This window comes from Pituophis catenifer, unplaced genomic scaffold (genome assembly GCF_029215685.1).
Source record: "Pituophis catenifer annectens isolate HBS135680 unplaced genomic scaffold, rPitCat1.0.hap2 SCAF_3, whole genome shotgun sequence".
NCBI classification, from domain to species: domain Eukaryota; kingdom Metazoa; phylum Chordata; class Lepidosauria; order Squamata; family Colubridae; genus Pituophis; species Pituophis catenifer.
This window is the reverse complement of record NW_027256883.1, coordinates 193,321,009-193,609,366: the sequence shown is the minus strand read 5'-3', so window position 1 is coordinate 193,609,366 and position 288,358 is coordinate 193,321,009. Positions and strand designations below refer to the sequence as shown.

Here is a 288,358-nt window from a genome sequence, read left to right as displayed (position 1 = left end):
GATCATCACAAATGGTCATGCTGCACTGCACCAGCATCTAGGAGAAAACTTAAAGTTTGTCATGATATTTGGAAAACTTGAAAAGTAGATGTAATTATAATAAGAATTAATGCTCTTCAACCTTGCCACGTATACTTTACTTGTTTCTACTTGTTACAACTATCTTGAGAACTTCCTTCCAACATCTATACCAGTGTTTTTCAACCGTGGCAACATTAAGTTATGTGGACTTCAATTTCCAGAATTCTCCAGCTAGCTACTCCAATTTTGGGAACTGAAATCCACATATATTAAAGTTGCCAAGGTTGAGAAACACCTATACAGTAAAACATAAAACTTAAAAAAGATGGTCCCACTTACCTGATAACTTCCATTTCTCTGTTTCTTGGAGGAGAACAGGAGCAACGATGATAAATGCAGAATAATAAGACAAGAAGAGTAGAACTGGGTGCATTAACAAGCTCAACAGACCTGTTACTTCTTCAATGTTGGAATTTAAAACATGCTACTTAGGAATGGTGAGAAGTTGTATAGCCATCATTGTGGGAAGAAGGCCGTATTAGACTTGAATGGCAAAAAAAATCAAGAGATATACCCTTTTAATAAAACGGTTAGTTGGAAAAGTTGCTATCAGCTATCAGCATTAGCTATCAGCAGTTGAAAGTCTGATTCTCCATTAACATGTCTATTCCCTTTTAAAACCATCTGAATTGGCTGCCACTGCTACAACATAATTTTAAAATTGCTTTCTGTTCCACATCTCCCTGCATTCATTTTCATGGATGTCCCCCACAGACACTTCTCTTTCCATATTATCTACGCAATGCTTTCATACTTAGGTAGTCCTTGATTTACAACCACAATTTGGGCCAGAATTTCCATTGTTAAACAAGGCAGTTATTGACTTGCAGCCAATTTATTTTACGATATTTTTTGCAATGGTTATTAAGCAACTCACAGCAGTTGTTAAGTGCATCATGTTGTCATTAAGCAAATCCAATTCCCCGCATTAACTTTGCTGTTGGAAGCCAGCTGGGAAGGTTACAAAAGATGATCAGATGAACCCTGGATTCTGCAACTGTCATAAATACATGCCACAGTTGCCAAACATCAAAATTTTAAGCATGTGATCTTGGGGACGCTTCAGCAGTTGTAAGTGTGATGACTGGTCATCTTACATTTTGTGCTGGTACTCAGTGCACAAGCTAGAATTTGTCAGTGTCATCTCCTTGTGACTGACTACATTATTTCTTATGGAAAAAATGTGTTTGATACTCATCATTTTTGGTACTCATTGCATCTCTCAAAACCTATTAATGATGAGTACCAAGGTACCACTGTTTCTTTCTGTGTGTATGTACACACTTGCTAAGACATTGTTATTATTAAATTTTAAACTATTAACAGTCAGAGTGGGATATAATCATGACTGTGTCACAATGGGCAAATTATTAAAAGAACATCAGAATCACCTACTAATTAGCAGAGACCTATGACTAATTATCACACATGTTGCCAATCATATAGCTAGTTCTACAAGGCAGGATTTTTTAAACATGAATATGTGGTTCAGAGCTGCCTGGGTTGAGGTTATAAATAGATTTTAACCCTTCTTCCATCCACAATTTGGACAGAACTGCAGTTTCTATCATGAATACCCATTTTCTACACATGGAATTTTTTCTCCCAAAGCCAATTGTTATGAGCTGCCCAGAATTACTTAAGATGGATGGCTACATCAATCTTTTACATACATATATAAATGCATATATAAGGAGGTAATGGGGACTGCAACATTCTTGTTTGGTACAGGAACATCTTTCTATGTTCATAGGAATGCTCAGCTCTCCTACTACAATGAATTTGATCTAATGTATCTAAATCTCTGTCCCATTCAGAATGCTTCAGTGCCAGAGGCAAATACAGTAATATGCATTGCGTTGAAAACACAAACTTTTTGTTATCTGACCTGGGTGAAGTTACATGGATATTTTTGACCTGGGATCCTTGTGCAGATATGTACAAGTCCCTGATAACAAAAGAGTGTGATTGGCAGAGCAACAGGAATCTATAGTGACATCCTTGAAACTTCTGCACCTTTGCACAGTTTTACTGTAGCTCAGTCACAAGTTGGCTCAAGCATAAGACAATTTCACGGACAGGCAGGTTGTATCATTTGCACAAGTACAAAGAAACTAGATTAGTATTATTACAGGTAGTTCCTGGATGGCATAGTGTTCTTACTTTCAGGATTACAGGATTTTCTGCTAAACCTCCTCAACCTTGCTCTCTTAGTGTAGCAGAACCAGAAAAGCTAGTGATTGAATGGCTTATACCAGAGTTCCCCAAACTTTCTGGGTTGGCGGCCCAGAGTGAGGGAGGAGGGGGGAAAGAGGGGATGGTTTTGTGGGAGGGGCAGGTGTGTGTGTGAGCACTGTTCCTTGCATGAGTGGGGCCAAGAATGGTTGCGACACTCTTGCGAGTGTGGTCTTGAGCACCATGGACACTCATGTGAGTGGGTCCCCAAGTGCCCACGATACTCATGTGAGTGGGGCCATGAGCCCCCACAACATTTGCACAATGTTCTCATAGCCCCAGCTACCCATTCACATGACCGAGTTGCAAATAGGCCACGGTTCAGTAGTGGGCCGCGGCTCACAGGTTGGGGACCTCTGGCTTATACTGTTTTTGCAGCTTTCATCTTCTTTCATAGAAAGCCAATGTGATTATTTCAGCCTTCAGTAAGTTAATAGTATATTTAAAAACAATTGCCCAATGAGCAATTATTAAACATGTGCCCCAAGGGTAGTTCCAAATTGTAAGGGGAAAGCAGAAACAGAAGTACATACTGGGACATTTCAGCAAATTGCAGAAAGGAAGGAAAGAAATTCTAGGGCTGGACTTGTACAAACCAGCCTGCTAAATTGTATACAGATTCTTTATAGTTGTAGCCCATCCTCTCAAATGGCAATGCATCAAAAGAGTTTAAAATCTTTGAGCATTAACAACTCCCATGTGTCTGGGAGGAAATAGGATATCATTAGCCATATACTAGTGCACTTAGAGTATTACTTTTTAAATATTTATTTTTGGTAACTTTAATTTAAACTTTACTTGATGAAGTTTATTGACCTCTCCTGTTGTTTCTGTAAAAAAAAAAAGAAACTTTTAAAAATTGTCTTTATATGCATGTAGTGCTATGAAACTGTGATCCTTGTGTGACATTCAAAAATTGTATTGTCTTGTAAAATAATGTCTAAAATGTCTACAGATTTTAAAGCAATGGACCCTCCCTTCAGATGACAGAAATAAAAAATATGATTATTAAAATGAACACGGGGTTCATGTCATATTTATTTTCCTATGCACATTTATTTCTATGGTAAGGGTAAAGGTTCCCCTCATACATATGTGCTAGTTGTTCTCAACTCTAGGGGCTGGTGCTTATCTCCATTTCAAAGCCAAAGAGCCAGCGCTGTCCAAAGACGTCTCCATGGTCATGTGGCCGGCATGACTAAACACCAAAGGCGCACTGAACGCTGTTACCTTCCCACCAAAGGTGGTCCCTATTTTTCTACTTGCATTTTTTATTGCATTGCATATTTTTCGAACTGCTAGGTTGTCAGAAGCTGGGACAAGTAACGGGAGCTTACCCCATTACATGGCACTAGGGATTTGAACTGCTGAACTGCCGACCTTTCGATCAACAAGCACAGCATCTTAGCCACTGAGCCACCACGTCCCTATTTATTTCTACATACATTTAATTACTGTATCCCAAAGATACCTTGCCCTGGTCCAGTGGCTCAAAACAACAGCTACAAAAAGAATGCTTTTGAATGCCAAACATTAAAAACCATAAACAAATATATAAATATGAATGTAGGCTATCATTTAAACAAATTAATATCCCCTAGTTTTTTCTACTCTTTCCCAAAGGAATTCAGAATTTTATTTCCATCACATCATTAGATAAGCACAGTGATAGTTTGAATAGAATGCAAGAAATGTAATCTTCTTAAACAGTTCACTGAGCAGTTTTTCCAATGTAGGAAAAATATAACTCACCCTTATGTTCAAAGTATGCATAAGTGTGAAGGGCAACAAGAATAGAGGGCTGCCTGTCCCTGTAGCCCTTGGGATTCTTCAGAGACACACAATTGGCAAGTGTGAGGAATAAGGGACTACATAACCTAAGAAGATACACAGTTCAATGTGAATTTGATATGCAGGCATTGTCCACACAATAGCTATGGGTCAGTGGTGGGTTGCCCCTGGTTCGGACTGGTTCACAAGAACCGGTAGTAAAACCGGTGGAAGGCCCCGCCCACTGCCCCAGATGTCATCATTGGCGATCTGCGCATGTGCAGAAGCTTCTTCTGCGATCCCGTTGCAAACCGGTAGTAAAGGTAAGTAGAACCCACCCTTGCTATGGGTTTATATGAGGAGATGCTTGTGGTCTATCCAATAGTGCTAGAACATTCTTCTGGTTATATTAAACCCAATACCAACAAAGCAGTGGTGGAAATCCAATTTTTTTACTACCAGTTCTATGGGCTTGGCTTGGTTGGCATGGTGTGGCTTGGTGGGCCTGGCAGGGGAAGGATACTGCAAAATCTCCATTCCTACCCCACTCTGGAGCCAGCCAAAGGTGGTATTTGCCGGTTCTCCAAACTACAAAAAATTTCCGCTACTGGTTCTCCAGAACCTGTCAAAACCTGCTGAGTAGCACCCCTGCAACAAAGCATTTAAGAGATTTTAATACTACTATATAATGACATTTACCATTTGCCATTATTAAGATATAATTTCAATTTAGCAACTAAACAATTTTGGTCACCATACTACAAAAAAGATGTTGAGAGTTTGGGAAAAGTTTAGAGAAGAGCATCTAAGATGATCAACGGCCTGGAGACTAAAACATATGAAGAATGGCTGCAGGATTTGGGTTTGGCTAGAGAAAAGAAGAATTAGGGGTGACATGATTGCAGTATTCCAATATTTAAGGGCTGTCACAAAGAAGAAGGTCAAATTATTCTCCAAAGTACCAAAGGGCTGGGCAAGAAACAATTGTTGAAACTAATCAAAGAGAGAAGCAACCTGGAATTAAGGAGAAATTTCCTAACAGTGAGGACAATTAACCAGTGGAACAGCTTGCCTTCAGAAATTGTGGGTGCTCCGTCACTGGAGGCTTTTAAGAAGAGACTAGACAGTCACTTATCTGAAATAGTACAGGTTCTCCTGCTTGAGCAAGGGGCTGGACTAGAAGATCTCAAAGATCCTTTTCAGCTCATTGTATTCTATTCTACTTTCTCGGGCTGTTGGATTAAATAATGAAACAACAAGAAAAACCATGTTCATCAATTTCTCAATGAGTGTTGATAGAGTGAGGTAAACAATACAGGTAGTAGTCCTCAACTTGCCACCACAATTGTGCCCAAAATTTCTGTTGTTAAGTGAGACATTTGCTAAGTGAGTTTCGCCCTTTCTTGCCACAGTTGTTAAGTGAATCACTGGAGTTGACAAATTAGTAACACGATTGTTAAGTGAATCTGGCTTCCTCATTGACTTTGCTTATGAGAAGGTCGCAAAAGGGGATCAAGTGACCCTGGGACACAGTAATGGACATAAATACGAACCAGTTGCCAAGCATCTGGATTTTGATCACATGACCCTGGGGATGATGCAAAGGTCATAACTTTATGAAAAATGGTCACTTTTTTCAGTGCTGTTGTAACTTTGAATGGTCACTAAATGTGTAAGTTGTAAGTTGAGAACTACTTCTATGTGAGATTACAATAGGTAAAACTCCTTAGTCCAGTTGATGGAGCAGAATTGAGCAGTTCATGGCATTCCAGAAGGATACAAGATCAGTGCTGAGGATGTTAGGACTTGGAATTCTTCAACGGAAAAGACGCCTAGAGAGCGGTTGGAGGGCCAGTCTCGCTGAATCTGACCGAACACTGGTAAGGTCGCATATTAAGACCTACCTAGTGGCGATAAAGACGGCAAAGTTTAACTACTTTTCCGCCTCTATTGCGTCATCAGGGAATCGTCCGGCCGCCCTGTTCAGGGTAACCCGCTCCCTGCTCCATCCGGGAGCGCGGGAGGATCCCTTGGAAGGCAGGGCGGAGGATTTCGGACAATACCTGTATGACAAAATCGCTCAGATCCGGGGGGATTTGGACTCTGACTGGGTAGATCAGGGCAGGGTGACGAGGAATAGTCTTGAGAATGTTACCTGGGAGGAGTTTGATGCTGTGACTCCGGATGATGTGGACAGGATTTTGGGGAGACTTAGTGCGGCCACATGTTTACTGGACCCGTGTCCCTCCTGGTTGGTACTGGCCTCCCAGGAGGTTACACGAGGCTGGCTCCAGGGTGTTATCAACGCTTCGTTGAGTGAGGGTCACTTTCCCGCCGCCTTGAAAGAAGCGGTGGTGAGGCCTCTCCTCAAGAAGTCATCCCTGGATCCGGCAATATTGGCCAACTATCGTCCTGTCTCCAACCTTCGCTTCCTGGCGAAGGTTGTTGAGAGTGTGGTCGCGCGACAGTTTCCACAATTCTTGGAGGAAACATCCTATCTAGATCCGTTCTAGTCGGGTTTCAGGCCTGGACACAGCATGGAAACGGCATTGGTCGCGTTGGTTGATGATCTCTGGAGGGCTCGGGACAGGGGTTGTTCCTCTGTTCTGGTCCTGTTAGACCTCTCAGCGGCTTTTGATACCATCGACCATGGTATCATGCTGCACCGGTTGGAAGAGTTGGGGATGGGGGGCACCATATTACGGTGGTTCTCCTCCTTTCTCTCCGACCGGTCGCAGTTCGTGTTGGCAGGGGGGCAGAGGTCGACCTCAAGGCCTCTTATATGTGGAGTGCCTCAGGGGTCGGTCCTCTCACCCCTCCTGTTCAACATTTATGTGAAGCCGCTGGGCGAGATCATCCGTGGCTTTGGGGTGAGATACCACCAGTACGCTGATGACACCCAGCTGTACATCTCCACCCCAGGCCACCCCAACGATGCCCTTGAAGTGATGTCCCAGTGCCTGGAGGCTGTGCGGATCTGGATGGGGAGGAACAGGCTCAGGCTCAACCCTTCCAAGACTGAGTGGCTGTGGCTCCCGGCATCCCGATATAGTCAGTTGACTCCATCACTGACTATTGGGGGCGAGTCGTTGGCCCCCACAGAGAGGGCTCGCAATCTGGGAGTCCTCCTGGATAGGCAGCTGTCCTTGGAGGAACATCTGACGGCTGTAACCAGGGGGACCTTTTGTCAGGTTCGCCTGATCTGCCAGTTGCGGCCCTTTCTTGATCGGGATTCCCTGTGCACAGTCACTCATGCCCTCGTCACCTCTCGCCTTGACTACTGCAACGCTCTCTACATGGGGCTCCCCTTGAGGAGCACCCGGAGGCTCCAACTGGTCCAGAATGCAGCAGCGCGGGTAGTGACGGGAGCAGCCTGGCGCTCCCATGTAACACCGCTCCTGCGCGAGCTGCACTGGCTCCCAGTGGTCTTCTGGGTGCACTTCAAGGTGTTGGTTATCACCTTTAAAGCGCTCCATGGCATAGGGCCTAGCTATCTTCGAGACCGCCTGCTGCCACCGACGATCTCCCATCGACCCGTGCGCTCCCACAGAGAGGGCCTCCTCGGAGTGCCATCAGCCAAACAGTGCAGGCTGGTGACCCCCAGGGGGAGGGCCTTCTCTGTGGGGGCACCTACCCTCTGGAATCAATTGCCTCCAGAGATAAGGAGAATCCAAGACCTCAGTGCCTTCCGCCGTGCCCTTAAAACCTTCCTTTTCCAGCAAGCCGGGCTGGCCTAATTTTTTAAGTGTTTTTAAGTGTTTTGTTTATTGTTTTTAATTAATGGGGCCAAATTTATATATGTATATTTTAACTGTATTTTAATATTTGTACTTGATGTTTTTACTTGGCTGTTCACCGCCCTGAGTCCTCAGGGAGAAGGGCGGTATACAAATTCAAAATAAAATAAATAAAATAAAATAAAATAAAAAACATCTGGATTGGCATAAGTAAAACTATATCCGTAACAGTCCTTTCTTCATTTCGTTTCTCTGGAAGTGTTCGGACGTCCTTGTCAAATAGCTTTCTTTTCTCTGCAGACGAAAGAATGGCATATCCACACAAAAGAACAATTCTCATAATATTTACAAAGCAGCCATTACACTTCTAAATTAAAATTGTATGCTTGTATAACTTTTACGAGCTTTCATCCACTTCATCAAAAATGAACGAAAGGAGCTTTATTCACCTTGTATTATTTGTAATCTGAATAATGTAAGATCCTATACTGTATCTCTGAAACTGCTTAAGAAAATATTTCAGTATATGAAGTGAGCACAAAATATTAACATGTTCTCACCAAGTGGCAAACCAGTTCTGATCATATTTTAAGATGCACAAAGCAATTGAATTTGCAAAACATTTTACAGCATTTGGAATAAACATACAGACGTTAAAAGGGAACCCAGAGGAAAAGTTCTATTAACCTGATAAATATCTGTGTGCCATATTTGTCTCATATGTTCACCAACCTGCTTCCTAAGGCAATGTGACTAATCATGGTTCTCATCCTGAGAACATTTCATTCATAAAAGGTGACTTGCTTTGTAATGACTAGCATGAAACAGAAATAGGATTTGGCTTGCAAACTATTAATGTGGTAACCTTAAACCCCTTTTAATGTTTATTTGTTGGATTTATATCCTTTTTTTTTTTCAAAATCTCATGGAGGCATATGTAGCTATTCTTCCTCCAGTTTTCCACACGAGATTCCTGTTGACTTGAGAAGAAGTGATTGGCCTAAAGGCATAGCATTGTAGCTCTATATCCCTTTTAGACTATCATGATGTTTTAAAGAAAAAAGTGTTATTGCATTATAAGAATTGAAACTCTATAATAGATTTTTAAGGGGCAAGATCTGGTCATTGGCATTAATCATTCTGTTAAAATGGTACAAGTATAAAAATGTACTTTTATTTAAATGATTACTCTGTATAATCATATAGTACAATATGCAATTCTGTTTTTTTCCAGATTTTTGAATAGATAGATGATAGATGAGATAGATAGACAGACAGACAGATAGATAGATAAGAGAGACAGAGACAGAAACAGAGAGAGAGACAGAGATTTAAAAATTTCAAAAAGATAAATTTGAATGTGATGTCATTGTCCCCATGTGAATTTAAGTTTGTTGCTGAAATTAATCCTAGAGATTCTCAATCACTGATACTGCCCAATAAATATCTGCATATGAGACATTTATATGTGTGCATATATGCTAGCCAGAATCCATGAAAGCAACGAGAAAACTTTAATCTGCTAACACAGAGATAGAAAACCTGTTGCTGGAATTGGATTATAATTGCAATGGATTATAATTCACTCACTTTATATTAGCCATGCTGGTTGAAATTGCTGGGATTTCGTTTGCAGCTTTTTTATGTGCTAAATTACCAAGCCATTCAATAGCAGTTAATAAAAAGTGTGTTTCAGTTGCATTTTCCTGCCTCTGCTATCATCTCTTAGTAATTAGTGAGCTTCTGTTGCTGCCTTTTGAGAAATGAATAGTCAGCTTCCTAGCCTTTTCCTGAAGTTGTTTTCTCACTTTAATGATGTTTCTCTGACTTCATCCAGTAATCAGGATGCAAATTTCAGCTTTCTAATGAATGAAAAGTCAATTTACTCCATAACAATCATTTAGTTGTGGAGAAGTAATTTTAGTCTTTCTTAGACAGGCATCTCCCTGGAAAACAAGGCTACTTTTACAGGAAAGATTCCTGATAATAAGGATGCCCATTGATCCACATAGTTCAATCCTGTCTGCAGTGATAAAAATATTTTTAGTTCCCAAATTCCCAAACTAAGCCTTAAGGCTAATAAGCTTAGAGTAGGGCAGATGGCTCTAAATCCTAAAATTAGACACTGATATTTAAGCAACTGTCCATTTTTATGCAGTGGGTTGGCTGTATTTCTTAAAACCCTGTGCATATATACCGTATTTTTTGGAGTATAAGATGCTCCAGAGTATAAGACACACATTAGGTTTTGGGAAGGGAAACGAGAAAGAAAAATTCTGCACGTTATCGCAGCCTGATTTAGCATGAACAGCTGATTGGCGGTTGGATTGGCCTCCCGAATACCACCAATCAGCTGTTCCAGGCTGTGGGGATTGCCACAGCACATCGCCACTTATTGCCACATCCGCACAACACATTTTTGGCCTTTGTGCGTCATATTTTCGGCCTCCACATGCTCTGTTTTTGGCCTCCATGCATTGCATTTTGGGCCAGTTCCTGACGCATGGAGGCCAAAAACAAGCCATGTGGAGGCCAAAAACTCAACGTGTGGAGGCGACGATCGGCGGCAATGTGCTGTGACAATCCCCACAGCCTGGAATGGGTCTAAAATGGGCATGCGGAGGCCAAAAATGTGACGCACAGAGTCTGAAAATGGCCGAAGGGTGGGGACCAGTGGGTGGGCGGGGCTTCAGCAACATTCGGTGTATAAGACACACCGCAATTTTCACCCACTTTTAGGGAGGGAAGTGCATCTTATACTTCAAATGTATGGTATTTGTATTCACTGAGCTGTGGTGGCTCAGTGATTAGAATACAGTATTACAGGCTAACTCTGCCCGCAGTCTGGAATTTGATCCTGACTGACTCAAGGTTGACTCAGCCTTCCATCCTTCCGAGGTCGATAACATGAGGACCCAGATTGTTGGGGAAATAAACTGACAATGAAAACCACTCAGAGAGTGCTGTAAAGTACTATGGAGTAATATATAAGACTAAGTGCTATTTTCTGTATAGAAACAATTGAAGATTCTAGCATGTGGCCTCCTTTAACTTCTCAAGTGCTATTATTACATAATCGAGCTCTAGACGCTGTGTTAATATATCTTCCCACCACCATCACCACTGGCATTCACCCTGCCTCTTAAATCCTAACGAGATTGTTCCAAGAGAACAGAATAATAATATTCGGAGCTGAAATGGTCTTTCTCACTGTGGGAACAGTGTTGTCATGGACAGCTGCATATATGTGCAGCTCAAGTCATAATAATAATAATAATAATAATAATAATAATAATAATAATAATAATAATTATTATTATTATTATTATTATTATTATTATTATTATTATTATTATTATTATTATTATTATTATTATTTTATTTCTATACCGCCCTTCTCCCGAAGGACTCAGGGCGGTGTACAGCCAATTTAAAAGCACAAGACACAACAATGATTAAAAATTAAAATAATTAAATAGATTTGGCTGGTTTAAAACCCCAAAAAATTTAAAATATCCCAATTTAAAATTATTATATTGATAGCCCGGCCTGGCAGAACAACAGGGTCTTCAGTGCGCAGCGAAACACCCAGAGGTTGGAGATCTTACGTATGAACCGGGGGCAGTTCATTCCACAGGGCTGGGGCTCCCACAGAGAAGGCCCTCCCCCTGGGTGTCGCCAGCCGACATAACTTGGCTGATGGCACCCTGAGGAGACCCTCTCTAACTTAAGAAAGACATCAGAATGTACATGGACAGGTCAGCAATGCATGGCTTCATATTTCTCATAATTTAGTGGTGGCGCAGTGGTTAGAATGCAGTATTGCAGGGTAACTCTGCTCACGCTGCCAGGAGTTTGATTGCTTTGATCCTACAAGGTTGACTCAGCCTTCCATCCTCTCAAGGTTGGTAAAATGAGGACCCAGATTGTGGGGGCAATATGCTGATTCTGTAAACTGCTTAGAGAGTGCTGTAAAACACTGTGAAGTGGTATATAAGTCTAAGTGCTATTGGTATTAATACAAATTATACAGTAAAAACTCTTCTCAGCAGCTTTCTGCTCTTGATTAATTCTAATTATGGTAGTCTTCCAGGAGAAAAGAGAAGATTTTCTTGATAATGTCTCTCAGAAAAAAATAAGGAAATTGAATTTCTTGGGAATCAATTGGATTCATTTTTCCCTATGTGCACATACTATTTCTGAGAAAAGAGTACATCATATTTTCTTAAAAAGAGCATTGGGAAATTTGTATGTTTTATTCAAAAGAAAAGCTTGGGACAAGGGGTACCTAGTAGATAAGGCACCCAGCTAGAAATCAAGAGAGTGTGAATTCTAATCCCACTTAGACATGAAATCCAGCTTGGTGACTGGGCCAGTCACTCTCTCTCAGTCCCACCCACCTCACAGGATTGTTCTTGTGCAGAAGGGCAAGGAATATTAGATACTGTATGTTTGCCACCCTGAGTTATTTATTAAAATAATAAAATCAGAATTAAAAATCTAAAAAAATTAGGAATAGTTCCCAAAGTACAGAGTAAAGATACAGGTAAAGGTTCCCCTCGCACATATGTGCTAGTTGTTCCTGACTCTAGGGGGTGGTGCTCATCTCCAGTTTCAAAGCCAAAGAGCCAGCACTGTCCGAAGACGTCTCCGTGGTCATGTGGCCAGCATGACTAAATGCCTAAGGCGCAAGGAACGTTGTTACCTTCCCACCACAGGTGGTCCCTTTTTTTCTACTTGCATTTTTTACGTGCTTTCGAACTGCTAGGTTGGCAGAAGCTGGGACAAGTAACAGGAGCTCACCCCATTACGCAGCACTAGGGATTCAAACCGCTGAACTGCTGACCTTTTGATCGACAAGCTCAGCATCTTAGCCACTGAGCCACTGCGTCCCTTCAAGTACAGAGTACCTCTCTTCTATTTTAAATATGTGCAGATAGCAAAAATAGGCAATTTGCCCTAAATTACATTGTAGAAGTCTTTAAATTCTTCCAAGGTTTGTTGGGTCTTGTCAGTGGTTTGGGAGGGGGCGTTGGTGGGGGCGATGGCTTTTGTACATGGGATATGTTGTCCAGATGTTTCATATACTCTGTCATTTTTCTGTTTTCCAACGATAAGCTACCCAGGTTTGTTGTGGAATCAAGTAGCCTCCAAATCCAATAAACAACAAATAAATCTTTGAGCTAGGATAACTTAAGAAAGACATCAGAAATTCAAACTGCACTCTTTAATCAGTAAGGTACCTAGATTAAGCAATTTAAAAGTGCAATTAAATAGGATGCTCCTATTATTCATATACTTATTTTAGACATATGCTAATGCAGACTTAGCAAAGTAATAAATTGCTCCCATTTATTCACTTAATCAACTCAGATATTTTAATGAGATAACAGTGCTACCATGTTTAAAAAGAATCCATATCAAAGCTTTAAATGGTCACACCATCCATGAGAGCACTTTACCAATTGCCAAACATTTGGTCACAAAAGTTCCTCTTGATTTTTAAAGCCATGCTCTCAAGCCATTTCTTGATGGGCTTTACAATAAATTGCACCTATGTACAAGTAATCCTTGACTTACGACCACAATTGAGCCCAAAATTTCTGTTGCTAAGTGAAACATTTGTTATGTGAATTTTGCTCCATTTTATATCCTTTCTTGCCACAGTTGAATCACTGCAGTTGTTAAGTTAGTAACCTGTTGTTAAGTGAATCTGGCTTCCCCATTGACTTTGCTTGTCAGTAGGTTGCAAAAGTTTATCACATGAGTCTGGATCATGTGATAAACTATGAATCAGTTGCCAGGTCTCAGAATTTTGATCACAAGATCTTGGGGATGCTGCCACAGTCATAACTCTTTGAATGGTCACTAAATGATCTGTTGTAAGTCAAGGACTACCTGTACCTAGATCTCATCTAAATTAGCTGTCGATTCGGGTTAATGTCAGGGTTCCAAGTAACACCTCCAACGAAAGAAAACTCCAAGGCTTTAGTTTCCTCAAAATTCCATTTTATTAGAGAGGTCATATTGGCACATCTGGGAAAACCCGAATCTGAAAGCTTCCAGGTTTTCCGCACCCAAAGGAAAGTTTAAGTCCCTGCCCAACACCCACATGCCCATCACATGGTCCAATCAAAGCACCATCCCAACTGGAGATACCTTCCAGTTTCATGCAGGGCAAGATGTCCTTGACTTTCTGAGAAAGGAATGTTATTATGACTATATATCACCCTGGCTCCATACAATCCCCTCTCCCAGTTTCCCACAGTAGGAAATGTGACAGGTCTGAAGTTCCAACGAAAAAGATGGCTTCCAGGCCTGACATTAGCAATATGACAGGACACTACTTTTTGGATCTACCTGTTTTAGAAATCCCTTAATAGGTAGGCTATTGGATGTGAAACGTAGCTTACTATGGTGGAATCTACAGGGGGAGGAGTTAAGAGACTGGCTAGACTGGACTTCCTGAAGAGTAGAAAATGATGGAGAGCAGTCCCCTCCCCAGACCTCAGAATGTTTTCCTAAATAAATATTCTTTTCTGAGCAACTCTCAATGTCTTTCTGGCTCCTGGCACCTGATATTTACCAACATAGCTTTTCCTGGGAAGGAGATTAGAGTCATACCCAGGAATTACAGAGCTCTTTACATAAAGATATACTGCTTCTCAAGAGACCCCAGTGAGATGAACTCAAGAGACTCCCACTGTTAAAGTCAGTGGGACAAAATGTGAAGAGAAATGGAAACACGAGTGGAAGTTGGCTGATCAGCAAGATGAATACGAATGGGGGTTTCCGCTTCGACTGGTGATCCATGAGAGTCTGATGATAGTGGCAAAACCATGCTCAGCTACTTCATATTGATACCTGGCAAAATAGCCATGGCAAGGCAGCAAATAGTGCCAACATAACTTCCCCAAAAAAAGCCTTGCAAGAACCACTATCCTTTTTGCTGCTGATTATATTGGACCACCAGGTATTGCCACCACTATGGCTCCTCCAAAACTCTGAGACATTTGACAACGATTCTTTTCTCTTTTTTTTTTCCTAGTTGGATGAACCATTTCTGGTTCCTGTGGAAGAGTCACTTGGAGTGAATTAAAGACTTTACTTTCTGCATAGAATTGCATAGAATTTATACATTACTAGCCTTACTCTTGGGAAAGGTGAGGAGCAGCTTTTCTGAGTGCATTCTAATAGGACAACCCCAAGACACCAACGGAATGCTAAACACCAGTGAATATTTGTATCTAACATCTTTTATCTTGCCTCAATGGCCCTTGAAGACCACTGAAGGAATTACAGTACAGTCACATAGTTCCAAAGTGATGTTGTTTTGACAGCTAGAGCTAACTGCCCATTATGGTTTTGCAAACTGGGCTGGGGGAAGAAAAAGTAAATGACTGGCATAACTGACAGGACCTTACTTAGGATGTAGAATCAGCTGAAGGTCCAGACCATAGTATTTATATTTATTAGTTTGTCAAACATGTACAAGATAGCAGATATAAATATAAACATGGATATGAACGAAAGAAATGAATACAAATAAATGGGGACAGTAGTACAGGGACGGTAGACATGCACACCTTTACGGACCTCTTAGGAATGGGGTGAGGTCAACAGTAGACAGTTTAAGGTTGAAGTTGTGGGGGTTAGAGGATGTAACAACGGACTCAGGTAGAGCATTCCAGATATTGACCACTCTGTTGCTGGAGTCCTATTTTCTGCAATCGAGTTTGGAGCGGTTTATTTGAGTTTGTACCGATTGTTTGCCCATGTATTATTGAGGTTGAAGCTGAAGAAGTCGTTGACAAGTAAGACATTGTAGCAGATAATTTTGTGTACTGTGTTTAGATCATACTGCTACCATACTGCTATTATACTGCTAGGCATTTGCTTTTAGAAGCAAATGTCTAGCAGAACTGAAATATTGTCCATTTTTTCAGCTGTTGATGGTATGAGCAAAGCAATTAACAAATGGGAGGACTCTCCGGCAACTATAATGGAAAGACAGTTTCAGATGTTCCTGGAATGTTCCCAGGGATTGTAAAAAAAGGCTGTGGCCAAGGGCCAGATGTAGATGTTAGCTGACAGAACACGGCAGTTGTTAGGATAGATTTCTATTTCAAACCTTCTAAATATGACAGTTAAGAATAACTGTTAAGACAAAGACTAATCTAATTAAAAGTAAAAATGGACAGTATTTTAGAAAAACTAATTTCCATTATTGAGGCTTCCATTAGAGGCCTCTTTGCTGGCATTATCCGCACTGCCAAATACTGCTATAAATTAGAAGCATTAAGATATTAGTTGTTATGCTCTGGAAAGTGGAGTCTTAAAATGGTGTTTTCTCTTTTGAAGCCTGAAAGTGACTTGCTTAAGAAGATGTGGCTTGCTGGAACTCTTTGGCAATGCATCAAGATAGGCATCTTCTCTAGATGGAGTGCCATTATCCAATCCCTCAAAATGGGTGATGGAAGAATAAACTAAAGTCTAATGGAATCTAAACACAGCAAAAACTCCAGTTTGAACAATGACAAGAATCCTAACCAAGCATGAATTCTAGAATGCATATTCTAATAGAATATGTCTAGTTTCTGGTTTTGATTATATACTCATACACAGTTGCTATGGAAATTAGCAGTTTACTCAAGGTCAAGGATGTAAACAGCAGGCAAGGAATGCAAACCAAAACAGAATCTCTGAAAGAAGCTCACCTGAATGGTTTTGCTTTCAACAGGAGCACAAAAACAGTCCAAATTTAGTCCAGAGTTCTAAGATCCAAGTCAGGGTTGTCAGCTAGTCCAGAAGTCAGTATTTCACAAGCAGAATCTACAGAAACATCATGCAAGAGCCAAAGATCAGACAACTGATTCCAATGATGGATCAAAGAGCAGGGTGGCGTCTTAAATTAGGCTGCAGCCAGCTGATGTTAATCAAGGGATTTACTCCCTTGTTGGCAAGAAGTCTCAAAGTTTTGCTCTGTTCTTTGCCCAGTGTAGGGGTTGGAAGGCCTTACATCATTGTCATCTGACTATGCCAGCTGTTCAGATGGGTCTGTTTGATTAGCCTCAGATGATTCTTGGCTTTGTGTCTCCTAAGGCTCACATTCAACAGAATCTACTGGAGCAGTTTATTCAAATTCAAACCTAGACTCAGTGTCTGAGTTCTGGGCCATGACAGAATACTCAAGAACGCACAAGAGTTTAAAATGAGAATGAGAAAAAAGACTGACCATGGATATCAGACTACTCTGCAAATTTATGAAGTCAAAAAGGTCAAACTCAATTCTTTATTAGCCCAGAAAACAGTAATAGAAATTTACATTATAGGAAATCAGAGTTTGGTTGAACACTAGAAAACACTTCTTAAACTTATTATTGAAAAGGTAATTTAGCTCTTTTGTGCTCAAACATTTAAGGACTGGACAATGATTGTGTTGGCTGTTTTAATTAAACATAGCAAGATATTATCACTTTGCTGACCTTTCCTCAGTCATAAACAATCTCAATAATGTTAAGGAGGGGAAAATAATCAAGACAGAATCTCGTTCCGTTAACAGTTAACTCATTTTTTTTTAATCTCTTCCTCTTATTAAAAGAAAATTTCAAAATTAGCCTTAATGATGCCACCATGCTTGACAGAGGGTGTAATATTATTAGTTCCCACCTCAAGAATTAAGGTCAAATCTTCTCATTTCCTGAACGTAACCTTGGGTATAATGTACTTCTTCACACCATAAGCCAGTGTCATTGGTGTCCTCTAATTAGGTTCTCCTCCCACAGTTCCCTTCCTCTGCCATCTGTCCTCTATTACGTGACACATCTTAAGTTAGTAAGCAATAAGATGGCTACCAGCAGGCAGGGATATACCGTATTCAGAAATACAGCAGTCAAAATGACTGGACTGCCATTAAGATGCATGTTGTTGTTGTTGTTGCTGCTGCTGCTACTTTTTCCAGTTTGTCAGGCAACCAAAAAATCTGTATGGTGAAATTAATCTCCATTTTATAGGCCTTTGTATAATCTGTGTATTTATTTATTTATTATTTATTTATTAATCATATTTCTATGCCGCCCACTCTCCGAAGACTCTGGGCGGCTTACAACAATCAAAAGTATACTAAATAGCATATTGCCCCCAACAATCTGGGTCCTTTTACCCACCTCGGAAGGATGGAAGGCTGAGTCAACCTTGAGCCGGTGAGATTTGATCCGCTGATCTGCTGAACTAGCAGTCAGCTGAAGTAGCTGCAGTACAGCACTCTAACCACTGTGCCACCTCGGCTCTATGTACAATGTACACTTAGGGAAACACATTTGTGCTTTTGCCAGCTTTAGTAGGATATTGTGAATCTGGTCATTAAGCAATGCAGTCATTAATCAAATCATCATATGACTGGACTTGATTTTACACCTATTTTCACCATAGTTCTTAAACAAATTCCCCAACTGACTTTGCTTGTCAGAAGCTGGCTTAGAAGGTCTCAAATCACAATCATATGACTGCAATGTGCTACAGCTGTCATAAGTGCAAGCTGATTGCAAAGCACCCAAATTGTGATCACAGGACCATGGGGTGGTGCAATGGTTGTAATTTTGAGGATGGGTTGTAAATCACTTTTTTAAGACCAACATAACTTGAAATCTTTGTTAAACTAATGGCCATAACTCAAGGACTTAAAGGCATCAGTCTAGAAACCAAAAGACTGTGAGCTCTAATCCTGTCTTTGGCATGAAGCCAGCTTGATGACTTTGGACCAATCACTCTCCCTCAGGAAGAAGGAACTGGCAAGCCCCCTTCTGAAAATGTTAGCAAAAAACACCATTGCCCATTCAGTTGTCAGAAGTCACAAAAAGGCGCACATACTACCAGGGGTGAAATCCAGCAGGTTCTGACAGGTTCTGGACAACCGGTAGTGGAAATTTTGAGCAGTTCGGAGAACCGGTAGCAGAAATTTTGAGCAAACCAGCAAATACCACCTCTGGCTGGCCTCAGAGTGGGGTGGGAATGGAGATTTTGCGATATCCTTCCCCCAGGAGTGGGGAGGGAAAGAGGATTTTGCAGTATCCTTTCCCTGGAGTGGGGTCGGAATGGAGATTTTGCAATATCCTTCCCCTGCCATGTCCACCAAGCCATGCCATGCCCACCAAGCCACATCACGCCCACCAAGCCACACCACGCCCACCAAGCCATGCCCACAGAACTGGTAGTAAAAAAAATTGGATTTCACCACTGTTGTTACCTTTTCAGATTGAGCAGTCTCTGAGAAACCCTCACCCAAGTTAGTTCCTGACTATACTCAGCCCTTGGAAGAGATAGTGAATGCTAAAAATCAGAAGGCAAGTAGCATTACTCTTAACAAAATTTAGAACATTCATGATAGGTTAGAGAAGTTATCTCAGACTAGCAAAATGAAATTTACAGAAGCAAATGGAAAGTTTTTCCCTCAGAAGAAAGAAACCAAATGTATAAGATACAGGATGGAGAATATTTGGCTTTGTCTCAGCACTTATGAAAGGGATTTCGAGATGATAGATGATCAGAAGCTGACTATCAGCCAGGAGTGTGGCATGGCTGCCAGAAAGATAATGCAAGGGTAGGTTGCATCAATAGAAATGTAAGAGCAGGAGTGTGGCTAATATTCAACCTAGCCTTGAATTCTCCCTTCTGTTTACATTTTTTCCTATTATAGCAAAGTTCATTTTCTCAATTTTGTGTCTCATAGTTTTATAATACACAATTATGAAAGAAAGTCTAAATCAGCCTATTTTTGTAATGTTTTTTTTAAAAAACCAAGATATGTCTCTTTTCTTCTGCGGCCAATGTCTCTGCTGATCTTTACGGCTTCTTTCTTAAATATTAAGAGGAGGGGAAGCTAAGAATAATGATATATTGGATGACAGAATAAAAAACTTCCTTTTTATTGAATTCCTTGAATTCCTTAATTCAAGGTAGAGTCGGGGCAATTGGATGGAACTGAGTGTTTACTGATGCATGAGTGGGATTCAGCCTATTTGGACCGATTTGGGCGAGCCAGTTGCTCTGACGATCAGCTGAGAATGAACTGGTTTGCTCCGACAATCATGTGGGCCCGCCCATCCGCCTACTATACTGACCTTTATTTTCTGTTTCTAAAGCCCAGCTGATAGGCGCAGCAGAGCGGATTGCCACGTCTCAGCTATTTTACTCACAGGGCTGCAGTCAAAGGTAAGTTTTAGACCGGTTTGAAAACAAACCGCACATGTGTAGAGTGTGTACTCAGCGAACCGGTTATTATACCTGTTGAATCCCATCACTGACCGGATGCCCTTCTTGACGCCACATGAAATTCACAGCAGATTATATTTTTCTTTGCATCCTAGGGGAGAAATATCTGCCACTACCTAGGATTGAACTCTCAACCTTCTGAGTGGGAGGTGAACATCTTCACCACTTAGGCCACCATATCACTTTCATGGATGACAGAATAAAAACTTTTTCATCCAGGAGCAATCTACAAGGGGATTGAAAAAACGGTGGCAGCTGTACCTGTAGGAAGCATGTTTAAAAGGGGATGGGCTTTGATTACATAATCAAAGTCACCATCTTGACTTATTTTATCCCTCCCCCAATTCCCGCTCTTTCCAAATGCTTTGAAAAGGACTTAAAGTTCTGGAAATCAGTATTCAGGTTTTTGGAAGTTTGTGTGATATTTGCTTAACAAATTAACAGAAGTTGAGGAGCCAGGCTTTACCATACTGGAACTTTCTCTCATGAAAATTTTCCAAAACTACAAGCTGTGAGAAAATCCACCTGTTTCACAAGTGAAGTGTGAAAACTTGGAAAATCAGAATTGCAGTTCAGATATTATAGGCTGTGGGATACCAGAATGGAAATGGCATTTGTTTATTTCATCTACTTATTAATTTATGTATTCATTTGTTCATGCAATTGTGCTTCTCAGTTCCAAAAAAAAGTCTCTAGGTATCTTACAATAATACTGTTGGAAGAAATATCCAGGTCCATTTCCAAGCTGGGAGAAAGACACTAGAAATAAAATGGCAGCTGGAGGCTAATTGGAAAGAAAGGTTCCCTTTATTGATGAAGCAGAACCACCAACTGTTAGGTGTTTTGTGCCAGCCATGGCAGTTACTTAAAAGGCCACCAGATGGGAGCAAAGAGGGACTTTTGATCCCACTGGTGGGCCAAGGGGCTCCGGCCCCTGCAGCCCCATTGGGGGAGAGTTAATGGTCCTCCGGCCCCCTCACACATTGGTAAGGGAGGAGCCATAGGCCTCCTATAAGAGGGGCCCATGGCTCTTTTCTGGAGCTGCTCTTTTCTGCTCTTATTCTAACTTCCTATGGGACTGATCCATGGGCTCAATCCAGGCATGGATGCCTCCATGCCAGGGAACTCATTTTACTCCACTTTTAGTTCTAAATAAAGACTTAATTTGATTGCATCCTTGCGTGCTGACTTTTCTTGGAAGTGCCCTCAACGAACCATTGATCTTCATGAGATCCCTCATACCAACAACATGTGATTTAGGGACAGTTGACAAAATGGAGTTTAGAGTGTGTGGTTTTATACCTCTTTGGGTTATGTAGGGGTCATAACTGGCTCTATAGGCAAAAGAGGAAATGCAAATCCTAGGTGTTCATCTGAGCTAATTTTGTCAACTTTTTGTTTGTTGCTGATCTGAGCTTCTGTCTTGACCCAGTCTTTCTGAATGGATGACCAAATCTGCATTTCTAAAAGCTGGTCTCCACAGTTTCTTCTTGGGGTAGGGAAACTGGGGCTGGTTTCTGCCTCCCTTAATAAGATTTTTCATTTCTCCTTTAGGGGAAATATTTTATCCTGCCTTTTTAATATTTCCCAAAATATTTCATTCTTCTAGGAGGGGGGAGGAGGCTTCCTACACTACCTTAGCAATGAAAGCCAGCTGGGTGACTTTGGGCCAATCACTTTCCCTCAGTCTAACTCAGGGGTCTCCAACCTTGGCAACTTTAAGCCTGACGGGCTTCAACTCCCAGAATTCCACAGCCAGGATGGGCTGTGGAATTCTGGGAGTTGAAGTCCACCAGGCTTAAAGTTGCCAAGGTTGGAGACCAGTGGTGAAATCCAAATTTTTTTTACTACCAGTTCTGTGGCCATCGCTTGGTGAGCATGGTGTGGCTTGGTGGGCATGGCAGGGGAAGGATACTGAAAAATCCCCATTCCCTCCCCACTCCTCGGGGAAGGATATTGCAAAATCTCAATTCCCACCCTACTCTGGGGCCAGCCAGAGGTGGTATTTGCTGGTTCTTCGAACTACTCAAACTTTCCGCTGCTGTTTTCCAGAACTGCTAAAAATTTCCACTACCGGTTCTCCAGAACATGTCAGAACCTGCTGGATTTCACCCCTGTTGGAGACCCCGGTCTAACTCACATCACAGGGTTCTTGTGAAGAAAATAGGAGGAAGAAGGAGAACTAGCTATGTTTTCTGCCCTGAGCTATTTATAAAATATAATAAAGGTGGATATGATTATATAAATAATGAATATTTAAAATACAGTTTTTAAGAGAAAATGTTTGATATAAAGGTAGTAACCAGAAATCCTTTTACTGTTTTAGATAATTTGATATAAACATCATTGAAGTACAGTGGGAAAGAATCTAAAACTTAATATTGTTTTTTAAACACTTATATGAATTTTTACCTGCAATAAATTGTTTCTTCTTTATTTAAAGAAACCTATGCAATTCTGTGACATTGAACAAATACTTTTGTAGTACCTCATTTCAAAAACAGCGATATAATCAAGTTCCTGTTAATTAAAAAAAAAGAAAACCTACCTTCTGCTTAACAGAATCTTCATCATTCAACAGAGATATTGCCAAGACAGTTTAAAAGATACATTCAAATTAATATGAAATAACTTCACGGAAACATGGTCAGAAATAATCATAGCATTTATATTACTTGTCTTAACTTTAGATACCAAGAAATGAGATAGTAAAAAGCAACTTAAATGAAAACAACTTCTGTATATAAGTGGAAAGGAAAGTATAATCATGCTGGAAAGGATTAATGGAATGTCAACTATCTATTAAATTGAATTTGCACATATATATATATAATTCTACAAAATATATTTTCAATAATAAAGTGATGAATGGCTTGACTCTAGTCCTTTTCAATTGTGATATGATCCATTCACTTGTTATATACATATTGAACATCCCTATAAACAATTTGTAACCAGTAACATTAGTTTTTGTCATTCTGTAGCATACTATATCAGAGAAAGATGGGGGATGGGATGGGATGATAGGATGGTATAACGTGCAGATAGTCCTCAACATATATCCACAGTTGGAACTGGAATTTTGGTCACTAAACAATGCTATCCTTAAACAAGTCATCACATGATCGGACTCAATTTTAGGACCACTTTTATCACAATTGTTAAACACATCACACCCCAATGTTTACTTAACAACTATAGCGTTCACTTAACAACTGTCACAAAAAAAGGTCATAAAATTGAGTCAGTCATGTGCGTGATCCACTTTAAAACCATAGTGGGCAGGCTACATTAGCGTCAAAAGTCAAGGACCACCTGCAATTGCATATTTTTTTAATGGAAGGAAATCCACTTAGTTGTCACTCACATATAACACCAGAAGTGATTCCAACAGAGATTGGCTTCTCAGAGCATCTCTGAACATCACATGTGCTCTTCTAGGCTTGGAAACCATGCCCAGTCCTGTTGCAGAACAGCAAACCTTCTCGGTTTAATTTTACAACATAAAGCAACTCAATGGAGTTTCTCTAAGTACTTGATAATTTTCCTCGGCGTAACTGTAGCACCAGCAAATAGAATGCCTGCCAAGAAAAGCACCTGGAACAAAAGGTTAACAATGCCTGGCAGAATGATATGCATCCTCTGGACTAAAAGATAGACCTCTGAAATGCAATAGAGAGAGAATAAACTCATTCATAGCTAATGGAAACCACCAGCTGAATAATTCTTTCTGGGCATCAGAACCTAAGCAGCTGATACACCCCCAAGCCAAAGCAATCTTTTTTAAATGGTCTTCCAAACAACAATTATCTCTGTAGGTGACTCCTAGTATGAATCAATGCTAGCTAAAGAGTGCTAAAATGTTTAATGGGACATTCCTCTGCTGTTTATTTAATGGGACACCTTCTCCCCAATTATATCTACCCATCCCATTCAGTCTAGCTAGAAAGGCATGTTATGGGTTCCCTCTAGTAAGGAATGATGATACCTAGGAGAAAAACCCTTTCTGCTGTGATATCCTTTGGAAAATTATTTCTCCAGAAGTTAGATTATGAACTAACCTTCTGGCTTTAGAAAGACCCTAAAGATACTGCTCTGCCACCATGATTTAGGGTCCAGTTGTAGTGGTGAGCCACTCCAATGATTACACTAAATTGGATGTACTGGTTGTATTTACGTGCTGCTGACTATGTTAATGGACTGTAAAGACAAGAAGGGGGGGATATATTTTCAGCCTTGCAAGATTCTGTAATCTAACAATAAAAGCAGTACTTCAGAGTATGCTTCTTGTCATAAGGCTGACATCAATCTTGCCGGTGTGAAAGTACATCTCTTCCACCCTACAGGGAGGGAGGGAGGGAGGGAGGGAGGGAGGGAGGGAGGAAGGAAGGAAGGAAGGAAGGAAGGAAGGAAGGAAGGAAGGAAGGAAGGAAGGAAGGAAGGAAGGAAGGAAGGTAGGTGTCAGCTTTGGAAGCCATATTAGGCCGGAAGCTTCCATGCTGCCACCTTCTCATGTGTGGGAAAGTAGGAGGGGGGATTTAGTAGAGGGGTTGTCTTTAGACATAATAGCATTCTTACTGTCAGTCAAGGTCAAGGCAATCCTACATCTGGAGAAGGAGTGGTCAAAGTGATGTCTCGAGATGGGACAGCTGTTGATTGGAGCATGTGATCAACTGAGGAGTGAGGGGATGGTTTTGGGGATTTTGATTTACTGAGGGAAAACCTGGACTTCTCAGATTTGGGTTTTCCCAGAAGTGACAGTTTACCTATTCTAGTAAATAGAACTTTGAAAAATGCTTGCTTCAGAGGTTTTACTTGGAGTTGGGGTTTTTTTCTGGAACAAGGAAGGAAGGAAGGCTTCATTCTGAGCCATTTGCCATGATCCCATTGCTTTTTGATAAGCTTCCCCTTTCCTAGTAGGCTGCTCTTTCTCCTGTCTCTTAAGGTCATTCCCTCATGCCTTTTCAGTTTCCTTCAACAATAAAGTAAACATCCCATAAAATACATTACAGCAATCTGAGAGAGAATCAGCAAGTGGATCATAGAAGCCAGGAACGACGAAGATAATAGACCAGATTCCTTAATTTAATTTTACCTTCCTGTAAAGCTAACCTGTTTGATACTGCAGTGGATAACTCAATGCCTTATTACCAGAAAATACCTGATGATAGGTCTTTCTATTTTAAGATCATTACGAAGTGTTCAAATTGAGATAAAAGTATCAAATGATCGACAAAGTGCCTCTCCTTTCTTCACACCTCTCCAGGGTGGCTTAACTTCATAGGGTCTCCCTAAGCCAGCAATTGCTGATTGCATTTCACAGAGCCCGGCAGAGCTCCACTATTTTCTAGCCATTCTTGCCACAATGTCAACCGGAAGTTTCAGCAAGTGCCATGTTCTGATGTGGCTTAGCGAAGTAGGCTATTTTTATTACCACCAAAAAGTAGCCAGAAATGTATATTATATTTTTATAATTTGCATGCCTTTAAGATCCCAGAAACCTAGCTGGAAGTGATAATAACAGGAAGGACAATGAAGTGATTTCTTCATCATCCTTCTGTCAACTCTGAAGCTGGCCTGACTGAGGCCATCTTGGAGGCTTCAGTGTTGCCACAATGGTGATGAGGGATAGGGAGGGGGGAAATAGAGATAAGTGGAGTTTTGTAGCCAAAAGAACATAGTTTCCCCTGAGAACCAAGGACATTCCCACAGATGGCTGGAGAGAGGAGGAGTGAAATTTCCAAGCAACTGGACAGCACCTTGATTGGACCCTGTGACTGATTGTTTGGGAAAGGGGGAAAACTTTTACTTTTAATTAGGTGAAAACCGTGGGAACCTTTAGAGTCGGTTTTCACCAGTCTGTGCCAATATGATATATCCAATTAACTTGTTCTTTGAGGAACTTGCTTGCCTCGGAGTTCTGTTTGCTATGGTTGTATTACTTGGAACCCTGACACCTTCATCATTCTGAATACGAGTAGTCCTCAACTTACAACCACAACTAAGCCCAAAATTTCTGTTGCTAAGCCAGACATTTGTTAAATGAGTTTTGCACCATTTTACAACTTTTCTTGACATATTTGTTAAGTGAATCACTGCAGTTGTTAAATTAGTAACACAGGGGTTAAGTGAATCTGGTTACCTCACTGACTTTGTTTGTCAGAAGGTCACAAAGAGTGATCACATGATCCCAGGACACTGCAACCATCATAAATGTGAGTTAGTTGTCAAGCAGGAGCCTGGTTTAGCTCAACAGACAGAAGCACTGTAATTTAACACCAGCTGTCTGCAATTAAAGTAAGATCGAATCTCGCCAAGCTCAAGGTTGACTCAGCCTTCCATCCTTTCTAAGGTAGGTTAAATGAGGAACCAGTTTGTGGGGGCAATAAGCTGACTTTGTATAAATATACAAAAGTATGAAGGCTATTGCTTAACGCACTGTAAGCCGCCCTGAGACTCTGGAGAAGGGCGGCATATAAATCAAATTTAAAAAAAAAAAAAAGCAACCACGGGGATGCTGCAACAGTCATAAGTCATAAATCAGTTTTTTCTGTGTCATTGTAACTTCGAACAGTCACTGTTGTAAGTCAAGGACTACCTTTACTTTTTCCCAACCATTGAAGTGGATGTACTCCCATCACTGAACTACTGTCCTCCACCTTGTATTGAGTGAAGCAGCTGAGTTGCTTGTTTGTTTGCTTTTCTACAGAACAAAAGATATGAGATAGCAGGCAGGCATGGATTTTCCATCAACCTACAATTACTTAATAAGACAGTAATCCATATCCTGAGAGCTAGTTTGATGTAGTGGTTAAGCCACCTGGCTAGAAACCAGGAGGCTGTGAGTCTTCTTCTGCCTTAGATTCAGCCAGCAGGGTAAACTTGGGCCAATCCCTCTCTTTCAGCCCTAGGAAGAAGGCAATGACAAATCACTTCTGAAATCTTGCCAAGAAAACTTGTCAAGAAAAATGGACTTGTCCAGGCAGTTACCAGGAGTCAACACTGATTTGAAGCAACCAACACATACACACTATACACACACACACAAATATCCTAAGTATTCTCCAATTCTACCTTTCAAGCCATATTGACATATATAAAAGCAGTATGCATATGGTTGTGTCTTTAATATTTACCTAGTTTTATAACAAATTCTACCAACTTTTCTATATATTTATTATGATTCTCAAAATATTGAGAACCTTGCTCTAAGAAGCATTGAATTGTCACCATTGATGCGCTGTGGAATTTAAACAGAATGCCAAAATGTTCTTTCTACCACTCTATCCAATGTTTTAAATTACAATGCCGGATATTATATCAGATTACTCAGCCACTGAAAAAAATAATAATCTCAGAATCTGCCTTAATGGGTAACTCTTAGAAATGCAATACCAACCAAGTTAGATGTGAGTCATTTTTGACTGATTAAAGATGATCGTTCCAGAATTTTGCTGCCTTAATTGTGTTGTTTTGACATACTGGTTTTAAAGCTGTCACTTAATTTAAGAATGCTTGCTGATACAGGAAGCAAGGACAAGTTGCAAAAAAGAAAAATCTCAATCATTTGAAATGGCATTTTAATGAGATAAATATGACACCAAATTAATCCTGCATCTGAATGTGTTTCCACATTTTGGGATGAGATCACACATAGTAGTCATTTGGTAATTTCCATCAAGTGAGGACTTTCTAATGGATAACAGTCATTAGAGCTTCAAACTCATAAATCTATATTGTTGTTGTTGCTGTTATTATTACCAAATTTATATATTTGCAGACAACGTACATTGTTCTCTCCTTAACCATTTTGTCTTCACAATAATTATTTGAGGTAGTTTAGAGTGAGAGGCAAGTGAGTGGTTTAACTGCACGGCTGTAAGGAAATTTGATCCTAGCTCTGTCAGTCTTAATTGTATTTCTCCACCACACTGAGTTTTTTTTACCTCAAACTTAATTATTTTTATACACTTGTTATTAAAGAACTTTGAGAGAATAAAAATTCTGGAAAAAAAAGGTAAAGAGAATAAAGTAATAAATAAATGAAAAAGGTGCTAAGAAAGAAAAGAAAAATATATAGAGAAGCTGTTTTCAATCTTTTTCACAACATTACATTTATATTTCTCTCTCTCTCTCTCTCTCTCTCTCTCTCTCTCTCTCTCTCTCTCTCTCTCTCTCTCTCTCTCTCTCTCTCTCTCTCTCTCTCTCTCTAAATTTGCAAGATAATTTTCTTCTTTCCATAATCTACCTTTTCAAATCATCACAATCATAAATCACAAGTTAATTGTTTTTCTTTTTTTTTTTCAGCAAAAAGTCTGTAAGGGGTTTTCAGCTGCTAAAAATGTGATTACCTTTCTCTAATCAGGCAAGTCAATTTACCCACTTCTGCTAATTCTGTCATCTCCCCCAGCCCTTATGGGTATTTCAGAGTCATAGTTGATCATTTTTGAGTGAAGTAGTCCAACTGTATGTGATCAGATAATATATTCTGCCTGTGTAAATTGGGATGGATTCCCCTGAATACCTGTAATTTCAACCATGATTTCAACATCATTCAACAGTGGTTTCGTCTAATACAAGAAGTCATTACGAGAAGAAATGGGAAGGGATAGAGATTTATAGAAAGGGGTAAATAACTGTTGCTTCGTCTGAACCATGGTGTGTAGGTGGATGGAAATTTGATATTCCATTTGCCAGTTTGTTTTGCTTGATAGCAAAGTAATAACTCCAATGATGATTGAGATACGGTGGTACTTCAGTACTTGTCTGGGTTTCGTTCTAGGAAGCGCAATGAATACTAAAAACAACTAATACCCAGCAAACCATGTGATTTACCATGTGACCATTCATTTTGGCCGGAAGGAATAGTGAGTCAACAGGCAGCCAATGCCAGCAAGTTCTATCTTGCGTGTTGAGTACTGGAAAAAGATGACTACCGGGACAAGATTTTTTATTCGAAATGTGTCAAGGAGAGAAGCGACTTAGAACTAAGGAGAAATTTCCTGACAGTTAGAACAATTAATCAGTGGATCAACTTGCCTCCAGGAGTTGTGAATGCTCCAACACTGGAAGTTTTTAACAAGAGATTCGACAACCATTTGTCTGAAATGGTATAGGGCCTTGAGGGTGAACCTATGGCATGTGTCTTCGTGGCCACCTGAATGGCAGAAAATGGCTTGAAAAAAGCCCGAAAATGGCCAAAAACAGCCAAAAACCAGGCCGTTTTTGGGCTGTTTTTCAGGCTGTTTTTCGGCCATTTTTGGAGCATTTTCAGGCCATTTTTCAGGCCATTTTCAAGCCGGTTTTGGCTCAAAAACAGCCTGAAAACAGCCCAGAAAAGGGCCAAAACAAGCCAAAAACCAGACATGCATGTGCCAGCCAGCTGGTTTTCGGGTTTTTGGTGCTCCGGCACATGCAAAAACCAGCTGGCCAGCACACATGTGTGTGCTGGAAACTCAAAGACCAGCTGGCGGGTGCACGCATGTGCACCAACCAGCTGATTTTTGGATTTCCGGCACTCCACTGCGCGCATGCATGCGTGTTACATTTTGGGCACTCGGTGCCGAAAAGGTTCACCATCACTGGTATAGGGTTTCCTGTCTGAGCAGGGAGTTGGACTAAAAGACCTCCAAGCTCCCTTCCAACTCTGTTATTCTGTTAAATACTGAATTCAATGAATTGAATCAGTCGAATAATGAGGTATAAAACTTCTTGATTTATTGAGATAAAGTGAATGAGGCATACATGTTCATGATGCAAGCTAACATTCTAAATTCAAATACTAACTTGAACCACAAGCTTTGGTCTCAAAGGAATGAGAAGAAAATGCAGTGATGTGAAATATTTCTCTTTAGATAGGAATTAAGCTTGAAAGGGTTGGATAAAGAAGCTTTTGCTTAATTTAGAGCTTCAAGTAATTCCCTTTGCACCAAATGAGAGATTAGCATCTTTCTGTGTTTCAGCATTCTTGGTGTCAAGGAAAGGATTTTTACAGGAAGGGAGATTTTACTATTTTTTTTCCTATGTATTGTGTTTGTTGCTGTCAAAGTCAAGTTTATTGGGGCTCAGCTTCTTGCAAGACATTTTACAAACTGGAATAATGTATTAGGGCTATCCAATCTGGCCTATAAAAATATGTCTTAATAATTGGCAGAGAGAGAGAGAGAGAGAGAGAGAGAGAGAGACAGCCAAGTCTCCAGATTTTTGCAGTCCAGATTTCATTGCTCTAAAATGTATAGAGCAATATTGGCAGTTTCCAATTTTCTTCTATCCCCATCACTCCGATCTTAAGAGGTAACCATCTCACCATTTCTTTCCAAGCAGGCCAGAAAATATATAAAATGGAATATCTACATTGTACCTGAGGGCAAGACAAGAAGTAAACTTGTTCTTCTTGTAGAGTCAACCTGTCTTCTAGGGTCAACCTATTCTCCAAAGCACCTGAAGGCAAGACAAAAAGCAATGGATAGGAAATAATCAAGGAGAGAGCCAACCAGAAATAAAGAGAAATTTCCCCGTCTAACTAGAACAATTAATAAGTGGAAAGGCTTGCCTTCAGATGTTGTGGGTGCTTCATCATTGGAAGGTTTTAAGAAGAAATTGGATATCCATTTGTCTGGAATGGTATAGAGTTTCCTGCTTCAGCAAGGGATTGGACTAGAAGACCTCCAAGGTCCCTTCCAACCAGTGGTGGGTTGCCCCTGGTTCAGACCGATTCGCAAGAACTGGTAGTAAAACTGGCGGGAGGCCCCGTCCACTGCCCCGAATGGCATAATCGGTGATCTGCACATGCGCAGAAGCAAGGCGCATGCTCAGAAGCAAGGCGCACATGCTTAATTCTCTCGTGATCCCATTGCAAACCAGTAGTAAAGGTAAGTAGAACCCACCCCTGCTTCCAACTCTGTTATTTTGTATTCTACATTTGAAGATAGACCAATCACTGAGCAATTCTTCCATTCTGACATCAAATCACCTATACCTCTATGTATATTTCTGGAAAACATATGTCAGAAACACATAAAATTTGTTACAGAATGGGCCTTATGTTTTTTTATTTAAAAACAGCCTTTACTGCCTCATAAGGGAAACAGCAAATAATTTCCTTTTTTCATCATTTAAATGGTATATACACCAGTTGTTTTCTTTTTAACTCATTTTCTTTTGCAGTGCAAAATTGTAGTTCCCATGACACTTTGGATACATTATTATACTGAGCCATTTCTTTTGGAGGAAAATCTAATTAACTGTGCCTGCTTGTACCCAGCCTGCCAAATGCCTTGTTTTATCATTTCTGAACGAACAACTGATGTATGGTGTTAGCAGAACTGTGCAACAGTAATGGGTATATGCAAAGATCAAGGTAAGGAGCATGCATATCTGATGCTTCCTTATTATCACAGCAATGATATCTACATGCCTCGAATCTTGTTTAAAATTAATTGTCTTAATTAACCTTCACTCTCTCAGCATTGCTCCCTTTAAATTTAGCCAAATCTTCTGAATTCAGTCACTGGCTGTATTCACTTAACTTGGTCAGATAAAAACCAAGTAGCTGCTTTTGTAAAATCTGGAAACTTTATTAGAATTAAGATTCCCACAGTTTTAGTGGGAGGCTTGCTTTATTTCTGGTGATGTAACAAGTTGTTTGTATCCAGTCTCTTTGGTTAGTTTATCATTTAATGTATTCAATTCAGAAAATGGATTAATTCAGTTATCAAGTTAAATGCATTGGGTTCAGACATCACACTGATCATGTGGTTTCTTTGTGGATAATTTGGTGAACTGCAAACTATGTAAACATTGCTTGTAAACTAGGGTTTATGATATCAATGTGTGAAATTTTTCATCTTGGCTTTTCACTGGATTACAGTAAAAATAATCCATGGCTTAGTACACTTTCTACAAAAGATCAAGGGGAAAGTGAATAAAGACAAAACTTGTTAATGGTTAACAACTGAAGCATAAAAAAAAAAAGCTGAAGTCTTGATTTTTGTCTGGGCAAGAGCAAGCTTTTCAAATTAATGTCTTCAAAATCAGAACCGAAAAACCATCCAGTGATTCCAAATGAAGATTATGCAAAGAAGCAGAAGAAACAATAGCTCATATACTCAGCTTGTGAAAGAAGAACAATCAGCCACACAAACTGATTATAAACAACAATTTATTTTTTTATTTTTTTATTTTATTTTGAATTTGTATACCGCCCTTCTCCCTGAGGACTCAGGGCGGTGAACAGCCAAGTAAAAACATCAAGTACAAATATTAAAATACAGTTAAAATATACATATATAAATTTGGCCCCATTAATTAAAAACAATAAACAAAACACTTAAAAACACTTAAAAAAATTAGGCCAGCCCGGCTTGCTGGAAAAGGAAGGTTTTAAGGGCACGGCGGAAGGCACCGAGGTCTTGGATTCTCCTTATCTCTGGAGGCAATTGATTCCAGAGGGTAGGTGCCCCCACAGAGAAGGCCCTCCCCCTGGGGGTCACCAGCCTGCACTGTTTGGCTGATGGCACCCCGAGGAGGCCCTCTCTGTGGGAGCGCACGGGTCGATGGGAGATTGTCGGTGGCAGCAGGCGGTCTCGAAGATAGCTAGGCCCTATGCCATGGAGCGCTTTAAAGGTGATAACCAACACCTTGAAGCGCACCCGGAAGACCACTGGGAGCCAGTGCAGCTCGCGCAGGAGCGGTGTTACATGGGAGCGCCAGGCTGCTCCCGTCACTACCCGCGCTGCTGCATTCTGGACCAGTTGGAGCCTCCGGGTGCTCCTCAAGGGGAGCCCCATGTAGAGAGCGTTGCAGTAGTCAAGGCGAGAGGTGACGAGGGCATGAGTGACTGTGCACAGGGAATCCCGATCAAGAAAGGGCCGCAACTGGCGGATCAGGCGAACCTGACAAAAGGTCCCCCTGGTTACAGCTGTCAGATGTTCCTCCAAGGACAGCTGCCTATCCAGGAGGACTCCCAGATTGCGAGCCCTCTCTGTGGGGGCCAACGACTCGCCCCCAATAGTCAGTGATGGAGTCAACTGACTATATCGGGATGCCGGGAGCCACAGCCACTCAGTCTTGGAAGGGTTGAGCCTGAGCCTGTTCCTCCCCATCCAGATCCGCACAGCCTCCAGGCACTGGGACATCACTTCAAGGGCATCGTTGGGGTGGCCTGGGGTGGAGATGTACAGCTGGGTGTCATCAGCGTACTGGTGGTATCTCACCCCAAAGCCACGGATGATCTCGCCCAGCGGCTTCACATAAATGTTGAACAGGAGGGGCGAGAGGACCGACCCCTGAGGCACTCCACATATAAGAGGCCTTGAGGTCGACCTCTGCCCACCTGCCAACACGAACTGCGACCGGTCGGAGAGAAAGGAGGAGAACCACCGTAATACGGTGCCCCCCATCCCCAACTCTTCCAGCCGGTGCAGCATGATACCATGGTCGATGGTATCAAAAGCCGCTGAGAGGTCTAACAGGACCAGAACAGAGGAACAACCCCTGTCCCGAGCCCTCCAGAGATCATCAACCAACGCGACCAATGCCGTTTCCGTGCTGTGCCCAGGCCTGAAACCCGACTGGAACGGATCTAGATAGGATGTTTCCTCCAAGAATTGTGGAAACTGTCGCGCGACCACACTCTCAACAACCTTCGCCAGGAAGCGAAGGTTGGAGACAGGACGATAGTTGGCCAATATTGCCGGATCCAGGGACGGCTTCTTGAGGAGAGGCCTCACCACCGCTTCTTTCAAAGCGGCGGGGAAGTGACCCTCACTCAACGAAGCGTTGATAACACCCTGGAGCCAGCCTCGTGTAACCTCCCGGGAGGCCAGTACCAACCAGGAGGGACACGGGTCCAGTAAACATGTGGCCGCACTAAGTCTCCCCAAAATCCTGTCCACATCATCCGGAGTCACAGCATCAAACTCCTCCCAGGTAACATTCTCAAGACTATTCCTCGTCACCCTGCCCTGATCTACCCAGTCAGAGTCCAAATCCCCCCGGATCTGAGCGATTTTGTCATACAGGTATTGTCCGAAATCCTCCGCCCTGCCTTCCAAGGGATCCTCCCGCGCTCCCGGATGGAGCAGGGAGCGGGTTACCCTGAACAGGGCGGCCGGACGATTCCCTGATGACGCAATAGAGGCGGAAAAGTAGTTAAACTTTGCCGTCTTTATCGCCACTAGGTAGGTCTTAATATGCGACCTTACCAGTGTTCGGTCAGATTCAGCGAGACTGGCCCTCCAACCACTCTCTAGGCGTCTTTTCCGGCGTTTCATCTCCCTCAGCTCCTCGGTGAACCAAGGAGCCGCGAGGGATCGACACCGGGTCAGAGGCCGCAAAGGCACGACTCGATCCAAGGCCCCACCAGCCGCCCGATCCCAGGCAGCTACCAGGTCCTCGGCCGAGTCGTGTGCCAGATCTTCAGGAATTGGCCCAAGCTCCATCTGGAACCTATCAGGATCCATCAGGCGCCTGGGGCGGATCCATCTAATTGGGTCCGCCTCCCTGCGGCGGGGTGTAGCGGTTCGAAGGTCCAGACGAAGGAGTGAGTGATCTGACCATGACAAGGGTTTCATGTCTATATCCCCTATAATAAGACCACTCAACCACTGGCCAGAGACAAAAATCAGGTCCAGCGTGTGTCCCCCCCTGTGAGTGGGGCCATGAACTAACTGGGTCAGGTCCATGGCCGTCATGGAAGCCATGAACTCCCGAGCCATCTCTGACGTTTCACCAACGGACGGCAGATTGAAATCACCCATGACCATAAGCCTGGGTGTATCAACTGCCACCGTGGCTATCACGTCGAGTAGCTCGGGCAGGGCCGTTGCCACGCGGCAGGGAGCCAGGTACGTAAGCAGCAAGCCCATCTGAACCCCATGACCCCATCTCACAAAGAGGGACTCACACCCGGCAATCTGTGGCACAGTGGTCTCCCTCGGACCCAGACCTTCGTTAATAATAACCGCCACCCCCCCCGCCCCTCCCCTGGGCCCTCGGCTGATGGAATGCTCTGAAGCCTGGTGGACACATCTCAACCAGAGGGACCCCTCCCTCCGGGCCCAACCAGGTCTCCGTAATACCCGCCAGGTCCGCTCCCCCCTCTTGAATAAGATCGTAAATGAGGGGGCCCTTATTTACCACGGACCTGGCGTTGCACAGCATCAGCCGGAGGCCCAGGTCCTGAGTATCTGAGCCACCTAGTATCCGAGGGGAGCCTTGAGGACCGGGGCGTGCAATCGCTCTCAAGTAGCGAGTGCGCACCCCCGGCACAAGATAAGGTCAATATAACAATATAGCACAGTCACTAGAATGATTCATTGGAACATCTGTAAAAATTATCATGTGGCGGTAATGAAAAATTGGTGGGAGTATGTAATTGAAAAAGTAGTCAGAAATGACCAGATTCAAATATTGTGGGGTTTCAGAATACAGATTGATAAAATCTTGGCTCATAATACACAGCAGCTATTTTTGAGAAGGCAAGTCTCTCGTGGCAACTGGTGTTCTCTCATGGTGGCTTTTAGTGTACCATCATATATTCTTTAAATTCCAAATATGTCCCCCAAAAGACTGTGAGCCCCTGGATGAAAATGGGGCAAATTAATTGTAGCTACATCTTATTAGTCTTTCACACATTGGACTCTGGGTAAAAATGGCACCTATTGTTAAGAAAATCACTCTTCTCCAATAATAGTTACCTAACTTTGGTGCAACATATGCTAGTTTCTTCAATAAACTCCCTACTTTTATGCTTTTTTCTTGCCCACACATTTCTTATATTATGAAGGGGAATTCAAATCCTTTCAGGTAAATATTATCTCTTGCCAAATTACTCTGTTGTCTACTGCAATGTATTTTTCTACCAACTTCAAAGGGTTTAAAACAGAGTGGGGGAATTGAAGCAAGATATCAAGGCTTTGTACTTCTGCATTAACAACAGATACAGATTCCCTGAAGAACATTTAGAGGGTGGGGTGGGGGAGCGGTCTCCTTGAAAAAGTGCTTGGCTTTTTCTTTTGTTTCTACTATAGATAGTCCTCAAGTTACAACCATAATTGAGCTTGCCCTTCATGGTCATAATTTGTGATAGTTGTAAATTGGGTCACCCATGTGTCATCCAGATCATGGTTGTCCCAAAGGTGCTTTTTTTAGGAGACAATTGGACTTTCTTGTTTTTTCTTTGAAGACGTTTCGTTTCTCATCCAAGAAGCTTCTTCAGCTCTGACAGGATAGTGGGGAATATCTCATTCTTGGATGAGAAGCGAAACATCTTCAAATTAAAAGCAAGAAAGTCAAGTTGCCTCCTGAAAAAAGCACCTTTGATTCAAATACAGTCATAACTATGGGATCTGACAGGGAAGTCCATTATAACTTCTCTATTTTCTTTAACAAATCTTGACCTTAGCAGTTTATCAATTGTTAACTGAATGGTCATAAGTCAATGACTACCTGTACTCCATTTTCTGTTTAGCTCCATCTTTATGCTAATATACAAATGCCATGTATTTCAACTAATCAAAATCAGATATAAGGACTAACAGTATGAATTGATTAATTGTTAAGCTCAACATTTGTTAAAAGAAAATAGAGACATAGACTTCGGTGGTCTATGCACAAAATGAAAAAGCAGCTTCTAACAACTAGTAGCCCAAAACTGGATGTTTCAAAATGCGTAAAACAGTGCACCCTTTTTTTCTCCTCACCTACAATGGCAGGGGAGACAATTATGGCAACTCTGAATTCTGGGGACTTCAACTCTCAGTGACTGACTCAGGAATTCTGGGAGTTGAAGTCCACAGGTTGTAAAGTTGCCATGGTTACCCGCCCCTCACCTAAAACATGCTTTATGTTGAGACTTTGACTGAAGCATTTAAATGACAGACCAAGCAAAGCAAAGCAAAAGAGAAATCAGATGGAATGGATAGAGGGTGAAAGAGGGAAGGTTGGTAAATATATCTTTTTTATCATGGCATAATGAGGTACATAGGAAAAGTTGGTCAGTGCAAGAATAACCTGTTTATCCAGTCTTGGAGTAAAATAAGGCACCAGCCTTACTTAATTTGTGGTCTTACAAAGTACTGGACCTCCCAGCTGGCATGGCTATAATCATGCTAGCAAGATAGAATAGAAATTATATCTCATACATCTGGAGGATTTTATATTACAGAAATCTGGTCTAATCTATATTTTGTTTACAAAAGTAATTTTGTCTCTTATTCTTAATAAGAACATTAGAAACTCACTTATATAAGTGATCCTATTGTCTCTCTAGTTCAATGTTGTCTAGTCTGATTGGTGTCAGCTGTCCAAGGTCATGATCTATTGCCATCACTTCCTAAATAATCCACCCATGGAAATGAAGACACCAGAATTTAATTTTTTATCTACTAAGGTTTTGCGTTCTCTCTGTGACCCAAGGAAAATTTGCATTTTTAGGATGATATCCAAACCCTTGACTTCTATATCAGATAAAGCTACAGCTTCTGGAGAACTGGGAAATAAGTTAGGTTGGGAAGTAGCTAAACAATCTTGGAAAAGTGGTTTTAGCACAACTGCAGGACACAACCTATTGTTGACTTCTAATTCTGAGGTATAACTTCAAAAAGAATCATGATAATTAAAGTTAGTTTCTGTTCCATAAAAATTGTTTTGCCAGTTCAGAAAATAAGATAAAAAGCTGAAAGGCTTTCACTGCACATAACATTTTGAATTATAATCATCCATATTTCCTGTTCTACATTTCTCATTCTGTAGATTCAAACAGCAGCAACATCCTGATAACAGATTCTGAAATCGGAGTCAAATCACATTGCCTCCTGCTTCAAATTTTGTGCTACATGGCACTTCCTAATAAATTTCAAATTCCCAGCAGAATTTGAAATTAGTCTCATTTCTGTCTTATTTTAAACATTGCATTTTTTCCACCCAAACAAATATCCTTTTATTGGTAATATGTCTTTTTTCACATTGTCATTTCTTGCTTCCAGGAAACCTGTATTTTTCATTGTGGTTGTGAATATCAAAATGCAACCTGACAGATAATCTGAATGAATCTGTTGTCCTTGGTTCTCTTAACCATCTGTCTCTCTATTATGTGACAGAAACTCAAGCCAAGTGGCTGACATGTGCTAAGAACAAAATTAAATTGTCTTACCAACACTGAATTGACCCTGATTCTGTGCCATCTGATGTAGCTTACTTATGAGATTTTTTTTTCCAATAAGAGGATTAAAAAAAGCAGAGAACATCATCGGAAAAAAAATGAAATGTCTGAAAGAATTAATTTGGTGTGTGTTTTTAGTATCTCCATGGAAAATGGAAAAAAAGGCTATTTTCCCCAATGAAAATTAGATTGGCCATAATTAATTTAGGCAATATTAGGACATTCAGTTTCCCTTGTTTGTTTGTTTGTTTTTTCATATTTGTGGAAATCTGGCAAGATGGTTTTCTTTATCATTTTTGCATATCTATCTAAACTCAGATATGTATACTGGTACATATTTTTTCATGTATTCTTACAAATTTTACCTAATGTACAATACTACTTTCAGCAATTTTTCCATAAAATAGTGCAGTGATGGCTAACCTTTTTGCCATCGCGTGCCAAAAGCGGGGGGAGTGCAGGGGGGGTCACGCATGTGTGTGCCCATACCTATAATGCAGGACACACACACCCCGCCCTGTGCTCCCGCTGCTTTTGGCATGCGATGGAACGGTGGGCCCAGTAGGCCCGTTTTTCGCTCTCCCCAGGCTCCAGAGCCTTTCTAGGAGCCTGGGGAGGGCGAAAACGGCCTTTCCCACCCTCTCAGAGGCCTTCGGAAGCCAGAAACAGTGTGTTTCCTGACTTCTGGTGGGCCCAGAAGGCCCAAAAATCAGCAGAACTGAGCTCGCGTGCCCACCAATATGGCTCTGCATGCCACCTGTGGCATGTGTGCCATAGGTTCACCATCACGGATATAGTGCATAGTTTTATACATTATTTTCATGAGCTCCACACACTTCTCATACTTTTAAAAATTATTAGTAAGTTACATTGCAAAATTACATTGTCATTGAGGTTTTTTAAATGTGTTTAAAAATTCATTGTTGAGTATATTTGAATTCAAATTTGTAGTAAATGTTGTGATTCGCAGTTCATCAGAAAATGCAATCTTCAAAGCCAGAGACATCCCTAGTGGATGGGACCCGCAACACTCCTTGCGTCCCTGCTCTAGTGGGTTGGGTAGATGTGACTGGCAAGAGACGGTCTCTCAGATAACCTGGTCCCAAGCCATGAAGGGCTTTAAAGGTGACAACCAGCACTTTGAATTGCACCCAGAAGCAAATTGGCAACCAATGCAGCTCCCACAGGAGAGGTAATACATGTGCATACCGAGGTCTGCACAAAATCATGCAGGCCGCTGCATTTTCCACTAACTGGAGCTTCCAGATGCTCTTCAAGGGCAGAGTGTATTGCAGTAGTCAAGACGGGAAGTGATTAGGGCATGAGTGACTGTGAGTAGGGATTGTCGGTCCAGGAAAGGGTGTAACTGGCCCTTTCTGGCCCCATAACTGGCCCCATAACTGGCCGACCAAGGGACTTGCAGCCCGCCGGTCCCTTGGTTGGTGCACTCTGTGCAGTCTGCACAGCACAGGCGAGTTGATTCCCTGTACAAGCAGCAGATGGAGGCAGAGGCGGGGGAAGGCAGGTGATCCAGATGCACCATGCAAGCCATGGGAAAGCCGATTTGTTGGGCCAGAGTGGGTGGCCAGCCAAGGGCCATCTTTCATTCATTTCATTTCATTTTATTAAATTTGTATACCACCCTACTCCCGAAGGACTCAGGGCGGTGAACAGGCACAAAATAAAACACATAAATACAAAAGTTAAAAAACATAATTAAAACCAAATTAAATAATTTTGCCCGAGACAATTAAAATTCCCAATAATTTAAAACAAATTAAAATTTCAATTTAAAAATTTAAAAGAAGGGGAGAAAATTAGGCCAGGCCGGCCTGCTGGAATAGGAGTGTCTTCAAAGCATGGCGGAAGGTGCGCAGATTCGGGATCCTCCGTATCTCCAGGGGGAGCTCGTTCCAGATAGTAGGTGCCCCCACAGAGAAGGCCCTCCCCCTAGGGGCTGCCAGTCGACATTGTTTGGCTGACGGCACGTGGAGGAGCCCCTCTCTATGAGAGCGTACCGGCCAGTGGGAGGCTGTTTGTGGTAGTAGGCAGTCCCGTAAGTAGCCAGGTCCTAAGCCATGGAGCGCTCTAAAGGTGGTAACCAAAACCTTGAAGCGCACCCAGAAGACCACCGGGAGCCAGTGCAGCTCGCACAGGAGAGGTGTCACTTAGGAGCGCCATGTTGCTCCCATAACCACCCGCGCAGCCGCACTCTGCACCAGTTGGAGCCTCCGGGTTCGCATGACAGCACCGGCAGCAGATGGAGGCAGAGCTGCAGGGCAGACGGCAGGCAAACCTGATGCACCATGCAAGCTGCAGGTAAGCCGAGACGCGAAGATGAGCCACCTGTGGCCACCCGCTCCAGCCCCCCAACTCTGGTTTCCCGCAGCTTGCACTGTGCATCTGGATTGCCTGCCTTCAGTCCTGAGCCTCTGCCTCCATCTGCTGCTGGTGCCACCACGCAAAGTCAAGCCTCCCACAGCTGGCTGCTGCTCCAGCCCTCCAACTCTTGGCTTTCCCATGGCTCACACAGTGCATCCAGATTGCATGCCTTTCCCCCCCCCCCCCCATTTCTGCCTCTGCCTGCTGTTTGGACAGACAATCAACTCACCTGCATTGTGTGGGCTGTGGCTGCTGCCAGACACCATCGGCCTGCGCATGCTAGCTGCCTCCTGTGCTGACCAATCCCACACCCTTTCATTAGGATTTATTTTGGGGGTAGGACTTATATTAGGCACATGCTTAAAAAAGTCAGGCTATGGTTTATTTTTGGGAAAACATGGGTATATTTTAATTGCTCAACCACATGAACCCAATAAATTTGAGCAATTTCCAGATATAAGCAGTACAGGGGTGGGTTCTACTTACCTTTACTACCGGTTTGTAATGGGGCTGCGCGCAAGCGCAGAAGCTTCTGTGCATGCACAGAAGCATTTTGATGACGTTGGGTTCAGTGGGCAGAGCCTCCTGCCGGTTTTACTACTGGTTCTATAGAACCGGTGCGAACCAGGGGCAACCCACCACCAAAGCAGTAATACTTATCTGGTAATTGTCTCACCAATTTTTCCCTCCATCACACCTCAAACATAATCCCTCTTCAAGTATCTACCTGAACATCTAAAGAGCTTGAAAATGGGCACAGAACTGTACTGAATTCCCTGCCCAGAACCCTACTATTTCTGCTCAGCTCAGAGTTCCCATATTAGTTGGAAAGTTAACATTTGCATTCAAGCAAATATAACTAAGCTCTTCAGATTTCCCAGCTGTAGGTTTGAAAAGAGAAAGAGGTGGGATCAGCAAGTACATCCAGTTCCCTGTCTACCTTATACTCCACCAGGCATTCAGCAGAGAGCTTGAAGACTTCCATAGTTTGAATGCAATATCTTTCCTTCTGCAGTCAAACTCATGATTTGTTTCTTCAAATTCAGAACAAGTCTAGACACCCTGCCTCTTCCTAAAGTAAGATCTGAGCACATGATCACATGCCTCTTGTTTGAGTTCCTATCAGATCTTTAAAAGTTTGATCACAAAAGCTCCAGTTCATTTTTATATGCAGTGACACTGGGAAAGATGTAAGTTATTTTGTTGGAAGAGAATAAATGTATTGGATGGCTGCTTGCTAAATTAGTATTAGTATTCCTATTAGTATTCAGTGCAAAAACACAGACAGTACAGAGTTAAGTATTAACTCTTAATAGACTTAAGAGTCCTAAAAGGCATCAACTAGACTGATATTCTAGATACTCTACATTTCCCCATTCTGTTTTTAGAAGATTCAAAAGTATGTCTGCCTGAAAACTCAGCAAGTGCCATTTTGAATGGCACTTCTCATAATTCAGCATTATCCATGTATTTTGAGCTACAGCGCCTATGCAGCATAACCAGTAACTCAGATATGGGGATTATTATACAAAATTTTTGGAGTCTGCCTGATTTAGGTAAAGTAATAGCAATACTGCTATATACTGCTTCACAGTGCTTTACAGTCCTCTCTAAGCGGTTTACAAAGTCAGCATATTACCCCCAACAATCTGGGTCCTCATTTTACCCACCTGGGAAGGATGGAAGGCTGCGTCAACCTTGAACCTGGTGAGATTTGAGCTGCCAAATTGCAGTCAGCTGGCAGTCAGCAGTAGTAGCCTGTAGTACTGTACCCTAACCACTGCGCCACTGTGGTTCATACATAAAGTTACATAAAAGGCAAAGATCACATCTTTAAAAATCCAACTCAGACCCACCATAATACTAATTATTATTATTTTTAGCTTTTTAAAGGTGAATTAATACTGTCTGTTTTTGTTTTGTAATTCCTCTAATTCCATAAAAAAAGGTTAGTTATAGTTCTGGCATTTCTAGAAAAGGAGAAAAGAGACACTGTTAATTCTGGATCATGGGAAAATATTTTTCAAATAAGCACTGCTAGAAATAGATTACCTACAATCTGGATGAAGAAATAAGATTTCAATACTACATGACAGCAATTTGGAGTCCTTCCAAATATCAAATGTAGCCTGCGGCAACACTATCTTTCAATACATTTATTGCTCTACTGTATGTTGGTAGAATAAATTCAGTGGGGCTGCATTCCTAAAAATACTAACTTTGGAATCAGCACTACTGTATTGTTTCTGTGTGACTTTGTTCCCACTAAATATTCATAGTATTGCATTGTTGTGTGTCGTTTTCACACCATGCACACACTTTTTAAACTGCATATCAAATATCCAAGCCAAATATTCAAAATTATATTAGTTTTCAGGATTCTTTTGCCTTCCCCATCTATTTCATTACTTCGATGCATGTTTTTAATCATGGATTATTGAGTGAGGCTCAGTAGCTTAGTTCACACCTACTTATCCATAAATCCTAGTTACAAAGCAGAATGCTTGAGAGCTTTTGGACTCATGCTGGAGCCCATCCTCCAGCACGAGTCCGAAAGTTCAGAAAACTGACCCAGATGGGATCCTGCTACATTATCCTGGGACGTGGATATTTGCTTTCATTCATCAGAATGCTTGAGTTTATGCATCTTCCTTTGTGAATCACATTATGATGTAGCTTGATGGGTAACTCAAAATACTGTGCTTCCGAAACAGTTTGTTGTTTTTCTGTCTCATACGCAAACACACAAATGCATGCACACATGCACAGACATTCATACACACATTTATGCACTAGGAAAGTCACCTTCTCAAGCTGATCCCTTTTGTCTTCCAAGCCAGCCTGTGACAATTAATTTCCATACAAGGACACTTTTTGGGCTTTCACGAGTCATTATCAAGTAATTTGTCTGAAAAGGATAAAGGCCAACTTCTATAACAATATGACTTTAATTTCAGAGAAAGAAAGTGTAAGTTTTAACATATCTACTATGATTATAAAACATTCAGTGGCAGGATGGATAGGTTGCAATATAATAAGTAGCTTTCCTAACTGACCTGTGCAGCAGATGCAAAGCCAGCATTCAGTTGTGCAATTTGAGGCATCAATAAGACAGACAGACAGACAGACAGACAGACAGACAGACAGACAGACAGACAGAACAGAGAGACACAGACAGAGAGATAGACAGACAGAGACCGACAGAGACCGACAGACAGAGAGAGACAGACAGACAGACACAGAGAGAGAGAGAACAGAGAGAGACAGATAGAGACACAGACAGACAGAGACAGACAGACAGACAGAGACAGAGAGAGAGAACAGAGAGAGACAGATAGAGACACAGACAGAGAGAGAGAGAGAGAACACAGAGAGAGACAGAGAGAGAGACAGACACACACACACACACACAGAAAGAGAGAGAGAGAGAGAGAACAGAGAGAGAGACAGGCAGACACAGAGAGAGAACAGAGAGACAGAGAACAGAGAGAGAGAGAACAGAGAGAGAGAGAGAGAGAACAGAGAAACAGAGACAGAGAGAAAAAACGAGAGAGAGAGAGAGAGAGAGAGAGAGGGAGGGAGGGAGGGAGGGAGAGAGAGAGAGAGGGAGGGAGGGATGCTTATCCTTTAATTTATGACATTTTCACAAAGACAGCTTCCTTTTAACAGTCATTTGGGTTCCAACCCCTACTTAGTGCAAGAATTTGAAATCATGACTGAGAGATTTCTCCTGCTTCTGCTTGAACTGTCTCCTTCAGTAAATGGTTGATCTGCTCATACTATTGAGCAGCACTTTTCTTCTCCAATTTCATCCTGTTTTGGCTACTTTTAACATCTGATCAGCATTCCCACTGCATTCTACAGGATCCCCCCCGCCCCCAGTATTTTTTTAACTACCTTTCTTGCTAACACTCCATTTCTTTGGCAACGTCTCTTCTGAACTCCATTTTCATTATTCGTTTTTATTTAATTTTTATTTTTTCCCCTGGCAAAACTCACCTCCAAGTAATGGACTAAGATCAAGAATTCTAAACAAAGTCAAAACAATTAAGTGTTGCTCTGTGAGGGAGATGTACAGTTTCTAAATCTGATGTATCAATAAAGGTAAGTTAAGGTAAAGTCTTCATGTTGGTCTTGGCTCCAACTAGGATGACACCAAAATGTTAAAATTTGCATTGTCACAACAGAACACAAGTTCTACATTCTGTACTGGTATTATAGCATCGCAGACAAGAAGAGAAAAGGTGAATTCATGCTTTTCCACTTTCTTCCCATTCCTCCTTCTTTCTGTAGATGTGTATAATCATGTAGTTTTCTTGACAATGGTATGAACGGCGTTTGCAAGCACATTCTCCCAAGATACTTTTTTTCAATTTCACAGTCAAACCTACAAACCTGAGATTTCCTGACAATTTCCCATCCAAGTATACTAATGAAGTCCAACTTTGCTTGGCTTTTCAAAATCAGCCAAGGTTGTCTAAGCATGCTCGCACAATAAAAATAATTGAAAATCATTTCATATCAAGCTAACAAAAATAAAACCCAGATCACTGCTCAAACTTCCCAAACCATAGGAATTTGAGCCACGGTGGCGCAGTGGTTAGAAGAAGGCTACTTCTGCTGACTGCCAGCTGACTGCAATTTGGCAGTTCAAATCTCACCAGGCTCAAGGTTGACTCAGTCTTCTATCCTTCCAAGGTTGGTAAAATAAGGACCCAGATTGTTGGCACTAATATGCATCCCTGACCTGCTCCCGAGTTGTCATAGGCAAGGGGGATGGGAAACCAAAGAAGCAGCATGGCAGCTGAAGACAGGAGCACATTCTGGACCTATCTGTCTCAAGGCTTTCTCCCAGGGCGAATGTGATTGATGACACACCCTGGGGGGAGGGGGGGAACAAGGTCATGATTGGGGCCATAAATTACGTGGGATCAGAATTGGCTTCACTTGGGAACATGCCGACATGAAGCTCCTAATAACTAACTGGATTTCTTTTAAGGCTTGGCTTGAGACTCATGATTTAATTAGGGTATCCATTGGAACCCTGACAGCGAGTCTGTAAACTGCTTATAGAGGAGTGTAAAGCACTGTAATGCGGTATATAAGTGGTATTGCTAATTTAAATGATCTATTCCAGTATTGGGTCTCCTTTGCAGTTAGAATCCTAAAGGAAATCCCTGGCTAATATGACCCTTTCTTAAAGTCCTAATATTCAACTCTTATAGCCTCGCACAAATCAAGATCTTAAATGATGGGAGGAGTTTATACAGGCAACCACCAGGAATAGTACAAGCCAGTACAACTGATACCTCCTTCCCAAAACCCTAATCAAATAGGCAATCAAATAATGGGCATATTCTGAAATAAGGGGAGAGAAGGGCTTTGAACAATAAAATGTAAATATTTAATTTTTATCAATCTATTATATCACAGGATGCTAATCCATGAAAGGCAGAAAAGGATTTCATTACCTTCTATGGGAAAACTCAGAAGATCCAGAAACTGGAGTTAACAGGGAGATTAGATTTTGCACTAGGAAAAGTAAAGAAAGCAATATAGATGCTGCAGCTATTATAAATAAACTAAATGAATGTTGTTTAATTGACTCTCAAGAACTTTTATAAACAGCCATTGTCCAAACTTCTCCAATATTATAAAGAATAAACTGACTGATTGCAAAGAGCTAAACAGTTTGCAAGAAACATTTTGGATATAATGCTATAGGGTACAATTTGGATGAAGATAAGAAGGAGAGAGGCACAATAACCAGTAATCAGCTATGAGTCTAATTGTGTGGATGGGAATACAAACAGTGTGCGTGACTGGTGTGCATGATTGCACAGATATCCCTTATATGTTTGAGAAATTTCTGTACACGAATGATGTGAGTATTATACATATAGTTTAGTAAATAACAAGAGTGCAAATAATTGATGAAAATTGCAAGAGCATATGTACAATACAGGCATAAGAAAGGAAGAGAGTCCTTGCAAATAAAACAAACATATGCTTCTTAGCAGTGGTGGGATTCAAATAATTTTACAAACCGTTCTCTGCCCTGGGAGTGCATGCCATGGTGGGCGTGGCCAGGAGGTGTGACAGGCAGCTCTCGGCCTCTTGCACCCACGTGGGAGCAAAAACGGGCTACGGGAGGGAAGCGCCGTCCCCCACGCCCTGTTTTGGGCCTAGGAGGCCTCCCTGAAGCCTCCTGGGAGCAAAAACGGGTCATGGGGAGGGTGCCACACCCCATTTTGGGCCTAGTAGGCCTCTCTGCACTTACCTGGGAGCCAAGATGAGGCACATGGGGACTCCTGGAAGGGAGGGGAGGGGCCAGTCAGCAGTTTAACCAATTTGCTCAAACCGGTCCTAATTGGCTGAATCCCACCACTGCTCTTAGTCTGTTGTGTGCATGTTTATCTCCCTTGCACTATCTTCAGGTAGCATTTTGTCTCACCTGACTACTGCCCTTCTTTGATCCCAGGGGCTGGGCAGGATTAGGACTTGAACAGAAAAGCATAGGAAATATCAGTACATAAGGGTTAGGCTGGGAAGTGAAAACACTTGTCAGCATAGTTGTACCCCCTGGGAATCACTTTTGACTTTAGATCATCTTATTTTTACCATACATAGCATGGAAAAAATACTATGCAGGCTTTTATTTGTATAAAAAGCATTAAAAGGTTTTAGCAAGAATTGTTTCTTATGATATGTTTATCAAGTAAACTTAACCTGATACTACATAGAAAGGTAATAGAAAGCCACTGAGATAAATGGTAAAATAAACAAAACATTTTGCATCTCATTTTATCAGAGAAATAATCCTAATTCCACAATGAAAGAGTGAAATCAAATCTGAAAAGGCCACTCATGAGAGTCATTTGCAGTTTTAGATCAAGGAAACATCTTATGAAGCTTTCCAATCAGACAGCATTAGCTCCATCTCAGATTTAAATATATGACTTGCAGAGTCAAGGGGAAAAAATGAAAAATTGGCGCAAATGAAATAAGAATGGCTATAAACATGGATAAATCTTGAGTCCATTAGCTCTGGCATTCTGCCACACACTTCTTCCAGTAATTCATGATGCACAATTATTAGTATGAAAGGCTACAAGGCAAAATAATAATAATAAAGTAAACAAGCACGAAGCACATAAGAAATCAAAATTTCACACAAGAAACCAAATTTCTTGACTCTGAAAAGCAGAAATGTTGACCTTAGTACAGAGGAGTCTTCAGAGTAGCAAAGGGACTCCCCTAGTCAGAGTGTGCTTACATTGCTAATTTGTCATATATACATTATTATTTGAGGCAAGAAATAACATGGAATCCAGTTCCATATAAGAAAAGGTGATCAAAGAACTAAGCGAATCTTATTTCAGCCCCAGTGATAGGTAGCATTCCTCATCATATTGAAGAACAGAAGACCAGTTTAGGAGAGCAGAAGAGTCTATACGTACAGAATCTATATTTGTGTGCTCCTATGTACAGTATATGTGTCTATATATCTATATGTATATGTGTATCTCTCCAAAAATAGAGGAGAAATGAACATCACTGGTTCAAAAGATACAAAGAATGAATTTTCACCATTGGCACCATTCTGTACATTTCAATTTAAGGCAAATTTCTCATTCTGCCTACCGATAGGCCAATATTGTTCAAAAGAGCCATGATTCATACAATTTTTAGAGCAATAGATTGTGGAACATGTCTAAATAATGTAGAAAAAGCTATGAAAATCTTCCATTTCGTTGACCAGCTTTGCAGGCCTTCATATTCCAGACAGAGAAATCCTGGCCTCATATCTTCAGTCAGTTTGGCAGATGAGAAAAGCTGAGAGAATAAACTTGCTCTATGGCAACTTCTACGGCGAGTATGACATTTAGCGAGTAACAGAGTCTTGACTTATTAAAGTGGGGAGGAGGGAAGAACCTTGTCCATTCTCAATAACCTTTTCTCATACTAAGCCATAATCTTCTGCTTGAAATATCACAGGCATCTCCTCAGCAACACCTTGCGTTGCCATGAGGGCTGTACATAATCATAGTGACGTGGTAAACTATGCCCAATGATTACTATTTCCGACATATTTCTGAACATAAGCTAAATGGGTTGGGTAACCAAAAGTCATGCAAACAGCTGTCAGAAGGTCATTTACAAGATGAGAAGCTTTTAACAGGCGTTTTGGCAAACATTCAGTTCTGGCAGGAAAAGGGCTAAAAAAAGCGGGCCTGTGATTACCACCCAGATCCTATCAGACTTGCCTTATATATTAGCACCATGATGTACAAGCCACAGCAGTAAACAGACTGATGTTAAAAGTCAGTGGCTACATTGCTATAGAATTGACAGTGTTCAGTCAATGATCACCTGCAGAATTACATAAACTCACTGGTACCATGCAAAGGCACTGATGGGGCAGGGAAAGGCTTATCTTTAACCTTAGCAATCCCAAATCCATGCTGCAATGCTATTTTTATTTTTTTTTAATTCAGCATTTTTAAGAAAAAGAGAACGAGGAAAAGAAAAAGAAGAAAAGGCACACAAAAAGAGGGGAGTCAGAAAAGGAAGAATAAAGCACATGATAAACAGGAAGTTTGCAATTTACTCCCTAAAGGGAGGGGTAGGAGCAGTCTTCTGATACACAAAGGAATGTCATAGAGAAGAGGGAGTAGAATTATTCTCCTAGCACCTGAGGATAGGACAAGAACCAAAGGTTGGAACTCTACAGTGAGAGATCCAAAAGTTAAAGAAGGAAGAATTACCTGTCTGTGAGAGCTATTAAGCAATGGCGCAACCTACCTCCTGAAGTTGTGGGTGCTCCATCATTGAGATTTTTCAAGAAAAGTCTGGATAGCCATTGGTTCAGAATAGTATGAGAACAGTGGTGAAATCCAAATTTTTTTACTACCAGTTCTGTGGGCATGGCTTGGTGGGCATGGCAGGGAAAGGATACTGCAAAAACTCCATTCCCTCCCCACTCCAGGGGAAGGATACTGCAAAATCCCCATTCCCTCCCCAATCCTGGAGGAAGGATATTGCAAAATCTCCATTCCCACCCCACTCTGGGGCCAGCCAGAGGTGGTATTTGCCGGTTCTCCAAATGACTCAAAATTTCTGCTACCGGTCTCTGAACTGCTCAAAATTTCCGCTACTGGTTTTCCAGAACCTGTCAGAACCTGCTGGATTTCACCCTTGTATGAGACTTCTCACATTGGGCAGGGAATTGAACTCGAACACCTTCAAGGCTATCCCTCTACCAACATCATAAAACAAGGTTACAATGTTCAGTACTTCATTAATTAGTTTAAGCAACGGAATATGTTACTTTTTTAAAAAAAATTACCAGTCGTTATTAAAATGCAAGTAATGCAGTATAAATCATAACATTAGATTAAGAATTACAATAATTTTTGTTTAAGCAATAAAACTTTTTTAGAATTGACAATGAAGATATTGAAGTGGTAGATCGATTCTGCCTTTTAAGATCAATTATATCCTCATCAGTAAGGAAAATATTGAGAGCCATGAAGGTCTTGGAAAAGATATTTGACCAAGTTCAAATGATCATAATTCAGACACATAATGCAAAGACCCAACTCTCTGGGAAAGGCTATAATGCTGGGGAGGGTGGCAGAAAAGAGAGGAAGAGGATGACCAGCAGCAAATGGATGTTTATAGTAGTGATAAGTGCATCATTGGAAGGCCCGGGCAGATCATCATGGAGAAGATCTATGTGATTGCTAAGAATATACACTGACTTGATGACACATAATTAATCAATAAAATCAATACAACCTCTATGTTAAGAGAAGCCCAAATTTCAGATATAATACCAGCTTGAACATAGAGTTCTACTCCCAAAAATTGGTTTCTACATTGAATTAAATTCTTTGCCAAATTTACTTTCAAAATACAAAGTTACTTTAGCTGATAGGTAAGTAGTGATTACTTTCCAAAAAGAAATATAGAGTATTCTTGGAACACTTATTGTATGCAAAGCTTATTCAATATACTTTGAGTTTTAGCACTATCTTATAGAAAAATAGCAGGCTGTAAGCCAGTCAAATTGGTGGCCCACTGGCCGGATGCGTTACACACAGGCCACACCCACCGCAGCTCTGCAAAGGCAAAAAATGTCGTGATACATCACAATACGGCACGTGACACGATCAAGTTCGTGCGGTAAGCGAAACTAAACTTTTAAAATTGGTTTCATTCTATTATAAATAATTCTGTGCTTACTGAGCTTTACAACACTGCCACCAAGTATGGGAAAGTTATTCAATGTGATGAAATGGAGCACATTTTTAAAGCAACCGTGTCCCACCCTTTCACAGATATTGGATAAGAAGCCAAGAAAAAAAGGTGGAGGTGGGCCAGAAATCTCTTGGAATTAATAGCAACAATCTCATAGGGTGAGATTCTTGGGAGAGGCCTAATGATGCCAAATAGTGGTTGATTAGATGAGGTTTAGCGGCTTGATGGTCTCTAATTATCTCTGGGGTTGCGCACAAAAATTGGTTCTATCATTCACTCAAAAACCCAATCAGCCTCAAAAGGTATTAGAATCTAGATGATCCTAACTGATCTTGGACGTTGGGCAGGGTCCGTCTTGGATAGCATCCTTATGAGGATTCTTTTTTCTGGTTAGACCAGGGGTGGGATTCAGCCGGTTCGGACTTCGGGTCAACCAGATGTTAATTTTAATCTGGTTCGTCAAATTGGTTGTTCCAAGGACTGGCTGACCTCACCCACCCCGCCCCTCCCAGGAGTCTCCACACGGCCTGTTTTGGATGCCAGGTAAGTGCAGGGCGCGCGTGGAGGGTCTGGGAGGTCAAAAAACAGGCCTACCAGAAGTCTGGAAATGGACCCATTTCCGGCCTCTGGAGGGCCTCTGGTGCCCAGGGAGGCCATTTTTGCCCTCCTGGAGGCTCGAGGAAAGCCTCTGGAACCTGGGGAGGGCAAAACCACCACCACCCCACTCTGGTGCAGGAGGCTGAGTAGGCCACGCCCCAGTGGCCACGCCCACCCAGCAACCGGGCAGCAAACCAGTTGCTGAAATTTTTCAATCCCACCCCTGGATTAGACTAAATTAAAAAAAGAATCCAAGAAGAAGGGGCTTTCATAACTTTGCCAAGAAAACTGTACATATAAAGACTATGAATCACACTTGACTCAAGGGTGTCTCTATCTTGCATTAAACTACAGGACTAAAAAGGAAAATCATAAAAAACAGTATGAAGCAATAAAATGAGAAAGTCCAACAAAACATATACTTGTTTGTTTTTTTAAAAAAAAACAACAAACAATAAAAATTAATAGTCAATTAAAGGTAGTTAAAACAGCAGGTCCTAGATAAGGAACAAGCAGGTACTAAGCATTGTGAAAGTTCCACCAGAAGGGAGAGGAAAAAATAGCTGCTACTTACACCCTTACAAGATGGTTCCCGGGTGATTAATTGCATTTCATTACCTTTTTCCTTTGCAAAACGTTCAGTGCACCAGAAGGTATTTTGAAACTACCACCATCCTCTGACTGTTGATCTTTCTCAGAACCAGATTAGCCACATGGTCAGCATCATCTAAACTCCTTCACTATGAACAGTCATCTGATGTATGTCCTCCAGATCGGTCGTGTCTACAAGACCACACGCAAGATTAGTGCTTCCTCTTCTTGGCACATCAGTGATACAGCACAAAAAGTGAAGATCAGGTAAAATCTTTTGCTGTAAGTTATATAAAGCAATTATCTCATCAGTAATTGCAATTCATGGAACATAGGGAATCAAAAGAAATGGAACAAGCGGTATTGGTGAGCTATGCTGATCCACTTGACTCCAATGGCAGTTTGGAAGGCAAGGCTTTCTGTATTATTGTCCTGTCAAACCCAGGGCTGGCATCTTCTGCCAGCTGCTTCCAGTCAATGTTTATTTATTTATTATTTATTTGTCAAGAACGTATTAGGTAATTTATATAGGTATAAGCATGAATTGAATACATAAAATAGATACAAATAGAGGAAATATTAGGATGGGGACGGTAGGCACGCTGGTGTGCTTATGCACACCCCTTACAGACCTCTTAGGAATGGGGTGAGGTCAACAGTAGACAGTCTTAGATTAAAATTTTGGGGGTTTAGGGAAGAAATCACAGTCAGGTAGTGCATTCCAGGCACTGACCACTCTGTTGCTGAAGTCATATTTTCTGCAATTGAGTTTGGAGCTATTCACTTTAAGTTTGTATCTATTGTGTGCTCATGTAGTGTTGTGGTTGAAGCAGAAGTAGTCATTGACAGGTAGGACATTGTAGCAGATAATTTTATGAGCTACGCTTAGGGCAAACCGAAGACGGCATAGTTCTAAGTTTTCTAGGCCCAGAATTTCAAGTCTGGTGGCATAAGGTATTTTGTTGCGAGCAGAGGAGTGGAGGACTCTTCTTGTGAAATATTTCTGGACACATTCGATTGTATTAATGTCTGATATGCAGTGCGGGTTCCAGACAGATGAGCTGTATTCAAGAATTGGTCTAGCAAATGTTTTGTATGCTCTGGTTAGTAGTGTGATATTACCGGAGAAGAAGCTATGCAAGATTAGGTTTACAACTCTTCATGCCTTTTTGGTGATGTTGTTACAGTGGTCTTTGGCCAACTTACCAGTTATATCAAAACCAAACTAAGGACAGATCAGTCCAAGGAATCCAAAACCAAGCTGGGTCCAGTTCAGACCAAGGTATCCTGTAGTCACATCTTTGAAGACCCACAAGATAGGCAGCCCTCAAACCTGGCAACCTCTTAGCTGCTTTGTAGTGATTCCTTTTTTCTTCTAATTGCAGCAGCTACTGTTAAGACCATTAGATATGGACTTAGTTAGATGGCTGCAAATAGCTGCTTTTCCGTATGTTTGCTGCCAGCTAGTTGTCATCCAGGTTTTCACTTCTGCCACCACATTTAAAATTGAATGCAAAGAGAATGATGGCAGGTTCCTGCCCAAGCATGTAATGATGGCTGTCTTTGGGCTATGGCCATTCAGCTGCCACAAACTAAAACTGAGTTATGTGAAAAATACCTGACAAATATGTATGTGACTAATCTCGCAAGAAAAGTGTTCCTACAACCTACTGAACTAGGTGTCAGGTTTCGAGGTCGTCTCAAATAAATTGCATTTCAAACGAAATCTTTGAAGAAAAACTCCCATTTATTAAGCACGACATTCTAACTCCAACTCCATCGCAGCCAACACTGACTCCCAGTCCCCAAAGCCTCCCTTTCTGTTCCCCACTCCCCTGCACTCATTGGCCATCTTCCAAGTCACTCTACCCCTAATCTACTGCTCCAGCTCAAAGGAATTTCCCCCTCCCATCCCATCTCCTAGGGGATATTATCTCCAGGGAAAATAAGTAGGTGAAAAGTCAAACGTCTCTTTCCAGACGCCTCCGCTTCTCCTTCTTATGTCAGCACTAGAGTAAATGCAGCTTGAAGTGCTGACATCAGGCTTTAAATGAGTAGTTTGTTTATTTGGAATGTTGGGGAACACAGCTATTGTCTTTGTATGTTGCCTAAATCAAAACAATTTCTTAAGGCACGGTATTATCTGCGGCATAATCCCCCTAGAGATTCTTATATTTTCACCATCTTACTTGTTTTTAGGTGAGCCCTAAAAATTTGGTTCTTTCATCAAGATTAGGGGATCTGGCAGGCTCTTTTAGGCTGGGAGGAATGAGGGAAGAGTGTTTTTTTAACTGTTCCCTTAGAGCTACTACTTTTTTTCTTACATAATATTGTTCTCTTCTTGATTTTAAAGTTGTAAAGCTGGCCAGAGTTCCTGGAGTTGGGAGGCCTAAAAGTGGGATGGATGGATGGATGGGTGGGTGGGTGGTGGATGGATGGATGGATGGATGGATGGATGGATGGATGGATGGATGGATGGATAAGGGAGAAATTTGTTTTGATATTTGGGTTAAAAGTCTTCAGGATGTTCAAACAAGAGACAATCTTGCTAAACTGTAGTCTCACAAGAATTGGAGTGTCTTCTCTTTGTATTATCAGTAACAGCTGGGTAGGAGTGGTTTTTTCTCCTGGTTGTCAAAATCTGATTAATGCGTTCTGAGTTGTGCTGTGTTTATCACAGATTATTGCTTGCATCATGGACAAAGTAAGACATCATGGTGCCCCTTGATCCAGAAATATCAAGTTATAGCCCCCTACTAGAAAACAAGTCTATCACACCTGATAAAATATTTGGACAAGGCTATCAGCTTCATCTCTTCTTCCATTATAACCAATAGCAAAAGAGACACACAGTTGCTATGGGAAAGCTCACATCCTTTTTTTAAAAAAAGGCTATAAGTAAAGCCAGCAGTCTTATTCGTGCTTAATGAAATTCTGATCTGCATTTAAAAAAGAATAACTACTGCAGTTTGAAGATGGGAAGATTGGAAAAAGAGACAGGAATTATTTTTGTCCTTCTACCTCTACTGTCACAGCTCTAAGTCCTTTTTATCAGAATATATAATATTTCCAGAAATATGGAAGCTAGGGCGGGGGTGGGGGTGTTGATTGGAAACAAATTGAAAAAAGTATTTTTCTTTCTTTCAAATATATCTCTCTCTGTCTTCGTCCTTTCCCCTGCCATTGTGATTTCAGACACAGCTACAACATACAGTACTGGGAAAGCTGGTAAGGATTTATTAGTTGGGTTGGATGTTGGTTCTTAACATTTATAGATTTTTAAAAAATGTCTTTCGTGATAGTCTTTCCATCTCTTATTTTAATATTAACTTTCCATCTATGATTTCCAGACTTTAAAAAGATAAAAGAAAACAGGATTTACTTATATGGGCTTGGTATTAAAAGAAGAGAGCTGCCCTCTTGTGGAATATATTAGTAGATTTCACTGCAGTACCAGTTTTTGAGCTGCACAATTTTCCTTTTTGATATTTCCATTATTCTATAGCACAGTCTGCAATGCCTTCTGGAGCTTATGCCTATATCTGTGGAGCTTATCTGTGTATTTTGCAAAGCAACCAAATTTTTCCAAAGAACTGAGAGTCAATTTGATAGTGCTGGAGGCTGCCCCACTTTAATATGCATACATACCTCTTGCTTGAGCATTTTATTTTAAACCTTTATATCCTGCTTGCTCTCTACAGAGTTCTAGGAAGCTCACTCCCATCAATCAAATTTTAATAAATTGTTGGAAAGCCTTGATTGAAATTATTGGTAGAGCAGCCAAACCACACTCCTATAGGTGTGGGTGGGGCCACAGATAGGCAACAGCTCCAAAGGCAATGGCATAGTCCTGTTTAGTTGTACCTCTGTTGTGCATTGTGACATCTTTTTCACCCCAACAAAACCATGACTGCACTATCTGCAATATAGGCTCCATGCACATGAAAGAGAGATAAATAGATACAATTCCTATTGATATTGATATTGATTGGTTCCTAGTATGATTTGATTGCTTATTTGTACCCTATGACTATCATTAAGTGTCTAAGTGTATAGTTTATTGAATAGCCCGAAGGCCTTTTCAAACAAAACAGAAAAGAAAAAGGGAAAAAGATAAAACAGTTACAAAAATAGCAATCTAAAAATATATGACAGATGACATTAAAATTTTACAATATCAAATTTCAATAGCTAAGTTGCCAAGACTAGATAACCCAAATAGGATAGCTCCTCCCTAACTGAGCTTATCTTCCTTACAATCGATAATTTTTTTTTTGATATAACTGGCTCGTATTGCCGTCATTCTTTTAAGGTATCGAGTGATCGCTCTTACCAGGGGAGGAGAGTCAGCCCTCAACAGAAATGCTAATTTTTGGCTTATATTCCAGTGGGGAAATTTATTTATAATTGGGGACAGATATTGTTTTCTTACTTCTTGATAGAGACTACATTCGAATATTATATGCGCCGTGTCCTCCATGACGTTTACCCCACATATGCATATTCTTCTGTCATACGGGATTTTCCAATAACGGCCGAATCTAACGTTGGTATCTTATGTTCCACTCGGGGTTCTTTGTCATGCCTACTAAAATGCCTATCTATAATCCATGTGCTGGCAACTAGGTATGCCAACATAAATTGTGATGCTTGATGGCCAAATCCTACTTGGCCTCAGTAACAGGTTGATGACTAGAGCCTTGGTAGTACAAGGGTTTAAGGCACCCTGTTATTAAGCTGCTTAAGACCAGCTGCCTGCAATTACTGCAGGGTTCGAATCTCGCCAAGGCTCAAGGTTGACTCAGCCTTCCATCCTTTCTAAGGTAGGTGAAATGAGGACCCAGTTTGTGGGGGCAATAAGCTGACTTTGTATAAATATTCAAAAGGATGAAGGCTATTGCTGAGCACATTGTAAGCCGCCCTGAGTCTTCGGAGAAGGGCGGCATATAAATCAAATTAAAAAAAAAATGATTCTTGACGAATGTATCTCTTTATGTACACTGAGAGCATATGCACCAAAGACAAATTCCTTGTGTGTCCAATCACACTTGGGCAATAAATTCTATTCTATTCTATTCTATTCTATTCTATTCTATTCTATTCTATTCTATTCTATTCTATTCTATTCTATTCTATTCTATCGCACAAGAGCTCTGCCTACTCCAGAGTTAATTGCATGAGAAAAGCATTGCAATCACACCAAGCAGATCAGGAGAAAGCTAGGAACTGCCCTTAGATGGGAGGTTGTTTGCACAGAAAGGACTATAAAACATTCACCTTTCAAATAATTGAGTAACTTTGAAGCACATGATCTTTAGAAGGTTCGTGGACTGCAAAGAGACCTAGAATTATCCTTGTTCTTCAGGCTCAGCAGCACTTTTAAGACAAGCCAATTCTACACACACTTTTCTTGTCAGGAGCTCAATTTCAAGAATTGTTTATTTGGGGACAACTAGAATAGAGGTGACTCTTTTCCCCCCGCAGTGTTAATTTCATGCATTAAATTTCTTCACAGCTGTGTTCCTTGAAGTCCTAGTTGTATACATTTATTGTTTCAAGCACAAAACAATACTTTCACAGGGAGGGTAATACTGAGCAAGAATATTTGCAATTGCCTGGTTCTGGACTACACTCTGCTGGCTTCTTGCCTAATATGTCCACATAGAAGATAAATTATAAAATCAACATTGTATTTGATAGAACTTATATTGGAATCTCGTATTGCCAATCTGCTGCATTGTACATTAACCATTTTTATACACATATAAATAAACAGAAGAGTCTCACATAAAAGCACTCCAATCCATAAAAATATGCTCTCATCGCTACAAACAGCTCTTTCCATATCCTGACTATCCAATAGCTGATGATTAAAGTTCTAATAGAAGAGAATATTTATAACTCAGGGTTGAACTGTGGGGTTCTTGGAGCTCTCTGAACTTTGTTGTTTTCTTATAAATGTTTCATTACCCCAACTAGGTAACTTCTTCAGATGCTGGATATTATTCAGATGCCACAGTAAACAGTTATCAAACTACTCCAATTTAATAGCAATAGCACTTAGATTTATATACCTCATCACAATGCTTTACAGCCCTCTCTAAGTGGTTTACAGAGTCAGCATATTGCCCCCAACAATTTGGGTCCTCATTTTACCCACCTCAGAAGGATGGAAGGCTGAGTCAACCTTGAGCTTGGTGAGATTTGAACTGCCAAAATGCAGGCAGCTGGCAGGCAGCAGAAGTAGCCTTTAGTACTGCACTCTAACCACTGCGCCACCGTGGCTCATAATGCCCTTTAGATGAGTTGGGCATCTCCCTGTAGACTACCCGTATAACATACTGCATGATTCTAATTGTTTTAACAAATTACCTCCTCATACCTATATGCACATAACACAATTCCAATTTGTGAGTTCAACATTGCAGAGAAAATGATCCCAATATTCTCTGGTTCAGATCTCAATAGAACTCAATTCCTGGCCTGTAGCCTAAAGATGATAAGACGTGTACCCTTTATTCAGAGTAAATCCAACCTGATCTTAATGACACTTGGGGAGATGGTCCACTGAATAGCCAAGCACTGGCTGCTAATATGTTATACCTACTGGATAATAATGTATTCTACCTACGGGTTAATAAATATGCCAGTCTGGCTTCTTTAAAAAAAAGCAGGTATTCACTTTGCCACTCTATCAATTATTTTGTGTAGCACCAGCTTAATGTGGAGTAGAGATCGGCTTGGAATGGAATGGGAATTTCTATCCCTGATACCTAGATCTGAAGATAGACTGGAGATTTTTATTATGTACTATCTAACCCGCTATTTCACAATCACAATTATTGGCACAAATGATAGAAGTGAACCTAAGCAGGATTTAAAGGACCTCTCTTTTATATCTTGCTATTATCTATTGGATGTCAATCAATATTTTATAGTGGATATCACATGTGGACCAGGGGTGGTATTTATTTACCTTCGCTACTGGTTCGCAAATGTAAATGCACACGGGTGCGCTATGCATGCACCTCCTCCACACATGCGCAGAGGGTCAAAAACGGGGCATGATGATGTCCGGGCGGATTGGCGGAGCCTCCCACCGCCAGGGCTATCGGATCGCGCGATCCCGATAGATTTGGCTGAATTTCACCATTTCACCACTGATGTGGACTCATCTCATATAATGTCTTGAGTAGCACTTACAATAGGGCTACGTTGGATCTAGTGTTTTTATACCTACTTGGTCAAATTGGAAATTGTGGCTACTTAAAATCTCTGGAATGGAGAACAGAAAGACTGACTTCTGAGAATGGTGGATCTAATACTTCTTTGCAGTCTCTTGGGGATTTTCCCTCAAAGCCTTCACTTAGGTTCTGATTGGAATGAAGGGATGATGGTCTGGAATGTGAAGTTTATTGTGCATTTTTCCAGTAATCACATACTTATTCCAACTTAGAAGCATTATGTTTGGATAGAATCTAAAATGAAAGAAACTACACTACAAACTTGCTAATGTTGCTATGGTTACTCATAAGCTTCAACAGCCAAAGCACACAAAAGCTTTGGAGATTCATTTCATCGCTTGTCCTTGTCCACCCTGGCTTCTCAAATCTGCCAACGCTAGGTTTGAAATATAGTTCCTCTTAGAAGACACATGCAAAAATCAGTCAGTGATCATAAATTAATAAAGAAACCAAATTTATATTCAATCCCTGTTTGGATTCTAATTTTCCATTGAGGAGTAAATTACTGAAACATAATAGTGGCCTCCACTTTTAAGCAGTATTGAAGATTCTGATCATTTAGATCTATTTGTATCTGGTTTGCATTTGGCAGATGGAAGCAGCTTTGATCTCTCTGGAAAATTATTTATGTAGAATAAATCATGCCACTCTGCTACATTTCCTGCACTTCTCAGGCACTTTCAATCTAATCAACCACAATGTCCTTCTGAACAATTATCTGGTTGAATTTGGAAGGCACAGTATAGAGTACAGCAATAGCACTTACACTTATATACTACTTCATAGTGATTTACAGCACTCTCTAAGCAGTTTACAAAGTCAGCATATCGCCCCCAACAATCTGGGTCTTCATTTTACTGATCTTGGAAGGATGGAAGGCTGAGGCAATCTTGAGCCAGTTAGGATCGAACTCCTGACAGTGGGCAGAGTCAGTTTGTAGTACTGCATTCTAACCACCACCATGGTGCCACAGAATATATATAGGAAACAATTTTAACTGGAGAAAAGTGGCAAGAAGTCTCAATCCAACAAAATGCAATATAATCATCATCATCATGTAATTATAGGAGCCCTAGCCATAATTTACATTATGATCTGTGGTGGCGCAGTGGTTAGAGTACAGTACTGCAGGATACTTCTGCTGACTGCTGGCTGGCTGCAATTTGGCAGTTCAAATCTCACCAGGCTCAAGGTTGACTCAGCCTTCCATCCTTCTGAGGTGGGTAAAATGAGGACCCAGATTGTTGGGGGCAATATACTGACTCTGTAAACCACTTAGAGAAGGCTGTAAAGTACTGTAAAGTGGTATGTAAATCTAAGTGCTATTGCTATTGCTATTGCTACTTAACTGTATAATCCCACTCAAATATTACTAACAGAGCACATACAGTTGTCTATATAAAGCATTTCATTAAAAAAAAATCAAATTTCAAGTTTCTTAAACTCTTTAATCTGATACTGTCATAATTTTGAACAGAAACTTCTTTCAGGGAGGTTGCTCTGTCTTGGAGCCCTTCAAGAGATACTGCAACCATGGGTGATGACACCAAGGAACTCATTTTCATAAGAGGAACTTAAGCCCCTCTTACAAAGAAACGAAAAGATCTCAACATATTGTCCAATTTATTTGCAGCTAATTGCCTCATCCCTACCCTAGAGCATCCCCACATGTCAATGAGTGAAAAGCCAGGCTAGTCCAGAGACATCTGAATTCTACCTTGATCAGACAAATCAAAAGATGTCTTATTTTCTTATTCATCAAAATCAAAGGAAGACACAGAGAGGCGTAGAAATACAAAAAACACGGATCCATTAAGCAAGAATATGCATGATTGGGCTTCCCAGTGGAAGAAACTGTGAAGAGGAAGTGCATCTACAGATTAGTCATTCTTGTAGGCAATTTTCCCAATATAAATTGCCTCCCTAAAGCTGCCATTAACCTTCTAGGGGCCACATCAATCATTACTGTCCAAATACCAATATTCCTTTGGCCTTTTCTTTTATGCAGAAACTTAAGGAAGGAGAACGGGAATGAAAAACCAAGCAGCATATTTTCCAGTTTCACAAAAATGAAGCAGATGACTTGAAATATAGAGGATTAGCTCAGATCGTCAGTTCAGTTGAATACACGCAAACCAATTATGAAATTCTGTATAAAAGTACAAACCCTGAAATCTATTGTTGGTGCAAATGGTATAAAAATATGGATACTGCAACTACAGTATACATTTATTTATTCAACTATTGCAATTTAAATATAAAAGAGGGGACTTTCCATGAAGCCAAAAGTTACAGGCCTGGAAATCATTTCCAACAATCTACAGCTTCCATGTTTACAGCAAGTATTAAAAGTTCCAAGCATAGCTTGGCAGCAGCCATAAAATCTAAAAACTTGCTTTTTGAAATATAAGGGAAGGAGATTCTTGGGAAGCTGAGTTCTGTTATCGGCATCACATCCGTGCTTTATCTCTGTTCATACAGAAACCATCCTGTGCTAATTATGAGAAATGTTGCCAAAATTCCCTAAGCTCAGGCTTTGATACAAGATTTAGGAGATTATAAAAGTCCGAGGATGGACATAGAACAGAAAGATTAGATTGCTTTTGCTTCTCTTTGACTGTCTCCAGCTTCGCTGCAGCTGTCTTAGGCAGATAAGCTTTGTCGAAATGGAAGAAGTGATAAACTCAGAAAGAGAACTTAGTGAGCAATAGGTGAACATTAGCTCAACTTGAAATATTTTAATTTTCAGAGGAAACTGCTTTATGCACCTTGAGGGTGATCCAAATTGAGCACTGACAAGCTTATCTATCTGTATTCATCAGAGTCTGCCTTCGGGTCAAAAGCTTACAATCCTGGGTCTCTCTTACAGTGATTCTTCTTTAAACCCTGCTATTCAATGTACTTTGAAACATAAAATATTAGGAGTGAGAGGTAGAGCTTCAGACATTGGAAGAATGTTGAAAAGTCCACGCAGCAGATTCCATCTTATTCCCTGAATTTCTGTAAATGAGGACTACAGTAGTGATAAAATCAATGTTGGTGGCATTAAATGAAAGTCAGATGAACAAGAAGCTATGAACTGAAGGACAAATGCAAGTGTCCCGCTGACGAACCCTCTTCCAGGTCCCTCTACATCTCGGATTCCCCACAGCCTGCCAGTACAGTAGCTGGTTCCTGTAAAACAAAACGAAGCATGCCATGAAGTAGTATTTCCATTTCTACAAGGACAGAAGGATAAAAGGGCCATGAATACCTGAGAGCAACTGCCAACAAGAGCAGAAATTAGTAGGATTAATCTCAAAGGTGTTTTTTCAAGAGGCAATTGGACTTTCTGATGTTTCTTTGAAGATGTTTCACTTTTCATCTGAGTGTTTCTCTTCAGAGCTGAAAAAGCTTCTAGCAAAATGTCTTCAAAGAAAAAACAGAAAGTCCGGTTGCCTCTTGAAAAAGCACCTTTGGGACAACCGTGACCTGAATGACTGAGAATCTCCATAGATACTTAGTAGGTTTGATGTTTGTCAACCTTGGCAACTTTAAGTTGGGTGGACTTCAACTCCCAGAATTCCCCCACCAGCACAGCTAGCTGGAGAATTCTGGGAGTTGAAGTCCACCCATCTTAGAGTTGCCAAGGATGAGAAAACACTGGTGTACATGACTGTCTTTTCTTGAGTTAAGGATTCTGAATTAGATCCTTTATATTCCTAGTAACATGATAGAACCTTTTACGATCCAATTGCAGAAACATATGATGAAGAAATCTTGGCTGCAAAACTAATTTTTCTTTGACCCTACTTTATCAAGGTAGTATGTGCAGACTGGCTTTTAATCTGTCGCAAATCTGGACAGCGATGGTGGCAGGTTATTCCTAGACAAGCATTTCCTTCCTTCCTTCTTTCCCCAGCTTTATGCACATGATCATCTGTTGCAAACCTGCATTCCATAACTCCCATGTCTTCCTGCAACTCCTAAGGAACAGCTAATCTTTGCAAGCAAGAGACACTGGCTTTTCTAACACATGCTTTTTGCAAATGTCAGTAGTGCTTAATCAGGCCTGAACCTTCCAGTAGCATTTCATTAAAAAAAAAAACTCTAAATTTTACTCCGTCATTTTAAAGGCTGTCTGTTTAAGTACCCAAAGATGTACAGTGTACAAATTGACTGCAGCTTTTAGAATTTATTTCTTAAGCCCATATGTACTGAATAAATTGATAAGGCACAACATGAACTTAGAGTCAATTTGTCCAAGGTACTAAAAATGTGAAGTATCTGTGTGATGCTGAAGGGGTATTTATTTCTATAAACCATGGTTTTTTCCAGGCTGCTTTCTGGCTCCAGTCCTATTCCCATTCATCACCTAAATTTGCCATTAAAAAGGAAGAGGAAATCTCACAGCCATCCTACTCTTTCACAGAATTCTTTGAATAGATGAATGATCTTCAGAGTGTATTCTCCTCTCGCCCTCCATTCTCAAGACTTTTTTCAACTGTTCTATCTTCTCAAGTGATCATGGCAGACAGATCTTCATGTCACCATATCCCCTAGTAGATTTGATCAATGTCTCTAAGTCTATTTCAGGAAGAAGCAAGGAGGACAGGAATATTGACAGATGTCTCCAGTTGCACCAAATGAAACCTCACGAGACATTCCAGACATGGCTCAGCTGATTCAACAAAACATTGCAGCCATACTCGCATGCGAATTAAATTAGTTGACATCCTGAAGCCATGAAGCCATTTTCATAACTGGGAAACTATTTCCCTGGAGGCTGGGTTGAAACTGTAGTAGTTCAACAGTATTACACTTTCTTCTTTGCTTGTTTTTAGGGAGCAAAAGAAGAGGAACAGATCCAAACGGCAAAAAATTAATGAACCCTGAATGTTTGTCCCATAGAAAAAAGAAATAAAAAGTTATGGGAATAACTGAGGCATGCATAATCTGTGCCTCTACTGTATGTCAGCATCAGGGTGACTCAAAAACTTGTGTGGCCCTTAGATACGCCAAAAACTGTCCTCAAATTCACTGAATATTTATAAATGCATTCAGTCTAATTTTAATTAATCACATTTAATTTTTTTTGTCCTGACTTATCTGAAACATGGTCCCCAAAAGGGTAGCCAGAGGCCTATGACCTTCAATCTGAAAAAAATAATAATAGCATATTCCTGGTATAAAGCCTTTGAATTCAAGGAACAAAGGAAGAGTGAGGAGAAAGGGGATATTCCAATCTTCCCCAATCATGGCACAATCCAGGTATTGGTGATCTCCAATTCCTAGAATTCCCAACCTGCACAGCCATTTTCCATTTTCAGTTTCACCTTCTCATACATTTATTTCTGGGCAGAACATAATTATATCAGGCTTTAACTTTCATTTGCATTTTCACCAGTGGTGGGTTACTCCCGGTTCAGTCTGGTTCTTGAGAACCGGTAGTAATGGCGGTGGGAGGCTCCACTCATTCATCCGGACATCATCATGGACAATCTGCACATGCGCAGAAGCACGTGCGCACACAAATGAAGCAAGCCCGGACGCGCACGCTCCCCTTGCGAACTGGTAGCGGAGGTAAGGAGAACCCACTCCTGATTTTTATTATATTTTATAGCTTCAGCTGACAGTTATACTTGCTGCTATTGGGCTCTACTGAAATAATTTTGCAGCTATATACTGAAATCATGCATGCAGAAAATGCTTAATCTTCTTCTTTAATATCATAAATAAATTGTATCTGATGGGTTTTAGTTTTGTACTAAACACATCTATTGCTTCTAATAAACATATTTCATGTATAAAGCAAAATTTATTTCAAGTCCTGAAACAAAGCAACTTAAATTCAAAAAGGAATTAAGCAGTTAACTGCTGTACATTATAGACTACTATAGATGCGAGCTCAGCAACAGTGTGTGTGTGATGACCCAGGGCACGGCAGAGAGATAACACAAACAGCTGGGAGTTCAAACTGCCCCTCTATTGCTCGAAATCTCTTTTGACCTCCCCAACTAATGGTCCAGTTACTGCAGCAAAACCTGATGGCATGGCTTGTTCATCACATCTACAGAGTCCTCTCACATTAACTCAGATACATTGCTTTATTGGTGTCAAGACCAAGGAATCTATCATCAAATATAGGTTAACTAGGTTTTGCTTTTGCATGTATGAACAAGCCCATATTATATCATAACAAATTTAACATATTTTCTGTCATAGCATCTTCAGAAGCTCCAGCACAGAGCCATAAGACATGTGCAACAACAATCCGTCTAATAGTTACCCAGGACTTTTCAATCTCACTCGTATATTATTTCTTTCTTGCAGTGTAAAATCTGAGTGACATGAACTTAAAATGATCCAGTACACATTTCCCCACTAAGCGAAAGACATAATTGATTCTTACTTCTTAGCTCCACTCCCATCCCCAGAGCAGTGTAGACTCTTCTGATCGAGGGCTGGATGTTGACACTCCACACACACTGTGTGTCCTTCACTGAGATACTTCATCCAATGAGTGTAGGAACTGTTCCCATGAAGGCAGCCTTTTGTGATGTCCATGAGCTGGAACTCAACACAATACCTTTTGTGGAAGAGATCAAAGAAGTGGCAATTTGGAAGCCAGAATGCTCCTTCGTCTTACCCAGCTAACCTTGTCTGGGCTCTGAAGTTAAGCAAGATTAGGTTATTAGCCCTTGGAGGAGATAAAACCAGGGAATTGTAGGATTGAAGAGTAGACTAGGAACTGGGGAAAAAAATATCCCAAAAGAAGTTATCGGCAGAACAGATTTGTAGTGTTGTCAAGAAAACTGCATGGACATGTTCATGTGGTTACTGGGAAACCAGGACATATTTAGCTTTGTGCTATTCCAGTTACTGATGGACATGACAGGAGAAACTCCCTGTCCTAGTAGTAGCTGGTTGCCTTTATGAGAAAAAAAATGAAAGACTGAAAAATTTTGAATTTGATCCCCAAGATTCTTGTTCTTTTCTTCAGTCTCATTGTATTCAATGGAAATTCAGTACAAGAAAAGTGTGTAATGGGCTGCAATCTTAGACCTATAATAATTCACACAAACAGCAAAACTGCTTCTGCTTTAGGCTGCAGGTGTAGTCATATTTTTATTTGTAGTCATATTTGAAGAAAAACTTACATACTTTGCCCAACATTTTTTCTTCTGTGTGTACATGTCATGTAATCCTTCTGATTCACCTTTAAACTGGAAAACACAATCTAAAGACCACTTTACTTCCAGCTCTGCTTCCTGTATCAATGTCATGTATTAGATGACAAAGTGATTCTTACTGGTGGATCCTATATTTAAAGTCTTCTTTCCAGTTACCAGGGATCTAAAACCATTTTCAGTAACATACCTATATAGTAAACAGGATTAGGTTAATTTTAATTTTTTTTTTCATTACAACCCTATAATTCCTTTTTTTTCAGGGTGGAGTCAGGGCAACTGAATGGAGCTGAGCGTTTACTGGCCAGATGCCCTTCCTGATGCCTCTAGGCCATCGCACTGTTCTTTAATTTAAATTTTAAAAAAGTAATGCCATACTGGCCATTAAGCAGGTTACATGTGAACATGCACAATTTTATGACTTTTTTGTGGTGGTGGTTACATGAACCACCAGGGTTGCTAAGTGAACACAGTGGTCATTAATCAAATCCATTGTCCTCCACGGTTTCTGGTTTTCTCCAGAAACAAAAAGTAAATTCTGGTTTCTGGCAAAAAGATCATAAATCATGATCACAATTGCAGGATGCTGCAAACAGCCATAAATGAGGGCCAGTAGGCTCCCGAATTGTGATCGTGTGACCATGAGGAGGCTGTCAGAACTTCGAATTTAGGTCGTAAGTAGCCCTGGGAAGATCCGTTGTAACTCTGAATGGTCACTAAGCAACTGGTTGTAAATCGAGGACTACCTGTCAGATCTGGAAGCCATCTTTTACATTTGGGCCTTCATGCCTGCCACATTTACATTTTCTACTATGGGAAAATGGGAGGGGGGATTGCATAGAATATGGGTGATATGTTGTCAAAATAACATTCCTTTCTCAGAGAGTTAAGGACACCTTGCCCTGGCACCTGGAGTTGGATGACTGGGATGTATTTCTAGTTTGGACGGTGGATGATTGGACCATGTGATGGACATGTGGGTGCTGGACAGCGACTTGAACTTTCACTTGGGTGGGGAAAACCTGGAAACTTTCAGATTCGGGTTTTCCAGATGTGCCAATATGACATCTCTAATAAAATGGAACTTTGAGGAAACTCAAGCCTCAGAATCTTCTTTTGTTGTGGGTGTTACTTGGAACCCTGACACTATCTGTAGTAGAAGTGAGGGGACTGAGAAGGCAAGATCTGCTGGGGGAGGAATTAGGGTTAGGGACATGCACTTAAGACTATAAAGTCTCTCTCAGTATTGAGATTGTTAATTACAGTACTATTATTCACAATGTAGTTCAGTGCGACTAAAGGAGGCAAAACAATAGATTTTTTAATGCCAAAATACAGAACTTACCCAACTCTTTCTCTCCCGCTGAGCACAGCACGTTTTCTCCTTGCCTTTCCGTAGCCTCCGGTGGTTATTAATGCTGGGACTGATTATATGAAGGGGAAGGGGGGGGAAACCACAACAACCACAGTCAGTGAAAACTGCACCCTCAAACTCATTTATATCAGCAGAATAATGAAAGACTGGGAGGCTCATGGAGCTTAATGCCTTGTTGTTGTTTGCAAGTGGGAAACCAAAGACACATTTTCTCCCACAATTCCAGATCACAAATAATTATTCATCCACTGCAGAATTGGGAAATCTTCATCCCGTTTCTTTCTTGTTGGAACAGGCCTGCTTATTATCATTTTAGAAGGAAGGAAGCTATTTTAATAATCCACCATAGTTCGGTAGAAAGAAATACAACACATTTGAATTGATCACCATAAATTTTATTTGGGTCTCAACCGTGTTTTGGTTTTTAAGGAAGATATTTTACCTTTTTAACACTGACTAGGGAAAAAAAACAATTTTAATTGTTTCTCATCTAGCCATGCCTATTTGGACCAGCTGAGGAACAGCACTGCTTTCACTTGCACCAAATTCTTCAATAGGAAACCCATTTGTTCTTCTTCCTGAGTTAGAGTGTCAGGTCATGGATTCTGCTGATATAGCGGTATAACTGCCTATCCATTTTCTGACTGCTTTCCTAAGGGATCTCCGTATTCACTGATACTCTAGAAGCCAATTCAAGGTTTCATAGCTGCCTTGATACAAGTATTTCCATATGCCTGAGATGAGGAACCTGTGCTCCTCTCCAGTTGTTGCAGAACTATAATTCCCAACAGCCTTGAGCCGCAAAGACAAAGTTGTGGTGCATGTAACCATCAATATCTGAAGAGGCATTCTGTCCTGAGCATATCCCATTGGCCCAACGCATAGCATAGCATAGCATAGCATAGCATAGCATAGCATAGCATAGCATAGCATAGCATAGCATAGCATAGCATAGCATAGCATAGCATAGCATAGCATAACAGAGTTGGAAGGGACCTTGGAGGTCTTCTAGGCCAACCCCCTGCTTAGGCAGGAAACCCTACACCACTTCAGACAAATGGTTATCCAACATCTTCTTAAAAACTTCCAGTGTTGGAGCATTCACAACTTCTGCAGGCAAGTTGTTCCACTGATTAATTGTTCTAACTGTCAGGAAATTTCTCCTTAGTTCTAAGTTGCTTCTCTCCTTGATTAGTTTCCACCTATTGCTTCTTGTCCTGCCCTCAGGTGCTTTGGAGAATAGCTTGATTCCCTCTTCTTTGTGGAACCCCTGAGATATTGGAACACTGCTACCATATCTCCCCTAGTCTTTCTTTTCATCAAACTAGACATACCCAGTTCCTGCAACCCTTCTTCATATGTTTTAGCCTCCAGTCCCCTGATCATCTTTGTTGCTCTTCTCTGCATTCTTTCTAGAGTCTTCACATCTTTTTTTACATCATGGCGACCAAAACTGAATGCAGTATTCAAAGTGTGGCCTTACCAAGGCATTATAAAGTGGTATTAACACTTCACGTGATCTTTATTCCATTCCTCTGTCTATGCAGCCTAGAACTGTGTTGGCTTTTTTGCAGCTGCTGCACACTGCTGGCTCATATTTAAATGGTTGTCCACTAGGACCCCTCTCACAGTTACTACTATTGAGCGAAGTACCACATATACTGTACCTGTGCATTTTGTTTAGCTTGCATATCTTGCATAAAATACTACTGGTGTTGTAAAGCTTCAAAACCAAATATGGATCTATATCCTTATTATCATAAATCAGACAGGCAGTAACCTTTTCCCTCCGCAAGAATTGTGGATCTGTTAAACTGGTTTATCCCTTAAGAGTTTTATGAATCCCAACAGACTCCACAAAAATTGAGAACTCTAAAGTCCAGCCTGGTTCCTTGGTTCATCAAAGAACTGGAAGTGATAAGATAAATAGGATGAAGTGCAAATGCAGATGGAAATGATACTTCATCGTGATTACAACCAAATCGGCGTAAGGGTACAATACCATTCCTACTTTGGCTAATTAATTCATGTCAATATAACAGCCATAGCTTTCTCAGCATACCTTCTAAAATGCTAGAACAGATCATAAAAATATGTATGAGTTGGAATGTTTCATTAATCATCTAGTCCAACCTCCCTCTTCACACCAGAATGCAATGAATCATCTTCAGCAGGTAATCATTTAACGTCTTGAAAACTTCCAATGGGGAGAAACTAGGGCTGGTCTAGATAAATCATTCCACTGCTTAACAGCTCTTACCATTAATAAACAATTTCTGATAGTCTGCCAGTATCTCCTTTCTTTTAATTCTTTTTCTTTGTCCTTGTCCTATTCTTGGTTTCTGCAGAGGTCTGCTCACTGTTGTGTGGATGACCTTTTAAAATACTTAGTGCAGAGCAACAACTTCACTAATTCCCAGCAACTCTTGATTGGATTCTTCCTGATTTGTTCCTAAACTTGGTAGGAAAGGTCCCATCTACCTGGAGATGCTTTCTACCTGGTCACAGAGGCCTTTCCCAATAATTATGATATGTAGTCCAGATGTGGCATGCTGATTCTTGCAGGGTTAATCCAGTGGTGGGTTTCAAAAATTTTGACTACCGATTCTGTGGGTGTGGCTTGGTGGGAGTGGTGTGGCATGGTGGGCGTGGCTTGGTGGGCATGGCAGGGGAAGGATAATGTAAAATCTCCATTCCCTCCACAATCCAGGGGAAGGTTACTGCAAAATCCCCATTTCCTCCTGATCAGCTGGGACTCGGAAGGCAGAGAATAGATGGGGATCTATTCTCGGGCCAGCCAGAGGTGGTATTTACCGGTTCTCTAAACTACACAAAATTTCCGCTACCGGTTCTCCAGAACTGGTCAGAACTTGCTGAAACCCACCTCTGGGCTAATCCCAAAGGCAGTTGCCCTTTGCTGGAAACTAAAGGCTAAAGTGAGAGCAAAATTATATTTAATATTGCTTATTTTATGCACTTGGGAAAGTCTTGCAATAGCATCATGAAAGGTAAGTCCCAATTAAAGTAATTATAGAGTGAGGAATTACAGCACTGACTGAGTCCATGTCACGTAAGAACCCAAATCTGCCTATCCCCCTTTCCTTATTCCTTCACAGAAATGGCCCATGTAAGATCCAGCTGTTATTTGAAACAGTCTCTGTGCTTAGCGGAATCAGAGCCATCTCTCAAACTGACATTTAGTATTATGCAATATAAAAATAACAGCCATAATAAATATTCCAAAACAATTTGCACTGTGGTTAAAAGTACTTAAAGGAGGATTTGAACTGCCTTTCCCCACTTACGAATGGAGTCCTTGCACAATGTTCCTTGCTGAGTCCAATACTCCAAACAGCCAGCCTTCTCTTCCAGAGCAGGGCAGGCTTCTCCACCGTTTCTGGGCTCCCGGATCACAGATCTCCTTCGGAGGCGATAGGTCGCCTTGCAGTGTTCAGCACACCCACTCCATTCACTCCAGTCAGAGACCAGGCAGGAGGCCTCTGCAGAAAGTATAAGAAGTTACTTCTAAAAGCTGAGTGTTCTGACCCAGCTCCCCAAACACGACAAACCCTCTGACGTGAACTCAAAAGATTCCTTTATTAGGAATGCCGGCAGCCCCGGCAAAAAGTTTCTCTCGCAGGCTAACAAGTCCACCGGAAGATGAATAGCTGTCTGCCACACCTATTCATCTCCGCCCTCTGCCTTTTATCCCCAGAGCTATGTGGGGCATCGCTACAGTGGTGGGTTGCTACTGGTTCACATCCGGATCGGGTGAACCGGTAGTGGCGGCAGCAGGAGGCTCCGCCCACCCGCTTCTGCACATGTGCAGAAGCGCCATGCGTGCACGAGATTTGGAACCTGCCCCTACATCACTAGCAACGGTGGCTCTTCCTTCCCCAGGATCGGCCCATGGCTCTCCACTGCTCTCCTCTCCTCTGCCTTCTGCGCAGCCGCGCGTCAGGCCCTGGACCCAGCTGTTCCTCCTCTTCTTCATCAATCACCTTCAGACCTGGGGACTGTTGATTCTCCATCTGAGGGCTGACGGATGGCTCAGGCTCCGCCTCTGTCTCTCTCTCTCTGCCAGCTCCATTCCCACTTCCCCCACGGAGGTCCCAGGTTGCCCTGATGCTGACCCTGACTCCCACACTTCCTCCTCCTCCTCCTCTGATTCTGGAGTGGCCGGAGGCCAACAGGCCACAACACTGAGATCCATTCTATGCTGTATCAGGTCAACATCCCAGAAAGAGAATCTCAAATCATTCCTGCTAAGCAAGCATCTGAGCATGTTGTGGTTTATAGGTTGTCCTGAAGTTATAACCATTTAGCAATAGTTCAAAGTTGCAATGGCACTGAAAAAGATGATTTACAATCAGTCCTTGCACTTATGACCATCGCAGCATCCCCACAGTCACATGATCAAAATCTGGACGCTTGGCCAAACTGGCATATATTTACAGTGGTTGCAGTGACATCTGATTGCCATTTGCAACTTTCCCAGCCAGCTTCTGACAAGCAAAGTTAATGTGGGAAGCCAGATTTGCTTAACAAATGCCTGATTCCCTTAATAACTGCAGTTTGTTTAACCACAATGACAAAAAAGGTCATAAAACTGGGTGCAACTCATTTAACAACTGCCCTGCTTTGCCACAGTGATTCTGGTCACAACTATGGCCATAGATCAAGGACTATCTGTTATATAGATAGTATTTTAGAAGCAAGTCTTGAGGCTCATAGACTGAACAAAAATCAAAACCTCCACAAGTTAAAAAGACTTTCTAAATGTCTCTGTTCTGATTTTCTAATTAAAGGGTAGGTTGTTTCATTTATAGGGGGAATATTCATAAATGTGATTTCCCAGCTATAAGATGAAGCACCGCAGTCCATGTTCACCTACATCTTTATGACATTTATTTATTTATTATGTTATTTAGCTATTTATATCCCATCTTTTTTGAGTTCAAAGCAGTGCACCTTCCTCCAATTTATCCCCACAACATTCATGTGAATCGGTGAAGCTGAAACATAATAATGGGGCCAATGCTAACTAGCCAGCTGCAAGATTTTTTTGTTCTGCATTTTCAAATTCAAAAATCGATTCGCTTTTCAAAACCCTCCAAGACACAAAGTGGTTTTAGTTTAGCGCATGGCATAAATCCAGTCACTGAAATTCGTAAACCAGGGTTTGTTTGGTTTTTTAAAAAAATTATCCCACCTTTCATGCAGGAGCTCAAGGCTTCACACACAGCCCTTCCTCCTATCTTCCCCACAGGGGCAACTATGTGAGGCTGACAGAGTTGTTGTCCCTTAGCGGCAGGGTCAGCCTGTTTTGTGCTCACCTAATTCAGCAAAGCGTATCAGTACATGATGCCAAAAGGGTTTTGTTTTTCAGCTAGCTTGTTTCAGAGCCCGATATTGATTACAGCAGAAAGGGGGTAACTGGACCAGAGTCATCAGCTGGCTTCTGTGGTTAGGAATTAAACTAGAACTTCAATCCAGTGGTGAAATGTAAAATTTGTTACTACCAGTTCTGTGGGTGTGGCTTGGTGGTGGGGGTGGGGGTGGGGGTAATGTGACTGAGTCAGTATGGCCAACTTTTTTTTTTTTAACTTTTAAAAGCATTTTTTCTACAACTTCTTCGGCCGAAGAGGTTGTAAAATAAATGCTTTCCAGAGGCTCTGATGATCCCAGTTGAATTGCCTGATCGTCAGAGGCTTTTGTTTTCTTTTAAAAGCATTTTTTTTTTTTGCTTTTAAAAGAAAAAAAAGCCTCTGACGATCAGGTAACTCAACTGGGATCGTCAGAGCCTTTTAAAGGCATTTCTTCTACAACCTCTTCAGCCAAAGAGGTTGTAGAAAAATGCTTTTAAAAGGCTCTGACGATCCCAGCTGAGCCGCACGATCATCAGAGGCTTTTTTTTTTTTTACTTTTAAAAGCATTTTTTCGGCCGAAGAGGTTGTAGAAAAAATGCTTTTAAAAATTGAAAAAAAAGCCTCTGATGATTGCGCAGCTCAGCTGGGCATGGGAGGTGGGCAGGGATTTTTGCTACCGGTTCTCCGAACCACCCGCCGTCATCGCTACCGGATCAGGCGATCCGGTCTGAACCGGGAGCATTTCACCCCTGCTTCAATCTCCTTGTTCCTTCCCTGACATCTTATACTCCATTTCACTGGCTCTGATAACCCAGCCAACTGTGGCTGTCAATAAAACTTGCAGTCCAATAAACCATGGCTCTCCTTGCATGTACTGTATACAGTTTCACTGTTTTTTATAAAGGAATAATCTTTTGAGCTTTCCTGCTGAACCCAAAGTAAAGCACTTGGCAGTGCTAGCTGAGAAGTCTATAAACTGCAGATCTAAGTAGAGACAATTGGGAAAACTGGGCTAAATCACTTTGATCTTTAGCAAAGCAAGATGACACGGGATTTAAGTGAGTTTGCTTAGAGAATTTCAGAGAGAGAGAGAGAGAGAAATCAAATATAAAGATCATAGACTACTCTGCAAACAAGCATTCCACTGACCTTTACGAGAAACATTGAGGTGACTGATCTTATTTTACTACTCCAAAGATTGGGCTATACCAATAGAACACCAGAAGATGGCAGTATTAGAAGATACAATACAGTACTTAAATCAATCCTTGATTGGTTATCAAAAAATAAAGTTCAATGGTTGTAATAAAAACTAAACCAGTGTGGGGAGGAAGAACCATGGAAATTAATTCATTTATAAGTCTGTTGGTACATAAATCATTTTTATCATAAGTTTCATAAACTTGCAAGGAATGAAGGAGAGTACAGTTATAGTAGGAGAATTACACAGCAGGATTCTGCATTAAGCATAGCCTGAGGCTTCTTTGATTTTGTATCTTACACCAAGATTCCAGTCCTCATGGCCTTCCCAACTGTAATACTATCCACATAGATCAGGCCTGTGATTTTCAGGATTCCCAGTATATCTCCAAGGCACCAATTGGAAAGCGCTCCTAAAGAGCAGCTTCAATAATTATTTTCAGGCTAAGCATTTCCCTCTGGGCTGGGGATAATGGAACTTGCAAAACTTTTCTGGTGGTCACCAGAAAATGAAACAAATGCTTTGAAGCTAGAGACATTAATGTCAATGGAAAAAAACAAAAACAAAATACAGGTAGTCTTTGACTTATGACCACAATAGAGCACAGAATTTATGTTGCTAAGTGAGAAATGTGTTAAGTGAGTTTTGCCCCATTTTACGACTTTTTTACCACATTGGTTAAATGAATCATTGCAGTTATTAAATTAGTAACATGGTTGTTAAGTGAATCTGGTTTCCCCATTGACTTTGCTTGTCAGAAGGTCATAAAAGAGGATCACATGACCCAGGGACATTGCAACCGTCATAAATGTGAGTCACTTGTCAAGCATCTCAATGTAAATCACGTGACCATGGGGATGCTGCATCGGTCATAAGTGTGAAAAATGGTCCTGTCACTTTTTTCAGTGCTGTTGTAACTTTGAATGGTCACTAAACAAACGGTTGTAAGTCAAGGACAACCTATCCTGTATAGAGTAAAGACAGGCAAAAGAAATATACAGGTAGTCCTTGACTTATGACCACAATTGAGCCCAAAATTTCCACTCCTAAGCAGGACAATTGTTAAGTGAGACTTGTCCCATTTTATGACCTTTCTTGCCACAGTTGCTGCCAAGCCAAGATTGCTCTAAAGCTAAATGCGTTCTAATGTGGCCATCACATGTGAAGACCTGTGGGATAAAATTCCAGTAAAAGCTTGAATGTCTATATCCGTGATGGTGAACCTATGGCACGTGTGCCACAGGTGGCAGGTGGTGCCATATTGATGGGCACACGAGCGTTGCCCTAGCTCAGCTCCAGCATGCATGCGTGTGCCGGCCAGCGGATTTTTGAGCCTTCCGGGCCCACCGGAAGTCGAGAAACAGGCTGTTTCTGGCCTCAAGAAGGTCTCCGTGGGCGTGGGGAAGGCCGTTTTCACCCTCCCCAGGCTCCAAGAAAGCCTCTGGGGCCTGGGGAGAGTGAAAAACAGGCCTACCTTGCCTACCGTGCCATTGCGTGCCAAAAGCGGAGGGAACGTGGGGGGGATGCCGCGCATGCATGCACGGGGGGGACGGGGCACATTGAATTATGGGTGTGGGCACACATGCGCGTGACCCCCCACGCTCCCCACACTTTTGGCACGCGACGGCAAAAAGGTTAGCCATCACTGGTCTATATAGTGCCTTCCAGTAAATGTTAGCTCCTGGCAACTGCTTAGATTAGCTTTTTGGCGATGTACAGGTAATCCTCAACTTACAACTATTTGTTTAGTGACTGTTCATAGTTACAATGCGACTGAAAAAACTGGCACTTTTGACCATTGTAGAATCTCCATGGGCCATGGTGAGTATGAAACACTCTTGGAAGACACAATCTCTCATTTCTAGCCAAGGGACCAATGGCACAGCATGACAAAATAAGCAATATCTCCTTAAGTATAACCTGTGGCCTACTCCAGTCAGCCCCAATTTTCTCTCAGCTGCTCCATTTGTATGGAGACTGAGGATCTAACATTGCAAAAAAAACAAAACCCCAAAAAGTACACTTTCCTAGGGCATTCATCCCTGATCTTATCCTTTCAGATATTAGAAATATCTGGTTTTCCTGGATTTCCCCGCTGCTCGGGGATTCTGGGAGTTGACGGATTCAACAGGGCTGGGCAAACTTAGAATTTTTCTGACAGTGAGAGCAATCAACCAATGGAACAGAAGTTGCCTTCAGACGTTGAGCAGAGGTGGCGCAGTGGTTAGAGTGCAGTACTGCAGCTACTTCAGCTGACTGCTAGTTCAGCAGATCAGCAGGTCAAATCTCACCGGCTCAAGGTTGACTCAGGCTTCCATCTTTCCAAGGTGGGTAAAATGAGGACCCAGATTGTTGGGGGCAATATGCTATTTAGTATATTGTCTTTGGTGTAAGCCGAGGGAGCTTCATCACTGGAAGCTTTCAAGAAGAGCCTGGACTGCCATCTGTCAGAAATGATGTAATAGCAATAGCAATAGCACTTAGATTTATATACCGCTTCATAGTGCTTTTTACAGCCCTCTCTAAGCCCTTGGAAGGCTGAGTCAACTTTGCACCTGGTGAGATTTGAACTGCCGAACTGCAGCTACCAGTCAGCTGAAGTAGCCTGCAGTGCTGCACTCTAACCACGGCGCCTCCTCGGCAGGTAAAGTCTGCTGAGGGGGTGGGGCGGGTTGGACTAGATGACCTACAAGGTCCCTTCCAACTCTCTCATAATCTGTGTCTGTCTCTAACTCGCAGAGTCGCCAGGCCACTCGCCCCACAAGGCGCAGCAGCGGAGCCTCCAAGGCGCGGCAGCTGCTACCGTAGCGCGGCCGAGAGAAGCGCTCCGAAGTAAAGAGCGTGGGAGAAGCAGGCGGGAACCCGCCCTTCGCCTTCTCAGGCCCGCTTATCCACCCAAACATCCACCCCGGGCCTCGCGGAGACGCACCTGGGCAAAAGCGCCGGTAGTCGCTGCAGCAATCCAAGGTGGAAAGGCAAGCCTGGTCGCAATAGCAGAGCCCGAAGGATCCGTCGGGTCTCCAACCGGCGCTCGCGCACTCCAGGCTCCTGCCCGAGCAGCAGCGTCCCAGCTCGGCGCAGCCACCCGCCGCTCCCGCCTCGGCCAACAGGGCGGAGAAGAAGAGCAGCGCGCCCGCCAGGCTCCGAGAGCCGCGGGTCACCGGCATGGCTGTGGCCCGGCCGGTTGGAAAGGAAAGCAAAACGGGGCGCGGGTTGGCCGTGCAGCGCCTAGCACCACCCTCCTGCGGGCTTAACGCAACCCGCCTTAAGTCTGAGGTGACGTAAGTGAGGGCGCCCCGGCCCCGCCAAAAAAAGCAGCAGAGCCCCGGGGCGACGTCTTCCCAAGTTTTGCCGCTGCCCACGCGCGGAGGGAACCCGCGAAGGAACGCTAATCCTGTTTAACATGGAAGAGGATTTTTTTCCCGCGCGTTTCGGCCAATATGAAAGCAGCCCCCAAAGGAAAAGTTTGGGTGCCACCTCCGAGCCACCCCCGCCAGTTCCCTGCGCAACCTTGGCGGGGCGGCTGCGCCTCAACCTCCTAGTTGAGGATCCGCGCAAGAAAAGGCCAGAAAGTTGATCTTTGGAATTCGAGCTCCTGACTTAGCCTGCGATTACTGCCGACTCGAGCCCTGCCCGAGGTGGCGGGAGGGATCCCCGCCTATATTCTACCTAACCTTTGCCTTTTTCTGTGGATTCAGCTCAGGCGCGCTCAAAGGAACCGAGTCGGTCGCGACGCCTTCCAGTCACCTGGACTGGGCTGGAGTGGAAGGAAGCCGTTACTCTAAAAGAAAGGCGTGTTTGCCAAGGGAGGCAGCGAACTTTGCCGGGATTTTCTTTTGACTTTGGGACGCTGCCAGGGGATCCACATGAAAGGGCTTTTCTCTAATTCGGGAGGTTGGCAGAGAAGCGAGGTTGGTGTAAAATTGCAAGCGCTGGGTTGCTGAGCCTTATGCTCAGCAATGGGGCGGATGAGTAGTAGTACCCCTCTTAACAGTTTTCGTATTGGAGAAGTTAAGGAATGCGCGTTTTTGCCGGTTTTGTTTCCCTTCCAACTGGGAGAGGCTCCAACTGCTCTTCTGGGGGCACTGGGTGACTGGGGGCAGGTGTGCTGAAGGATATGGCATATGGGACTCTTACCCCGAGGAGTGCTAACCCTCTGTTTCAAATTAGCCTGCAGGGGCATCCAGGTGTGGGTGTGAAAACAAGTAAAAAAAGTCAGCCACAATTGCATGATGAAAACTCTTTTTTATGCGTGTCCATAAAAGGAAAAAAATATAGTTTTCTGAACCTTTGATTATGATTGTTAGCTTGACTGTTTACACACACACACACACACACACACACACACACACACAGGGACAACTCTCACCCTGGTCATCACTTTGTTACCCTCCTACCATCAGGAAGGAGATATAGAAGTATAGCCAGCGGCACAAACAGGCTGAAGAACAGTTTTTATCCATGGGCTGTCAGACTCCTGAATAAGAAATAACATCATAACTATGTAGTATGATGGACTGCAGGGCCAGCGCAATCAGGGGTGAAATCCAGCAGGTTCTGACAGGTTCTGGAGCACCAGTAGCGGAAATTGAGAAGTTCGGAGAACTGGTAGCAGAAAATTAGTTTGGAAAACCAGCAAATACCACCTCTGGCTGGTCCCAGAGTGGGGTGGAAATGGGGATTTTGCAGTATCCTTCCCCTGGAATAGTAAAAAAAAATTGGATTTCACCACTGGGCGCAATGTGTAACATGTTCACACTGGTGCAATATTACTGGATGTCTTGTTAATATGATTTATTGGGTTAGGAATGTTCTGTCTTCACTGTGAGTTGTATTGCGTTGGGGGGGTGCACTGAGGGAGCTCAACCAATCTCATTGTACATATGTTGTGCACTGACAATAAAGATTTGAATTGAATTGAATTGAATTGAATTGAATTGAATTGACACGCACTGCTAGCCTGATTGACTGGTTATAGGAGCGGAGGAGGGCACATGGTGAAGGAGGTATTACATGCACCACCCTAGGGTTATCCAGAACTGTCCTTATTGCTGCATTCGGTATCAATTGTAGCTTCTGAATACTCTTCAAGGGCAGCCCCATGTAGAGCGCATTGCAATAATCCAAACAAGAAGTAACCAGGGAACAAGTGATTGAGAGCTCATAAACCCATATGCAGAAGGAGCCTGCATAAGAGGTAACCAACACTTTGCATCAAGTGGGCAGAACTCTGCTTAATCCTGATGCCCAACCTGAAATGGTCACAGAGGGAAAAGACAGGCCTGATGCAACCTGAAGGGATTAATAGCAACTGGAAAGATGCCATCTCCAGACTACACCATCAACCTCATAAGCCAGTAGATCTTAAAACCATTTGACCCAATTACCCCTTTCCCCAGTCTCAAGGCACAAAAAAAGCCAGACTCTGTTGTTTTATGCAATTAGTTCAGCAGTGACAGTTCCCAACTGGATCCTTGACTCACAAACGAGCAGTTATTGTACAGATTGCTTCTTGATCACAGAATATGCCCTGCAAAGTAGCTTCAGATTAACCTTTCAGGGCCTGGTGCCAGTGGGAATTGTGAGGTTGAAATCCAAAGGATCTGGATGGCACCAGCTTAAGGAAGGCTGCCATAAAAGATACTGTGGTGCATTTTTCCTTAGCATGTGCACATTTGAAGGTCTGCTCATAGGATCTAAAAAGATAAAATTTGAAAACAAAGTCAATGGGGAAGCTGGCAGGGAAGATCGCAAATCGCTCCAGTAAGTCGTTCTTGCCATTTTCAAGCTCCCATATTCCATAGCAGCCCCCACCTGAACACCCTCTGTACTGCACACCTACACTCCATACTCTCCCACGGCTTCCACTAACACAGTGGTTCTCAACCTGTGGGTCGGGACCCCTTTGGGGGTCGAACAACCCTTTCACAGGGGTCGCCTAACACCATCGGAAAACACATATTTTCAACGGTCTTAGGAATAATTTTATGATTGGGGGTCACCACAACATGAGGAACTGTATTAAAGGATCGCGGCATTAGGAAGGTTGAGACCCACTGCACTAACACATTCAAAGCCCTCCCACCAACTCATTCCCTTAGTGGCCGCCTGCGGCAGCTCCCCCCCACCCCCAACATCCTCAAATCCCCTGCACTCCTTACTTGGGAGTCCCGCCTCTTCCCATTGAAAGACATTGCTGTCGCTCAGCCATGTAGTCACATCAGATTGTGCTTTACAACCTCTGTCCTTAGCTATAGTAATCCTGATCTCAATTGGCATCATAACTCAAGCACTACCTATAAATGATTAGGCTGCGTTCTTCTGTGATACACTTAAAAGCGAACCTCACAGAATTCACTGCATCTCAAAACGGATACTGAAAATGAGAAAAAAATTCAGAATGGAACATGGTTCACTGTTCACTTTTTCATTGCTTCATCGATGAATTCATACAACTTGTGGTGGGGGTGGGGGGAAGCCTGGCCCAGTGTTTAACTGCAGGTAGTCCTCAATTTAATGATCGTAATTGCAACCAGAATTGCTAAGCAAGGCAGTTGTTATGTAAATTTCACCTGATTTTGCAACCTTTTTGTCATACTTGTTAAGTGAATCACTGCGATTGTTAACCGAATCATGTGATTGTTAAATCTGGTCTCCCCCATTGACTTTGCTTGTCAGAAGCCAGCTGGGAAGGTTGCAAATGGTGATCACATGACCTCAGGAAGCTACAGCCATCATACATACATGTCGGTTGCCAAGCGCCTGAATTTTGATTAGGTGATCATGGGGATGCTACGACAGTCGGAATTGTGAGGACTGTCATAAGTCACCTTTTTCAGTGCTGTTGCAATTGTGAAAGGTTGCAAAAATGAATGGGGCTAAGCAGAGTGTATTTCATCAGCAAACAACAGGACCATTATTCCACGGCTCTCTGCACAATAGCCTAGTTTTTCACTGTGCCGCGGTGAACGTCTAAAAAAAATGTGCCTGGAGATTGGCAACTGATGAAGAGAAGGGCGGGCCCTTCTTGCCAGAGCAATGCAAGTCAGTTGAGTAGCAGCGTTTGCTGACATTGAAATGATGTACACAGGCAAACTAGAGAGCATTGTTTGAGCTTGCACAAGTCAAAAAGACTATTCTCAGTGCTTAGCAGAAAAAAGAAGGGACTGGATGTAACTTTACGGTTAGTGGCCCCTTCCTGCACTGGTACAAACTGGTCATGTGGATCAGCTCTAATGAAGTTGAAATTAAACTTAATATTAGAGCAACAGGGTTATTTTATGAGAAAAGTGGATGATATTCCAAAATAATGTTGCTTCTAGTCTGTAGGTGCCACCCTTCTGCTTTGATTGCATCCATTTTCACCTCATCTAACCCATGCCATGCTCAGAGGACATATCACAAATCATCATGTGATCTTCAGGCCAAGGCAGGTTTGTTCAGTCATGAACTAACTGGCAAGAAATTCACCATGTTAATGACATACTGCCCCAAGACATGTTGATCAGGTTAATAGGTGTTTTTATAGAAATTGATACGGAAAGTCTACTAATGGTAACAACAACTTTCTCATTGACTTTCCAATGTTATCAAGTTGAGCCCTGAAGGAAGTTAAGAGAAGAAAGAGACTTATCCATATTATCCATCAAATAATTTGTTCTTACATACTCTTTTAGAATCATGTAATTAGTACATAGTATAATTTTCTCAGCAAGACTGTACACCACTGTCTTAATTTCTGTATGGAACCTGCTGGCATCTCCTCATGGTTTATGTTACTCATGGTTCAAATGAAGTATATTCAAGTTTTTCTGATAAATAGTCTATACAAGACTTGAAGTTTGAACAACTGATCATTGACTGTAGCAGATATTATAACAGCCAAATATAATTTTAAAACTTATCTGATTAATTAAGTAAATCAGCTACCTCTGTGGTTGATTTGAAGCTTGTATCAGTCCATATTTGAGAAGAGGAAAAATTATTTTAATATATTGAGAATATATTGAGTTTAAAATTCTAGAAATTGTTTTTTCCCCACTGACCCGTACAAATCAAAACCTTTCTCTGAATTTTAATTTTAACCTTTTGTAGACCCTATGACAGTGCTCCAAAAGAATTTTAGTGCTCACTTAATTATTTTCTTATATACAAAGGCAGAGCTGTGCAGCTGTCATTTCATATCAGTCATAAAGACTTTGGTTAAGTTGATGAGTGAAGCAGCTGTCAGGATTCTCCATGTTGCCAATGTGAATATTTTGAACACATCTCATTCAGTGTTATTGGGCTGACTGAAATTTTGAAAGAGTGCTTCAATTATTATTATTAGTATCCACCATTTGATGTAATCCATAATTTATTTCTTGTTGGTATTAATTGTGGGATGTTGTGATTATTCTCAGCAACTATTTTATGTTACTCATGTTTTTAATTATGGGTTGTGTTTTATTTTGTTTGATAGTCGCCCAGAGACATGTATACGAGATGAATAATCATATACATGTATTAATAAAATTATTCAGTCTAAAAATTGTTTATTGTACTTTTTTATTTTCTATTTTGTTTCAAAGCTTATAGGCTATCTTCAATGGGCAGACAGATGGAATATAATAAAGCAGTAACTGAAACTTGTTGGATAACTCTTGATCCAAAACATGTTTGAGAATTCAAGAGAACAAAATAATTCTTCAGGCGATTTCACTATTTAGACCTTTTCAAATAGGTGTTCTGACCTAGGCTTCCTGAATCAGTAAAACACATGAGTAGTCCCAAAAACCTCTTTTATTGCAACAGCTGTGAATTCTGTTCATTCACAGATGAGTCCCAAATAGTTGTAAAGAGTCCTTTGGGATAAGGCTGACAATCACTCACCTTTATCTCCCTTGACATGCTGCCAAAGACCTAATTGGCAAAAACCACACGGAGTCCAGAATCAAACAGAGCTTCAGACTTTAAAGTTGAACAAAATTAACAACGTTGCTTCCTGCAAAGGCCCACGTGCCTTTGCTCCTCTTTTAAGTCTTATGGGAGGGGCCAATCATCTCCAAGCCCTACTCCTGAGTCGTCCCTTTTGTTTTAACTGTTCTTGCCTTCTGGCAGCTCTGCGCATGCGCGCACTGGGAACAGGCTCCCCCTGTTCCTCTGCCTCTCTGAGGTCCAACTGGAGGCTCCGGAGGCAGCACATACCTCCCAGATGGCCCTTTCTCTGCCTCCGATGCAGAGCCCTCGTCCAAGCCTTCCCCAGACTTCAGGACTGGCCCATGTTCCTTCCCAACCTCCTCACTGTCCGACTCTGCTGCCAGCTCCGCAGGCTGCTTGCGGACCACAACAATAGGCAGGCATTTGTACTTAAATAAGCAAGAAATAAAAATGAATAGCTTTCAGGGAACCCCAAATTTTAGCAGCTAGAGCACACAATAATATTTCCTTTTGGGTAAGTGCATGTGGTAAAGGAATTATCCATAGATCTTTTACAAACCCTTTTGCAAAAAAAAAATGAGATGATATTTCTTCATTAAGTCCAGTTGAATAGCCTCCTTCCTGTAATTGTCCTGCTCAATCATATTAGTTTGAAGGTCAGAGAGGTATGTCATGGAAAATTAGTGTTGCTTAAAGAAAAATATTTATTAGAACATAAATGTTTGTGATTACAGTGTTTTATAACTCATGCTTGGATAGGGTTCAATTTTCACATTTAATATACTTGTAGGTTACACATATTAAGTCAAACTAGTACATTTTTTTTTACATAGGTATAAAAAGTATAACAGTTGGATGATGATGGATATTCTCAATCATTCAGGTCATGGTTGTCCAGATGATGTTTTTTTTCCAAAAGGCAACTGGACTTTCTTAGGTTATTTTTTTCTTCTTTGAAAATGTGTCACTTTTCATCCAACAAGTTTGAACTGAAGAACTTTCTTGGATGAGAAGCGAAATGTTTTGGAAAAAGGCATCTTTGTAACAGTTGGAGTAACCTGACTGCTCTTTAGAAAGCCAGATCCTGAAGATGAAACTGAAATACTTTGGCCACCTAATGAAAAGGAAGGATTCACTGGAGAAGAGCCTAATGCTGGGAAAGATGGAGGGCAAAAGAAGAAGGGGACGACAAGAGAACGAGGTGGCTGGATGGAGTCACTGAAGCAGTCGGCGTGAGCTTAAATGGACTCCAGAGGATGGTAAAGGACAGGAAGGCCTGGAGGAACGTTGTCCATGGGGTCTCGATGGGTTGGACATGATTTCGCAACTAACAACAACAACAACAACAACAAACAGTTGGAGTTAAACGGTAATGATTCTTTAACAGTACAATTAACACTTAATGCAATTTAACTCATTTAATGGGAAAAAAACCCAAATTTTCCACCTTTCAGACCTAAGCAGGTAAATCGTACTTTATTTTTAATCAGTTGCAAAAGTGCATCAGAATTGGACTCTGAAATTTTGCTACCTTCATGTCCCTAAAACAAAACTAAGGCAGTCTACGGAGATTCTCAGTCATCTAGGTCGTGATTGTCCCAAAGGTGCTTTTTCAAGAGGCAACTAGATTTTCTGGCAGCCGTGATTTAATTTAATCATATCTCCCAGTTTTTGTCCAATACATTAGAGATCCTATTTTGTTACAGGAAAGGATATCATCCCAGTTTACTGAGAGGTAAAAGCAAGCTTCGATAGTGGCATTAACTTTTTTATTTTAAAAAAAGACACTTATTTGCTGAGACCTCACCAAGCACTTTATCTGATCATCTGGCATGGGAATCTTTAGTGCCAGTCCCTGCTGAGAAGCCTTTTTCTGTCTTAATTAAGAATGCTACATAGTGGTGGAATTGCTTTTGACCCAGTTCCCAATAGTTCTCACTCCAGTGTCTTTTGTTAAATGATTTGGCTGGAAGATCCTGGCAGCTGGGGATTGATAGAAAGGAACAATTATTCTCACTTTCACTGCTGCTGGAATTTGTGATTGTTAATTGTTCTTTGCTGGCTGCACCAGCAGAATTGTTGGGGTGCTCCAGGCAAAGATATTCATGCAATATCCTGAATTCATGTCAGCAGGAACAGGAGAAACCTACCCGGAAACACACCCTCAGCATGATGCTTGAATATCTGCAGATATTTGAACTTGTCCAAAAGGCATTAGGTTATACAAATAAGGAACAGTTGCCATAGCATATGGATTTTTAATTCTCATTTGTTTCAAATTACTGCAACTTCACACTGAAGATCTGGAATATAGAATGCCTGTGGTTTCACAGTATGAGGGAGTTTATGGTCTGGTGTGGAAGGAAGATGAAAATGGAAATAAAATATTTCATAAGCCCAGTGCTCTCCAGATGGCCTACAATTTCTGCCAGTCTCATTCACTCATCAACTTCAACTTCTTCTAAAACAAAAACAAGTAAAACCCTTTGACTTTGTTTTCTTCAGATGTGAAGGCGAACTTCCAACATGCTCATTGAGCAAGGCCAAATTGAATGTCCTTTACCTGATTTAAAGACAGTAGGGTCCTTTCTGTCTGAGATCCTGCAAGGCTGGGAATAAAAAGGAGGAAGGGGCCAATCAGGGGTGAAATGCTCCCGGTTCGGACCAGATCCCCTGATCCAGTAGCAATGGAGGCGGGTGGTTCGCAGAATCCACAATAGCAATAGGGATAGCAAAAATCCCTGCCCCCCACATGCCCAGCTGAGCCGTGCAATCATCAGAGGCTTTAAAAAAAAAAAAAAATTAAAGCATTTTTTCTACAACCTCTTCGGCCGAAAAAATGCTTTTAAAAGTAAAAAAAAAAAAAAAAGTATCTGATGATCGCACGGCTCAGCTGGGATCGTCAGAGGCTTTTAAAAGCATTTTTTTCTACAACCTCTTCAGAGGTTATAGAAAAAAATGCTTTTAAAAGCCTCTGACGATCCAAGCTGAGTTGCCTGATTGGCAAAGGCTTTTCTTCTTTTAAAAGCCTCTGACGATCCAAGCTGAGTTGCCTGATCAGCAGAGGCTTTTTTTTCTTTTAAAAGAAAAAAAGCCTCTGCCGATCAGGCAACTCGGCTGGGATCGTCAGAGCCTTTTGAAAGCATTTTTTTACAACCTCTTTGCCAAAGAGGTTGTAGAAAAAATGGCTTTAAAAGTTAAAAAAAAATGGCCACGCCCACCCAGTCACATTACCCCCCAAGCCACGCCCACAGAACCGGTAGTAACAAATTTTAGATTTCACCACTGGAGCCAATGCATACTGAGATCAGGGCAGCCACCTCTTTTTGTTGTTGCTAAATCATGTCTGACTCTTCACAACTCCATGGACCATAGCATGGCAGCCCTTCTCCCCCACCCCCTGGAATTTTCTCAGGGCAGCCACCTAATAACACCTAAACAAATCTGCTGAGGTCACCACCAAATGAAGGACCATTTCTTGCAGTCCACACTGGGGTCTCCAACATGATTCCCAGTACGTCGACAGAGACCTCCCTTGGCATCTACAAGACTTTCCCATGTTTAAATAAACACCTAATTCTTTTATTTATATATTTAATACAGGGAAATGGAGAGAAGGGGTGGGAAGAAACATGTGCCGGTTCAAGACAGTGGAGATCAAACGTACAAGTTTGTCTTCTGGGGAATAATAAAGCCTTCTCTTTCCTCTCCATCATTAACAAGTCTACTTGTGCATGGCCTAGGAATTGGAGAGAGAGCTTGTGATCCATATTGAGGCATACCTGTGGATCCTAGGCAGAGGTAGGTTTCAGCAGGTTCTGACCAGTTCTGGAGAATCGGTAGCGGAAATTTTGAGTAGTTTGGAGAACCGGTAAATACCACCTCTGACTGGCCCCGCCCCCATCTATTCTCTGCCTCCCAAGTCCCAGCTGATCAGGAGGAAATGGGGATTTTGCAGTAACCTTCCCCTGGAGTGGGGAGGGAATGGAGATTTTACAGTATCCTTCCCCTGCCACGCCCACCAAGCCACAAGCCACACCCACAGAACCGGTAGTAAAAATTTTTGAAACCCACCACTGATCCTAGGTCTTCATGCTACCTGCAGGCTTGCATCTCTTTTCTATATAGAACCGCAAGAAAAGTCACTATTTTTTAATCAGGCTTTGCCTAGGGCAGTGATGGCGAACCTATTGCATGCATGCCAGAAGTGGCACACAGAGCCATCTCTCGGGGCACGTGATCCATCTCACGTTGCTCTTCTGGGTTCCAGTGCGCCGGCCAGCTGGTCTTCACATGCACAGGAGTGCTGGAAACTGGAAGAGCAGCCGCATTTGCACACCGGGAAGATGATCTTCCGCTTTCCAGTGCACGCATGCGCACTGGCCACCTGGACTTCGTGCGCATGCATGCCATAAACCAGAAGAGCAGTCGCCCGGTGTGCATGTGCATGCTGGAAACTGGAATATCATCTTCCCGATGTGCACATGCGCACCGGGTGGCTGCTCTTCTGGTTTCCAGCACATGCATGCGCACCGACCAGCTGGTCTTTGCGTGTGCATGCGCACCAGAAACCAGAAGGCCAGGTGGCCGGTGCGCATGTATGTGCCGGAAACTGGAAGATTATGAGGACCCAGTTTGTGGGGGCAATAAGCTGACTTTGTATAAATATACAAAAGTATGAAGGCTATTGCTTAACGCATTGTAAGCCGCCCTGAGTCTCCGGAGAAGGGCGGCATATAAATCAAATTAAAATAAAAAATTAAAAAAAATTAAAAAAAATGTTCCCGGCATGCACATGCGCACCGGGCGGCTGCTCTTCTGGTTTTTGACACACGTGCATACTCCCATTTTGGCATTCGGTGCCAAAAAGGTTTGTCAACACTGGCCTAGGACCCCAATAGGGGCCTTCTACATTGTGGATGGCTGACTGACTAGAGAAGTTCCCACCCCCAAGTCACCCATCTTAGTGTTTTGCTTTTCTATTTAATTCTTTTAATTTTAATGGTTCTGTGCAGTGGTGGGTTGCTCCCAGTTCTGTCCGGTTCTATAGAACCGGTAGTAAAACCAGTGGGAAGCTCCACCCACCCGGCACGACGTCATCATTGGTGATCTGCGCATGTGCTGCGATCCCGCTGTGAACCGGTAGTAAAGGTAAGTGGAACCCACCCCTGGTTCTGTGGTCCTTTTTAAAAAAAACTTTTTAACATATTGTAAGCTGCCAGAGTTGGTGTTATCAGTGAGATGAGTAACATAGAAATTTAATAAATAAATAAATGGTCAAAGGATATTTTGGCTCTCATCTTTTTGAACCAGTTTTCTGTATTTCCTCTTCAGGAAACTTTTCATTGTGGATATACAGCTTTTAAGTGTTGATTAAATAGAATTTTAATTTTTCAAAAGAGTTTGCAATAGAAAGTGGCAGGTAGTACAAGTATTAAATCATACACATAAACAGAATTATCCTTTTTTGACAGCTGGAAAGAAGCCTAAATATATGGAGAGGAATACTTGTTCTGAACATGGAATAACTTAGCTCCAGAGCATTTCTCCTTCACTGGCATTTTAACAACTTCCCTTGTCATAGCGCTTCAACCATGGCATAAATATTCCTTTGCTCCCAAGAACCTTTCATGCTGCCCATGAGACCTATTACTTTAAAAGTCTCGGGGTATAATTTTTGGTTATAGTAGGGGAAATTCTAGAATCCTAGTCATTAGTAGGGCAAGGAACACTTATGTTCAATGTTATCTGAGCACAATAATTTGGTTTCATATTCTGTGCAATAATATTGCCCTTTTATTATATGCATGCTGGTAGGGGACACAGTAAGAAAAAAAGACAAAATGGCCTGGCCTTGTTCTTCATTAAGCATCCCTTTCATTCTGCTAATTAAGTGTTCACTTCACTGACCCAGCAGAAAAGCAAATGATTGAAGGAGCTGCTATCAAACTGCCATTGGACTATCTGGCCTCTTGCTTTTCCTTTCAGTCTCTTTTCTTGGAAAATAAAATCCCCTGGAAAAGCAAATTTAAAAGAGTTTCTGCTTGGCTTTAAGCATTCTGGTATATAATGGTGGGGAATGTTTACAGTACATGCCCCCAATCCAAAGAGTTTTGTGAAGATTATTCTTCCTTCATTGCTCCTCTTATCAGCTCCTCGGCCCTCCTGGGCCCTCCCATCATGGAGCCAACACTCCAGAAGATAGGTTTAAGATACAGAAGGATCTATGTGTCTCTTCTAACATACTATGCATTTTCTGAATAGAAAATGGCCATTAAAAATGAAGGTGCACGAAGAGATGAGAATGCAAAGTAAAATAGACACCCTTTTGAGATTTAGAAAATACTGATAAACTATTTTTTTTACCTTGCTGATGTTGATGAATTATAATATTCAGCATTCCTTGTCAGTGACCATTGGTAACCAATATGATCAGCCAGATTTAGAAGCATCCAGAATCACATTGATAACACTCAAAGAATAATGGAAATGGCAAGGTTTCAAAAAGGCATCTCTGTTTTACTGATTATATCAAGATTTCTGACTATGTAAAGGTTCCCCTTGCACATATGTACTAGTCATTCCCAACTCTAGGGGGCGGTGCTCATCTCCATTTCAAAGCCGAAGAGCCAGCGCTGTCCGAAGACATCTCCGTTGTCATGTGGCTGGCATGACTAAACGCCAAAGGTGCACGGAACACGGTTACCTTCCCACCAAAGGTGGTCCCTATTTTTCTACTTGCATTTTTTACGTGCTTTCGAACTGCTAGGTTGGCAAAAGCTGGGACAAGTAACAGGCGCTCACCCCCTTACGCGGCACTAGGGATTCGAACCGCTGAACTGCGGACCTTTCCATCGACAAACTCAATGTCTTAGCCACTGAGCCACCATGTCCCTTCTGACTATGTAGATTACAGCAAATTCTGAATAGCCCTTAAAAAACATGGTATTCCAGGCCACCTCTCCTGCCTCTAGAATTTGTATGATGATCAGGAAAATAGCACAACGTAATATAGGGCAACTATGGAGAGATTGTTTGGTATTGTTGTTAAGGGATCAGGTGGGAGAGCAGGAATTCCAATTCACCTGAAGCACAAAGTCAGCTGGGTGATCTTGGGTCAGTCACTTTCACTCAGCCCTAGGAAAGAGGCAAGGGAAAACCTCTGAAATTTTGCTAGGAAAACTGCAGGGAGTTGTCCAGTCAGTCACCAGCATTCAATGCTGAATCAAAGGTGAAATATGTGTGTGTGTGTGTGTGTGTGTGTGTGTGTGTGTGTGTGTGTGTGTAATATTTGTGTGCATATAAATTAAATAAGTGATGCTATACAACTTTGGCTAACTTATTTAATTCTATCACCCCCACCCTAGCGCACCCTTAGATGCACTAAGGAGAGGTTCAGAAAAATAGCAACAAGAACGGAAATGGGCAGGACGTTTTCAAAAATGCTAACAAATGCAGGAAGTCCCGCACAAATTAAAAACACTTGAGAAATGTGCTTTTTGTCACATACTCAGAAATCCCCCTCCTCCCCCCCTTTATTTAGCTCTTTATAAATATTCTACTGCCGAGAAATTTGAATGGCTTGTAATTATTTTAACTATGGAGAACATAGCAAAGAAATTCACTCGGGGAATCTGCTCACTTGATAGATTTCAGCAATAACAATTTCTAAGCAAGATGACATGAAAATTACCATGGGGTGAGGGAGGAGGCTGCAATTTGCTGAATGACCTGACTCCCTAAAACAGTGATGGCTAACCTGCCGTCGCGTCTCAAAAGTGGGAGGAGCGCAGAGGGGTTGCGCACACGCATGCCCACACCCATAATACAATGCGACCCGCCCGCCACGCATGTGCATATGAACCCCCTGTGCTCCCCCCGCTTTTGGCACACAATGGCACGGTGGGCCCAGTAGGCCCGTTTTGCACCCTCCCCAGGCTCGAGGCTTTTTTGGAGCCTGAGGAGGGTGAAAACAGCCTCCCCACCACCCGGAGGCTGGAAACAGCCTATTTCCTGACTTCCGGTGGGCCCGGAAATCAGCTGGCTGGCGTGCGCATGCATGCTTCAGCTGAGCTAGGGCAACACTCGCATGCCCACTGATCTGGCTCGGCGTGCCATCTGTGGCACACATGCCATAGGTTTGCCATCACGACCCTAGAATATAGATAGGGAACCAAGCCCCTTTATGACTTGTGTACCTCAACTTCCAGAATTCCTGTGCCAGCGGGACTTTCACGTCTGTTCTCATGACTTTTCTCATCCAATTTTTTACCTAGAAAGCATTAAAAGCCTAAAAGTGGAGACTTGGGAGAGGTGGTGAAGAGACCCAAGGAAAACAAAGTTGAAGTATAATGGGAAGTTATTCCTGGTGAAGTTGGATGTTTGGTGGGTTCTGCGGTTGCACTTTGCTTGTGCACCTTCCGCGCATGTGCCTGGCCTCAAATACGTGCCTAAATAGGATGGCATAGAGCCAAGGCAGGAGCGGCAGCGGGCCCACCTGTGATTTCCGCTACTGGTTCAAGCGAACTGGCTCGAACCAGCTGAATACCAGCTCTGCTTGGCACCCATGAAAATAAAATCAGTCACTACTTCCATTTCTTCCGCTTCTATTTGCAAGAAAGTGATTGGACCAGATGCCATAATCTTAAGGTTTTTTTAAAAAAATGTTGAGTTTCAAGCCAACTTTTGCCTTCTCCTTTCACTCTCATCAAGAGGCTCTTTAGTTCCTCTTCATTTCTGCCATTAGACCAGGGGTGAAATCCAGCAGGTTCTGAAGAACCAGTAGCGGAAATTTTGAGTAGTTCGGAAAACCGGCAAATACCCTCTGGCTGGCCCCTGAGTGGGATGGGAATGGAGATTTTGCAATATCCTTTCTTTGGAGTGAGGAGGGAATGGGGATTTTGCAGTATCCTTCCCCTACCACGCCCACCAAACCATACCACACCCACAGAACCAGTAGTAAAAAAATTTGGATTTCACCATTACATCAGACTACTAATCAACGGGGAAGGGCTAACAAAACAGCCTTGCAGATAAACTCCTGAGGTATGGGCTGAGATACCACAAGTAGCGTGCTTCCAATAATTCAAAAAGGTCTGGTTCTTGACTCAATTAGCATGAATCACATGCTGTCAAAGCCACAATAAAGAAAGCTGACTAGATTGGTGGCTTTCTAAACCAGGCATATTTTGGAGAGACAATTTACAGATCCAGACTCCACCAGTCTTGTCAAAAATGTCAACCTGGGTCACAACACATAATATGACTGCATCTTATCACTGCAACGCCAAGTTTGTCAGTGGCTTTTCCTTAAGAATGCTGTTCAATGACTGTGTAAAGAAAACTCTTCCAGAGAGGTAGAATAGCTTTGAATTATCCATTGAAACCTAAAATAGCTTTCACTCTGCAATTTAAAGGACATGCAGTAAATGGGTGTGTTCCAGTGGTGGGTTGCCCCCGTTCGGACCGGTTCTACAGAACCGGTAGTAAAACCGGCGGGAGGCTCCGCCCACTGACCCTGACGTCATCAGAAGTGATCTGCGTATGTGCAGAAGCTTGGCGCGAGCAAAGCAAGTGCGCGCATGTGATCCCGTTGCGAACCGGTAGTAAAGGTAAGTAGAACCCACCCCTGGTGTGTTCCTCCCATTAATAAAGTAAAAACATAGAAATATGTTATCAATAAACCAATTATGTTTCCCATCCAAATGAAAAGCAAAATGCATGTGAAATAGTGAACTGTTTGATGCAAGTGCTCTTTGCATGTGAGCAAAACGTGGGCAAACAGCACCCTCTGAAGTCTTAACACAAAATACAAAGCCAAAACAAAAAGCTAAAAGCAGGCAGTGTGTTTGGGATTTATCTTAATTGCATAACTCATATTGGGGCAGTATCAAGCTAAGGTGTAAATCTGCTTTTGAATTCAGCAGCTGTTTAAGATGAAGCCACAGAAAGGCAACCCCAATGAACTTTGTCTGATGCAAGAGGTACATACTTATGTAACTAAATCTGTTTAGGTATATCCTTGGGAATGCAATTATTTAAAATTTTCCCTGCAAAGTACCTATAATGAATCATTTACTTTGTTCCCACATCTAAACAAACAGCAACATCACATGCCCCGAGTAGAGGCGTTTTTATAGGTAGTCAGGAATTTCTGTTGCTAAGCAAAGCAGTTAAGTGAGTCACACCCAATTTTATCTTTTTTGCCATGGTTCTTAAGTGAATCATACAGCAATTAAGCAAATTTGGCCACAGGCAAGCTCAAAAAATATTCAGATATTTTCAAAGTCATAAATTATCTCTAAATCCTGCCCTTTTTAACTCAAATCCCAGCCAGTGTTCTGGAATTCTGAGACTTGAAGTACACACATTTTAAAAATTGCTAAGGAGAAACATCACATTAAAGGTTCCCCTCGCACATAAGTAGTTTCCGACTCTAGGGGGAAGTGCTCATCTCCGTTTCAAAGCCAAAGAGCCAGTGCTGTCCGAAGAAGTCTCCTTGGTCATGTGGCTGGCATGACTAAACGCTAAAGGCATATGGAACGCAGTTACCTTCCCACCAAAGGTGGCCCCTATTTTTCTACTTGTATTTTTTACGTGCTTTCGAACTGCTAGGTTGGCAGAAGCTGGGACAAATAATGGGAGCTCACCCCATTATGTGGCACTAGGGATTCAAACCACTGAACTGCCAACTTTCGATCGACAAGCTCAACATCTTAGCCACTGAGCCCCGCGCCCCTTAACATCACATTAGGTGAGCTTTAAACACTGATGTAAATGTTAATCATGACCTACCTTAAGAGGGGTGAAATCTTGTGAAGGAGTGCTAAATTTTCCATATTTAAATAACATCTACTTATATACAAGATGATAATTTTGAAAGCAATAGTTAACTGTGAACATTAGCATCAGACAGAGAAGGAAACTTTTCAGCTGTCTACCCTGATGTCAAAACTTTTCCAAAGATCCCTGGATTTACAAAGCATAAGGGAGCCAATAGCCAAGAGACAGAAGACAACTGGGTATTTGTGACTTGGAAGATCACAAATTTGATATGTCTATGTGATAACTAAAAATTAAGTTGTGATGCCGTGCAGGTTTTTCTATACTGTATTATTAAACCATTTTTGTCTTCCTATCAAAATTTAAATTATATAAAGGGAAAAGCTAATAATACTGTTAATGATCATTATATAATGGTTTTAGAATTGTAGAAACTGAAGTTTGCTGCTTCACTAAGGATGCATTTAACATTCAGTCCAATGCCTGGCTCATCCTATAATCCTGACCCCTGGACCAGCTCCAGGCCATGGCATGCCAGAAACTGGGCAGCGCAAACCAGCCCCATCCCTAGGATGCAGGCAGCACATGAAACCACGCCCTCTCCAGTCCACGGAAAAACGTTTCTGTGGAACTGGTCCCTGGTGCCCGAAAGGTTGGGAGCCGCTATAATCCATTCTTGATGGCATTGGCTGCATCTATGTAAAAACACACTTATTTTGCCACCTTCCTTGTGAACATGAATAGCAATTAAGCTCCAATCATCCTCATACCCAGAGGGCTGTTTACATCTACACTCTCAGCAAAAACGTTACCATTTTACCCAGTGCAGCATCTCAGATTAGTGCAAAGAACAAGCACATATGTTCAGGGGTAGGCAAATGTGGCTCTTTTACAACCTGTGGACTTCAACTCTCAGAATTCCTGAGACAGCCAAGCTGGCTCAGGAATTCTGGGAGTTGAAGTCCACAGGTTGTAAAAGAGCCACATTTGCCCACCCCCATTCTAGGAACATAAATAGCACCTACTTTGGGCATCTGCCATGCCTAATGTTGCAGTCCGGCTTATACACATCAGAAGAAAAATTTTCTCAAGGCATCTGGGCAAACTGACATCTGTCTTTAAGTCATATATTAGATGGGCAGCTATATAAATTGGAATAAATTTATCCCCAAATCTATTAAAAATAAATCCCAACCTTGACTATCAATGATCTTACATCAGGACACCATTTCAGTTTAATATGCAAATACTGTCATTTTGACATTCCCTCCTGCAAAGTTCTCAGGTTACAAGTTATCTGTGCTGTATCAGTTGTATAACCAAGAGCTCATCTTATCAGCGATTCAGATGCTGAACTGGCATTGGAGAGATCCAGATTCTAGGCCACTTTCTTCAGCAGCTCAATGGGTGACTTTGGGCCAATCATTCTCAGTCCAACCTACAACACTGGGGGGAAATGAGAGAAAGCACTATGTATGGTGTCTTGCTGGGAAAGATTGAGAGCAAAAGAAGGGGACGACAGAGAATGAGGTGGCTGGATGGAGTCACTGAAGCAGTCGGCGTGAGCTTAAATGGACTCCAGAGGATGGTAGAGGACAGGAAGGCCTAGAGGAATGTTGCCCATGGGGTTGCGATGGGTTGGGCACAACTTCACAACTAACAACAACAATGGTGTCTTGAGCTCTTGGATGAAAAAGATATCTAACAAATTTAAGAAATGTGGGATCATAGCTTAAATATCAACCTACTTTTACTCAATTGTTCCAAGGCTCTGCTACTTGATGTCATACTACAGTACAAACTGTCCTAAGATACATCCTTTGTTAATTATTCCAGCATACAACTACAGCCTCTGTTCATACGGGGCCAGTTCTGAATGTATGAACTGGGAGCCTGCCTCAGCGGAGGAAAAAAAACTGAGTTTGTTCTCTATTGAAGACTTACACCGTTTAATGTTGCTATAGTGAAAATTATTTATTTATTGAGCATCAACATTGAATTCAAATTAACTTCCAGGCAACATACTGCTCGTAAACATCATATGGCAGTCGAGAATCTGTTTTAAAGAAAGGAAAAAAATGTTCAGAATGAGTTTAAGGTAGCAGAAATGACTAAAAACCCTAACTACTTTCCACCAACAACTTACTGTATTTTTTGCATTATAAAACACACTTTTTTGTCTCCCAAAAGGGGGCGAAAATGTCTGTGTGTCTTATAGACTGAATATTGCTGAAGCCCCGCCTGCCCACCATTTTTTGGCCTCTGCATATCCTGTTTTCAGGGCTTTTGGGGCCTGTTTTCGAGAGTTTTTTCAGCCTGTTTTTTTCTGAGTGAGGGCAGGAAGCTGCCCACATTAGTAGTGCAGTTAGTTTGTTCGTATGACCAAGGTTGTAATCAAGGGCTCTGTAACATAGCAAGAAATGAACTGTGGAATTTAGGGACAGTTCGCAGACAAGTCTCAGGGAGAGCAAGCTCCTGTGTAACATTAATCTTTTTCAGATATAGGGACTTTTTATAGAAGATTGCAACACCACCCCCCTCTACGATTTTCACGGTCAGACCACAAAGCGTGATAATCACTTACTGTAATAATGGAGTCTGGAAAGGATTCATTTAACCACATCTCAGACAAAAATAAGGTCGAATAGTCGCATTTAGTAGCAGGAGGAATTCGGGTATTTTGTATGTTCTTGCATTAAGTAGCTTGCATTTGAGGTCAGCAGGGGTTGACCTGGAGGAAGTTGGGGGCATGCATTCCTAGTTCTGGTTGTTGGGGGCAATTGTTGAGACGCAGGATCTGGTCTTGTGTTTGATGCAGTTACCGCGGTAGTCTATGTACAGGTCAATCTCTCCTTGGTCCTGGCGTCTTTTGAGCTCAGAGCGGATCTCGCAGGCGCAGGCATGTTGTAGTATGAACAGGTTGGGCCGTGAACGAAGTTTCTTATGGTTTGTGCAGCTTTTGGTGAGGGAGTTTATTGTGGAGATGAATTTACGTTTGCTGGCTTCACTTTTGCAAATGACTCTGCAGAAGCGTGGGGCCACCAAGCCATCACTGTTCTTGAAGTCAGGGCCATTACGGGAAATGTCGATGATTTCATCGGGAGAGAGGGTTGATGCCTGGAAGTTGTTGATTATGGACCAGTAAGAGAAAAGGCACCATTATCTGTATCAAATGAGATATGGTAGCCCATCATACATACAGTGGATACTTTAAAGATATAATATATATTGTTCCATAGTAATTCTATAAAAAAGGTATGAATGCACACATTTGTATGCTAAGTAACACAAACCTTTCTGGACCAGCAATCCCAAAAAATGTGATGCAGCTTCTTTCATCACCAGTGCCAACCACCACTCTCCTGAAAAATAAACCACATGAATTAAGATTTCCTTCTGGCTTCAAATATAAAAACTGCAACATTAAGACTTGGACATCAGTGGAATCAGGCTATTTGGCTAGAACATATGCTTGCTCAGCATAATCGATATGATGGGGAAAAAAGAAATAGTCATCATGTACCACTGAGCTACACGTTTTGCAGTCCCTTTGTCTTAAAGAGTACCTGGACTTTCAAGCACGCTTGATAGGAGACAATTGCATAGAATAGCTATTATCTTTTGATTCTTTCAATTAGTCTGATTAAGTTCTGTGGCAGTTTTAAAAACTATACAAATCTGGCAACTGCAATCAAACTCTTAGTCAAAGTATTCATTTTATAATTGAGGTTATTTTACATGCAACACTGCACCTGTTTAGCACAATATGAGCCCCAGGCTCATTTCTTACCCTTTTTCTTATGAGTCAATGAAAGCTTTGTTTTCAACGAATGCCCAACGGTTCCTACCAGGTGCAAGCTTACACAAATTCTAAGCAGTTTAAATCAGGAGTGGAGAATTTCCCAGGTACTGCTCATACTGACTAGAGCTAATGAGTAAAAGCCCAAGCATCTGGAATACATCACATTGCCAAAACAATGGGCAGTTCAAACAAGCCATAACCAAACTGTGGCTTGTATCCTTCTCCATTCACTGATACAGTTCTCAGCGGAGAGAACTAAAGAAAAATGCTGAATAATTAATGATTTCCTAGGAACTGCCTTTTCAGTCAATTTGCAACAAATGTGTGCACCTGAGCCAGCTTTATGAACAGATTTTATCAATTTCAACTAGAATTTCTAAGTTCTTTCCACTCACATTTTCTCAAAAGTGCATTGAACCATTGAGTGTGTTAAGAATTTGAGTTCAACTTGAAGCTTTTAATGCCTCTCATTCTTTAACTGCAAAAAAAAGTAATGTAGCTTTTCCAAAACCTTTAAAACAAGGTTGACCAGATAATTCATATGCTGCACATTTTACAGTCTTTATCTGTAAAGTTGTGTTCTCCCATGAGGTCCTGGGAGAGGCAGAATTTGCTATATGATATTCTATGGTACAGTCTCCAACAAAGTCATTATATAGGGAGATGCAAAGCATGCACTTCCAAAGGACTCCAAAATGCTATTTTGGACCAGGTCAATACAACCCTTCTGGTTTGAAAGTTGTTCTAGAACTAAATTGTCTTGAAAACCACCTGTCAGAACAGCATTGCCCAGGAGGGAAATATAACATTTCAGAGTCCTTCTGAATGTTCCATTTAGGGAACAGGATACTGAGATTACTTTTAATAAGTAAATTTAATAACTTAACATAAAAACATTCTTACCTCTACATTTACTGGATGTGCTTTTAACAACCTGCTCAATTTTTCTTAGGTTTACGTGACTCCTCTTTTTCATCGATCTGGTGCAAGAATCCTGCTATTTCTTCATTGATTCATTTGAATCCTAAAATGACACAGAAGACCCATCAGTTACGTTATGGGCTGGTCTGCCTGGAGAAGAATAAGCAGGTACCCCCAGCTGATGTATCAGACAAAGACTGGCTAATACAGTAAGATCAACAGTGTCGCTCTGATGGGGAAAAAAGCTTTAGTCATCATATACATCAGCTCTAAAAGTACATTAGAGGAGGGAGTATTCCCAACCATAACTGTAATTTCCTTATTTCAAAGTTTCCCCCCTATTTGCTAATCTAGCCTTCACAAAGGAAATTATTTTCCAAAGCACCAGAGGGCAGGACAAGAAACAACGGTTGGAAGCTAATCAGAGAGAAGCAACCTGGAATTAAGGAGAAACTTCCTAACAGTGAGGACAATTAACCAGTGGAACAGCTGGCCTTCAGAAATCGTGGGCACTCCACCACTGGAGGTTTTTAAGAAGACTCCAGTCACTTATCTGAAATGATACAGGTTTTCCTGCTTGAGCAGGGGGCTGGATTAGGACCTCGAAGGTCTCTTCCAGCTCATTCTATTCTAAAATGACATGTAAGCAACAATTTACAGGTATTTTAAATTATTTAATTAAAATGGTTATCCACCAATGCATTGTTTTCCAGATTGCTTTTGAAAAGAATTCCTATGGAAATTTCAGCAACCCAAAATGTAAAAATTAGCATCTATAAAGTACTTTTTAAAAACTCTGCTTACAAAAATGAATCAGCTAATATGCAAGGTAATCAAACAAGCTTTAATCAGGATTTACAAAAGGAGATAAAAACAGGAACAATATTGTGTCCTCAATAGAAAATGCTTTGTGGTGCTGCTTAAAAGCATAAAGCTTGGCAGGGAATGCCTCAGTGCCATCCACCCACTGAATGGAATGGTTTAGAGCCACTCTTCACATCAGCGTTTCACAACCTTGGCAACTTTAATTCCCAAAAATTCCTCCGCCAGCTTTACCAAGAAAACTGCAGGGATACATATAGGCAGTGGCCAGGAGTCAAAAACCTCTATATGGATCATTCACCCTTCACTGTTGTAAGTTGGTAACATGTTTCTGCATCCAACTAAAAATAATAAGCACGTGAAACTCACATGTCCCTTTTTAAAAAAAAAAATGTTCCGCCACAGAACTGATAATGGCACTTTAGGTGATTCCACATCTTTCAACTTGGGCAGTTTTGCAAGAGCTTCCTCCATACATCTTTCGCTGAATTCTTCCCTTGCCTAAAACACAAAAAAGATCCAAGATAGAAACATTATTCCACATCCTTAACAAAAGCAAAGTGTTATCAATTCCCAGCCAGCCCCCTTCTTACTCCCCACGGTACAATTGGTGCAGTCAGACAAATTCTGGCTAACAAGCAAAGAGTTCAACACTTCCGCTCTGATGGGGAAAAAAGTCTTAAGTCATCATAAGCACCAAATTAAACCTTCAAGCGCCAAGATCGCATCCTGGGAAGAAGACTACCGTGAGAGAAGAATGCAGGGGGAAGACTCCTAAATACATTTTGCATAATCTTAAAGGAAAGTAAACCGGGATAATTTAGGGAGAAAAAAAAGAAAAGGGGAGAGGAGAAATCGGTGAGGCAAGCTAAAACCTCGCGAACAACGAAGAACGTGGCAGATGGCGACGGATTGCCAAGCTCCATCGTCCAGAGATCCCACCTACTTACCTTTGAGAAAGTCTCCAAAAAGAACGCGTGCGTCTGCGTCGCGTCCTTATATACACTAGAGCAGCTTGGTGCGCATGTCTGTCCAAGGTATTCTGGGAAATGTAGTTTTTCAAAGGCCCTGGTGTAAGTATGTTAAGACTTCCGTGCTTTTCTTTGAGAGGTAGGTAGCTGGTGTTATGGGGACAAATCACACTTGAGGATTTAAATTTTAGAGCACCGCTTTAGCTTTGCAACTTTGGTTTGTAGACGCTGAACGTAATACTACGTGGTTTAATCACGCTGAAATACCGCTTTGATCGTTAGAATGGCAACGGGCAATGGTCCTTTATTCCGATGGCAAACGCGCAAACACGTTTAGAGAAAACGTGGCAAATATGTAAGGATTTATTCTGCATAAGACTAGTAGTAAGCTCAGTCGCGTTCGCTTACTGAAGAATATTTCTCGAAGTTCAATAGAAAACATTCCTTTAGTAAGGAACACAGACTTTATGGGTTATCATATCGTTTATTGTGAGGGTTATCCTATTTTTGCACAGTCAAAAAGAAAATATAATAGAGAAAGTCGTTAAATAAATTAAAGGGCAATACGTTTAATGGGCTGTGAGACCAGTGTAAATCAGGTTTGCTTGTCAGAGCAACCACAATCCTGCTACTGCATACCGAAGTACTCATAAAAAATTAAAATCTTATAATACATAAGCACCTTTCTTTTTAAAAAACAACAACCAAACACTGCTGTGTGAAGTTCTCTGTTCTGTTCTACATTTTTAGAAAGGTAATGCAAAATAGCGCTGCCTTAAGTCCCCAGAAAAAGTTGAATGGGAAACATTCAAAGGAGTTGGGTAGGAAGCAGCATCCATTGACATGAATGATTAAGGCAGCTTTTCTGAACTCTGGGGTTGGCTAGAGAATTCTGGGAATTGGAGTTTGCATGTTAAAGTTGCTGAGATTTGAGAAATACTGGGTTAAAAGTGTTGGACCAGGATGGGAGACCCAGGTTCTAGTCTACCCTAAGCAACAGATCTTTGCTTAGAAGATCCTGCAAGGAATTGTACAGGTGTTTTAACAATTTAAAAAAATGTTCCTTAGGGTTATTGTGCTAGCAAATCTGTGATTGAATTTCATGAAGCTCTTAGGCATGAACTGAAAGCCAGAAGAATCAGTGATGCTGGGACTCTCATACTATGTCTTTATTAAATGCAAAATGCTTCATGGTTATGGAAGCAGGTAATAACGCTACACTTTCATATTTGCAGATCCCAACCAATATAGATTGTACTGTCCTCCCAATAAGGCATGAGTGTCAAATTCACCGCACGTTGCCGTCATGTGACGTTTCACATTTTTCCCCTTCACAGAGCTGGGGTGGGCATGGCCTGCGTGTGATGCATCCGGCCTGCAGGCTGCCAGTTTGACTCCCCCGCAATAGGGCATCTTCCAGATGTGTTGGATTGTAGTGTATCTTACTTAACTAGAGACATGGAAGTGCAGCTGAAGATCTCCTTTGTAGCAAAGATCCAAAACATTAATCCAATACCAATATCCAATAGTAGTAGATAAAACTGAGAGACTAAAAGGAGACCCAAATTCAAGTCTACCCTCATGAATGGAGGTACTGGATGACTTTGAGCCTTTATCAGCCCATTCTTTTCACAGGATTATTTTTGTGAATAGATGTTTGGAACATGGACAACTATAGATGGGAAGGAAAGAAGGAAGGAAAGAAAGAAGGAAGGAAGTCAGTCAGTCTTAACATGGATTCAGATCACCTAATTCAGGGGTTCCCAACCTTTTCTATACCCCTAGAACGCTTCTGATATATTCTTACAAAAGTAAATAAAATTTGAAACTTCTAAACCCAAGTTTTCACCCCTCCCCTGGAATATTGTCTTGCTCCCCCAGGGTTGGGAACCCCTGACTTAGGTAATTCAACCATTGCATCCATTTTGCTTGGAAAGGGTTTGAGAAAAGCAAAGTAATTACATATGTGGTATCTAGTCTTTCAACTATCTCTGTGAATAAAAGGTTGGCACCAAGCAAGGATATGCCAACTTATCGTACTTAACTTAGATTGCTCCCACTGATCTCTATCTGAACTATTTAATACTCCAAGGGGAATGTATGCTTTGTTAGCATGGTTTACGGTAGGGCTTCTCTTACTTTATAGTAACTCTACTTAGGTTCAACAGATTACATGGTTATTGCAGTTAGTCATAGTTTCCAGCTGGGCCAGTTGTTGCAAAATATTAGCCTAAAATTTGATTGAAGACAATGGACTTCATTTGGAAGGGGCAGGTGGTCTGAACAGGAAGGACTTGTCTAGATAAAGGCCGAAGGGGTTGTTTTCTTCAGGGAACATTGCACAATTCCAGTTTCAGTAAAGTCACCTTATTAATTATATTTAATTTTAACAAAAACATGTAACATTTAATTTTTGTCCTGGCTTCAGCCACTGTTTGGCATGCTGCTTCTTGTTCATCCCCAATCTTAGATCAGTCTAAAATGATCCCAAGTAAGCAACAATCTGGGCTTCCACTCGTTTCATATTTTGGAAGGAGGTTCCTGTTTACTTCTTTAAGAGTTAGAATGTATTTTTAGAAAAGTATGTATGTATTGTGTGTGTGTGTGTGTGTGTGTGTGTGTGTGTGTGTGTGTGTGTATAAGCCATGCCTAGTATTTACAAAGGTATATATAATTTTGAATAAATTGTTTAATAACTTCACAACCAATTATAATGTATTAGTTTTAAATTTTCACTCATTATGTTACATTATTCAAAACCTGCCACAGTTAAGAAACTTTTTATCGACATTTAATAAAAAAACAATTTCTCCTCTTGTTTAGTATTTACCATTTATTGGACAAACACTACGTTTTACTTACATTCCATGGGGAGAAAAAATTCCAGCGTAAACAATGAACTGAAGCAGTACTTAACTTGCAATGCTATCGTGCTTTACCTGGACCATATGCAAAAACTTTATTGCCCACATTGCTGTGGGCAATAAACACAACATCAAAAGCAACACAGTTTATATATAAACATAGGTAATTTTTTTCAGCCCTACATGGAGATGTAATTAAACAGTATAAAGCACTCAGGAAAATCAGTCTGCAGCTTTATATGCACTACATTGAGATCATATCCTGTACTGTACTGAGTTGGTGTGCCTTTATATACAGACACACACACACATTTTTTAAAAAACAAAGATTAGCGACCATTTAAGCTTCTGTTGCATTCAGGTTTCCCTCCCTCTTCCCTAACCCATCAAAATATTCTAGAAATCAAAGTGATCAAATGAAGTTTAAAATTCTAAAATGTATAATTATTTCTTCAACTGTCTGAGATTTAGGGCGAGGTTCACCTTACTGACTTTTTGATAATCAAATGGTAGGCACACCTTTTCCAGTGAATTTTTTTTTTTACAATTTCATTAAAAACAAAAAAAACTTAACACATACATGGATATGATCTTCCCAAGTTAGTTCATAGATAAGTGTGTCAGACAATCAAGTTTCTAAACTGTGCTATAGTTCTAGGTACAATTAAGAAACTTTTAAATGAAAAATTTATAGTGTCATTCAAAACAATGCAATGAAACTAAAAATTTTATCACTGTTTGAAAAGCAACGGTTATGATTTAGACACTACAGTGGGTTGTAACAACTGTAGCACTCTAAAACAGTTAGGTTACATTATTAGGAAGCATTTGATTTTCTCTGGTGCTTTCAGGTTTGGGTCCAGTCAAGCCTGTTTAGGCAGTGGTGTCCAGTGTTTGTCCCAAAGTGTTTGAGCTAGCCGGTTTGAGGAGAGGGTCACTTTCCATTTCTTGCTTCACGCATCTGGAGAAAAGAAAAATACCTTTTTTAGAAGAGAGCCATGTTTTGAACGATGGAAGATTCAGTTCTTCAAAAGTTGATGGTAAGACCCACCTTTTCTCTCAGACAGCAAATTACTGCTATATGTTTGTCCATTTGCTTTACGTGCACTGCCAACAATACAATTAAGTAACATCCGATAAGCAAAACCTACTCCAATAGAGCAATATAATCTACTTCATCCAAAGGGGGTACCTAATTAACATGAACAAAACCTTCAGGGAAAAATGAATGGCAGAATATTTTGCTGTAATCCAAAGAAAGATGATCACAGCAGTGACACTGTTTTAATTGGTGGGTTGTAGTTGTATTCAATGAGATGGGTGAGCATGTCAATTGCTTAAATAAATAAATAATGCTGGCGTATAATTTGGGACATAGATTTATTTATTTATTTAAAATATTTACATAGCCGCCCATCTTCCAACTAATTCAGGGCAGCTTCCAATCAAAGTTAAAACATATAAAACTATATTAAAACTATAAAATTAAACAGATACACATTTCTTATATCCAACCTCCATTATTTGTGACTTTTCACATAAATACACTAAGGCAAATATTTATACAAAAATTTCCTAAAATAGTAAATAAAAATCAACAGCCCAGATTTTGCAGGATTATGGGAAATATTTTCACTCACACAGACATTGGTCCATTTCCTGTTCTTGGCATCTCTGTACTTTGTTGGTCCAACTCAGACAGCAACTTTAAGATGTTTAATGCAGCCTGGAATAGGGAAAGTGGCCCGTTCAAATTAGTTATATAAGAAGAGCAACTATTACTATATTTGATTAGGATTTTATTAGACAATGATACTGGATTTGCTGGGAATGCAAATAAAAGTAGTTCCTCTGATGATACAGAATTAGCACATCCTTAAGTTTTCCCACTGAAAGTTGGGAAAGTACATTTTTGCGGACAAATCTATTGTAGTTTAAATTGTCCAACACTAACTTTTCTCTGCAGACATCTTTCTTAGAAGCAGGATAAATAAATACAAGTGACAACTGTTCTTTTCTATCACAGTGTGAAAAGGGGAGGTATTGTACAATAAATACTTATAGTACACTTACCATATCATGGCAAGATTCAACATCTTTTCCAATTCCATGGCTGATCAGTGGTGGCTGAGAGGAACAATTTATAAGAGATACAAATTCATTCTTGTTGTTTTTGGGGAAGTCTTTGTACTCCACCTTACAAAGGAAAAAATGATTATTTTCAATTGTGTCCCTGATCTTTTTTCTGTGGTGAGTGTCCCAACACTTTAACCAGCAGAAATTCAAGAGATTCAGGCACATTAAGTACTGTCATACTGAAAAGTAACTGCAGAGTTTTTTTTTAAACAAAAACTCATATCCAAATACAGTGCAAAAAAATGGGAGGGGAGACGTTTAATTAATAACTAGTAAGACATTGCAAGAGGAGACGTGTGTTATGGTAGCAAAATAATCAGCACTCATAGAAACAAGAAGCACTGCACACAATTTTAAAAATTAAGAAATCTGGTAACTTCTCATGCAAAAGCCCAGTCAAAATTGAGCTACCTCAACGGGTTTGATCCATGCAAAAAGTGTGTTTTAAATTTTTTTAAACCTTAATAGGACAATATGGAAGTTGTAGGAGTTTTATAGCACCCATGGTGCTAGACTGCCAGCCCGTCTTACAGCTGAGAATCTCAAATAACTGGTAGTGATGTTAATAAGGACCCAGTCCAGAAGGTGTTATGATGTGGGTAAAAATGTTTTATAATTCTATCATTCTATTAAAAGTTTGTTCCACATTAGGAGCACCCCAAGAGTGAAATCTTTCCCTGCAATGGTCTCAAGATTAGCAAGAGCTGATTGGGTAATTAGATAGAAGTCAAACTAATTCAAGATATAAATAGAAAAATTTAAGAATCTCTCAACTAAGAAGTCTTCTTGGAAAAGTTTTATGAAAGACCTTGCTACAATAATCCTAATACAGATGGAGGCTGATCAACTGCAATGCTGAAAAATGAGTTGGTAAAGAGAGAGCGCAAAATAAGCAAAATAAAATATAACAAGATAAAGTAGCACAGGAATAGCCTCCACAGTCATCTATGCTATAGACCAGTGATAGCTAACCTTTTCTGGACCGAGTGCCCAAAGTGCGTGCGCATGCATGTGCGTGCACCCCCTCATGCATGCATATGTGCCCCCCCACATGCACCCCCCTTGTGCATGTGCACGTGGACCCGCATGTGCACGCAGAGACCTGAAGATCAACTGGCCGGTGGGATTCGTGCACGCATGTGTGGCAGAGCAGGGCAGAGCTGAACTGGGGCAATGGCTCGCGTGCCATTAGAGAGGGGGTTGCATGCCACCTCTGGCACACGTGCCATAGGTTTGCCATCACTGCTATAGGCCAAGATTACTCAGAAAAACCTTCACAAAGAGAGGCTGACTTAAACCCTCTTCCAAAACGTTTTTTTGCAGAGTGAGTTGTTCAACTACCAAGCCCAACCCTACAGAGACGTATTAAAATAATCCACTTTTAGTTTACCTGGATTCCCTGAACACCAGAAAGGTAATCCAACTGTTCAGAGGGTCTCGTGAGAGGCCCATGGGGAACATGGCCCAAGGAACTGTTTTTTATAATGGTTTCAGCAGTAGGAGAAGTGCCACCATATAACAGCTCTCTTGCAATCATGGCTGTCACTGTAGCCTTGGCAGGATTGGGGGCTACTCTACTGAACTCTTTGGTGTGATGTCCTTGATTGACTCCTACAGCCTGTGCAACCTCAGGGACCATGGGAAGAATGCCAGCAGGAAGCTGCTGATGGCTGAGATAAGGCATCCTAAATTCATCCTCTTTATTACCTAATAAAGAGACAGAATACAAGAGTGGAGATTTAACAGGCAAATTTGCTTACCTGGAAATTGGCAGATCATTGAATATAAAGTCTGAAAAGATGTTGCAAATCAAATCCATTTTTCCCAAAACAAGAGTGAATAGTTCAGGGCTAATATCATTTTGAATGATTTTCAATGCTGATCTTCTCAAAAGACTAGAAGCAGCTTACAAAATTAAGGAAAATGCATTTTCAGGATACAATGCAAGTGATCTGTCAATCCCTCATTTTTTAATCAGAATGGACCAAATTCAATTTTTAAATTTATAATGAATTCCCTATTAATTCAGTATATTCTTCAAAAAAACTAACTTGATTTAAAATGAACCTGAATGCAATGTATCATGCTTTAAGTTATGCTTTATGACCCACTTGGGGGGGAAGCAATTTTATAGCTTGTGCATACGTAATGTAGTTTGAGACTGAATCAATAACTGGAAAACCATCAAAAATATTTGTTTGAGAAACTGTCTATTTCTGATTAATACCTACTCAACTATCTGATCTCTGCCTTTATGTCATTGAGAACATTTATCTTTCACTGCTGCCAATAATCTGTTTTTATTTGAGATTATCTTTTTGTTAATTTTTGCAGAGCAAATAGTATGACAAACTATATAAACACACATACAAGTAATTCTAATGTATCTTCATCTAATCATAAGCATCTACGTAATAACCAATGTACTATCTCTTATTTTTCAAAACAATAACATATTTATCCTCTTAGATTCATGTTTTCAAATTTATAGTATTTATAGAATGTATTTATATTTTGCTTTAAATTGTTTTATATCAACAATTTATTATAAGTTTTTATTTCTTGATTTTAATCATTTAAATTAATCCACTTAATGTAATTATTATAGAAGTAAAAGAAAATTAAGGTCACTTACTACTAGGTGTTTCTTCAGACCCAGGTTCAAAAAAAGTTACTTTTCTTCCATCACCTGGCTTTTTTACTGGCGTCTAACAGAAAATATATTCAGATTTATTATTGTATTAACCTGAATGCAGAAGATGAGACTCTAAGTCAAAATAATGAATTTCCTGTCTTGTTTTAATATGCTTTCACAACTCAGCCTGATCATTTCACATTTGCTTTCCCTCTACTGTGAATACCAATGTAAGCTGTAATTTCAATCGTCTTGTGCAAAAACATTGGAGATATATATATATATATATATATATATATATATATATATATATATATATATATATATATATATATATATATATATATATATATATTCTTATTGGTCTGATTTTTTTTATGGAAAGTACCTATAGTTAGCTGGAGTTGAGTGTTCATTAAATTTAGGTATTACTTCATAAATAACGATATCAATCTATCTTGTATTACCTTTTCTTCTGTCTTTAGTGCTGGTTTGGGGGGCTGTGGTTGGGGGACTTTAAATCCTAAGAGCTCCAGCATGTTTTCAGCTGCGTTGCGTTTGGCTACTTTCTTGTTAGTTCCCATTCCTTCAGCTGTGTGCATGCCAACTTTCACCTAGAATTACAGAAAAAACAAAGTTTTTTTTCCAATTTGTTTTGTTTTTGCACTTTTGAATTAGTCTTGACTCCTGGCAACACAAAAGAGGTTTCTTTCTAGGTGTGAAAGAGACTGGCCCAAAGTTCCCTAGTTGGCTTCAGTGCTTAAGGCAGAACTAGAACTCAAGTTACTTCATTCCCAGTTCAGCTTAATCACCATGCCAACCGGCTCTTGTATCTTTTTATAAAAAACAGACACACAGATGATCGTTCGTGACATATTCGTGTAAATATAATCTGATAGAAGAGCTATGTCAAATGGAAAGATAAATTAGTCCACTCACTGCCTTCATCTCATTTATTATATCTGCTACAGGACAAATAACACAGACAAATCCATGTCATGATCTCCCTTAGAAATTTCTTGCAATGCTGCAAGTAAGTCTAGATTCTTAAAATCTCTATACTGTTCTATACTATCCCAATAAGTATGCATACCAAGTAGGTAAATTAATTAAGTATTCTGTATTGGAATATTAACCAGACCTGACCTTCCCTAATTCTGAGCCCAGACAAGGTCAGCTGGATGCTAGCACAGAAAAATGAACTAAAATATTAATATTTAACAGCATTTATGAATTCAATAAATGAATTTGTTAGAATTAATTTATGCACAAAAAAAAAAGAGTGCCAAACTGTTCAAACCTGCATAACGAACTCCCGACGCCTTGGCAACCCACGCTCTGTGATGAGCATATATTCTGGCTCTTTCTCTTTCTTTGCTTGTTGTATTTGAGCCAATCGGCTAATAGGATTCATACCTTGGCCGTATTCAGGACTCGTCTGCAATTTGGACAGAAAAAGCTGACATCAGCTAACAGCTGTCAAGAAAAATTGTAACACAGCACAGTCACATTACACACTCTTAAGGATCATGGGTGCACTTTTATTCTTGATTTTATAGAGACCTGGATAATTTGAAAGTGCCAAGCAAATGTACTTACCACATCACATTTATGACCAACTTCTGCATAAGGCTAAACATGCAGGCCAAACAAGAACAAGAAATGCCTACTTAGCAAGTCTTCATTGAAAAAGAGTTAGAGAACTTGGCTTACAGAGGGCAACAAGCACATATAGCAATGCAAGCGTTATAGGAGTAGCATAATGACAACAGCAACTGAGAGTTACAATATTCAATAATGCAAGCCGAGATTCCTTTGCTTCACCTCTGAAATTTCCTTGGATAGTTGTAATTTTCTCTCACCTTGACTATTGTTTTCGTTTTCTTTTTGATTCGTGGCTTCATTTTCTCAACTGTAGGAAGGGGAGGCAGCTTCTTCAACTCCTCTAGGACTGCAATAGCTGCATTCTTTTTTGAAATCTTCTTGCTCTTGCCTTCACCTTCACCCATGAACTCGCCCACCGATACCTTTGTTACAAAGCTCTTCATATGCGGGGGACCGCTCTCCCGAGTCACCTGTTTCAGAGGTAAAAACTGAGTGAAAGCGTGATAAACACTTATTAAAAATGGTAAAGTACAATAGTTGTAAAAAATTTCATTCACAAGAGCTAAACTGAAATTTGTGGGGGAAGTATTAAGGGGCGATCAATCGGCATTCTTGGTAGACAGGACTAGGACATAATTGTATTTTCAAAACCTGTTTATTATAGCACCCTTTCAGATTAAAGTCTAAACACAGATACATATCTACACATTTAATTGCATGGTTTTTGCTATCTTAATGTCATTGTAATAAATTTAGTTGCTTATGATGTAAATATTTTGACCAGCACAAAATTTTAAGTTTTTTTTTTTTAAAAAAAATAAAACTACACTTGGGCATGCATTAAATCAATATCCGAATATTAATTCACAATGAAGAATCATATGCTATTGCTAAGAGATACATTTGAATACTCTTTTATAATTTTATATTTCATGCAAACAATATCAAAAATATAGTACTGTGCATTCTTAAACATGAATATATGTGACCTTTTAAAAACTGTCATGCTAATATCATCCAACAGTTGTGATCTTTAAATTCTAATGTTCAAGAAGTATCGAACCCAATGGCAGCATTTGGACATCACACTAAAACATAGTTTATTGATGTGCCTGAAATCAAAATGAGTCAAAGCTTCCATCTTTTTTCCTCTACTATCTCCACTGCCAGAAATAGAAATTCAAACTGTGATTTCTGTTGTGGTTGATCCACAGTACAGTAAACTACTTTTGGGCATTATGTGTCAACACAGACAATAGATTCAGCAATCATTCATAGACATCCCTTTGCCGAAAGAGATTTCTGACCTTCCCCTTTCACACTTTGACACCCCCTCCCATTCACACTGCAGTCCCTCCTCAGCTATTCCTAAGGACTTGGAGACCCTTCTGGAATAACATGGGACACACTCTAAGGCAGGGCTGTCAAACTCCCGGCCCATGGGCCGGATGTGTCACGTGCTGGCCACGCCCACGCCTGGTTTAGCGAAGGGGAAAAAAGTCCTGATACATCATGTGACACTGCCGTGACGTGAGTTTGACACCCCTGGTCTAAGGATTGCAGCAAAAATCAGGAATTCCACATGCAAGTGAAAATTATCCTCTGCTCATCTTTAAATTTTAAATTCGGGCTAATATATTTGTATATCCTATAATTTAATGAACTTTATTAATACACAGTGAAGTATTAGAACAGGATACTTATGGCATCTTTCATTCTATTCTATTCTTTATGGAATAATTTAGCTGCTGCCAGCATATTATTTCTTTTAATTTTCATACCTGTAATCTATTAAGAGGGAAAACAATTTAACTATTGGACCCAGGAAAGAAACATACCCTAATACAGTTTTAAAGGTCAGTCAGATCTGACCCAAATGTATTATCCCTGTCAAATGTTTTACTGCCTTCAATATGCTAAAATAAAACCGCTTTTAGAGCAATTAACTAAACCTACCTCAAAATTCACAGGCAAGTTCCTTTTAAGTGCAATCTCAAACACTTGGCTTATTTCAGATTTATTGAGATTTTCATCATCTGGTTCTCTCCCATTTATCTAAGAGAAGAACAATTACATTGAAGAGGCACAGCTGTCATACTAGCTCACTAACAACAAGACTACTACACACAGTAGAGGGTTAGTATAGGAATGTTAAGCATGTCTTTAAAGGCAGATTAAATTGAAGGCTCAGGGATGTCTCACTATGACTACCTAACATGCAAGTGAAGTGCCCAAAAGTTATTGTCTGAAAAATCTGTGAATATTCTGAAAGATGCAGGAATACATACAAGGAAAGGATATTTGATGTATACATGCAACAGCTTGCGGTAAGCATGTAAAAAAATGGCAAGAAACTTTAGAGTTTCAGCAGGTATTGCTTGTATTTGTATTGTTGCACAATACAATTCAGCATGTATTATGTAAACAAAGACCAATAAGTTTTTTTTCTATACATATTACCCTTTCTCAACTACTTTCTGAGGAACCATGCAATTATTGCTGTGTGTCCAAGGGGAGCTCTGAACCTGGATTGTTCTAACATTAGTCCTTTGCCCTTAACCTATCATTATATTACAAACTAACAGCAGTATAGGCATTTAAAGCATGTAGAACGGAACACACGATTCTAATAGGCAAGGCATAAACTCCTTTCCTTTACTGCAATTGTGAAACTTTTCCAACTGTTTATTCTATACTTAAAATACTAAAACTAACCTTATTTGGGGCAAAATCAATGCAATTTCTGAAACCTGGAAAAATGCCAAGTATTTCTTCAATTTTAGCTGATTGTATATTAAGAAAAAAAGTATGCAAAAGGTTCAATTACTCTGCATATCCTGTTTAGTGCATACTTTATTTTTGGAATTACTACCTATGCTATAGCAATAGCATTTAGACTTATATACTGCTTCATAGTGCTTTGCAACACTCTCTGAGCAGTTCACAAGGTCAGCATATTGTCCCCAACAATCTGGGTCCTCATTTCACCCACCTTAGAAGGATGGAAGTCTGAGTCATACCCAACACACACTCTTATTTTAAAAATATAAGGAAAAGAAAAAAAAAAACAGATTCGTAGAATGCTGAAATTTGAGCCCAATATAAAGTTTCCAAGTTTCCATACTTGGCACCAAGTTTACAATTAAACATGTTGAAAATCTGAAGAATTAAAGGCAGATAATAATTCTGCACACATCTCAAGAATTTGAACTGATAACCGTCTTCAAATTTTTTAAGTATTACACAAAATGGAACTAATTAATTTTTTTCCAGCAGAGGAAAAGACTTGGACCAAGAGGTTCAAAATTCAACAAGGGAATGTTTCAGGAAGAATTTTCGAACAGTACAAGCAGTGAACAAATTAACTTAGAAATCTGTGGACTTTATTAATAGCTTAACAGATTTCTTTTGTCAGCATGAGGCTAAACTAGGTTATTTAGGACATGGCTTACATTTTTTTTACTCCTTTTCCAAGTTTCAGAGAGATTTAAAAGAATTTTTAAGCAAGTAAGAAAACTTACTGTAGTCATCCTAACTTTAAATGTACAAGCTTTGCTCCAGTCCAAGCCAGCAATGTTAAATCTCGTTAATATAATCCAATGTGCTACATCGTATTTGAAAATATAATCACAAAAGTAATTCTAAAAAATGGGTAGTTCAAATCAATACCTAATTTTCCAATACAGACTACAGTGATCAATTTGACTGACTACCTTACGGTTGAACTGTGGAATTCTTGGTGCTCTCTGAGCTTGATTATATGTTTGCAGATGTTTCCATTATCCAACTAGGGTACATGAGTCTGTACATGAGCGTGGGGCTTTGTTTATACTTATAGAAACTTGCTGTGTCAGTTTTGATGGAAATGTGCTTTCCTCTTTGTTCTAGCTTTTATATTAGAATGGTTTTGCCCTCTGAAAGTATTAGAAATATATAGGCAAGAAAGACAAAACCTATATTTCATTTTAAAAGCCAGGAAATTTCTTTGTCAGAACTCTCTTTATTCTCAATTCCTGAACAAATTTTCCACTGCAAGTTAATCACCTGGTATTTAAGCAAATCCATGCATATTTCTATATATTTCAGTAATACTGGCAAATAAGATGCTTGGGAGAATAATTATTTGTTCAAGCAATTCTGAATAAGGGAGACCATGAGAGAAAGTCAGGTTATGAGACAAAGGTAATAGATGTTTTATATCAGCTATTTTTATGCTGTCCACTTAAAATCAAATCAAGCAAGCTTCTGCTCATACATAAAAGGACTTTAAGCCTAATTAAAAACATTACGGATACAGAAGCCTGAACACATTGTTCAGGCAACTCATAGCAAGCAGCTATATGCTACACATGCTCTTCCACTTACAGCAGCAAAACAATATTGCTATGCCATGCAATGGTACACATCACAAGCACAACCTCCTCCCTTTCAAATTAGTTTCATGCAAAATAGCTTCATACAGGATGAAGGGGATCATCAAGAAAGCCGAAGCAAACAGCAATTCTTTAGAATTATACTGCTACAAGGCAATAATGAAATGGGTAGACAAAGAAAAAACAAGTAGGATTGATGCTATTTAGAAAGTGTCTGTATACGCATAGCTTTTCATATAGAGGATGCTTTGAATACAGAAGTGAAAAGTTCGCAGATTTTGATCTTAGAGTTTAGAGGAGTTTGATAGCAATGTTAGACAAGCACCCTACCAAAGAACCTGTAGAACTGCTATCAACTAGCACATTACTAGCTATAGTAAGAAGTCCTGTGGTACCTTAGCTTAACAAAAGCAAGTTTCTAGAGATCGCAGGCCAGGAAGTGCACAATACTTTTCATATAGGACAGTGCTCATGCATCTGATAAAGTGTACTGTTATCCACAAAACTAATGTAATAATGAATGTTGTTAAACTTCAAGGTGCCACAACACATTTTAATATGCTGCAAAAATACTAATGTCTCTCTAAAAACTAGTACTAGGCTAAACAGGCAGCTTCTAAAAGTACACCAAATTAAACAATTATACATCAATCGCCTTTCACAAATGCATGTGGATAGTACCAATAATTCAGTTCTGCTGCAAACAGATTACATTTTTTTTCCTGTAAACTAAAATATAGAGCTCAAATAAATAATAGAATTTTGTGGTGCAGCTTAAGTGTTGATAATTATAGAAGGATTGAAACCAGACAATTAAAAAAGAGACCACCTTATTAATAACTTTTGACCAGCATTGCATGAAATAGAATTACAGAATTCTTGCTGCTATGGTTATTACTTAAATAAATTCCCTGGGAGAAAGTATCCTATTTCTGCAATGCTTTATGACTTACCAACATACTGCATTTGAATGGGTTTACTAGTCACCTTTTTTGCCATCAATGTAATTTAGTTACCCACCGATTAGGATAATTGGTAAGGTACTGGCTTCAATGTTGTTCAGTTTTGATAAAGTGCATCATATGCTAGCCACAGTAGTTCATAAACAAAACATGATTTTATCGAGTGAACTCATCAAAGTGCATTTTTTTTGAATAAACAATTAACAAATGTAACTTAACACAGTATGTAAATCCAGGCCTAAGCTACAAGAAACAGAGAGAGAATGTTTCAACACTGGGCAATGTAAAAGCCTATGAATACTGAAAGACAGATTCATGCTAAGCCAGCAGTGTTTCCTATCCTGCTAATTTATAATCAATTCTCAAGATTACTGTCCCTGACTAGCCACACACTAGAATAGATTACACATCCATACTGAATGTACTACTTTTATCTTTTAAGCTGTCTTGGAAGACCACCAAGCCCCAATATACAGCCTAAAGATTTTTTTAGTAAACAAAAGTAGTGTTTTGTTTATTGTGCCTATAATAAAACAATTTCTACTTGTTAACATGTTGATTATCCTGCAATCAACTTACATGTCTCTCAGATGCTATAACAGCAGATAACAGATTTATTTTTGATTAGCTAGAAGTACATGATGGATTCACTATAGCTAAACTGGGAAAGCCACCACAGGAACAGGATAAATGTCCCCCCCCCCAAAAAAAAATTCATGTAAGTCTTCAAATATCAATGCCACAGCGTTTGCACAAACTTAAACAGAACAACACTGTTATTTTCAATGAACTTCAAAGCATAATCAAAAGCTTTGAATGGACTTGGATAATGCTCCAGACATACTACCTCTGGTTTCTCAGGCAGGGGCTCGTTTTGCAGGATTTTCAGTGCTTTAGCAGCTGCATCATGCTTAGCAGCCTGTCGTGTTCTACCTTTCCCATGAAACTGCTGTCCCCCTATAGAAAGCTCTACTTGATAGAGCCATGGTGCTACAGGAAATGGATAGAAGTACCTAAAAACAGAAAGATTTCACATTTCAGATTTCCAGTCCACATGAAGTTACTCTGCCAGGAAACAAAGTTTAAGAGCTTACAATAAAAGCCAATACTGAACCAAATGCACAATGGTTGGCCCTTCCATGTTTGAATGACAGATTATAGCACACACTGTTATCAGATTATCCAATCTGGTTCACTTCAGAAACATACAAGAATGGCAGCTCACAGAATTCCCAGCCAATTTGGACAAGGGAACTCTTAAGAGTTGCCCCTTTGGAGGATTCTTAGTTCAATACTGTATAATTACAGAATTGTCTCCACATAAAGCCAGTAACAAACAAAAACATCATGAATCCAGCCCAAACGTTTTTTTTTCATGTCTTTAATACATTCCCCGTCTGATTTTGGTGTAGAACCAGTGATTTCTCCAAAACATGGGTGACATCCATATAATTCTTTCAAAACTTGCATGCTGTATTGAATTTAGTTTGTAGGTTTGTTTTCTATAGTAAAGAGAGGATGTGTTGCAAAGACCTGTTGTCCCAACGTTCTCCTTCAAGCCATCCTCACAATGAAGGAAAAATCTACTTCTGAAATTATAATCTGAAAAAAACTATACTGCCTGGCTCCAGAGCTCATAATGTGATAGAAAAGAAGCACTTATAAAACCCATGGGTAGTAATCATACTAAGACCATCTCACCTAACATTCAGGACTGTAATGTAGCTAATAAAGCTAGAGAAAGGCCAATCTAGCAGTAAGACATGTGTGAATACATTTGCACAAAACTTGTTTCATCCACAAAAGTGGGCAACTAATGGCTCGCCCATGACTCCATCAAATTTAGTGTAACATGCTCTGTAAACTGCATTAGTTGGCAGATTTTTCTGGGTTCAATTCACTGGTTGACAATTTGCTTCTTATAATAACATATAAAGCTTGGAATGGTGTGGGGTCATCTGAGGGATCACCTTTCCCCGATTACGGGTCCCATCTATCAAAGAGTGCCATCTGATAGACCCAGGAGGAGATCTTTTTCTACCATAACCACCACTCTTTGGAACATCATCCCCACCAGAGGTTAGATTGGCTTCAACACTGCTGGCCTTCTGAAAGGCACTAAGGACATGATTCTGTTAAAGTGCCTGGGCATCCACTTCCTTTGTTTACTTGTTTATTTGTTTGATTTGTTTGCCGCCCATCTTGCTTCAAAGCAACTCCGGGTGGCTTTATAAACATCAAACTTACTAATGTAAACATACTAGCATTAAAGTTATTAATAAATTCCCAGCACCCTCTTGTTAATTTGAATTATTTAATATTCATTTTTAATCCTAGCATTTTTGCTGGAGCGTTTATTCTGGTACAAGGTGGAAAATACCAAACAGTTTCTCTGAATACACATGGACAAGAGACAATATTCTGAATTGGTAAACAGATAGACAGGTGATTTTTAAAAAGCTTAGGATTTTAAATGTCTTAAGTGGTTCTCACTGGAAAGAGCAAGTCTATTGGCCCAGGACAACAGGAGACAGGCTTCAATGCTGGGGAAAGAGGGCATATTATTCTTTTCAGAACACTGCAAAGCATGAGGTTCTGTTCAACAATATAACACATGCTTTGCCCACTAAGTGCTATTCACAAATAACAAAGAGTGCAGGTTTTTTCCACCCATGTTCTGTTATCTTAATATAGTTTGGCTCTAAGTTTTGTTGTTGTTGTTTTTTGCATTTCCTATCCAAAAAGAGGGGGGAAAAGCTATGTCAGCTCAATCATCCACCTATTATCATATTTATGCTTGGAAAGGTTGCACCATTAAATTGTGAAAGTAAATTACAGTGTTTTAGCAGTGACTTCATCAGAGTGTATTTCAATAGATTTCCATTAAGTATATATTTAGTTAATTCATGCATAAACTTGCTGTTTCTGGAAGACCATTGGAACATAGTCACTTTGAAATGAGATGGGCGGCATATAAATTTCATCATAAAAAAAGAAAAAGAAAACATTCTTCAGAAGCAAAACTGTTTTGGGTAACGCAGGATTTCACTATATAAAAGTGCTGAGGTATGACCTACCGTGGGGGATAAGCACCGCCTCTCATATTGTAGTTGTAGGTGGACCTCATCTCTGTGTAAGCATCTATAGGCTTGTACATAGGTTTCTTTCCCAGTTTCATACAAAGCGCATTCAGCTCCACTGTGGGGGTTACACTATCTAAAACAAAGACAGAGCAAGTGTTAAAAGTGAAACTCTTTCGTTTCATGCAATGCTGAGAACACGTAACCTGAGGGGGCTTTTGTGGGTAGAGGGAGAAGAACAAGACTTCTATGTAAAATGATGGATAGTAACTATATTGCAAGTCTTAATGTAAATTTGCTAAGGGAAGATACTTGTTTTAATTAAAAAGTGTTAATGGAAATGATATCTGAAGACATTTTTCCTATATAGCACATAGGTTGCCTGATATTTACAAACAGTATTCAAATACATGCATTTAATTAGAAAGTCTTGAACTGCATGGGCAGGGGGGAAAGGTACAGCAGATATTGAAAGTTATATATTACCAAGGAGGTTTGCATTATATATGCTTGATTAAACACAAATGCTTTTTTTCACTTCATTGAGTATAAACACATGGCCCCTTTAGCTTGCACTCAGCTCTGGCATAATAGCCAACCATTTCTTGTATGCATATTAAGACAATGTCTGCAAATCAGAATTCCACATAAACCTAAAGAGTAATAAGTAGGCTTCTTCCAAGGATACTAGTGTTTTCCGAGGCATGTATTTTTGCTGCAACCTAGTACATATCTCTGAAAACTCAAAGAGATACATGGGAACGAATGAGACTGCAGCATATAAATGAAGTTCTCTGGTTGCCAACTAAGATCTCAAAACCCACATTGAGAGTCTCAATGAATTATTTTGCCTTGACTAAATATCAATGTTTTATTGTGAAAGAATTATAGAATTATCAAAAAAAGCAAGAGTTCAAGGCTGAAGTTCTCATTTCACAGATAAAACCAGCAGATCATTAAAAAGCCCATCTATTCAACAGCTTTACATTAACAATAGTTACCAAGCAATATGAAATACTTTAGGATAAAAAATTAAGAGTAAGGATGAACAGGACGTAGGCTTACATACAAAACTTTCAGTGCCCCCAGAATACATTCCCCTGGGTACTTCAAACAGTAATTTTTCTTATTTTATAGCCCCAAAACTGTTTAAAGCAAAACAGGAAAAGAGAAAAGGAGCCAGATATGGAAGGGGACAATTACAGAGTTAGTTGAAGATAGTTTGGCCTTAATGGGCATGTAATTGCAGTGCAGGAACAACAGAGGGGAAAAAACAATGTTATCTTAAGGTCAGCATCCAAAAATTATACAATCAGCCCTGCAAATCTAATGAGGCTTTCAAAAATCAATTGTTAAAGGAATATAAAGATGCTTAATGACCACAGTTGAGGCCAGCATCTCTGTTGTTAAGTAACACACTCATTAAACAAAACATCACTTGAGCACAATGTGTTTACAATGTCACATGTCACATTAACTCTACTTGTTGGAAAATCAGCTGCGGAGTCCACAAACGATGATCATGTGACCATGGGATGCTGCAATGGTTGTAAATGTTTGCTGGTTGCAAAGCAGCTAAATGTCAATCACGTGACCATACAGATGTTGTGACAGCCATAAATGTGAGAAGTGTTCATAAAGTTGCTTTTTCAGTGCTGCTGAAACTGAACAGTTGCTAAACAGTGCAGTAGTTTAGTGAAGTCTATTTGTATATGGTTGTTGTGGGAAAAAAAGGAGATAAGGGCATTAGGTATGTTTGGCTTACATAAAAAGGCAGGATAAAATAACAACAATTTAATTCCTTTAACATGAAACCGAAAAGCCCACAACATTCCTAAAAGAGCACTTTGTTTCTTAGCCTAAGTTTTCAAGATCAGCTACTTCATGTTCTTAAACACTGCTTTGTGATTTCAAGGAAAGCAAAGACAATTTATGAAAAACAAATTCTGCAGCAATCTTCTAAACTTGGCATTACAACAACAATAACAGGCAAAGGCACACTATAAATGATCTAATTTTCAAGTTAGTAAAAGAACACATCATGCTATATACCTTAATGACTCTGGCAGCAGTAGGCTAGATTTTAAAAATTTATCAGGTTACTCAATCAAACAAAATGTTCCCCTTAAAGCTCTTATGTTTCTGATATTTGCTGCTTGTGATTTAAATATGCACAGTCACATACACTGACATGTAAATCTGAATTGATTTGCAATTCTCAACCTGAACTGGGTCAAATCAAATAGAGATCTGGCCATTATTTTTTCCTATGAAAGAGTTTCTATCTATTTAAACAGACTTGAAAATTATCAGTGAATCTTAAAAGGATATTAATGGGTTTGCTACTTTTTTTGTTCTGTTGTAAAAAGATATTGCCTTGATTACATTTCAAAATAGGATCAAATAAGATACTGAATCATTCAGTAATGGAAAGTCATACATTTGAATATTTTGCAATTTTATAACTATTTTTATTTAGTCGTACTTGCTGTTTAGCAAACCTATGTGAAAAAGTATCATTTATACCACTCCAAATGTTCAGTTTTAATGTAGTCTATCATAATCAGTATTTTTTTTAAAAAAAGTCTTTGTTTTTAAACATAATTGGGTAATATTAATATATGTGATCTACTTCTGGAGTTAAATGCTAAATAAATCAATGGATAGAGGAATTCTTGTTAACCGAATTTCACATTTGTAAATGAAAAATCAATGTGATCATTTCAAAGTTGAGTATTTATATCTGTCAAACAGACAATTCATTTTCATTCTATTTAGCAATTACCACACTTTAATTTATCATATACATTTATTTCTCTTACTTCTTTTAAGCCAAGTCACACTAAAATGCCAAGAAAAAAGAAAAAAAATTGGCAAGAATACTGTCTGTTTTCTTAAAGCGTGTTAATATAGCACAAGATTATACTTTAATTTAAAAGCAAAAAAGCAAAATTCTCAAGTTCTGTCAATAATCTATGTGTCACTGAAATTTCTACCTTTCTTATGGCAGCAGCTCATACTGTACCTGGATTCTTTCCTTCATTGCGAGATGGGCGAGCTGTAGGTTTAGGAAATCTTGTCCCTTCCAAAGCTTTGGCAGCAGCTGCATGTTGAGCTTTCTTAATACTAGTTCCTTCAGCTTCCCAATGCTGGTCCCCAAGAGTCAGCTGCACTGTAAACACCTAGAAATTAAAAGTAAGCTTTAATTTTCGCTGTCTGATCATGTATACATAATATACTGTATATATGGTGTTCAAACATAAAGGCTAAAAGTTGTAAAATCCATATATCATTAGTATAACACAGTGATAATTTAACTCTAAAGTTTAGGATTGCTGTATAGAATATGTGTAAGTTACTTAGCAAAAGTGAACTGCTTCAAATTCCATCTACTTTTTAATAAAGAAAGGCCTTATTTTTTTCTATGGGTTTCATCTCTCCAACTGTCTTTACATACGGGTATATCTTTCCAAGAATGTGTTTATTTTTGAAAGGTAAAAAATATTAAATACATGATCTGGGACCTATTTTGTAACTAACATCTGAAAGTATGTTAGGGTTATGTCTTTAATCTAACCTCATTTGCTATGCTACAATAATTCAGTAGGTATTTTGTTTATATAATTTCCTACTACTGTGCATAACCAAAATAAAAGAAACCAGTGGAAAGTAACATAAAGATTGGCTGAAACATGTAACAAATTTATAGTTAGGTGTAATATAAATGTTTTTATGTTGATTAGCTGTATTTCACAGTGAAAATGTAAAACACTATAAATCAGTAACTACACAAGGAACATAAAAGCTAGTTTGGCATAGTGGCTAAGGCATCAGGCTAGAAACCTGGAGACCTTGGGCCTGTCACTTTCCGTCACTATAGAAAACAGACAATGGCAAACCACTTCCGAAAAACTTTGCCAAGAAAACTGCAGGGACACCCAAATAATTATCAGGAGTTAAAAACTGACTCAAAAGCACAAAATAAACAAAAGGCACATAGTATCCTTCCATTTTTGAGCCACGGTGGCGCAGTGATTAGAGTGTAGTACTGCAGGCTACTTCTGCTCACTGCCGGCTTCCTGCAATTTGGCAGTTCAAATCTCACCAGGCTCAAGGTTGACTCAGCCTTCTATCCTTCCGAAATGGGTAAAATGAGGACCCAAATTGTTGGGGGAAATATGCTGACTCTGTAAACCGCGTAGAGAGGGCTGTAAAGCACTGTGAAGTGCTATATAAGTCTAAGTACTATTGCTAAATGCTATTTTTAACTATGAGCTCAGAATTTCAAATTAGGTTCCACTGTTGCCAAGAAGATCTGTTCTCCTAGATACCCTCCTTAATATATTGCAAGGGATGTATTTAAAAACTAAACTGGGCTTCTAGTAGAATCAATTACTATTGCTATTTTCTATCACTTTTTAAAAAACCCCTAGGATCTCAAACTAATATAGCTATACCACAGATTATATGTAAACTTTCTGTATGTCTCTTTCACATACACACACAAAGTCTCTTTGTCCAAGAGATCCCCCTTTTGCTAAATACATGACCATCATAGAAACAATTTTACCTTCGAGTGAGCTGGACCCTGCTCACTCAAAAGCTTATATTCAGGCTGAATTTTGTTGAAACGGGCTAACTCATTCACAAGACACATGGGTGTTTTCTCTTTGGGGTTTGCCATGTTAGAAGAAACTGAAACGTAAGATAAAGTGTTACTACAGTTTGCAATAATCCCTCCAATAAAACAAAAAAAACAGCCTGGCCCCTTAGTGATATTATGTAAACTTAAGAAAATGAAATGTGTCATATATTGCATGAGCCTTCAATTATTAAAACATATTTTTATACAACATGCCAATTGCATTTGATTTCCTTAACTACTGAAAAGTTAATTGATGATTCACTCTAGACAAATTAGATGTCAAGATAGAGTTAAGCTTGAAAGCAATATTAAAGCTCAATGAGTATTGCTATTACAAATTCTGGCAACAGAAATAACAGCTAATTTGTTTGGCAAGAAAATAAGCTATGCATCTACAGCCTTGCTTTGATGATTAGAGGCTGTGTAGTTTATATTTGGTTGAAACATTATTACAATGGCATATTCATAATAGTAAAACCTGCCCTTGGAGCTGCTCTCCCCCCAAGAATTCACTTGTCTTCACTATTATCTGCATTATTTTTTAATGCTTTTATAAAAATCACAAAATTTCAGTTCTCATCTTTCAGTCTATCCCAATGCTTCCTTTAAAAAGACAACTTTTTAGTGCCTCGCTCTGTGTACAGCATTACTATTATGTCACCTAATTTCATCCCAATTAGAATTTAAGCCACAGCATAAATTTCAGATAATAACAAGGTGATCCATGTCACAAATGCATGATGTTTTTGTCCTCTGGTCTACAGTATTTTGAGATTAGAATCATATAACAGGAAACAGCTTTCAGGCTTCCTGATTTGTAGCTCTAATTGCAAGAAAACTGGTAACATACAGCAAGACTCGATTTTATCAAGGTTTTATTTCTTGCTTTTTAAAATTTCCAGAGTTGGAAACAATACTAGGGTTTTTAAATTGTATTAAACTTTATCAAATTCAAAAACTAGCACATAATGGATGCATTCAGCTCTTCCTAAGCATGACTTTCAACCTTAATTTGGATGGATTCTTCATAGTGACAAATGATCATTTACATCTGCCTAAATCATAAATTGTTAAACCTTTGTTTATTAAACACAATTGGCTGGATTTGCACAAGGGATTAAAAGTATGCTTTACAAACCACATTGGCCAGGTTTACACACTGTACGAAGCTGAAATTAAAACAATTACATTCCTGCTTAGTGTAGCTAAACTTTTAATTAAAATTTGAAAATAATTAATAAAGAACAAGTACAGATCTTAATATTTTCAGTCTAAATCATGATTTAGAAGATTCAACCTTTATTGTGACAGTGATTAAAGAGAGCTGCAGGGATAAGTTAGTAAGTCTAAGCAGTAGAACAGGTTGGGGCAGAAGGAAATTATTCAGACTTCTAGATACTAATCTGTCCTTAGAAGCTTTGCTCAGGTTTAATGCTTAAAAAAAATTACAGAAAAAAAAACATTAAAGACTATTTAAAGAATAAGACACATAATTTGTTAGTTGCTAACAGAACCAAAATGTAGATCAAAAATCAAATTGCCTAAAAAGTGTCATTAAACATGTATTCTTGCATATTTTATATACTGGAGCAGAAAACACTGCACCAAAACAAACCCCAGACTTACTGATAAATGGTGAAAGATAGAAAACATTTATAAAGTGAAATTAGAAAAATGTTTAACTACATTTCTTTTGCAAACACTTGTTTTCACACATTTCAATCATATGCAATACTTCCTTTATAATAATTTCAATTATTTAAAAAATTCCCTTAAAAACATAATTTAAAGCCAATGTTTTAAACCAGTGACCCCCCCCCCCAACCCAAACTTTGGAGAGAGGTTTTCTGTGGGCCGGAGAGGGCCTGGTTTTGCATGCTGCCTGCATCCTGCAGATGGGACTTTGCTTGTTTGTGTGGACCGATTGCTGGCATGCCGCAGATTGGTGCCAATCCATGGGCTGAGGGTTGGGGACCCCTGTTTTAAATTAAAGATTAATAGCAAAAATTATTGAAGAATATCAAAGATATTTTAAAGCTTACCTGCAGCAACACTAGTAGATGTAACAGATGCAGAGGGTAAAGCGGAATTTTGAATAGGTCTACCCGCATTTTCAGAGGGCAAAGAACTAGTGGGAGAAGGAATACTCAAAGGCTGTGCGAGAGATTGGTTCTTGCTTAGTATTTGACTGCTAGAAAGAGTAGCAGTTGGATTCTGAATTTGAACTTGAGACATGTTTATTTCCATTCAAACCTAATCAGTGCAGATAAACTTGGCCTTGAATGCAGGGTTTTTTTCTGTATAAGTGCTTGAATTTGTACCTTTAAAGAATAAAGGGGGAAAAATGAAATTTTATGTCAGTCAGGTGCTTCTTCTTATTTTCTGATTAAATATACAGTTGAAAGGCCTGTCAACACAATAAAAGCATTAACATGTTTTGGTTGCAAGGAACAAGAAACCTATAGTTTTTAGCTAATCATTCTTGCTGGATAAATCATTAAATCCATTTACAGCTAGGGTTCAAAAACACATAAAAGAAGAGTCATATATTTCTTCAAAACTATAAAGCTGACCTGTTTTCAGCTTTAGGAAATATAAACGCTGCTCAAACGTTGAGTGCTAATAGCATTTATTTATTTTAAAGTACTCTGCAGGCTTTCACAACTGATGCCAAATTTAGAATGGATGTGTCAAACACAAAGTAATTTGCAAGGTATCTCTATTTCCCATTTCATTTTCTTGTTTTATGTATCATTTTTGCTGTAACAAATTAAAGTTATACAGTAGCAAAAATAAGACAAATAACAGCAAGTATGCCAAGTTAAAGAAAATTACAATGACAAGCACAGCATGTATTTTCTTACAGTTCTAGGTGCAAGTGTCACTATGGACACATTTTTCTTGACATCTGGCTGTAAACCAGGCAAAACTGGTTAAAGTATTTACTATTTTTTTTCTTTGGATAACCACAACAGGAAAATTATTTTGTAACGATTGGACTAGTCAATTTTTCTATACAAGAGAGTAGAAAGTGGGGGGGGGGGGCGCAATACTGCAAAAATACAATAATAGAGCAAATTATGGGAATGATTGTCTGCTGCATTTGTTGCAAACAAGAGAATGAGTTGCTATATGGAATGGTTTAAAATCTTCCTTCAAAAATACAGGCATCCTCACTTAATGACATCTTTTTAGTGATTGTTTAAAGTTATGACAGATCTGAACAAATACTTTTATGATCAGTCCTCACACTTACGACCACTGCAGCATTCCCCAAGGCAATGTGACTGATATTTGGGTGCTTTGCAACTGGCATGTGTTTACCACTGTTGCAGCATCTTGCATTTGTGCAAGAATAGAGCTGAGGTGGCACAGTGGTTAAGGTGCAGTACTGCAGCTACTTCAGCTGACTGCTAGTTCAGCAGATCAGCGGATCAAATCTCACCGGCTCAAGGTTGACTCAGCCTTCCATCCTTCCGAGGTGGGTAAAATGAGGACCCAGATTGTTGGGGGCAATATGCTATTTAGTATACTGTCTTTGGTGTAAACCGCCCAGAGTCCTCGGAGAGTGGGTGGCATAGAAATATGAATAATAATAATAATAATAAAAACCATCATTCAGGCACTACACAGGTGGCTTCCGACAAACTGAGTCAATAGTGAAGCCATCAATAAAATCGCAAGTCACGGTCACATCTCTTTAATCATGACGACTTGCTTAACAACCATATGATGTCCTGTTTAATTACTGTGACACTTAGTGATAGATTTGCTGGTCCCAATTGTAGTTGTTAAGCAAAGACTACCTGTATTGTTGCTATTATTCATCAATGCTAATACTGGCATAAAATAATGTATGAATGACCTTGGGTAAAGAAAGGAAGAGATGCTTCTTAGGAAACCATCAGACAACAGAGGCTGTGGCTTAAAGGTCACCAAAAAGGAAAAAGAAAAACCCTCAGGAAGGATCCACCCTAATGGATCAAGCAAGTAAAAGTAGTGGGATGAAGTCTCTGCCTTCAAACGTGCAAGGTTCTGTTAATGTAGCCTTACAACAATAAGGTAGTTAGTTCATCTAGTTACATTTCCCACCTACTTTACCTGGAAGGGCTGTCAGCCACCTCCAAAGAGATTAGGGAGAAAAAATCCCAATACATCTGGAAACATAAATAAGGGTTCATCATAAATAATGGGAAAATTTTTAAGTCACTGAAGCAGTATTAGACACATAGTTCAACAACATTCCTTTAACTTTACTTTTTTACCACTAAAACTGGCCTCCAAGGGCTGAAATATATTATGAAATGGCTCATGTGAATATCTAATGTGCTTTAGCTCTACTTTAAACTGCATATCTCCCCATGATATATATTAACAATGCCACCTATATGACAGATAATATACTGATGATCCTCAACTTATGACCATTCACTTTACTATTCAAAGTTAGGACAGTGCTGAAAAAAAGTGACTTGCGGCAGATTCTTGCACTTATGCCCACTGCAGTGCCGCCGCAGTCATGTGATCAAAATTCAGTTGCTTGGCAACTGGCATGTATTAATGATGGTTGCATATTCTTGGAGAAACATGATCATCATCTACAACCTTCCTGGGGACTTCAGAAAAGCAAAGTCAATGGCAAAGCTGGATTCATTAATGACTGTGATTTGCTTAATGATCACGGCAAAAAAGGTCATAAAATTAGGCGTAACTCACTTAGTGGCTGCATTGCTTAGCAAAAGAAGTTCTGGTCCTAATTGTGGTCGTTAAGTCGAGGACTACCTGTAATGGGCTCCAACATGCTAGGTCTGGATGGGTAAAACAAATTCAGATCAAGTTATTGAATCAATGTTGCTTTTGTCAGTGATCAATGTGGCTCAATCCCTGTTACGTCTTTGGCTCTAATAGGGATTGCACTCCTCCCCAATGCGATTCTCCTGAATGTAAAGCTTCTGTGCCAGGGTACCTTTGCCATTTTTGCCTGATGTGCCAATTGTGGACCTTATGGGATCAGGATGCCTTGGTAATAGTGACTAATGCCCTTCTCACCTTACATATAGGTTAAGATGGCACATTGTATATCAAGTTCTTTTTCAAAAGTTTAACTAGTCCAAAATGGGATGGCTTGTCTGTTAATTTGGTATAATAAATTTGTTTACAATTCATCTATGCTTTGATTGCTATATTTACTACCAGTCTACTCCAGGTCCAATTCGAAGAGGTGGACACCACCTTTAAAGACCTACGTGGATTAAGATATGTCTGCAACTTATAGGTCTGTGCCTATATATATATTCAGTTTGCATCCATAAAAATGCTCCCAATCTCCTGGCTTTTAAGACTACTTTAAGATTGTATTTCATTGACTATATATGGGAGCTGAGGATATTAAGGTAGCCTTAATTAGATTAGACTGATTAATGGCTGTTCTTCATAATCTATAAATATTTGAAATGTTCAGAATATTCCACCATACAGGCAATATAGAGAGACAGTAATAGAGACCATCCTAGTTTATTTATATTATATTGTAAAGCTCTACAAATTAATCTACTGTATATTACACAGAACATTTTAGAACTGTACTGATGGTCAGGAGAGAACAAAAGGTTAGTTTCTGGCATGCTGCATATGTATGCAGCACGCCAGAACCTGACTCTTTCTTGCCTTCTCCTGCTTTCCAGGTGCAGAAAGGTTTGTCTATATTGGCAAAACTTTGCAACTTGGTAGTTTGTTAGTAATGTCTGTACTGTATAGTTTTGGAGGAAAAGTATTATGAACTACATAAAGATGTTGATAATAGACTAGGAAGATCACTTCTAAAAACTGACAAAACAGCACCACAAGTAACTCTTCCTTGACTTCCATCATAAATCTCCACATGGTGGAGCCAATTTCTGACTCACAGAAAGAAAGAAATGACCAAGTAGTATTTCATTCATATATTTTTTTGTAGCAGAGCTCCATTGCTTGAAGTTCTCTCCAGGAACCATGAAAGCAGAGACGTTGTATTTTCCATTTTAATTGAAATAAAACTACAAATGGTAAGTGTTCTTACATAAGAGAGACCAAAATTATCACGAACTACCACCACAATCTATAGCTGCTTTTTTTAAACTGAAAGAATTACACTAATTGAATGTTCTATAAAATGAGTATGGAAGTGCAATACTCTATAATGTCCTTTTCAGAAAATGTATATGCATTCCATTATCTTGACGCACATTCAATGTTTTCTATCAAATAATCTAGAATGACTCATTGGCACATTAGAAGCACTGAGTCACCTGGATATACCAAAGAATAAAAACAGATTCTCTGCTGAAGGCTCACATCAATTTCACTATTCCAAGATCACTGTCAACAATATATTCTTAAAATGTATATTTATTCTTGCCTCTATATTTGGCCTTCCCATATAAGTAAATATATATATATATTTAATACAGATTTTGTCTAGCATTTCAATGGTCTATGAATGAGAGTTATGGAACTCCTAAATGAAATTACTGTGACTGGCAAGCAAAACTAATGCTTAGATTTCAAAAAGAAAATAGAATTATGTTCTTCCCTTGCCATAGCTATTCCCAAGCAGTATTTTCATAAAGAGCAGAAAGTCCAAGATTCAAAATGCAACTAAGCTGTCAAGTATGTGAAAAGCAAAAAAAAAAACGGAGAGAAGAGATAATGAGTACATAAATACAGTGGTGCTTAGAAATTTGTGGATCGTTTTGCATTGTCAATGTATCTGCATAAATGTTACTTAAAACATGATCTACTCTCTACACAAGTACTAAAACTAGATAAAGAGAACTCAGTTAAATAAAATGTTATACTCGTTCATTGATTTATTGAGGAAAATGATCCAAAGCTACGGTATTTTAAATGGCAGATGAATGGGAACCTCTAGGATTACCAGTTCATTTGGAAATTAGTGCCAGTTGTTTCAATAAATCAATGGGATGACAATCAGATGTGAGTGGGGGTGGGTGGGTCCCATCTTATTTAGAGAACAGTATTCTGGTATTCACTATCAAAGTTTATTTTTCACCACTCAGATATGTATGGCTTGAACAAAGGAGGTTTCTGTAAAAAAAGAAATGCTCACCAAGCTGGAAAGTATTACAAAACTATTTCCAAAGAGTTTGGGCTCCTTCAGTTCAAATCAAGCAAAGGTCAAGCAGTTCATGTACAAATGAAGGCAATTTAATGCCATTTTACTCTCCTTAGGATAGTAAAACCAACCAACCATGATCACACCAAGAGCAAGGCATGTTAATCCTCCGGGAGGTCCCAAAGAACCCCATGTAAAGAATTCTTGTATCTTTACCTTATTCAACAACATTACCTGGAACAATGGAAAAATGTTCATGACAGCACCATCAAGAACACACTGAATGACAATGATATACATGGCAGTATTTATTTACTGCCCATGTCATTAACAAAGCAACTCAAAGGGAGTTGGAAGGACACAACAAGCAAGTACTATTTTTTTTTGACTCATTGTTTAACTAAGCTCTCCTTACAGGCAGTTGTTGATTTACAGCTGGCCACTTAACCTTCCAAACTTACAATGGACTAAAAAAAAGTTACTTACAACCCATTACTGAAATTATGACTGCTGCCATGCGGTGTTTTGTGACATTTTTGCTGCTTTCCAGCAAAACCCCCCCATTAAACTGGATTCAAACTTATGACTATGAGATTTGCTTAACAGCCACATGATTCACTTAGCCACCATGTGATTTGATTAAGAAACATGGTACTCAGTTAAGTAACCACCATAAAAATGGTCATAAAATTGAGTCCAGTGATATAGTGATTTAACTTACAAGCATAATGACTTATGACCAAAATTCAAGGCTCAACTGTGGTCATAATACAAGGACTACCTGTATCTATATTTAGAACTTGCAGTGTGTAGAGAACAGATTACAGTTTATGCCATATTTATACAGAAACATTGAACATGCAAAATATTTCACAAACTTTTAAGCACCACTGTAAATATATAAACTAGAGCAGCTTGTAAAGAAATCTAGGAACAAGATATGCCTGGTGTTTCAAAAAAAGGATAGAGTGATAAATAAGGAATCATGTGTCATTGTGGGCTGTGCAAACAGGGAATCAGTTTCGCAACTAAGCAAGCAAACCAAATTGTGACACTATCTTTTGACCAGTATTTAATTATTAGAATTGGCAAGAATTTAATATGCAGAGTTAATGGATTATATGCCAAATACAAGTTTCCCATACCTTTTGGTGTTCCTGGGACAGTTTACTTTTGGTGTTAGTTCCAAGGAAAATATTTATATGATGGAAATTGCCTATATCAAAAGGAAAAGGACAGTTACAAATATGCTCTATATGATTTTCATACTATTTTACTTTATAAGAATGTTGCACAGTATTTACATTACCTTATTCATCAACATTACCTGGAACAATGGGAAAATGTACAATTTAATAAAATATTAATTTATTTCAGGGTATTATTTGAAATAAGCCATTATATTTCCAAAGACATATTTCATTATACCATATTTTTGTGATAATTGTTATTTAACGATATCTGATGCCTGTTCTTTAGGATTAGGGAGCTATTTTTTAAAAAAGAGAACACAGTATTTTGTTTTTATGCCGCAAAAATATCCCATGCAAATATATTTTATTTGCTTTTGCTTTTGGCAGCTTTGCCTTATCAATTGTATCTTCTTAGTATTAACTATAGAATTCATTTTAATCCTGCATAAGTCAGCATTTAGATACACAATGATCTCTAAAGTTCATATTATTCTTTAATATCCACAGATTTTATTTTTTCTGAAATTAGAATAGAAAGCTTTGATTCTGAGTTCCACAGCTTCCTATCTACTCTTGTAAAAATTGTGTTCTGATTTCTTATGTTTCAATTTTTATTTAACTAAGGCTGGGTAAAATATGTTGGAAGGGTAAGTAATCAGCATCATGTGTAGGAATAGGTATATGACTTAAATGTGCAGCTGTAGACTGGCCAATGCTTCCCTGGTGTGGATTCCTTTTGTGGCAAAATTGATATACACCACTACTTATGAGTTACATGTACATATATAACTATGAACAATCTTGCATTTTATAGTTACTTAAAGGAAAACTGAATGTATTTTACAATGGTTCTATACAATTGCTATAAAGATCTCTGCTTTTTTAATACATTAACACATTAATAATGTATATATATTAATAGTTCATACATAAATTGTTTTTGTAATATTTAACTATGCATAGGTTAAACTATTTTATCTAGTGACAGTGTATGTGCTCAAATGTTGCTGATTTCTCAACACACAAATTTCACATTTGTCTTACTTAGTAAACTGCCTTTAGTTTTCTAAACTAATGATCAGTTAAATTTAAAATATAATATTCATTACATAGCTCATGAATAGATTATCACAGAAGGAAATATGTAGATCCTCACATCTCTTTGGCTCTTTGGCTTAGAAACGGAGATGAGCACCGCCCCCTAGAGTTGGGAACAACTAGCACGTATGTGTAAGGGGAACCTTTACCTTACCCTATTTCTCAGGTAGGCCTCTGAACCCAACCTATACTTTCTTCACAAAGACATAAACTATAAGGAAATTCTGCAACATTTAATAACTTTTTAAGCAATAACTATCTAAAGCAGGCATGAACAACACACAGCCCATTGGTGTTTTTAAAAACTTAAGTTCACTACCACAAAATATCATTGCCCTTAGAAAAGATCTGCCACTGCACGAAAAGGTATGCTGCTGAGCATCTCCTGGCTGCACCAACGCTGTCATCATAGCTCAACCAAATCCCTGATTGATGCACTAGCTATTCCCTCATAGGCATTATTTTTAATTGATCCTGTGGCCCTTTTCCCTCTGCAGACAGGAGCTACAGCCATTTCATTACATGTGGTTTTGCCAAGTTCTTGTTTCAAGAGCATACTTTCAGATACTACAGGAGTCTGTTGGAAGCACATGAATGTGGTGCTTTTTAAAGAAGTGAAATGAATGAAAACATTTTATTTTTTTATTTTTTTTATTTATTTTCAATTTATATACCGCCCTTCTCCCTGAGGACTCAGGGCGGTGCACAGCCAGAATTAAAAACATGAAATACAAATATTAAAAACAATTAAAATCTATATAAATTTGGCCCAAAATTTAAAAAACCACAAACCAATTAAACATTTAAAAATTTTAAAAAATTTCTTCCTAAACCAGCCCGGCTTGCTGGAAAAAGTGGGTTTTAAGGGCACGGCGGAAGGCACTGAGGTCTTGGATTCTCCTTATCTCTGGGGGCAGCTGATTCCAGAGGGTAGGTGCCCCCACAGAGAAGGCTCTCCCCCTGGGGGTCACCAGCCTACATTGTTTGGCTGATGGCACCCTGAGGAGGCCCTCTCTGTGGGAGCGCACGGATTGCTGGGAGGTCGTCGGTAGCAGCAGGCGGTCTCGAAGATAGCTAGGCCCTATGCCATGGAGCGCTTTAAAGGTGATAACCAACACCTTGAAGTGCACCCGGAAGACCACCGGGAGCCAGTGCAGCTCGCGCAGGAGCGGTGTTACATGGGAGCGCCATGCTGCTCCCATCACTACCCGCGCTGCTGCGTTCTGGACCAGCTGGAGCCTCCGGGTGCCCCTCAAGGGGAGCCCCATGTAGAGAGCATTGCAGTAGTCAAGGCGAGAGGTGACGAGGGCGTGAGTGACTGTGCACAGGGAATCCCGATCAAGAAAGGGCCGCAACTGGCGAATCAGGCGAACCTGATAAAAGGACCCCTGGTTACAGCCGTCAGATGTTCCTCCAAGGACAGCTGCATATCCAGGAGGACTCCCAGATTGCGAGCCCTTTCTGTGGGGGCCAAGGACTCGCCCCCAATAGTCAGTGATGGAGTCAACTGACTATATTGGGATGCCGGGAGCCACAGCCACTCAGTCTTGGAAGGGTTGAGCTTGAGCCTGTTCCTCCCCATCCAGATCCGCACAGCCTCCAGGCACTGAGACATCACTTCAAGGGCATCGTTGGGGTGGCCTGGGGTGGAGATGTACAGCTGGGTGTCATCAGCGTACTGATGGTATCTCACCCCGAAGCCACGGATGATCTCGCCCAGCGGCTTCACATAAATGTTGAACAGAAGGGGCGAGAGGACCGATCCCTGCGACACTCCACAGACGAGAGGCCTCGAGATCGACCTCTGCCCCCCTGCCAACACAAACTGCGACCGGTCGGAGAGAAAGGAGGAGAACCACCCCAATACGGTGCCTTCCACCCCCAACTCTTCCAGCCGGTGCAGCATGATACCATGGTCGATGGTATCAAAAGCCGCTGAGAGGTCTAACAGGACCAGAACAGAGGAGCAACCCCTGTCCTGAGCCCTCCAGAGATCATCAACCAACGCGACCAATGCCGTTTCCGTGCTGTGCCCAGACCTGAAACCCGACTGGAACGGATCTAGATAAGATGTTTCCTCCAGGAATTGTGGAAACTGTCGCGCGACCACACTCTCAACAACCTTCGCCATAAAGCGAAGGTTGGAGACAGGACGATAGTTGGCCAATATTGCCGGATCCAGGGACGGCTTCTTGAGGAGAGGCCTCACCACCGCTTCTTTCAAGGCAGCGGGGAAGTAACCCTCACTCAACGAAGCATTGATAACACCCTGGAGCCAGCCTCGTGTAACCTCCCGGGAAGCCAGTACCAACCAGGAGGGACACGGGTCCAGTAAACATGTGGCTGTACTAAGTCTCCCCAAAATCCTGTCCACATCATCGGGAATCACAGCATCAAACTCCTCCCAGATAACATTCTCAAGGCTATTCCTCGTCACCCTGCCCTGATCTACCCAGTCAGAGTCCAAATCCCCCCGGATCTGAGCGATTTTGTCATACAGGTATTATCCGAAATCCTCCGCCCTGCCTTCCAGGGGATCCTCCCGCACTCCCGGATGGAGCAGGGAGCGGGTCACCCTAAACAGGGCGGCTGGACGATTCCCTGATGACGCAATAGAGGCGGAAAAGTAATTAAACTTTGCCGTCTTTATCGCCACTAGGTAGGCCTTAATATGCGACCTTACCAGTGTTCGATCAGATTCAGCGAGACTAGCCCTCCAACTGCTCTCCAGGCGTCTTTTCCGGCGCTTCATTTCCCTCAGCTCCTCAGTAAACCAAGGAGCTGCGCGGGATCGGCACCGGGTCAGAGGCCGCAAAGGCACGACTCGGTCCAAGGCCCCATCAGTTGCCCGATCCCAGGCGGCTACCAGGTCCTCAGCTGAGTCATGTGCTAGATCCTCAGGAAATGGCCAAGCTCCATCTGGAACCTATCAGGATCCATCAGGCGCCTGGGGCGGACCCATCTTATTGGCTCCGCCTCCCTGCGGCGGGGTGTAGCGGTTCGAAGGTCCAGGCGAAGGAGCGAGTGATCTGACCATGACAAGGGTTCCATGTCTATATCCCCTATAATAAGATCACTCAACCACTGGCCAGAGACAAAAATCAAGTCCAGAGTGTGTCCCCCCCTGTGGGTGGGGCCATGAACTAGTTGGGTCAGGTCCATGGCCGTCATGGAAGCCATGAACTCCTGAGCCGTCTCAGACGTTTCACCGATGGACGGCAAGTCCAAGACATATTCTTGGTCTATTCCCATTCATTTCAGCAGGTGTGTGTGGTCAAATATTTGTTGATGAATGACGTTCTATGATTGTAATAAGTAACTTCAACTGTCTTATTTTATCCTCTCTAGCCTAGACAGAAAGTACACATACATACTTAGAAATCAAAGCAATTTGACTGGCCAAAACAAAAATAGCAAGAAAGTCTAGTTGGTGGTATTGCCAATTCCATTACTTATATCAGAGTGTGTGTTAGCATTTTTAATAATGTTTTTGTTGAGCTGCAGCATTATTTAATACCAACATCTGCATACACAGAAAACATTTCTGGTTACTTCAAGGGCCAAAATAAAGAACAATAATGCTTTTGCAACTAGGGAAATCAATATAGCTCAGGTTTTGTTGTTTCAACCATTCTGTTGTGTTTGACTCCTGGCAACTGTATAGGCAAATGCTTTCCATGCTACTCTGCTTCTTTCAATTGTTGGATGTTCATCTTTGCATCAGTTTTGATGTTATCAAGCCAGTTTTCTTTGCTTCCCCCTTCTTGTTCCATTAACCATTCCTGATTTCTTCCAATGAATTTGCATGCATGGCATACATTTGGCAAATATATTAAGCATAAATTTAGAGATTTGAAGCAGAACAATTGATAGGATGTGACACTTCAAGGATTATAACAACAGAACAAGGCAAAGTATGGCATATTACTTATACATTAACTCATGATAAGGAAATGTGCACCTGTCTCATATTATATTCCTTATTAGAAATAGGAATATCTAGCAGACTTAGTACTATTTCATTTGTTCCCTATGAGTTTAGTTAGTACATAATCTATTTAGTTTTCTCAAGTAATAGAAAAATAATTAAGTTACTAAGAATGACTATTATTCACACAGACTTTAATTTATAGAATCTTTCCCGAAAACTATCCTATTCTCATGTTTTTAAGTAGGTTCATTTTTTTTGTTTCAACTGGTATATTATCAAGTTATGTGCTAGTGCATCAAACTTGCTTAGTCCTGCTTTGTTCTTTTCTAATAGCCAAACAAATAAGAAATAGATTATTTTTCATGACATCCAAAACTTCTACTCCAAAACATAAGAATCATAAATCAAGAACTAAAAATAGTTTACAATTAGGGCTTGTGAAAACATAAAAAAGTCAAGAGCTTTAGAAGTGGCTGCTTACGACATAATTGATGCATTAAGATAAGTCTTTATCATCAATTATAGCACTCTTCAACAAAGACAGTTCATACAGTAAGCAATTATTCATCTGATTTAATCAAGTGATATACAAGCTACATCTAGTCAGCTTTTGCTAAATCTAAACAATGTGCCTTCTTAATTCTAGAATATATGTATATTTACTTAGGGAAGTTCATTAATGTTAATTTTCACAACCCAACTGTACACATATGAAGTTCAATAGAACTTATTCCCCATAAAGTGCCTAGGATTTCATATTTTCCCAGATTATTAAATTAATAATAATTAATTTGATGTAATGATGTCCAATGTAGTTCAAACCTATCCAAAATTGAAATATTTCCATTTACATGCTACCCCAAACCAAAGACTCTGGACAGCTTACAATAATAAAACTGCAACCAGACCCATACATTATTGTAATTATTAAGTATCTGCAGTAAAACAATCACCAAAAAGTGGAATCTGGAAGGTTAGCAAAAGATTTGAGTATTGTTAATGATGTTCAAAATCTGAAGTTTTTTTAAATGCAATGCCATTCAAGACACTCCGATTATCGTCTCTTGACTACAAAGTAGTCTTTTTGGTCAAATTTGTGTTATCTTAGTTATACACACTTCACTAGAAGACAGTTTGTCAGGGCAATGCAAAAAGTTAAAAATAGTACTGAGAGTAAAATCATATTTTGAATTGGGCCTGATTTACAAAGACATGTGTAGTTTTCTTGATGTGATGTGGAAAAGGCTTGCCACTGCTATTTTGAAGATTTTTTTTTCTAATTCCCCAGCCTACCAAACTTCAAATTATTCAGATGTTAGTTGAATAGATTGATTATTCCCCCTAGAACAAATAAAATATTTCCAGATTCTATCTTCAAGTTGCAATGGAATTTTTACTACTGGAACACTTTTGTACCCTGTTGCAAAGTTACCCTTTGGAATGCTTACTAAACCTACAGAAATCAATGAATGGAAACTAACTAACTAAAGCTTTGCCGATTTGTTATTCTTCTCCAAGTGTGACCAAACCTCAACCCACCCTGTCAAAAGCAAAGCAAGAGATGCACTTACAAAATCCCATTTATTTTTTAAAAGTGGTTCTGGTTTAGCAAATGCTTAGTTCTCCCTAAAGTGAAACAACACAAAGAGTTTTTGTGAGGGAAAACTTCAGCATCTAGAACCCTTAAGCCCTTTGTTTCCATTAGGAGCTGAGTACCTTACAGCATGTCAAATGCACACAAAGCCTTTTTTTTAAAAAGGGAATAAAACCTTCCAGCTTTCAGAGGTTTATGCTGCAGAATAAACTCCAGGATCTGAATCCAAGGAAAACTCTGACTTGAGTAGACAGAATCTAAATTCAACTCTCTGCGGGGAACCCCCTTCCATTTGTTTTAAGGTTAGTAATAGTTTCAACTTTGCAATTGCTGCAGTGTCAAGTGAGGAAAGACATTAGAGCAGCTATTCTGCAGAGAAAAAGCCTCTCTTATCCTGCGTCGAATGTGAAAAGGTCAAGAAATCTGGTAATCGCCAAAAACAGCCCACACATAACTGCCGTTACACATAAAGATAAAAATGCTGCACAGGCTCTAGGAAAAGAAACCTACACACCGAGCACGGGTGTATACAGAGGACCAGAGAGACGAGTTACGGTGCTTCTCACTTCACACGAACATTTAAAGTTACAACCAGGCCTCGGTTTTACTTCTCTCTCCCAGGATGGGATTTCTAACCCAAACCGACCCCTAGGATGCCGAGGAGAGAGAGAGAGAGCTGCGCTGCCTCAGACCCTCCCGCGGTTCACGGCCTCTTTTTCCACAAGCGGCCAACCCGACGCGCTGGGTTTTCCCACCTCGGGGACGGGGCCCACGAGGAAGAGGAAAGGCAAGGGACGAGCCCGAAGAGAGAAGCTACACGAGCCGCTATCCCCGAAGGCATCTCCCGCGGATTCTCCCTTCCAGCGAGGGGGAAGGAAAAGGAGCGCCTGTCAGTCAACCTCGCGTCTTCCACCTGCCGGCAGCACTGGAGCTACGCTGCCGCCCCCTCAGAGAAAAGCCCGAGCTTCTCCCACCCCACTGCCGGTGGCCCGAGGCTGGCCGTCCCGCTAGGCCCCAACCTGGGCGCAGGCCCGGCCGAGGCCTCTCCCTCCCACATCCCCCAGTCGCGCGCCCCCTCCCTCCCCCCTCCCTCTCCTTTCTCCCCCCCCTCACCTGATGTTGGTCTGGGCTGCGGCTCCCGGGCCGGCTCGTGTTGACGGCGGGCTATCGGGCGGCTCAGTCCATTGGTAGCTCCCAGGAAAGGGGGGTCCGGGGAAGGGGAGGGAAGCGAGCGAGTCGCAGCGGCAGCAGACACAGGGCAAACACTAAAGAGAATGAGCGGGGCCAGCTCCGGCCGGGAAGGAAGTGACGGCACCACACGGGGGAGAGAGAGAGGGAGAAAGAGGAGGAGCCGTGGCCTTGGCAGCTATTTATAGCGCCGCCTAGCACCACGCATGCCGTGGTTCCAGTTAGCGGCCGGCTTTTCAAGAGTTGTACATTGTCGCACGGATCGTTCCCCCCTCTCCCCGGATGACTACCACACCCAGCATGCTCCAGGGTAGCTAGCAAGAACACGTTGCCGTCTGTCAGTGTCTCACGGCATTTTTTTTTTAAAAAACTATACTTCCCAGCATGCTCCATTCCCTCGAGAGAGCTTTCTTTCATCCTGTCCTATACACATCTCCTGCCACGTGCTTGCTAAAGCCCTACATTTCCCAGCGTGCATTGCTTCCTTACCTTCGCCCGCGGAGGGCGTGGCTTGCAGGTCCTGTACGCCCGAGCATTCTTGGGTGGGAGTCGCACTGGGCTGGAAAAGAGGGATACTTTGGTGTGGTTCGGGAAGGCTGCCGTTTGCAGAACGTGGATCTGTCAGGAGCTCGGTTTGCTAATCTAAACAATGTCGGGGGGGGGGGGGGCTTCTTTTAAATACAAAGAGATTCACTTGCTCTCTATTTTTTTTTTAACAGGTTCTTTGGTGCCCTGGGAAAATAAAGCTAGGATCGGAAGTTAAATAATACAATACATTGTATTCTGGCCAACCATAATAAAACAGAAGAGGATGCAGTTTTCCATTTGGTCTACAACGCTTGATTTTAAAAAGTGCAAGAGAACTGAAGACAGGCTGCTTTGCGTCCGATTTGATTGTTTTTCAGCTTCAGCTTGATCTGGAGAAGCGAAGGAGGGTCGCATCTGATTGGTGTTCGGATAGGAGACAACCAAGAAAACCCGGGGTAATATTTGGACTGAGACATTTTTTAAAAAGTTTTTCTGGATGAAGGGAGCGGCGAGCTGTTCCGTGTTGTTGCTCAGCGGCGTGCCCATGAAGTGCCTTGGCGCCAGGCTCCACTTCAACTTGGATTTGTTATCCAGCTCTAGAATTTGGGTTTTTATTCCTCTAATAATCCTACAGAGGGTTGCAAACCACTTCCTTCTCCCCCCCCCCACCTTCGGAGCGAAATAATTGAAGATCAAGAATCAACATCCTCTTTCAGGTGACTTAGAGACGCCATCCTAATAATTTTTTTTCTTAATTAGACCTGGCTCAATTTAAATCGGGTAAAAAAAACAAACACCCCTTTTTTATTGTTCCCTGAAAATAAATAGAATCTTTATAAGCATGAGAAAGATTTGTTAGGGAGGGGAAGGAGCAAGTTACTTCTATCCTTGGGTAGCCCTAGTGGATTCTGGGTCTTGTAGTTTCCCCAAGCGTTCAAAAGCAGTTGATTTAAGGGTGCTGCTCTAACGAAAGTGGATCGAGGGCAGCAGACTATCGTAAAGTGCTTATGTGGCAAAGGGGCAGCGCTGCAAGTTAATAGCGCTAAGCAGCCCAAGTGTTCAGCGGTAGAGACTGCAGCGAACTCTCAGTCCCATTTGTTCATTTCAGGTATTGATTCAAACCAAGCCGGTGCGCTTCTCGCCAAGCGCGATTCTAAAACGCTGCTCTTCTTCCAGAAATAATCACTTTTGCCTACAGTGAAAATTTGGCCGTGATTCTAGATTTCCTTTTAGCCGGTCATGAGATCTGTTGTGTCTAACCCCCGTTATTATCAAATATCAAAGTAAAAAGGGAAGCCTTCCTGTTGCCTCTCTCTGAATTTGGCAGGAAAGAATTATGAAGAAAGAAGTTATGTTTTGGGGTTTTGTTTTTTTTTAGCCAGAGTTTTTAGGAAGGACTCTCAAGCTTCCACCAAATTGAAAAAGGCTCCTGTTAAGACATACATTTTGTTGTTTGGGAATATTTTACAAAATATTTAATTTAGATTTAACACATCAATGCCAACTTTGGGGTATTGCTTCTAGGGCTTTAAAATGACCATTCTGCAACTTTGGTTGGAAATTTAGAGAAAGGGGCAGGTACAATTTTCCTAATTACTAATTCAGGCATTAAGATGTTTAATTGTGATTTGTCAATTTGGCTGAGGTTCACACTTCTTGTAAAGCCAAAACCAACTAAATCATATAGCTATATTAATGTATAAACAGTATTTATTTATAAATCAAATTTATACAGCTTCCCATCTCACCTGAGGTGACTCTGGATGGCACAAAACAATTCTTATTACCTTCAGGCCTCAAGATTTTCATTTGTGCTAGAATAAAACATTAGGTTCATCATTCAAATATCAAACTCCATTTACATACCATTTTGTTTTCTAAGAATGGCTCAGAGTCTGAGGGGAAACAGAAGCATTTTCGTAAATAAAGATGATGCTAGAGGGGATTTATGCCTTATTTTGCAGCATATCTATTTCCCTTCTTGAAAATTAAATCTGTGAAAGCTGGGCCTGACAATCTGGTGGGTATCAAGGGATATGCTGCAAAATAAAGCATAAATTTCCTGTAACATTGCCATTTACAAAAATGCTGTAATCAAAAATGCAATCAACATGCCACAATTTGGACACTTGGCAACCAGCTCACATTTATGACTTCGTTACAGCATCCCAAGGTCATGGGATTGCTTTTTTTTTTTTTTGCTATCTTCCAACAAAAAAGCCTATTGGATAAGCTGGATTCAAACCTACAATCATATGACCATAATAACAGTGGTAGAACCTACTTGAGTTCATGACTCAACCACGATTTATAATCAAAATTCTGAGTTCAATCGTGTTTGTTTAGGGACTACCTATGTTTCTTCCCATTTCCCCTACAATAATCCTGTGAGTTAAACTGGGGTGAGAGTGACTGGCCCAAAATCACCCAGCCAATTTTTCATGCTTTAAGTGGGAGGAGAACTAGGGCAACAACTTAACCACTACAGTATCTCAGTTTGCTTCCAATGGCCATCATTACTCTTAACTGTCATAACTGGACATTGGGGAAAATAGCTGACAAAGCTACATTGATGAAGCTGTCACAAACTTTCTGGCTTGGCAGACCTGTGTGTGTGTGTGTGTGGCGATGGTTCTGTGCGAGCAGCAGATGAATGCACACATGCAAGTGGAGCTGCACATGTGCACACACTCACCCGCAGCTTGCGCAGTCCAGTACCGGGCTACAACCAGGGGGCTGGGGACCTCTAATTTAAAGAAAATAACCTGTCCTAAAATGCTTTGATAATTGTATGCTTGACTTAATCTCATAGGAACAGATCAACATTATGTATCTTCAACCTTTTCACTGATCTAGCATCCGGTCTATAAATTGCATTTCATATTAATGCCTAAAGCTGCATACAACTCTAAAACCCAAACAAGACTCCTAGTACATTTTACACTCAGGTAGGAACATGCATTTTAACTATATAAGCGGCACAAGAAATAGGCAATCTTTCTATAGAGTAAATTTTAAAGCATTTCTTAATACATCAAATTCCAACCATTTTTAAATGTTTTCTCATCCCAAACCTTATTTACATTAGCTTTGCAGACATCTAGGCATAATTAGAAAGATAACTGTTCTTCCAAAGATACTTATACATCTTAAACTGAGATTTAGCATTCAAACATTAAGCTGAACAAAACTAAGCTACAGGTATTCCTCAACATAGAACCATTCGTTTAACGACTGTTTGAAGTTATGAAGGCACTGAAAAAAAGTGACTTACAACTGTTGCAGCATCCCCATGATCATATCAAAATTTGGTTGCTTGGCAACAGGCATATAATTATGACAGTTGCAGCGTTCCTGGGTCATGTAATCACCATTTACAATTTTCCCAAGTCTGATAAAGTCAGAAGCCAGATTTGCTTAAGAATCACAATTCACTTAATGAACATGGCAAAAAGATAATAAAATCAGCATGACTCACTTTATAACCACATTGCTTAGTAATAGAAGTTCTGGCCCCAATTATGATCATAATTAAGGAGTACCTGTAAAGTTGCTTAGTAAGAAACATCTGCATGGCAAATAATACAAAGCAATTATTTTCAATGATACTTTACAGCAATACATTCTTCAAAGGTAAAGTATTAAGCTACTGTCTTCCTTAATAAAGACAGGTAGAATTCTTTGAAAGAGCTCTTCAAAAATCCTTAACTTCCATTATGAACAACATTAGGTAAAGCAAGTTGAAGTGTGGTTATGGCATGGTACTGAGTTACACATACACTACTAGACAAATACTTTTTAAACAAGAACTTATTTATTCACAATTTAGATAAATTTTAGAAGACACAAAAGAAATACAAATGACAAACTGGAAAAAAGAATATGTGACAACATGAGTGTGCAGCCAGTATTCTGTATATTTTAAAATGTTATCCAATCACAGCATATGTGAAATTGCAATCAATCCCAAATTATAAACTTCTAACACTATTCCCTTTGAAAACAAACAGGGAAAAGGAAAATCACTTCCTCCTTATGAACACATTCAGCTTCTGCATCAAGCAATAATTCTGTGATGTATTTCTGAAATAGCAACTCGTTTCATTTTGTCCGAGCTTTGTTTAGAAGACAGTCAATATTAGTGCTCTTTGATGTAACTCTGAAATTCTGCCACTCAGATTAAAAATGTCAGAGCAATGTTACACTTGCAGCTTGTAAATATCCTTGAAGAAACTGCAAAGCTTCAGCGTTCAGGCTGGTACTTAGCATTGACGGAACCTTAAAAGACATAAGCAATATATATTTGAAATGCATTTAAATTACAAGTTTAAAACAAAAATCTATTATTCCAAGTAAGCATCCTAGGTTCCATCAATCCCCAAGTATTTATTTGTCTCTACCCTGTGAATTGTATGGCCATACTATAATTCCAGTTATATTTTGCCAAGTGTCAGGACAGTAATGAGCTGTCCAGGCAACTGATTCTGTTGGATACAGATACAATGACCACACCAGTGACTAAAGAGATTTCAAGATGTATATATTATATATTTATGTATTAATAACTCAAGCAAACACTTAAAAGTGTAACATAACAAGAATACATACCAAGCTAGATGATATCTCAGTCTCTTACAAGCTGCAATAATGATAGCAGAAATACAGTACCCAATGCTAGGTTCTGTGCAGAACTTCCCAGTTTAAATGCCTAGGATATTATTAAAACCTGGCACCATGACCAAGAGACATATGACTTTGGTATGGGAACTGAAAGTCTGAGACCTTCAAAAATGATAAAAGCTTTGCAGCTCTGTGAAGATTCTCCCTGCCCCCCTCGCCATTTCCTCTTGTTTATAGCAAGGGTGAAAAACAAGCTGGTTAGTTGGAGATGAGCTCTAAACTTTTATATAGTTAGTCCTTGACTTACAGCAGTTTGTTTAGCGACCATTTGAAGTTACAACAGCACTGAAAAAGTGACTTTTCATTTTTAAGAGTCGAGATTCTGCAGTGATTAGAATGCAGTACTGCAGGCTACTTCTGCTGCCTGCCTGCTGCCTACAATTTGGCAGTACGAATCTCACCAGGCTCAAGGTTGACTCAGCCCTCCATCCTTCTGAGGTGGGTAAAATGAAGACCCAGATTGTTGGGGACAATATGCTGACTCTGTAAAACCGCTTAGAGAGGGCTGTAAAGCACTGTGAAGCCATATATAAGACTAGGTGCTGTTGCTATTTTTCACATTTATGACCACTGCAGCATCCCTGTAGTCGTGATCATAATTTGGACACTTGGTAACTGACTCATATTTATGATGGTTGCAGTGTTGTGGGGGGGTGGGGAATCATGTTATCACTTTTTGAGAACTTCTGACAAACAAAATAAGGGGGTAGCCAGATTCAATAACCATATCACTAACTTAACAACTGCAGTGATTCACTTAACAACTGTGGCAAGAAAGGTAGTAAAATGGGGCAAAATTCACTTAACAAATGTCTCAGTTAGCAACAGAAATGTTGGGCTCAATTATAGTCGTAAGTTGAGAACTTTTCTAAATATGAAGAAATCAAAATATGTCACTAAACTCCTTGAAATACCCTGGTCTTCCGCATTGCCACAAGTTATTGTATCAAAGAGTTGTATTTCATATAGAGTTGCCTCCAGCAAGATGGACAGTATGTAAGTGAAATAATAAAAAATATTTATAGGAAGGCTGTTCATATGGATGCTTTACTTCAATGAGCATCCATTCCAGTGCTGAGATCTAAATTTCTTTCCTACCGGTTCTGTGGGCGTGGCTTGGGGGGGTTTCATGTGACTGGGTAGGCGTGGCTATGTAACCATGTGACTGAGGGATCAAAAGACAGAAACTCACTAAGAATGTCCTGCTGGAGCAGGGTTTGACTAGATGACCTCCAGGTCCCTTCCAGCCCTGGATTATCCTCTGAAGCTGCGTCTAGTGCCAGGTTTGTAGTCCTTCCCCTCCTTTTTCCCTCCCTCCCTTCTCTCTCTCTCTCGTTCTCTCTTTCAAAAACGGACCCCACCCCCTGTTTTTGGCCTACACCCCCCCATTTTTTGCCTACAACCCCCCCCCCCCCGCCCTACGGTTTTTGGCCTAGCAGGCTTCAGGGAAGCCTGGGAGCAAAAACAGACACACACACACACACCCATAAAAAAAAAAGGTTCCGATGATCGTGCACCACAGCCATCAGAACCTTTTTTTAACCTTTTAAAAGCATTCTTTTACGACCAGCTTGGGCAAATAGGTAGTAAAAAAATGCTTTAAAAAGGTTCAAAAAAGGCTCTGACAATCACAGAGCCATGCAATTGTCAGAGCCTTTTTTTTACTTTTAAAAGCAGGATGTAACGACACCCAGGCGGGTGGGCAGAGCCTCGCGCCACCATCACTACTGGTTCTTCAAACAAACTGCCACAATTGCTACCGGATCGCCTGATCCGGTCCGAACCAGGAGCATTTCACCCCTGATCCATTCAAAATTGCTTTGCAAAATAACATGACATTGTGCTTCAAGAGAAGTCACCATGTTATTTTGCTTGTCCTATTTAGCAACAGCTCCTCAATGTCCTTTGGCATTTGTGGCAGCCAGATTTTTTTTTTTGCTTATGTGTTGTCGCTATTCAGAAGCCTTCCAACTTCTAATTGGAGTTTGAAACTGTCAGATGTTTCCGAACTGAATAATGCGAGAACAAAGCTATATTAAGGAAATTACCCTTGCAACACAATGGCATCCTAAGTTTTATCACTTTTGCAAATTCTGAGGAAGTAAGTCAAGATGGCTCTCACATATGCAAGGAACAATTTTATAATTTTGGTCTCAGCATTTTCAAGGAGAGATTAGAAAATGTAAAATACAGGTAGTCCTCCATTAACAACCATTCAATGAGCTCAATACACATTCCCACATTAAAGTAACTTACTCTGCCTGGACATGCAGTAGATAATTTATGAAGAGACTGTGCAAGATGAATTTTGGGATTATTCACAATTTGGCCAACTGGATCATGCTCCTTTTTCCCAGCAAAGGCAAGCTGAGAAAATGCAGTCTGGTATCCTGGAGTATCTTCTATATCAATGAAGTGTTCCTCATCAGGAAGGGTGTCATCTTCAGGCAATTCAAAAAGGCCAATAAGGGCCTGAAGGAGGGGTGTCCTGAAAAAACAGAAGATGCCTTTCATCAAATTGCTTGTTAGAAGAGATTCATTTATCATAGCTAGAGAAGGGATTAACAATGATACAACTATGGCAGTTAAAAATTTAGAAAAGTATCTTTAAAAACTCTACCTAACAGCCTATCTTTCTAAAGATGCTCAAATAATTTTTCTAATTTATTTTTTATACACACATCCATCCATCCATCCATCCATCCATCCATCCATCTATCTATCTATCTATCTATCTATCTATCTATCTATCTATCTATCTATCTATCTATCTATCTATCTATCTAATCTATCTCAAATTTATTCATGTAATTCAAGTCTCTTTTTAAATTTCATTAAAATATAAATTCTATTTTTTCTTCTTCCATTCAATTGTGTCTAAGGCAAGTCTAGAACTAGAAAAAAACTCAGTCTTTTGGTTAATAGCCAGATGCCTTAACCACCAATCTCCATTTCTATTTTAGTAATGTTAAATATCATTTGAATGGAGTGTTCTGTAAGGTGACGGCATCTCAGTTCAGCTTTGCTTACACTATTTACTCCTACTGAAGATTTCATTACTTTTGACTGTCTGAATGTAGACTACAATTGTGTAGTTTCCCTTTATTAACACTAGGCTGGATCCACAGAAAAGTAAAACCTTTTATGCAATCAATTTTCTGACTCCTCCCCTCCCCTCCCCCCAATACCTGAGAGATACTTTTGAATCTGATACAACAGGACACAAAGCCTGTATAGGAGCCTGTATAGCTCAACAGACTAAAAGCCTGTTATTAACATTCAGCTGTCTGCAATTATTACAAGTTCGAATCTCCCCAGGCTCAAGGTTGACTCAGCCTTCCATCCTTTCTAAGGTAGGTAAATTGAGGACCCAGTTTGTGGGGGCAATAAGCTGACTTTGTATAAAATATACAAAAGTATAAAGGCTATTGCTTAACGCATTGTAAGCTGCCCTGAATCTCTGGAGAAGGGCGGCATATAAATCTAATTTAAAAAAAAAAATGGACTGGGGAAATGAATGAAGCTCCAATTGTGAAAATGAAAACTTTCTATTCATTCAATGTATTATTCAATCCAAATTACTTACTTAGATTCATTTTCTCAGCTGAGCAATTAATCATTTTACTACTTCTCAATTATGGAATATGCATTCAACATTTGCAAGGATCACTCCTTGTTTCTTCTATGGCACCATTGTGGCCGCTCTCCCCTTCCTTCATGGCCTCTTTGGCATCTGAGTTCTCATCCTTTCTGATACTCCTCCAGATCTTTCTGGCAAGCTGCCACAAGTCCCCTATAAAATTGGCAATGCTACCAGATCAGGTGCAGGTATTGGGGCTATTGGAAGGTGGAGGTTGTGCCAAATTTTGCATTTGTTGCACCAATGGGAGTATAGTGGCTGACATATTGTGCCTTTTGGTTACCATACCATCCTGGCAACATAGAACAGTGTCCAGTGTTGCTTGATCTGCTGCTGCTGCAGTCTGTCATTCAGATGCCATCTTGCAAATTTTTGAGTGAGTTCAGAAGATTAATGTCAGGGATGAAAAATCAGGTGTACATGTAATTTATTGCTAGCCATGCCTATGCACAAGAACCTTCTCAATTAACAGTTAACACCTGCTCTCTCTCAAGGAGAGTTGGACTTCACTTGTGTTTGCTTAGGGATTCTAGGCTGATCCTTCTTTTAACTCCACCCCTAGGTTCTGCCTCTTCTCGTACAGTTGAGTCTCTTTCAGAAAACTAATGGGATTTTTGATTTGGCTATGTTTAAAGGCTTTGGTAAATATAGTTAGTGATGTTGCCATGCGGGAAAAGGAATAGCTGTATAATCCATGCTACCTTAGCAGCAGATTCTAAATTAAACACAGTATTATTTTTGGATGCAGAATTAATGACCAAGGTTAATTATCAAGGTAGTGACTGTACCTACCACAACTTTGTGTACTCTGTGTCCATCATTGGAGGACATTCTGTGAGTATTTTTGTGATGCCAACTGCGCAGATTTTCTTTTCTACTTGCCCAGATACTTTCTGTATTTCTGGTATTATGATTTTTTCCAAAACCATTCCAAACATCCTATTAAGTTCAAAAGAAATAAATGTATTTTTATTTTAGTAAGTACCTAGAGTAAATCAAAACCCAACTATATTACATTTTAAACAAATTCATCAGCTGTCAACCCATTTCATTTATTCTTCAATAAGTGAAGTATGTTACTTCCCACTCAATTTTAAAAGGGCTCATCATTCCTTTACAATAAATATATCTCCCAAAATCTTCAGCTATTTGAATACATAGAACAGATTATTTTTTATCTTTATCTTTTTTGATGAGCTAAAAAATAGTTAACTTCATTCACATTTCAATATACCCAGAACTATCTATATTTTCCCAATGTTCTAACTAACTTTCACCATGAATAGAAAAAATACGGAATTAATCTATTCATCCCATTTCTATATCACTCACCTCACCAAAGTTAAGCATGTCACGGACTCAAACATCCAAAGTGTCAATAAGAATTTCTGACTAAGCAGGCTTTTAGCCAATACCAGAATGATAGTTCTGTTAAGTTGTACATTTTACCATGTTAGAAAAGCTAAAAGCCTCAGTGAAACTGGTATAACTTCTTTTTGCTCAATAACTGGTAGTTTACGGGTAAAAGTGGTTTTTAGTTAGAGCTTTTTTTATTCTATCCCTTCTCTACAAACATTTATCAGATACTTTTTGTACATTTAACTCTTAACAGACTAATGCCTTCTCAATGATTCTGGCCGAAACTGAGGACATTTTAGGGATGCCAAATTAGGGATCAAGTTTAATCCTTATTCCAGTGATATAGCCAGATGTACATATTTTTCTTCCATTTTATTACTTCATTCTTATGTGTGGAAAAAGAAAAACCTGGAATACGGATCCGGCAAAGAAAAATCTTGGCCCTCAGCTCCATTATAGATGTATGTTTTAATGTAAGCATTTTTGAAAAATGTTCACAAAGTTGCACCATTTCATCTCCACAATTCACTTGAAATACAAATCTTCATAAAAAGTGCTTTTAACAAAGTGAAAAATATTTTTTATGATTTTTTCTTTTCTTCTGTTTGATAATGTGTTTCCATCACTCTTATCTTTGTTTTTGCTTATTTTTTCTTTATTAATTAAAAAGCAATAAAATAAATAAATAAAATAAAATAAAATAAATAAATAAATAAATAATATAAATCTTCCACACACATTTCTTATTAAGGAGTAAATATCTGACAGTAATAACAAACAGGGATAGGCAATCTGGATGCATCTTCTGTGAAATTATATTATCAAATTACTGGCATTAACATTTATATTTAGCCCTAAGAATACAATAGTTAGAAATCCTCAGTATAAAATAATTTGTATTTTTAAAAACATACTTTGGTTGTATGCTGTCAAATATTTCTTGAAGCGCTATTGCTCCATATTTTATGCAGTACAAGTTGATAAAGACTAAGAAACCTATATTAAAAAAGAAAAGAATTAAAAGTTGTAAAAGACAGGACTAACAGTATGAACATTTGGTACAATCTCTTTTATAAGCAGAGTTATCTTGGACAAATTAATATTATGACAAAGTGTTACATGAGGATAAGGGAGAAAATCCTGGTTTTATATAATTATATCCCAACATATGATGCAAGTATATAAGTCACAGATTCTATGTCATGGTGTGTATTTCATCATTTCGCTCCCAATGTTCCTGGCTTTTAGGATTCTCCTTAAAAACAATTCTCCAAACCCTTTTTTACTTGCCACAATTTTTAAACTTTACATGGAATAATATGCTACTCTGAAATCCCAATACAGTACTATGGCCCATGCTACTTTCATCATTTTGTCTGAAATGGTATAGGGCTTCCTGCCTGAAAAGGGGGTTGGACTAGAAGACCTCCAAGGTCCCTTCCAACTCTGTTATTCTGTCATCTCAGAAATCAAACTGAAAGTGAAGTAAAAAAAACATGTTAATTGTTATGAAGCCATCCTCAAGATGATTTCCCAAACCATAAAGGCCATTTATATAGAACTTACTTTTGATAAACTTCGTTGTTTTGGAATTTTGAAGTCTTTGGAAAAGCAAAATGTAAATTTGCTTCCTGTACTGATCAATGGATTCACTAAAAAATAAAAAAAAACCACAGCAATCTGATTATTCATTTAGAATAATCACAGCAATCTGATTATTCATTTAGAATAATCAGAATAATAGAAATGGATCATTATTCAATGATCCATTTAGTGCATCATTGTAGACATTGTTTCAATAATGCCAATATAATCATTCACACCCATTACAAAAATCAGGTTGTGGATGTCCATACTTACGGGGGCATATGTTCTATAATGCTATTCAGAAGGTAGAACCCCTGATGGTCATTAAGTTTAGAAGCAATAAGTTTCTGGAATACTCCTAGTAATCCAGGCTATAAATTAAAATAGAAAGCAAAACAATCTTGGTTACTGGCAATTGAAAGCACAATGAAGGAGCCATTTAACTACAAAATTGTATCCAATTCAAATTTTGCATCAGAGGTTGCTCAAGTACAATAATCAAAGACTCCTGAAGTTTACTTCCTTAACTCTGGCATAACAAAGCTAAAAATTAGAGTATGCTCAGTATTATCAGCTGTGGGTTCAACAGCATTTATTTAATCAACTTTGTATAATGTCATTATGACAACATTCATGATGGCTTATAATATACAAAATACAATAAAATATATTTTCAATATAAAATGAAAAAAAAATAGTTTTGACCCAAACAGAATACATGGCATCAGATCTCAAACCCCTCCAGAAAAGATCGGTCTTTAGCCTAAAGACAGGCAGGACTTATAACCACTATTCCAGGCTCAATTACAGTTGTAATGAATGTACTGTCAGACAGTAACTCTTCCACCCCACCCCACCCCACCCCACCCCCAATACATAGAAATCTAAAAATATCATTCTCATTTGAGTTTATACGTACAATTTTGTCAGCTGCAGCACTTGCTATTGTATTGGCTCCCCTCTCCAAATAGGCCTGAAGAAGTCTCACCAGAGGAGGTATGTTTCCTGACCTTTCCCACAAGACCGGCTGAAGCAGATGTGGAAATAAGGCCATATAGGATGATGGGATATCATTTTTATGCATCTCCAGCAATAGAGACATCACTTGAAATACGTATGGAATGAATTCTGATAAAAAGAGGAAATAGTTTAATAGCCTGGACTAGTGATTGGGAGATTATATTCACACACACAGTAATGCCAGAAAGTAATCTCACGCTACAAAATTTCTGTAACATTTTAAGAAGCTGCCTTGTACAGAGACACTGCAGGTCCATCCAGTTTGTCTTCTATGGATGTCATGATATTAGAAAATTTCAAGTCCCAACAGTTTGAGCCAACCTGGTTTATGATGTGGGATATAGATGTTTAACAGCATCTATAGCTGTGATGGCGAACCTATGGCACACATGCCAGAGGTGACATGCAGAGCTCTCTCTGTGCGCATGCGCACCGTCGCCAGCTGCTTTTCTGGTGTGTCAGCTGATCTTCGTGCGCACCGGAACCCCAGAAACCCGAAGACCAGCTGGCTGATGCGCATGCACGTGCACGTGCTGGCCACCTGGTCTTCGGGTTTCCGGGGCTCCGGTGCGCACGCACATTCCGGTTTGGGCATCACTGTTCACTGTTCGCCATCACTGATCTAAAGGATTAGAGGCTGACTAGCTCAGGTTACATCATGGGCAAAAAAATTATGCTTTCTCAGATCACTAGTCCAATGATCATCTGTTGTTGCTGATATCCAATTAAGATGAATTTTAAGTAAAAGACTTTATGATATATTACAGAGAGATGGAACAGCTATGGAAAGGAAATCCATTTTTGAATAAAGATTTGACTTAAGAAAATGCCATTTCCTTTCTACAAAGCTCATACATAGCCCTGATACATTCCACAAGACTCACATGTGAGTCTGAACACCCACAGTACATCCCTGAGTTGAGCTACATGCCAAGCCTGAATAAAAGATGGGCTATAAATCATAGTAAATACAACTATGTTTTGTTCAACTCTTTCCGACAATATAAAGACAAAGAGGTCTGGATATAGATAGATTAAAAATAAATCATTTAAAATGAGCAATCCATTGGTTCATTAACAGCTTATTTATACCTTGTACATCATTCTGTAGAATCTCAGTGAATACCATAAATAGAGCATCTTCAAAGCTTCCAACAGCTGCGGGGTTTGCTCTGCAAGTTATCCGTATCGACAAGCAGATTGATTCAAACATATAATGGTTAAAGTGAGGCTTGCTTGGATTCTAAAACCAAGATATGAACAGAACAAAATACATAAAATAAAAATGGGAAAATGTCTACCATTGTGTATGATGCCATCATGACTACACAGACTATGAGAATTTTACTCAAATTGCAACACTTACCACTGATATACCCCATTATAAATATATTAATGGCTTCAGGTGGCAATATTTAGTTCGTATCTGACTAGAATTCCCATGATTCATCAGAGAAAAGTATCAATATGGTCTTCGATTACTGAGGTATTTTATATTAGAGGCCTCCAACCTCAGGCCATGGCCTATTCGGAACCGGGTCCCATGAGTGGTGGGTCAACGTGCGTGCACAGCTCAATTTGCACGAGCAGCAGCTGGGTGTGCATGCACATACATGTGCAGCTCAATTTATACAAGTTGAGCTATGCACACATACACACCAGCCCAGCGCTCGCAGGGCCCGCTTCCCCTCTCATACAGAATCTTCTATGCCCTACAATTGTTAAAATTTATTCTTTCAGAAAATCATATGGAGTAAAGAGCTAAAGGAACAGCCACTTTTGGCCATTTCTATTGCTTATACTTAACAAAAATAAATTTCTGTAATATAAACCATAATACATTTTAAAACTTTTACTTGGAACTGAAATAAAAAGAAACAAAGCTGCTGGATCTAATCTGGGTCGGTCACTGGGACCAGAGGTTTTATTTTCTGAGCTTTCGGACTTGTCCTGGAGCTCATTGTCAGGGAACTTCTCTGTGTGAAGAGAAGTTCTCCCTCTGTGAGAAGTTCCCTGAGGATGGGCTCCAACACAAGTCCGAAAGATCGGAAGATAAAACATCTGGTCCCAGTGACTGACCCAGATTGGATCCTGCAACATTATCCTGGGACATGTATATTCACCTTCACTTGTGAGACAAAATTTCATAAAATGACCAAGATCCCAATAAGCAGACGTTCTACTCATCCAGTAGAGTTTTTTAAAAATTGTTTCACCTTTTGAACAACAGGATCTCCTCCCTAACTTTTCTGGAAATTTGTTTGCCCATTTATAAAACAGAAAAGGTGGGTGCACAAAATGTCTATCTTCACAGCTACTCTGTCACAGCACAAGAACTGAAACTCATTATTTTGGATCAAATAACGCTTTTTAAGTGATGGTATTAACTGAAGGCTTCCTACACTTGAGCAAACTTTTTTTTTTTTTTTGCTAAGAGCTGTACATTTTTAAGGGAGCAATTGTTAGAACGGAAAATTCACTTAATGTTAGCCTAAGATAAATTAAATAATTAGAACAATTGTATATATTAAAAGTTCCATAACATTAAGAAATATTACAGCTCTAATATAGGAAAATACACCTTTCTTTTTACTATTATACTGTCCCTATGGGGGGGGGAATCCCCCCATATTGTTTTAAAATTTCTTTGTGTCATCTTTCTCCTCCGCCTATTATCTTATAGCAACCCTAAATACTTTTATTATTTTAGCAAATTTTCAGATTCTAGCAAATCTGAATATCTTCCTTCTTTCTATAGAAAGACAATCTAAAATGTAGCTGTTACTTTAACTGGTCATGAGGGATACGAAAATGTATGGCAATTCATCTAATCATTTTGATAAAATAGAAAAAGCAACAGGTGGTACAAGTAGAAATATATTTCTTCCTTACCTTACTAACAGCAAGTAATTTCTCTGTAAGTTGAGTGATTAGTGAAGGGATATATGGAATTATGGCTTCCTGAAGAAGAGAAAAACTCCGCATGATAGCTGAAAATTCAGAAACTTATATTAAAATGAAGGCAGAAATAACTGCAATTTTTTGTAACCTAAATTTATAAACTGCATAAAAATGCTTACATCATGTCAACTGCATCAAGATAAACTGAACATCATTTTTGATAAGTTTCAAGCATATAATTTAAGTTTTAGAGAAAAATTATTTAGCCTAGAAGTTGCAATTTTTGTGCTCGTTTTCACTCTGAGGTAATGATAAACATGATAATCCTATGTTATCAAGATACTCACTACATTTTGGAGGACATCAACTTGGAGGAATCATTATCTCTAGTTGTGGGCAGCATGCCTCCAAATATCAACAGCAGGAAAACAATAAAAGGAGAGGGCTATTTTTTTTTCCATCTCCTGCTTGCAAACATCTGAGTACTATTCATTATCGAATGAAACAAAAATCTAGACCAAAATGGGTCGTGGCCTGACTCAGCAGTATATTTGTAAGTTTTTGAATTTTACACTTATTCTACCATTTCATTTCTTATAGGCTCCTACCTTTCATAATGTACTCATTTTCAGATGACCCTGGAAGTGTCAGAGCTTTGAAAAGATTTGTTAGCAGCATTTCAACACACGGAACCATCTCTGAAGCTGAAATTCTGTAGAAGATGATAATATTTTAATATCCCTAGTAGTCTTTTGATTACTTATCAATACCCTGAGGAGACAGATATTCTGACTTTCTCTTAAAAGAGAGAAAGCAGGAAGCACTAGACAATGGACAAAACTGCAAAAAACCAGAAAATCATGCTATGTTTATATCCCTCTAAAACTGAAGTTCAATCAAGTTTTAGTTTAAGAAATGTAAAAATTAGCAATAAATATTAATGTGGATAATTTTAGAAAATAGGATTCTACAGGCTGAGAATGTTAAAAATCAAGTTTTTTTCCCAACCTCAGCAATAAGAAAGCAAGAAATCCATGTTTTGTATAGTACATTTATAACCAGTCTAAAACTTACAGTGTGGTGTTGTTAACTCCTTTCATTGTAAATAATCTTTCAAGAGCATGGGCTGCGTATGTATGAACTACAATACTTTCTGCTTGAAGGTAATTGATTAGGAGAGGAATAGACACCAAGAGCTGTTCTTTAGGTACCTACAAAATAAAATACATACAGATAAAGTATTTTAGAAACAATACCAACTCATCTGATAGAAGTACAAGTGAAATATTTCATTGTTCGACACTAAAAATTTGTCTTATTTTAAAAATGTGCACAGAATACTTTAGTTTTAGTCACAACTGTATGAAGCTTTTTTAATTTATATAAAGAATTAGAGTCATGAATGAAGTAAAAGTATATTTAGATGGTCTAATTATTAAAAAAACCATATGGAAAAAAATACAATCAGCAAGACTCTTAAAGACATTCCGCATTTCAGATTCTATGTTTTTCCAAAGTTCAACTCAACATTCAGAAGTAAGATTAGAAATGTCAAATATTGGCAAGACTGAAATACCCCATGTTTAAACAGTGGTTCTTTTTGTTTTGACTACTGCTTTTGTCTTCCTGGGTTTAGCCTTTATAATATACAAGAAAACAGGGACTCTGAGACCTACTATATTGAAGATAAGGATCTTTAAGAATTAAGGGAGCAGTGTCCTATTTAAATGAAGATCAAGCACTTCCTGTATATTGGCTTCCATGAGTTCCCAAGTTACATCACAAGAATGATGGATTTTAAGATTGATAAAGCAATAGAATCATTGGGAGGTGGCAGCATATAAAGCTAATGAATACTTTAAAAAAACTTACTTGGTTTCTGAAAATCATGATGTATTTGATGCCATCAGCTTTAAGCACTGGAAATTCATTTACTGTAAAATTAAATAGTTTCTATAAATAAATACACATACACAGACATATATATTAGAATCTTACTTTTCAGCATAGTCCCCAACTTGCAGAAGAAGCAAGATTTCCACTAATATTAATAACAAGAGTTATTTGGTAAATTAAGCAAATAACAATTTTATGATGTACTCTTCAGTCACTTGTTGAGATGGGTGGCTACAGAAATCAATGCAATGCAATGCAATACAATGCACAGCTCCAACATTATATCCAGGTTAGTTAAGGGATATTGAAGATATTTTGTATAAAATGTTAAACTTACCATTAGGAGACTTTAAATCTGGTAGAATATGATTCATAAAAAATTCCGTCAAATTCACTAGTTCATTGGCTTGGGTTATCCCATGCTATAGAGGGAAGCAGGAAATCACTTTTTAAAAGTCTGTATTAATTAATTTATAATTTAATTTAAATATGAATTGCTGAAATATGCTGTGAATGGTTCCTAGCAGTTTCTGTAAGTTATCTGTCTTATTGTTCTGGTTCAAAGTTTAAACTATAAAACAGAAACAACCCTCTAGTCTAAACGAAATATTATACTTGTGCCAGCATAAAGTACATTAGGCATGGTACTTTAGCAATATATTCTGGGTTTCAGAAGAAACCCTGCAAATAGTAGGCCCACTTAATTCAATTTATTCATAAGTGAATGAACACTGAGATTTTAAAAGATCTGCATGACCATGACAAATTTTACTGTAGAAATCTTCTGTTATCTCTCCAATGAATGAAGTGATCAATCTGACTCTACTGCTGAAAAGAAATGAAATCAACTGAAAACCAGGAATATATCTGTCTCCATTTCACCAAAGTTTTATTCACTCCAGCTCTACAAGACAATGCTTGTATTCAGGACCTATCATTACTATATGTTTCACCTTACACTTTTCCAGCACAGTCCATTTTGCTGAACCCGAAACAGTGTTATTCAGATCCCAACAATGGTTAATAAGTATCTTCTTTGCTGAGCACTGGGGAATAGCTACCTCAGGCTGGGCGGAAGGTAATCTGAGCAATGTCCATATAGACAATCTCTAAGGGTAAGTATTCCATGATGTCTGACTTTTAGACTTAAAAGATTGCAAGTAACATATACCAGGGGGCTAACGCCTTTAAGAAGTGTGCTAAAGGTTAAAATAGAGCAACATGACGGAAATAAAAAAAGGAACTGATATTATTATCTTTCCCATAAGGATCCAAATATTATTATATCCTTTAATTTTTAATCAAAACCAAGTACCTTTTGTGTCTGAGCTTTTGATGCCAAAGATGTTACAAGGTAAATAGCAGCATCCTTATGCTTCCAATTGATAGATGGATTTTTTGCATATTCTTGTAGCATAGAATTAACATAACCGGAAAAGATCCCCGTTACAGGTCCTTCAAAAAACTTGCACAATCCTCTTACTAGATCACAGGCCGCTCTGCGTCTAGTGTCAATATCTATACCAGAAAAAGATAAAGATCAAATGCATAGCACGTTATACTTAAAACAGCATCACTGTTTCTTGATTTGGATACATGCTTTTAATATTACTGAATAACATTTATCACACTGTGAAGATTAAATAAGGATGGGCTGACAACAACAAAAAAGAGAACACACACACAGTATATTTATCCACTGCTACTGTTTATCCACTATCAAAACAATTACCTGATCCTTCCAAATCTCTTCTAATATATTCTTCAGAATTATCTTCAAAAGCTTCTTCATCAGCAGCTAGGTGACATAACATTGTAAAGATTAAATACTTGGTTAAAACTAATTTGTTTTTAATAGTACATATTCCTGATAATAATTTGTTCTATCAACAAAATAGAATAGAATAGAATAGAATAGAATAGAATAGAATAGAATAGAATAGAATAGAATAGAATAGAATAGAATAGAATAGAATAGAATAGAATTCTTTATTGACCAAGTGCGATTGGACACACAAGGAATTTGTCTTTGGTGCATGTGCTCTCAGTGTACATAAAAAGACAAGATAAACTCATCAAGAATCACAAGGAACAGCACCCAGTGACAGCCACATACATGATTTGTGAAGTAATTTTGTATAATCACTAGATATAGAAAAAACCAAACTTATACACCATTCAAATGAAATCATAAAAAAGCTAAGAAGGAAACAAAATATCCAGAATGAATCTTCTCCAGCAGTCAATAGTTAGATAAGCAGGGATTAACAATGACAAAAAAAATCAAGCAGAAAATACTATAATCACAGAACTATTAAGGAGAAAACCACACCACTATTGGGAGGACAAGCTACTGTATATAAACAGGAAGCAAACCCTAAGATCACTTCCATTGATGATATTATCTAGGTGGGCAATGAACAAACAAACAAGCTCAGGAAGCACCAAGGACCCCACAATTTGTTTAATAATGCTTTATCTTTTGAGGTAAAGTGATGGAAGTCATTTGGTTGTACAGAATTTAATTTGGTTAAATATAGAAATATATATATATATATAGAAATATATAGAAATATATTAATATAGAAATATCAAAAATAAATGTACCTCTAAATTCCATGTTGGGAACAATAACTTTTTCACAAATACTTGTCAGTGTATTCTGATCCTCAAACAGGTGCTTGTAATGGGGTCTCTCACAAACGGAAGCCAGGAACTGGATTGCATTACTTACCAGCTACAAGAAAAAGACATCAACAAAAATTATTTGAAAAAGTACCACAATATTTACTTCAAGCATGGTGAAAGAAAGCCAGGCACTTAAGCTTACCAGATCGTACTTAACTTCTTGACCAGTTGTAACCAATAAATTCCAAATTGCAGTAACAAAACGAGGCAAGTAAGGCTGAAATTCTTCATCATATTTTTGTGCATACAGAGCAGCATTATCACAAATTTGGGATTTCAAAAGTTCTAGGAGTCCAGCTTCCTCTTCATCCTAGCATCACCAACAAAAATAATCATCAATCACTTCCCTCCTTATTTTATTCACATTTCAATGTGCCTTATCACATGAAAGATCCATATAAATTTTGCTACCAATTAACATATAGTTGTAATACTATTTTTACTACTGAGTATGAATATCATTTCAGAGAAACTTAAGAAAATGTTTATCATGTTACTTACATCTGTTTGTAAGAGTTTATTATCCAATGTTAAAAGATTATGGAAGTTCATCATCCAAGTTTCCATGTTATCTTCAAAAAATTCAGGAAGGTCCTACAGAGTGAAGATATAAGTTCTTATTTTTAATCATTTTTATGATAAATAATTTATGGCAGGACCTGCTCAAAGAAAACAGAGTTATAAAAAGGGAATTTACGAAATCCAAATTATATTTTTTACACTTAGTATTCTAATCTTTTCATTTCTTGATTAGTATAACTGACTCAACTTTTTTGAAACAATGAACATATGAAAACATATCATTAGAAATTTAAGAAAATGTTTGTGATGATGGAGAGGATGCTAGTACAGTCACAAAGTAGCTGTCAAGCATTGTAGAAAAACAGTGATTTACCAGAAAGTGAAACAAAGGAGCTGCATTCTGGTATCCTATCTAATCATTCAGGACACTTATTAACTTCCAGTTTCACTTAGTAAATGTTAACACATATAAATACAGTGGTATCTCGGTATTCATCGTTAATAGTTCTGGGAGGCAAGTACGAAAAGAGCACTAAAAATGACGAGCACCAAACAAACCATGTGACCCATGTTTCAGCTGAAAAGGATAGGAAGTCAGTTGATGACAAGTACTAGCTTGTGCATTGAGTAACAAACAACAAGCACGGGAACAAAAGTTTTGTGTCAAAATGTGTGGAGTTTTGCATAGAATTTGACAAGTTTTAAAGCAGTTGAGTACCGAGGTATAACTGTACAGCACTAGGCTATTGTTATTTTTTTATGCCTTGTTATTTTTTTTAATGTGATATAAGACATTTTTGGTGAAATTCAAGGTTTCTCAGAAATGCAAATTGAATAGTTGTATATTGTTTTCTTTCATGATTATCAGTTCCAGTACTGAATGAATCAGAAATGTATTTTAACAAATCATTTTTGTTCAAAAGATACCCCCTCACTTAAGGGCAGTGAGCATGAAATTATGCAAACTCAGAAAATAGTAGCCTTTGTCTTGACGTCATTATAGATGAATATATGAATAGTCCATCTACTATTTCTAAATTTGATACCCTGACTGTTAACATCCATTATAATTCTTCTCTTTGCTCTTCTGACATAAATTTTGATCAGGCTTGTTCTTACTGAAATGAACTGAAGCAGAAACTAAATGTAAATATGTATAATATTAAAAGGTGATATACACACTATTTTTCATCTGAATAAGAAAGACTTTGTCCATGTAATTTATATAGCCAGCATTCACCTTTATTCAGATTGTTTTAAAATATTTCATTATCTCAAAAACCAATGAAGACTTTTTAAAATTACCAAAATCACCAAAATATTTCATCAACTGTAGCTGCTTGAATTCTATGCCAATATGGGTGGACCAATATTATTAATTATAATATAATATATAATATACTATAATATAAAATATATAAATAAAATATAAAGGTGGCTTACTTGAAAATTTAAACTGTAGAATAACTTAGCAATAAGAATCAAAGAGGAGAACAGAACTTTCAAAGCACTGGCATCGTTTGCATGAGTACTGCAAAGTTCAATGGTGGCCTAGAAAAGGAAAGATAAATAATAACTTTAAACAATGTTTTTGCTTCCTTTCTATTAAAATGAAAAAGTAAGATATTTAAAAAAGAAGCAAAGCAATCACAGGCACTGCCATCAAAAGTCTGAATATTAACAGTGCTACTTTAAAAAAAAGTAATGATTTCAATATCTGTAGTTTTTTTAATCTTAATTTTCCTAGGAAGTTAACCTTCAAAGTAGTAATGTGGAAATCACAACCTCACGGTACTCAGTGTATGCTTAAACTGTGCTCTGAAGATGAAAGTGTTTTTGTGGAGATTCAAATGTCAAAACAAAACTGTACCTTAAAGAGATTGGTCAAGGGTAGTGCAAATGCATCAAGGACAAGTTTGATCTCTGTCCACAGTTCGTTTGATTTAAACTCATGACGGTACCTAACAAAGAAAGGAAAATTCAAGTTAGTAAACTACACTCAAAGTCAATCAGAACCCAATTACTGCACAACAGAGCAATTTTACTTGCAAATAAGAATAGGAGAGTCAGAGCCGTATCTCATACCTTTTGAATAAAGAGTGTGCGGTACGAAGAACTCCGTTAATAACATGGAAGTCACCACTCTGAAAGCGATTTACCATTTCTGTTAGCAGGTCAGGCCATTTCTGAGGAAAGTCTTCTCTACCGATTATGCTAATAGCGTCACTTAACTACAAAAAGAGAATAAATAAAGATATCTGAAAAGGGATAAATAGCTGCTTTAACTAAATGGAATACAGATTTTTTTTTTTTTTTTGAATAAAGGACCCAATTACACACTCTATTGTTTTCACTCTTATTGAAAACATTAAACATGTCTCTACCTCTCTTTTTCTTCAGATCTTGGCCATGACATCAGGCTGCAGAAGAGACACCCAGCATACACTGCTGGAGGAAGCTGAAGTGTGAAGAGCTCATCTGTCTGCCTTTCAAAAAGCTGTTAAAGCAGCTGATTCTTCCCCTAGATATTGGGTCAGTGGGTTTTGGAGCCTATCTTAAGTGACTATCATTGATTGTTTGAACTGCCTCAAGCACAAAATGTTTTCTTATGTTGTATTATATTTCATTGTTACAATTATTTATTTAAAAAATGTTATGGCACATTGACTAATGTGTCAAGTAGGTGGCCATATAAATATGTATATTTATATCAACTGCTCACATATTTATTATTTTAACTAAAACAATACCCTTGTCAGACCTGGAAGCCATTTTTACTATACAAAGCTAGGGAATGATACTACATATGGAAATTAAAAACAAAAACATTCTTGGATTAAAAAAAATGGTGGAATTTTCATACAATGTCTTAATATTACCCGATTCTAAACTTGTCTTATAAATCTTTATTCTGCAGTGACATATGTTTAATATTACATGACATCTTTAATACTGAGGCCATTAATTTGTTAATACTGAGTGGAGAAAAACACAACAAACGTGGAATGACAATGCAGATTCTATTTCATCCCCAATGAGAAATATTTGGTGAGGAAGTTGTTACACTTAAGAAAGAGCCACTGAGTAATCTTGCCTTATTTTAATTTTATTTTGTAAATTAGCATGCTACTTTGATAATCATGCACTGAATAGAAATAAATGTACTTTCAAAATTATTAAAACTGTCATTGTAATATAATCAGCATCTTTTTTCTCAATGGCTTTCTAGGCCTAAGCCATATGACACTTATTGATTTGCGGCTTTAGAGTATTAATCATTATCAACTATCCATAGCATGCTTCAAACAGGTTAGATGAGCCAATGTTATCATTAATTTTAAGTACAACAGACACACACTACCAATTTTTACATTTGACTTAAATATATTTAATACATATATGATTGCTCTTAAATATTCTTGGTCTTTACATACTTGAACTAGATGTCCTTTGATATCTCTAGTATTCTTTAAAATCCTTATGTAACAATCAATCTCCCTGCAAAATAATAGACATAATTTCACTTTTAGTTACCTTACCTGTTTCTGAATTTGTTCTGGGCTGCTAAGCATCAGGTGTACGATGTTGGCTTTAATAGCTATCCGGTCAGATTCACATATTTTGTCTGGTTCATCTTCAATCTGCAAATAAAGTATTAATTAATCTAAGGCCATGCCTTTTCTAGATATTGCTAAATTGTTTGTTTCATAAGGAGGATAAATAGGAAACAAATACTATCTCTATATTAATCCCTAATTAATTAATCATCTTGTCAGGATAGATAGATAGATATAATTTTGAATTAATATTAGTTGCTGCAAAATCTGAAACGGTTATAAAATTAAAGTTCAATCAATTTTAAGTTCAAAGTTCAAAGGATTATATTCAAATCCTATTATATTCAAAACAAAGTTGCAAATCTCTGGTCCACATTCCTTATCTACTGGCAGCTTCTCTACTTTCTTGAAAACTTAAAATTGTAAGAGTGAAACTATTAGTCCTTTCTAATAGTTTCATTCTAGTTAGTTTTCCCCTTTCTAAAGGGGGAAAAGGGCTAGACCAGAGGTGTCAAACTCACGTTCTCATGGCAGCGTCACATGACGTATTGGGACTCTCCCCCCCCCCTTTGCTAAAATGGGTGTGGGCGTGGTCAGTGCGTGATGTATCCTGCCCACAGGCTGGGAGTTTGATAGCTCTAGGCTAGACAATTTATTTTTGCCATTTATGTTTGTGCTACCTGCTAAGTGAAGACTTTTGCATTAGCCATAGGACCTGGGAACTCAAGCAAATTTTGAATGCATGATCATATAATCAATTTGAATGTGAATATGGATGGATGTATAAGGGAGATATTTATATAGTTATTGTTCTCAGATGCAGGTATAAAACTGATTCTACTTTCAATAGTATGCAGCACAAAACCTACTGGATTTCCTACAAGTCCTTTACAGAATCCCAACAACCAATATGGGATATAATAAACATATGTTTAACATATTAATATCTAATATTTAACATATAATAAAATTTCATTAATTGAAAATACGTACAATTCTCCAGTTTCTTTTAATATAATTCTTGAATGTGACAGAAGCACAAACTTTTATGACATTATCTTGTGATTTTTCCAATAGTGTTAAGAGCAACAATGGATAATTCTGACTTCCTTCAACAGATTCAAGAAATTTTTCCGCTGTAAGAAAAATATAAATATAGTTTATAATTTTATTACTGACAAACTCCTATTATTTAACATCAAAAAGAAATAAAAAGACTGGGTAAGGATAATAAACTGAAATCAATATTTTTATACTGACTGTACAGTTATCATCCTGCTACTATTAAATGTTTCCAAATGTACAATAGCTGCTAAGCACAGAACAGGATGGTGTTCTTAGATTTTATACTCCAAATATTGTATTTTGAAAAGACATCTCTTATGGACTACTTTCTTATAGTGCTCGAAATCACTGAATAGGAATAAAATAGATTCACTTCCATCACTGTACTAGTGTTTTTTAACAGTATACAGAAGTACAATGAAGTGTCTTCATATATAAAGAAGTTATATGCCTTTGAAGAAATTATATCCATATAATAGTTTAAAACATCTGAATAAAATTATGAGTAAGAAATAAAAGTGATACAGATTGTGAGAGTTTATTATAGGGGATGTACTGAAGCAGAGGACAGTGCCTTTCTGAACTCAATGAACTCAATTTTTCAAGAAGTAATGTGAGAATTCAACTATTCAGCTAATATTGTGCTCTAAACTACCATAGGCTGCCATTTAATATAGTTTCAAGTTTTTTATTCACAATTTAAATTTTTAAATGGTTTACCAGGACGCCTTATGGCAGGATCAGGATCTAGCGTCTTCTTTAAGTATTCTGTTAAAGTCTGCAAATTGGCATCACTCAGCTCCATAACCAAACCTAAAAGTTAACAAAATAGTGTTCCGTAACTGTTAATGCTATATATTAAGAAAAATAAGGACCAACCTTATTCTCAACAAAACAAACACTACAATATGTATTATTTAAAAAATATCATTTTGGCAACAGAGCGCACATTGATGGAAATTCAAATCGGTCTTCTTTTTGCCCTCAATTAAGATTAATCCCATTGTTAAACTGACAAATGTCCTGTCAGTAAAAACACTCTTATACACATAATTCATTGTATGGTCTCCTAGCCAATAGTAAACGCAACCTATAATTGTGAAAAAAAACATACACAAAAATAGTATAATAGATTTCTTGACACGTAAATTATAATTTTCATGATCTGATATCATGTGGACTAAGATTTCAGTAATATCCAATATTATAGACCAGACTTCAGGTTCCTGATGCTCTCGTTATCCCATTGTTTCTATTAATTGTGGCTCGTATCTGCTTGGAAAATGTTCCCAATTCTTTGGAAGAAATATTAAAAGTGCACATTGTGGTGAAATTAAAGGTACATAAGCAAAAACCTTGCTTAACCTAATTCAATCTTGCCCATATTGGGTTGGAAAGTAAGATCTCAAAATAGTACACAATTTAATAAGTCTAGTAGATGATGATCCTCTTTATTCTGAAACTGATATAAAATACAGTAGCAAAAAACTCTTAACAGATTCTATTATTATACCCTATAATAAAGGTGTACCTGAAATCCCTGCTGTTCCTATTTCCTGACCTTGCTTATCCTGAAGGAATGAGATTCATTATGACCTTATTGAAATTGTTTCATTTCAAACACACAGATTGGTTGTGTTTTCAGTTCAAGCTGTTTCAATTTTTCCAAGTTTTTCATGGTACAGAAAACTATATTGAATCACACTTAAGCTGTATTTTTAAAACCAAGTTCCAGTTCCTATCTATTTACCCTATTGCATTGAGTTATCTATTTCTGACTAGAACTAAAGGTTGGAAGTAAGCATTTGGGCTATCCTTCCCAGACCTCCAGCCTGGGAAGTCAAGCTAAAGACAAAGATAAATGCCTCTCTAGAATCTGCTTGAACATGGAAGAAAAGTCTACTATCTTTCCAGTTAATTGCTCTGTGAAGAAGCTGGAATCTGCCTTTTTGCAATTTAGATCTATTATTTAGGTCTGCAATGATACAAAACAGGACTTGACCTTCGATATGGCATCTTTTCACATATTTGAAGAGTGCTATGGCATCTTTACAGGAGTATTTTTTCAAAGCTAAAGATACTTAGTTCCTTCTGAACATTTTTAACCCTCTAATGATATCTGTTGATTTTCTTGTAACCTGTTTTCAGTTTCTTTGTTGACAAACTGTTTATAGGACTTTAAGTGAGATCTGAGGATGCAGAAAGAATAAAGTAGTTACTTCTCAAGATTTAAAAAATATATGTTGATGTAGTGTAAAATTATCCTTGCCTTTCTTTGCAGCTTTTACTCTACTGGGCTCATATTCAATTTGCAACCAACTATTATTGTACCTGTTATATTTATTGTAACATTAAGCTATTTCTCCAACCTATTAATATTATTTTGCATTTTTATTTCTTCTTGTTAACTACACAAATGTGTGCATCTGCAAATTTGCTAAATATTTCTTCCATCTCTGCATTTAACTCATTAAAATGGTCAGAAAATTAGAGGGTCCAGGACAGATTCTTGTGCCATTCCACTTAATCCCTCTCCCCAATTTGACCATGGACCATTAATAAGAATTATTGGCCTAGTTTCAAGCGATCTGTTTACCTAAATATAATGTCACCCAACTTATACTTAACTCTTTGTTAGTTAAACTTGTCATGGAATACTCCAAGGAAATGCTGTTGACATATCTTAACTTCCACAAAATATCATCTCAGAAAGATGCCCAATCAAAAACATGACAAAAGATTTTGCAAAATCCATGTTCATTTTAATTATTACATTGTTTTAAAGAAACAGGATTTTTATAGACTCATACTTGAAACTATTTTAACATTCTGTTCCATAATCTTTGTTATGACAGGTTTTGGCCATGATCAACTTTAAAGAACAGCTTTTTTTTTTTTTTTTTTAAAGTATGACCTTCCCCTTAGGTATAACTTGACAATACCTTGAATCTTTGGTTGATAGCTATTTAATATCTCAATTCGGAATCGCTGCATTTAATGTATTATTTTAACATTAATTTTTAAAAGCAATCTTTATATGGTATATGCCTGTGATGGCGAACCTATGGCACACATGCCACAGGTGTCACGCAGCGCCCTCTCTGTGGGCACGTGATCCGTCACGCCAGTTCAGCTCCGCCCGTGCATGTGTGTGCTCCTCCCGCCGGCCAGTTGGTCATCGGGTCTCACTATGCATGTGTGGAGCACGTGTGGGTGGGCGTGCATGCATGCGTGAGAGGTGGAGCGCATGCGCAGGGGCCACACTCGCATTGCATTATGGGAGTTTTGCTGCACATTCGCACACCCACGTGCTTTGGGCACTTGGTCTGGAAAATGTTAGCCATCACTGGTATATACCATGCTGTTACTATTAACCAGACTTTTTCTCATTATTAAGCACACAGTTCTTGTTCTTTTTACAAAGGAGGAATATATAAATCAACTTAAGTTTATGCATAAAATATCCCCCTATTTTAACACATTATCAGCGATGGGCCTATTTATTGTTTTTGAAAGCTAATTGTAATTCCTCTATAGTTCAGCACCCTTCCCCAAAGTGGACCAATTCATTTAAACCTTGGTAGAGACACTAGGGAAGCAGGAGCAAAAACAATAAAAAAATGAACATGTATAAATGAAATTAGTAAACTATGTTTCAACTAGAAGGAAGGGATAACATTCAGAATAGCTGGGGGTCATCATCCCCCCCTTCTGAAAAATGGGCTTGGAGGAGGAGAGAAAAGGGGGAGGAGGGGAAAGAATGTTACATCAATAAACCAAGTATCCCAACCATCTTTTGCAAATAAGCTGCAATGTTGCTATAAGGTAGATAAAAGCTTATTTTCAAGTAGCCATTCATACATATGGAATAAATTGCAGCTGATTTAAATCTTCCCTTTACCAAGTGGCTAGAAGAATTATTTCGCCCCAAATACTGTTTGAGGGAACAAATCCAAATCCAAATCCAGTAAATGCTGTTGCAAAGAAAACGTTAGCCAAGAGCTTTAATCCTCCATATTAGCACCAAACAAAATAGCTTCTGCCCAGTGCAGGGTATTTTCTTCTTCAATGTCTGCATCAGCATTTTGCTGTTTTTTTACCCGAGAAGAAGCCCACAGAGCATCTTTTTTTTGGGGGGGGGGGGAAGAAGGCTGGCATCCTTCTACGTTGCTGCCTCAGGAAATGGAGAAAAAAACCCCCCACCACAGATCCCTTAACGGGACGGGGAACCTCCCCCGCCCTTGAAAGTCCTGCCCCATCTCCAACGGGTTGAGGCGAGAGGAAAGGCTCGGCGATAAAAGGGGGGGAAACGGAGAGAGAGAGAGAGAGAGAGACAGTGATCGTGCTGCTCGGTTCACGCTATCTCGTTTCCAGAAAGAGTGACAGGCGAGGCTAGCCAATCAACAGGCTGCTTTTGCCGCGAGCGAGGCTCAGGAGCCAACGAGGGCACGCGTAGGCAAAAGGAGGCAGGCCAAGAGAGACGCCGCAGGTTCAGAGGCACCTCCCTCTGCTGGGCCATGGGCCCGCACTCGCGACCATCTCCCCAGACTCCTAGGCTTGCCTCGGTCGCCCCTCCTCTCCGCGGCTTTCTCTTCCGGAGCCTGAGAGGCCCAGCCACACGCCAAAGGACGACGGATCGCGCTTAACGGCTCGGCCTTACCTGACGGGTCCCCTGACAGTGCGATCGAGCAGCAATTCCTCCTAGGGCTCAGCTTCACATTCAAACCTCGATGAGGCGGCGCGGCGGCAGCGGCGGCGGCGACGTGGTGACGGCACCACGCAAGAGGCGGGGCCAGCTTCCCCCGTCCTCCCGGCGCTGCCAATCCACAAGAGAATCTTCCAAACCGGCAACCAATCACGGGCGGGTTAGTTCTGAATCCAGATTGACCAAGAGCTCTTCAGTGCAGGGACGTCCCAGAAGGGCTTTGCGGGGTGGCGAAGACTGAGGGGAATATTAAGAGGTCCCCAAAGGCACAGGAAACTGGTGTTTCCTCCCCCGCCGGGCGAGCCTTCAGTCATGTGACCGTTGTGGGGTGGGTGTGAGTTACACGCCGGTCCATAAATTGGCAACCACGCTTTAGCATGACTTTTGGGAACCCAGTCCTTTTGGCTGGCTTAGAGTTTGTTAGACCAGGGCTCTCCAACCTTGGCAACTTTAAGCCTGGCGGACTTCAACTCCCAGAATTCCCCAGGCAGCAAAGCAAAGCAAAGCTGGACTGGGGAATTCTGGGAGTTGAAGTCCGCCAGGTTTAAAGTTGCCAAGATTGGAGACCCCTGTGTTAGACTATGGGGAACGATGGATAAGCAGGGCACACTAACAGCCTGGTGTAAAAAGTCTTTGTTTCCCCCTTCCTAGAAATACAGACAGTCCTCGATTTACAACAGTTCAGCTAGTGGCCGTTCAAAGTTACAACATCCCTGAAGAAAGTGACGACCACCATTTTTTACACTCATGATCATTGCAGCATCCCCATGGTCAGACAATTGGCGACTGACTCACATTTATGACCATTGCAGTGTCCTGGGATCACCTTTTGTGACTTCCTGAAGAGCAAAGTCAATAGGCAAGCCAGATTCACTTAGCAACTGTGAGACTAACTTAACGACTGCAATGATTCACTTAACAGCATCAAGAAAAGTTGTAAAATGAGGCAAAATTCCTCATAACAAACGTTTCAGCAACATAAATTTTGGGGTCAATTTTGGTTGTAAGTCAAGGACTACTTGTACTTAACCACATCTATTTTCCTTCACACTGGGGTGGTTAATGGAAAATGAAAAAAAAAAACCAGTCTTACAAAGTGTCTTAATAAAGGGACCCTTAGGGAAGGCTGTAAATCGAGGAAAGCTCATTTAACTTTACACCATTTTGGAAAGAGATACTCATCTAAAATTGGTTGCTTTTCCGGTTCCTAACCCTAAAGAATCACTGATTCATAACATCAGTCTTGTCAGGATTCAGATTTGATGGCTGTCATCCAATCCAGAACTGCCTGCAAGCAACTGTAAAATAATCTGGTAGCTGCATTTTGTACTGACTGCTGCTTTTGTGTTTTTTCCAAAGGATGCCCCATAATGCATGTTGCTGTATAGTCCAAGGGATTATCAAGTCACCCGTACTGAAGTAAAAAAAAAAATGCTTTAGAATTGTAAATGGGTCACCAGCCAAAGCTTACTTAACTCTTAAGTACTTATTTGCTATTTAAGCAGGATATCTCTAAGACATGAGCCATCTCCTTTGGGAGGTCACTGCCCTACAACTCTAACCAAATGAAAAAGATCCAGATTAATATGCTTCCCCTAGGACTCTTTGTACTTGATTCCCTATCACTTTCTCAGTGTCTTTCCTTAAAAAGGACAGGTTGGATACTGGGTGAAAATTATCAAACATAACTGGTGCTTGTCAATGGAGAATCTCAATCATTCAGGTCATAATTGTCCCCAAAGGTGCTTTTCCAAAAGGCAACTGGATTTTCTTGGTATTTTCCTTCAAAATGTTTCTCTTGTAATCCAAGAAGCTTCTTCAATTCAGAACTTGATGCTGGTGCTTCTGTTTTCATTTCTATGAATCTGGCAACTCTGGTTTATTTAATTAGTCAATTAAATAAAGCAATTAATGCTTTATTAAAGTAAACTGATATCCTGTCTCCAGTCCCTCAAAACTAATTGCTGACAGTCACAGAAGAATTACAAAATCACTATTGCTACGATAGTACAACTATTGAGTTGTACTAATTTCATAGGTCTGATAAAGGAGTAGATTCCAAACTGCAGGTTTTTATCAGCAATTTTGGGGGTTCCATAAATATAAGAGTGCTCTTCTAGTATACTGTGCTGCATAAAAATTGGGGAATGTTTTGAATTTTCAATAATTCTGCATAAATATAACCTAAAGTGTGATGTTTTTTCATACAAGTCCTAAAACTAGATAAAAAGACTCAAATGAATCAAAAACATACATGTTCCTTTATTTATTGAGGCAAATGATCCAACACTACATATTTGTGTGTGGCAAATGTAAACCTTTGTGTTCAGTAACTGGTGTGCCCCTCACATCCTGGCAGCAATATAACTAACCCTTGGGTGCAAAGGAACCAGTGACATTGTGAACTGATTAGAGTCGCTTCTTTATTGTTTCTTGCCTATTTATAGGACACTCACCAGTCTGATTGCATTGCCTTGGGAACAGCCAGCTAAGGATTTGCGGGATTTTGGGGGAAGTCAGGTCTGCAATTACTTTTTGCTGTGCAGTATCTCTAAACTGGCCAGTCTCTTCATATTTCTCCCTCCAACTCTAGGTGGAGATTCCACTACACTTACTGACAGTAATTGGGACTAAAAACTGTTGCTAAGTGATGCAGTCATAAAAGGCAATGTGACATGACTGAGTCAATTTACAATGGCAGTTCCAACAATCCCAGTTGACATCATTATGCAAATCCAGGGTGGTTGCAATGCCATGTGATCACCATTTGCAACTTCCTGCCAGCTTTCCAATTGTCTTTGCTTGTGGGAAATAATCAGTGAAGGTCAGAAATGGCAATCACGTGACCATGAGATATTGCAACATCGTAATTGTAAGCCAATTGCCAAACACCCAAATTGCCGTGGGGACACTATAGCAGCAGCTATGAGAACTGATCATAAGTCCCTCTCATTCAGCACTATCATAACTTTGCACAGTAATAGATCAAGTGGTCTTTAAATGAGGACTACCTGTAACTGCAACTAAATCTTTCCAATAACTTTTGATCAGTCTTGTGCATCAGTTTTAGCTCATTCCTCCTTACAGAACAGTTTCAAGTCAGAAATATTGTGTGGAGAACAGATCACGTTTTAGGTCATAATTGACTGGTCAGAAACTATGCCTGTTCAAGGAGGTTCTGAATACTGAAGGTGAAATATAAACAATGTCTCTATTCTAATAGCCTTTACCTTTACTCCTTAACAAGGTGACAAAAAATAGTAGAAATAAGTTTTTAATCACAAGGTAAAAAAAAATATGTTTGATGTTAAACTTTATTTACCACCTGATTAAAGCATGGAATACAACATTCTTCATAATATTTTATATAAAAACTTTACATAACTTTGTATTACAGTATATAATTATGCTATTCTCTCAAAAATGTATACATCCATCGGGCAAGGAATGCTTTTCATTAACTTAATGATATTAAATGTACTTCATAATAGAAGGTCTCTTAAGAAAAAAAGTAGCTTATAACTAATTTTAAGCATTATATAGATAAAACATACATTTTGCACAAAGTATATTTTATTTAAAGTTGCAAAGAGATATTCTGGACAAAAATATCAAGACATTTATAGAACTGCACCTCTCACAAATCAAAATTTTCTGTTGCTTTGCTTTAAGCCAAGAATCACATCACACCATCTGATTGAACTGTAACGTATTTATTAATAGGGACAAATTTCACTGGCAATTTATACTGACTTATGTTAACCTCAGTGGGAGTATAACAGTGGTGAATTATTCTTTTTACTCAATGTTGTTTGTTTGTTTTTAAAAGGCCCTTATGTGCAAATTTGCAGTTTTTAAATAAGTGGGTTTTCAACCACATTCTCAATTTATAATAGGGGAATGGAAAACGTTGTACTGGGATTGGTATTTTAGAATATACGTAATGCTACCTCTTCCTAAACTTTTAAGTGATATAAACATAAAACAATGTTTTATGCTTTGCTCCACCTGATAAACCTTCCAAATCACTTTGGAAGTCACTTTGATGCTGATGCTGGGCTTTGTTGCTACTGCTGGGCTTTTTTCTAGTCCATTTACTGTAAAATATTTTCTCCAAGTATTTCAAGTATTAGATTACATATAATTCTGTACACTTTTTTTGCACAGTATATTCAATGTTTTCAGCATGACTTCACCATAATTATTTCAGAATAAAAGAGTACATATTAGACCAAGTGTTGAATGACCAAGTGAGGCAGGGTTCTGCATTCTTACCTCTTTTTTTTTTTACTACTATTTCTGTATTCCTGTTCTTCTTTGGCTGAAATGATAAGATTAATACTTTATCTGCTATTAGCTGTGGCCACAATTAATGGTAATCAAAACTATTATTTTAAATTAGTGTTGCAAACCTGGTAGAATCAGTGTTGCAAATTTGATTCAGAAGGAATCTATTTCGTGTTTATCACAATTGTTGCTACTGAAGGTATAAAATCAAAGCAACATTAATGCTGACAAAGGAAGGGGAGATTCATATCAGAGAGGGAAGAGGCAACTATAGCTTGACATGCAAGTCTAAGGTTTACTACAATTGCTAAGAGATCAACAACTGCCTGTACACTGGAGTTGTGTGCAACACAGACAGTTCATCTTGCACTGGATTCATGATATAGAATTCTATTATGTGGCCAGCTCAAACAAAATTTTATGAGTGTTTAAATAAATGATATAAGAAACATTGGTTTACCCTGCAGAACCTGTTCAATGATCTGATCTCAAATCAATTACCATAGAAAATTTTAGAGAATATTCCTAACATTATTACGATTGTCCATGGAAGTTGGTGTTGCCAAAACCAAGCAGTACTGATGCCCACAGTCATTATAAAAACACATTCAAATAATACATGTACCATTATTACCATTCTTCACAATCTTCAGGAATATCACAAAGAAAGGCTATTATGGAACATCTTCAAACACATACAAACACGCACACAGATACTCACGTGCTACCCTTCATGATAATTACATGGTTATTAGATTCCCACCTATGTTTTTAATTAAAGTCTTAGCCATTTGAAAATGTAGCTGTTGGCTGCTAAATAAAGCTTTCCTAAGAAAATGAATAATTTAATACTACTGACTAGACTTTAAGTTTTATGATCAGACTATTCTGTGTATAAGTAAAGATCACACAAAAGAAGCTTCTTCACAGTGCTTTACATTGCAAAACTTTGGAAGATAACTATTTTAAACCCTATGCATATTGCACTTTTTATTCAGGTTCTAAACATTACTTGCAGTGTTGCCATGCTTCTTTAATGAAGTCAAAGAGGTGCACATCTGAACAGAAAACATTTAACCAAGAGAGAGAGAGTGATGAAGACCGCGCTGTATTTGCAGAACATATTGACATCAGAATTATAGAAATGGGGAAAAGCAGTCCAATTAAAGAAGAATTCTGGTCAGTACAAGGATTAAAATAACAAGATATAAAAATAAATAACTTTTTTTCCGCACACAGTGAAATCCCTTTTCACTGCAAACATAAATAACTAAATAAGTAAGCTAATGTTTTATCACAATCCTTCCTAATGAACTGTTTATATGTTTTCCAACATATTTCACAGAAAACAATATTTTTCACTTGCTATGTACAAAAGTCTTTGGTAGAGAAATTAAAATGTCAGAAACTTTTTGTCTATGAATTGCCAAAAAAAAAAAAGAAAAAAAAGAAAACTTATACCGCTTTATTACTGAAACTCTTTGAGATAGCACACTAGTATTTAAAAGAAAATCCTGCCATAGCTCTTCCCTAATTGTAACTATGATAACAGTGTTAGTAGCCAGACTCAATTTACAGAGCTAGAAGTTTCACTTTCTTCATCACACTTGTCACCTTGGATCGAACCTTTTCAGGACTTTTCCTTAGGGCTGATGTCACCCATCTACCATGTCTCCCTGCTCCCCACTTCACTAAGACCTTACAGTTCAATACAGGCCAATAAGAAGAAAAAGTATATTTAATACTTTTGCATTTTTAATACATTTGGACAGAAATTACCTCCTTCCTGCCCTCTTGTAGAAACCATTACATTATTACAACTATACAGAATTTGCCTGCCATATCTTACAAAACTATTTCTTATCGGGCCAAGAATAGTAACTTAGTCTTATAATAATTATAATACTAAAATCCCTCCTTGGACCCAAATTCTGAAGAGCCAATAGTACAGAATGGTGACTTTGCTTCCTATTGGCCCCAGAAAGCAGGCTTCATTCACAAGTACATGTGCACTTATATTAATAAATCAAGTGGTTCCAATAGGAACCAGACTCCTCTGTCTTATACAACTTATAATAATAAAGCATTAACCAAGCCATTAAAACAACCATAACTCACAGTTTGGCAGCAAAAATAGAAATATCTGAAAACACATTGAAGATAGACAGTTTCTACCCAAATGTTAATCTATACATTACTCCAAAAGGAAAATACGAGTATAAATTTTGATTTATTCAATGTGCACTTCAAAATTAATCACTGAATTTGAGTTTGTCATTTGCTTAATATTTAATAATCATTAGAGATTAAGAATCAGAAGCGTTTTTCAAAGCTTTCAAACTTCTTAAACATTCAAGACATGAGAGATAAAATAATTGAATTAAAAGGCAGTGTGAATTGGTTTTTTCCTACAATTTCTGGGGAGAATGTTTCCTTCATAATACATTTTGCAGATTGCTTTATTGATAGTAACCCAGTAACAAGGGAATTTTCATATGATGAAAAATTATCAGCCCTAGAGAAGATATGGTGCTGCTCTGAAAATGATTTACCATTTACATTCTGCGAGGTACGGCAGAATTAGCAATAAGGGATATGGAGATAAAAGACTGCTTTGGATTTTAACTGGGTGACTACATATATTACTGCCTAGTCATCATCTTGCTACAGATATACACAATAGACAGCACCAAATCATTCAAATTTGTATTGAAAGAAGAGACAGCACCAAGTCATTTTCAACTGTATGCATTCTTGGTGGAGAAACGCTCCAGCCAATTTTCAAATAAATTTACATCTTCTCAAATATTTATTAATACATTTGCTAACATCACAAACTTATATAAAGGGTCTTCATTCACCATTTCCAACAGCTTATGAGCAAACAGCTGGAAGGTATTAAGAGGGAATTACTGCAAAATCAATTTGAGCAGACAAGCTTAATGGTAAGAATGACTTGACATTTACTGCAATAAATTGTCAAATGTGAACAGCTATTCCTATAGGACAGCCAGAATTATAGTAGTAATGAAAGAGCCTTCAGAAATACCAGATTGACCAATATAACCCTGCTGTTCACATTATTGTAGTTTCTTTTTCTTTGGAGACCTATCAGTTTTTCTTTGCTTTGTTTATGCTTTCATTCAGTGAACTGAGCATTATTCAAGCTTTGGTAAACAGCAGTCACAGAACTACCATGCAAGGGATTGAGTCCCTGTTGTTCGCAAGTGTTCTTCAGGAATCCAGACTCTGAACACTACACCAATGCGCAGGAAAAACTTCCTCAGCACAGCTCGGAGTTCTGGGATCAGATCAAACTGCATTATTTCGCATAAGTAGGGGTAATATGTTGATGCGTGTGCTTTAAACTTGGGAGGAAGAAAGAGGAGAGAAAAAGTAAGAAATTATACAAGTCTGTTTCTCCAAGCAGTACGGTTCAATTGAAGGTACAATTCCCACGGTCAGTGAATGCCACTGCAATATCCACATTTAAAAAATATGCTTCTGTAAAACCTACTCCACATCTTCAACTGGTCTTGGTCAAAATATTTCACCAGCAATTTCTCAAAATTCTATCGACTGCAACCTATTTATTACACCTTCAACTTGCCACTAGAATATCATTGCCTTAATTCTTTATCACTTTTTCACTGTCAAAGAGTGTAGCTCAACAGTGAACATAAATTGTCCCCAATCAGGTAAGGGCCTGAGTCCTGCCTATCCTATATGCCTTACTCCTCACACAATCTACACTTGAAGGGGGCTACAGCAGCCTGTGTTTTCTTCTGAAACTGAAGTAAACATCTCTTACCTTTTCATCACTGACTTTTAGTGTTTTTGTTAAAAGTAGCAACAAGAGATTGGTCCAGGCCTCCCGATGGCTTTCAGAATTCACAGTGATAAAATAGGCTAAAGCTTCACTGCACACACTAGAGAAAAGAACATGTGAATATTCAGAACCACAGAACAGAAAACAGCAAGCAATTCAGTGAAGTGGGTTCTGCTAGTTCTGCTCGAATCAAAAGAAGTTTTCAGGTGCATATGTGAAGAAGGAAGAACAGAAACTGACATAATATCAATATTTAATATTTAAAAATCTGGATTATGAAATTCAAGGGTATTAATATTTTTCAAACCTGCATTTAATAAGATTTCCTTTCCTTTCAAAAGTAATTTAAATAGCCTCAATTAATTTATTAATAAGTTTTTTCTATTTCTATTTTTACTACAAGCAGTAAAACTTATGAATGCAATTGGGAACTGATTTCCAAAATTGTCATAAATTTTACCATAAATGGTCATAAATTGAGGCAGTCATATGACTGGACCCAATTTGATGACAATTTTTACAATGGCTTTTAAGTGAATCATTGTGGTCATTAAGTAAATTCATAGTAGTTAAGTGACGACTGTAGTTTAAGCATCAGCCCATTCTTTGAAATTGGCAAAAAAAATATCAAATTGTAGTCACATGAATACAGGATGCAGCAACCAGTCATAAAACTGAGCCAGTTGCTAAGCAACCAAAATGTGGTCATATCCCTGCAGGGTGCACAAGTGTGGCACAATATTTTATAATGATGAACATTATGGGCTATAAAGCACCTGTTCTGGGCCCATCATAACTTTGAATGGCCATTATGTGACCACTTGCAAGTCAAGGACTATCTATAAACTATTAGTAAATCAGTGGAAAGCAGATGTTATCAAGAAATACATAGATATTGAGGATAATGATTGTCTACCTAAGAAAACTTGGTCTGTCAGTAGAAAAAAGTAAATATGTAATAAAAAGGAGTGGACAAAAATCTCAGAACATTCCAACTCAGACATAGTATTTTGTCAGGATAGCACTTTTCAGGATTAGGAAATTTCATGGCAGTGCTAATAAATAACTCAAGTTTTAAAAAATCATGGGATACCTATATCCAGATTGTTTTCACATAAAAATTTCCCAGTTGCTCTTAATGAAGGATCAAATCAGAATGAGTTTTCCTTTGCATGCTTTGTTTAAGCTCCCCAATTTAAAATGATTCAACAGAAAAATTGTATGTCGCCTCTGAAATCCTGAAGAAATTGTGTTGGAATTGTCATCTCAATATTACTTTGAAATCTAGAAACAAAGCTTACTTCAGGAGCCTCTCTTGTATAGCGTCCCAGGAATCTCTGCGGTTTTCATCAACATACATTCGGAAGAGAATTCTTAGACAACAAGCCAAACTGCTGGTCTCTTGTTTTAAAAGGTTGGGCTTTGATTTGCCCTTGAACCCTGAAAATTAATGACATACTGCTTAACAACTTTGAAACTGAAACTTGAAATAATCTGTACATCTGAACATTAAGTAAATTCTACTCTCATGTATGTTACATTGTATGATAATATTATACATTAATAATTTCATGCCAGTAGTCACTTTAGATTGCAGTATAAACCAGTATAATTGTTACAATCATTTTCTAAAATCTTCCACCCTATTTTATATTTACCTGCCCTCCATAGGACGGTCCTTTGTTCATAATTTGAGTTGAAAGCTTTTGAAAATGAATGGGACTCTTGCAGACAATCCAGTAACTTGAACAGATGTTGGGAAGACATGAATTTGTACATTCCCTGGTCTTCAGTGTCAATGTGTATATCTGTATCTAGTGTGTCCCTCTAAAGATAGGATAGAAAATATTAGTTAAGGACACAGGTTAAAAGGGTTCAAACTTTAAAGAGCATTACATAATTTCCAGAAAAGCTTCAATAGAGCAGATCCTTGTTTTGATCTTAATTCAAATATATTTGAATAGATTAATATTTTGATCACTGAATCCCACATCTACACAAAGAGAGCAGAGAGTGCTCTGTTAATCAAAGAAGCAGATTTCTTACCTGAGCAGCAGCCAAATGTTCAGCATCTTCTTTCTTACTTGTTGCTGGGTAAAATACTATATTGTCAATTGTCTGAATCAATTCCAGTTGGACCACACATTTTATGAGGAGGCTGGCAAAGAGTTTCTGGTCTGAAATAATATATCATATTTAGATTTTACTCTAAAAAAAATAATTTTCGTACTTCAAAGCCTCAGTCCCTTTTAATAAGATTTCCAAGTTAGTGCACGCTATTCATTAGGTTTTAAGAGATTCAGGCACAAATGAGTTTCTTCTACTACTGTGTTGTTGGTGAAAATGATTATTATCTCTAAATAGTTTCCACACCATTTTCTTTAATATATCTCAAAAATAAACCCATGGTAGAATTATATCACCTGTACATGTAAAAAACCAAACTTGGTTATTACTATATGGCCTTTTAAACTTAGGCATTAAATTAACCAATCAAAGGCTGAAACAATCAACCAGCATAATTTGATTTTGAGAAACTGTTCTAAAAATTGGTTCAGCCAAAGTGATGTAGAGAATACCTTGTCTTATTTATTTCATTACTGAATGAAACTCTCTATATAACAAATAACTTTGGGTAGTTAACACTAAAGCATAAAATAATCCAAAGTAAAACTCTGAGCCCTCCAACCAACACAATGTGGATAATAAAATCACGAGCAACCACAATCTCAGATCTAACGTTTACTTTAAAAGGAGACTTTTCAGAGCCAATTATTTCTCAACACAGCACATTCCAAGATTTTGAGGTTTGCCACAGAGAAGCCCTACATATTGCACTGACAGGCCTTAAGCAAGTGCTTCCTCAAAGCATTTATAGGACAGGCAGAATCATGGTGAATAAAACAATTTGTGGTAAATTGCCAGAATTGTTTCTCTGACCCTTTGTAATACTATAAAATCAGATATGAGACTAAGGGAGCAACAACAGTATCTTAATGTACCAAAAATTAGATGTAGCTGTTGCGGCAAACGTAGTTGCACTTCTTAATTTGTGTTGAGGATTTACTTCCCAAAGGGCTGGAATAAAAAGGTATGCATCAATGTGAGATGCAAACTTACTTGAATAAGGGCCTCCTTTCCAGCTGTCATCTGTGGGATTTGAAAACTGGCTCTGCCCTCTTTCTGAAGCATTTTTACTACTTAAAGACTGGCGATCCAGGTCTATCTCCTAATAGAAAATATATCTGCATTAACTTCTTTTACATCTTAATCACAAATCTCAGTTTCAAGACAGTTTAAATTTTTCAGACATTTCACAATAAAAGTATTCTATAGCTGCTCCTTGGCATTATTTTTCCCTTGTTTATGTGATTAATACCTTGAAATAACAGATTCTCAGAAACAGGAAAACGAATAGTCTTGTAATTTTTATTTCCACGTTAAATGTCAATAAACAGGAAGCTGTCACCTATCTTTAGTAGGTAAAAAACTGAAGCACGTACCAGGTGTTTTTCAGATGAATCATCTTCCATTCCTGCTGGCCTCCATGTCAGCAAACTTCAAAAAAGAAATGCTTAAATCAGATAATAGTGCTGGATCTAAAACACTGGCATAATTTACATTAAAGAAATATTGTACACTCACACATGAGGAATGGTAGTTTTGAAGATCTCTAGCATACAATTGCAGGTTTGGTCCCAAACTTCAGGACTGAATTTTTGTCCATTTAATATTACCAGACTTTCTAAGCAGTTCGTACCTGATCGAGCCAACTGTTCATTGTCTACAGAAAATTAAATCATAAATGAAAGCAAGAACATTTATCAGGATAATATCAGAGACTTGAAAGTTTGAGTTGACAACTAGTTGTGCTGTAAGATGGTTCCTAATGGTAAGTCTATTGCACAACTGAAAATAAGTTGATAGTACAATAGTGAGAGATTGACACTGCTATCTTTCTTCTCCAAAACAGTTCCCAACCATTTGATTACCTAGCATTCTTCATATACTAATTATATACTAATATAGAATTATGGTGTTTTCTAATCATTCAGTTCCCTGAAAACATAATCCAAAATCCATTTTAAAACTAAAAAAAAAAAAGCTACATTTACTTTCCATTGAAATCAATGGAACAAACTACTCACAGATTTCAATGGTTTCAAAGTCTGGGTATTTTTTTAAGGAACCCAAATAAGAACCAAGCTTAGTTGCTTAAATCTATTCCATACATATCCATGCACCCCAAAACTATAAATATAAAAGAAGAAAACCATGGCTAACGTTAAGAAGCAAGAGGATAAATTGTTTCAAGGAACAGAAGGAAAAAAAGAAAAAGTATACTATTCCAAATCTGATAATAGCTTTATAGGATGCTACTATGGTCCTTGCATCAATGTTTGCATTCCAGCAATGTTGATATATAGAAAATCTAAACCAAAAGCTGCAAGTATTTCTTGGTATATGAGACTATGATTACCATTGTCTCATACTGAACATACGAGAAGGGGCAAAAAAAATATGCTCACAATAATTTTTCTTTAAAAGGGAAAATGGAATGTAATAGAACTGCAAAAGCCATTCTTTGTCTCTTTTAATAGCAAGAAACAGGTTCATTATTTTTAAAATCTGAAAAAACTTGTTATTTGAACATGCCTTTAAAGTATATATAAAGTGCTTATGAGTTCATTTTTTCAAATAAGAACTTACTTCTGCAGCTTGATTGCAAACAAAAAATGTTGATTATCCAGGCATTATATAACATTTGTAAAAATTATTTAAAAGAACATGTGCAATTTAACATGTAACATAGCATTTAAGACCATCTCCTAAATTATTGAAAGAACATGTTATGCAATAAATGATTTGTTAAAGAAGCAATAAGGAAGAGATACTGTTATCAATACAATGCCACATTAGCAAAACAGAAAACTTATACTATTCTTTTTCACTGTAATTTGTCTTTTTCAAAAAATAAAGAGCTTTTTTCAGAATCATCCTTTTTAGAAACGCATGGAATTACGGAGGAAAAAGAGGAAGATTAATTTCACACACCACTGCTCCCAAAATATTCATTCAGAATAAAGTGACACATATGTAAATAAGCTACCTTGTTTTACACACCAGTGTAACTGTGTAAATATGTCGGCAAGAAGAATTTCATTCAGTGCTTCATAGAACTGGGTAAATACATCACAGATTGCATAAAGTGCATGATTACAGGTGGTAGTCATCCATTCAGATTTCTATTGAGACAAGAATCAAGGGTTGTATGTTTCTGATTGCTAACAGGGAAGGGTTGTGATTATATAATAATCACTTTAATAAAAATATTCAGTTCGCCCTTGTTTACAGATAGCAACAGCACTTAGATTTATTTACTGCTTCACAGTGCTTTACAGCCCTTTCTAAGCGATTTACAGAATCAGCATATTGCCCCGAACAATCTGGGTCCTCATTTTACCCACCTTGGAAAGATGGAAGGCTGTCAACCCTGAGCCTGGTGAGATTCGAACTGCCAGAAGTAGCCTGCAGTACTGCACTCTAACCACTGCGCCACCATGGCTCTTAAATTCACCTATACTTATATCAATACTACAAAATTCTAAGGATTTATTCTTTTTTAAAAAAATTAGCTACAGAATCACCATACATTGCGGTGTAAATGATAACTGGAGGGCCCTCTGAAGAACAGAGTGCCTGATATTCCTTTTCCACTTGACAAAGATTCAAGAACTAAAGAATGAAAACATCACTGTATCCTTTCACATACCATGCCAAACTAAGTGTTGTGGATTCATTCACTGTGGAGAAAGAGCACAACACAAAGCACTAAATTTATTACAATGATCATTAGATGGCTCCTTTACAAGAAAGAGGGACCCTGAACAATGGAAAAGCACAATATTTTATAGAAGTTATGGGATATAAGGTTGGAAACCTTAGGAATTTGATTGGCTGAAGCTAAGCCAGCCCTTATCAATGTCTTTGGAGTCAGTTCTATTATTAGGCAAAATGACTCTTCTTTGGTTTAAATAGGAATGCAGTGGGGCTTTGTCTGGGAGAGGGAGGGTCAATTTTGGTTTGATGGGATTAGGCAACGTGATGAACTGGATTTGACCTGGGTCCTATCTAAAAGATAGAGGAATGGGGGAGTTAGTCTTCATTTTTTTGCTAGATTTATTCTCTGCACTACAAAAATCTTACAATTTAAGCTTATTCCAACCAATTGCCTTTCAGACATATTCTAACTCTCGTAATGTTGAATATTAGAACTGTGCTAACTGGGGATTGTGGCAATGAAACTTTAACACACAGGGAAAATACTAGATTGAACGTTTTAATTTTAAAGCCTTTCTTTCTCAAACAAACCATTAGAAACATATTATTATATTTGGCTTTTATTCTTGTTTTATGTAACTTTTTAAAGCATTCTAAACTAATTAGATAATATAGCATTGCTTTCATTACCTCTGTTTGCAGCTCTGGAAGCTTCATGTTGTCAAATATTCTAAATACTATTCGAAATAGATCTTGCCACCAGTGCTTTTCAAAGGTTTGGCCATAGCTCTTCATGATTTCAAACATAACTGTTAGACCCCTACAATGTGAGAAAAAAACAGCCATCAGAAATTTATCTTTTGGGAAAAGAATGAAGAGAAAATATGCTTTACTAGCAATTATAATCTCAACACTTCATTACCTTGTTCGCACATCTAGCTTGCACCGATTGATGATACAAGAAAGTTCGAACAAAATAGGGAACCATCCTCTAACCCAAACCCTGTCTCCAGGTGCTACATTCATGTCATCACTTGTATATTCTCTCAAAACCTGTGAACAGATGCGAGCTGATAAATCAGTACAAATACAGTACCATTTAATCAGATCTGGCTGCAAAATTGATAAAAAAAGGTAAACAAAATCAGAAAATGTTTTAAAAAGACTTTAAACGCATGTAAATCTACACTTCAAAAGAAATTCACATGTCTCCTGGTAATACAAAATTGAAACCTGTTTTACAATGTATTTATTTATAAATATGTTTGGAATTAATTAGGATAGGAGATGTAAGCCTTCTTAAATTATATTTGAAAATATATTATTCATTCACTAAAAGCTTAGGTTGCTAAATCATGATATTGGTATTCTCTAGCCAGAATTGTAAACCAGTTTAAAGTCAATAATGGCAAGTTTCAGTTTTAAAAGGAAAAACCAGTAAGTGCTGGTCCTAAATATTGCTGGCGTTTTAAAGACTCCAGGAAAGAAATAATGTGGAAATTTCTAAAAACTGTCTTGAAATATTAATTTGGAGTTTAAAAATCCAGAGAAATACAAATAAAAAAGAAATACCTGTGGTCTTTCAGAAACATATTTTGCACAGTAACGAATAAGTCTAATTGCTTCCATACTAGTATCTGGAAAGGCGGCATTGCAGGCAAACTCTGATAAACATTTGACAGCATCCTGGAATGAATCTATGGCTGCAGGAAAATGCTGTTGAAAGATAGTAGCTGTAGAAGAAAATAAAAGGAAAAACAAGCCATTAAAAAAAAATTACATTACTATTGGATATCTTGGGTAGCTGATACTCAAAGAAATCATATGAATTAGAAGGAAACATTTGATTTTCGATATAATAATAAAAAGTCAAAGAATCGCAGTATTGAAAGCTGACCAGCTATACCAAGCCTGCATATCTTACAAGTTGTAATCAATTATATTTACATGGCCAGCAAGTAGACAGTGGCAGTCAAGTAACAAATTAGTTTCATGCAAATGTAAATCATTCTTTTGTCAGTGAATTTTCTTGTAATCTGAACAGTCTGAAGAGAACTGGCACCCAGCCCATATTCATTTTTATATTGTAAAGAGAAATGAGGAATATATGTGTAGCATAAGCAAGAAAACAGTTTATTTCAAATTTTATTATTTCTACTATATAAATAATAATAATAATAATAATAATAATAATAATAATAATAATAATAATAATAATAATAATAATAATAAAAAATATTTCTATACCGCCCTTCTCCCGGAGGACTCAGGGCGGTGTACAGCCTATTAAAAGCACAAAGACAAACATCAATTAAAAATAATTAAAATTATTAAATAGTTTCGGCTCAAATTTAAAACCCTCAAAGTTTAAAACACCTAATTTAAAATCATTACATTGATAGCCCGGCCTGGCGGAACAGCAGGGTCTTGAGGGCACAGCGAAATACACGGAGGTCGGAGATCTTACGCATTTCCAGAGGCAGTTCATTCCACAGGGCAGGGGCTCCCACAGAGAAGGCCCTCCCCCTGGGTGTCGCCAGCTGACATAACTTGGCCGATGGCACCCTGAGGAGACCCTCTCTGTGGGAGTGGACTGGCCGGTGGGAGGCTATTGGTGGCAGAAGTCGGTCTCAAAGGTACCCAGGTCCTATGCCATGGAGCGCTTTAAAGCTGGTAACCAGCACCTTGAATCGCACCCGGAAGACCACTGGGAGCCAGTGCAGTTCGCGCAGGAGGAGTGTCACGTGGGCACAACGGATTGCACCCATAACCACCCGCGCGGCTGCATTCTGGACCAGTTGGAGCCTCCGAGTGCTCTTCAAGGGGAGCCCCATGTAGAGAGCATTACAACAGTCCAGCCGGGAGGTGACAAGGGTGTGAGTGACCGTGCGCAAGGCATCCCGGTCCAGAAAGGGCTGCAACTGGCGAATCAGGTGAACCTGATAAAAAGCCCCCCTGGCCACGGCCGTCAGATGCTCTTCTAAAGACAACTGTGCGTCCAGGAGGACGCCCAGATTGCGAGCCCTCTCTGTGGGGGGCAGAGATTCACCCCCAATAGTCAGCGATGGCACCAGCTGACTATATCGGGACTCCGGAAGCCACAGCCACTCGGTCTTGGAAGGGTTGAGTCTGAGCCTATTTCTCCCCATCCAGACCCGCACGGCCTCCAGGCAGCGAGACATCACATCAAGGGCATCGTTGGGGTGGTCTGAGGTGGAGATGTACAGCTGAGTGTCATCAGCGTACTGATGGACTCTCACCCCCAAACCACGGATGATCTCACCCAGCGGCTTCACATAAATGTTGAACAGAAGGGGCGAGAGAACCGACCCTTGCAGCACTCCCCATGCGAGGCGCCTCGAGGTCGACCTCTGCCCCCCTGCCAACTCAAACTGCGAACAGTCGGAGAGGAAGGAGGAGAACCACCGCACTACGGTGCCCCCTATTCCTAACCCCCTCAACCGCTGCAGCATGGTACCATGGTCGATGGTATCAAAAGCCGCTGAGAGATCTAATAGGACCAGGACAGAGGAGCAACCCCTGTCCCGAGTCCTCCAGAGATCATCCACCAAAGCGACCAATGCCGTTTCTGTGCTGTACCCCTGCCTGAAGCCCGACTGGTACGGGTCCAGATAGATAGCTTCATCCAGGTGCCGGGGAAGCTGTCGTGCCACCACACTCTCAACAACCTTGACCACAAAACGAAGGTTGGAGACCGGACAGTAGTTAGTAATTCAGCCGGGTCCAGGGAAGGCTTCTTGAGGAGGGGCCTCACCACCGCCTCTTTCAAGGCGGCAGGAAAGGCACCCTCACTCAAGGAAGCACTTATAATCCCCTGGAGCCAGCCTTGTGTAACCTCTCGGGAGGCCAGTACCAACCAGGAGGGACACGGGTCCAATAAACACGTGGCGGCACTAATCTTACCCAGAACCCTGTCCACTTCCTCGGGAGCCACAGGATCAAACTCCCCCCAGATAATATTCTCAAGACCTACCCTTGTCTCCTCCCCCGGACTCATCCAGTTGGAGTCCAAGCCTTCCCGAATCCAAGCAACTTTATCGTGCAGGAATTGCACAAAATCCTCAGCTCGACCCTGCAAGGGAACTTCCCGCACTCCGCCCCAAAGAAGGGAGTGGGTCACCCTAAACAGAGCGGCTGGGCGGTTCTCTGCAGATGCGATAAGAGTGGAAAAATGGTTAGATTTCGCCGCTTTTATCGCCACTAGGTAGGTCTTGATATAAGACCTCACCTGTGTCCGGTCAGAATCGGATTGACTAGTCCTCCAAATGCTCTCTAGGCATCTTTTCTGACGCTTCATCTCTCTTAGCTCCTCAGAGAACCAAGGAGCCAACTGTGATCGGCATCGGGTCAGAGGCCGCAAAGGCACGACGCGGTCCAAAGCTCCGGCGGCCGCACTCTCCCAGGCGGCCACCAGGTCTTCAGTCGAGTCGTGTGCCAGAGTCTCAGGAAACGGCCCAAGCTCCGTCAGGAACCTTTCGTGGTCCATCAGGCGCCTGGGACGGAACCATCTGGTCGGTTCCGTCTCCCTGCGGCGGGGGGAAGTGGCTGGAAAGTCCAAGTGAAGGAGAGAATGATCTGCTCATGACAAGGGTTTAATGTCTAGGTCCCCTGTACCAAGATCATTCAACCACTGACCAGAGACGGAAATCAAGTCCAGAGTGTGTCCCCCTATGTGAGTGGGGCCTTGAACTAACTGGGTCAGGTCCATGGCCGCCATGGAAGCCATGAACTCCTGAGCCACCTCTGACGCCTCACCTGTGGATGGTAGGTTGAAATCCCCCATGACAATAAGTCTGGGGGTATCAACCGCCACCCCGGTAATAACATTGAGCAGCTCGGGCAGGGTCGCCGCCACGTGGCAGGGAGCCAGGTACGTAGTCAGCAAACTCATCTACACCCCACGGCCCCACTTTACAAAAAGGGACTCACATCTGGCTATCTGAGGAACAGTGGTCTCCCTCGGACAAAGACTTTCCCTAATAATCGCCGCCACTCCCCCACCCCTCCATAAAGATGGTCATTATTGATTTCTTTTGGGGATATTAGTTTTCATAACATTTACTTACTAACTATATGTGCTGTTGTCTGGAATGCCAACTCCACAATATTCCCATCATGATCAGATGCTGCTTGATGAAACACAGCAAAGATATTTTTCCACCCTGAGCGAATATTGGCAGCTTGAGAGTTCACCATCTGAGTAATGCAGCGTATTACCATGTCCCGAATAGTTGGGGATCTAAAGGGAAAATACTACTTTATTAGATAACTTTTTCTGCATAGTATTAATACATGCTAAATAAGCAGAAGAAAACATTTACATTTCAAGAGGAATAACAGACCTGTTCTTCTTCATGATATGCTCAAAAGGCCTCAAAAAGTCTTTCTGAAATCGGAAATTGGCTAACTCCCCCTTTTCAAGAAACTTCATTGACAGTTGCCTCAAAGAATCAACTGCAAAAATTGCCACATCTTCATTAGGATTGCAGCCAACCTATAAATGAGAAAAATAGGAATTCCCTTAAAGAAGAAGAATCCTAGACAGATCAGACTACTGAAATCCAATGCTTCAATCTGTCTTTGGACTTTAGGCAACAGACATAATGAGAGTAAGTCCAGATTTGAAGCTCTCCAAAAAAGATAATCCATATCCTAAACTTGTATTTTTTCAGGAAATTCTGTTGACATAATTCTAATCAAGGTACAAATATATCAGAGCTAAGTACTCAAAACTAAGTAATCTTAAAATATTTGTAGCTTAAGGCAAATACACATAGAACAAACAAACAAATAAATCTACATTTAAAATATATGCAAAAACCATCAAGAAACAAAAAATTATATAAACCAATTGTAGTACAGAATGGTACTACAGTTAATATAATTACAATACAGTAACTGTAATTATGGAAACATTTTTATGTCATGTATCCTTTTACATGCTATTAAAGTGAATTTTCCATATATTTAAAAGCTTTTAGCACATTAAATTCTTTTTTGTCCTACTTGTAGGGCAAACATCTTCATAATAATTATTCATCACACTATGAAATCCGAAATTATGAATTAATTATTGGGGTTATTGAAGAAAACAAATACATTTTATTTAAATGCATTTTATATACAGCTTCCCATTTTAAAAAATTGCAAGAAAGTTTAGATAAAATTACAGGCAACAGACATTAGATATTTATGCAAGGAATGTGTAATTTTGCCTATCTGCTACATAAAGTCTCCAGGCTGAGAGACCTGAGTCCCTGCAAACCGGTACCAAATTGACATTTTCTGTCATGATCCATGTATGAGCTACGCAGGGTACATTATGATGATTCCATGCCAAGATTTTATAATGCAAATCGGTATTCCATCCGGTACAAGAACTTGCCACAAAAACTCTATAGGTCTTAAATTGAAACAAGTACATACAAATTAATTTTCATATCTAAATTGTATCAAAGACGTTTTGCAGTGTTTAAAATTTAAAATACCTTGTTAAAATGATCTCCAATTACATGCCATATCCTAGACCACTGCAGTCTAATTCTATTCATGTTATAATAGGAGATTTCAACTATTTTCTGTAAGCTGAACATCCGGGGATGGTGAGGGGAAGCCAACTCATCCATGGAAACCGCACACAACCATCGAACAAAATCAACTAAAAGATTAAGAAATAAGGCATGTAAAATATGATAAGGTCTGATAAAGTTATTTTTCATTTCATCAGAAATTTTTCAACATACCTATAGCATTTCCATCTAGTCTAGTAGAACCAGTGAATATCCTATGAAAAGCAGAGAAGCAGTATTAATCCTCAACATATAGAATATTAAGTACATGGTACAATACTGAATTTGATACTACATTGAAGAAACAGAATTTCTATATAGTACAGGTAGTCCTTGACCTATGACCACAATTGAGCCCAAAATTTCTGTTGCTAACTAAGACAATGGTTAAGTAAGTTTTGCCTCATTTTATGACCTTACTTGCCAGTTAAGTGAAGCACTGCAGTTGTTAAATTAGTAACATGTTAAACGAATCTGGTTTCCCCATTGACTTTGCTTGTCAGAAAGTTGTAAAAGATGATCACATGACCCCGGGACATTGCCACCGTCATAAATATGAGTCAGTTGCCAAGTATCTGAATGTTAATCACGTGATTATGGGGATGCTGCAACTGTTGTTTAAACAGTGAAAAACGGTCCTATGGTGCTTTTTTTAATGGCATTGCTAGCTTTGAATGGTCACTAAACGAACTGTTTTAAATCGAGGACTACATGTATTCAGATTATGGGTCAACTATAACTTTAAAGTATTATTTGGCATTTTGTGTTGGAGTGGAAAGACCCAAAAACAATCAACATTTTCTCCAATGTTAATTCTCATATTTTGACTGAAATATAACCAAATTATGATACAATTTATTTAATTTATTTAAAAAGTATTTAAATAGTATATGAATCCCAAAATCAATGTTACATCCTACTGAAATATTTTATCGTATTTCATTCAGAAACAATACACACCTGTCCACTGCTACCACCACACTTTGAGAACTGGTTTCTCCCACAGATTCCTGAATGCTGGCTATTTGTCTTCTATCAACACTTCCACCAACAAAGGTACCTAAAGAGACCAAACTTAAGGTGTTATATATAAAAGATAAGTCACTATTAGGATCCATTATAAGGCTATTTCACTGTGATTCAATATCATATATCATATTTTTCGGAGTATAAGACACACTTCCCCCTCCCCCCAAAAAAGGCAGAAAATTTGGGTGCGTCTTATATTCTGTAGCTTTTTTGAAGCTTTTTTTCAGCCCTAACGAGGCGCTAGCGATCTTCTACCTCCGACTCTCAGCTGTGCTTTAGAAGCTTTTTTTCAGCCCTAACTAGGCTTTTTTTTTTTTTTTGCCTGCTTCTCTCATTGCTGCTCCCTCTCAGCTGTGCTTTAGAAGGTGGTTTTTTATCCCCAAGCAGGGGATAAAAACCGCGCCTGCGCTCAAAACCAGCTAACTAATGTGCTGAAGCTGACCAGACTAAGGACGCTAACCAGATGAATATCTGGTAGGCAGATTTTTCCCCCCCTATTTTCCTCCCCAAAAACCAAGCTGTGTCTTATACTCCGGTGCATCTTATACTCCAAAAAATACGGTAGGTCAGTTTGGAAAAATAGCGGGAAATGTTGAAAGAATTACACAACTGGCTGACTGAGGTAACCATTTTAATATAATACATTTTACATTACATGTAAAAATTACATGTGATTCAGCAGCTAAGGGGACTTTAGTTTTAGAGTTTCATAGAATGACACACGACTAATATTAAGATGAAAAATGATTTATAGGGTATGTTCAATTTCTTATGATCATAAATTACCTAAAAAAGCATTCGTGCAATTAGGTTAAAATAGCTAGACCCAGTATAAATTTTAAAAACCTGCAGTGGCAAAATACTCTGACAGAAATAGCATAATTATAGGTATAAGAAGGGAGTCAAACTCTCACCCAGTCCAAGTCCCATGAAATCTTCTCCTCCAGATGTGAAACCTTTGAGACTTCCTTCCCTCTCACGACCAGACCCAGACAGGTAGCGTGTTTTAACTCCAGTTCCTATCAGCTGGGCTAACTCCAGCTGGCTGATGCATTTTAGAATCTAACGAAAGCAAATTGAGTATTATTAAATCCAGTAACAACAAACTTTCTAAATGGAGAACTTCCAAAATTTAGGGTAAACTTCATATAGGCAAATGCTTCCCTTTTTGTTCTAATCTTCACTGAAGAATAACTCTCAATATAAACAATATTTTAAGTGTATTATATAGTTTCAAAATTTGATTTGATCTTTCCTATTTTTGGTGTTATAATTTATGGTACCTGCTTTGTCTCTTAAACCTTTTTCCCCCGTTTCCAAAAATAGGTAGAAGCATATTTGCCCATCTATTTTATGGACATAATGATATTGCTAGCTATGGTCAGTAATGACAAAAAATCTGAAATATCGTCCCTTGACCAAATGACTGTTGTTATTATTATTATTATTATTAATTAATTAATTAATTAAATGTGTTTGCTGGCTATCTTGCTGTGAGGAGACTCTGGGCAGCTTACACCATTAAAAGCAATAAAAATATACATATATATTTAAGCACAATAACAATACAGGTTATGACTGACAGATGGGGAGGGAGGACACAGAATGTATGGGGGGGGTGAGGTGGGATATATCAACCATCTCCATCCCCATTGGGCCCCAAGCCAGCTGGCAGAAGTAGATCTTCAGGCCCTTTAGAGGAGGTTGGGAGGATGGTAGCAAATCTCACCTCAGGAGCAGGGGTAAAATGCTCCCAGTTCGGACTGAATCACCCGATCCGGTAACGATGGCGGCAGGTGGTTCGGAGAACTGGTAGCAAAAATCTCTGCGCCCCCCACCATGCACAGCTGAGCCGCGCGATCATTAGAGGCTGTTTTTTTACTTTTAAAAGCATTTTTTCTACAACTTCTTCAGCCAAAAAAATGCTTTTAAAAGTAAAAAAAAGCCTGATGATCGTGCGGCTCAGCTGGGATCATCAGAGGCTTTTAAAGGCATTTTTTTCTACAACTTCTTCGGCCGAAGAGGTTGTAGGGGAAAAAAATGCCTTTAAAAGCCTCTGGCGATCCCAGCTGAGTTGCGTGATTATCAGAGGCTTTTAAAAGCATTTTTTTCTGCAACCTCTTTGGCCGGAGAGGTTGTATAAAAAATGCTTTTAAAAGTGTGTGTGTGTGTGTGTGTGTGTGTGTGTGTGTGTGCATGTATGTATATGTATGTATGTATGTATGTATATGTATGTATATGTATGTATGTATATGTATGTATATGTATGTATGTATGTATGTATAGATAGATAGATAGATAGATAGATAGATAGATAGATAGATAGATAGATAGTTGGCCACGCCCACCCAATCACATTACCTACCCCCCACCAAGCCACGCCCACAGAACCGGTAGTAACAAATTTTAGATTTCACCCCTGCTCAGGAGGCCACATGTTTCAAAGGGCAGGAGCCATGGCAGAGAAGGCTTTTCTCCTGTACCCCACCAGCTGGAATTCCACAATATGCTTCCTCTGCCAACTCCTCTGTTCTAGGTTGATAAATAGCATCTTACAGGTAGTCCTTGATTTACGACCATAAATGAGCTTGGAATTGCAATCATAAGGCATACCAATTGTTAAATCATGCAATAATGCAACTGGACCTGATTTTTTGCAGCTGTTGTTAAACAAATGTGGTGGTCATTAAGCAAATCATTTTCCTCAGTGGGAATTTTTTGCCAGGAACTGGACATAAATATGTGAAACCAGCAAAAAAAAAAAGTTGCAAATGATGGACATTTACCTCATGCCAGGAATTTCCCAGATAATTGCCATCTGTGTGTGCCACTGTAATAAGTGTTTTAATTGTATCTATGTTCTTCTGTTTCATTTCTGTGATGCTGGAGCTGGCAGTCAACAAGGAAAAGCGAGCAAGTGCCTGAACATAAGCATCTCGCTCAAGCTAAAATATATATATAAAAAAAGTTGAAATAAACCATTGTAATAAAAAATTTCGTCAAGAGATGATATGGGCTGACAAAGTTATATAAAGCTAGCTAAGCATGGAAGCCTGATATGCAGATGTGAATGGGAGAATATGAAACATAGGAATAAGTATTTGAATTAAGAGAATTAAAGAGGAAACTGCCATAAATTTTATCCAGTGTCAGGTAATAATTCTACAAGGCTCCAGAGGAGTTTTTCTACCCTCTGAGAAGCCAAGGACTTAATTTGAGATTTGGCATATCAGGCACAGCTTCTAACTGCTAGATTTTTACACAACTTTAGACCGAGGCTAAGAAATATTCTTTTGGTAATTTCAGGATGCTGCAACTCTGACTTTAACATTGTATACAGTATGTATTGCATAAGACAACAGTATACCAACCTGCATGCCAAAAATGCAGGCTATTCGGATAGCACATCGTATTCCTTCTAAGCATAATGAGGCCACTTCAGTGTCATCACAGTTCTGAAGACCAACACTATAAGCAGCAAGTAATGGAGTCCATACAAGCTAACATTGGAAGGGTAGAGAAAAAGAAATAGTTTTAAATTTATTAGGATGAAAATGCATCTTGCACCAAAGAGTAATACGTAAAAAATATAAAAAATATAAAAAAGTGACTGCTTCTCCTAACCCTAACATTAAACCAGGAAATAAAATAAGTTTTGAAATATTTTTTTAAAATTTTGCCTATAGCAAAATTACATTATATCTAATACATTATTTCCATTATTTCCAACCTGTCTTTTACACTCATGATGGGCCACTGCATATTCTAAATGCCCCACTTATTAAACAGACACTTTGCAGATATAATTTCAGTTTTACATTTGGCATATTTGAAAATTGTATTACATACCTTTAAGTTTAATTACATACTTACTTTGAACATAGGTCTGACATGATCCAGATGAGTTGCACTAGTAAAGGGTGCCTTTGCATGGCTTACTGCCTCCATGAGGGCTTTAGCAGTCTTTGCCATTTGTTCCATTTCTAGATTGTATAACAACCGTCGCTGCTTCTCAGTGGCTACACCTGAAAAATATCTTGTTACCCAAATGTATTTTTAAACACACACACACACACACACACACACACACACACACAATTCTAAACAAGACAGCTTATAGACTAGGTAAAGATATACTTTCTACATTCCCAAAGAAACCCAACTTAGAATATAAGTAGTCCTCAACTTACAACAGTTTGTTTAATGACCATTCGAAGTTACAATGGCAGTGAAAAAAGTGACTTATGACAATTTTTCACACTTACAACCACTGCAGCAGCAACATGGTCATGTGATCAAAATTCAGACACTTGGCAACTGACTCATATTTATGACAGTTGCAGTGGCCTGGGCTCATGTGATCATTGTTTGCAACCTTCTGACAAGTCAAGTCAATGGAGAAGCCAGGTTCACTTTAGAACTGTGTTACTAATTTAAAAACTGTAATTATTCACTTAACAACTTTGGCAAGAAATATTGTAAAATGGGGCAACTCAATTAACAAATATCTTGCTTAGACACAGAAATTTTGGACTCAAAAATGTTGATCATAAGTCAATCAGAATAGAGCTGGAAGGGACCTTGGAGGTCTTGTAGTCCAACCTCCTGCTCAAGCAGGAGATTCAGACTTCAAGTCAAGGATTACCTATAAGCAATAAAATAACCAATACACTCCAAAGGTAAGTTATAATAATTAACTTATTGTTAAAAGTTATTCTTCTATTACAAACAGGCCCTACCTCCTCCTGGGAACTCCTACAATCTTTAGTATTGGCTTCCATTGCTGTTATTTTATTAGGGTTGACTCATTCTGGATGATTACTCTCTATTATCAGACATGCTGCCTGGTCAAATAGAAGTATAGCAGTAGCAACCTCCACTTTGGAATAATCTCATTCTCAAAACTGCCAGACATTTCTTAAGTGATAACCTGAGATTTGTGATGTGGGAGGAACATAAAACAGACCCAGGGTCTAACCATCTGCTCGAATTCATCCCTAGTCCACTGCCTGTTCCCTTTCCTATCCTGAGGAGCAACTGTCCAGGCTAGAACTGTCCAGACAGGTAGAAGGGGAGGGAGTCTCCAAGTTGACTCCCAAGCAATGCCAGGGGATCAGGTAAAAGAAGAGGCTATTGTTGCCATGCCCATGGCCAGGTTAGATTCAACTTTTTAAATGCATGATTTTAAATATTGTAAACATTCTTCATCCAAGAAGTTTTAATAGATATTTATTTTACATTACCAGTTTAGGAGGTAACAGTGGTCACAAATTATGTTGGCCCAGTGTAACAAGTGAAGATTTGGCTAACTCACAACAATTTAATTGCTTAATCCACACAGTAATGGCATATTAAGAAAGGGTAAGTATTTTTTAGAGGAAAAAGTCATACTTGGTTTAGTAGATTTGGTTGTGATTGCATATTCTTTTGCGTCCTTCATTGCAATTTTCTTTCCTTCTATTTCATCATAGATTGTAGACAGATATTCTTCTGGAAGATCTTTGCTGTCATTGATCCCACGGTTCATTTTAATGTATTGTTCTTTTGTCATCTTATTCTTTACCTGTTAAATTCAAACATCAGTAAAGAAGATTTTAAGTTCCTAGAAACTCAACCGTACTGTCTGGCAAAATCTTTCTTTACATGTTTACCTGAGGGCTATGCAAGTCTGTTGTCAGCATTATAATAGAATATGCTAAAACATAAGCAGTGTCGGCACTGGCAAAGAGAGTTTGGCTGGAAAGAAAATGGGGAAAAAAAGCAGGATTTTAGAATATTACAGGTCTGTCTCTGTTACCCCCTTCATATATACAAAATGATTCTTATTGTAAATACTCATTTTAAAAATGTCATTCATACGGAAAAGTAGAAATTGTTTATTCATCATCTGGAGGTTTTTCCAGGTTTTCTACCAATTTCAGTACAGAGAAACAGGAACTTGATAATTGTGAATGTCTACTATCTCAGTAATTCACTGTATAAAAGAACTACCACAAAATATAAACAGAAAACTTCTAGGGGGGAAAAAATCATTTTCTATAATTTTGCTTGCATTCTGGAGTAACATTACTGCTTTTAAAATATGTATCTAACTGAAAAAAACGTAGTCACAATTTTATTTTAAACAGACAAAACAAATTTTAACTTGAAAATTTAACTGGCCTGGTGGCTCAGCAGACTAAAAGCATTGTGATTAACACCAGCTGTTTGCAATTACTGTAAGTTTGAATCTCACCAGGCTCAAGGTAGGTAAAATGAGGACCCAGTTTGTGGGGGCAATAAGATGACTTTGTATAAATATACAAAAGTATGAAGGCTATTGCTTAACGCATTGTAAGCTGCCCTGAGTCTCTGGAGAATGGCGGCATATAAATCAAATTAAAAAAAAAACTTGAAACTTCCAGATGTCTTGAGGGTATATTAGCCAAGTCGGCTAAAAGTTTAAGAGATGCAATTCCCTCCATATCTGGAGAATGCCAGATTGAGGGTAGCTGACAAATAATTTGTGCTTATTTTTTAAAAAAGAAATATTAGCATATTCTGCTTTGTGAAACTAGGTAGCAAGGCAATTGCCATAGCTAATCATCTCCGCAGTTTTCTTTTAATGGAGGCTTTTTTAAAAATATTTAATAATATTTACTGTGTATTTATTCATTAGATTTCCTGTCTTGTGACTGGTCTAAAGTCATCAAACAGCTTCCATGAGTAGACCTGCACCTTGTCTCCCTGATCTCTTTCAGCACTTTAGCTATTACACAGCATACACCATATATTTCAAGTTACCCTTGGTTGCATTCAATATATCTAGCAGCAAACTTTTCCATTAGTCTATCAATCTTTTGAGCTTCACCAGGTAACCGAAATCCTTCCAGAAATATGCGTAAAGCAGAGACAAAGTCCTTTCCACAGAAATCAAGCAGGTCTACGTAGCCATACATCACCTCCTTGTTAAATTTGTTACTATCTCCCAGAAATTCTCCCACTTGGCTCTAACATGAGAAAACAAAAACAAAAAAAATGGAAGAAAGAGTATTATTAATGCTTCATTTAAAAAACTTTATAATCTTAGCTACTGTGGATTATTTTTATTCCTACTGGTTTTATTCCATATTTGGGGAGGAAAAAGAGCATTGCCTCCATGCATGGCGTTTTCCGGCATTTTTCTCCCCGATTCCCTGAAGCAATTTGCAAAGCTGTACACCCTCCTCCTCCTTTTCGGCAGTCTCACTTTCTCTTCCCTCCTGGCCGGATCCGTCTCCTGGGCCAGGAGCAGAAGCTGACCATCCTCAGCCTGGGTTGTCTGGAGAAGGGGCAGGCTGGGCGGTGAGCCACCTTGCCTTACACCTCTCATGCAGAAGCACCCACTTTGCAAGAGCATCGCCTCCATGCATCGCGTTTTCTGGCGTTTTCCTCCCCGATTCCCCGATGCAATTCGCACAGCTGCGCGCCCTCATGAAAATGCGGCGGCGGCAGTTTTCAGCCAGTTCCAAGCAGCACCCTAACTGTTTCCGTCACCCATCTCCCAGCGTGCGGAGACAGAAAATGCGATGCTCATTTTTGGCAATGTGAGGATCCCCACCGCCTGAAACCACCGGAAAATGCGACACATGGAGGCCAACTACCTCCCAAGTAGATAGGGGCTACATTAGGACTATAAGACGCACCCAGATTTTCACCCCCTTTTTGGGGATAAAAAGGTGCGTCTTATATTCCGAAAAATACGGTATCATTGTTAAAACAACCAGGAGATAGAAACTCCCATCCTTGGGACTACAGGTCCTGAAACAGAGTCAGTCCTACATCAAGGCCAAGATCTGATGTGGAGAGAATCAGAGCAATTTTATCTGTCAGATGCAGTGCTGTGGAGTCGGAGTCGGAGTCGGAGTCGAGGAGTCGGAGTCGGAGGAAATTTTGGGTACCTGGAGTCGGAGTCGGAGTCGGCAAACAATGCACCGACTCCGACTCCGACTCCTACTAAATTTAGATTGGAATTTTAAAAAAAGCAAGTTTAAATGTCCCAATTCACAAAAAGTTATAATTAATGACTTCTCTACTGTAAGAATAAAGACCAATGCATGCAGTGCCTCACGTAACCGCAAAATGAACACGTTAAGTGACCGTGAAGAAGCATGCTTTTCATGTGCTTCACTATAAGGCACGCAACGCACAATTAGGAGTGGCAATACTTATACTTTCCATAGTGTTGTGTTCTGCTGTTACAGGGAACGCAGCGCCCATGGGTAACCTAGCCTCTCACTGATAAGGGATTAAGTAAATATGTTTTTTGCAGGACTAGAGACACTTGCATAAGTGAAGGGAATGGAGGGTCAATAGTTCAAGACTGAAGCTGTAAACCATTGGAAAAACTGCTGTCATTCAGCTAAGGCTATAAAAACTTGTAACTCTGATTGTTAGCTTAAACTTTAAACATGACTAAACACTGTTTAAATTTATGAACCGGCCAAATACTCTGTTCAAAGAAAATACATTGTATGTTTGTATGTGTGTTTCTAATTATTGTTATTTATTCATATTTGTTCTCTTTTATTCTTTAAAGTTTAACAATTCATTCTTTATCTTAATATCTTTATATTTGTTTGGGGTTGGCTTTCTTCCCTTTCATCTTTTTTATTGTACAGCAATCTTTCTCCTCAAACCTACCACCTCTCTCTTTTCTTTCCTTCTTACTTTCTCTTCCTCACCCTCTTCTTCTCCTCCCTACTTCCTCTTCCTTTCTCCTTCTCCTCCTCTCTTCCTCCCTCTCTTACCCTCACTCCTACTCTAATTTCCCTTCCCTTCCTTCATCCCTCTCTATTGCTGTATCCTTTTATGTATATGGACTACTCAGAGGGCTGAAAAAGTTATTTCTGACTGGTCCTCTCCCTTTTGACCAGTCCTCGAACTTACGACTGTCCTCACATTTTACGTTTTTGCCCTATCTTGTCACCATGGTGAAGAGAAGCAGTTGTGAAATGAGTGACATGGTTGTTAAAAATGCTGCACGGGCATAAATGTGAGGATGGTCATAAGTGTGAGGACCAGTCAAAAGTGCGAGGACCTGTCAGAAATGACTTTTTTCAGCCCTCTATACACATAGCCATGGCCACCCGGTCACATGACCAGCTAGCCACACCCACCCAGTCACATAACCTCCAAGCCATGCCCACAAAATAAGCCACGCCCACAGAACCGGTAGTAAAAAAATTTAGAACCCACCCCTGGTTGGGGGTCACCACAACATGAGGAACTGTATTAAAGGGTCGCGGCATTAGGAAGGTTGAGAACCACTGGCTTAGAAGAACTTGGTGGAACAGCTTCTTGGATTCAACTGTAAGTGTTTATATTGTATAGGACAAATCATGTCTAGGTTTAGTGCTGGGATATATAGCTTATTTGTTTGTATAAAGCCATGTACGTACAACTTACAAGACTGTGTATGTTGATATTAAAAATCTAATTATATGCCAGTTAGTATAACATATTTTATATTTTAGGGAAAGAGGCATCCTAAACAATGGCAAAAAGACTGCTAACAACAAACACAACAAAGTCTACTGTTTATGAGCACTTTGCATTATCAAGTGATGGAAAACATTACGTGTGCCAATGTATTAGAAAAGATGATGATGGTGAAAAACAATGTGATGCAAAAATTAGCAGTTTCAGTGGGCCTGATAAAAATGCACCTACAAGAGCATCAAATTTGAAAAGACACTTACAGCGTTTTCATCCCAAAGTGTTAGAAGCCGTGAATGAGAAAGATAGCAATGAAAACATTGCATCTACTTCTGTGACAAAAAACGTTCAGAAATCTACTGGAGAACAATCACAAATAAGAAAATTCTTTATATCTGACAAAGTTACCATAAGGATGACACCAGAAAAATTCAAACACCACATTATTGAAATGGTAGTAAAGAATAGTGTACCACTATCCTTCTTTTCACAGACAGCCTTTTTAGGCCTAAATGGAGAAATGGCAAAAAAACTTGGTGTTTCTCTGGAAAGAGAAAGTATAAGGAAACTTATAATTGAGGAGGCCAAATGTAAAAAGGAAGAACTACAGAAAGTTATGAAAGGACGTTTTGTCTTCCTTAAAATGGATGCATGCACACGTCACAGAGTCAATTATTTCGCTATTAATGTTAGATTTGTGGATGAAAATAACAAAACAATAACACGGACCCTCGGAGTAAAGGACACTCAGGCACATCACACCAGTGATTACCTTCAGAAGTTAGTGGAGGGTGTTCTAGAAGATTTTGAAATTAAAAAGGAACAGATTTTATGTGTTGTGACAGATAACGCTTCTAACATGTTGAGCACAATTGAGAAGATGAAGGCAGATGAAGAAGGTATCAAACAGATATTAGACTTAGAGGAAGACAGCTCTGCAAGTATTAGAGAAAGTTTAGAAACTGAAGAGAATGCTGACATTTTTTTAGACAACTTTGTTGAAGAAGCATTGAAGCTTGCTACTATTCATCATATGCGATGTGCTGTTCATACACTGCAACTTGCCATAAGAGATGGATTAAAAGATCGCCATGCAGCTACATTAATTGGCAAATTACGGCAAGTAACTGTTGCAGCCAGGGCCCCAAAAACAGATGCAATTTTGAAAAGACGTGCAGGAAAAGGAGCCATTTTGGATCAAACAACTCGCTGGGGAAGCACTTATTTAATGGTGAAGCGTTTGCTTGAACTTAAAGACTTCATAGAAGAAATGGACAATGAAAATCTTGCATTAACTGCAAGCCAGTGGACACAAACAAAAGAGCTGGAGAACCTTCTTTCTCACCCCTTCACTGTCACCAAGAGGTTGCAATGTGATGATCTAACCCCGGGTAAATTCCTCTTGGAATGGAAGAGCCTGTTATATCGCCTGAACAAAAATGGAGGGTTAATAGCTGAGGGCATTGCATCTTCAATGATGAAAAGAGAGAGTCTTTTGCTGGAAAATGAAATCTTGTTAGCGGCTATTTATGTCGACCCAATGAGCCGACTTTTATTGAACAGTAAACAGATTGCTACTGGGAAAAAGGCCCTCTATGATGTAGCAGTTCGCATGAAGGGATTACGACCTGAAATACCTCCACAGGAGGATGGAGTTCTTTTAAGCAATAGTGGTAACTCAGAATCATCTTCTTCAAACGAAGAATTAGACTTTGATTCCTTCTTAGACAAAATGGAAGTTGCTAAAGGAAAGCGACGTCGCATAAGCGTTACAGAACCAGTAAATGTCCAAATAAAAAAATTCCAACAGGAGTTTTATAAAGCACTAAAAGAAGTTGAAAAGTATGATCGCTCATCAAAACTTACTGTTGAAGAAGCCATCCTTGTTTATCCAGAGATCGTTAGTGATGTGGCCAGAATAGTTACTGCAATGCCACCCACCCAAGTCAGTGTCGAAAGATTATTTTCAGCCCTAAAAATAATAAAGTCTGACTTAAGAGCCTCTATGAAAGAGGATCTGGCAGAGGCAATTCTCTTCCTTAGAACTCTACATTGAATTGATTTGCATTTGCTAAGCCTATAACTACATTTCAAGATTAATATAAACCATTTCTAGGTTTTACAGATTTTGTTTTTGGTTCATATAGATAAGCTTTGTTTTTGTTCTAAAACAACCAAATAATGTGGTTTGTATTTTTGAACTGGTAAAGTTCCTGTTCCTGATGTTTATGCCTGCTGCTACTATCCAGCAACTTGATTAATTAAATTAATAAAAAAAAATTAATAAAACTTTGTTGTTTTCATTGTGTTTGTCTTTTGCTTAAACTGTTCAATACAGTAGACTGTTGGCTTCCCAGCCAGTAGTCCTGTGGTAATGACATGTATGTTGCCTTTCTTTCCTTCAAGGAATGTATAAAATACATTCGCATATTAATACAGAGGAGTCGGAGTCGGGGAGTCGGAGTCGGAGTCGGAGTCGGAAGTACAAAAAACTGAGGAGTCGGAGTCGGAACATTTATCTCCCGACTCCACAGCTCTGGTCAGATGCTCAGTATATTCCTCACAATGACTCTGTAAGTGATTGCCAGAGTAACAACCTCCAGAGGGTTAGGATGACCTTGTTGCCAAATTGGACATCAATGTTCTTAGCCTCTGGTAAGAGGAAGCATCTAAATACAACTAGTAAATATTTAGTCTAATATTTAGATTCCCTGATACCATGAAAAACAAAAACCTGTGAGAATCACGTGAAAATGCAAGGCGCAATTTGAAGAAACCAAGGGTTTCGTTAATGTAAGATTTAGCCTTACAGAACACAGGCGTTCTTCTTGATGAAAAAACTGTGCTATGTCTTCGGCTGTTTCTCCAAGCATTCCCTGCTCTTGTAAATACTGTAGTCCTCTCTTGGATTTCTTGTTAAATCTATTTGATGGAGGTAAGACAGAGAAGGCAGAGGAAAAAGGGTAAACTGTGACTCTTGTACTCTTGGTGCAAGACTGGCTTCATGAAACAAGTTTAACAGAAGTAGGGAAGTTACATATGTGCAACATTTTTAACTTACTTTTTGTGCCTTTGTTGACATATCATGGAAATCCAGACTAACAGAGCTGAGTTTATGACTCAATGTGTTGAGTGAACTTAGAAAATGAGTTATATTTATTACATGACCCATCCTAAAGTGGCACAGAAAGACTCTTTAACTCTAAAAAGGTTCTACAAACTGCACAAATATTAGTAAAGCATTTCCCCACATCATTGTCCTCAGTTGATCCCTTTTCAGAATGCACTGTATAATTAAAAATACTACAGAATATAAAGTCTCTGTCAAACTAAACTCAATTACTGGGGACTTTACTTACACATCCACAGAGTTTTCTCTGTGGCAGAGAAACAGAGGAAGATTGCTTTTCCAAATCTATCAGAAAAAGACTGATTGGAAACTACTCCAGCATTAATTTCAACTCACAGCTCAATCCCATGTTCAATTATCTCCTTTTGTTGCTTGATGACCTCAAATTGTTCTGGATCATCAACAATACCAGACTGCATTCCAACACTCCCAATTCCTGAGGATACAGTTGAATCTAAAGAACTTGCACTGCTTCTTCGCCCCCCAATTTCCAAACATCTTCCTTCCCCTATTTCTTGGTCTGAAGGTTTATCTGGGCCTGCACATAAAAAAAAAGACATACTCAAAACCTACATACAACTGAGAGAAATGCATTTAGACTACTGCGCAAACTTAAACCAGAACTATAAAAATCAAGGTGTAAATGTCAGGGTTCCAAGTAAAACCCTCAACCAATGAAGACTACCAGTATTCCCAATCTCCAAATTTCCCAATAGTCCACAGAGCTAATAGATCAAGATAAGGTGAACTGATTTTTCATATGTGGGAGCTCCAGGAGAAAAATACTTGCTTGTCATTATAATTATTCTTATGTTTGTTTATTTGTTTGTTCGTAAAATTCATGGACCACCCATCTTACCACGGGGTAACTCTGTTATAGTTCCCAACTGAGAAATTCAAAAAGTTGCTAGCTAATTGAAACCAGAATCCTGCTAGCTCATAAAAGTACATTTTTGCTTTCTCTACAACGTTGACCCCCAGACATGTTGAATTTCAATTCCTATAACGTTTCTCAATATTTCTCACAAATAGAGAAAAATAGAGAAAAACTGGCATATCCTACTTGCACCTCCTTCAAGCAGCACTACAAAAATTACCATAGAAAATTCTAGTTTTGTGAAGCTCTATGATCAAGAAACCAGACTTAATTAATAAATGGAAAGCAAGAAAAAGTACGTTTTTGGATTTCTTACCAAGGCTGGCCTGATGATTTGGATTCACATATAGGTCCTTGCTCCATTCAACCATGCACTTTAAAATAGAGACCAAACATTCAAGACCTTTCTTCCTTAGACTTAGTTCCTATATGCAGAAGAGTGGGGAACAATCAACTAATATTGAAAATGGTCATTAGATTTATTTTAAAGGAAGAGCAGTGCTGATTCACTAAAAATACCATGGATTGGTGCAAAATAAACTCAATCATGATTTAAGAATGCATAGATTATAGTGCTATCTCTTCTATCAGTATCAGTTACTCAAGTCTGGATCTGTCTCCAAGGTAAATATACTCATAAACTCTATGATACACAAGTTAATAGAATAACAGGGATACACTAATGCAAAGAAGCAAACATATATTAATACTAAACATCTATGCATTTAGGAGGTAGTGTTACTGATTGTGGTGAATAATTTCAGAATAAAACAACAACAAGATCCTACCTGCAGTGGTGTCATGCCTAACTCATGTCCACTACGTCCTTGTGCAATTTTAGATAAATCATTTACAAGCCGTTCAAAGATATTAGCAGCATTCAAGTCACAGTCATAGTTAACATATATGTCCACTACACACTGGGCATCTAAAACAGAAATACAGTTTATGAAATTCAGTTGACTGGCAATGATTTAGAGAGACAATACAATATCACAAGGCATTTTCCATTGCAATCAAGAAAATATACTGAAGAAAAGGAGTGCTGATTGTTTGGATTATGATATCAGGACTGAAATGTTTCCTAACCTTAAAAAAGTCCTGGACCTGAGCTTTCAAAAGGGAGGAAATGTTTCATGCAAATCCGGAAAGTCCCTTTTGTTCCCTTGTTTGACCTTCATATCCAAAGCACCTTTAGTAAGACTGCTTCTAAATGGTAATTTGGATATGGTGCTATTTAGCCATGCGTGAAGGCTGATTTCAATACTTAGGTAAAATCCCTGAATAGATGTAAAGACAGACGTAAACATGCATCAGAAAATCAGAAGATTAAATGGTGCAAATATATTCATTACTGCAAAATCCCACATATCAGCTAACTTTGTTTCTTCATGCAACTATTTATAGGAAAAGCTTAGACACAAACACCAGGATAAGATTACAAGAAATTATGGGGGGGAAATCTCCCCTATATGCCTACATTTATACGCATATATTCCTTTATATATGTCTTTAAGAAAGCAGAAAATGAAGGTTGATTAAGACATTAGCAAATTACCTGCAGAAATCCTAGTCAGAGTCTGAATAACCATCCACTTGTGCTCAAAAGAGCTGGAAGAAGTTTCTAAAATGTTCAGGAAGATCTCTTTGAAAAACACCTGTTGAACACACATGTAAAAAGCAGCAAAAATATTTGTAGTATAAGCGTAATTCCAAATGCGTATGTATTGTTCTTTCTTTGTCAAACTCATTCAAATTGTTTTAAAAAATGCTGAAATTATATACATACATTTTGAAACACATTACATCTGAGAGATAAACCATATACAGAACCAGTGATGTTTAGTACGAAGTTAACCAAAAGAGAATATAAATCCCTTAATGTAAAGAAAAAAATCAAAACATTCTTACCTCAATTTGCATTTTTAAGTGAATCTTAAAATTTGAAAGAAGGGTGAGGAAGATTGCAAGAGAGAGCTCAAACACATCAGGAACAGAAGACACTCCATTTTTAGACAATGCTACACAGAGGTATTGCTTGATTGCATTTATAAACATTTCGTGTGTCCTGAAGACTGGACCAGCATTTTGCAAAACCGAAAGCAGAAGCTGAAGTGATACTATTTTAGAACGCAATTCGTGAGATCTTAAACAGAAAAAAAAGAAAAGAACATTCTCTTTTTTGCTAAAGATACTTGTGGAATGTTACTCTGAAATATGACTCTGATTATGAAATCTCAAAATCTTTGATCATGTTCCCACTTTTGTGAATATTTAAAAATGGACAGATTCTAATTCACTTCACCATAGATATCAAGAGAAATAACATCCAACTTTTATTTTATGACATGCCATTGAGAATAGCACTGCAGCATTGGACGGTTGCAATGCACGAAGATTATTTTATTAAAGGCACTAAAATTTACAAGACTCCATTTTAGTTTTAACTAAACTAAGAAATAAAGCAAATTATTTTGTAAAAATAATCTCACTACATGCCTTTTCATGTACTCTGCTACTTCTATTATTGTCTTTTCTTCTTTGCGCACACATACATTTGTACATCTTCTATTCTAGCAGCCATACCAATAACTCAATAACTAATCCACATATTATTGTGAGAATAAAACACACAAGTCTATAGGTCCAAAAGCAACTGTTTGGCCCACTGGTATTTGCAAGAACCTAAACTCAGTAATTGGATAGTTTTGGCTTGGTCCTTAAGGATCACTTTAGAAAAGCAAGGTGTGCAAGTTTCATATCTGTGGATGATTATACAGTATATACAATCTTAGTACTACATGTCATTGGGAAAACAGCGGATTCAGTCAGAAAGTAAATTAAATTATTAAGAGAATGTTTCTTCTTTTTATTAAAATACTTTAGGATTTCTACATAAGCAGTTATGAATAGGTAAAATCAAATTTTAAGTGATTAATTTTGTTCTTTGATATCTGTATTAGCATATGGAGAGAATACAAATCAGAAATTTTCTTTTAGTTTTTACTTGGGATCTGGAGGCCCATCACCAAGTGGTTTCATTGAAAGTTTGCACAATGACCGGAATACAAGAAAGGCATCTTTCTGAAGTATATGGGAGAACTTGGCAGCTGTCTGAGGCCCAGGGACATCAGTTTCCTAAACATCAAAGCCACAGAAGAATTAGTTAGGATGGCTAAAGTTGACAGATGTTTGACTCTTTAGTGATGATTATACTCCAACATTAAAAGGCAGAACAACTTTTTTGAGACTGAACCTTAAGCAAGAATGAACATGTAACTCTACAGTATGTGTGTGTGTCTTCAGATTCATGAAGCTTGAATAATGGCCCATTTTCCATTTTTTCCAACTAAATACCAGGAAAAACACAGTCGCTCAATTTAATGAAGCATTCAAATAGACAGGTATTGATTAAATTTGAATGTGAATCATTTGAGCCTACAATACTTTAGTCAGATCCTAAATAAAGATGACATAAAAGAATATTAACTAATGTGTAAGCTCAACAAAGATGTTCATAATTTTTCTGTCAGTTCTCAAACCTTTTCTTAATGCTAACTACAGTAGATATATTTATATTATTTCCATTCCTGCTGAACTTTTTTATTGTATTTTTTATTGTTTTGTTATGGTTTTCTAATATTATAATTTTCTATTAAAAGTGTGAAATTTTTTAAGGTTAAGATCCAAGCACCTGAATTAAAATATACAGTATATTATATCTAACCAGTTGTGGTGGATTAAAAATGCATTATAAAAAAGCAGCACATTCATGTATGCTTACCTATGATACAGCAATATGTATTATATTTATCATTACAGTAATTAAATCATCATAGTATAAGAATATAGGAAATCTTATGCAATGCTATCTTAGTAAAACAAAGTACAACTAATTTTTTTGGATGTGCTAATAAATCATAGCTACAGCTAATTAATAAATGGAGCAAAACTAGGCAAAATCTGTGAGTTCTAGTCCGGCCTTATGCATGAAAACCAGTGGATGACTTTGAGCCAGTCACTCACTCACAGCCCAACCCAGAGTTATTGTGGGAAAACAGGAGGAGGAAAGAGTATTAGGCATATGTGCCACCTTGAGTTGCTTATAAAAGTAATTAAGGTGGAATTAAAAAAAAAATCTAAAAGCTTTGACATAAGGTACAATTTAACTGCATAACAGATTGTTAGGCTAATATTTCAAAATAAATTTTAAATTTTGTTACAATTTTCTCCAAATTCATGGTTCAGCAAAACACTGCAGCATCTATTTTATCATAGTAGTAAATACCAATCTAAGCAGATAAATTGGTAATGAAATCCATAGGTTTTGACCATTTGTTTGTTTTGAAGCTAAGTTTGCCCTTTCAAATATTTTAGAGCTTTTTCCAACCCTAGCCCCTACAAACAATCCCCCTTCTCCCAAAAGTTAGGAGTTTTACATTGAAATTATTATATGATGAAGACCCCTACCAGATTATCTGTGGAGGAGACAGACTGTCTATCATCTGAAATTCCATTTGCTTGCTGATTTTCGTGACTGCCACCTGGAGAGGCAAGAACTGCAGTTCCCAGCTCAGACAAAATCCTACTTGATTCAGGCAGACTTTGCTTCAGAAGTTCTTCGTCTAAAGAGGCTGAAGAATTACATTTGCCATAGTTACATACTGAGCATTTTGTAAAGAATTTAATTCAGAGAGTCAATAGAAAACACTAAGAGAATAGAAATTTGCTGAAGTACTGAGTCAGTTTTCCTCTAATGTTATGGGAATTGTTAGAGGCTGATACAGAATCTTTTATGTGAAAAGGCAATTAGTTCTGGTTTTAACTTATTCTCACCAAGTGTGTTATCCTAAAGAAGAAAGTTAAGAATGAGGATGTTCTTTTTAAAAAGGCAAGAAGAAAGACAGAGACCTAGCCAAATAACGTTTACCTCTAACCGCTGAAGTGACCACATCCTCCAAGATTTCTTTAACAATTTCTTTGACTCCATCTGTTTCTTCTTCTGATAAAATATATATTAAGAAGTTATTTGGAAAAAAAGTTGCCATTATCTCTTTTTTTAAAAAAAACACTACTCCCTGTATTGTTTTGTAAATCCATAAAGCCTAGTTAGGAAAAACTGACCATTCATGTCCAATTTGCACAGGAGACTAATAAACTTCCTCAATTTGGCAATTAGCCTCATCTGACAACTGTAACTACCAGCTTGGACAGCTGTTGCACTACTCATGAAATAAGCCTCTCCACAGAATGTGATTACAATTATCAGAAGCTTCCTGGAGATTTCTCAATGTGCATGTTTATCAAGATACCTGTATACCATCTTCAAAAGCAAATCGGATGCTACTGTATATAGTTTGAGAATATCACAATGTCACATAATTGTAACATACATGGTACCCTGAACTGCATTTTATGGATATACCCTGCTCAGTGTTGAGATATTAAAAATCACTGAGAATCAATAGCTGTGTAGAGCTAGAGCCCATCTGAAAAATTATACTGATAATCATACCTTATATACTTTATAAACAGAACAATGGTAGAAATGATGAAATCCTAAAGTTGTTGCATACTTTATTTTAATGTACTGATATGATTATTGCCTTCAGACAACCATTTTTTAAAAATACTTTGTGTATTGGAGTTTTTAAAATGGGCAACAGAAGAAAAACAATGGAATGTTAAAATGAATTCATCAAAATGTACATGTATACTCTCTTAAGAAAGAGATATAAATCAAAATTGCCATTCTAGAGTAATTATTTTACTTCACTTTGATTATGTTTGAAGAATTATCCAAAACTATGATTTACGCAGCTATATCAGTGCCATAGCATTACATTTCTTTTCTTTTTTTCCCCCTTCCCAAATCATCTCTGGCTTGGATGCAACAGTTCTGATTTGTATTGAGCTACAATTCCCCATTACATCTAAATTAGGGTTCTTTGACTTAATGTTGAACACTCTTAGCTTTAGGAGATATATCGGACTAAAAAACCAATGCCATATAGCTCTAAAATTACTTTTATTAAAACAGCTACAGTAACAGAATCTTGCAAATCTGAATGTGCTTCCCCTCCTCCCGGGGGAGGGGGTAATCTGGGTCATTTACTCAAATTAATTTCTTGGAATGGATTCAAGCCATGCTTGCCTGATCATTGCCTTAGTAGCAGCTCTTCATTTTGTCCCTCAAGGCCATCCTCAGATACTAGATATTTTGCATGATTTGTTGATTAAGCCAATGGAGAGCTTTGCAAAATTCAAACCATGACCTTTATAATGAAGTTAGCACGCGATAGGCGAAGTGAGTGGAATGCAGTTTTGGCACTGAACCAGAGTTTCATAAAGATTTAAGCCACACATACTAAAGTTTTATTTACCAAGTACTGCAGAAGTGGAATCATCCTGTGGTTTGTCATCTCCGTTTTCCTTTTTTTCAGGCTCTCCATTAGTCAAGTCTGCTTTCACAGGAGTTGAGGGTTTGCTTTCTTGTTGACTATATTTCAATCGGCCAAATTTAGGAGACCCTGACACGGTATGAATCATAGGAGATTGGGATTTTTGTTGATTTGATTTTTCTAGTTCTCTTGTCTCTTGTATCTTAAAAAAATGAAAGTGTTTCCACAACATACATCAAAATATGTTACCAAAAATATTTAACAAAAAGAAACGTTGACTAAATTCTGTAAAGTGGTTCCAAATGTTTCGGTCTTCCCACATATTTAAATGCCTTGTTTAATGTTCCAGGACAACAGCAGTATGAAAAGTGTGTGGGTGGGTGTGTGGGTGTGTGTTTAGCCCAGGCTACCTGGGTGTTGTATGTTTTTAATTGCTTAAAATAATACCCAAAGTCTATGTCATTAGGCAGTTAAATTCATATTACATATGTATTCATATGTAATACATTTTCTTGTAATACATTGTCTTATTAAAACATTTTTTAAAATGCAAACTAATGCAAACTAATAGAAATATGTAAATTAATAGAAATATGAGATAAAAGAAGAAGAAGAAAGAGAGCCAAGAGAAAGTATTTTCTCAATTTAAGGAAATCAGGGGTTGATTTTTATTATGCCCTTTTAATCTGATCTTCAACATAGGAAAAACAACATTAGTTATAGTCTGCATCTTCCAGAACCATGTAAGCTAAAATAGGGACCGTCTTTAGTCTTAAAGCTTTTGAAATAGTGAAGGCTGAAACGATCAAGACACGAGTGAATATGGTTGTATCATACAGTAGATATAGAGCTAATCATTTATTTTCTTAGGTATTTTGGAGCAGGGTTGGTTTCCCTTTTCTCTTTAAGCTCTGTAAAGTCTATTTAGGATTACATTTTAATTTTCCATCACAAAATGAAAAGAAATTGCATCTGTTCTGTTAAATTTTGGAACAGAGCTGAGCCAACAGAGAATTGGCTTTGATGGGATACATGATTTGGAGGATAAGTCATCCAAATTAAATCATAAACTCTTTTCATAGTTTGTCATCATGTCTAAATGAATTTGAACATAATTATCAACCACTTGGATAGGAAACAACAGGTTAAAGTGTTAAAGACTCAAAGATATATTTTTTAATTTTACTAACTAGATTTTTGACTGATTCAGACGATATCACATTTGTGAATATGCCAAATAAAGAAAAAGTGAGCATACTATGTAAATAAGAGGGGAAGAAAACAGCAGAAGTTTTAAGGTTTATCCTAAATTCTAAAACTTTTAATTACCAAGTTCCGTTTTTGCCACCCTTGGAATCCTTTCTAATTAGGATTGCTATTGATAGCACAATATCCCACCATTATGAGGCAAACAGATGATAACTGTGGTGCAAATTCTAAAATAAGCAGATTGCAAATAAAAAAACCCCCACAAACTCTCTCAACTGAGTAATAATGTATAACATGAATATAAAAAAAGAAAAACAATAGCATATATCGGTACTCAAAGATGTGTATATAAGAGAGAGAGAGAGAGAGAGAAACATTTGTTACATACAGCCTGGTTTTCCATCCGTGTGAAAATGACATTCAGCATTTGAGTGAGAGTAGCCTTGGCAGTTGTTTGATTAATGAGATTTTTACTGGCCAGGTAGATGTTATAACAAGTTCTAACGGTCTGAAGGATTGTTCCTTCATGAATTTCTATATATGGAGATGTGACAGCAGTGAGAAGAGCCTAGAGAAAAAAGGCACATAGACATTATAATAATGAAAATTGGCAAAATCTTTTTTTAAAATATGTATCACTCGGCACTTTTAAATAGTTTTTGAAATAAGGGTTAAAAAAGAGACAATACCTGTGTTTCCCCCAAAATAAGACTGGGTCTTATTTTCTTTTGGACCCCAAAATAAGCACCAGGGCTTATTTTTGGAAGGTGTCTTATTTTTTTTCCATGTACAGGTGGCCCACTTGCTTCTAGTGCCGCCACTGTGAAGAGAGGGGTGGAGCTGCCCCACATCGGCTTACCTCAGGGCTCCCGCAGCCAGGCTACCCATGTCCTGACACCTGCCTCGCCTCGCAGCAGTGGTTCCAACAGCCCTGTCCAGCAGGACCCCGTGTGGCCACCAGCCCACTTCTTCGGCTTACTCATGGCCACAACGGAGGAGGTCGAGTGACATGCAGGTGCTGCAGCCACGAGGTGAGGCGGGGGTAGTGGTGGAGCTGCCCCATATGCCCTGCACTGGTTTACCTCAAGGCCCCCACAACCAGGCCATCCACGCCCTGATACCTGCCTCACCTCACGGCCGCGGGACCAACACGCTACTCGGCCTTCTGCTCCGTTGTGGCTGCAAGCAAGCAGAAGAAGTGGGCCAACGGCCACGTGGGCTCTTGCTGCATGTGGCTGCCAGTGCTGCCACTACAAGGCGTGGATGGCCTGGCTGCAGAGGCCCTGAGGTGAGCCGGTGCGGGGCGCATGTGGCAGCTCCACCACCACCCCTGCCTCACAACCACAGCACCACAAACAACCAGAAGGAATTGGCGAGCTGGGCAGCTGCACAGGCTCTTAAGTAGGACTTATTTTGGGGATAGGGCTTATATTAGGCGCATGTGTAAAAACATGCTAGAGTTTATTTTTGGGGAAACGGTATATGTATCTCGAATCCTTCTTTTTAGAAGGCAGGAAGTAGACCCCAAAGACAGAAGCAATTTCTTGCTTGGGAAAATGCCATCTGATCTGTAGCAACTATTTTATGCCAGATTTTCTTCAAATAAATCATACTGCTATTTTACCTTATGGATAAAGGACTTATAAATGAAAGAAGACAATCCTTACATGTTTATAGCTTGCATTTTCTGTTTCTTAGGCTCATATAGTACTGCTTTTATATTACTAGTGGAAAAGTAAATGTTCAAGAACTGTGTATCTAAGAACTTGTATGTATCTAGGAACTTGTACTCTTGTGTGCTGTTAAAATGATACTATTATAATCTTATCCACTTAACCAGGAATTAATGTTACATTCTTACAGATCTTTGGCTGTATTCTCAAATCATCTTATGCTGTAGTGTGATCTGATTATGATGAGGCATTTTGAGTGAACTGCCATTCTGATGAATAAAGCCAGTAAATTACAGTTTATATGAATTAGCACATTGGATGAAAGTACCCATATACTTTGGCCTGTTCAAAAGCAAGACCAAAAAATTTCAATGGGAACTTAACTTTCCAGCTCACTGTATATAGGACTATATTTTAAGTCTGAGATTTTTCTCCCTATTCCCAATACCTTCCTTCTCAATACTTCCCATTACCAATTTGTTTTTGCTTACATACAGAAAAATAACATTTGGCTCAATGTTATATGTAACTCAAATTCAATTTTAAGCCCTTAAAAGAGAATGTTGCTGAAAATATATATACATATTTAAAAACATTGACAAACATTTTGAAATATATGGAATATTTTCAAGAACTATTCATCTATTATACTGATAATATCAAGGCAAATAAGATCGTTCACAACAAGAATTTTTTAATTTGAAAATAATCTTAAAACAGTGGTGGCACTGATGCAGCAATTAGTCACTTAAAAACAGGCAGTAGTAAATGAGATGCCAAATGAGAAACACAGAAAATTGAATGAGATGAAAGTGAATGCATAGAATGCAACATCAATTAGCAAAATAACTGAGGAGGCAGAAAGTATTAAAAATTGTTTTATTATGTTCCATAAGGAACTTACTTCTTAAATAAAGCATACAGTCATAAATACCAAGAGATACATCAATGTTGTGGAATATAAAAAGAAATATCTATAAATAAATATAAGGATTTTCTTGAAATAACAGAAGACTGAGACTAACAAAATATCCAATTTTCTAAAAGGTACAATAAGACATTACCTTTATTATTTGTAACTGTACTCCTTCATCAGTCTGAGGACCCTGAAAGCAGTTGCATACTGTTTCAACTATGCGGTCAATCAGGCGCTTTCCAGGAGCTCCACTGTCTGGAGCATTGCCAGTGATATGTCCATAAGCAATGAGTTTCTAGGCAAGAAATAGATATATGCCCACAGTATTAAGCTCATTTTCAGGCGCTCAATGCCTTAGATCTCTTAATGTATTCAAAATACCAGAACATCTTCATGAATAAATTGGGGAAGGGGATGGAACTTTACAATTATTAAAGTTCTGCTAGAGGGAAAGAGGGGATTTGAGAAAAAAATCAATCTGCTTCTATTTTTTCCCCCAAAAAACTACATCACGCATAAATGGCAAAATATTTTAAGCAGGTGTGGGAAAATAAAGCACTTAAAAAACTAAACCAACAGATATCAAACAGGAATGTTCAAAACATTGCTCAAAGGAAAGGATAATCAAGTTTTAATTCCTTCTACAGCACAATAACATACATATTAACACATACACACATTAGTACAACATAAACTCAGCAAGTAAAACCGATTTACCTCAAGGCAATAACAGATTAAATTTTAAAAAAATACCTGTAAACAATCCAAAGAGGTGCTGACAATCCGTGGAGATTTTGATTGACAGGCCAACTCAAATGGGAGAAAATATTTATCAGCTTCAATGAAGTTTGCTTTTGGTATGGTTTCGCTGCCTTGGCTAATTAGAAAAATTTAAAGAAAATTATTTTGATGTGATAAATTGATCCATTACTTTCACATTAGAGTTAGTGCCAGTTCTGTATCTGACTATCCTCTATATGTTAAATATATCTAACTGGCTCAATACTTTCATCAATTATTATTTACCCCAATTGTTTTTATTTGGAGTAAGAAAGCTTACACTTTTTCATACCTGCTTGGAATTAAGTTTGTCAGCAGGCAACTGAAATACTGAAGCCTAGGGCTATAATCTTCAATATCCATGCTTATTAAACTCAGCACAAAGACAAAGAGTCTTTGTCTTCTTATAACATTAAGTCACTACCAGTTCCCTTTTGCAAGATGACAATTTAACTCCACCCCAAATACAAACAATTGGGGTTGTTCTCTGATGAAAATTTGTTTACAGAGTCATTCTTGGAAGACAGTAATTTGTAGCTGCACAGAATAAACACCTGTCTCAAGAAGACAAACAAGATTTCAATTTATGCTCTCATTTATCAAATATGTTATGTTAATATGGTATACTTTTGCTGTGCACACCAATTGATAGTATTTCTTCACTGTTGTATTTAACTTAGAAGTTCAAGTACTTTAACTGATCATTACAAAATCATTAGGTTTCGGGTGAGAAAATGTCAAACAGATACTGCTACCACTAAAATAGTCTTTTAGATTACTATTAGACATCACTTCTGTGCCTAAAATTTCTTTTTTTTAAAGGGACTGATTCTCACATCATACAAGCAGATAAAGTAAAATTTTTGTCAACCTCAAAATTATAAATTAAGAACATGAAAGTCATAACATGTTTATGTAATATTATTACAAAATTATTTTTTCATATGATTATGGAGTTTAAGATAATAGAAAACCACTAACAAAAATCCAGTGTGAATAATGATCAACTAAAACATAAAACTGTTAAAAAAATCATTAGAATTCTTCCTAAAATCATTGATTTATGTTAATGACAAGCAAAACATATCATTAGGCAAACTGAAATTCAGAAAATGTTAAAAACCAACATTACTGGAAAGGCATATACATATAATAAACAGAATCTAGCTGTGTCCCTGCCATTTACGGCTGATATGAAAAATGATGAAAAGGAATAGCAGAAAATAGATAAATTGTAAGTATGGAAAGAAATTCCAGTTGAAAAGAAAGGAAGTGGTATGCATTATCTTTCAGAAGTGTGGAAGTCGTTGCTAGTAACTGAAACAGAATGACAGTTTTAAGTAGACCATACATAGCCACAAGAATTGCTTAAACATGCATCCCTTCCTCAAATCCTTCACTTTTTCTATATAGTTGCAAATAGAAACTCTAAAAGTTTCTTCAGCATCCCAAACTATTTTTGTCCACCTGCTCCTCCCTGTCTTGATGCAAATGGGAAACATCTACCTCTAGAAGGAAACATATCACTAGCAGAAGGAATTATCAAAGTGTTACCTTTATATAGCTTATCAAAATAACAAAATAACATTTTGGTGTATGCCAAGTGCCAATCTATTTGCAATGTTTAACAAACGGTACAAATACCTCAAATGAGATGGTCAATAGTCTTTAACATATTGTCTTGTCAGAAAATTTACTTACCTTTGTTCTTCTAATTCTGCTTTTATTTCATCTAGGAAAAAAAGAAATCTATGTTTTATATGTTGAAAGTTTAAGATACTGATGAAATAACTTTGAGTTTTTGAGATAAATGGTACCAACAAAGACTTCTCTACATAATAATAGGCTAATTTTATCAAGTGTTAGGCTAATTTTATCAACACTTTTCTAGAAATTATAGAGTATAGTAGCCCTCAGATTTGTTATGGTGTTGTATGATTATTAAGACTATTCACATGCTTCCAGACTTTCTTGAACATGTCAACTGGATCCTAGAAACTATATCTATCCCATGTGATTGCATACCGAGACCACTGGAGTTGGTGATGCTATAATATTCAATGTGTACAAGATATGATACGGAGGATGAAAATCTCAGCTTATTTTCATAGTTATATGCTTTCTTCAATGTTACAATGGGTGTGTCAATACTAGCTTCTGAACTGCTAATTGTTACTTTGGTAAGGTTCCTAGCTATATGTTGAAGATTGTGGGGAAAGCGTGTTTGCCTAGATTTCTCAAAACAATTTAAGTAATACACACAGTAACAAAGCAAACAATCTACATTTCAGTATCACAACTGTGGAAACACATTTGGATTTATATTTAATGCTTTGCAGTGAAAGCAGGAAACTCTTCTCAAAACTTTAAGAGTAATAAACCTAATATTAATAAATGAATGCATACATCATATGCCTTGCCCAGATTATACTGTATTTTATTAGCAGTCTGTGACCCCTATAAGTTTATAAGACAATAAATGTAATCTCTGAAGTGCCACAAGTACCTCTGATTTAATTATAATATAGATCATAATATGTATTTGAAGATCTAAGCTACCTTCTTTCACCATCGAACTTGTTTATCATGTAATTTACTTAATAAGGACACTTCTAAATTACCAACCTCTTTGTCCTCTAATTCTTCTGAAGCTAGTGTAAAATGTATCCAATATTAAGCATGGGTATTTTTATGCATTTACCAATTTCCAGAGTTTTTAGAGAACTATGAGCTAATTAAGTTCATGGATCTCTTCACCCAAGAGATTAAATAATTAATAAGAAGCTCACTTTCCAGCCTGAAATTGCCTTGTCTGCTTCCATAGGCCTATGCCTAAACACATATATCTTTTTCTTCTCTTGGCTAACAAAAAAGTAAAATAAACTTTTAGTACTTTTCCACATTACTGAGCTTGCCACAATGGCTGATTTCAATTGCCTTCCAAAATCTCAATGCTGGTACTTTGGCAATTCTGCATTTGGACTCCTTACCTAATCATGCCAGCATGCAACTACCACAGGATCCTTGGAAGTGGGAGGTAGGATAAGCCAAGAATCCTCTCCAGTGGGAGCCCTGATTGTCTCTTGCAGAGAAGCACTAAAATGTTGCTGTGTCTCAGTTTTTGCTGCCTTGAAATGGCATTGTCCCATCCACACATACAATGCCAGCAATACAGGAATATATTGAAATTTGCAACAGTGGCGAATATCTATAGCTCAGGTGTCGGATGATGGTGAAAGTTCGTTCTCAAGCTTGTGGATTGGTTTCCGAACGTTTCGTTACCAGGCTAGGTAACATCTTCAGCAGAGTTTAACATTTTAGCTTGTTACCTAGCCTGGTAACGAAACATTCAGAAACCAACACACAAGCTTGGAGAACGAACCTTCATCCTCATATATTGAAACTGCTCACAATCACAAGTCCCCAGTTTTATCATTTGATAAAAAAGGCAGAATTTTATCTCATATGATATGAGGACTGGGCCTTATTTTTTCAGATAAAACAATAGGAAACCAAAATTTAGAAAATATTAATCTAGTCTTATGGTCACACATAAAATCATCTGTCTTAATCTTAAAACAAGTGTCTTACAGTAAAGACAACATGTAATCATCCAGAATACATTTAAAAAGTATGTCCTGAACTTCCAATGCAAGTTATCTAAAAATCAATGTCCCTTCAATTACCAATCCTTTACTATTTTCTAAAATGAGGTGAGTCACAACCTTATTGGCTTTGTAAGCTAGTTAAGAATGTTTTGGTATTCAGTATAATTATAAGTAAATTATCCTTCTGTACATTTATAATTTTAAACAATATGACCCATTATATTTGCCCAACCATATTTTTTTATCCAACTTTTTGCAGTTTAACTGCAAATAATATCAAGATTTGAACTATACTACTGCATGGTATTTTAACACATCTGTTTCCATTAAACTTTTAAATGGCATCTGCTTGAGAAGCCAGTAACTAATATGCTGTTGCTCTAATATTATAATACTCATTTAAAAACTTTCAGAAATATATTCTGCATATTACTGTACTTTATAATATGATGACGTGGCACTGAACTTTCATACCATTTCACTGATGCCTGTACTTGGAAAGTCTAGTTTTTAAAAAATCTAAACTGGCTACTTTCCAAGACAGATTTGTTTAAATTATGATTGCAGCATGGCAATCTGATTAGGGAAAACTGTACCATATTTGCCAGAAGGCATTGCACAATACTTTCTTACCTAATGTTGGTTTTTTCTTGCTTCACCTATCATATTCTTCCTTATACGCATGCACACACACACAAACTGTACACATGCATAGACATTTCATCTCTGTTAGACTAGATTAGATATTTTGAAAAATGAGAGAATCAGATGGGGTTTGTTTATTTTGCTTATTTGTCCCAGAAGTCCAAATTCTAACCTAAATCTTGCAGAGAAACTAAGTTATTTAAATGTATGTCTACCTTCTATTTAATTTTAGGATTTTGACCAGAAAGGCTTTATGACTGCAGTATCATCAGCTTTTCCGCTTTTCTGCTTCCACATCCCTATATTTCTCAATGTAATGAAAATACCTCAAATGTGATTACGATATTGTGATTATTATGTTGATTCTAAGAACCATATTGCTTTATTATGAACCAGTGTTTTTAAAGAAGCTGCTTGCTTTATTAAAAAATATTAAAAAATGAAATGATACATAATGCCTTCCATAATAACAAATGCCAAATCCAGTATAAACATCTGGTTGATCTTGTAATCTACCATAATATTTCTGCAAGAAATATAACTTGTCTGGATGAAAAACCTGGGGGGACTATAAATAGACAAAATAATAGAAAATAAAGAAGCTAAAGTGCTCTGGGACTACAGAATTCAATCAGACAAGCATCTGTTGCACAACACCCAAAGACTTAACAATTGTTGATAAGATAAATAAAAAAAACCTCTGGATAGTGAACATTGCAATACCTGCAACAACAGAACAGAAGAGAAAGAACTGGAGAAAAATCACAAAATATAAAGATCTGCCAATAGATGGTGACAAAAGAAAGCAAAGATAGTAATAGAGTAGGTGCTTTGGGTGCAATCCAAATCATTCAGCACTGACAAAATCATCATCAGTCAATTGCAAAGGGAAGTTTACTTGAAGCAACTTACATCCTTCAACAATATCTTTAATATTATTATACAACATCATCTGCTTATCCCAGATCCTTGGGAAGCATTCAGTATAGGACAAAAATGCTAAACACAACCTAAAGCAGGGTAGCTTACAATTTTTAAAACACTTAAAAACAAAGAACAAATTAAAAAATACAAAAACAGCATAACAGAAAAGAACAACGATGGCAAAGAAATCAAATCCAGAAGGCAACAGAAAGGAAGAAAGGGCCATCATGCCTTCTCTCCAAAGGTTTGGGGACAACCTCATTCCACAGGGTAGGTACTGCTACAGAGAAGGCATCTTCCAGGGTCCAGACAAATGGCACTGTTTATCGATGGAACTTGGGAGTGCACCATCCTGCCAGATGGAACTGACCAGATACTGTTGGAGACAGGCAGGCTCTACATCATGTAGGGCAGGGATGTCAAACTTGCGGCTTGTGGGCCGGATGCATCACACTGTGGCCAGGCCCACCCCCATTTTAGCTAAGGGGGGAAAAGTCGTGATACATTATGTGATGACAAAGTAACGATGTACATTTGACACACCTGATGTAGGGCTTTATATGTGGCAACCAACACCCTTTAATCACACCCAGAAGCAAACTGGCAAGCAGTGCAGGTCGCAGATGTGTTACATGAGGATACTGAGGAATGCCCATCTTTGTTTACATTGTTGCATTCTGGACCAGCTCTTCAAGGGCAATCCTATGTAGAAAGTATTGCAATAGTCCAGCTGTGCGGTGATCAGGCATGAATGGCTGTCTGAGGGCCCCTTTTCTAAGAACTGATGCAACTGGCTCAATTGGCACATTAGATGAAGCTGGATAAAAACCTTCCTGTCCAGAGCTGCCACCTACTCGTTAGACAGGAGCTGTGTGTCTGGGAATAGAATACCATGTTTCCCTGAAAATAAGACCCTGTCTTATGTTTTTTTGAACCCTGAAATAAGCACTTGGCCTTATTGCCATGTGCTCAAAAGCCTGATTGGGCTTATTATCAGGGGATGTCTTATTTTGGGGGGAACAGGTTAGAATAGAATAGAATTCTTTATTAGCCAAGTGTGATTGGACACACAAGGAATTTGTCTTGGTGCATATGCTCTCAGTATATATAAAAGAAAAGATACATTCATCAAGAATCATAAGGTACAACACTTAATGATAGGCATAAGGTACAAAAAAGCAATCGAATCATATTAGGAAACAATCAATATAAATCATAAGGATACAAGACACCCCCTCCCAAATTGTGCACCATCTTTGAATGGGGAAGTTGGAATATTCTCAGATCTGAGCAGTCTAAACGCACAGAGTCATTTTGTTTTCAAAGAGCAGCCTGTTTAATATAGTAAAAGTAAGAAATGTATCATAGATCAGCATACGTTTTAACAAATAAAAAAATTGGTATGTTAACTTACATATGATAGATGAGTAGCTGCAGAAATTATGTCCAGTCAAAAGAATATGACATGCATAAAGCATAAATAATGACTACTAAAGTTTCATGGTGATAATTCATAATGGTGGTTCTGACAAGCGGCGTAATTGGATATAAGCCTATTTTCAGAGCCATAAATAATATAAGTTACTATTAAGGTTATTAATTCCACATAGTTTCTATTATGCAATTTTAAACATCATAATACAGTTAATTTTAATTTGTGGAGAAAATAGGAATGGAAAAGAAAGCCAACATGATTCACTTGAAAGCTAGAACAGAACCCTCAATTTCTAATTCTAAATGCTGATAAACTCACTGGAAACTCAATCACAACAACTATTTTGTGAAAAGAATGAACAACTGTATTTTAACAACTCGTACTTGGCAATATTAGAATGATTACTTCTAAATTAGATTAAAACTTCATGTTCCTTGTGATGCAAAATTCAGATGCACCTAACTAGTTCAGGAGTTGAAAACACATGGTGATTGTTTCAATTCCAGACTGAAATATATTAGGATATAATTTGATGTATGTTTTGGAGAAAACATTACATTCACCGTTAAAAAGTTATAGATATTTTATAGTAAATCTTGGATCAACAATGTATTCAGTACAAAAGAAACACGTACTTTCAGTATGTGGTTGCTACCAGAAAAAAATTCAAAGAAATCTTCTATCATGTTTCCTTTCTTCCTGTATCTGCAGAACTGCAGATAAGAACAGTTTTAGTGACCAATGGCAGTTGGAGCCACCAGTTTGAGTGGTATGCTGTCAGCTGCGGTAAGATTCTTACCATGGTTTCATCTAGTTTCATAGATGTTTTGGAAGTTATTCATTGTTTTTTCTGAACTTCAGGCAGTTAAGTGGAATAGGGCAAATTGCAAATAGTGTTATTTGCTACAGAATACCAAAACAATGTTAGCAGTCAAAACAAGTTTTTTGAATTAAAGAATGAATGGCTTTCAAATTTCAATAATATATAGTTATTGTCCATTATTAAGGAATATTTTTCAGCTTAATAAAATCACATTGCAGCTGAAGCCTTTCAGCTTGCATAGTGATTTGTATAGCACTTGGTACTTCTACAGTAAATCGTCTAATACTGTACTTACACATATCTCTTTTAAAAGGAGTTATTTTATTTTACTCATTTACTACTTATGCAATTTATACACCATCCATATCTCACTATCTAAAGCAGGGGGGTCAAACTAGCGGCCCGCGGGCCGGGTATATCACACACAGGCCACGCCCACCCCAGCTCCGCAAAGGGGAAAACGTCACAAAATGTCACGTGACAGCAACATGATGAGGCAAGTTTGACACCCTTGATCTAAAGTAATGTTATATCTAAGACTCTCAAATAATCTTCAAATAAGACAAGTGCTACAAAGGTATCACAGGTTTTTTTAATCTATCATGAAATCTTGGTTTGAGTTTCAAAATTACATGCAGCAAAAAACTCTTTGGCAAGATGGATGGACATGCAAATAATAATAAGTAATCAAATAATAAGTAAATTAACTACCATTAATGAACTAGATTCATTATAGATGCCTTGATTCACTGAAAAGCATAATTTTGTCTTGCTAGCTCTACTTAGATTCTTCATTCAACATAATCCTTAGCATAACCTGTACGAAACAATAGTATTTGAGCTTCCTAAGAACACTCTCTTCATAGGATAGGCCAGTAATTCATTTCATTAAAATAAGATTTAAGTCGTTTAACATGTTAAATCATCTCCATATATTAACATTTCTAACTTCTACCTCCTTACTGTTCTGGGTTCAGATCTGTTAGTACACTAGTCTTAGTTCTATAAATATATAAGATTACCTCAGAACCTGAGGATCCAAGTTCAGGGATCAATGTAGAAGTAGGTCCAAACTTGAATCTTTGGAAGAAAATAATAACTAACCTTACCCAATAGAAAATGAATTCTTAGCGTTTGATCTGATTTCTGATACATCTAATATCAATCAAGACCATGTCTGACTAAATTAAGTTTTACTAATTTATTTTCCTCCAATCCATTGCTGATATCCATTGCATAGTTTTCCATTTTTAATTTGTAGAGTTGCATTATCAGGGAGATGGGTGGCATATAAATTGATAAATTTAATATATAAAAAATATCAAACATTAATTCAGAAATCAAATTGGATGATGGGAGACAGAGATTTAGATATCATTAACATACTCTTGATAAAAATCCCCCCAAATATACAATTTCTATTAACAATTTCACATTTTTGCAGAATTGCACATGGGATAAGATAAAATGTGAAACATGACAACCATGAATAAGATATATTGCCCCAGAACTATTATGAATTATCCTTTCAAAAAGGAATGAGACTGAGTCATTGTAAAACAATACAATCAAGTTTTAGAAATTTGCAAACAGGTTTGCAACATCAAGAACACCATATCAAAACACTCCTTGCCAGTATTCACATCACTGATTAATTTAGTCACTATCTCATAAACAGTTTTGGAGCCAGTTTGAAATATATAGTCACTACACCTGTAAATGTATCAGTAATCACCAGTTCTGAACTGCAGAAAAGATAAATATTATGTATACTATTGGAAACAACCAAGTACCCTGTACACTGATATACTCAATTTTAATACAAAATTTTATTAGTATCTTCAGTCTCTATGATAGTGATCTCTCTCCTTCTCATTCATATAATTATAATACATAGTATTTATATAACAATCAAAGCGCTGCACAAATGCAATATGAACAGGCCAATATTTTAATTGAATACCAGATTGACAGCTTTATAATAAGTAGCTGAAAGGACAATAATATACAAAAACTGAGCATACAATATAAATTTAACAATTTATTTTTATGCAAAAGATAAAACTGTAGTGGAAAATAAATTATAATTGATTAGTTAAGCAAGCAGATTGCTTAGCGATACACTGCTCCGTTCTCATGTACTAGTTTATTGAAAGCAGAAATTGAATTCAGACAATTACGTTTGGCCATGGCTAAACCTGCACATTTATAAATTCTGCACTAAATTATGTTTGCTTGATTGCTTAGTGAATTATGTGAAAAGCAGTATGATTCATAGTTAAAAAATGAGTGCAAGATGAGAACAGATTAGCAAGTCCAGTGGACTTACTCCTAAATATATGTGCAAAAAATGCAGCTTAAATCAATCTCAAGGCTAAGCTGAACATTATCCACAGGGTTGTGCAATTTTTATAAAGACAGCCTGTTAAAAACAGTGTTGACATATTTTTCAGGAAAAAAAAATCTCAATGATCACTTTGTTTAAAACATACATTTATTAAATTTAACTGTCATTCAAAATTTGTCAGATTGTCTTTTATATTTGGATTGAAAACATCCAGAAATAGTGACCATACAATAATATAATGCATACTAATTGTGAATTTTTTTTATAAAAGTCTCACTGAATAACTCCAAATAATTATTTGGGGGAAAAAATCTGGATTTCTTTTATCCTTCCTTGCCCCCAATGAATTATTTTTTTTAGTAAATTCATTGTTTTTGAATTAAGAGATATTGTCCAATCAGAATTCCAAAAAAAATTACTGGGGTCATAAAAATTGTAAAAAAAAAAAAAAAAACCACAGCCCATCCATTTGATCAGAAACTGAAAAAAAAGGTCTTTGCTTAGCTCCAAGAATTTCATAGCAAGCAGCACCACATGCTACAGTAAGATAAGCAAAGCAAACCTTGCTTTCATTTCCTGAATCAAAGAGAAATCTTTTCTTGTACAAATTTAACCTGATCAGAGAATAATTTTACACTTCCTGCCAGATCTGAAGTACAGTCAGCTATTTACAAACCAGGGCGGATCCAACGTGGCAGGTTAATTTACAGAGCGGGTTCTGATGACAAGTCCTGACTCCACCAACTGTCTTAATTTGTTGACATTATTACACAGCAACTAGGCAGCAAGGAAAATTCTGCATGTAGGTATCTATCTATGAATCCCCAGACACTTGACAGAGTTCCTGTAAATATAAAGATCCTCACTATATGGTTGTGTGTGTGTGTGTGTGTGTGTGTGTGTGTGTGTGTGGAATAACCCATTCAATTAGACTTCTTTTTTTACTGAGCCTGAGGAATTATGAATCTAGAACCCTGAGCAGGGTCCCAAGCTAGTAGTTATTATAGAGGGATTTTATTATAGAGTCCATAGAAGCAAATCTGCAAATTCACACCCAAAGATGTGAAACTTTCACAGAAGCTGTCAGCTGACTGAGCCAGGAATTCCACCAAAGGGCAAGACAGGTATGAGGATGCCTTGAGGAGGAGAACCACCTTTCATAACCGGAGACAAGAGTTAATAGAGTTTCATATCTGGCTCGTTTAAAGGTGAGCTTTAGATAGCCTGGGAGTTGATAATGCAGAAAAGCTTCCTCAGGCTCAACTAGCGCCCTTTGGTCGCTGCTGCCTTCGACTGCCTTCCGGGGGAAAGTCGCTGGGCGCAGGAGGAGGACTGGAAATGGAAGCGCCAATTACCGTCAGCTGCGCTTCCAACACCTGACAGGCTCCGGGGAGCCCTGCGAGGGCAGCGGGAGGGGCTGGCTGTGGAGAAACCGAATTAATCAAGCCTACGTCCAAGGGCCGATCTCCGCTCGCTCCTTCAACTTACCAAGTGCCACTTGGCAAGCTCTCCTCAGCTGTCCGTGAGGGGGCCGCCTCACCTCTTTCTCGGAGAGGATTTTCTCGAGGGCCCGTGAGACGAACATACTCTTCGTCCGAGTGTTCTCCTCGCGGGCCGGGAACTGCATGGCTTTCTCGCACTTAAAAAGACCTTCGTCCCGGCCTGCCCTTACCGGAGCGGGATTGGCGCTCAAAGGTTCCGGCCGCGGAGGAACTCCATGAGCCGGAAGAAGCGCGACTCCCTCAGAGGTGGAGGTATTGAGGTTGGACAGCAACACGGCGCCGCCATATTGAAACCATCACGTGACCTCCCTCCTCGGGAGCCACCTTGTGGAACGCCTCTCTCGCCCTGTCGAGTTAGTGACATCAGAAGGCGGGGCTTTGGCATCGCGGGTGGGAGGAGGGAGAGAACAGGGAGGAGCAGTGGGCGGGGCTCATGAGCTGCGGGCGCGTTCTTCCTTGCGAAGTTGGTGACGCGCGCGAAAGAAATGGATGGGGATGCTGTACAGAAAGAGTTAAAAGGTCCAGTCATCATCATCATCATCATCATATCATCATCATGTTTTTTCTTTAGCGAGGTCTAGTTCGGATCTCCAGATAGCTGTGCAATTATTAACAAATGTCTATGGAGATTCTCAATCATCCAGGTCATGGTTTATTTTATTTATTTTATTTATTTGTCCAGTATATATAAGAAGATTAAAGTATAAACATGAATTATGAATACATGAAATGGATACGAATAAAAAGGGACATTAGGACAGGGACGGTAGGCATGTTGGTGCACTTATGCATACACACATCCTTTTTTATTTATTTTATTTATTTGTCAAACATATATAAGATAACATACAAAAGTATAAACATGGTATGTCCCAAAAGTGCTTTTTACTTCAGTGAAAACATTTTCTAAAGAAAAAAAAAACCCAAGAAAGTCCAATTTCCTTTGCGGGGGGGGGGGGGGGGGGAGAACCTGTAGGAGGTTAGCACCCACCCCTTTCCTAGAAGAATGAAATATTTTGGGAAATATTAAAAAGGCAGAATATTATATTTCCCTGGATGAGAAATGGAGAAGCATATTTTACAGACAAAGCAGCTCCCATCTTCCTGCCCCCCCACCCTTTGTTAATGGACCAGAGGCAGAAAACCCAACCCTTTGTCAAAGGACATTTGCAACACAATAGCAACAGAAACTAACACAATGAGCCCCATCTAGCAACCAAAACTCACCACATGTGACCTGGGAATCACATGTGACCATCAGCCAGCAAGACTAGCTAAGACCCCCACCCCCTGGGAGTCTGACAACCAATCAGGATACTCTTTCGGGGCCCCAAGAAATGCAAAGCCAGAAAGAGCATTAAAACCCGTGGACTCGCTGTATTCCTCCCTTTTTCTGTTCAGGAACTCAAGCCATGTGATCCTGTCCACCATTAAACCATCTTTCCAAGCAGTCTCCATGTTTCCAGTGTCTTTTTCCCCACTTGGAGCAGAACCTAGACGGAGATTTCTTCCAACAAATCTTTGGGACAATAGCTAACAAGAGTTAATAGGATGCCTGTATTGAAAAGAGTCAAGTGGTCCATTCTCTTCATTATTAGAGCTTCAGTTAGAGTTTCATTGTTAGAGGCAGAAGATCACATGAGAGCCAAATTGACCCAACAAAAAGTTGTGATGGTTAATGTAAAAACATCAATTGTATTACCTTCCATGTTAACCATAGTGTAGGAAGATAGCACCCACCCCTTTCCTAGAAGAATTAAATATTTTGAGAAATATTAAAAAGGCAGAATATTATGTTTCCCTGGAGGAGAAATGGAGAAGCATGTTTTAAAGACAAAGCAATTCCCACCTTCCTGCCTCCCCCCCCCTTTGTTAATGGGCCTGAGGCAGAAACTCAATCTTTGACAATAGGACCCATCTGCAACACAATAGCAACAGAAACTCGCCACAAGGCACCTGCCATGGCTTGCATCAGCCAGCAAGGCTAGCTAAGACCCCCCCCCCATCCCCTGGGAGTCTGACAACCAATCAGAATACTCTTTCGGGGCCCCAGGAAGTTCAAAGCCAGAGAGAGCATAAAACCCGGGGACTCACTGTATCTCGGCCCTTTTCTGTTCAGGAACTCAAGCCATTAGTGATCCTGTCCACCATTAAACCATCTTTCCAAGCAGTCTCCATGTTTCCAGTGTCTTTTTCCCCACTTGGAGCCGAACCCAGAAGGATATTTCTTCCTACAATAGGAAAAAGTGACCTTGCCAAAGTGTTTACCTTGCATACATTATACCATTGGTATAATGTTGGTATACATTTTCCACTTTCCTTACATGTCAAGGATGGCAGGAAAGTACATTAAAGGCAATGGAGAAGAGTTCTTAGAATCAATGTCTTCATAAGGGAGAAATACTGTTTATCACATAGTGAGAGATTTTATTTGTAAAGATGGGTAAGGAAAAAACATGGGTTTGTTCCTTTTAAAAGAAACTGTTGGAGAGAGGCCAGAAAACAAGTGAGGTACATCATCACTTCAAACAGCCTCTGATAAACAGCCAGAATATCTAGGAATCTGGGGGAAGCCCAGGTATATTGAGAAAAAAAAAACTACAGGAAATATCTGTTTAATTAGTCTTTTATTTCTGTAGAAATAAATAACAGTCAAGTGAGGAAGTTATGTTAGGATTCTGATTTGTTTTTATGGTGTTTATATTTAGCTTAAGATTCTTTAAAACTATATATAAATTAAGAAAGTGGGTTTTTAATATCAGTGTTGATTCATATTTCACTCATGTGCCTGATGATTTTTTTTTTAAAAAAAAAATCTAATATCTTCTGGTGATGTTGATGTAATATCTGGGAGTCTCCCATCTCTTTACTGGGATTTTGGGACAGAAAAATCCCATTTGTAACATACTAGCACCATCTTGTGGTCTTCTCAGAATATTCTATTATCCGTTGTGTTTTATTATTTTTTAAATTCCAGCCATTAATCCCTGAAAAGTGCTTTAATCCTTTTTAGTACAAAATAGTTTCATTTAAATATTTAAAGTTAAAATATATTTTTATAGGCTTCTTTTTTTCTTAAAAAAAAAAGTTTGATTTTTGCCCCCTCACTCTTTAGGAAGTAGGATATCCAGGAGGTAGGAAGAAGTGTTTTTTTCTTCTAATCATATTTTATTTATGTTTTATTTATTTGTTTGTTTATATCCCATATTTTTATTTATAGAAATAACTTAATATCCCACACACCTTACTTCTCCTATTTTCCCCACAACAACTCTTTCAGTCCTCGGAGAGTTGGGCGGCATAGAAATACGAATAATAAATAAAATAAATAAACAACTCTCTTTTTTTTTTTTTTTAATTTGATTTATATGCCGCCCTTCTCCGAAGACTCAGGGCGGCTTACAATGTGCTCAGCAATAGCCTTCATCCTTTTGTATATTTATACAAAGTCAGCTTATTGCCCCCACAACTGGGTCCTCATTTCACCTACCTTAGAAAGGATGGAAGGCTGAGTCAACCTTGAGCCTTGGCGAGATTCGAACCCTGCAGTAATTGCAGGCAGCTGGTCTTAATAAGCTTAATAACAGGGTGCTTTAAACCCCTGTACCACCAAGGCTTCACTCTGAGGTGAATTTGGCTGAGAGAAAGTGACTCGACCATGGTCATCCAGATGCCTTTCACGGCCAAGGAAGGGCTTGAACTGCCACATTTATAGTGGCACTATAAATTATTACATCAGGATCAGGTAGAGAAAGAAAGCGATGGAAGTGGGCTCCGCCAAGTCACTATCCCAAATCAAGAAGCAGGGCCAAACTGTGAAGATCCATAAGGTTTCTGAGAGAGGGCATTGAGACGTTTAATCTTCTGTCTAATGTATGTTGTTCATTTATATATGCATATATGTATGTATATCAGATGTTCCACTACACAAGATAATATAGAATAGAATATAGATATAGGAGAAAAATGGGAGGAGGGGAGAACTACAGTAAGAAAAATAGAATGGATTGTTCCTTATGGAGCTACTACCATATATCTGGGCTGCAGAAATCGAGATGACCAATGGATGGCAGTATAAAAACCATAGATAACTTCTGTATGATTGCCAAGAAAAAATACAAATACATTCATGTACTTATCAGGAGCGGACCTCAATTCAAGAAAATGTTTACTTTCAAAATAAATAAAATGAAATGGATGGAAGCAATGCTTCAACCCCAAATACTACATTTGGGGTGTGTATTATCCCTGAAAAAAATATGAAATAACATAGCAAAAGATTAATTACTTTGCAATTTAACTGAAATGGGAAATACATATTTATTGAACACTTCCAAATTAAAATGTGAATTGCTAAATACATAAAGGTATGTGCAATCTGGCTATATAAATTCTACTATTATAGAATATTGTGTCAGATTTTACAGTATATCAAGATTCTTTTTTTAATGTAAAACAGTTATCTGATAACTGATTCTGTACAAGGGTAAAATTGTGCTCATTCAAAAATTACTTGAATTCCTTTCATCCTTGCTGGAATCAATTTAGTGTTTCCATTTAAAAGAGCTAGAAGCTATAGAGCTGAGTACATCATTATATATTTATGATTTTCAATTTCTAAAGTATACCTTTTGGATTATAGAAACAGCTCTAAAGTACTGTATATTTCTCCAAGCATTTGTCTGATCTCTAGATTCCAAAACTGCTTCAGAAAAAAAAAATGGATGGAGTAACAAATTTCCTAATTTTACTAGCTATACCTTCTAATAATTTTGGGCTATCATATGTATGTGCCATTTTCACCGAATATATTCTTAAATATTATACCAATTTCTATTGCAATTCTAATGCAATAGATTTTGGTCTATTTAGAATTAAGTTCCAAAAATTACATTGAGTTTATTCCCTGGTCTCAATATATTGTATGGGTTTGAATAGCTTTACTAAATCTAGTATATGTTTTGGAGTTTAATGACCATTAACCATACTGACTACAAAGTCTGGAAATAGTTTTCCAATGTTTGAGGAGACTTGATTGGAATATTGAAATAAGACTGGGGAAAATTAGCTTCAAAGGAGCCAGGAATTTAACATGTTATAAAAGCAAGGAGTGAAAACAGAAGTACAAAAATTTTACTGTACAGAAATAATTGATGGTTCTGATATGCAAAGTAATTTTATATCGTTCCACTCAGCTTAGTTTCATGCTCCCTGAATATGAATTTCCATAACATATAACATATAGCACAGGGGTGGGTTCTACTTACCTTTACTACCGGTTCGCAACGGGGCCACACGCGCAGAAGCGTCCTGATGACATTGGGGTCGGGCGGAACCTCCCGCCAGTTTTACTACCGGTTCTATAGAACCGGTCCGAACCGGGGCAACCCACCACTGATATAGCACCTAGATCAGTGGTTCTCAACCTGTGGGTCACGACCCCTTTGGGGGTCGAACGACCCTTTCACAGGGGTCGCCTAAGACCATCGGAAAACACATATTTTCAATGGTTTTAGGAATAATTTTATGGTTGGGGGTCACCACAACATGAGGAACTGTATTAAAGGGTCACGGCATTAGGAAGATTGAGAACCACTGACCTAGATTTTCTTTATAGGACACAAAAATAGAAAAGTGCAAGATCATTTTGGAACCTCTGTCCACAAATAGTGTAAAGTTCCCCTTTACCTCATGCCTTCTATAAGCCTGATCATGTGGGTTCCCAATAGTGGCTATTATAGAGGGTTATCATGAATGGAAGGATGGAGGAAGGGAGGAGCTACATCACCTTCTTCTCCATTGCTCCTCCTAAGTCAGCTATCATATTACTTGGTTGTTGCACTCTTCTAATCCTTCTCTAATCATTGGGATTGTCCAGAAGCAATTAAGGATGGGCTGGACTATGCATTGGAAGGAGAGTGCAGAGAAGAGCAACAAAGATGATTAGGGCACTGAAGGCTAAAACATATAAAGAACAGTTGCTAGAATTGGGTATGTTTAGTTTAATGAAAAGAAGGACTGGGGTGACATGATAGCAGTGTTCCGATATCTAAGCAGTTGCCACAAAGAAGGGGGAGTCAGTCTATTCTCCAAAGCACCTTAAGGCAGGACAAGAAGCAATGGCTGGAAACTAATCAAGGAGAGAAGCAACTTAGAACCAAGGAGAAATTTCCTGCCAGAACAATTTCGAACAATTTGCCTCCAGAGATTTCCCAACACTGGAAGCTTTTAAGAAGAGATTGTCTGAAATGGTATTTTCATTGTCCCCAAGGTTTATCTCTGCTCTGCCTCTTAAGGAAGCTGATGAATGGCATTCTTCTGTTTACAGAAAAACAAGCAAAGTACAACAATTGACACATTTTCTGTCAGTGGGGACACCATCCATCCGTCAGTGCCTTTAAAATGGACTGGAGCTGGGAGAGGAAAAGACAAGCATCATTGTCATTCAGGGGATCTGGGAGGGTAGGTGCACCGAGATTCTCTGTGTGATTGTGAGAGAATTCTCACATGAACATAGGCAAACAGTCTTAATAGTAAATCCACCCATTACCAAATCAAGGAATAATGGAAAGTCTGCCTCTCATCCAATGAAGAGTTGCTTCCTTTGCATGGAATGAGCAGGAGAAAGTGATGCAAGAATTTGAATTTTGATTGCAGTACAAATGGAACTCCTATTCAATATCCAGCAACTACTGGAATTCCTCCTTTATGGCTTCTTAGCTTTTGTACACGATATTGGAATTTACAGCATCATTGTGTGCCTTTTTCTTTCTGCCCAGAAACTTCCCTGGTGGGAAGCTTGACACGAGGCTTCAGGCATGTCAGCATTCATGTGGAGTAGCTCTGCTAAAGTAAGAAAGACCTCCTGCTTGGTTATATAAGTCACAGGCCAACTTTGGAAAGAAAAACATGACTCCTTAAATCATATCCTCCCTGCCCAGATTTCATGTGTGTATGGGGTTTTTTTCTTCCATTCAATTGTATCCAATTCTCAGATACTGCCTAAACAGAACCCTGCAGTTTTCTTGACAAGGTTTTTCAAAAGTGGTTTGCCATTGCCTTTTTCCTACACCTCAGAGAAAGTCACTGGCCTAAAGTCACCGAACTGCCTTTCCAAGCCAGAACTAGAACTCACAGTTTCCTGGTTTTTAACCTGATACCTTAACCACTATACCAAACTAGCTGTCCTGTGTGGAATATTGGTAAGTCACAGGGAATCTGGAAGCAGAAATTATTTCTCAGGTGCATCACCTCATTTTTCACATTACTTTGACTCACTGCAGACTTCAAGAGAATGACGTTTACCAAATGATCCTATATTTCTGGAGCTTTTTGGAAGAACCAACAAACCCAGTACTAGGTGGCTCAGTGGCTAAGACACTGAGCTTGTTGATCAGAAAGGTTGGCAGTTCGGCAATTTGAATTCCTAGTACAGGTCTCCTGCATCAGCAGGGGGTTGGACTAGATGACCTCCAAGGTCCCTTCCAACTCTGTTAGATCAATCTTCTCTATGTTCCAAGTCTTCCGCCACTTTTCTTGTTCTTGCAGGAATTCACTGAGAACTTACCAAATATAAATCATACTCTTCCTTCGCAGCTTATAATCACTAGGGCTGTGATGGCGAACCTATGGCATGTGTGCCACAGGTGGCACGCAGAGCCGTATCAGTGGGCACGCAAGCTCAGCTCCACCAGCTGATTTTTGGGCCTTCTGGGCCCACTGGAAGTTGGCAAACGGGCTGTTTCCGGCCTCTGGAGGGCCTCCAGGGGGTGGGGAAGGCCGTTTTCGCCCTCCCCAGGCTCCTAGAAAGGCTCTGGAACCTGGGAAGAGCGAAAAATGGGCCTACCGGGCCCACCGGGCCATTGTATGCCAAAAGCGGGTGGAGCACGGGGGAGGGGGTCGCGTGCACATATACAGGAGGGTGGGGCACATTGCATTATGGGTGTGGGCACATGCGAGCATGACCACCCCGCACTCCCCCCACTTTTGGCACGCGATGGCAAAAAGGTTAGACATCACTGCACTAGGGAGTAGCACACCCTCCCTTGCTGAAACTGGCCAATAGGTTTTGGGCAGATCTCAGCTCCTGATATCACTGGGACCCTGTCATCACCTTAGTCACTACTAAAATATCATGGCAAGGTGTGTTGGGAGACGATGGAAAACCACTTCCACATCAGATCAGAAACCCCAAAGTTAGCTGGCTTTACCTGTGATCTGGGGATGAAAGGAAGGCTGTGTCATCTGGCTGTGTCTTGAAAGGAAGATCAGTGAGGCATTTTTCAGCTGAACTTAGTGGGATGTGAGGATGTGCTCTTAGAGTCCTAAGAGTTAAACATAAGGGTTTTTTTTTTCCTGAAAAAGAGTTCCACTAAATCAGGCTCACATCCTAGCCCTATATTTCAGCATTCAATATCACAGAACTATTTTTATTCTGTCATTTATTTATTTATTTATTTATTTATTTATTTATTTATTTATTTATTTATTTATTGAATTTGTATACCGCCCTACTCCCGAAGGACTCAGGGCGGTGAACAGCCATAGAATAAAACATATAAATACAAAATTTAAAATAGACTAAAACGAATTAAATAATTTGGCTGAACAAATTTAAAACCCCAATAATTTAAAACCAAATTTAAAATTTCCATTTAAAAGGGGAAAGACTTAGGTCAGGCCAGCTTGATGAAATAGGAAAGTCTTGAGCGCGCGACGGAAGGTACGCAGATCCGGGATCCTCCATATCTCCGGGGGGAGCTCGTTCCAGATAGTAGGTGCCCCCACAGAGAAGGCTCTCCTCATATGGTCTCATGACATTGCCTTCATGCTTAAAAAAAAAACCCCAAGGTTTAACATTATTCAGAAAAACAAACAACATAAAACAATTTCCATTATTCCTATTTTTTCCATATGAGGGCACCATTGAACTGGTTAAACAATTTATGATAGCCAGCTTTGTCCTACTACTCCTGCTCTAGCATAATTCTCAACTTCTTCATTCATATAGTTCCGCTAATTTCAAGAGTTGCAAAAGCTGTTTACCAATTCAGCAATAAAGACTATGATAAGCCACCAAACACACTAGGATTTTCTTTGAAGAAAAATGTGTTTTGAATTTCTGCCTTAAAGTTGAGGCACATGTGACTACAACTACAAGCACAGATACACATCAAATATGACCTAAGTGTGAGCAATAAACATATCAATAATAATAAACAAAGACGTATGTATATATGTGTGTAAAAGATGGAAGAAAGAGTTTTGGACTGTTCTGTCTCATTTGCATAAATAACTTCATTGGCCTTAATTTGGATGCAAGAAAAATTGATGTCCTGTACAAATTGGTGGCAAGATATTATAATTCCACTATAAAAAACTCATCTGGAAACAGTCACAGATTTGTTTAACATCATAGTTGGATTCCCATAATATTTGAACCACGATCTAACATTTTGGGCTAAACCTTATCAAATGGTACTATAGTTTAGTGCAGTGTTTTTCAGATTTGGCAACTCCTTGTACTGTTCCATTAATGAACTTTTTTTAAAAAAAAAAAACCAGCTTGTGAGTAACTTCTCTTCCTGCTTTGTCAGAGTAGTTTAAAGTGTGAGGAAGTGTGTTTTATTTCTGCTTTGTAAAAATGAGTCTGTTCTGTTTTTCAGCTTCCTCCAGCTGCTTATGTCTTAATCCAAAGCACTGGAAAGTTAATTCTTTTTCATATGCTCTACACTTTTTTCAAAGGCCATCTCTTCCTTGCTAGTAATTTCCCTTCACACTGATGATGTATACCAAGGGTATCGCTGAAGACAAACTACGCAGAAATAGAATTTTGCCTTAACTAAAATAATCCTCCATTTTTAAAATTTCCAAACTAAAAGTTTTACAAGTAAAAAGATTAGATAGATTGTGGTTGACTGCAGGATTAGCAGCAAATACTTTTTAGGTCATGAAAGTGCTACTAATGAAACAATTTATTTGAGCTTCTAATGCTCAAAATTTTATTCCAAACTAAGGAAACACAACACTAAAACTAAGACCTAATAGCTATTAGGCTTCTGGTAATATCAATTTAGGGTTTATTATTTAGATAAGAACAGGGACACGATGGCTCAGTGGCCAAGATGCTGAGTTTGTCGATTGAAAGGTTGGCAGTTCAGTGGTTCGAATACCTAGTGTTGCGTAACAGGGTGAGCTCCTGTTACTTGTCCCAGCTTCTGCCAATCTAGCAGTTTGAAAACACATAAAAATGTAAGTAGAAAAATAGGGACCACCTTTGGTGGGAAGGTAACAGCGTTCCGTGCGCCTTTGGCGTTTAGTCATGCCGGCCACATGACCACAGAGACGTTTTCGGACAGCGCTGGCTCTTCTGCTTTGAAACAGAGATGAGCACTGCCCCCTAGAGTCGGGTATGACTAGCACATATGTGCGAGGGGAACCTTTACTTTTACCGTTATTCAGATAAGATCACTGGAGATTTTTAAAAGAGATCGGACAACCATTTGTCTGTAAGGGTATAGGGTCTCCTGATTGAGCAGGGGTTTTAGGTGACCTCCAAGATCCCTTCTGTTATTCTGTTATTCTGAGTTTGAAAACAATGCACTATTGCTGAGAATAAACCTTGCTAAATGAAAATATCCTCAATGTTGCAATGCACCATTTCTAAGAAATATCTCAAAAAACTTCAAGGAGATGTTATTGGCTTTAAACTTTGCTTCCTAACTATTTAGACATGCCCTGACCTAGCGGAAACAAAATTAAAACACTGCCGCTTTTCTGCTATGTATACTATCTGTGACTTAGTGATCTTTATCAAACTGATTACTGGAAATCCTAACTGTCCTGATACTGCTATATCAAGATGATGGTCACAAATGTGTGGTCAAACCCGAACTCTTTTGACAGGCATGTAGAAAAATGGTGGTGGTGGGGGGCAATTATGTAGCGGTGGCCACCATATTGATTTTTTTTTTTAAATCTTCCCTGTGGATGACCTTGTTGAATAGCTTTGTTGTGTGGATTGGCAGTTAAAACTTAAAGCAGCAGGATAACTGAGGGCAGAGGATAAGGCAGGTTCTATCTTTCAACTGAAAGAAATAGCTGAATTGTTCATGAGGACTAGCGCTACCATTACTACCCACTGCCAGAATCTGCCACCTAAGATTATAATAGTCCCGCTGATGGTTGTGCAACCCTAGATAGCAAAGTACTTTATAGTCAAGGTAAAATTATTCTGGGTGTAGAAGAAAGTGCCTAGTTTTGCTTGTGTGTGTGTGTGTGTGTGTGTGTGTTTTACAGTCAACAGCATTTGTGGCATCCATATTGTGACTTGAGTGGCTCACTCAAGAATATTTCCAGTATTGCAAGAGTAGCAGATACTGGGCAATTACACAAAAGAGGAAATTCTTCCTACAATGCCAAGAAGTGCTCTCACTGCATGACTTCCCACTGCTACTCTTTCCCCATCACCAGCAACCTGCTCTTTTATAAACTAAGAAGCGTTCGTCATTTCAGTTCTGCACATTTGGTTTTTGCTGAATTAAATTTCCCTGATTATATGCTTCTTTCATAAAGAAAGAAAGACACCATTAACCCAAAGTTGGTAAACAGGTATATTGTGCTTGTTTGTTTGTTTGTTTGTTTGTTTGTTTGTCAAATACGTATTAGATAATATATATAAGTATAAGTATGAATTGAATACATAAAATGAATACAAATAAAGGGAACATTAGGACAGGGATGGTAGGCACTCTGGTGCTCTTATGCATGCCCCTTACAGACCTCTTAGGAATGGGGTGAAGTCAACAGTAGACAGTCTTAGATTAAAATTTGGGGGGTTTTGGGATGAAACCACAGAGTCAGGTAGTGCATTCCAGGCATTGATCGCTCTGTTGCTGAAGCTGTATTTTCTGCAATCGAGTTTGGAGCGGTTCACTTTAAGTTTGTATCTATTGTGTGCTCGTGTATTGTGGTTGAAGCTGAAGTAGTCATTGACAGGAAAGGACATTGTAGCAGATAATTTTATGAGGTACGCTTAGGTCATACCAAAGGCGTCTTTGAGTCTTCTTTTTTTTTTTTTTGAGGGTTTTTTTTTTTTGAGTTTTGAGTCTTTGGGAGACTCAAGGTTTCTACTGTTACTGTAATTGCTTTGTTTCTTGGTTTCGAGCTGTATTAAGTAGGAAACAGTCTAGAGCAATATACTCCAAATACGGGTAAATTGCCCCAAATTGGGTTCAGACAGTCTTACAACCACAATGGAGTCTGGAATTTTGGTTGTAAGTCATTGTGCTTGTAAGTCGAGACACCACGTGATTGGACTCGATTTTATGATGGTTTTTACGATGGCTGACACCAGGGTTGTTAGGTGAATCATGTGGTCAATAAGTGAACCATGTAGTCATTAAGCAAATCCAGCATATCCAAACACCAAAAAAATGTCACAGATTGTGGTCACATGATTGGAATGCTGCAACCTGTCATAAACGAGAACTGATTGCCAAGTGCCTCAAATGCCATCACATGACTATGGAGGAAGGCAAGCAGGCATAACATGGAGGACTGTTCGTACGTTTTTAAAAACCTATCTTATTTTGAATGGTCATTAAATGACCAGCTGTAAGTCAAGGGTATCTGTAAAAGTGGTTTTTCTTTGGGTAATGACATATAAACCCATTAATACTGTAGTTTTGCAGAGCAAATGACTCAGCTTAGGTCAAGCAAGCAGTCAATGCAAAAGGTTATTTTGCATTGACTGCTGGTTATTTTTAAGAAAAAGAGGACCATTTGAAGTCTTTCTAGTAAACAATTCACAGTGACCAATGTGTGGAATGGAAATGTCAAAATAACAATTGATGGTAAAGAGATTGAATGCATGCAAGAGTTCACTTTCCTAGGATTGCAGATTGATCAAAGCAGTGAATGCAGTCCAGAAATTAAGTGCTGAATAGTGCTGGGTCACACAGCAATGATGAGCATTAATTGAGCATGAAAAAAGCAAGGATATCAGTCTGGCAACCAAATGCAGGTTAGTCTGCATTATCATGTTTCCCATAGCTACCAACAGTCGTGAAAATTGGGCCATGAAAAAACTAGACAGGAGGAAAATCAACTATCTTCTGAGGCTTCGTAAGGCCAAGAGGCATTGCTGAAAATACAGATTTGCTTTGCACTGCTTCCTGCTTCCTAATCCCCCCCCCCGAAACAAATATAGGTGGAATAGATATCCTGAGGAGTACCAAGAAACATTTTGAAAATCCAGGGTGTAGAACTGATCTGGCTTCATAAGAACCAATCATCTGATTTAGTATGAGTCCTGGAAAAAGTCACAGTTATTTAGAAAAGCTTCTGGCATCGTAAGCTGATTTATTATGCCCATCCTAATTGTGTAATTCATATAAAGGTGAACTAGTTTCATTGATGTTTTATGTTCCTGATTTATATTTTACATTTTACTATTTATAGCAGCCTCCAGCCTCTTGGATAGAAAGACCATAAATTTAACAATTAAAAAAAATGATGCATAATGGAAGTAAGACTAGATTCACTGCATGCATCTCAGGGAATAAATCTGTCAAACTAGACAAAACCACAATGAGTTATCTGACAAAAGAAAAGATTACAACAGTTTAATACTATACTGTTCCAAGTCATGTCTAGTTTTGTGAAAAAATATATTCTTCACTGTACCAACACCTAGCTGATGGAAGCTTACATATTATGTAGTAATCTATCTAGAAAGAGAGGAACATAGACAAGCAAAGCAGTGGTGGGTTTCAAATTTTTTTTACTACCGGTTCTGTGGGTGTGGCTTGGTGGGCGTGGCATGGATTGGTGGGTGTGGCTTGGTGGGCATGGCATGGGAAGGATACTGTAAAATCTCCATTCCCTCCCCTATCCAGGGGAAGGTTACTGCAAAATCCCCATTAGCTGGGACTCAGGAGGCAGAGAATAGATGGGGGTGGGTCCAGTCAGAATTTTTACTACTGGTCCTCCAAACTACTAAAAATTTCCGCTACCGGTTCTCCAGAACTGGACAGAACCTGCTGAAACCAACCTCTGAAGCATTATCTGCCAGTTCTATCTGTTCTATAATCTAAGCATAGTACACAAAATTATCTGCTACAACGTCCTACCTGTCAATGACTTCTTCAGCTTCAATCACAATAATACACGGGCAAACAATTGATACAAACTCAAGGTAAACCGCTCCAAACTCAATTGCAGAAAATACGACTTCAGCAACAGAGTGGTCAACGCCTGTAATGGTCTATCCGACTCAGTTGTTATAGCCTCAAACCCTCACAGCTTCAACCTCAAACTGTCTACTGTGGACCTCACCCCATTCCTAAGAGGTCCGTAAAGGGGGCATGCATAAGCACACCAGTGTGCCTACCATCCTGTCCTACTGTCCCCATTTATCTGTACTTCCTTCCTTTGTTTATGTTTATACCTATACCTGCTGTCTTGTACACGTTTGACAAATAAATAAATAAAATGAAGGTGGCACTCATAACATATGTTACTGAACATTCAACAACTACCAATGCCTTTTTAAGAATGAAATTAGAAAAGCACTCTGAATTAAAACACTTTATGTTCTTTAGCTCAGACAGAAATCCTAGACAGGTTGGCAATACTTCCATTCATTTAGTATTTTTTGCTCTTAGACCAGAAAACAGGAAACACCTTTTATTTAAAGTGTCCAGGAAGTCAATAAAGAAGAAGGGCATCCCTTCCATCATTTCCCTATAAGGCCTATTTAGCAAAAACTTTTATTGTCTTATTCTATTTCTTATTATAGCCATGGGCAGACATCTGGGGCAGCATCTCCCTTCCTCTAAGAACTAACTATAGTTCGCAAGCAAAAGTAATAGCAATGAATGACAAAAAACAAGTGAAACAGCCCATCATCAAAAGGAAGTTCCCTCCTGCCCTCAAAAAACTATTATAGGAAGGATGGAGAAACCCAACTTTCTGCACGTATCTTTGAGAAGCAAGTGAAACTTGTCAAATTCATAGGATCAAATGCTATTAAAAAGATACTAACCTTCAGTTAATGATCCAAATCCAAGAATCAAAAGGGGTTGCCCCAGTAATGTCCCACACCAAAAGTGATGTCAGGCTCCAAAAACCAAGAAAGCCATGCAGGCTAGAATTACTTCTAAGCAGTTTCCTTTATTGTTCCTTGCCTATAGGCAGAAATCTTGCCAAACTACTTGCATCATTAAAGCTACCACTTGCATCATTAAAGATGTACCTCTGAGAACTTCTAGGGAGGAGCTCTCTTGACCCAATTCCTCCCAACCTAACTATATAAACATTGCTGCCTCTTGCTCTTCTGGAATGTGGGTCCTCCCTCTTGGGAATCCAGACTACATTCCACTACTTGTGGGTTATTCCCTTGATATGGGGGAAATAAAGATAGGATGGGTTCCACCTGATACAATGAATTATACATTCAGTCTCACTGCTGAAATAAATTCTATTACTGATAAGAGTCTGCTCCAGTCTGGGAAATTGAGGGAAACCATGTAGTTGGAAAAATGAAATCGGAAAAATGAAGAAAATTTACAAGCTGCAATTTCCCATCCTTAAAGCTGTCCCTAAAATTGTCTGTCGGTGCCCCCAGATTAATGTATTATTTAAGCAAACTATTTGCACAAAGCAAGTGCTTCTATGTAACTGCTGGCTAGGAGCAAGAAATTCGATTCTAAAATATACACAATTTAGGAAGGAATTAGCTTCTTTGGAGAGAACATTTGCTTGGCTTTAGAACCTGTGTTTTTCATTTCTGGTTCCTTTACAATTGATAGGCAATCCTAAAAGAAACAATCATCTGTCATTTCAATATATTTACTCTCCATTCTAAGACTGATACTGAACCTATTTCCCTTAGCTTGGCCTTATTTATATTTACAATAATCATGATTCTTCTTTTTTTTTTTTTTTACTGTAGTCTATTTCGCTATGCCAGGTCCAAATTGTAGCTATGTATGGGTTTCATGAGGACAATGAAATATTCTCAGATTGTCATTTTCCTAAGGAGATTCTGCAGCTTGACATGAGTGATATAATCAAATACTTTTCTATCAATGAAACACCTATTATCTTATGATAATATTTACCTCTTATCCAGCATGCATCAGCAAAAGTCTTATTCCTCATCTTTTTCTAGATCCAGCTGGAACATCTCAGATTTCTCCATCCATGTAAGGCTCTAGTCTAATATCTTCTGGATGATGCCGAACATTAATTTGCCAGCAAGTATAATTAAGGGTATTATATGATAGTATGCACACTGTGTTAAGTCTCTGTCAGGCCCAAGCGCAATGAGAACACAGTGAAATCCAATCAAGTCAAATTATTATGCCAATGGACCGAATCTTGCCAAACTAAAGCTATAACCTTCTAACCTAATAGATATATGAGATGCTAGGGTATGGCTACCCCCAAACTCTTCCTCTCTCCCCCATTGAGGTTGGAACTGTGCAATCTCTTATTTTGGGCCTCTTTCTAGAATGTGTTGCTTCCTCCCTGGGAAAGCACAGTGCTACCAAGATTCCCCTTTCGCCATTCCTTCTCCAAGTGCACATTCCATCACAGTCTCATTTCTTTGGTATTGGCAAAGAAATAGGCATTGGTTGTTGATCTACTGTGATGTTCACCAGAGGTACTGATTTTTCTTCTATTGTTTGCCATATTTCTCTAAATATTCCATCAATTCTTGTAGCCTTGCAAATTGATAATAATCAGAAAGTTCATCTAATTTCATATTTTAGTACTGAATGTTCTTGTAAGTATCTTGGATGTTGACCTCCCTACTGTATATAATTTTACTATACTGTTTCCATTGTATAATATTCTTTAAACCAGTGACCATCTATCTATTGGCATTCTTTAACATACCAATTTGCATTGGAAAATCCTTTTGAGTTCAGACTGTTTTGATATTTTATGCCTTTACAGATATCGTTTAATGGTGATTTTTTTTTGTTTCTTCTACGGTAACAGTTCTTTGAAATTCTTTGTTAAATTCCTTCTAGAGATCTTCATCATTCTCTGTTTTGTCATCTCTTCAGTTTTTGGCAGTCTCCATCATTTGTTCTTATATCCAGTTTATTTCTCTTTCATTTCATTCCACAGTTCCTCTATTTCTCTGTTCTGGTCTTTGAAGTGATTCCTGATATTCTTGAGAATGGTGGATATATGCTCAAGATCATAGAAACTGGTTGGCTTTCTTCAACTTTAGCTTGACTTGGATCTTGCACATGAGCAATTCATGATCTTTTTATAGTCAGCCCCCTCTTTGCTGTTATAATGAAGCTTTTCCACCTTCTTATGTCAATAACAGAATCATTTTGAATTCTGTACAGTATGCTTTGTCTGGGAACATCCATGATATAGGAATCATTTTGGTTGTTTTGAAGTCTGATTTAGCATTGAAGAAATCATTGGATTGGCATAAATCGATAAAACATTATTCTGCATCACTCTAGGTTCTATAGCTCAACTACATTTTTCTCCTTACTATTTCCATCTTAGGCATTCCAATCACCAACCACAAGCAATTTATCTTGTTTGCTTGCTTTGTTGATTTCAGATTGAACTTGACCATAAAGCCTGATAGAATAGAATAGAATAGAATTCTTTATTGTCCAAGTGTGATTGGACACACAAGGAATTTGTCTTGGTGCATACGCTCTCGATGTACATAAAAGAAAAGATGCATTCATCAAGAATCATAAGGTACCACACTTCCAACACTTAATGATAGTCATAGGGAACAAATAAGCAATCAAATCACATTAGGAAACAATCAACATAAATCTTAAGGATACCAGCAACAAGGTTACAGTCATACAGTCATAAGTGGGAGGAGATGGGTAATAGGAACAATGAGAAGATTAATAGTAGTGCAGACTTAGTGAATAGTTTGACAGTGTTGAGGGAATTATTTGTTTAGCAGAGTGATGGTGTTTGGGAAAAAACTGTTCTTGTGTCTAGTTGTTCTGGTGTGCAGTGCTCTATAGCGTCGTTTTGAGGGTAGGAGTTGAAACAGTTTATGTCCAGGATGCGAGGGGTCTGTAAATATTTTCACAGCCCTCTTATTGACTCGTGCAGTATACAGGTCCTCAATGGAAGGTAGGTTGGTAGTAATATTATTTTTTCTGCAGTTCTAATTAGCCTCTGAAGTCTGTGTCAGTGTATGGAACAAAAATTTGGATAACCGTTATATTAAAGGATTATCTACAAAGTCTAACTGATATTGTTCCGTCATTCACTACTTGTGTGCAGATGTTGTATCCAGTATCTTTGCTCTATCATTCCTGTCCATGAAAGCAGTGCTGTTCTTTTTTTGTTTTTTATGTCGTGAGTAGTGTACAGTACAGGTAGTCCTCAACTTACAGCCACAATTGAGCCCAAACTTTACGTTGCTAAATGAAACATTTGTTAAGTGAGTTTCCCCATTTTACGACCTTTCTTGCCACAGTTGTTAAGTGAATCACTGCAGTTGATAAATTAGTAACCTGGTTGTTAAGTGAATCAATACAATCAATACAATGAATGCAATCACAACTTTCAATAGCTTCAGTTTATTTTTGTATCCCTTTTCCTCCTAATCTTCACAATGCCTGTTTGTGTGTGCAGAGATAAAACATTGCAGAATTCCAGTAAAGAAATGGAAGGCAACAAGAAGCTACTTTAACAGGCTTGGCCTGACCCTCCTCAACTATTAATTTTCATTCCATCAGGCAGAAAAAGAGGAGCAGAGTCACTGCATGGAAGCCTGGACAGCAAGTCAAATTTGAAAGGTCAAAATTTTATTCAGTATCTTTCCTCAAGTTTGTGTGTCAGTTGCAAAGGGCAGCTACTGAGCACAGGAAAGGACCTACCTGCTTAAGGTATTCACATCCAGTGCTATGTAGGCTCTCACTTCTCAAGCAACATTTTGCCTTTTGAATTTGGCTCTTTGAATCATATCTCTTCCTCCACAGAGAGATAAGCAATTTTGGGATCCTGGCTTTTTGAATAGATTTCCATTCTGGAAGTCTGTCATCACAAGTATAAAGTTACCGTAGACATTCATTCAGCTGGTATCTCACCTTTCCTGCAGCAGGTCAAGGTCTTATCACACTCTTTTCACATTTTTTTCTCCAAACAAAAACAATTCCGTGAAGTGACATGACGTGGCATAAAATAATGCCAGGATAAAAGCTTGGCAGCAAACTTCCATAATTAAAGGAAGTAGGGGAATTTGAACTTGGGATCCCCATTCCTAGTCCAATATCTTAACCACTTTCCCAGACTGACTCAACATCTGAATTTGTTTCTTTGCTTGTATATCAAATTTGGAAACCATTAATCTCTCATAGAACAACTATTCTCCTCAGTCTTCTTCATCTCTACTCTCTCTTTTTTCATTATTTTAGATTGTAATTTATTTATTCTGATTATTGATCTTTGTAAACAGCTTTTGGACTCCTTCCACTTTTTTCCTTTTTGGCTGAAGAATATGATTTTAAAAATCTTCTAGACTTAAGAAATAAATGTAAACTCAGCTTCTGAAGACCAGGAATGCTTTAAGATCCAGAATGCCAACTGGTAACTACATTACAATACATTTTCACCCTTATTGTCAATACTAAAGCAATCCATGGTAAATACTAAAGTGCATTTAAAATCTTATAAAAGCTTGGGTTTCAATGTCATTCAAATTAATGAGAAACCCAGAAACAAAAAGCTTTATCCAAAAAGGATATTTTTCCTGAGAGGCATAATTTCAATTAGAAAACTGTACTATTGAGACAAATAATAGTGTTAGTTATTTTCAGAAAACTGTAAAGGATTAAAAACAGTAAAAGTCTTCTCTTATTTGGTTTAATAATTTCTAATCTCTTTTGCTATTCTGCAGAAATACATATGCTTCATACTGTGGTAGGCTTTGCAAGTTTCTTCCTTACAGTTTAATTTATCAACTGAGAATTATCTTGTTAAAGCTTATGTGATATTTCAAAATATGATTGCTCTGAGAAAGCTTTGTCATGTTCTGACTGATAAGATAAATTTAATACGTGGATTCCATTGTTTTCAGGGAAATGTCTATGGAAGGGAAAATGAAAGCAGATTAATAGTATCGTAAAATAATAAAATTAGATTTACTTTCATGAGATTATTGAATTCTTCCTTGCAAATGCTTTTTTTATGATAAAGCATTCTGTGCTTAATGTAACACTTTAATTTAATACTCTTATTTATTCAAAATGAAATTTCAGATACTCTTCCATTTTGGAAAGCCCTGGACATCTGCTCATTTCTTCTGAAAGTTAAATTTAAAACAATTGAAAAGCTTCTCACTTGAAGAGTGAGGAGTTATAGGGAATCTCTTCATACTTATATGATGCCAGCTGAGCTACAGATGTGTATTTATATTTCCTGTTTGAGATCACCTTGTGAGTGTTAGTGACATCATAAAAATGATTTTGTTTTTTTAAAAATGGAGCCCCCTTCTCCTCTTTTCCAGTCTTCTATATTACTTTTAAAAACTGCAGCTCCTTGATCTAATAACACACAAACTTGGAGGACAAAATTAAGGTTTTTAGGATTTTCAGGTCACATATCAGAACTATACTGAATTCTCCATAAAGATACCTTTAAATGTAATTTTCTTGTTCTTTTAATAATCATTGTTAGATATTTTTTATCTCTTATTTTTAGGTTATTTTCTAAAATTGTGACTTTAAAATATTTATTTGGCAATTTTTTATTTTGAAGATTAGTATAAAGGGGGCTTTTCTAGAGTAGTCCATCAACTTCGTGTAATAAAATAAACTATGGAGTTCTTGGTTGTTTTCATGCAGGCGTTTCATTACCAAACTAGGTAACATCATCAGTGCTAGAAGCGAGTGAGTTTTTCTCAAATTTTATAGTTATATATAGTGGCTTCATATCTAAAAAAAACAAACCCTAATCCCTTCAGCACTAGCTCTGATGATGTTACCAGCGGTAAAATCTGGCCGGATCTATCTGGCTCGCATGAACCGGTAGCACCGGCGGGAGGCTCTGTCCACCCGGCGGGAGGCTCTGCCCACCCGGCGGGAGGCTCTGCCCACCCGGCGGAATGTCATTACGTCCCCTTTTTGACCCTCTGCGCATGTGCAGAAGGCTCTGCGCATGTGCAGAAGAGGTGCGCGCATTCACATTCCCGAACCGGTAGCAAAGGTAAGTGCATTTCACTGCTGGATGTTAACCTAGTTTGTTAATGAAATATCTTTAAGAAAACAACCAAGCACAGAGAGGACCTCTCATATTTTCCCTTAATTTTGCTATTAAGCTGCAATCCAGTGACTGAAAAATAGACGTAGCATACAGAGGACCCAAGCATTTATTTCTATCACCGGATACTTTTTAAAAAACCTGGCTATCTTAGATTCCTGCTTTAAGTCAGGATAGAAAATATACAATAAATGGGCCAGTTATTTGACTCTGCACATATTTCTGGTTGTAGCTTGAACAGAAAAGTGCTCAGCCTTATTCATAAAAATTTATGCAGATAGCAGTTGTGGCATGATATAAGCATTTCTTATTAGTAACTATCCTGTGATTTTTTTTGCCCCTCAAAAATATTTAACTCAGAGGGAAAACATATATCCACTGAAGTATAGAATCTGAATCAAAATCATGTGAATTATTAGTACCGCTTTATAAATCCTTAATAAGATCACATCTGGAATACTGCATCCAGTTTGGGTCACATTATAAAAAAGATGTTGTGACTTTGGAAAAAGTGCAGAGAAGAGCAACTAAGATGATTAAAGGCCTGGAGACAAAAACATATGAAGAACAGTTGCAGGATTTGGGTTTGGCTAGCCTAGAGAAAAGAAGGAGTAGAGGTGACATACTCAAGCAGTATTCCAGTATTTGAAGGGCTGCCACAAAGAATAGGGGGTCAACTTATTTTCCAAAGCACCAGAAGGAAAGACAAGAAACTATGGATGGAAACTAACCAAGGAAAGAAGCAACCTGGAATTAAGGAGAAACTTCCTAGCAGTGAAGACAATTAACCAGTACAGCTTGCCTTCAGAAGTTGTGGGTGCTTCATCACTGGAGGTTTTTAAGAAGAGACTGGACAGTCACTTGTCTGGAACGCTATAGGGCAGTGATTGCTAACCTTTTTGCCATCGCGTGCCAAAAGCGGGTGGAGCGTGGTGTGTGACCCCCCCATGCGTGCCCACATCCATAATTCTATGCACCCTGCCCCCCCATGCTCCCCCCCCCGCTTTTGGCACGTGATCGCATGGTGAGCCCGATAGGCCCATTTTTCGCTCTCCCCAGGCTCCAGAGCCTTTCTAGGCGCCTGGGGAGGGCAAAAACAGCCTTCTCCACCCCACCCAGAAGCCCTCTGGAAGCCGGAAACAGTGTGTTTCCTGACTTCTGGTGGGCCCAGAACGCCCGAAAAACAGCTGGCCAGTGCACGCATGCGTGCCAGAGCTGAGCTCGCGTGCCCACCGAGATGGCTCCACGTGCCACCTGTGGCACCCATGCCATAGGTTCGCCATCACGGCTATAGGGTCTCCTGCTTGAGCAGGGGGCTGGACTGGAAGACTTCCAAGATCCCTTCCAGCTCTATTCTGATTGAAGTTACATTTTCAAAAAGAGATTGGAATGGGCTGGGACAAAACCCACAAGATTTCTAACATCATGGAAAACAAATCTTTTTTGAAACAAAAGTGAAAGGAACAGAGCTTATTTCATCTAAAATAAAAAACAAACAAACCACCAACCCCCCACAAAAAACCCTGTTAAGAGATATGATAGTATTCTTCAGTGCCTGAATAGATGAAGCAGAGAAGTGAGTAAAGCTTGTTCTTTGCTGCCCCAAAGGCCAGAATTAGACTTTGCTAAATTGGACATTAAGAGCATGGGAATTAAGCTCTTGACAATAAGAGCAGTTTGACAACAGAACTAATTAATTTCCTTGCTGGAGATCTTCTGGAAGAAACTGAATGGTTTTAAAAGGCTAAGATAATGATTACAGCTCCTGTTTCCAGGCGTATTCCACATTGACTTTTCTCTTACTGTAATTTAGATTTCATCTGTTTTTAAAGAAGACATTTAGGACTTTGGTGCTGATTGTTTTATGAAACCGCTGATATTGAAATACAAACACTGTACCCGCAACTCAGAAAAAAGCACATCTCACTAGGAAGAAATACACCATCTTACATGAAGTAGGCAGGGTAAACCACATTCTCCACTTATCTAAGATCAATTCCCTCTTGTAATGGAGTAGATGCATAGAGAGCCATACCCTGTGCTGGCTTCTGCAATCGGTAACAAAACTGGAGTGACTTCACTACGAAAACTGAAGTAAGATTTTTTAAAAAAAATTAGTTTTCCTGCTGGCTTTCCTGCTAGCTGAATCCGAACAACAAAGATCAGGAGAAAGATTTAGGATACTAGGATGTTAATTGGTGCCTTGTCTTCTTTTGTCAGTTCATCTGGGTTTCAGCAGCTCATGTGACTAGAGACAGGATGCATATGTTGTACAGAATTTCTGCTTTAAAGTGGCATCCTTCCTGGGAGGAACTGCTTCGGTTAGCTAAGTTACTATTTAGACAGACTTTCGGTTACTAAAGTCATTTTTAACTGATTTATCACCCTGCTTATCACTTTCCTCTAAATAATTTTTCACTCTTTAAATGAACCTGTCTCCTTGCAAAACCGGTGCAAATGAGATCTTTGATTGACCAGATGTTCATGTATTTGCTTGTGTTTATGTGGTTGTATATTTCATTACCATTCTAAGTATGCTGATGTGAAGAGGAAAACCAGGGAAATCGCTGACTTCTCCTTTGGACTGCAAATGCACATGGCTCTTGCACGCAAACATTTAAAGGCAAAGGATAGCAAGAGAGAAGGAAAGCAGATGCTGCCTGTTAAACCAGAAGTCTGAGAATTAGCTTATAGCACTACTTTGTGTTATGCGGAGTTTTGCTCTCATCTGCAAATACTGTAGCTAGTGTTCCCAGGAATATTTTAGTGCTTCCAAGCAAAACTTTGCCATAACTGAAAAATTAACAACTTTGGATAAGATAAGATAGGATAGGATAGGATAGGATAGGATAGGATAGGATAGCATAGCATAGCATAGCATAGCATAGCATAGCATAGCATAGCATTACCACATAGATGGTGGCGCAGTGGCTAGAATGCAATTCTACAAGCTATTTCTGCTGACTGCCAATTGCCAGCAGTTTGGCAGTTCAATTCTCACTGGCTCAAGGTTGACTCGGCCTACTATCCTTCCAAGTAAAATGAGGTAAAAATCAGTAAAATGAGGATCCAGATTGTTGGGGGCAATATACTCTGTAAACCACTTAAAGAGGGCTGTGAAACCATGAAGCAGTATATAAGTCTAAGTACTATTACTAAGTGCTATAGGGTAGGGTAGGGTAGGGTAGGGTAGGGTAGGATAGGATAGGATAGGATAGGATAGGATAGGATAGGATAGGATAGGTGGAAGGAGAGAAGCAGGGAGGGGACAGGAGAGGAGGGGAGGGCAAGGTGAGGTGATTATCTTTATTGGCACTTTTTTCTATCCACACACACTAAGCATAATACACAGAGAAGGAGCTGCAGTGGAATAATTATAGGATGGTCTTTGACCTATAACCATGGTTGAATAAGATAATTAAGATAGCAATGGCTTCTCAGTTGCAGTCAATCCTAGAGGTTTCAGAGTGGACTATGAGAATGAAACAGATCCAGCTTGATGTGTGATCTTTGTTTGCAGAGATCCCCAGAAGGATTTGCCTTCTTGTTTCTTTTTGATCATTTATCAGCTTTGTTACTCAAACTGACATATGCAGACTATGCATTGTACTATGTCATGATGTGGCTTGGTTGTGGTTTCGTATGATGAATACACTAATTCTCTATGACTTAATAAAGTTTGTTCACATGGCATTTCCAACTAAGACAACAAACCATGAGCACTAAGTATCCCACACAGCAAACCATGGTTAAAAATAATGGCTAAGTGTGGTATGTGAACCCCCATCCAATAGTCATAGTGTCTCATATCAACATTAATATACCTTCCCCACCCTACCTTCCCACACAATTTTGTGATAAGCCAGGACTGAGCTATATTTATTTAGTAATATAATACTAAAGAGATATTTGGTATATATAGAGAAACATAGAGCAACCTGTGAAAAGGTCTCCTGCCAAGATGGTCATGTGAATTGACCACACACCTGCTTCTTTCGTAATACTGTTTATAAATACATTTGCCATCCTACTCTGTTATGCAATTGTAGGTCAAATTGAAATAGATGCTTTTAATAATTGGATACCATAGCTCAGCCTGCCTACAATTTGCACAACATGGTTTCAAAATAGCTCCTTAATATTGACTCATTAGTGTTTATTAAATAACATGCTACAGCAGTGACAGTTTCCCTGGGGGCCAGTTCACGTCAGTTGCACAAATGTGCAAATGATTATGCTCTTATGGTTGGGATTGTACAGAGAGTCCTTGACTTACACATTTGTTTAGTGACCGTTCCATGATACAACAGCACTGAAAAACCTAACTTATAACTGCTCCCTGCACTTATGACTGTCGTAGCATCCCCAGAGTCTTATAATTAAAATCCGGGTTCTTGGCAGCTGGCATGTATTTATGACAGTTGTAAGGTTTGGGGGTCACTATTTGAGACCTCCCTAAGCAGACTTCCAACAAGCAAAGTCAATGGGGGAAGCCAAATCTGCTTAATCACTGCACTTGATTCACTGTATCACTGTATCATTTGATTCACTGTATTCACTTGAATCACACTGCAGTGATTCACTTAACAACTGTGGAAAAAAGGTCATAAAATCGGGGGTGATTCGCTTAACAACCACCTTGCTTAGCAATGGAAATTCTGATCCCAGTTTGGTTGTAAGTCGAGCACTATACTTGTTACTTTTTACTGTGAAGAAGCACTTCTTACATGTGTAGATGAAAGAGACTGAGCCTGAGGGAGGGGTCAAATGTGCCATAAGTCACCAGTCCCTCGTGCCCGCAAGAGATCTAAGTGTCACCCACCTTGAATGCCTCTCTTATCTCCCGCTCATTTCCCTTGACCGTTAGTTGGTAAGATTCTTGTAGACAGCTTAAGCTTGCAATAAATTGCAAGCTTAACGCATTGTAAGCCACCCTGAGTCTCCAGAGAAGGGCGGCATATAAATTGAACCAATAAATAAACAATAAATAAATACATCTTTTTACTCATTTGAACTGACGGAATCTTCTGATTTCCCCAGCACTGGGAAACTTCCCAAACATCCTCTTATCCAAAAGTTTCTGCTAATACAATATGTAATGCATCAGCGTCTGCTCCTTCATTAGTAGTTTATTCGTCTACCTCTTTTCCAACTGGACTACAGAAAAACCATCTGAATTTGGAAGCTAAATACAATAGGGTTTACTAAGGAATCTGCAGTCTTTCATTCACCCCTTATCTACTGGAAGATAATGCAATTGTACTTTACGTCAGGAAGTTCTTTTTGTATCTTAGAACATAAGCAATCTATATTCCAGGATGCTGATGACGATTCTCTATCATCCAGGTAAAGTTGTCTGCAGGCTGAATTGTGGCAACAGGACTAATTTCAACTATAGTCCAAGATCCAAAGGTAGTTTAGAATCATATAATGGTCTCTCAGCCGCTTTTGCACTTAGAAAAGCAGCAAAAGAATGTCATCATGAAGCAAAAAATTAGAGAGATATTAATAGCTGGAACAACAAATTAATATACATGATTTCTATTTAGTGGGGAGTTTATAAAATAAGGAGTATAGTTCCTGTGAGAAAAAACTATGTTCTCTTTTTTGACTCTTTGACGAAAAAGTCAGTGGCTTTTCTATAGAATGGCCATGTATAATGCACTCCTTTCTATCTGAAAAGAAAACCACCCTCCCTTTTTACAAGCCTGAGGTCTCTATTTGGGAAGGTATCTTACTTTGAAGAGATATCATGAGCTTTATAGTTAAAATAGACTTAAACTGCACAGTCCTTCCAATTAGGAAGAGAAAACAAGAGTTCTTGATGTTGGCAATTGTCTGATCAGACTGCAAAAAGATCAGGCACCCAGGTTGTTTCAACATAGTCTTTGCTACTACTCTATTTTGTATTACAGGTAGTCCTCGACTTCGCCCACAATTGAGTCCAGAAGTTATGCTGCTAAGTGAGAAATTTGTTAAGTGAGTTTGGCCCAGTGGTGAAATGTAAAATTTGTTACTACCGGTTCTGTGGGTGTGGCTTGGTGGTGGGGGTGTAATGTGACTGGGTGGGCGTGGCCAACTTTTTTTTTCCCTTTAAAAGCATTTTTTCTACAATTTCTTTGGCCGAAGAGGTTGTAAAAAAAATGCTTTTAAAAGGCTCTGACGATCCCAGCTGAGTTGCCTGATCATCAGAGGCTTTTTTTTTCTTTTAAAAACAAAAAGAAAAATGCTTTTAAAAGAAAACAAAAGCTTCTGATGATCAGGCAACTCAGCTGGGATCGTCAGAGTCTTTTAAAAGCATTTTTAACAACCTCTTCAGCAGAAGAGGTTGTAAAAAATGCTTTTAAAAGCCTCTGACGATCCCAGCTGAGCTGCGGGATCATCAGAAGCTTTTTTTTTTACTTTTAAAAGCATTTTTTCGGCTGAAGAAAAAATGCTTAAAAAAAAAAAGCCTCTGATGAACTCATGGCTCAGCTGGGCATGAGGGGTGGGGGCAAGGATTTTTGCTACTGGTTCTCCCAACCATCTGCCACCATTGCTACTGGATCGGGCGATCCGGTTCGAACCAGGAGCATTTCACCCCTGGTTTGGCCCCATTTTACAACTTTTCTTGTCACATTTCTTAAGTGAATCACTGCAGTTGTTAAATTAGTAACCCGGTTGTTAAGTGAATCTGGCTCCCCCATTGACTTTGCTTGTCAGAAGGGTATCACATGACCCCAGGACAAGGCAACCGTCATAAATATGAACCAGTTGTTAAGCATCAGAATGTAAATCACGTGACCATGGGGATGCTGCAATGGTCTTAAGTGTGAAAAATGGTCATAAGGCACTCTTTTCAGTGACGTTGTAACTTTGGACGGTCACTAAATGAACTGTTGTAAGCCGAAGACCACCTGTATTCTAATATAAATACATTGGTAGCAGAGACGCCTTTTCATTCTGTTCCCAATATATTCAAATTGTTCCATTTCACTCTATTCCTAATATATTCAAATTGTATGCATATCTGGATTCTATCTTTTAGAATTCATCTCTTTTGAAGTGATGCATTCCTCTTCTTTGGCAGCACATAAATACGTTAAAATAAGCTACTTCCCTGCCCTCCCCCCAATAATCCTTTCCAAGCTGTATTTTCAGTGGAAAAATATGTTTTGGCAACATTTTCCTAGAAGAATGAAGACCAGTACTGGAAAACTGAAACAAAAGTGAAAAATAAGAGGATAACATTTTTATTCTATTTTCTTTATTTTAAAAAACTTGACAAAGGGTATTTGTTTTAAAAAGGCCATGCTTATGGCTTTCAGTTTCTGCAAGCATTATGCCATTAGCAACCTACCCTATATGAAATAATCTTTAAAATGTTGATTTTAAAAGCAAAAGAATGAAAAGTACATTTTGTTCGTCTGTTGCCAGGCACTGTGAACTTCAATAGCTGAATAGATGTTGGCCGCCAGTCTGGCTTTACAGCTGAAAACCTCATGCTGGCAAATTATAGAATTTTTCCCTTTTAATGTGAAAAACTTTTCACATTTTCTACAAATTAAGCGCATCCTTAAACTAAACTGTACTGTGCTTAGGGGAAGAGTATCCTTCATAAAAGGAAAAAATGTAGATATTGAGTATGGAAAAAAATTGAGCAAATGTAATGTTTTTGTTCAATCCAAATTAATATTACATGCTTGTAAATCTTCATATACTTATACCTGTCATCCTTGTTTATTACATAAAAAGGCAGAGACAGAAATTTGCTCTGATTGTTTGTTTGTGTCTGTGTCAGATCATAATTCAGAGACTTTGCATATTGCTGCAAACATTTAAACATTTCTTCATAATCATGTAATTATGTAAATGAAAACAAAACTGACCAAGGACAGGTATGTACCCACCTTTCAGGTTAGTCTGTAGTGAGAATAGAGATGAAACTTTATTTCTCTTCTGCTACTGTGATGGCAAGTTTTCCTCTTTAAGAAACCCTTATTGGATTCAGGAATGTTAGATAATTAGCATAGAATAGAATAGAATAGAATAGAATAGAATAGAATAGAATAGAATAGAATAGAATTCTTTATTGGCCAAGTGTGATTGGACACACAAGGAATTTGTCTTTGGTGCATATGCTCTCAGTGTACATAAAAAGACAAGATACATTTGTCAAGAATCATAAGGTACAACACTTAATGATAGTCATAGGGTACAAATAAGCCATCAAATCATACTAGGAAACAATCAATATAAATCGTAAGCATACAGCAACAAGTTACAGTCATACAGTCATAAGTGGGAGGAGATGGGTGATAGGAACGATGAGAAGAATAGTAATAGTAATGCAGACTTAGTAACTAGGTTGTCTGTGTTGAGGGAATTATTTGTTTAGCAGAGTGATGGCGTTCGGGAAAAAACTATTCTTGTGTCTAGTAGTTCTGGTGTGCAGTGCTCTATAGCGTCGTTTTGAAGGTAGGAGTTGAAACAGTTTATGTCCAGGATGCGAGGGGTCTGTAAATATTTTCACAGCCCTCTTTTAGACTCGTGCAATATACAGGTCCTCAATGGAAGGCAGGTTGGTAGTAATTGTTTTTTTCTGCAGTTCTAATTATCCTCTGAAGTTTGTGTCTGTCTTGTTAGGTTGCAGAATCAAATCAGACAGCTATGGAGGTGCAAATGACAGACTCAATAATTCCTCTGTAGAACTGTATCAGCAACTCCTTGGGCAGTTTGAGCTTCCTGAGTTGACGCAGAAAGAACATTCTTTGTTGTGGTTTTTTTGATGACGTTTTTGATGTTAGGGGTCCGTTTTAGGTCTTGAGATATGATAGAACCTAGAAATTTGAAGGTCTCTACTGTTGATACTGTTGTCTACTGTAGTATGTCTACTGTATGTCTACTGTAGTATTGTCTACTGTAGGTAATATGGGAGGGTTTCTAAAGTCTACCAACATTTTTATGGTTTTGAGTGTGTTCAGTTTCAGATTGTTCCAATCGCACCACGAGGCTAGTTGTTCAACCTCCCGTCTGTATGTGGATTCATTGTTGTCTCGAATGAGACCAATCACTGTTGTATCATCTGCAAACTTCAGTAGTTTAACAGATGGGATTGAGATGCAGTCATTGGTATATAGAGTGAAGTGGAGAGAGCACACATCCTTGGTGTCCCCCTGTGCTAATTGTACAGATATCTGATGTGATTCTGCTTAGTTTCACCTGCTGCTTCCTGTCTGTTAGGAAGCTTATGATCCATTTACAAGTGTGTTCAGGTACCTGTAGCTGATTTAGTTTAGTTAGAAGAATGTCCGGAATGATGGTATTGAATGCTGAACTAAAGTCTACAAAGAGGACCCTTGCGTAGGTCTTTGGAGATTCAAGATGTTGTAGGAAGTAGTGCAGAGGTTACTGCCTGGTCTCAAACCTTTATTTTTTAGATGTTAAAAAAATATAGAGCTGCCTTGGAAATAAGAAAAATAAGTGAATCCTTAAGCAGAGACTTTCATGAAAAATTACTCAGTCCTGAAAAAGAAGAAAGCATATAAAATACCCTTGCCTTAATTTTGTTTGGTGTAAGATGGGACAGATCTATCAGATTTTCTAGATTCTATTATTTTACCCCAAAATAGTGAAAAGGATCCAACCTCCCAATATCTGGTTGCCTTTATGTGGGAGGAGCAACAATACACCTGGACCCATCTCCCTCAGGGGTATACTGCATCACCCACCCTCTTTTCACAAATTTTAAAGGCAGACCTGTCATCCACCTGCCTACCACGAAACTCTACTCTAGTTCAATCTATGCTGTACTTGGTGTTGTCTACCTCAAATGGCTAACATCAGAGAAGGTGGTGATGGAGAAGCATGGTGAAGAGTCAACTACGGAGCTCTTTAGAAGAAGCTGATTTTTAGGCCTGGACATGGAATGGAAACAAAATTGGTTGTTAGTAGCAGACCTCTTTCAGGACTGGAATGGGGTATATTGATTCCGATTCTGATGTTAGCAGCCTTTGATACCATCCACCATAATATCCCTCTGGGAGATCTGTAGGGTTTGGAGATTTGAGGCAAGGTATTGATTTGCAGTGGTTCTGTTTCTTCCTCAGTGGTCAGTTCCAATTGACGGGCGGTGGTGGAAAGAGAGCCTGGAGTTGGTGGTTGATTCGTTATCACGTATTTCAGGGATAAGCTCCTCCCTCCATTTAACATCCACCCAAAGTCACAGGAAGAGGTCATCCAATAGTTTAGGGTTCAGAATCACCAATATACCAATGATAGTCAGTTTATATGGCTACCCTAGGCTAGGCTGTTGCAATCCTGTCACAGTGCATGGAGCAAGAAAATAGCAAGAAAAGGAATTTTATAGGGATCAATATGGAAGATATTTGCCAATTGTTACTTATCTTTTCATAAAAGATAACACAACTTTGGATAACTTCTTACGCAATTACTTTCTGCATCAGCTGAAGTTCCGGAATCCGGATACACTTCAAGGGTAGCCCCAGGAGCCCATAGTGGACTGGCTGCATACGTTATATAAAACCATAACCAAACCAATGTTATTGCATAGTAGCATGTGTAAACTTAGTCATAGATCATTAGTTGTCTGAATCCAGCTAACATCTCTGGAGAGGACAACTTGTACTTGCTGGAGTATATCTAAAACATCTTTGAAATAGGAGGATCTCAGAATGATATATACATTCCACCTCCTCTTTAGCTCACAAGCAGAGATATAGATTTTTATTACGTTCTGCCAACAATTTACATGATTTCTATCACCCCCCTACTTGGACAAAGGAGATTTTCTCTATTTATAGTGTATATCTATATCTATAGATCATATCCTGATACCCTAACTTCCTTTTTTTTTGGGGGGGGGAACTGTTTTAAGGAGTTAAATTCATATTTTAAGTCTTGAATTCACTCCCTAAAATAAACCTAAATCTAGCTATGTTTCCCATTTTGAACAGGTTTTCAGGTGCAAAGTCAGTACTTTACTCCGAGACACCTGTATTAGCCTTTAATTACTCTCCGAATCTCTCTCAACTTTATCTCTTCATATTGCATCAGTCCTTTGAAGTGCATCATTTGATTTAAATGAAAAGTGGATCCCCAAGGTGACGCAAAACACTACATCCCATACCGTGCTATGTTTCCATTTATTGTTTACCAGCTAAAGAACCCAAATCCAAAATCAACAAACCATACTTCTAGGATGCATGACGTGTGTGAGGTGTTGCTAAAATCTTATTGATACTGGCATTTCATCTCATGAAATACATCTGTGTGTCTATGCAGGGGTTGGGTAGTTGTTGTTTTTAACCTGTGGCAAAGATGAAAGGGAGATAATTTGAAGCGCTGCTGCAATGTCATCAAGAGTAGGGCGTTCAATGCAAATCAAACCTCTAATGAAACGAACTATTACATCAAGAGTCTAATCAAACCTGTTCTTCAAGGATCACTTATTTATCACCTCTTGGCTTACAACTGTACTTCAACAGTCTTTTAACTCTCTGATTGACAAGGATGTAGATCAACGAAAGGAAGGAAGGAGGGAGGAAGAAATGTTCACACAAGTGCAGAAGCAATGCTTCGGATCCTTCAATCTTTAAAGATGGTTAAGTGCAATCTAACAAGTGCTACTGCCATGATGACGAACCTATGGCATGGGTGCCACAGGTGGCACACAGAGCCATATCTGTGGGCACACAAGCATTGCCCTACCTCAATCCAGCATGTACGCACATGTACGCACTGTACACGCTGACCAACTGATTTTCCGGCCTTCCAGACCCACCGGAAGTCAGGAAATGGGCTGTTTCTGGGCCTCTGGAGGGCCTCCGGGGGAGTGGGGAAGGCTGTTTTCGCCCTCCCCAGGCTCCTAGAAAGGCTCTGGAGCCTGGGGAGGGCAAAAAAAATGGGCCTACCAGGCCCACTGTGCCATCGCATGCCAAAAGCGGGAGGGGGGAGCGGGGAGGGTCACGCACGCATGCGTGGGGGGACGGGGCGCATTGAATTATGGGTGTGGGCACGCATGCGTGCAATCCCCCCCATTATCCCCTCTTTTGGCACATGATGGCAAAAAGGTTAGCCATCACTGTGCTAGTGTAACACCAGGCGAGGAAATACTACTAAAAGCCATTTTTTCCAGGGAGCGGGAGAAATCTGCATCAGAAGATATAGCAGGGATCCAGCCTAGAAATATGTCACTCCCCGCAGGGAGTGTGTTCTTCCCATGGTTTCAAAATTCAAAACAGGGATTGATTAACTGGAAGCACTTCGGTAGAGTAAAGCATAGAATGAAGCCAGGGGTAAAATCCAACATTTTCCCCTACCGGTTCTGTGGGCGTGGCTTGGTGGGTCTGGCAGGGGAAGGATATTGCAAAATCTCCATTCCCACCCCACTCCAGGGGAAGGATACTGCAAAATCTCCATTCCCACCCCACTCTGGGGCCAGCCAGAAGTGGTATTTGCCGGTTCTCCGAATTACTCAAAATTTCTGCTACCTGTTTTCCAGAACCTGTTAGAACCTGCTGGACTTCACCCCTAAATGAAGCCCTTGAGATTGACTGATTGATTGATTTTATATAACTCAAGGCAGCAAACATACACTTTCCTCCTATTTTCCCCATAACAACAATCCTATGAGGTCGGTTGGAATAAGAGAGAATGACCGGACCAAGGTTACCCAGGTGACATTTATGCCTACAGTGGGATTAGAACTCAAGGTCTCCTGCTTTCTAGTCTCGTGCCTTAACGACTAGACCAGACCAAATTGACTTTCCTATAGTTTCTTGTAAATCCAGGTGACAACCAAGCTCAAGGCATCCACACTGTACTAGGCTGTATGTATTTGTTTGTTGATCAAATTTGTGCACTACTATAAATACATAATATGTTTCCTATATTTATTGTAGAAAGATAAAAACAGGAGAAAACAAGAATAATATGAAAGCAATACAGGTAGTCCTTGCTTATTGACCACTCAGTGACGGTTCAGTTACTGCACTTTTCAGAGTATAAGACACACTTTCTCCCCTAAAAGTGGGTGAAAATTGCGGTGTGTCTTACCGAATGTTGCCGAAGCCTCACCCACCCACTGCCCCCCCCTTTGGCTGTTTTTGGCCTCCACGCATTGCATTTTCAGCTGCTTCCAGGTGGCGGGGATCGTCATCGTCGAACAGGCCACATCATCATTGAATGGGCTGCAGCAAATGGGCTGCAGCAAACGGGCCGTGCTGCAAGGGCCGTGGCGGCGAACAGGCTGTGGCGAATGGGCTACATCGAACGGGCTGTGCTGAATGGGCTGCAACAGTGCCGAATGGGTCGTGGTGAATAGGCCACAGTGGCGGCAAACAATGGCGGCGAATGGGCAAAGACAGATTTTTTTTTTCTTCCACCAAAAAGGTAGGTGTGTCTTATAGTCCAAAAAATATGGTAGATAGTACTGAAAAAGGACATTCATGACCGGTCCTGGAACTTGTGCCTGTTGCAGTGTTCTCATAGTAATGTGGTCATAATTTGGGCACTTGGAAATTAGTGTACACTAGACCAGGGGTCACCAACCTTTCGGATCTCAGGGACCACTACATTCATAATTTTAAATCCCACAGACCACTAATATGATCTGCCTAATGACTAGCTGGGTGGGTGTGGCTAGGTGATCATGTGAATAGGTAGGCATGTCACTCAATGTCACTCACATTGAGGGGCACCTTGCCGGCCTCTACTCACCCCTCTCCTCCCAGCCACTCCTCCCCTCCCCACCTGGGCTCCTTAGGCCCCCTACAGGAAGCAGTTGTTGGAGCTAAGCAGCCACTATGAAAAAGAGTTGACAAAACAGCTGGCTCAGGTCAAATTGGATCTGATGGAGAAGGAGGCTCAGCAGAGGGAAGACCTGTGGGAGTGCAAGGCCAGGTACTGGCGCCGGAAGGCTCAGCGGGGTGAGATGGTCAGCCAGTTCCAGGCCATGAGGCAGTCCCACTGGAACAAGGCTCTCCGGCTCTTCGCCACCAGCGGCACTTCCCTCCAGCCTTCACCCAAAGCCCCACACCAGGAGGTTGAAGCAGACCCCAAGTCGGAATTTCTCCCCCAACTCCTACAAAAAAACCCTGAAGGGGGAGACTCTCTGCAGCAAAACAAATATTCATTGCACATATCTGTCCCAGGGGCCGTAGTTTGAGGACCCCTGATTTAGTGCAATATTAAAAATGCAAACAATTTTTCTGCGGGCCACCAAAATTTTCTCCCGGACCACCAGTTAGTGATCGCTGCACTAGACAGGGTCTGTAGGAATAAAGAATGTGGGATCATTTGGATTTCTGCATTTTTGCTGCTTCCCCCCTTCTTTTGAAATTACCTGAATCTGCTCAGAAAATGAAGATAATGTTGTGCTTCCAAGTCAACATCTATACAGATCAAATAACATAATTGTCACTAAAACAGGGATGTTTGCTGAGGTTTTTAAAATTTAAAAAAAAATTAAATTAGCGCCTGTACATATAAAAAGGTGGACCTTCAATTATACGGTTGTGGCCACTATCTTGACATTTTTGGCACTTAATGAAGTGCTTAATTAAAAGGGTTTTATGCCCAGGAAACTGTTTTAGAGCACCCACACTGATCAGAGTTTTACTATAAAAGCCCATTTGTGGTATACTCTCTCAGCTTCATATTTCAGCGGACCTTAAGTTCGCAGTTGGTTTTGTTAAAACAAACGAGTCCAAAATCCTTGCTGATCCATCTCTGAGCGTCAAGGATCTCAAAGCAGCATCAGCCCTTAATTACTTTTGTGCCTCAATTTCTCAGTGTGTTAAAACACCTCCCGAATTTGTAGGTTCCACGCGAGACGGATTTTGCTCGTTGCTTGCAGGAAAATCAAAAATGGTGAGACTCCCAGGTCTTAAGGCTGGCTGGCTGACTTGCTTGCAAAGTAAACAGCCGCTGCTTCTCCATGCAAGCCTTTGCGGAACCAGACCTCCGCGCCGCCAAATGCAGCCCCAACCCTGCAGAAGAAGCAGGCAGTTTGCAACAAGCACCGCACGCTGCAAACATCCCGCCAGGGAAGGGAAGGCTTCCCTCCTTTCATTCAGCAAAGCGGGCAAAAAAAAGGGTATCATTTTGTACCGCAAGGCGGGCGTTTTGTATCCCTGCCGACCATAGGCCAACAATTTTGCTCCAATGTGTGTGCGTGGAGGTGGGCAAGACAAAGAATAGCTGCACGAGAAACCGACCGCAAACAAACAAGTTTGCAAGGCGACTTCCTCCTTGGGTCGGAAGGGCAAAAGGCAGGCCGAAGCTTTTCTTGGTTTTTGGTTTGCATCGGATGGTAAAAAAATCCCCGCATCTTCCCCGAGCCTGCAGCTTTCCCGACCGCCGCTCTTCTTTGTTCCGGCCTTGCGCCTCTCTCTCTCTCTCAATCTCTGTCTCCTCGCCGCAAAGACTTCTGTTTTGGGCTCGTCCCGCCGCCGCCCCCTTCTTCGCCTCAGAGCGCCGCCCCTGCCTCCGGGCCCGGACGGAGCCGACCCTCCTCTCCGCCCCGCTGCCCCGGTCACGCCCCCCTCGCGCGCTCGCTCCACTCCCTGCTCGCTTCTCTCCCATTCAAGCGCTCTTCGCGCTCCTCTCCTAGTTAGCCGCCGCCGCCGCCGCCTCCTTCTTCTTGCCATGTCCCAGCGCGGCTCTCCTGCCGGCGGCTGGTAAGGCGAGCGGGCGACTCGTCGGAATTGCGTTTGGCGTGCGCCTCGGGGATGGAGGGCGCCTAAAAAGCCGGCCGCGGAGTGAGGAGAGCGGAGCCGGGACGATCCTGGGGAAGGTGAGGCAGGCAAGGAGCCATGGAAGTGCAGTCGGTGTCTGGAAGTCCGTCGGTGGCGGCAGCGGCAACGGCCCCCGGCACCGGCGCTCTCCCCTCGGAACCGGCTAAGGATACGGACCGCCAGCTGCGTCTTCGCCTCTGCGTCCTCAACGAGATCCTGGGCACCGAGCGGGACTACGTGGGCACCCTGCGCTTCTTGCAGTCGGTAAGCGCCGTGAGCTACGGAGGGTACGGAAAGACAGGGGGGAGGGTGGGGGAAGAGGGTCACTGGTGTGTGTGTGTGTGGGGGGGGGCAGGCGAGGAAGAGGAGGAAGGGCAGCTGTGGATCGGCTGCGGCGGGCGGGACCCGCTGAGGCGAACGCGGAGGTGCCAACCTCGGGGGAGACTCTCGCCGCCTTGCGAAATGGGGTTGCGAAGTTGGCCGGCGCCGTGTGTAGCCGCGCCAGTCTTGTACTCTTGGAAAGGCGATGCGGAGCCTCTGGGGCTTTCTTGAGTCGACCCTCCCGCCAGATTGTGTGCTCTCCGGGAGGCATCACCTGTAGGGCCTGGAGCGGCCAACTTGGCCAAAGGGGGCCAGCCGAGCGAAGTGGGCTGGAGGGGCAGCTGAGGACACCGTGTGCCTCGGTTCCTGCGGCTGCTGGTTTAAAGCGGACTTTGGTCTCCCAAAAGGGGGAAAGAAAAAAAAAAGAAGGTCTTGGATTCTGGGTGGCAAGAGGGTGTTGCCTTCAGAAGTTGAAGAGGGGGCAACGACGGCCCGTCGTCGGTCTTGGGTTGAGAGAGAGGCGGGGATGATTTGCAAGCCGGGATGTCAACACGGGAGAGCTCATCTATCATGTGGCTTTCCCCCTCCCTCCCCCCCCCCCAACCACCACCTTTAGGCTCCTGGCAGAATGCGCAGCCGGCACACTTGGGCGTTTGGAAAATTGCTACTGGTGGGCTTCTAAGTGGGTGGTAAAGAAGCGACACAGCGTTTGCCTCCTGGTGGGAAAACTGACCCTTGGTGCAGGGAGGCTTGGTGTGGTTTTTAAATCACCCCTTTCAAGATCCAGAAGCCTTCAAGATGTTTACAGGCAGTTGATTGGTCTGGCATATAGTTCATCAGGTGCTTGGTTCGGCGTAAGGGGGAGCCCTTTGCAAGCAACAGTGATATAGAATTACTAATGGATTTTTTTTTTAAAAAAAAATTTAAGCGGAGTGATAAAACCCTTTCTTGTCTGAAGGTTGTTTTAAAGCGCTGTCTTTTCCCCCCTGACTTTGTTCCCTTCCAAGAGAAGCTTGTGGTGCATGGTTTAGACTTGGGCGACTTTTTCAGCAGTAAAATCTTGGCTTATGTTGAGACTCTTTTGCCTTTTATTTTAAAAGTAATTCCAGGCACCTTTGTAGTCTCCCTAGAAATGGTCTTTGTTGCTTGAATTTTGGATTGCTTATGTACTTTTATTGGATTAGTCTAGCTATTTGTATCCATGTCAGGGTCATTTTTATTTCTTGGCCAGATTAGTACTTCCGTGACCCGTTCCCTTTTAGTTTTGCAGCCGTGGCAGTTGAAACTCATCAGCATTCCGAAACATTTCTTCTGTCTTTGCACCCAATTGCTTTGTGGCTAACTCTATCCTCATGCTCTTCTAAAACTGTGGGAACAAACAGCTAGCTTTGAGCACTGCCTAAAAACATCTATAATGGTGTTAGTTTTGTAAAGCCTCTTCATTAGCAACAACAGTGTATTTGGAATTAGTGTGGCTCATCTGCAATTAACAATATGTCCTGCAAAAGCAACCCATCCTTAAGGAATAATTTTAAGGAAACATTTATTGCGATGTTTGCATTTATACACTGTCTGGTTCTGTTCAGACTAACTATTGGTAAAGCTTCTACAGTGAGCTCTTTTAAAGCCATAACAAGTCAGGTGCAACGTTTAGTCATTAAAATGCTAGACATCTTTTCCTATTGCGTTCGTTTTCATTGTTACTGCCTCCCTCCCACTATTAATTTTTTAATTTACTGCAGATCACGACACTTGGCTGTCTGATATGTTTGTTCTCAAAAAGCTAAGCTAGAAAGCTGGACTGGACCTAATTCTTAGTTAGGATGGGAGACCACCAGGAAATTCCAGGATATCTGGGATAGACTGTAGAGTCAATAAAGCACTGTAGAGGAGAAGGCATTGACAGATTATTTCTATATTGAGCCCAAAAAATTACATGCGCCTATGTAGTCATCATGAATCATACTTCACTCAAGGGTGAGTTTACTGTTACCTTACTTAGAGCCCAGAAAGAGATCAAGTTGTCTGAAGAACCATCAATATCAACATACCTGAATCTTTACAAATTATGGAAGAAGCTCTGTTCTTTGCTTGCTTTAAGTTGGATCAGGTTTGTGGAAACCATGGCCTAATATTTTGAAATTCTGTGTCTAAAATTCTGGCTACTCCTAAGCAAATGGATTTCACAGTAGTTTGTAATACAATATTAATTTTATCGTACCCTCTTTTTATTGTATACTCTATTATATACTATATTGTTGCATTGCATTTGTCAAATGTATTGTATATTGAGGACAAATAAATAAATAAAATATTTGTTTTCTTAATAGTAACAGTATTTCCTGGTAGCATGGACAAAGTGGCAGCTTATCAAGAGTACATACTATCACATTTCTTTTTTCTGGTTCCAGTTGTGTCCATGCATCAAATGAATATAATTGTGACCCATTCCAGTTTCAACGAGTAGGGAGGTAGTGTATCTTTCCTGTGGTTTAAAAAAATAGGGATATTGTCTTCTTGACACACCAAAGAAATCTTTGTTTTATCTTCAAATATTCAAGTGAACTTCAACATTCTTATAACAAGAACAATTTTCTATCCATTGTCCATAATTTGCAAGCCATTATTATTTGCAAGAGATGCACAATGGTGCTCATTTGCAGCTAAGTTACAATGAGTTCATTATGTTGGAATATATCTTCTGCCTAAATTTGTATCTGGTTTCATAACTTTCTCTAGTTTTTGCTCAGGTGTTTTTGAACTTGTCTGCAATCATAAGAGCTAGAAACTTATTCTTGGAACTTCCATTTCTCAAAAGCTATATTTTGGGAGGAGGTTGTATGTGTGCCTTCATGTCATTTTTGTTTTGTTTTGTTTGCTGCTGGCAGCTGCCTAGATGAGTCCCTACAATTTCCTCGGTAAGGTTTTGGAAGCGTTTTGCCATTGCCTGCTTCCTAGGGCTGAGAGAAAGTGAATGGCCCCAGTTGGTTTTGTGTCTAAGTTGGGACTAGAATTCATAGTCTCCTGGTTTCTAGTTGATGTCATAACCACTACACCAAACTGGCTCTTAAATTTAGTATTTGTTATACTGAAAATCTTTTAAAGTGATATCAATTGTGACGATAAACCTTTTACTGTTCAGTAACTTGCAATCCAATATAGTAGTTTCAGTTTATGCTTTCCAGTTTACAGTTTTAGTACACCCTCCAAGCTAGTGCAGAAGGCAATTCTCCCCGATCATTTTCATCAGAGGCTGATTTGTAACAATTGAATATGATTCCATCACAGTATGATTATAGATAATATGACAGTGTGTAGCCCCTGTTTTGATATTATCTTCCCATTTTCTTTGAATCATTTACATAATTATCTTCAATCTATAATGAAACTATTAAGATTGTGGGGAAACAGTTGCAGTTTCACAGATTTGATAAATCAAGCAATCAACAAAACCATAAAAGCAAGAACAGTAAACATGCAACATACAAATAACTATTCATTATACAGGATAACAACAATATAAACATGTAAAAAGGATGGAAAACTTACAAATGTTGTTAATCTTCAGATAATTTTAATGTGGCATAAGAATATTTTAAATACGTGTTTTTCTCAGAAAAAATATTAACTGCATAAAATTGGATAAAGTTTTTTGTGTAATCCCTCATTTTTCTGTGAGAACCTGAAATAAGATGGGGTAAAATTAAAATGAATGGCTGTGTCTATTGAAGATTGCAGGTTATATATTTCTTCTTTTTATTTTTATTTTTTGTGTTTCTCTGATTTGCACAGTACATTGTCACAATATCACATGGTATGTTTTGGCTTAAAGGTACTGTGTGACTCTAGCTAATAGTAGTTTAAATCATGACTTATTCCACCATGCACAAAGCAAAATATTATACATATTTTCTATAAGTGCAATACATGAATTCAGCAGTATTATTGTTGGCTGAAAAGGATATGGCTGTTTGAAGGGGCAATAGCAACTGAAATCTTGGCTTTCTTTTGTAGACATCAAGAGTATGTAATCTTCCAAAACTGTCAATTAAAGTGGCTTTTGGTTTCAAGTTATTGATGTTTTGTTTCAGTGGAATGTCCTCCTATAAAAAGCACTTGTTACTCAACCATCACTATTCTGCCCTGCCGAGACAAAACAAATCAATCATCTGTCAGTATTCTGGTTATTGAAGAAGAGAGTTTTGTTGTTCGCAGATCAGGTTATTTGCCACTGGTTCTTTGCCAGGAGTAATGTGAGCAGCATGTTTGGTTTTGACAAATCATAGTTTAATAAGTGTCTGTTTTTTATTGTATGGAATCGTTCTTCTTGTTGTGAATAGAATGGGCACTTTGCTCCCTTTGTTTGTGTTTCTGGGTCTGTGTAAATAGCCAAATTCAAGCAACTTATCCTTAGTATAATGTGGGAGTCCAGCCAATGGTTGATTCCACAATATATTGTGAATATCATTGGGTACTGAACACGAACCTACATTTATGTTATCATTCAAGAATTGGTGGAAAAAAATAGAGAGTTGGGGAACAGATCTGTGGCTGTGTTCACATCTTTAACTAGGCCACATTTTACACATTTACAGTAATTATCCTGAGTACCTAAGACATACTGAACTAGAAATTATAGACAGTGCCTTTATTTACAGAACCTATTAGGCTAAAATAGGATTGGTTAGCTTGTAATTCAGCATGTCATGCAGATGCAGCCCAGTAGTGCTATACTGGTACATGGCTGTACGGGTACATTGGTGATGGCTAATGGTAATCCTGCTTCAGAGGGCTGTGTATACCTTCAGTATTTAAATACCTGGCTATACCAATTGAGCCCTGTGTGTGTAGCTTTAGCCTACCAGAAATGAAGAGCTTGGGAAATGCAGTTCAAGCATGCTAATTCTGCCTATGAATAGTAAAATCATGTGTCCTAAGTTTGTAGTTGATAAGTTTCCAGGAAAAAAAAATCACAAGCCATGTCAGGTTATACTCCGAGTCTCACAAAATTGAAGTTTGTATCAGTGGGCAGAGAAGGAATCCAAGAAAATGCTATTTGCTACTGCTCAATTGGAAGACTCTAGAGTAGAATATTTTCTCAAAGCTGACAAGATCTCACGGAGGGATTTGTTTTTTGGTGTCCTGGAGCTGTAAAGCAAAAATCCATTGACCAGACCAGTTCCTCAAGGACATATTTTTATGTTCTGTGTATTCCACAGAAAATGGTAGAAACAGTATGAGACAGCTTTTTCAAAACCCACTATCAGTATTTAACTCTTTTGAGTGCTCACAGCCTAATTTAGGAAAGAGAAATAAATGCTGGAAACCTCTCTTTCTCCCCTCTTCTCTGGAGCACTTTTCACAGAGCACAGATCTCAGTTTGGAATTATAAATTGACTGAAATTCATGAGATCTTGAGAGCCATTGCCTGTCCGCTGTCTACAGACATTCTCAATCATCCAGGTCAGTGGTGAAATCCAATTTTTTTTACTACCAGTTCTGCGGGCATGGCTTGGTGGACGTGGTGTGGCTTGGTGGGTGTGGCAGGGGAAGGATACTGCAAAATCCCCATTCCCTCCCCACTCCTGGGGGAAGGATACTGCAAAATCTCCATTCCCACCCCACTCTGGGGCCAGCCAGAGGTGGTATTTGCTGGTTCTCAACTATTTAAAATTTCCGCTACCAGTTCTCCAGAACCTGTCAGAACCTGCTGGATTTCACCCCTGATCCAGGTCATAGTTGACTCAAAGATGCTTTTTAAAAAGGCAACTGGACTTCTTTGGTTTTCAATGTTTTCAAAGAAAAAAAAAGCAAGAAAGTCCAGTTGCCTTTTGGAAAAGCACCTTTGGACACCAAGTCCACTATTCAAAATTGTCCAAGTATACCACTGATGCTTATATTACTCTGCCTGGTTTAATACATGAGAATGTGACATTGCCCTCAACTTGGTAGGAAGCAGATTTAGCTTGTGGACGCTCCTTCCTCAGATTATCTAGAAACTCCTCCTTTTATCACAATGCTTGAAATTGGGAACAAAGGAAACCACTTTGGAGTGGGGGGGAAGCATAGATGTTAGCGCAATGCCAGAAAGCTTTACACAACACCAGAAAGCTTTTTTCGACTTGTGACAACAAAATACCACAGGGATGAACGAAGGAGTTGGTGTTTTGCGTTTGGGGCTGGGCCCCCCTGGTTAAACATTTACCATACAAGTCCCAGATTTTGTCTCGTTGTCTCCATAAATAACTCCGAAGGAGCAAAGAGCCCAATTCAATAAGTAGGGAGTCAGGAGTTTTCCAAGGACTTCCGGGCTCCCGTGGTAATGGGAAAGAATCCTTTTCTGTGTTTGATGCTATAGACTTGCCTATAAATCAGGCTGTGTTAATTGCAGATTTTAAAAAAAATCTTTTCTTAGAAGAATAGCATGTGGCCATATAGCAGCGAAGGGAAAGGTTTCTCTGTGTGTATGCCTGGAGACCTTTTCCCCTCTGCTGAGCGGGGGTCTTCTTGCAGATACAAAAGGCCCCTTTTTTATTTGTTTTGTCGGGCAGATCCCACCACTTTTATTTTACTTCTGTGGGTCAAAAGGGGGAGCAAGAGGTGTGGGGGTGGGGTGGTAGGAGCGGGCAGCCTGAAAGTTACAGTATACACAACATTTTTTGAGTTCCCTAAGGAAGCTGCCATATTCCCTGCAAGAAAGCTGTGCAGCCGCTTTCTTGAGCCTGTGGAATATAATGCAATTTTAGCTCCATGCATTAGCACGATTTTACAATAACGCATTATAAAATGCTGCTTCTTGGTTAATGACCGTGTTCTGCTTTGCATCTTTGAATCTGAGTTGAATCCAGGGCTGCTAGATTCCTTTGGATTATGAAATCACAGAATTTCAAAAAGTTGCAGCATTCTTTTTTTTTCTTTTTCTTTTTTACCCTTTACCCATTTTTATTTATTCTTTTTTGATGGATTCTGAAGAATTCAGTGGCTGGGATCTCTAGTGTCTGATGAACAAACTGAGAAGCACTGTGTATATATACTCATCTCCCCAAACTTTTTTGCTTCCAATTGCTAAATTTCAGGACTAGATTTTCAGTGAGTACAAAACTGTAGCAGAAGTTGGAAAGCTGAAAACAATTGGAATACACAAACACACACACACACACACACACAAATGCAAAAATCTAATCTATATCTTTAAAGATAGCCTCTGGCCTGTATACATGCCCCAAGTCTCTACTGTATTTTATAAATGCCAAAGCCTGTTAGGATTACATTGCCAAAATTTAACAGAACTTTTTAGCAATCTGCAGTCTTAAAATACCTAAACTAGAACTCTCTGAAAACCCTTGAAAGATCCTTCCTGCCCAAACTAGCACAAAATACAGGTAGTCCTTGACTTACGACCACAACTGAGCCCAAAGGTTCTATTGTTAAGTGAGACATTTGTTAAGTGAGTTTTGCCCCAGTTTATGACCTTTTGTGCCACAGTTGTTAAGTGAATCCCTGCAGTTGATACGTTAGTAACCTGGTTTTTAAGTGAATCTGGCTTTCTGACTTTGCTTGTCAGAAGGTCGCAAAAGACGATCAATGACTTTGGGACACAACAATGTCATAAGTATGAACCAGTTGCCAAGAATTTGAATTTCGATCATGTGACGATAGGGGTGCTGCAACGGTGGTAAATGTGAAAAACGGTCATAAGTCACTTTTTTCAGTGCCGTTGTAACTTTGAACGGTCACTAAATGAATCATTTTAACTCGAGGACTAGCTGTATTGGGTCTGCCCATTTGCATTACTGCCCTGCTACTGCCTGCTATTGAAGGTCCCTAGCTGCCAAAAAATTATACTTGTAGCTACAACTGCAACCTACCCCTATTTTTAATGCTTTGGCCTTATGACATTGTTTTTGTCTCCTTCCTAGCTCACAACAAAAACGGTTTGATTTTTTTTTTAAAAAACTACTCCAGTATTAAAACAATATTTTCACAATTTTTGCCAAGAACCCACCTACACTTGCCCAATTAGGGAGAATGAATGATAGTTGTTTTCTGCCAACAGGCAATGCTTTCCTTAGCTTGTCTGATATTAAAAGTGAGCACTACTTGCCAACTGTGTTACTGTGACAGAAGAAGGGCAGTGAATTTTATTCTGGCAAACATTTCTCTGGCTAAAGCAGGGTGGATTGCACTTCATCATGGTCATCTGACTATTGCCCTGTGTGCGATTATTACATGAAAGGTTAAACTTAATCTTTATTTGGCAAAATTTATTGACAGGCGATATTTTAAGATAGAGATATGAAAGATCTGGGATATGAAAATGATCACACTGTTCCCCACGCAAACGTTCATCAATTCTGTTGATACGTAATCAATCATTTCATGTATTCCTGTTTCCAAGCATCACGTTAGACTGATGTAAATAACGCTGAGTTTAGCATTCACAGAAATCTTGGTTTGCATCAATTAAATTAAATCAATTAAAGAGCCTGTAGTACAGTGGACTAAAGCACTGTTATTAACATCTGCTGCTTGCAATTACTGCAAGTTCAAATCTCACCAGGCTCAAGGTTGACTCAGCCTTCCATCCTTTCAAAGGTAGGTAAAATGAGGACCCAGATTGTGGGGGCAATAAGCTGACTTTGTATAAATATACAAAAGTATGAAGGCTATTGCTTAACGCATTGTAAGCCGCCCTGAGTCTCCAGAGAAGGGCGGCATATAAATTAAAGCAAAAAAAAAAAAAATTGTTGCCAGTTTATTTTGTTGGGACGTTTTGTGCTAGACGGGCCTGACTTCTTTCATTCCCTGTTGTATAAGTGTGTAACGTTAGCACACATGCCTACTATCAGATAAAGTAAAACCACATCCGTTGCCTTAAAAATATTTTGTTCTGCAACTCGGCTGAATATTTAGCTTCTTGGTATTTAGGATGCTATGTAATCTGGAGCAGCTGTTCTGTGCATGGCCCGATGCTCTTTTTCCCATCTGCGATTAGCTGCTGCAATTGGCCTTTGAACCATTACAAGGAATGTTTGTCTTGGTCACTTCTTGGTGGTGATTTCCTGTGTCCTGCCTTACAGCTCTTGTCTCTCTTCTTAGGTTCAGTAGGTGCTGATAATAAAGCTGTTTGTCCAGGGAAGGCGAACCATCTGGTTTCTGTAAAACATTGTTTTCCAAACTCGGTAACTTTAAGAAGTGTGGACTTCAACTCCCAGCATTCCTCAGTCAGCAAAATTCTTCTCTTAAAGTTGCCAGTTTGAAAAACATTGGTATAAAACAAGTGTGCACGGTGGCTTTAGGAGGGAGGAAAGGAGAGTAAAATATAGAAAAGGGCTGGTTGAAATGTACTTTCCTGTTTTTGTTATTGCTGAAGTATAGATCAGATGCATGAGCCTGGCACTTGCCACAGGGCGTTTATCTGAAAGGCAGCTGGACCATATATTCCTATTCTGAAAGCGTGGCTTATTTTGTTCAAAATGCTTGATTTCCTACAAGCATCTTCCCTTCCAGAGCAGTCTTGCTTAAGTACTCAAGAAAACAGACAAAGATCCAGTCCAAAGGTAGGGTGTCTCCAGAAAACAGTTTAATTGTATAAATACAATTTATATTTCCCCAATAGGAAAGTAACCTGGATATAGACTGAAATGAAAGCAGGCAATTTACAGTTTACGTCAGGTTGGGTGGGAATTTCTTTGAAATATCTCAATTTTGATCAGTTGAGAACTTGGTGACCCTCACAGCTCATTCTTTCATTGAAGCTATTGATGCTGTAGGTCTCTGATGAACACTGAGATTAAAATGTCTGCAATCCAATGTATAAATGTCTTAAGGGTTGTCATACAATCGTAAATACAAAGGCTTGTAGTGTAGGTATCTTGGAAATTATCAACTCCAACTTAGTCCAACCTCGTGCTTCAGTCCACTATTACTGATGTGATTCTGCTGTATGGCTGAGGGATGTGTTACTAGTATGATAATGATGTTATGGAGGACAGTGAATTATTTCTGTGTTTTAATTAGAAATAGGATTTTCTGGCATGGATATTTTAGGAGCATCTGGAAAGGCATACCAGCGTATGTAAGTTTTTGTGTTCGTCATGCTGTTAGTAACAAAAGATACTACAATAAACAGGGATTGAGGAAGAAGCAAGGAAGTCCAACAGCTTCATCAGATATTTCAGCCATGGTATCTGGAGTTCAAAGTTGGCCATAGGAAAATAACTGTGGACATACCTAGTATTTGGGGAAGAAAACAGATGGTTGTTTCCTGAGCTCTTGAAACACAATTATGTTCCTATGTATCCCTCAACATCTTGGTTCATCCTAATTATCATGAACACTTGACACTTGTCCTCAAACTCTTGAATGCTTGCATGTTCTTTAGTGTGTTTTTTGTTTTCCCCCAAATAGTACCTATGGATTTTTCTTCCTGTGGATCAACCAGGTTATTAGTGTTTTAAAGACACTCATAGATTTCTTAAAACAACATAAGCAGAATTGTAGTCTCTGTAGATTAGCCCATGTTTTTTGGATGCTGAAAGCTGTTTGGAGGATGTTATCTTGCATATCATGTCATGTTTTTAGGGGCTTGTATCTGATCTCACACATAATAAGCCATGATGTTTTAACCTGAATTTAATTAAACCAGTTTTCTAGGGCCCATGTATCATGCAAACATACTAGCTATATTGTTTATTTATTCAACATATATGCTACCCATTTTACCAGGAGTCAACTAGGCAAATTAGAATAATTAAAACTAAACTAATAAAAACATTAAAATACCAAAGCAATAAACAGCAACATTAACCTAAATTTGACAAAGATGAGGAGGAAGGGAGCAAGGTGCATAAAAGGAGAGGTGGGATCTTAGTCTGTTAACCACCTCCAGAGTGATGCTTGTCCATTGGGGGCCCTGAATTAAACCATAATCTGTAAATTGTAATAAACCAGATGTTGTGTCAAATCAAGCCATATTATGGCTTAACATAGTACATAAAACCAGTCAATGCCACCTTTACTTAAATGAACGAATTAAAATAATTGTAATAATCAAACCATCACCATAAAACTGGTTAATATTAAAGGAATCAAATGAATGACTTTGAAATTCAGGTTGGTGTGTAGTATTTATGTCCAGTTGATTCAGTGAGATCTGAACTGAGTGTTGACATTCTGGAGCTGTTTTTTAAAGATGATTTGTTGTTGTTTTAATGAGAAAGCAGAGGAAACTGAATGCAAATCAGCTATCTGAGCAAGCATGCCTGCCTCTTCCCCTTCCTTAGACTGGAATAAAGGTTTCCCTTGGTATTTCCATGCCTTTTATGTTTTTACTTCCTATTAGGGAGCATATCCTTTGTAGTCAGTCCTGAGTGCTACAGCTTTCATTTTGTTTATGCTCCAATCAATCCATGTGGATGTTAATGGCCTTGACCTCTGCATTCACCGTGGAGCTTTGCATTTTTTGGATTGATCAAGGCTAAGTAATAATTACAGTTTTGGTTTCCAGTGCTGTTGCCACTTCTCATGCCTTCTCTTTGCCGCATTGGCCGGAAGGCATCTGAGCACTTCTGAAAGCAGATAACGCAGAAGTCCTGGGCTTCATTCTTGAATCTGCTCCTGGTACTTGAGCTGATTTCCTCCCCATCTGCCAAATGGGATAGATTATAATCTCTACCTCATGCAGGTTTATGAGGGTTTGTTCATTAGGGTTTGTAAAAATATTGTAGGTTATCCAGATGAAAGAGGAGTCAGGTAATTACTGTTCTCTAATAAAGTCTCGTATAACTGCCTTCTCACAACAAGCAAAAGGCCTCGTTCCAAGCAAGATAATTATCTGTATAACTCTGTGATGCATCCTGTGGTTTTATAGTGATCTGCTCAGAGCTCTATTCAGCCTTTCAGCTTGTGCCTCTGTGAATTCTTGTTTGTGTCCTTGTGTGTAACAAGACCTTTTCCTAAAAGTTGCCTTAAATTAGAACGAGTGATATTTAGCATAAATGTGTCTGTAGATATGTAGGGAAGCAACAGTAGAACCATCTTGTAAAATTTGACAATTTTCTTTCAGGTTGCTCCATGATATTTTAAAGCCTGGGGAAGAGATTTCATTGGTCTTTCCCCATTACATAATTTATTTCTGTTGCTGTCAGTTATTTGAAAAGGCTTTGCTCTTGTTTAGCCTTTGACTTGTAGTAAATTACTTAAGGACTTCATAAGGAAGCCATATCTATGATGGAATAAAATTAGTTTAAGTGGTAAAATTGTCACTCCTGGTTTCCTTGAGGAAAATGTTATACCGGTGGTGTTTTTATTCTCAGAGGTTAGGAGGTTCTGATAGAAATGGTAGACAATGAAACTGAATAATGAGACTTACAGTTTAGGGGAATTAAAGGTTTAGGTTCCATAGTCTGTCAGGGGTCTTTAAATTTGGCAACTTTAAGACTTGTGGATTTCAATTCCCAGAATTCCTCAGCTAGCATGACTGGCTGAGGAATTCTGGGAAGTCGACGAGTCTTAAAGTTGGCAAGTTTGGAGACTCCTGGCCCATGTCATTGTCTTCCTCTCATGAGTGCCTCCTTCCATAGTGGTACCTCTTTCTCCTTCTTGTGTGGCTGTGGTGGATCTCCCTGGGTCAGCCGAATTATGAGAGTCCTTGTAGCAGCTACCAATCTTATTATTTATTTTATTTATTTGGTTCGATTTATATGCCGCCCTTTTCCGGAGACTCAGGGCGGCTTACAATGCGTTAAGCCAGTGGTCCCCAACCTTTTTATCGCCGCGGACCAATCAGCCTTTGATAATTTTACCGTGGCCCGCTGAGCGCGCGCAGGGGTGGGGACTTTGGGCCACACGTGCGGGGCTCTCTTCCCTGGAGCCTTTGTGCACGGCCCAGGAGCTTTTGCGCACGGCCCAGGAGCTTTTGCGCACGGCCCAGGAGCCTTTGCGCTGCAGCGTTCATGTCCCCCGGCCGCTGCACGGCCCGGTGCCAGGTACTCCACGGCCCAGCACCGGTCCGCGGACCGGGGGTTGGGGACCACTGTGTTAAGCAATAGCCTTCATACTTTTGTATATACTTGCTTAGTAGGGCTTTTGGTCCCCTCCTAAACGGTGTTCTTTTTTATACAAAGTCAGCTTATTGCCCCCACAAACCGGGTCCTCATTTTACCTACCTCGAAAGGATGGAAGGCTGAGTCAACCTTGAGCCTGGTGAGATTTGAACTTGCAGTAATTGCAGGCAGCTGGTATTACTTAACAGTGCTTTAGTCTGCTGCGCCACCAAGGCTCCTTCAGATGAATTCACTTGGCTGGTGATGGAGAGAGTTGCTCTGATTTGTATCACATTTGCTCATGCTGGCTTCTCTTTCTGGGTCACTCTTTTATGAACTTGGAGGTGTGACTTCTTAACTTGGAGGTGTGACAGCTACTGCCGTCTGTGTGGTGACCAGAGTGTGTTCTTGAGAGGCTGTGCGCAGTACTAGCATTGTGCCTGCTCATGGCAATCTCCTATTTGTGCCACAGTACTCTAGTCAGTGAGATACCTGTAGGCAGCATGAGCATTTGATCGTGTGATTAAGAGACTCCTCCACTGTGAAAAAGCTCCATGGAGCAGAGGATCCAGCATGAGCTATTTTTTCATAGATTACTCCCTCCATCATTTACCCAAGTGATTTGCTGTGAAGAAGGAAGGAAGAGAAAATACAGGTGTATTGCCCCGATGAACTAACTGTAACCTTTGAAAAAACTTACTATATGGATATGCAAACACCCACTCTCCATTTTGATCATGCTTTAGGTCTCAAAAAGAAAGGCTAAAATTGCAGATATGCAAAAACCACTGAGCTCTAGTCTGTAATTTATCAATTATTGATGTACAATGCAATTTTATTATTAGATGTACATTCTGCCTTTAATTTATATAATTCAAGGTAGTGTATGTAATGTTTCTGCATTCTATTTTTTTCTACAACAACAACAACAACCTGTCAGGTAGATTCAGATGAGATGAGAATGACTGGCCCAAAATTTCCCAGCCAACTTTTGATGTCTAAGGTAGGACATTGAAGTTGTGATTTCTAGTCCAGCACCATAACACTTTATGCTAGGAGTGTCAAACTCATGGCCCACAGGCCGGATGCGTCACGTGCTGGCCCTGCCCCCACCCAGTTTAGCGAAGGGGGAAAAGTCCCGATACATCACGTGATGACGCCATGACGACGCAAGTTTGACACCCCTGCTAAACTAGTGTTCACACTTGATGTGAATGAGAGGCATCTATTTAATTCAAATTTGCAATCTATTATTTTGTCCTGAATGAGTGTACAACTATTCAGGCCAAAGCCTGTCTTCAGGGAAATAACTAGCCACACTAAAATAAATGGACATATTGAATTAACATTTTGAACAGGGAGAAATGGTTAAAGGTAAAATTCCCCTTGAATTGTGTTAGATTCCTGTGACTTCATGGACGTGTCCAAGTTCTTTCTTTGGCAGCAATCCAGAAGTACTTTGCCATTTCCCTATTCTGGAATATTCTTTCAATTCTTAATCCAACCTATAGCCCTGGGATTTCCTGATTATCATTCCCAATACTAACCAAGCCTGAGCTTGCTCAGGATTTTTTTGATATTAGACAAAGTCAGCTAGGAAAAACAACGTATGCACCAAAGATTAAACTGTTGGGGCCAGCTGTAATTAGAGATATTGTATGTTGATGTGCTTTGAGGCTTCTGATAAAAATTAGCATGGAAGACAAGGTGAGTTTCATTTTCAAAACTTTCATCTTAGCCTTTATAAATCAAATTTGACTCAAAAGAGGTTGGTTTGTTATAGGTTGTGTTTTCATTTGTCATTTAATTCTAAATCCATGCCTAAAAGTGGTTTGAAGTGTTTGGCGGGTACTATTAGAAATTAGAAACATTGGAAATTGAGCATGAAATCTCAGACCTGCAGTTTACTAAAAAATATTCACTTTGGGTTGGATAGGAAGTATTTGGCTAAATAAGGGGCAAAGTTTGGAAATTTTTCTTGGGTCAGTCTGTTGGATCCAACTTTCACTTCCTCTTTGTTCCCAGTATAAAATGGTTGTCCATTTGCCCTTTCATGAAGATTCAGTAGCTGAGTTCATATGTTATGCTAGGCCAGGGGTGTCAAACTGATGGTCCGCGGGTCAGATGCATCACGTGTGGGCCACGCCCACCCCAGCTCCCTGAATAGGAAAAATATTGTGAAACGTCACGTGATGGCAACATGATGTGGCAAGTTTGACACCTGTGTGCTAGGCCAATGTTTTCTTAACTATATTTTCTGAAATAATAGAAGGTTGCCTGGAGTTGAATAATACACTAAGCTAAATCACATTGTGGGCCAGTATGAAGTGTAAGAAGAGGCAGTTGTGATTGATAAACCATGCCTTTTGGTCCATTTGGTCTAGTGGTTAAAATATCAGGCTAGAAAGTGGGATATTGTGAGTTCAAGTCCTGTCTTAGCCATGAAAGCCAACTGGGTGACTTTGGGCCAGTCACTCTCTCTTAGCCCAATCCATCTCACAGGATTGTTGTTGTGGGGAGAATAGGGGGGTGGGAAGCGGTATTGTGTATGTTTGCCACCTTAAGTTATCTGTAAAAATAATAAACACAGGATATAAATAACATTTATTTATCCGCCATTGCAATTCTTTCAGCAAATGAGGTTAATACAAGCAATAGCTTAATGCAGTTTTGAACCTACATAATGTGTAACAGAACGAGTAAACAGTGCACAGGAAATCTCCACCCTGTAACAATGACTTATAACAAGAATATGTTGGAGATTGTTCACAGTTTTATGCCACTGTGATCAAGGCTTAATCTGTTTCCTCCTTACCTGAAATTGCTGCAAAAGCTCCTCCCAAGTAAAAGATTGTGACTTTTAGAAAACTTTGAGCCTTTGATATTTGCTTGATATTTGTTTCTTTTCTGTCTTCCCTTCAGTCATTGGCTGTTTTGCTGCCACCCTGCTGCCAATGCAGTGGATGTTGTTTTGCAGAAGCTTCATCAAGACTCCACAGGAAGCACAGGGACCCATCATTAAAATATTCAACATGCTGAGTATCATGTAAAAAAAATGGAAGGGGCAGGTTTCAGTCTTTTAGCTGAATTAATATTACTCTTTCTTTTTTGTAGTTAGCATTATTTAATGTGCTTTGATCCAGCAGCCCATAGGTTGGATTTGAAGTACAAACATTTCCACGGAATCCCAGTATTGGGAAATATTGAAGGTAGACTTTGGTACCAGGCAAGATTATTTTGAAAGAGAAATTCCCTGGTTTGGCTAAGATTGGAAATTGGCTGTGTTCATAAAACATGCTTAACCAAATCAACAAGATTTGGCACAGCTGCCAGACTCATGCAAGTTGTCACACCCAGGGCTAAGCTCAGCTCGCAACACCATTGCAGTTCATTCTTGCTATGACTTTAAGTGAGAAGCCACATTTCTGACCCTAAATAGCGAAATACATTTTCTCCTAACTTAATGATCCACAGCATATAAAGCCAGAGTAGCAATATCCAGAAATATATTCCAGTCTTTCATACAAAATTCCACGGAATTAATTTCCTGACAGCCCACCAATACCTACATTCCTACTGGAAATAGACATCATTTTTTTCCATTTAAAAGCCAGTCAACTTCATGACCTTTATGACAACTAGTGGATACTATCCATTAAGTCTGCATTGTTTTTCATAGTCAAAGGTTCAGTTCAGAGCATCAAAGGTGCTTCAGAGCATGCAGGCCACATACATAATACCTGTCTGCACTTCTTGAATCAAATGCACCTTTTCCTGGGGTTGTATGGGTCTCTTCAACAGCAGTGTAATCCAAGAGAGAAATATTTTTGATATAAGGACTTACAGAGAAGATACTAAGGGCACACCCATATTTGTTTCAAAGTAACTTGTTCCCATTGAATGCAAAGTGGGATCCTCCTCCTATGAGAAGATGCCCACCACTACTATGTAGTACCATACTATTCTACAATATTAAATGTCATTCTTATTTTAGGAAAGGACCTTTATTCTGTAATTGGATCCATGTTTTGCATGCAGAAAGTACCCATCAAGCTTGGGGAAATCTAGTTCATTGGATTGGATAGTAGGCTACTGAGATGCTTCTCTTCTGCCTGACATCTGGAATTCGTCTCTTATTTTCTCCTATTTTTTTTTTTAATGTACTGTATTTTTCACACTATAAGATGTTTTGAACCATAAGACGCACTTAAGCTAAGTGGGGAGAAAAACAAGAAAAAAAAAATCTGCCTCTGCCTCCCAGCAATTTCCCTCCTTGCAGCAAACAGCCTGGTCAGCTTCAGCACAGCCTGATTTAGCACAAGCAGCTGATTGGCGGTTGGATCGGCCTCCTGGAATACCGCCTATGAGCTGTTCCAGGCTGCAGGGATCGCCACTGCTGCCTATTGCCATCTCTGCGCGCCCCATTTTCGGCCTCTGTGTATTCCGTTTTTGGCCCATTCCAGGTGGCAGGCATCCCTGCCGCTTATTGCCACTGCCATTCGGCGGCAATCGGCAGCAACGATGGTGATCCCTGCTGCCTGGAATGGGATGAAAACGGGATGCGCGGAAGCCAAAAAGGAGCATGCAGAGGCGACGGGCGGCCACGACGGCGGTGGGCGGCGGTGATTCTCACAGCCTGGAACAGCTGATTGGCGGTATTATGGGAAGCCGATCCAACTGCAAATCAGCTGCTTGTGCTAAATCAGGCTGTGCTGAAGCTGACCAGACTGTTTGCTGCAAGGAGGCAAAATGCTGGGAGGCAGAGGCCAAGCGGGTGGGGGCTGGCGGGTGATCAGGGCTTCAGAAACATTCGTTCTATAAGATGCACAGACATTTCCACTTTTGGGAGGGGAGAGATGTGAAAAATATGGTATAATGTTTTATCAATAGGAATAAAATACAAAACAGGAAAAAAAAGATCGAACAGTAACAACAACAAGAAGAAAAAATGTTACATAAAGGGGAAAAAAAGTGACACAAACATCTGACATTAAACATATTAAAAAAAATCATCTTGGCTGGATGCTGAAAAGAAAAATAAAAAAGCCTGATAAATTCTCCTCCTCTTACATAATGTGTTATAATTATACAATTTTGTGTTCTTATTTAACAACAAAAATATATAAACAAGTATTTCAGATGAGGAGATCTCTATCTAATAATCAAATTGATTCAACATCTAATATATAATAAAAGGAAAAAACATTAAACAGATTAGCCCAAATATTACACTAGTCTTCAGATCCCCTTTGTTAAACATCTGTTAATCCTATTTCATATTTCTGAATCTGTCTATCTTAATCTTGTTATAAAAATGTCCATCATGATGCTGACCTTTCTTCACAGCACTTGGGGTCATTTCCTTCCCCAAGGGGAGTCTGGATAAGCCCTTCCACAGTGCTGGTTTAGTCACACAAAACCCAGAGCCTTTTTGTTGTGTGTGTGCGTGTGTGTGTGTGTGTGCGTGTCAGAGAAGAATATGTGGTTCATTTAGTGCTTGGTGATTGCTTGAACTGGGATGGAACACTTAATCTGTGTTTACACAGCAATAGTGCTGTTATGTGACCTTGGTTGACAAGAAGATCTGTGGATGGATATATTCACCTAGTATTAGAGTTTCAGGGTATATATGGAGTGGCTAGTCTAAAATGCTAAAAACAAACAAACAATGTACACTGCCATTGTGAGTTTCACATCCATTTTTCCTCTTGTGTGGCAGTCATTGCAGATAGCTTTCCTTTCTTTTGTAACTTTTGGCTATAGATCACTTCCTTCTGCTCAAAAATCCATACATTTATGCCTGCTGTGCTGCCAAAACTGGCTTCTATTATTTGCAAATTAGTAGGGAAAAATCTGGTTGGACCAGCAACACTGTTCATTACTACACTGAGCCTGTGACAGGCACAAGAGCCCCTCTCAAGGTCAGCTTTATAAACAGAACTGCAGATCTCATTTCAAAGGTGGCCCTTTTGCTGAGGAAGAAAGCGGAGGATATGATATAGTGCATGGCCACATCTGGAATATTGTACTTAGTTTGGTCATTGAACTGTAGCATTTTGGAGAAGAGGGAATAGGGGCAATTGCCAGGAGTCAGATAGTTGAAGGAATGTAAAAATTGATGGAGAATTTGAACTGATCCGATCATTACTTTTGAATCAGGGCACAAATTGATTGAAATGTGTTTCAAAAGTTTTGTTTTGTTTTTACTGTTTAGGCTTTCTTTATTCATTGGGCATTTGACTTCAATGGACAATCCCAATGTGAGAAAAAAATACAGGTATTATATAGGTGCAGACAGGTATTATGTAGATGCAAAGAGAAGAAAGTGGAACAGGCATGAAACAGCATCCTATCCATGTGCCTCTTGAAGTTTGAAATAAAGCTATCATATGTGGAGTGCAAAATTCTGGGGAACTACGAGATAGCAGTAAAGGATCAGATTTTCCTTCCTTTAAGTTGCCATTAAGTGGTTATCCAGATTTTCTGCACAGTGATTTGTTTGCTCTTGTCTCATAGAGTTTCAACTATACCTCAAAAAAATATTGTGGAATGGGAAAAATATGGAACAAAGCAACTAATAAGTTCAGGATCTTGAAGCAAGAAAAATTATATGGTTTGAAATTAGAATTTAAGGTGTGTGGGCAAATATAAGTGTGTGGGCAAGATAAAAACCTAAAATATATACATACTGTGGAGAAAGTAGAAAAACACATTAAAACAGAATGACTATAAGAAGTGAAAGGCAAGTACTATATGGTGTGAGATATGGTATGAGTACCTATAATGGAACATGATGCTGGAGGAGAAAGCTCAACCAAACAATTGAATTAAAGAGAGCTAGAAGAGAAATCATAAGGAAGGAAGTAAACAAGACTTCTCTGTTAAAAAAAAATCAAAGAGAAAGAGGATGAAGCAGCAAATTGTAGGTCCACTATTTATTAATTTATAAATTATATTTCTAAGGGTACCTGACCACAGGTGATTCTGGGGGCCACGTAACAATTAAAACAATAGAAAAACGAGTTAAGGGAAGAATAAAAGATTGACCTGGAGAGGACAACCTTCAACCAGATCCAGTTTGGTCTAGTGGTTAACACACAAGCTAGAAATCAAGAATGTTTTCATAGTTATTATAAATAGCTTTTGCTTCTTCTTTGTTTTCCCTCTGGAAAATGTGGACCCCTGCTAATTAAAAGGGGTAGGTGTCAAATTACAAGATGCTGAGTATCAGCAACTGATCTTTAGCCTTTGGTAGATCACAGGGAATTAGACAGAAAAATTGAGTTCTTGCATGTACTCTTCTGTGAAAAAGAATTTCTTCTTGCTAGGATTTTCTGAATTTTTGAATTTTGTCCCCAAATGTGGTCACAGCTTCACGTGGGTCCTACTAATATATAATGAGAGCGTGAGTGAAAAAATAGCATCAAAATGTGAGGCTTGTTTAATTTAGTCATTTGTTCATTCCATAAACAAAATCATCCAACACATAATTTGCCAGAATGAAAAACCAATAGGCTTCCCAGTTCAATTAATTCAGTTAAAGAGATAACTATAACCAGTTGTATGAATATTTCATTAAACAATTGGGACTGATTTGAGCCAATCCTGCTCTCGCAGATTTTAACTTCCCACATCACAAGGTTCTCATTACATAGATTCTAGAGGCATGTTATGCCTTAGACAAAAACATTTCTGAACTTCTTTTCCAAAGATCTGGAGTTCCACCTATCCACAATCATACCCATACCTTGAAATGCAAAAGATTTGAAACAATCATAAATCTTTCCAATCATTCTTTCAAAAATCACTCTTAAATGCTTAGAATAATATCACTTAAATAGTACAAAGGTTCTATTAATAATCACCAGGGATCTTGCTTTGATGTCTCAGGACCTGGGTGACTTGCTATCATTATAGGAACCATGGATTCTGTTGAAGGGTATCATGTCTTCTGCCCATCAGCTGACGTGCATGTGAATGGAGCATAGGAAGAAAGATAATAGTCCTAAATATATAAATAATTCTATGAGACTGGATGAATTCTATGAGACTGTTTGGAATAGCCAAGCCAAAAAGCAGAGCTAAATTCCCATGGTGTGACAAGAAAGGAACTGATCATGCTAGAAAAATCATACAGCTGACTTTGCTAATAAGAAATGGCCAAACATCATACAGAGCAATGTGACAGATAAATCTCTAATTACATGAAATAGTTATTTGCTATAATTACAGCTTAAGGTGGTTCAATCATGCATGCTGGATGACTTTATTTTTGAACTAAATAAATGAATAAATAAAGTAAACCTCATAAAGGTTGTCTTTATATATTTGTAATACGTAAAGGAACAAGATGTCAGGGACAAGGTGGCTCAGTGGCTAAGATGCTGAGCTTGTTGATCGAAAGGTTGGCAGTTCAGCGGTTCGAATCCCTAGTGCCGCGTAACGGGGTGAGCTCCTCTTACTTGTCCCAGCTTCTGCCAACCTAGCAGTTTGAAAGCACGTAAAAAAAATGCAAGTAGAAAAATAGGGACCACCTTTGGTGGGAAGGTAACAGCGTTCGGTGCGCCTTTGGCCTTTAGTCATGCCGGCCACATGGCCACAGAGACATGTGGCCGGATAGCGCTGGCTCTTTGGCTTTGAAATGGAGATGAGCACCGCCCCCTAGAGTCGGGAACGACTAGCACATATGTGCGAGAGGAACCTTTACCTTTAAAGGAACAAGAAATACACTACAACTTGGTAGAGCAGCCTTGAAAGCCTTGGAAAGAATATTCAAATTTCATGATATCTCTATACATATAAAGATCAGATATGGTGTTCCATGTGAGTCTTTAGGGAAGGGAAAGTTGGACTTTAAAGAAGCAAGACAGGAAGAGAATTGACACTTTTGAACTTTGGTGTTGGAGAAGGAGGATACTTTGAACAGCCAAGAAAATAAATAAATGGTTGATCAAGCAAATAATCCCAGAGTTCTCACGCAAGGCACAAATAATGAGGCTAACATGATCCTACTTTGGATACATTATATGAAGGGATAGTTCTCTAGAAAAGACTCTAATGCTAGGGAAAGTGGAAGGAAAGAGAAGAAGGAGGACCAATAGCAGGATGGATGGACTCTGTTACAATGGCAATGGGTTTACAATTGGAAGACTTGAAGGACCAGATTAGGGAGTGATCATCATGTAGAAAATCTATGTAGTCTCTAACAGTTGATGCCAACTTGATGGTGCATAATCAATCAGTCAATATCCACACTCAGTAACAAAGATATGCAAACATTGGGAAAATCCAAAAAGAGTTAGGTATGGCTGGATAGGCAGTTAGCTTGCCTGCAGGATGATTCAAACACCTGACTTTCGAATGGAAGCCCAGTGTCTTGTGAATATGCATAGCATAATTTATTTTCTAGATTCAAGTGAAGACATGCTGAATTGTAACAGGTTTGCAGTCCTTCCCAGGAACCAGGAGTGTTATTTAATTGAGACCGCCTACTCAGAATACACATGGGAATGTTTTTATATTAAATTGAATAGCCCATCTAATTGCATAGGGACTATTGTGGTTTTGGGAGAGATATTTTCCTATAGTTGGTATCTAAAATGTTTTATTTTCTGGTTTCAGATTGAACCTGAAACATTCAAGGAGATGTGTCGTAGATTAGCATCATTTTTGAACTTGGGTTTTTTTCTCATTTTCAGACAGCGAGTTGCCTGGTTCATTGTCTAATAAAAAGTATAAATACTTTTCTTCAATCTAACCCTCTCTAGTTGTATTGGAATTGCATTTTCCAAAATGTGAAGATTCTATAGAAATATGGTGTATAGGAAAAGATTTTAAGTTTTTTTTTAAGTGCAAAGCATTGTGTTATTTAAGAGCTGGTAGCCATGTAGAATCTGATTAATGTCAAAATCTTAACATCAGTGGCATATGAATTTAGAGTAGCAATCTGAGATAGTCCTTTCTAAGGGTCTGGTATTAGGTAATGGGGAAGACCTACTAAGAGCCCATAGAGGTGCTCCTTTTCAGAAGTAAGGTACTCCTGATCTGTTCATGTGTCTTGAAGGTTCTTATAAAGGTAAATGTAAAGATTCCCCTCGCACATATGTGCTAGTCGTTCCTGACTCTAGGGGGCGGTGCTCATCTCCATTTCAAAGCCGAAGAGCCAGCGCTGTCCGAAGAAGTCTCTGTGGTCATATGGCTGGCATGACTCAACTCCAAGGGCGCACGGAACACTGTTACCTTCCCACCAAAGGTGGTCCCTATTTTTCTACTTACATTTTTTACATGCTTTTGAACTGCTAGTTTGGCAGAAGCTGGGACAAGTAATGGGAGCTCACCCTGGAAGGTTCTTAAGTTCCAGCAAAAGGAGATCACACCACACAATTCCTTATTCATATGGGCTGCTACTCAGGTTAGGGTCATAATGTACCTTTTGATGTAAAAATGAGTTGTTTTCAAAGGGGATCACAATTAGAATCTCCAGATGGTGAGAGTCAAACTGAAATGGCTAAACTATGTTAACTTGTTCTATTGTGTTCCAAACAGTAGCTGGGCATCATTTTGAATTCAAAGGGGGAAAAAAAGGTACTTTAGGTTGTGTGCTATGTTTATCTAGCATTAGCTGATGTTTATCTGTGTGATGTATATCTGGCATTCAAATGCAGGTTCTTAAAGCAACGATATTTTTCCCCCATGTCCTCAGCTTAGCATCAGCCTGAGAAAAGGTGTGTTAGAATTAAAGAGTTGTTGACAGGCACTACTGGTATCTGTATGCTGATTCTAATTCCACAGCAACTTTTATTTTCAAACCCAGTAATCTATAAGGGCCATATGATTGTAGCTCTGAGTGTAATCGTGGTGAAATAAACCCACTTTATTTGATCAAACTGATACCTGAATAAATAAGATTGTGATGCTATTCTGGGTTTAGTTATTGCTTTGGATGTGAATTAATTAACTTGGCTCTGGCAACTGTTCTTTCTCGGCTTTATCCCCCCCCTCCCCCCAATATAGCATGGAAATAAAACTGGATCCGTACATGATACTTAATACTACTTGCTAAACCATGTCTATTACGTAAGCTGTATTTTACTGTGTTCCCACAGCATGCTAAACCATGAACAAAGTCTGGCACAGTGTATGGACCAGACCAATTTACAAACTTGTAAGATTACTGAGATGTTCTTTGTAAAACACTTTGAATAACCCAAATATTACATGTACACTAAGTGTTATGTAATGATACTATCCTCCTTGCGCAACCCTTAGTCCAACTTTGGTGTTTTTGACAATAGTAAATTGTTTGGCAATGTCTTCATCTAAGGTTTTTTTTTTAAATCTTATCTTCATAGACCAGGCATCTCTCATCCAATTATTATTCCTGTTTAGTTTTTTTGGAGGTCAGCCCGGATGAAAAATTGCTGAGGATTATATATGGTTGTTTATTATTTTAAAAATGGAATATGTGTATGTGTGTGTGTGTGTGTGTGTGTGTGTGTAAACTTGATCT

The 288,358-nt window shown here is 39.2% G+C and overlaps 5 protein-coding genes, 1 long non-coding RNA gene and 3 other non-coding genes across 16 annotated transcripts in view; 1 reads left to right on the top strand and 8 right to left on the bottom strand.

Annotated features, from left to right (window-relative positions):
* Positions 1–61,604: 61,604 nt before the first annotated feature.
* LOC139314418 (somatomedin-B and thrombospondin type-1 domain-containing protein-like) lies at positions 61,605–77,614 on the bottom strand. The gene is made up of 5 exons (XM_070940038.1): positions 77,377–77,614; positions 71,183–71,377; positions 67,848–67,926; positions 65,725–65,901; positions 61,605–62,507 (listed from the first exon to the last, which is right to left on the bottom strand). Exons 1-5 carry the CDS (start codon positions 77,612–77,614, stop codon positions 62,390–62,392), a joined length of 807 nt encoding a protein of 268 aa, XP_070796139.1. The 3' UTR covers positions 61,605–62,389.
* An 18,482-nt stretch (positions 77,615–96,096) lies between these two features.
* On the bottom strand, positions 96,097–100,242 carry LOC139314417 (uncharacterized). The gene is made up of 5 exons (XR_011600184.1): positions 100,063–100,242; positions 98,854–98,974; positions 97,442–97,510; positions 96,733–97,311; positions 96,097–96,204 (listed from the first exon to the last, which is right to left on the bottom strand). It is a non-coding gene; the product is annotated as an uncharacterized lncRNA (long non-coding RNA).
* On the bottom strand, positions 97,586–97,677 carry LOC139316088 (small nucleolar SNORD12/SNORD106). Its single transcript, XR_011600338.1, has one exon. It is a non-coding gene; the product is annotated as a small nucleolar SNORD12/SNORD106 (small nucleolar RNA).
* Positions 99,049–99,139, bottom strand: LOC139316086 (small nucleolar SNORD12/SNORD106). The gene has a single exon (XR_011600336.1). It is a non-coding gene; the product is annotated as a small nucleolar SNORD12/SNORD106 (small nucleolar RNA).
* A 57-nt stretch (positions 100,243–100,299) lies between the features above and the next one.
* LOC139316087 (small nucleolar SNORD12/SNORD106) lies at positions 100,300–100,394 on the bottom strand. The gene has a single exon (XR_011600337.1). It is a non-coding gene; the product is annotated as a small nucleolar SNORD12/SNORD106 (small nucleolar RNA).
* A 3,085-nt stretch (positions 100,395–103,479) lies between these two features.
* Positions 103,480–139,181, bottom strand: STAU1 (staufen double-stranded RNA binding protein 1). 7 transcript variants are annotated; one of them, XM_070941728.1, is made up of 18 exons: positions 139,008–139,181; positions 131,224–131,294; positions 127,681–127,772; positions 125,007–125,285; positions 122,890–123,014; positions 121,345–121,501; positions 118,317–118,455; positions 116,087–116,252; positions 111,861–111,959; positions 110,162–110,392; positions 109,600–109,737; positions 108,767–108,913; positions 108,300–108,372; positions 107,055–107,371; positions 105,602–105,724; positions 105,169–105,254; positions 104,580–104,635; positions 104,403–104,489 (listed from the first exon to the last, which is right to left on the bottom strand). In XM_070941728.1, the coding sequence occupies exons 4-18, from the start codon at positions 125,209–125,211 to the stop codon at positions 104,482–104,484; spliced, it is 2,070 nt and encodes a 689-aa protein (XP_070797829.1). In that variant the 5' UTR covers positions 125,212–125,285; positions 127,681–127,772; positions 131,224–131,294; positions 139,008–139,181; the 3' UTR covers positions 104,403–104,481. The 7 variants fall into 7 exon arrangements, with proteins under 7 accessions (XP_070797825.1, XP_070797828.1, XP_070797830.1 ...); XM_070941724.1 differs by lacking the exon at positions 104,580–104,635 and having other exon boundaries at positions 103,480–104,489; positions 139,008–139,180; XM_070941727.1 differs by lacking the exon at positions 104,580–104,635 and having other exon boundaries at positions 103,480–104,489; positions 110,162–110,374; positions 139,008–139,179.
* A 4,211-nt stretch (positions 139,182–143,392) lies between these two features.
* Positions 143,393–169,259, bottom strand: CSE1L (chromosome segregation 1 like). Its single transcript, XM_070940037.1, has 25 exons — positions 169,186–169,259; positions 165,246–165,338; positions 164,454–164,596; positions 163,443–163,544; positions 161,989–162,134; positions 161,774–161,864; positions 161,347–161,454; positions 159,883–159,975; positions 159,524–159,691; positions 159,301–159,430; positions 158,426–158,491; positions 158,009–158,211; positions 157,031–157,115; positions 156,670–156,731; positions 155,872–156,008; positions 155,406–155,509; positions 154,789–154,886; positions 152,989–153,139; positions 151,796–152,004; positions 151,150–151,247; positions 150,856–150,941; positions 150,204–150,285; positions 148,723–148,869; positions 146,547–146,778; positions 143,393–143,888 (listed from the first exon to the last, which is right to left on the bottom strand). The coding sequence occupies exons 2-25, from the start codon at positions 165,328–165,330 to the stop codon at positions 143,799–143,801; spliced, it is 2,916 nt and encodes a 971-aa protein (XP_070796138.1). The 5' UTR covers positions 165,331–165,338; positions 169,186–169,259; the 3' UTR covers positions 143,393–143,798.
* Positions 169,260–172,526: 3,267 nt separating this feature from the next.
* Positions 172,527–226,669, bottom strand: ARFGEF2 (ARF guanine nucleotide exchange factor 2). Of its 2 annotated transcripts, none has more exons than XM_070941723.1 (39): positions 226,459–226,669; positions 216,890–216,920; positions 215,162–215,285; positions 214,557–214,703; positions 212,208–212,387; positions 210,593–210,812; positions 209,140–209,211; positions 208,680–208,843; positions 207,217–207,347; positions 206,121–206,355; positions 205,768–205,867; positions 204,998–205,137; positions 204,526–204,634; positions 203,669–203,870; positions 203,013–203,124; positions 197,530–197,735; positions 196,398–196,482; positions 196,138–196,309; positions 194,620–194,771; positions 194,118–194,246; positions 193,533–193,691; positions 191,661–191,808; positions 190,678–190,777; positions 189,892–189,932; positions 189,637–189,806; positions 188,491–188,642; positions 188,215–188,387; positions 184,700–184,860; positions 184,050–184,180; positions 183,818–183,947; positions 182,457–182,592; positions 180,992–181,130; positions 180,850–180,904; positions 180,467–180,575; positions 179,393–179,523; positions 179,005–179,173; positions 178,648–178,786; positions 177,329–177,446; positions 172,527–176,885 (listed from the first exon to the last, which is right to left on the bottom strand). In XM_070941723.1, exons 1-39 carry the CDS (start codon positions 226,595–226,597, stop codon positions 176,709–176,711), a joined length of 5,388 nt encoding a protein of 1,795 aa, XP_070797824.1. In that variant the 5' UTR covers positions 226,598–226,669; the 3' UTR covers positions 172,527–176,708. The 2 variants fall into 2 exon arrangements, with proteins under 2 accessions (XP_070797824.1, XP_070797823.1); XM_070941722.1 differs by having other exon boundaries at positions 208,680–208,828; positions 209,140–209,205.
* A 36,891-nt stretch (positions 226,670–263,560) lies between these two features.
* The window catches only part of PREX1 (phosphatidylinositol-3,4,5-trisphosphate dependent Rac exchange factor 1), a 252,963-nt gene continuing 228,165 nt past the window's right edge, over positions 263,561–288,358 (top strand). Inside the window, exon 1 of the mRNA XM_070940036.1 lies at positions 263,561–263,746. Within this exon, the coding sequence (XP_070796137.1) occupies positions 263,561–263,746 (186 nt within the window). The remainder of the gene's footprint in view (positions 263,747–288,358) is intronic.

Bases quoted from the DNA above. Each gene is read 5' to 3' on its own strand.
- LOC139314418 (XM_070940038.1), bottom strand. From the start codon at position 77,614: ATGCCGGTGACCCGCGGCTCTCGGAGCCTGGCGGGCGCGCTGCTCTTC. The intron at 65,902-67,847 runs GTAAGTTCTGTA...CTTCCACAAAAG, and splicing joins AGCGGGAGAGAAAGAGTTGG to GTATTGTGTTGAGTTCCAGC. The intron at 62,508-65,724 runs GTAAGAATCAAT...TTTGTTTTACAG, and splicing joins GATGGGAGTGGAGCTAAGAA to GAACCAGCTACTGTACTGGC.
- STAU1 (XM_070941724.1), bottom strand. From the start codon at position 125,211: ATGGAAATAAACATGTCTCAAGTTCAAATTCAGAATCCAACTGCTACT. The intron at 121,502-122,889 runs GTAAAATTGTTT...TTTAATTTCTAG, and splicing joins AGGGTCCAGCTCACTCGAAG to GTGTTTACAGTGCAGCTGAC. The intron at 111,960-116,086 runs GTAGTATGTCTG...TTCTTCTCTTAG, and splicing joins CCCTGCCTGAGAAACCAGAG to ATAAATGGGAGAGAACCAGA.
- CSE1L (XM_070940037.1), bottom strand. From the start codon at position 165,330: ATGGAGCTGAGTGATGCCAATTTGCAGACTTTAACAGAATACTTAAAG. The intron at 161,455-161,773 runs GTACAGTTTTGT...TTCCTTTTCTAG, and splicing joins CCTTGACCAATCTCTTTAAG to GCCACCATTGAACTTTGCAG. The intron at 159,692-159,882 runs GTAAGTAACATG...TGGTGATGCTAG, and splicing joins ATAAACTCTTACAAACAGAT to GATGAAGAGGAAGCTGGACT.
- ARFGEF2 (XM_070941723.1), bottom strand. From the start codon at position 226,597: ATGCAGTTCCCGGCCCGCGAGGAGAACACTCGGACGAAGAGTATGTTC. The intron at 203,871-204,525 runs GTAAGAAATCCA...TTTTATGTGCAG, and splicing joins AAATCATCAGGCCAGCCTTG to GCCCAGATAAACCTTCAGAC. The intron at 179,524-180,466 runs GTAAGTTTGCAT...ATATTATTTCAG, and splicing joins GAAAGGAGGCCCTTATTCAA to ACCAGAAACTCTTTGCCAGC.